Source organism: Dermochelys coriacea, chromosome 5 (assembly GCF_009764565.3).
Source record: "Dermochelys coriacea isolate rDerCor1 chromosome 5, rDerCor1.pri.v4, whole genome shotgun sequence".
NCBI classification, from domain to species: domain Eukaryota; kingdom Metazoa; phylum Chordata; order Testudines; family Dermochelyidae; genus Dermochelys; species Dermochelys coriacea.
In genome coordinates, this window is record NC_050072.1 from 79,492,191 (window position 1) to 79,780,548 (window position 288,358).

Here is a 288,358-nt window from a genome sequence, read left to right on the forward strand (position 1 = left end):
GGTGGGTATTGTAGTTGTAGGAATGCATGATAGAGATCTTGTAGGTGTTTGTCTCTGTCTGAGGGGTTGGAGCAAATGCGGTTATATCGCAGAGCTTGGCTGTAGACAATGGATCGAGTGGTATGATCTGGATGAAAGCTAGAGGCATGTAGGTAGGAATAGCGGTCAGTAGGTTTCCGATATAGGGTGGTGTTTATGTGACCATCGCTTATTAGCACCGTAGTGTCCAGGAAGTGGATCTCTTGTGTGGACTGGTCCAGGCTGAGGTTGATGGTGGGAGTTTAGTTAGAGTAGCAGGGAATGTGATAGTCTCATTGGGTTAAGAAGCTGAGAGGTGATTGCTTGCATTTGTAGGGAGCTAATTAGCTCACTAGCTGGATAGCTCAGAGAAAAAAGCAAGCTGTGTAAAAGGCTGGGCCAAGGAGCAGGTCGGAGGTCCAATCTATCTGCTGCTCCCTTCTGTTGTACCTGGAGAATAATAATAATACAAGAAATAATAATAAAGACCCTTGGTTAATGTACCCTGCTAGAGTGTGTGCTGTTAAATCACCATGATGGCTTACCTCCCAGGGCTGAAGGGGGAACCTGTTTACAAACATCTTATGACTTTCACATACTTTTTACATTTGAGCTCACAATTAGAATACATTTGTAGGCCTAATTATCACAACACACCTTAAGGCATTTTGTCAGGCATATAAATACTGTTACTTCAGCAAAATGTTTAGATGGAAGGGTATTTCTGGAGAGGGAAGATTGGTTGAACTGGGAATTGAGGGGACTTGAAAAGATTTTGAGCTAAGAATGGATTGGACTGGCAGGATTGAATAAAGGGGGAAACTGAGTCAGTTGGTGAATGATGTGTTGGTGAACTGGTAGCATACATGGTAGAGAGACAGAGAGATGATAGGGTGAAAGCTAGATTGACAAGACAGAGACTAGAAGAGGTAAAGGGTTCCCAGAGCAATAAATGCGCTTTCCTCCCAAACTGCCCTTTAGTGAGACATGTCCCCGTTTTTTTTTCATTCAGAGGAGAAAGAAAGAAGCAACCTTTTTCTTCCTACTTCACCAATAACTTCCCTTTGTCCCCATCAACATGCTTCCCCATGATACTCCAATCAGTATGTCAATTTTTCACTTTACAAAATTTTCACAAAAGGGAAGCTCTGGTTCATGCAGCACTGCTACTTATTTTGGGCTAAAGTCCTTCCACCTTTAGATATCATGGGCAGCCAGTTCCATTTAAACAAATGTGTTGCTCTTTAATGCTCAATTTCCAAGCTTCAGCAATTTCAATTCTTGCTATCTAAGAATTAAAGCTGACAGGAATTGTATATACTGGCTTGGACTAATCAACTCTTTGAATATTAATGTTGTGTTTACACAAAGATTCCAGTAACAGGCATCCTAACAAGTTTTCCATTGTGGTAGTTATTGATCTGATTCTGAAAAATGTCTGTCCTACTCATCTTTGAAATTCATGGCAGAATTCCAGGGAGTATATACTTATTTACATATTACATTTTCATCGTTGCTCTCTAGTCCAGGAAGCAGGGAGCATGCTTTCATCATTAGTACACTGATATTTGTCATTTTTTATTACATTCCCCTTTGCAACCTTTAATGTTGTACCTTCCCTCTTCACTGATTTCTTGTTTATATAATAATAGGGAACCATTCTGAATCAACTAGGATGCACAGATTTGCATGGCAGAGCTGTAGCAGCAATGAATGTAAATATTAAAAAAATCATCACTGCAGGTGCATTATCTCCTTTAATTAGAGATTTATAATTTTGTGTTTGTGATAATACTATGTCTTCATGGCTTTTTTATTTATAAATTATAAACAATATCTTAATTTAGTGTAGGAATTTTAAAAAAGTTTATTTTTAGCACCCTTAAATGAACAGAGAGGCAGATGAAGTATTTTTTAAATGCAGGTGACCTTGTAGAAATCACCTGTCATATGCAGTTAAACTATAAGGAAAAATTATGATGACTCCAGGCTGATTTTATTGTAACTCTGTATGCCAGACACATTTGACATGGATATTAGATTTGGAGGGAACAGAACACTCTTAACTCCACTGCTGTCATCTCTTATTTATGATAACTAGTCTGTTAGCTGTAGGAATAAAAGCTGGATGCAAAAATCATTATTCACATGGGTAGGATAGTTGTGGTAACTGGGCACATCCTGGCTCTGTGCCAGCTTTGTCTTAGTGAAAAAGGCATTGGTAGATCTTATCTCTTAAAAATTGAAACATATCAAATACATTTAGTTCTCTGCACAGTTTATGTTAGAAAGCAATAGGACTCTTTTTATAGAAGAATAAAGATATTTTTATCACTTGGGAGGTACAAATAAGTCATGCAGGAAGGATTTCTGCATTCATAATAGGGCACAACAAGAATAATTATAGTAAATGTAAAGGTGGGCAACCCAATAGACCTGTTGCTCTGTTCTAAACACCAATTGCCCCCTGGAAGTAGGAAAAATCAGCTGAAAATTTTCAGCTGAATTTTTCACTCAGTTGCTTTTTACAATAATTTATCATAAGCAAAACCCTAGTAAATCAGTGTATAAATATACTACACGGTAGGTGCCTCTCAGTAACTCATAATCTGTACAATAAACCACAGGAATGTATCATTAATATGAAAATGAGTGGTATAGTCAAGTGGTGTGAAACAGAAGTGTCTGCACTCTAGTCCCGTCTTTGATACAGATTCCTTCTGTAGTCATGGGTTGCATTGCATACCAACACATTTTCAAAACTGCCTTCCTATTTTGGGGGGCCTCATTTTTGGGGCCCCCAATTTCAGACACTTTGTCTTTCATTTTTCAGAGGTGTTGTGTACCCACAGCTTTCACTGAGTTCATCGGGAATTGTAGGACCTCAGCCTATAAGGCCAAGGCATCTCAAGTTTGGCACCCAAAAACTGAGGCACCCAAAAATTAGAGCCCGCTTGTGAAAATGTGTGCTTTAACCTGTCTGCCTTCGACCAGCTTTAAAATGGAGATAATAAAAATATTTATTTACCTGTCACCTGGGAACGTTAGTGTTTCTAAAGCAATTTGAAGATGTGATAAGTATTATTTGTATTGTATTGGTTTGGAATTGTACTTTTTTCCCTGCATGGGATAGTCCCCATGCCCCTTTTGGAGCTCTCATGATGATTTTCATATCTTTCGCCATCCTCCGACATGCTGTGACCACCATCTTACTGGATGGATCTCTTCCCAGGTGAAAGAGACTGGTCATCAAGCCTGGGCTGGAATTGGATGTTGAAGTCACTGGGTTCTCAGCACCCTGTAGAATTGGCCCCATAGCAAGGACAAGGGACTAAGGACCTGAATCCAGCTCCCACTGAAATCAATAGCAGTCTTTCCCTTGTATTCAATGGGACTTGGATTGGGAAATAATTGTACAAATATTTAACATCTATTCTACTTGTTTAAAATATTTACAAGACTTTGAATTCATAAGGCATTTTGTACACAGTTCTTCACCATGCCTAAATGCTTAATGATAGAAGAACTCTCCAAATTTAATCAAATTGGAAAAACAACTAAGAATTTCAAGGAAAAACAGTTAATCATTTTCCATCAGTTTTCAAAACATATTATTTTTAAAACAATGTAACATCTGTGTTTGTGCATGTATTTGCAGCAGGAGCCACAAAGCATTAAAGCACAGGTTGTCCTCAGCCCTCTCTGAAAGTGGACACAGGCATAGAACAGAGCTTAAAATACACACTTCATGTGTGATAGCCTTTTCTAATAAATTTACACATAGCACTTTTACATCTTTAAGGATCCAAAAGTGCATTATGAACTAATATACAATTTAAATACAGGACCCTTCCCCCAGCACTGCAATGCCTTTACCTCTGGGGTAAAACTTGGCAACTGTTCAACAATACACAGAAACACTATAAAACAGCTTAGGATGTGAAAGGAATACCGTATCCATTTAAAACAACAGAGATACTTTTAGTTAGGCATAATGTACTTAAGCAAACTTGAATTTAAGTAGCCCACCAGAGTTACAATCGGGTCCTATATCTTTAGAGATGGTTGGGAAAAGGAAAATATTTTAAATACAAGTGTTTGTGAAAAACTTCTCTGACTTTCATCAAAGTGAAACTTTGGTGGAAATTTACCACCAGATCTACCTTTACTGACCACAAGTGAGCTTCACTTGTTTTACATACCATCCAACGAATGGTACCTCCAGCAGCATATTCCCCCCAGTATTTTGCAGGAGCCTTGGTTCAGTACTGACTCAGAGGGAAGAGTGCTATGTCACCAATACCATATCCCAAAGCATCCATGTGGGACCTTCCTACCAGCTGTGGGTCGTAGAGATACTATTTTGTATACATTTTCATTACAAATCCTAAACATTTTGTGGCTAAATATATACTTTTCCTCCAGAAGGTCTGAATTTTTGCCAGTATAAACTGACCTTGTTCATGTTGGGCCTAATATATGAAATATGCATAGTCTTGTCTTTGTGTGTGTGTGTTTTTTTTAATGCCTGTTACAATGAAATGTATAATTGAAGGAGCTAGTCCAGAGGGTGGGTGAATTTTGCTCTTCTAGCTAGGATGTTAATTTCCCTTTTTAAATATCTTGCCTTCCTTGCCACTGTGACTATCTGAGGTTGTCTGCAGCCTTGTTGCTGCTAAAAAGTGAGCATAGGCCAAAATCCTGTGCCCATTCTGAATAACTCATCGGAGTGCCACTGGAACTCAGTGGGACAAGAGTGGCAGGGGTGAAAAACCTTACCCCTTCCTCCAGGTTGTGGAGTGGGAATAAAGCTGCTCTATGGTCAATATTGTATTCTGTAGGGCTAGAGTAGGCTCAACAGCCCCAGTGCTCCCTCTGTTCAAAGGGAACAAAGCAGATCTGTATAATGGTGAAGCTTCCTGCCCTGCTTGCTCCAGGGAGCTTCGGTACATGTCTGCACTGAGTGCCCTGGGGAGTTAGAGCCAACTGACCACAGAAGGGTTCAGACCCCTGTTACAGATTCCCAGCATCCTGAATCACTTGTGGGGCAGAACTGAGAGGTTTCATTCCATTGAAGGCTCTCCACATCCACAGAGGAAAAGGTAGGAAGGTTGGATTTGCCTGAAGGCAATATGCACTGACCCTCGTCCAGGAGTTCAAAATGCCAGCCTTTGATGGGCTTATTCTCCATGGGCATGGGAATTCTGATTAGGAAGACAGATCTCAAACTCAAGATTTCCACATGGCAGCTCATTCCACTACCAGCAGAGGAATCACACCAGCTCAATTATAGCATCACCAAAGAGTGCTGTCCTTTTGTGGGTTTTGTCCTGTTTTCCATTGTAAAAAGAAAAAAATGTGGATGAGTTATAGACATTTGAAAACCAGTGCCCGTCAGTGATTAGTGATGCTTTTTTTGATGTTTCTCTTACAATGTTTCCCATGGTGTTTTTGAGGATTCACTGCGGTGTGCTGAGGCTTGGTGCACTTTGACGTCTCTCAAAGCTGCCTCGGTGTAACAAGGCAGATTAAAATGAAGGTACCTGGAAGCACAACAGAAAGTAAGGTAATAAAACAATTGGCTTTTCTTTAACAGAAAGAAATCACTATTTAAAATTCTATGCAGTGGGTGAAAAATAAACATACTAAGGGCCAGAATTTCTGAAACTGTCTGTCTATACTGCACCATCAGCTTTTGCAAGCTATTTCAGACCCTCCATTTGTGTACACAAATAGCCATTTCAATATGCAAAACAGATAGGTAGATGGACACTCACCTTATATGTAAATATTATTATTTAACATTATATTGCAGTAGGACATAAAGACCAACCAGGTAGGAGCCCCATTGTGCTAGGCCCTGTGCAAGCAGATAGAAAAGAGAAAATATAACAGGTGGGTTGAGGAAGGTAAGAGAGACAGAGTGACAAAAAGTAATAGGATGTGCACAGTTATTCGCCAATCGGGAGTAGTTATCACAACTCTTCTCTGCCTAGTCATTGTCAGGGTGCAGTTTTCTGTATGAGTTATGGAAGAGCTGACACTTGAAGAGAGACCTGAAGGAGGTTAAACTTGTCGCTTTAAAGATTATGACTGGTATCTTTTCCCATTTGTAAATAATAATACAGCTCTGAAAATCTACACTGTGCTTTATGAAATATAGATAAAACACGTTCCCTACACCAAAGTGGTTCCAATATAATTTAGTGGGGCAGAGCCTGTCTTCACTATCAGCTATCCAGTTCCATTGAAATTATGGTATTCCATGAGATATAAATACAGACTCTGACCCAATGAAACTTACTTTAAGTTTAAGGTAGCAGTGGCCATGAATTTTAACTAGTTAAATATCTATAACACTGACTAGCATCCAGTAATCTATTAAGAAAAGGAGTACTTGTGGCACCTTAGAGGCTAACAAATTTATTTGAGCATAAGCTTTTGTGAGCTACAGCTCACTTCATCAGATGCATTCAGTGGAAAATACAATGGGGAGATTTATGTACACAGAGAACATGAAACAATGGGTGTTACCATACACACTGTAAGGAGAGTGATCACTTAAGATGAGCTCTTACCAGCAGGAAAGTGGGGAGGATGGGGGGGGGGAGAAAACCTTTTGTAGTGATAATCAAGGTGGGCCATTTCCAGCAGTTGACAAGAACGTCTGAGGAACAGTGTGTGTGTGTGTGGGGGGGGGGGGAAATAAACATGGGGAAATAGTTTTACTTTATGTAATGACCCATCCACTCCCAGTCTCTATTCAAGCCTAAGTTAATGTTAAGTTAAGTTAAGACTGCTGTGCTGGGCAACACAAAACGGGGAAGAGATGGCCAGCCCTCTGTACAGATAGAGGTGGTTAGGGACTATTTAGAAAAGCTGGACGTGCACAAGTCCATGGGGCCGGACGAATTGCATCCGAGAGTGCTGAAGGAATTGGCGGCTGTGATTGCAGAGCCCTTGGCCATTATCTTTGAAAACTCGTGGCGAACGGGGGAAGTCCCGGATGACTGGAAAAAGGCTAATGTAGTGCCCATCTTTAAAAAAGGGAAGAAGGAGGATCCTGGGAACTACAGGCCGGTCAGCCTCACCTCAGTCCCTGGAAAAATCATGGAGCAGGTCCTCAAAGAATCAATCCTGAAGCACTTAGAGGAGAGGAAAGTGATCAGGAACAGTCAGCATGGATTCACCAAGGGAAGGTCATGCCTGACTAATCTAATCGCCTTTTATGATGAGATTACTGGTTCTGTGGATGAAGGGAAAGCAGTGGATGTATTGTTTCTTGACTTTAGCAAAGCTTTTGACACGGTCTCCCACAGCATTCTTGTCAGCAAGTTAAGGAAGTATGGGCTGGATGAATGCACTATAAGGTGGGTAGAAAGCTGGCTAGATTGTCGGGCTCAACGGGTAGTGATCAATGGCTCCATGTCTAGTTGGCAGCCGGTGTCAAGTGGAGTGCCCCAGGGGTCGGTCCTGGGGCCCGTTTTGTTCAATATCTTCATAAATGATCTGGAGGATGGTGTGGATTGCACTCTCAGCAAATTTGCGGATGATACTAAACTGGGAGGAGTGGTAGATACGCTGGAGGGGAGGGATAGGATACAGAAGGACCTAGACAAATTGGAAGATTGGGCCAAAAGAAATCTAATGAGGTTCAATAAGGATAAGTGCAGGGTCCTGCACTTAGGATGGAAGAATCCAATGCACCGCTACAGACTAGGGACCGAATGGCTCGGCAGCAGTTCTGCGGAAAAGGACCTAGGGGTGACAGTGGACGAGAAGCTGGATATGAGTCAGCAGTGTGCCCTTGTTGCCAAGAAGGCCAATGGCATTTTGGGATGTATAAGTAGGGGCATAGCGAGCAGATCGAGGGACGTGATCGTTCCCCTCTATTCGACACTGGTGAGGCCTCATCTGGAGTACTGTGTCCAGTTTTGGGCCCCACACTACAAGAAGGATGTGGATAAATTGGAAAGAGTACAGCGAAGGGCAACAAAAATGATTAGGGGTCTAGAGCACATGACTTATGAGGAGAGGCTGAGGGAGCTGGGATTGTTTAGTCTGCAGAAGAGAAGAATGAGGGGGGATTTGATAGCTGCTTTCAACTACCTGAAAGGGGGTTTCAAAGAGGATGGCTCTAGACTGTTCTCAATGGTAGCAGATGACAGAACGAGGAGTAATGGTCTCAAGTTGCAATGGGGGAGGTTTAGATTGGATATTAGGAAAAACTTTTTCACTAAGAGGGTGGTGAAACACTGGAATGCGTTACCTAGGGAGGTGGTAGAATCTCCTTCCTTAGAGGTTTTTAAGGTCAGGCTTGACAAAGCCCTGGCTGGGATGATTTAACTGGGACTTGGTCCTGCTTTGAGCAGGGGGTTGGACTAGATGACCTTCTGGGGTCCCTTCCAACCCTGATATTCTATGATTCTATGATTCTATGATAATTGTATCCAGTTTGCAAATTAATTCCAATTCAGCAGTCTTTCATTGGAGTCTGTTTTTGAAGCTTTTTTGTTGAAGAATTGCCACTCTTAGGTCTGTAATCGAGTGATCAGAGAGAATGAAGTGTTCTCCGACTGGTTTTTGACTGTTATAATTCTTGACGTCTGATTTGTGTCCATTTATTCTTTTATGTAGCGACTGTCCAGTTTGACCAATGTACATGGCAGAGGGGCATTGCTGGCACATGATGGTGTTCTGGGCCACGGTGCTCGAAGCACTACAGGTCCGGCAGGAGTACTCTGAGAAAAACGAGGCTTACACACAGCTGTGAGTTATTGGCTTTACTGAAGGTTAGTGACCCACCCGCAACGGGGACTCCAAGAGTTGCAGTCACGAAGGCGGGGAACCCAGCACACTGGAGCTTTGCCTGGGACGGAGTCCGACGGAGGGGCAGACAGTCAGCGTTAATAAGCATTTCACAAAAACAACTCATGAATATAAAATTAGGTGCTTCTTAAAGGGGGACTTTCTACTACCTGGCGAAGGGCCATGCACAGCAGCTATGTCCTTCAAGAACTATCTATATCCTGCAATAACACAGCAGCTGTGTCCTTCAAGAACTATCTCCTACAATAACAAAGCAGCTATCTATGTCCCACAGTAGCCTCTCGGCTCGAGAAAGCGAAAGTTCCCTAGCTAGGCCATAACAAAGTCTTCCGCAGTCCCTTACAGATGGCATATATCACATTGATAGATGCACAGGTGAACGCGCCTCTGATAGTGTGGCTGATGTGATTAGGCCCTATGATGGTGTCCCCTGAATAGATATGTGGGCACAGTTGGCAACAAGCTTTGTTGCAAGGATAGGTTCCTGGGTAAGTGGTTCTGTTGTGTGGTGTGTGGTTGCTGGTGAGTATTTGCTTCAGGTTGGGGGGCTGTCTGTAAGGAAGGACTGGCCTGTCTCCCAAGATCTGTGAGAGTGATGGATCATCCTTCAGGATAGGTTGTAGATCCTTGATGATGCATTGGAGAGGTTTTAGTTGGGGGCTGAAGGTGATGGCTAGTGGCGTTCTGATATTTTCTTTGTTGGGCCTGTCCTGTAGTAGGTGACTTCTGGGTACTCTTCTGGCTCTGTCAATCTGTTTCTTCACTTCAGCAGGTGGGTATTGTAGTTGTAAGAATGCTTGATAGAGATCTTGTAGGTGTTTGTCTCTGTCTGAGGGGTTGGAACAAATGCGGTTGTATTGTAGAGCTTAACTGTAGACAATGGATCGTGTGGTATGATCTGGGTGAAAGCTGGAGATATGTAGGTAGGAATAGTGGTCAGTAGGTTTCCGGTATAAGGTGGTGTTTATGTGACCATCGCTTATTAGCACCATAGTGTCCACACAAGAGATCCACTTCCTGGACACTACGGTGCTAATTATCTTGATTATCACTACAAAAGGTTTTCTTCCCCCTCCTCCTCCCCGCTCTCCTGCTGGTAATAGCTCACCTTAAGTGATCACTCTCCTTACAGTGTATATGGTAACACCCATTGTTTCATGTTCTCTGTGTATATAAATCTCCCCACTGTATTTTCCACTGAATGCATCCGATGAAGTGAACTGTAGCTCACAAAAGCTTATGCTCAAATAAATTTGTTAGTCTCTAAGGTGCCACAAGTACTCCTTTTCTTTTCTGCGAATACAGACTAACACGGCTGCTACGCTGAAACCAGTAATCTATTGTGATAGTACAGGGGCAAACAATGCCACAAACAGGTGATGCATCCCTTCTTAAACTGTATGCGGGATCCCTTTATTATTATTGTTGATTATTATTTGTATTGTCATAAAGCCTAGCTGTCCAGTATAGATGAAGTCCCATTATGCTACATGCTGTGCACATATATAATGAAAAGATGTATCCTGAACTTCTTGAAAACCCACTAACTGGCTGACAAACCAAGATATAGCACCTAAGTGGCAAACTTTTCCCTTTAATCGTAAGCACATTGTACATGTTTTGAAACTGTTTTATTGAAAGTACAGTGTTCATTTACACATCTTTGGAGTATAGAATGGTTAAAGCCCTTTTTCCTGTGAACTGAAAGAGGTTACCACAGGTAAATTATAGACAACTGAGTCCAATTAAGGGCAGACTGTGACCTTTAAAAACCTCTTCCAGTGGTAGAAAAGCAAGCTGCAGAAGTGTTGTGTGTAGTAAAGGGAGAAGATTTCCTCTTCCTCTTTTCTTTCTAAGGGCATTCTTGTGTTTATTTCTGTTTTGAGGAGAGGATAGGCCCAGAGTGGGTTAGAGATGGTGGCTGGTAGCTTGTATATAAAGAGATAATATTCCAGGAGAGTTAATAAAATAACAAATACATTTTCTCTGGTGTCTAAAGAAACCTCTTTGGCCATCTTGGGATCTACCCTGTAAATATTGTAAATAAACCAATGTTAAGAATTAAACTTCTAGAGTAAGAGTGATTTACTCCAGCCATCCTCCAATGCCAAAGAGAGAAATGCTGAGCCATGGTGTGACAAAAAATGGTGTGCTATCTCTAATATACATAAATGTGTGGGTTTTTTTTAATTACCAAAACATTGAATTGATTAAGTGAATTTTTTCCAGATTTTTCATTATCAAAAAATGGATGTTACTACTCTCTGCCCTGATTCACAACAAGAATTTTCTGGGGGATGAAAAAAATAAAAAACTCTCACAGGATGAGAAAAGTGTTTCCTGTCCAGCGCTGTTATTTATAATAAAAAAATTATTAGAACTAATCAAAAAATCGGGGAGAAGGGATTTTGCAAAAAACCCCAAACAACCAAACCTCATTTTCTTTCCTGTCTTTTCTTCATTTAAAAAAAAGACAATTTTTTTGGCTAGAACTACTATTTAGTAAGAAGGTAATTCATTTTCAGATGATTTATGTTAAGTGTTTACCTAGATTACTCGAGCCATCTACTCTAGCACTACATGTATCAAAATGTGTATCTTTCTCTCATTAAGGGCTTAGTCCTTGTCTCATTGAATGGCAATGGAACCATGATATGGCCTTTAGACTCTAAAGCAGAGGTGGGCAAACTACAGCCCATGGTCCACATCTGGCCTGCGGGCCCATCCTGCCTGGCCCCTGAGCTCCCGGCTCGGGAGGCTAGCCCCTGGGTCTTTCCCCACTGTCCCACCTCCCCCACAGACACACTGCCGCACTGCGGCATGGCTGGCTCCAGCATGGTAAGGGGCAGGGAGCGGGTTGGATAAGGGGCAGGGGGTTCCGAGGGGTGGACAGGGAGCAGTTGGATGGAGCGGAGGTTCAGGGGGGGTAGTCAGGGAAAGGGGAGCAGGGGGAGTTGGATGGGGGTTGGGACCCAGGGGGCAGTTAGGGATGGGGGTGTGGATTGGCAGTCAGGGGACAGGAGTGGGGTTCCGGGGGCAGGCAGGGGTCAAGGAGCGGGGGGGGTTGGATGGGTCAGGGGTTGTGAGGGGTGTGGGAAGTGGGAGGGGCTGGATAGGGGGCGGGTGCCAGGCTGTTTGGGGAGGCACAGCCTTCTCTACTCAGCCCTCCATATGGTTACACAATCCCGATGTGGCCCTTGGGCCAAAAAGTTTGCCCAACCGTGCTCTAAAGGGTATATCACACATATCCAGGTGCAATCACACCTCTGTTTGCAGTGTAAACATACTCTTAAGGTGAAATCCTGTTCCTACTGAAGACAATGGCAAACTCCCATTGTTTTCAATAGGTCCAGGATCTCTCCAGACGTATTATGCTATGTTATTTGTACATCTCAGTATCTAAGGCTGAAGTGGATGTGAGAGATGTATATGATTTGATGAAAGACAAAGGACAGATATACAGGATTACATTTTATAATTCTTTCGTGAAAATGCAGTAATTCAAAAATACTGCTTGTCCCATGTCATAGCAAAGGCTCTTTCTAGCAAGCTGGAAGAAGCTATAAAAGAAGAGAAGTGACACTGAACAAAGACTGAACTGGGGAGGTGGTCCCAGGTTGAAGGTGAGTCCCAGCCTGTGTATGGAAGATCTGTAATCTGCTTGTATTATCTATCAGTGTGAAACACTGCTTGATTCAAATCCTGTCTACTTTATAGAACTTGAATTGCAATTTTACTTTGATTTCTTAGGTACCAACTTTGATCTGTATGCTTATTGCTTATAGTCACTTAAAATCTATCTTTCTGCAGTTAATAAATCTGTTTCATATTTTACCTGAAACAGTGTGGTTTGGTTGAAATGCTTGGGAAATCTGCTCAGGTTGCAAGGGCTGGTGCAGGTCCACTTCCCTTTGTAGAAGTGTTGGACTGGGTAATAAATTTACACTCGTCAGTATTCTGACCAGGGCAAGAAGGTACAGCCCTTGGCTCCTAGGTTGGGGAGCTGCAGGAATTGGCTGGAGTCTATCTATTGCTGGTTCATGAGTGGCTGGCAAAAGCATTCCTGTAACTCAGCTAAGTGTGTCCCTGCCTGTGGATGTCTGAGTAAGTACAGTACCTAACAGAGGTTTGTGGCTTAGCAACAGCATCACAGTGTGAGAGGAAGCCGAGGTTGGAGGGACAGAGGATTCAGCAGTACACCAGTTCCAGGTTGCACCCTAGGGAATCCATCACAGACCCCTTTTGGTATAAGCAGTTAGACAATATTTGAGGTCTTGAGGGATTGTTTCTGTCAGGAAAAGAAATGGATGATGCAAGGAAGATAAATTATTTAGTGCAATTCTTTTTATTTATAAAGAATATACACAAAGGCTTGCTTCCTGAATACAGCAGAAACAAACAATAGGCAATGTCCTTGTTCACTATTTCTAGTTAGACCCTTAGTGCTTTATGTCTCTTCTCCCTTCCAGGGACATGCTCACAACTTGTCAGGATCACTTGGCAAGTATCTTAATTAATCAGTTCCCTCTCATTGCAGGGCAGTGGTGCACCTTGGCCCCTCCTCTTCTCTTTCTGTGGCATGCAATAGTTTAGCCTCTTGTGGGCTGCAACATTTTCTTCTAATTTTGGTTGTTGATTTAGTGGGCAGGTGTCTGGGTAATGTTTGTGGCCCATAGTGATAATTTTTGGCTTCAAACTTTGATTCTGACTGCTTCTCTTGCTGTCTGCTAGCTTTCTCTCTCCAACACACAGCTTGTTAAACAATCTCCTAGTTCCTGAGGGAACACCTCAACCTACATGTCTTACCTTCTGATCAGGCCTTGCCATGCAACACTTCCTTGGGTAGTGACTTCCTGTTGTTTCCAGCTATTGCTACATAAAATGGGCATAATTTCTCCTTCCATTTAATCAGAAAGATGGGTGCTTAACACACCCACTAGCTTTAACCAGGTCTGTGATTGTCTGTAGATCAAAGACCTGCTTGATGGCTGCCACTAACATCTTCCAGCATAAGAATATTTACCTATCTCACTCTTCCTAGCCTTTTATCAAGTAAAGTTCTACTCTGATTGAAATATATAAAAAGTATATAATGGAATTTCATGTTTTTTCATTTACTTCAATACTGAATCTGCTCAGTTTACAAGTTAATTTATGATTTATGGGTGTTACTATCCGTCTGTCTGCTGGGTGGTTCCAACTGGATTCTGAGACAAATTGCCAGGGAGCATATAGCAAAAATGAAAAAAAAAATTAGAAATTAATAGTAATGTAGATCACTTCTAAAAATAGGGAGAGAACTTAATGAGTGAAAGTAGAATGGCAGGTAAAATTAGATAAACCAGTATTTTTCATAAATCATTTATTAGCTTAAAAGGAGAACTCAGAATATTAAGATGGAAAAAGAGATTGTTCTGTTCTTCTTCTCTTTTTGTGGTGAATGTAAAGAATATATCTGTAAACAGCATTTTTAAATTATGACAGTGTTGGATATATGGACTTCAATTTTTTTAAATTTGACACACAAGTTAACTTCACTTGTTCTAATTACTGAACTTAATGTGTTTAAACAAAACATTTAAATGACAGATAAAAGTTTACTAGAAAGTGGTACAGAATACAACAGTAATCTATTTGAGAATGGATAATAAACTGAAAAAGGAAAAGACTTCATAATTTCCCCTAATACTATAGTTCCAATTGTAAGTTTTGCTGGGGAAAAAGGTAAGACACATATCCAGTGGAATAACTAAATTTTGTTTCTGGACTCTTAATAAAGACTGGGAGTGGTTGGATTATTACAAAACCTAAACTTAATTTCCCCAATACTAATTTCTCCCTCCTGTTATTCACACCACCTTGTCAACTGTCTGTAATGGGCCACTCTTTTACCACTTTAAAAGTTATTTCTCCTCCCTGGGTATCCTGCTCTTAATTGATTTATCTCGTTAGACTGACCTAACACGTGGTAAAGCAACCTACATCCTGTCATGTATTTATACCTGCTCCTGTATCTTTTACTTCATACATCTGAAGTGGGTTCTAGCTCATGAAAACTTATACCCAAATAAATTTGTTAGTCTCTAAGGTGCCACAAGGATTCCTTGTTTTTTTTTGCTGATACAGACTAACACAGCTACCACTGAAACCTATAGGTAGAGTATTATTCAAATTATTTAAACTTATATATTAACAGGTGCTATCAAAATAAATTTTGCCTTCCAAATGGAAGAGAGAGAATGGAATGAAGTAATATCTATTAGGAGCAGTGCACTGCCTGCAACTTGATGGAAACACCATATACACTTTTACAGAGAGTCTAAATATATGACTGAAAGGCTGTGGTCCATGAAATTGGTATTATACAAGTAGCACCGGAGAAAGTGTAGTGAGAATGCCCAAAAATACAGAACTCCTGGTAGAAAATATTACTAAAAGTATAGTTGGATTAAAAAATATTAAGTTCTTCCTGGAGGGGTTTATCTTTGGAATAGACAATACTGAAAAGGCACCTAAAGAACCACAATAATTGTAAGGATGTTACTTCTAGCTGGGAATCGTGCTATATAAAGAAAGTGGAAGTCTCCTTTTCTTAGTGATTTGTTATGCAGCCTGGGGGAGGAAATGGAGTTTTGGATTTACTTATTTCAAAAACTAAAAAACTTTGAAGACGTGTCCTCCTCTCTTAAATTGCATTGTAGAACATGCTCATGCTCTGTGGAAAAACAGAAGAGAAAAATGAACATATGGCCCATTTAAATGCAGTAGTCTGAAAAGAGTAAATCATTTGTGTGTCAAGTGTCAGAATACAGTAGAGAATTCTTAAGTTGTTGGTTTCATAATGTACATTTCAATACTGGATATTAGGGACATTTCCTATTTTATTATGCAACTTCACAATATTCTATTTAAATACTATTTTATTTTACAAAAATAGCGGTAATATGACAAAAGATGTACATTTGTTTGTGGAATATAGCTTGTAAATATGTATTAACCTGATTTGTATAAGATCTATGCCAACTTCAATAAAAAGCTACTTTTACCTTCCTCTGCAGCATGGGTCACTAGAAGGTTTAAACTACTGTAAATAGTGGATTCTCTATAACTTGAAGTCTTTATATCATGATTTGAGCACTTCAGTAATGCAGGGGCTCTGGGTCTATTACAGGAGTGGGTGAGTGAGGTTCTGTGACCTGCAATGTGCAGGTCAGACTAGATGATCAAGAAGTCCTTGAAGTCTGAGTCTGTGAGTCTACTGAATCTTTGTTGGACTCTGCAACTCCATTAGATAAATAATGGAGTAGCTCTGAAATGTGAAGTAGGACTGTTTTCTATAAAGGCCAGGGGCCTGATTAACACAGATGCTGAGTGCTTGCAGCTCCTGCTGACTTTGTTGGAAGTTGGTTTTGCTCAGCAACCTTTATAAATGACTCCAAGATATATTTTTGTTAGTATTTATTAAGGTGGGATTCCAATGAGTACAAAAGAATTATAATAAATCTTACCAATTAACTTTCTTAGCAGAATGGGGAGTTCATCCATGGAAATTCACTAAAGGGAAACCATCTCTTTTTCAGATGAAAATAGAATGCATGCAGTGATTCCTCCAGGCAGCAATATATTAGTCCTCAGAAAGCCAAGAGGGAAAAATAGTACAGGTATATGTTAGCTACCACTATTCCTATGTTTCATTTGATCACATAGGACTAAAATCCTCTCTTATTTACACCCAGGTGACCTTATGAAACAAAGTGAAATTTTGTCCCTAGATAGTTGCAGAGAAACATTGTCTAAAAGTTTCATTGAAAATAACTAAACTCCTAAAAGAGAAAAATCTGTATTGATTTCTCTATAAATTCACATATAGCAACCAATTTGTAAAAGCTCACAACACTCATCTTTTTTCCAATTTGTTATATAGCAGCTGCCACCATTTATAGATTACAAACTCAAGGTTTTTCCATGGAGAAACAATTCATAAGTATGTCCTTGGCCTTGTCACAGTGCTCATCGTCCCGTGTTTAGCATTATACTGAAAATATTATGATCTTGCTTATTGTGAATGAAGGAGAATATGCATCTGTGGAAATATCCTTCACTGCAAAACATATTCCTCAAATGTTGTGACAAATTTAAATAGCAGCAGCAACAACACAGAATACTGAAATTTTAAAAAGCAGGCTTTATGGAATTAACCTCATTCTCTTTATTTAAGGGAGCAGAGAAATTATAATCTCATTCCTCATGCTCTGCCTGGGCAATCTAAGAGGCTCCTGTTGCGAGGTAGAGTGAGATCTTTTCTGCAAAGTCCTGGGTTGAAGACAGGTTCCATGATTCTAGACTGGATAGGGCCCTGAGTCTTCACGGAACATGCTTCCTGAAATCATCTTGAACATTCATGTTTGAAAGTCATGGATTTCTTGGAAAAAAAACCCAAAAACAAAAAAAACCAGAGGCGTCCTTGTGGCTAACAAATTTACTTGGGCATAAGCTTTCGTGAGAAGCTTAGATCCCACTTCATCAGATGCATGGAGTGGAAAATACAGGAGCAGGTATAAATACATGAAAAGATGTGAATTGCCTTACCAAGTGTGAGGTTAGTCTAACGAGACAATTCAATTGACAGCAGGATACCAAGGGAGGAAAAATAACTTTTGAAGTGGTAATGAGAATGGCCCATTTCAGACAGTTGACCAGAAGGTGCGAGTAACAGTAGGGGGAAAATCAGTATTGGGGAAATTAGGTTTAGGTTTTGTAATGACCCAATCACTCCCAGTCTTTATTCAGGCATAATCTGATGGTGTCCAGTTTGCAAATTAATTCCAGTTCTGCAGTTTCACGATGGAGTCTGTTTTTGAAGTTTTTTTTGTTGAAGAATTGCCACTTTTAGGTCCGTTATTGAGTGGCTAGGGAGATTGAAGTGTTCTTCTACTGGTTTTCATATGTTATGATTCCTGATGTCAGATTTGTGTCCATTTATTCTTTTTCATAGGGACTGTCCGGTTTGGCCTATGTACATGGCAGAGGGGCATTGCTGGCACATGATGGCATATATCACATTGGTAGATGTGCAGATGAACAAGCCCCTGATGGTATGGCTGATGTGGTTAGGTCCTATGATGGTGTCCCTTGAATAGATATGTGGACAGAGTTGGCACCGGGGTTTGTTGCAGGGTTTGGTTCCTGGGTTGGTGTTTTTGTTGTGTGGTGTGTAGCTGCTGATGAGTATTTGCTTCAGGTTGGGGGGGCTGTCTGTCCCCCAAGGTCTGTGAGAGAGAGGGTTCGTCCTTCAGGATAGGTTGTAGATCCTTGATGCACTGGAGAGGTTTTAGTTGGGGGCTGTAGGTGACGGTTACTGGAGTTCTGTTACTTTCTTTGTTGGGCCTGTCTTGTAGTAGGTAACTTCTGGGTACCCTTCTGGCTCTGTCAATCTGTTTCTTCACTTCAGCAGGTGGATATTGTAGTTTTAAGAACACTTGATAGAGATCTTGTAGGGGTTTGTCTCTGTCTGAGGGATTGGAGCAAATGTGGTTGTATTTTAGAGCTTGGCTGTAGACAATGGATTGTGTGATGTGGTCTGGATGAAAGCTGGAGGCATGTAGGTAAGTATAGCGGTCAGTAGGTTTCTACTGTAGGGTGGTGTTTATGTGACCATCGCTTATTAGCACTGTAGTGTCTAGGAAATGAACCTCGTTTGGACTGGTCCAGGAGAGGTTGATGGTGGGGTGGAAATTGTTGAAATCTTGGTGGAATTCCTCAAGGGCCTCCTTCCCATGGGTCCAGATGATGAAGATGTCGTCAATGCAGCGCAAGTAGAGTAGGGGCATAAGGGAAGAGAGCTGAGGAAGCGTTGTTCTAAGTCAGCCATAAAAATGTTGGTATACTGTGGGGCTATGTGGGTACTCATAGCAGTCCCACTGACTTGAAGGTATAAATTATCTCCAAATCTCAAATAGATGTGGGTGAGGATAACGTCACGAAGTTCAGCCACCATGTTTTTCGTGATGGTATCAGGGATGCTATTCCTGATGGCTTGTAGTCCATCTTTGTGTGAATGTTTGTGTAGAGAGCTTCTACATCCATAGTGGCTAGGATGGTGTTTTCTGGAAGATCATCAAAGGACTGTAGTTTCCGCAGGAAGTCAGTGGTGTCTCGAAGATAGCTGGGAGTGCTGGTAGTGTAGGGCCTGAGGAGAGAGTCTGCATAGCCAGATTATCCTGCTGTCAGGGTGCCAATGCCTGAGATGATGTGGTGTCCAGGATTCCCAGGGTTATGGATTTTGGGTAGTAGATAGAATACTCCTGGTCGGGGCTCTAGAGGTGTGTCAGTGTAGATTTGTTCCTGTGCTTCTTTAGGGAGTTTCTTGAGTAGATGGTGTAGTTTCTTTTGGTAATCCTCAATGGGGTCAGAGGGTAATGGCCTGTAGAATGTGGTGTCAGAGAGTTGTCTAGCAGCCTCTTGTTCATATTCCGACCTATTCATGATGACTACAGCACCTCCTTTGTCAGCCTTTTTTATTATGATGGCAGAGTTGTTTCTGAGGCTGTGGATAGCGTTGTTCTGTTCGGCTGAGGTTATGGGGCAAGTGATGCTGCTTTTCCACAATTTCAGCCTGTGCTGAAATTAGATCCTTTAGGTTGGCATTTCTTTTAGACTAAATGTAAGTAGACAAAATAAACTTAGACCTATTCTAACTTGTACAGCAGAACAAAGTTTAAAGAACCTCTTGGTAATTACTAGAGTAGACATTAACATAATTAAAGTGAGTTGATTCTTCTCTTTGAAGGCAGGCTGGCAGCAGGACTCACTCTTGGGGCTAGATTCCATCCTGATTTAAAAGCTTGTGAAACCTAAGAAGCTCCCTCAGAAGACTTCAAAAGTGAGTATAATAGTATAATTACAGTTGGATGAGTAAATTAGAGGAACCCTGAATCTGAATATACTCTGAATTAGACAGTAGTCTTGCAAACCTACTAAACAAGATTCATCTCATTATGGTTGTAACTTCCTTTGCCCTTCCCCCTGCTGCATATCCTCAGTGCAGAGGCAGTGTGTATTTCTATGTTTGCACAGTGCCTAGCACATTGTGGCCTGGAGCCTCTGAGTGCTACTGCAATACAAAAAATGATTCAACATATTCTTGATCATGCTAAATGAAAAAACAATTGGAAGTTCAGAGAACGAATTCTGTTGTGATATTCCTAGCAATCCAGTTCAATATTGTTCTCCCTACACTAATTTTTCTCAGATTTCTCTCCTGTTGTATTTGACAAAGAATTCCTAGCCATATTCAGAACACCTTAACATTATTATGGAACAATTTGCTCCATCCCTCAGGCTGGGGAACAGAGAAAAGCAGGTGGAGGTGGCTGTAAGCAGCTTGGAAAGGGTAAGGTTTTTGTTTTTTTTTCCCTGAACTTCTGTCAGTGCCTGGCTGTTCATATTACCTGTTTGGGGAATGATTAGGAGATCCTGTGGGTGGAATCTTTGAGGAATAGCAGTGGAAAGAATGGCTGGATACTGTGAAGTTTGGCATGTAAGACAGTTGCCCTCTTAATGTACTTTTGTGGTACTTATCACATACTACTTTTCTTTAGTAGAATCCCAGCTTGGTTAGTGGTCACTACAGGTGATTTAAATCAATAGGGAAACAAGAGGTGGGTTGGGGAGGAGAATGCCAAAATCCACAGTAATGGAGTGAAAGGTTAAACTTAATATCCTCTTTCCAGGGGAGCGGAGCGGAAAAATACAATACACAGCTTGATCTGCAAAGAACTCATGCCAATTCTTGAATTCTTCTTCTTTGACATAAGCAGAAAGATCAACAGCATAACTTGTGATGAATCAGCAAAACCAGGAAGGAGCAAAGCTGTAAGTTGAATAATGGCTGTTGTAAAGGCCAATGAAAACACTGCAGAATAGCCTGAAATACATATATTTGTATTCCTGATCATAAACCATGTATCTATTACATCAAGCAGGTGACAAGCGTATGAATATATGCAAAGGTGCAAAGTGAAAATCTCTACAAATATTAGATTGTTTAAATTTTCTGTTATAAATGTTTCTTTATATTAGATGTTTAATGCATTTTGCTGTCAGCTTAATAGAGACTGTTCCAAAAAGCAGCATTGAAATATAAAACAATTATACTGTATTTTAACATGGCATCTGAAAAAGCTACAGAAGCAAAGACACTATTACCCTCTGCCAACTGTAGCTGAAGACTCCCCAGTGCAAAACAATGAATACTGAAACTTAGCAGTTGAAGATCCTGGTGGGGAATTACACTTCTGGTGCTTGTCAACGTTGTGGTAGACCACTCTATAAAATAAAATCTTTGCAAAATTAAGGGACTTTTTATACTGACAAACTGCCATTTTACTGTATGCACAAGATATTTTCAAAACATTGAAAAGCCATGAACCCAATAATTGGCATACTGTGATTTGACACTTGAAGCACTTTGCTTCACTTTGATAAGCATGCATGAATGTTGTTCAGTGTTATGAAAATCAAGCAATGACATCTTCTCTATTTTATGTACTTGAGGAAAGATTCTGCCTAATAAACTCAGAATTGGACTGAAGCATGACCTTTATTTGCTCATGACAGAATTAGTTCCTTTCTTTTAAACAGAACTTTATTTGGGGGACTGGGGTGGATACCTGCCGGTCAACCCTAAGCCTGACCAATTCCCCATAAGTCTATAGTCACAAGTTTGTCTTGGAAAGAATTCTGACTGTACAGCCATTGCAGCTGTACATATGCTCCCTTGAAGTACTGAGCTGTTTTGATGAAAGTGTATTTCCCCAGCCAAATACAAAGTGTTAACTCTGGCATTATAACAGCCTAACCCTGGAGTCAGACAGTCCCTTTAGGTACTCCCATCTATTTAGTCATCCAAACAAGCCTGCCTTTGTGATAGGTGGTCCCTTACTCCAAAAATCACAATACTCTAGGTTACTCCCAGTCCCAAAGAACCAGTCACTTGACCCAGGACAGTTATTACCATCTGAGATTGTCACACCAGGGGTTTTTTTCTGTTGGAAAAACTCTTTCCAGCTAAAGAGAGGGAACAAGGGATGTTCAATAAGGCTTTAATTTTAATACTCTACATTTCAAAAGCTTTGTTTTTTGTATTTCCTTATCTTTAATAAAAGATTAAAAGGATTTCTAATGGGGTGGTTGCCATGGCGCTAAGCAGGCTGAGGTCTCTGTCACTAAAGTTGCCTTGGTTAATGTTGGACAGGGACTGGACTATGTTGACACCTTTGGCCAATTTATGCGATCTAAAGTAATACTGCAAGCACCAGCTCCTTCCATACCCTCATATTTGAGCACTTCTTCTGTATTTCTAAAGGGTTCTGGTGAAAGTGGGGAATACTCATGTGTTCCACTAAATTATGGTTTTATGCAAGCAATAATAAGATGTGACAACTGCCCCTATCCCATTTACATCATCTAATATTTTATCCATTTCTTAAAACTCAGTTTTATATTACCAATATATACTCAAACATTCAAAACAATTACTATACTTTCCACCTTCAGGTGAGGGACACAGCAGATGCAAGGAGTTTGATTTTTTCCTTCCTTTATTTCTCTAAAATCATAAAGATCGAGGTATTGAATCAGGTATTAGTTACCTCACCTGTTCAAAGCTCTATCCTTCCACCTGGGCAGGTGTGGGAGAGGGATGAAAAAAAAAAAAGGGCCAAGAGCAAAATTCTCTCACCTGCACAGGTGTGATCTCTATTATAGCATTTATAAAATGGAACCTAGAGGCTTCAACCAGGACTGCGGCTTCATTTTGCTATGTTTGCTGTACAAACATAAAGTAAGGAGTAGTCTACAACAGGAAGAGCTTACAGTTAAAACACAAGACATTGTGTGTGTTGGGAAGGAAAGGGAGACATTTGCCTCAATCACCTCACTTGTGTATATCACTATTTCTATGCATCCGTTTTGGTGGTATTTTAATATCAGCATGTACATATACAATGTTATGGGATAAAGGCAGGGTGGGATTAAGTCTTAGGTAAGAAGGGACAAGGAATGCTGAGGGGTAGAGAGGAGGTTGGCAGGCAGCATGGAGGAATTGATTGTGGAGATGGAAATGGTGGCAGAAAGGACTATGATGTAGAAGGATAGAGCAAACACTAAAGGTGAAAAAGTACACAGTAAACTGCAGAAGGCCTCTGACAGCATCGTGGTGCTGGACTGAGATAATGCAGAGATGTGATGCTTCCGAGAGAGGAACCTTAGAAGGGGTCCATAAATTAAACACTCCAATGAAATATACACAGAAGGCCATCTGCAAGAGGCAAATGTCCCCATGTAAAGCAGCTAATTTTACATATATACCTTTCCAGCTTCTGCTGCTTAACTGGGGAAGGCACTGTGTGTCAGATCTAATACTGAGGGCACAAATAAATTACTGATGCAGGAAAAATTAAAAGGGAGGGGATTCCTTCCTTCCTGAAGTGTAAATACCTCTATAACCTGCTTAATAAGTTTCAATTTCTGATGTAAATTTTCAAGAGTAGAAGTGAAGTGTCCCCTATGTCAAGGTTCCTTCCCCACTCTGAACTCCAGGGTACAGATGTGGGGACCTGCATGAAAACCTCCTAAGCTTACTTTTACCAGCTTAGGTTAAAACTTCCCCAAGGTACAAACTATTTTACCCTTTGCCCTTGGACTTCCACTGCCACCACCAAACGTTTCACTGGATTTACTGGGAAAGAGTTGTTTGGAAACGTCTCCCCCCCCCAAAAATCCTCACCAAAACCTTGCACCCCCCCTGCCTGGGGAAGGCTTGATAAAAATCCTCACCAATTTGCATAGGTGACCACAGACCGAAACCCTTGAATCTTAAGAACAATAAAAAAAACATTCAATTTCTTACAAGGAGCATTTTAATATAAGAAAAAGGTAAAAAGAATCACCTCGGTAAAATCAGGATGGTAAATATCTTACAGGGTAATTGGATTCAAAACAGAGAATCCCTCTAGGCAAAACCTTACGTTACAAAAAGACACAGACAGGAATATCCATTCTATTCAGCACAGCTTAATTTTCTCAGCCATTTAAAGAAATCTCAATCTAACGTGTATCTCACTAGATTACTTACTAAATTCTAAGACTCCATTCCTGTTCTTTCCCCGGCAAAAGCATCACAGGGACAGACACAGACCCTTTGTTTCTCCCTCCCTCCAGCTTTGAAAGTATCTTGTCTCCTCATTGGTCACTGTGGTCAAGTGCCAGCGAGGTTATCCTAGTTTCTTAACCCTTTACAGGTGAAAGGGTTTTTCCTCTGGCCAGGAGGGATTTTAAAGGTGTTTACCCTTCTCTTTATTTTTATGACACCCTATTATCAAACTCTATAGTCAAAACTCATGACTCAGAGCTCACAACCGCATAAGACTGGTTTAAAAAGGAGACAACACTTCCCGTGCTTCCCCCCCCCCCCGCCCCAAAATCCCATACCCCACAATAAGAGGGCCAAACAACTAGCACTCTCGGTAAACAGTAGTGTAAAAGAAGTAGAGAAAGACATCCTTTAAAAACTGAAGTCAAATCCTCCTAAAGAAAATAGGAGCAAAAACTCTGGCAAGTCAAGTGTAAAAGTATAATTAGGCAGGCCCCAAAAAGAATTAAGACCAACTAGCAAAAGACATACAAGCAAACAGTTTTTTTTTTTTTTTTTTTTTTTAAAAAATACAGCATGAGCAGGAAGCATACCAAACAATTAGTGGGGCTGATTCAAGGAAGACAAAGCTATTGTGAAGAAGCTAAAATACTTTGCATCAATCTTCACTGCAGATGATGTGAGGGAGATTCGCACACCTGAGCCATTTTTTAGGTGACAAATTTGAGGAACTGTCCCAGATTGAGGTGTCAATAGTGATGGTTTTGATAAGTTATACAGGAATAAGTCACCCGGACAAGATCGTATTCTCCCAAGAGTTCTGAAGGAACTCAAATATGGAATTGCAAGACTAACTGGGGTATGTAGCTTATCACTTAAATCAGCTTCTGTACCAGGTGACTGGAGGATTGCTACTGTAATGCCAATTTTTAAAAAAGGCTCCAGAAGCAATCCTGGCAATTACAGGTTGGCATAGCTAACTTCAGGTGTACCTGAACCAGGCAGACTGGTTGAAACTATTGTAAAGAACAATTATCAGACACATATATGAATATGATTTGTTGTGCGAAGAGTCAACACTTTTGTAAAGGGAATTCACGACTCATCTATGTATTAGAATGCTTTGAGGGGCTCAACAAATTTGTGGACAAGGGTGATCCAATGACTATAGTGTATGTGGATTTTCTGAAAGCCTCTAACAAAGTCCCTCTCTAAAGGCTCTTAAGCAAAATAAGCAAACATGGCAGAAGAGGGAAGGTCCTTTCATGCATCAGAAAATGGTTTAAAAAAAAAAAAAAGGGAAACAAAGGGTAGAAATAAATGGTCAGTTTTCACAATGAAGAGACAAATAAAAGAGCCCCTCAAGAATCTGCCCTGCGACTGGTGTTGTTCAACATATTCATAAACTATCTGAAAAAGGGGGAAAAACAGTGAGGTGGCAAAGTCTACAAACAATACAAAATTATTTAAGATCATTAAGTCCAAAATGGACCATGAAGACTTACAAAAAAGGGAGCTTACACAACTAGGTGACTAGCAACAAAATGGCAGATGAAATTCAATGTGGATAAATGCAAAGTAATGCACATTGGAAAACAATCCTCAATACATGAAGGGGCCAAAATTCAGTGTTCCCACTCAAAAAAGGAGATCTTGAAGTTAGTGTGGCTAGTTCTCTGAAAACCTCTGCTCAATGTGCAGCAGCATTAAACAACTTATGTGTTAGGAATCATTAGGAAAGGGATAGATAATACTGAAAATATCATGCATTATATAAATCGATGGTATACCCACACCTTGAATACTATGTGCAATTCTGATCACCTATCTCAAAAAAATTACGATAGAATTGGAAAGAGAACAGAGAGGGGCAACTAAAATGATGGGGGGGGGGGAATGAAACAACTGCCTTTGGAGGAAAGATTAAAAAGACTTTGCATTGTTCAATTTAGAAAAGATGACTAAGGGGGATATAACAGAGCTCTATAAAATCATTAGCAGTATGGAGAAAGTGGATAGGGACGTATTACTTATACTGTCACATAACACAGGGGGTCACAGAATGAAGTTAATAGCAGATTAAATCAACACAAGGAAGTACTTCACACAACACACAGTCAACCTGTGGAACTGGTGGCCAGGAAACGGTGTGAAGACCAAAAAAGTCTAACTTGGGTTCAAAAAAAGGCTTAGGTAAATTCATGGAGAATAGGTCCATCAATAGCTAATAGCCAAGATGGTCAGAGAAACGATCCCATGCCCCTGGATGCCCTAAACCGGACTACCAGAAGCGGGGACTCGATGACAGGGGATGGCTCACTTGCGAATTGCCCTGTTCAGTTCTCCCTGAGAGGCATCAGACCCCGACCCCAGTCAAAAAGCGGCTACGGAGCTGGAGGAGCATTGGGCAGACCCAACATGGCGGTTCTTCCTTCCGCACCCCAATGGCGCCTCTTATTTTCCAAACTGATCTTCGCAACCCACCGGCGGGAACTGCAGGTTTTTCACGGGACAGCTGCGAGCCTCCTACAGGAGGTGCCGGGACGCGGGTGCCCGCGGCTCCCGGCAGCGCTAGGAGAGAGCTGCCTGCGCTGACGGGAACGACGCCCCCAGCAAAGACGCTCCTTCGCAAGGCGTGGGCGGCGGCGGCGGCGGCTCCAAGGTCCCGGGGGGAGCCGCTGCCCCGGAGCCGCTTCCAGGACAGACCCCGCGTTTTATTGAAGCGGTTAAGTCTGCGATCTCGCGAGTCACCCAACGCTTCTTATTGGCTCGTTCCCAATTCCACCGGTCTCTGCGCTGATTGGCTGAGAGGCCTGTCGCTCTCCAGTAGAAAAGGGAGTCTTGGAAAAGGGGAGGCTCCTGAGACCGTCTAGGGTTCCCTCCTTTCTCCAATCACATTTTCCCTCCTTCCTCGTGTCACTCAGGGCCCGCCCACCTGCGCGTGTGGCCTCATGTGCTCCCGCCCTTTTCCTTTCCTTCTCCCCGTGCCCTCCTCTCCTTCGGCATGCTCCTGCCCTGGGGTCCGCGTCCCGGTTAGCCCCGCCTGCTGTGGCTGGGGGGGCGGGGCGGAGCGGGAAGGGGCGTGCGCTGTGTGTGTGTGTGTGTGTGTCGCCGCCGCCGCCGCTACAGCCGGGGCGGTTTCCGCCGCCGTTTCCCTCTGACTCGGAACCCCTCTCGGGCTGCGCCCTCCCCCTCTGACCCCATTTTTTCCGCTCGCACCGCAGGCGGGGAGGGCGGCCGGGCAGGATCCGAAGGGGTCAGCGCGCTGGGGGCACTCGCCGCCGTCCGGACTGCCCCAGCCCGCTCTCGGCGCCTGGGAGCGGCGCCTACAGAACCGGCATCTCTCCGGCAGCGGCGGCGTCTCCTGCCCCAAGTGCCCGGGAGGTAACTGCCCCTCTGCCCCGGGGTGTGACTCGCATGCCGGCCGCCCCAGGCCAGCGCCGCTCCCGCCTGCCCGGCTCAGAGCCAGGCGGCGGCGGGGGTGTCCGGGGCCGCGGGGGTCGCAGGTTCTGTGTGCGCACGGGAGCCGGGCGTGTGGGCTAAGCAACGAGCGGCGGGCTGCGGTCGCCCGGTGTCTGTGACGTGGGGCGCTTGCTTGGAGACCAGCTCGGCGTGGGCAGCGCCTCGGTAGGGCGGGTGGAGGCTGCGGGCGAGGAGGTAGCTGGGGCCGGGTGGAGAGCGTGTATTGTGTGGCTGGGGGGCGTGCGTATGCGGGCGCTGGGAGGTTGGCTGTGTTCTTGGGTGGGAGGGATGATGATCGTCTGGTTGTGACTCAACGAGCACCCCCAGCGTGTTGCTGCGGCTGTGTTTTGTGTGCCCGAGTGCTCTTTTTACACGAGGGTGGAAATGACACAGAGACAGCTCTGTCCTCGTGGAAGAGGCATGTGTGTGAGGGGGGAATCTCGGCTTGACTCCCCGAGCCAGGAGGCAATCGGGGAGTCTAATCTCATCCATGAAGGGACGCGGCTCAACAGACCAGAATCCAGATTTAAAACTCTGGGGGGAGTATTTCGCTATTGTTGCTGGCACTGCCGTGTGTTGTGCGTAGCCCTTCGCAGCTTGGTGTAATAAGGTGATCGAGTGGTCAGACCTCAGTACTTCTTTTGCTTTGTTTACTGTTTGGTGCAAAAGTCATTCTAAATCCTCTAACTCCATTCTGTTTATTATTACTGCTAGAGAAACATTACTGACTTACTTTTCCTTTCAAGACTTTAATCATTCATTGCATACTACTGATAACGAATAATATTCAAGAAATGATCTGTTTTTGTGGAAATAGGTTAATATTTTCTGTCTGTAGAACTGTGTTAATTACATTATATTAGGTTGTTGAGTATACAGTAAAATGAGTCCAAGTGAGCTAGTGTTGATGTTTTAAAAAGTCCCCATTAACTTTAGTAAACAGGGGTTCTGTGAACTTGTTGTTTTTTTTTTTTAAATTCACTGATTTTTTTTTTTTAAACCTATAATTTCAAAGTGACCACCTTTTTAAATGACGCTAGCTGGGTCATTTAAGAATAAGAAAGCAGAATAAATCCGATCTCGTGTACCATGTTAATGCTTTGAGTTCTATGTTAAAAAATATTTGTCTTGGGAGTCAATATTTTTAGGGCTGGACCAAGATGAAAACATGGATGGGCAGTCAAGTTTCTACTTATCTGCTTGATCCTGAAGAATTGCAGGTCAGGTTTTTGATTACAACTTAACACTTCTCCCACAAAATAAACTTACCTTTGGAAAAAGGCCCTCTTGCCGGTCCAATTATCTGCTTGCTACAATACTAATTTGACTCATTGTGATCATATTTCACTATTTCTTAGATTGTCCCATAATAACTTTTGGCAGGAGTAATATGGTAGTGTTTTTCTCTAATCTTGCCAGTACAAGATACCAAAACATAAATTCTTAAGTGCATATTGGGGAGGCTTGCATTTGTAAACATAGGATTGTTGCAATATCCATCTTTATTTTTAGAAAATAGCTGGATTAAGTAACCTCAGGGGATATTTGTAACCAACTTGTAATATCTAGGTGTTCTGGGGTCAGAGTGTTTTATTTGTATTTCTTCAAAAAAAAAAAAAGCCCAAAATTTGTTTTGCAGAACCATATCCTGGTTTAAAAAAAATCTTAAGTCTTGAGCCACACAGAATTATTATGTGTTTTATTAGGACCCAGGTGTTTTAAGGGTAGATCATCCAGGTTGAAGAGCGAAGTGGAGGTAGTTATTGCCTACTAAATTTTCCAGAGGTATCAAATTACAGAAATAATTATGCTAAAGAACAGTATACTGATCAGTTGCAAAATGGTGTTTAATAATTTTAAATGTCTGCCTCTAGCAGGGTAGCTGTAGCGTTTAATGAAAAAAGTTGTAGCACAGTGTAGTTCATTTCCACTTAAAGCACTTCTTTAAAAAAAAAAAATGTTTCTTATCACTTAACTTTGATTTTTATTTTTTAAACTGTTATTTTGAAATGGGATACAAAGTTACTATTGCAGTTATAAGAGTGACCACAAAGCATGTGAAGAACAAAATTGACATGATGGAACTCGGTTTGCAATGAATCTGGGAGTCTTGCATGTTAATAGTTAGATTGTTGGGAAACCACAAATCTATACTACAAGAACAAGCAACAGTGTCGTCATTGCACCTCTCAATCTATAATTCATTCAGTCTAAGGTGTATATTTGTGTATCTTTCACATTTTGTTATTGATTTACTTCTGATTTTAGTGATGTATGCAGTTGTCTTTCCCCAGATTATTAAATGTGAAAAATTGAGGCAAATATTCAGCTAATTGTCACATGTTTATTTTTGTAGCATGTGTGTAAATGGATTGGTAGCCTAAGTAAACATCTATTCATATTTTCTCCTTCAGTTAAAAATGAATGGCTCTATTAAATCTTAGCTCTGTGGAAATAGGATAGTAAGAAAGTAGTTTGGAAAGATGGGCTTGTGGTTTAAAGTACAGAGCTAGTAGACAGAATATATGGGTTCTACATTGGTCTAAGCCAGCTTCAGTGCCTCTGTTTCCTCATCTGGAAAATAAAAACCCCAATCTCTATTGCAATATAGTTGTCAATCTTAGTTCCTGTTTGTTACAGAAGCTCAAAATGCTTTACACCTTCAGTTCAGCATCCAATCAATTGACAAATGCTTTAATAGTGAATAGTAAAATACTGTGAGCTGAGTACTCAAAAACACAGATGAGCCAGATATTTTTGGCTCATCTGCTTTGAATCTTTATAATGGTAGATGTAATAGTGTATTGGTATCCAAAAAGTAAATGGATAACTATTTTGCACAAAAAAAACCTTTAACAGGTATTGAATAATTTTGATGTGCATAAAATCTGTTCGTCTGACCTGGTAAAATAGTTAAGTAGGTAGATTAACAGCATTTTATCTCTTTATATATAGAAATATTGTTTTTAAACAAGTCTTAACTATAATTACACATTTTTTTTGCAAACTTATTCCTTTACTGGGTATTTTTAAAAAGGATGCCACTATATGCATGTTCTTAAATTGTATATCTTGAGAATATTAAAATTTATAATTCAAGAAATTGAGATGTAGCAGCATAGTTACCAGTGGGTAATGGCAGTCATCTTCAATACAAAGTACAGTAGAACCTCAGAGTTACGAACACCAGTTATGAATTAACCAGTCAATCACACACCTTATTTGGAACTGGAAATATGCAATCAGGCAGCAGCAGAGATGTATCTTCCCCCCCTCCCAAAAAGCAAGTACAGTACTGTGTTAAATGTAAACTACTAAAAAAAGGGAAATTTAAAAAAAAAAAATTTGACAAGGCAAGGAAACTTACTGTGCTTGTTTCATTTAAATTAAGATGGTTAAAAGCAGCACTTTTCTTATACATAGTAAAGTTTCAAAGCTGTATTAAGTCAATGTTCAGTTGTAAACTTTTGAAAGAACAACCATAATGTTTTGTTCAAAGTTATGCACAACCTTCATTTCCATGGTGTTCGTAAGTCAGAGGTTCTACTGTAGATACTTTCCAGATCTAGCTGCTATTTGATGTATATAAATATCCATCTTCAGTATTGTACCATTAGAAAAAAAAACAAACCACACACGTGCATTTAGCCACTGATACTGCTAGTGTTCTTTTACTGCCCTATGTTTAGGAGATAGCCGTCATTGTAAAGGAATAGAAACAAAAGGAAGCTTTATAAAAGCAGATGAATAATGGGTCAGAGAATTGTCTTTACATGAACCTGCACATCAGTTGATGATAGCACAGTGAGCTTTATGGCATCGGTTGCAGGGAGGATATTTAAACATTGTAACTGTGTTGGAAAATTCACATACTGAGTGTGGTAGTTAGATTCATGCAACACAGCTGCTTTTTTCATGCACCAGTGACCGCCTCTCCTACTGTTTGCCTACTAACCTTTGTCCATCAGTTCTACTTCCAACATTTGAAGCCTTTCAGTTTTATGCAGCTGCTGTATTTCACAGATTTTCACTTGTTGAGCCTCAAACCAATGTAAATGGGGAGTGATGGGGGGGGGGGGGTTCCACATTTGGGCGAAAAAGGAGAGAATTTAATCAGAAGCTGGCGGTGATTGATTGCAATTCACATCTTTCAGAGCTATTGCTTCAGGCTGTCTGCAGGCTTAGGAAGACAACTATGAAACAGTTTTCATGTGGTTCATATTTGTAAGACTGCAAGGGTTAGAGTAATTTTTTAAATGAAAGTTTAGAATCTGCTATACAGCTTCAGGAACAGACAGATTCTGTAGCAAATTTTGTAGCTTTGCAGTCATGGAATGCACTCTGTCCTTGGTATAAGGCACTTGTTTCCTGGTCTTTTAGGTTAATAAATATAGCTTCATAAAATCAAAACATTATATATGAAAAAGTAACTTAGTGGTTTTTTTTAAGCTGGTAGTTCAAATTTTCCTTTGAGGGCTGTGCAGTGAACTTGTGTTAATGAAGACAGCTTAACTTTTTCTTGTGGAAGGATATGAAGTATTTTTTGATACCAATAGCTTTTTAAGGTTTCAGAGTAGCAGCCGTGTTAGTCTGTATTCGCAAAAAGAAAAGGAGTACTTGTGGCACCTTAGAGACTAACAAATTTATTAGAGCATAAGCTTTCATGAAGTGAGCTGTAGCTCACGAAAGCTTATGCTCTAATAAATTTGTTAGTCTCTAAGGTGCCACAAGTACTCCTTTTCTTTTTATAGCTTTTTAAATAATTGTATAAAACACTTAAAAATGACAGAACATGTGATGGGGTACTCATTTGGTGACCTTAATAACTGAATCATGGTGCTGTCACACATGAAGATGCCGACAAGCTGAAATGATAAAACTTTTTTCACCCCATGCCATTATTGATTTTCAAATATATTGAGGATATCCACATCAGATTTCACCCAATATGAAAAATTGCTGACCACTGACCACTAAACAAAATTGCTGACCACTAAACATTCTTATTTGTCACTAATATTCTGAATAGCTTTCAAATAGGTATAAGTTTTTGGTTTTAATGATCTGCCGCAAAATCGCCTTTTCCTTTCCCTTCAAATGTAAGATTTTCTCATTCAACTACTCTGGTTCAAGTTCTGGAAATATTCTATCCTTGGGCCTTTGGCAGTTCTGAGGTCTGATAGCTGATGATCTGGTTAGAAACTCGTGTATCACAGTAGAGAGTAAAAAGGAGTACTTGTGACACCTTAGAGACTAACAAATTTATTAGAGCATAAGCTTTCGTGAGCTACAGCTCACTTCATCGGATGCATATTTTGTAATATATATATATATATATATATATATAATTTGTTTCCAGACTTGATAGGTTAAGATCTGTCCATCTCTGGCGTCTGATAATAAATAATACAACTTTGACTTACAGGTATGGTATAACGATAAATAATGCTAATAAACATAAAAGAATTCATAAACAGATGAAGTAAAAACAAGGTAGGGTAAACATTAAGTCTGTCTTCCTAAGCTTTTTTTGTAAGTTTTAACTTGCACAAATACCTTAGCTATCATTTTTTAAAATGTAACTTGTGATACCCTTTTGGACTTAAAAAACTTTCAGTCTCTAGTTCTGAGCTGTTTAGGTTGCAGTTGAATTTTTTTGTTCATCAAGAAAAAGGGATGTAATTTATGACAAGGTTTAATTTCTGTTTAATTAGTCTCAAATATAGAGGAAATGTACAAAGTTGTAACGGGTTTTTTTCAGCTCAAAGTTTGTTTTTCCTTTAAAATCAGTGGACATTCATAGAATCATAGAATATCAGGGTTGGAAGGGACCTCAGGAGGTCATCTAGTCCAACCCCCTGCTCAAAGCAGGACCAATCCCCAACTAAATCATCGCAGCCAGGGCTTTGTCAAGCCTGACCTTAAAAACTTCTAAGGAAGGAGATTCCACCACCTCCCTAGGTAACACATTCCAGTGTTTCACCACCCTCCTAGTGAAAAAGTTTTTCCTAATATCCAACCTAAACCTCCCATCTGCAACTTGAGACCATTACTCCTCGTTCTGTCATCTGCTACCACTGAGCACAGTCTAGATCCATCCTCTTTGGAACCCCCTTTCAGGTAGTTGAAAGCAGCTATCAAATCCCCCCTCATTCTTCTCTTCTGCAGACTAAACAAGCCCAGTTCCCTCAGCCTCTCCTCATAAGTCATGTGTTCCAGTCCCCTAATCATTTTTGTTGCCCTCCGCTGGACTCTTTCCAATTTTTCCTCATCCTTGTAGTGTGGGGCCCAAAACTGGACACAGTACTCCAGATGAGGCCTCACCAATGTCGAATAGAGGGGAACGATTACGTCCCATGATCTGCTGGCAATGCCCTTACTTATACATCCCAAAATGCCATTGGCCTTCTTGGCAACAAGGGCACACTGTTGACTCATATCCAGCTTCTCGTCCACTGTACCCCTTAGGTCTTTTTCTGCAGAACTGCTGCCGAGCCATTGGGTCCCTAGTCTGTAGCGGTGCATGGGATTCTTCCGTCCTAAGTGCAGGACTCTGCACTTGTCCTTGTTGAACCTCATCAGATTTCTTTTGGCCCAATCCTCTAATTTGTCTAGGACCCTCTGTATCCTATCCCTATCCTCTAGCGTATCTACCTCTCCTCCCTGTTTAGTGTCATCTGCAAACTTGCTGAGGGTACAATCCACACCATCCTCCAGATCATTTATGAAGATATTGAACAAAACCAGCCCGAGGACCGACCCTTGGGGCATGCCACTTGATACTGGCTGCCAACTAGACATGGAGCCATTGATCACTACCTGTTGAGCAATCTCGCCAACTTTCTATCCACCTTATAGTCTATTCTGGGTGAAAACCTGATCCTATTGAAGCCAGTGGCAAAATTCCCTTTGTTTTCAGTGGGATCAGGATTTTGTCCTTTGAGTTTACATTGGCAATGTTAGTAAAAAAAAAAAAAAAAAAAAAAGGCTTAGTTCACTTTTACTATTGTAATTCAGTTTAATATAAAGTTCTTAACACTTTAGAAAGAGAAGGCGAGAAAACTGTATTAGGCCCTGATTCAGTAAAGAACTTGTGCGCTTGTCTTAGGGCCTGATCGAAAACCTGCTGAAATCAGTGGAAAGATTTCAGTTGACTTCAACAGCAGAGGACCAGTCACTCATCAGTAATGCTGGGTTCATTTGAAATGGAATGTTCAGAAGGTTCTCATACGTTGAGTGACTAATTGGCTAAAATAAAGCAGGATTCTGGTTTGCTTATTTGGTGCCAGTGATTCCTTTTACATTTTACAGTTTTACTAAAGTTAATTAGGCTTATTTTCCATAATCTTTTAATATAAAAAAGTTTAAATGTAGGAGCTACTGCAAATAGGTTATAACAGAGAAGTGGTTTGAGTATTTCAAGGTCTGGGGTTAGAGTTGCAAGAGTGGAAGTCTGTGATAGCAGTTGGGATGTTCAGCAAAGGAATTGGTGCTGTTGGTGGCATATACGTAATTAAAATAGATAAGCTATGACTGAAGATGCATCTTGGATGGGGTGGATAAAAATCAGTGATTTTAAAAAAATAAAAAAATAGGAATTTTTTATTTAAATCAGATTTTTTTGATAAAATGCTGTTTGAGGAAAAAACCTATCTAAAGATACATTATAGCACAAAGATATTTCAACATGGAATAGGGATTATAAATTCTAATTCTATAGTATGAGAAGTATATTCATGTAATGTTTAAGAATAGTTTTGTAAATGAGTTCCAATAGTTCATGGATTAGGGACCCAATTTTATGGGGTTTCAGGGGCTTCTGTATAGATTATTTAGGTTAATCTTTCTATGTGCCCAATGGGACTCAGTGCTCAGTCTAGAAGATGCAATCAGAGATGCTTAGTTTTGCAGTTCTCAAACTGTGGATTTGTGTCTCTAGAGATAACATGCGTGTTAACAGCAAAAATGGTTTTAAATAAATAATATATAGAGGTAAGAAATAACAGACCTCAACCCTTGGTCCCTCTGCAAATTTGTGTACACAGAGTCAATCCCTTATCTCTCTCTAAAAGTGCAAAGTTTCAAAAAGTTCAATGAATAGAAGATTGTTGGGGGTGGAATAAATCTGGACAAGTAGGAGAAGAAGAAGTTTGGAGATAAATGTGAGAAGGGAGGGACAGATAGTAGAAACAAAAGTGAAACTGTTTGAGCAGCATATTCCAGAAGTCTTGAGGTATTTCTGAGTGTAGCCTTCATTGATTTGAGATCTATCGTACCATTTTTTCACTAGAAGGAAAAACCTATAATGGCAGCAGGCCGCAAAAGAGACCCAGTTTGGGAATAAGAACCATTCAAGAAATATATATTTGCTGCTGTTTTAAAGAAAGTCACCACTAAACTGGTAGAAGTCACTTAAGCACTTGGATTCAGAGACTGTTGAAGTGATAATCTCACTTTTAACAGCAGTAGCTTCTTCTGCTGGTGTAGAAAGAATATTTTCTTCCTTTGGATTAATTCATTCCAAATTGAGAAATCGTTTGGGACCTGAAAAAGCAGGAAAGCTTGTTTTTCTTTTCCAGATTATGAACAAACTGGAAAATGAAGATGAAGACGACTGAGTTAGCTGCAGAAGCCAATATTTTAAGTTTCTCATGTTGATCTGGCTGACATAGTTGATTTTAATTTTTTTAAAAAATATTTCGTTTAAACTATTTTAGTTGAAAACAATTTTAAAAAAAAGTACCTGATTTTAAGACACTTGAGTATTTAACTAAATTCAAAAATTCATGTGCTTGTTTTGTTAAAATATTGTATGTTTGCTGTTGAAGAAAAAAATCCAGACTACATAATGTTTTTGTTTTAGTTAAATAAAACAATTTAAATGTCTGTCTGGTGATGATCTTCTCCTAATGCAGCATGGCAAGAAAATCCTCCAAATATTTATGATTAACCTGTTGAATTGGAGATATTTATGAAGTCTTTGGAAGATGAACTGTCTGATTCAATTATTTTTGGTAAATGAAATAACCAATCTTTCATTTTCTAATATAGCTGTAAAACTAATCTGAAAAGTTTTCAAAATAAATCGCTTCAAAAAAGTTTAGTGTGTAACTTCTAAAAATGAAACTTGCATCTATCTCTGAGCTTTGAGGAATATGTATTAAGGTTATAACAACCAACAAGAATGCACTTTTGTATAGAAATCCATGATTAAATTGAGTCTTCTTAACTAGTGATTTAATTCATGATTTAAATCAGTGTGATTTAAATCAAATCCACCCTGAACTTGGAGATTCCTATAACGTCAAGATCCATTTGATTTTCATGCTGCTTGTTTGACATCATCAGAAACTGATAATTATAGTTCACTTGAAGTTCACTCTGTCAGCTTTTTTTCCTGTAATTTTGTGTATCAGTCACATTTTTTCTGCTGGTCCTTTCATTGTAGGCAGAGCAGCAATGCCTGTAGTTAAGATTGCCTAACACTTTCCATTGTCAGTGCCTGTTTTCAGTTGCTTTGTCTGTTTGGACTTAAACTTTCCATGCCAGGTGTCTGGCTGATTTTTGAAATTTCAGCAAAATCAAATTGAGCTATCTCTGAGAGTGAGGTGAGGGAAAAGTACATGGTTCTATCACAGTTTAAAAAAACCCAGAACCTCTCATCTGTTTTATTGAGAAGTTCTAGCACCTCCCTGCTTTGAAGCAGGGACTGGAAACTTGACATGAAAAAGCCCAGATTTAGGAGGTGCCTTTTACTGGTCCATGAAAATCCTCCCACATTTGGATGAGTTTAAAGAATATTTCTACTTGTATGTGCTTAGTAGAGGCTTCTTAGAGTTTGGCAGTTAAATCTCTAAAGATCCAATATACATTGAGCATGTCCCAGTCCAGGGTTCTAGAACTGAGCAAGTTGTTTTCTGCAACTGCTTCCAGGGTGTTGGGGAACTTTGGGGCACTGGGCACTGGAATTGAGAGGAGGGAGACTCTGTCCTTTGCCATCAATGCTGGGGACAAAGGTGCAGTGGGAACATGTTTAGGAGAGGGACAGGCTGTTGGAATGGGAACAGAAGGGTCTGTAACTATTAGAGAACTCCCTGTCTGAATCTGGAATACAGTAGAATTTCAGAATTATGTACACCCTGGGAAAGGAGGTTGTTCGTAACTCTGAACAAAATGCAGTTCCGGCTCCAGCAGTTCACACTCCAGCTAGGCAGCTTCCTTGCAGGCAGCTTCTTTCCCAGGCCTGGGCAAGCTTGTGTCCCCCTCCAGGCTGGGCTGAGGTGATGGTGGTGAAAACAACACGTCTCCCTCCTGGTGTGTGTGTGTGTGTGTGTGTGTGTGTGTGTGTGTGTGTGAGAACAGCGCTGCACCCCTCCCCAGCCGGAGGCGGGGTGTGTATGTGAAAACAGAACCCATGGTTTACAGGAAAGTAGCGCAGCTCCTGCTCCAGCTGCCTTGGGCTGGCAGCAAGGGCTCACAGCTTTGCCTGTGAATCTCAGCATCTTCACTTCCTGGCTGTATGTGGGTACCTTACGTGTGGGGGTTTGGGTATGGAATATAGGCACAGTACAATATTTGCCTTTTTTTTTTTTTTTTTTTTTTGGTCTCTGCTACTGCCTGATTGGTTACTTCCAGTTTCACATGGTGTCTGGTTCACCTGTCAGTCTGTTCATATCTGGTGTTCATATCTTTTGAGGGTCTACTGTAGAACCCAGAGTTTGAGTCCCAGTATTTTTCTGCTGACAGTAAGTAGCAGTAAAACACAGTAAGTGTCTCATCTCCTAGAGGCTGGTCCTCATAGAGCATAATACCCTTCAACTGTACTGTTAGCTTAACTGTTAGAGGCCTGTCAAGGTACCATCACTACTGATGATCCATGTGAGGGGCCTGTATAAATTCACTAATGGGATTTTTTTCAGATTGCTTCCCAAAAATGTAGGAATTACTGAAAAACAAAATGTCAGACACTCTACATTCAAAGAACAGCAAGGTTGCAAAGTCAAGCACTCAAAAGCTGGGAAAGCCAACATTAAGGTTTCCCATGCAACTTTTAAGTTTTGGTCCTCTTGTTCATATTCATGATGGTAAAATCTCTGATTATGTGATCACGTGCTATTTTTTCCCCATAGGATCTACACAGTTCATTCAGTACGCAGGATAGCCAGTGTTCACTGAATGGGTAGAAATGTATTATTTTGTCATCACAATTAAGTGTGTGGCCCCATGTTGTATTTAACTCACACCATCCAAACCCTACACGGAACACAGAATTATTAATTTCCTTGTGGACTTCTCTGTGATGCTCATCATAGTATCAGAATTTCAGACAGTAATGATTGTCTCTTCCCAACATACTTGTGAAAAAAGTACTGTAGAAGCTGGTAATATTCCCATTTTACACTTCCTAACCTGAGTGTTTGATTTTTGCAAGTTTGGGGTTTTTTTAAGCAGAGTTTTTTAATGTGATGTTCTAGACACTTTAATTTGCTTTGCTGTGTAATGACACTGGTAGTACAGTGACCATTGTAGGAAAATAGAGCATCATTATGTAGTATTGGCTAACTCAGCATTAACTTTCACTCAGCATTAGACATTATAACCTGTTTGAGAGAGAGGTGCCTTTTCTGACATTAGAGAAAATGGTTGGCTTTGGTGTATTGGGATCCTAGTTTTTATGTTGCTTCTGATATTTCAGATATAGGACTGTGTAGAGTAAAAGGGGTGGTGGAGCTGGCCTTTAATGTTGTTTTAACTTTGACCTGTGCTGCCACAATTAAAGAATTCAGAGGAGACAATGTATCATTGATGATCAGAAAATACTATGTTAAAAAGGAAAAAGTTAGGCATGACAAATTGGGATACTAAAGTTTGGCTTTGGTAGATCTCTGAATTTCTAAGTTTTAACTTTAGACATTTACATGAGAACGTTGCAATGATTTAACTATAAAAATGAGATTTTTAAACTAATGCAAAAGTCTGTGTGCACGCCTGTTTTGGCTTTAAACCTGTTCAGTTTAAAGTGATTAGGAATTTGTTATTTTAGTTTAGCTTAAACCATGTCCACAAAGGGATTTGCACAAGTTTACCTAAATCAGTGTAAAATCACTCTTTTAGTTAAACTGTTGCAGCTTTCTTCTCTTGACAGACCTCACAGTGTTTAAATAAACTTTCTTTCATTATATAGTTTACTGACAATTTTTTTCTGTACAAAGGGCTGCATAGGATAGAATAAATGTGTGTGATTTCTGAAAATTTGAACTAATTATATATTTAGAAAACATTATGTACGGCAATTAAGTGTTGGAGGACTTTAAACATAATTTTGGATTAAATTCTATAAATTTATGTTGGCAGATGAAATAGTCTGTGCCTTGGAAGTGTGAATTTTTTTAAAAAGGCTTAATCCTGGAGTACTTACTCAGGTGAATAACTTTCTCATGCAAGTGGACCAGTGAATTTCAGTGGGGCTGCTCCTGTGAATAAAGTTGTTTTTTATCCATAAGTGTTTGCAGAATCTGGTCCTAAGTGTGCACTTGTAGGTTTTTTGTACAAACTACAGGAAATTATTCTTAAGAATATAGAGTCTATGTTGCATGTAGATGTAGTAGGATGAGTTAGGGTGACTGACACTGATTTTAGAACTCCCTTCTGGTAGTTTGATCTCATCACAAAAGTTATTAGAAAGCTTACATAATTAAGCATTTCAGTTCAGAATTAAAATTAACCAAAACAGAATTTAGAAGGTTTCATCTGTTGTGTTGAAATTTTCCAGGGTTGGCCTGTGCCTGCATGGAAATTCTCACGGTAAGCTTGAGAAAAAATGCTTCATTGATGTTTGAGTTAGGATAGCAAGGGCCAAATACTTTCCGTATAATAAACAATCCGATGTGGTTTTGAACAGCTCTACAGTCTGGATTAAGTGAGCTGTAGCTCACGAAAGCTTATGCTCTAATAAATTTGTTAGTCTCTAAGGTGCCACAAGTACTCCTTTTCTTTTTGCGAATACAGACTAACATGGCTGCTACTCTGAAGTCTGGATTAGAAAGTTTAAATTTGGCATTGATGCTGTCATTGACAAGTCTGTTTTCATATGGAAATTTGGTTTGATTTTGCAGACATATGGTGAAAATGGCTGTTAGGTGGTGAAAAGGATTTTCTCAGTAAGCTCCTAATGATCTGAGAGGAAGTGGTGCACTTGTATGCATAGCTGAGGTAGATGCATATTTAAAAAGTGCACTGAAGTGCACTTTACCTGAAACAAGGCCTGTTCAGGAGGTGCTTAATTCCACATGCACCTGGGAAAGTGCTGAGGGAAGGCTCCTGGAAGTCTGTAGAAGAGAGATGTTGAAATGTGTTTACTCAGGACAAATAACAATTTACTGTGTGAAACTAGTTTCAATTTCATTGGCTTCTCCAATTCTCATTTTACTAGATGCTGCAAAGTTATAGGAAAATAGTATATTATCGTAGTATGAGTAGTAGTAGTATGTTATCCTATAATTAAACTATATGGTAATACTTATGCCCAAGGAAGCAGTTAAGATTACATGTTTCGTTTTAACTTCGTCACTTTCTGATTCTGCAATGTTTTGGTTTTCAGTCTTAATGTTTTTAATAGTATTTTATTCAAGTTTAAACTGAAAGTGCATTAGCAAGGATCAAGTAACCTTTATACTAAAGATGATCTCTAAATTTGAAAAGAAAAGGAGTACTTGTGGCACCTTAGAGAGTAACAAGTTTATTAGAGCATAAGCTTTCGTGAGCTACAGCTCACTTCATCGGATGCATTTGCAAATGCATCCGATGAAGTGAGCTGTAGCATTTGCATTTGCAAATGCATCCGATGAAGTGAGCTGTAGCTCACGAAAGCTTATGCTCTAATAAATTTGTTAGTCTCTAAGGTGCCACAAGTACTACTTTTCTTTTTGCGAATACAGACTAACACGGCTGCTACTCTGAAACCTGTCTAAATTTGAAGAAATATCAGTATTCTCTGAAGTTATTCACTAAAACTGTTCTCCATTATTGGATCCATGCTCTTGTGCAAAATCAAAGTTCTAATGCTGCAGTAGCAACTGTCTAAAGCTATGTATGGACTAAAAATGTTGGTTGCCTAAATTGTGTTAGCAAAAAAAAATGAGGAGTACTTGTGGCACCTTAGAGAAACAAATTTATTTGGGCATAAGCTTTCGTGGGCTAAAGCCCTCTTCATCGGATGCATGCAGTGGAAAATACAGTAAGAAGATATACATATAGATATATACACACACACACACAGAACATGAAAAAATAATGTGGCTACCACTCTGTAAATTGTGTTAGAAAACCTGTTTTTTAAACACTAGTATAGACAGGATTTAAAATTTTACTCACATTAAAAATGTTACTAGTCATGAATTAGGCTTCACCTAGTCTGCATTGGCATTTAACACATTTTAGCTAATTTTTTTAAGACATGACCTATTTTTTCTGGTCTAGACATGGCCTAAAGGTGTTAGTTCTGGGTGGGCTATTGTGTTATTCCCTGTAATATAATGTTGGCTTCTCTTGGTGGTTCAACCACCAGCTTCTCTGACAACTGTTAGACCCAAATCCTGAAATTGACTGCAGGGGTGAAGCTTTGTTCTTGCATGGACCCCATTAACTTCATTGGGGATCCACAAGAGGATAGTAATCTGCCATTCTTGTTGTTGTTTAGATACTCCCCAGGGTTGTAAAATTGGCTACTCAGTTTCTAGCAGCACACCTTCATTTTTGCTAGAAAAGAGCATCTTGGGTGGATGGGAGAGTGTCTTTTTTTTTTTTTCCTTGTTGGTGATGTAGAAGTGTCAATCTTTTTGGACATTGGCACTCCTTGCATTTGTTTAGCTTTTAAAGATTGTATATGCCACCAAAGCATTGAATGGGAGTTATGTAATTGAAGGCTAGTGTATCATAACCTTACCTCTGCTCTCCTGTGATTCTTATTGCCCATAGCCTGTTTTGTCATATTGCTTATTTGTTTTTAGTTATCAATACCCCCCCCCCACACACACACATGAGATGGTTAACAAAATCTTAACTCGTGCAGCACTCATTATGAAAATATTACCTTCATGATATTTCTATAGACTGCCAACATACTCATCTACCATACAATGACATGTATGCACGCAAGTGGGGGAATGTACCAAGCAGGAGTAATAACAGTAAAAATGCATGTCAATGACCTATAATAGGGGAAATTATGAGCATTAAATCACTGTGTGCTGAATGTTCCTTTCACTGTGTTTTGGTTGTGTTATTCATCGTGTACAATAACTGAATGTGATTTCTTCTGATTTGCAGATATTTAAGAAAACTTTTAAATGATTGTCTGCTTGTAGGTCACCATATTCTTGAGTGATTTATATCCATATTTATTGAAAAAATAATAATTTCAGTTGTCTGTAGTGGGTATAATACTTCAGCTTAGTGTAGTTTTGCTCTGAAGTGACAATAAATCTGTTTAGTAAGCTCACTTTTGTAATTTAGGTATTGTCATATCTAATTTTTATAACTAGAATATGAAGTTTTCACTATCTTTTTAATCCTTATCCTTCATGGCTAATAGAGCTATGGGAAATGGCAGGATTCTGCTTTGATTAGTGCATCTATAAATGAATTGTTTACTAAGTTTGACTTGCAGGGACCTCTGCCCTCTCACCTGTACAACACTCTTAAGTCAGTTGGGTTGCACAAGATATAAGAGAGGGCAGAATTTATCTAGTAGAATCTGTTACTTGTGGTGATGGAGAAATAGCACAGCTGGAATTTCAACTTGACTGCTGAATTTTCAGAACTGTCTGCCAGAGGAAAACTTCTTTTTACCTGTTAACTAAGGAAATTTGATATGGAAGTCATCAAGACCAAGAAAAGAGCCTGCAGTGCCGTTTTCACAGATGCACCTTAATTCTGGCATTCTCAGACTTTTGAGTGCTTGACTCTTCACCCTTAATCTTTTAATGTAGTTTCCTAAGTTTAAAATTTAACTGCAAAAAATCCATTATGTGGTTTTGGCTCCATCTTCGGCCTTTGACAGCCTTCAGATATTTAGCTCCACAGCACAGACTTCTGTCATTTGAGCTAATTTACTAACTGGCAGCACTGTAAATCTGTTATCGTCTATGTGGACCAGTTACTAGAGGGGAACAAAACACACTTTGCCATGGGTTTCACAGCTATTTCCTGACAGAAAAGGAATGTAGAGGTTGAAGACTCTTGGATTCAACCCTAGGTTCTGTGGCATTGTGCTTTAGTGGTTATAGACCCTTATGCCTCTGTTTCTAGTGTGTCAATGTCCTCCCTCTGCCCTTGCCCCTCTTGCACTTCTGGTGTTAATCAGACCATCCCACCAGTTCCTTCCCCCTTCTCTCCCCCCCCCCGCTGCCTCATCAGGCTTCTGTCCCACTCCTCCTCTGTTCCCCCCCCCTCTGGCTCCTGCAACCTCATTTTACCCTCCTCCCTGTAGCCCTTCCCCACATACATAATACATAACTAGAGAATATCCTTATATTGCAGCATGGAATCCAGTGTTCTAGAGGCACATGGTTTCCTAATCTATACCCATATTCATGTAAATGAAGGTTTACATGAATATGGGTATAGAATTTTTTTCTTTGGTGCATTTTATGGATTTATATGGACATTTTTTGGGTATGAAAATATTTTAAAACTTACTTGAGAGACACTGACTCAGAAATGGAAAGAAATAGGCCATTCATAGAAAGACATGTAAATAGGCTTCTATGTCACCACTTTACAATGGTGTCACTGCACAAAGGGACGTTTTTTGAGAATTGGAGATAATGCATTCTCTGTGGTTCTATGATGGCTTTCAGTAGGGTCTAAAACTATAATGAAAATTGTGATTGAATATGTGTTATACCTTTTTGCTTTTGTTTAAAGGCCTGTATTGTAATAACTAATTACAGCTATGTCTCAGAATGTTTTAAAGTGTACTTAAATAATATGTCCACTAGCAGCATGCCCTGAAAACACTGATACTTAATTGAGACCTGCCATGGGGCAGCAATGGAAGTTCATTTTCCTCCATGTCCTGGCTGTGATAAACACTGAAGTGGCCCTCATACTGCTTGATGATGATGATAAATACCTAAAAAATGTTTTAGGAAGGGAATTAATGCAACTTTTCTTAAGCTTAATTATGTTTAAACTTTAAAAATGATTTTTTATATTACATGTAGTTCTGTTGCCAGAGACTAATAACTTAACTTTAACATGGCTAAAACTAAATTCCTGATTCTTTGTCACTTTGAATACATCATTGCATTTACCATCAACTTAGGCCTGCTACTAGGGCATCATATTTGTCTCCTCTCTTAGTGTTTTCCCTGCCCTATGCCTCACCTTCCAGGCAGTGTTGGAATTTGCTGTTTCTCCCCTTACAACACTTGAGAACATAGGAACATTATCTTTCTGGCAAATAGCTAGAACTTTTCTTATAGACCATTGTCATCTCCCTTCTTGATTACTGGCCTTCCTGATGCCCATTTCACCTCCCTACCTCAAGTCAATACAAATTTTAGCTGTTAAGATCCATCTTTCTTGTGCAGTATTCTAACTATAACCCTGCTGTTGGAATCTCTCCTGGCTCCTCTCATTGGGATCAAATTTAAACTTTGTGTTTTATATTCAGGGCCCCCTCATAATTCAGCTCTTTGTTGTGTATAATGTCACTGCCCTGTCCTTTCCACTTCACCTGTGATGCCTTCCCCCTCCTCCCACTTCATACTGCTCCCTAATTATAGAATGCTTTTCCTGAGATGGTGGACAAAGCAATTGCCTCTCATTTAAATCCCTCCGTAGTGAGGTTGAGACTCACCAGTGCGGTGCCTCCTGCTGGTTACCCTGGGAATTAGCTCAATTCTAGCTCTGAGTGCCCTCTGCTGGCTGGTGGCTCACCTGCCTCAGATCCCAGTTTCCTTCCCAGACCCTGGTGCCCTTTACAGAATGCCCCTGCAGAATCCCCATGCTCTGGGTCTCCCCTCCCCAGGGAACCCCCAACCCACTACCCCCACCTTGCCTCAGTGGCTACTGCCAGTCATCATCTAGCCCCTGCTCACTGGGGCAGAATGCAGTCTGTAAACCACTCATCATTGGCAAGGGGATAGGACTTGCTGCTGCTGCCTTTGCCTATCCCTGGGCTGCCCCTCTGCAACCCCAGTACCTTTTGCAGGCCTTTACCAAGGTCTCAGCTTGGGGATTTGCCAGGCTGGAGCTCCCCAGCTTCTCTGGCCTTTCCCCAGCCCTGTTCCGCTCCAGGTACCCCTTCTCTCTCCACAGCTAGAGAGAGTGAGTGTCTCTTACCTTCTGGCCATGCAGCTCTTTCATAGGGCCCAGCCTGGCCCTGATTGGCTGCCTCCCAGCCTTTTCCTGTTGACTCTCTAGGGCAGCCCTTTCCCAAGGCTGTTTTTAACCCCTTCAGGGCTGGAGCGGGGTGACCACCTTGCTACACCCTCTCTTCTTTCATGATGTCTACAAGAAACAAATTAATCAAGTTATCTGTTTTTACTTGGATGAACTGCTTGTTTATGTAGAGGGAGAGTAAATAACCTAATGGGAAATTGCTGTGGTAGCAGGAGAGTGGGATGAATTGTGTATCAAATCCATCAAATCAAACAAAGTAGCAAATGTAATTTATAATTCCATCCTTCCCTATTATCGTAATCATCTTTGCTTGTATGAATTATCTCTTTACCGTCTCTTAATCTCAGTCATTTTAGTTGGTACGCTTAGTTGGCCAAGGGTCTGACTTCCTTTGTGTTTAGAAGACTTCTGGTATATATAGGACACACTCACACTTCTAATATTAATAGAAGCCTGCTTTCTATTTTGATTTAGAAAAACAACAGTACTAAATCTTTAATTTTGTATAAATTCTGAGTAAAGCATCAGAAATATTTACATGCATGAATGAGTGCCAATATTACATATGTATTTCTTTACTTTTAGCATGCTATTTACATCTAAAACGTGAACATTTTGTTGAAGAAAAGGCATTGCCATGAACAGTGTACCGCTTTCTTGGGTAAGTGTGATTTGTGAATTCCAATACTTACCACATTATGTATGTGAGGGAGACATGATCCACAATTTGTTATAGAGGAGCTTCTTGGCAGCAAACATCCTACATATTCTGTTTACTTCAGATTAGATAGAAATTGTATAGTATAGGAAAGTGCAACATTACACTAAAGACCAGAAAGAAAGAGGCTTAGATAAGAGGGCAGAGTGTCTTCCTTTTTGACAGTAATACAATCATTGTTAAATATTAAAAGAACGTCCTGTGTCTCTGCAGTAGGAATCCTATCAAGGTACTAGTTGTTTTAGCTTATGTAAATACTGTTAAGAGCAAGTAGCCATAGTTGTCTATAGAATTGAATCAACAAACAAAAAGTGAAAAGCCCATAAATTGCTACATAATTGAGAATTTTTTGAAAAACCTGTAGTTGCTGATCTATTGTTCTTTGATTTATTGCTATGCATTCCATTGAAATACCCTTTAAAGGTATTTCAATGGAAGTGTTAGTGTGTCCTATGTCCCAGAATAATTAATTTATTTTAATGTTGTTGTATTTTATAAAAATATTTAGTAATCATTTTGCTCACTAAATATCCTTTAAACATGTGATTCTTACAATTTTGTGAATGGTAACAGCATTAACAAAAAAAATTAGTAAATTATATGCTACCTAACTACTGATCAGATTGTGAAAGCGCATCCAAATTTTCACCAATATATTTATCTTTGAGTATAAAGTTACTTATCTGTTGCGTTGGGGATTATAGCTGTTAGTTGTAAAAAGACGTATCTGACTAGCATTCTGTAGCGTCTCTGTATGTGGTGCCACTTTTGAATCTTCACGTTAATGTTTTTTTTTTTTTTTTTAAGGCTGAAATCAAAAGTGTTAAGATACTGATACTGGGACCTCCTTTATTCAGACACAGCTATTCCAGCAAGGGTTGGTTAGAATTGCCCTAATTTTGGTACCTGTAAACTTACACAATCTTTTTCTTGTCATTCTTTTGACCCCCCTCCCCCCTTTTTTTTTTTTTTTGGTGTGTGCTTTTTGAGTACTTTTCCAGATCAGTTATCACCTAGATACAAAAACAAATCCTTTCATTTATCTCAGTAAGAGTTCTGTTTCGTTTCTTGATGTTTCTGCAGCATCAGAATCTTACTATGGTCTCAAAGATACTGTTGTGATGGGACTTTTGCCCCTTTCTAGACATATAGGAATAGGTCCTTCATTGTTTGTGCAGAACCACAAATGAGGCCTCCCTCAACAGATTTATTCTTAGTTGTGAATGGAAAAGTAATATGCTTCCAGGATATCATTGGAGACTTAATTTATCATCAAAGCTAAAAATACTGTATCTTGTTGGATAGGAATGGTGGATTCTGGTCTTGTGGCTTCTGCAGTTTCACAAATAAGAATTTTTCTACCAAAAGACAGAAAATGGTGGTAAAGTCAGAAAAATAATTAAATTAGCGGTCTCATTAACTTAAGAAGGAATATTTTCTTGATCTCTCTGGCTGAACAAAGTTTGTCTTTGGCATAATTTTTAGAGTAGAATTTCTGACTGTCCTGTTTATTCATTCACTTATAAATAATTGACATTTGACATTTTTTAAAAGCAAAAATAATCTTTTCTGCTGTTGGATTTAGACCTATGTTTGTGTTCCTCACAACTTTTTTCCTTTTGCCAGTTAAACTTCATTAATGTAATGTGTTTGTATTATCCGTCATAGTCTTTAGCAGGCTATAGTCCAATGTGAGTTGCTCTGAATTCAGAAAAATCACTAGAAAAAAATTCAAAGCTTTGTTAACCAAGGTGGACTGATTTAAATAGCTCGACACCCACGCATATATATTATACTATACGATACCACTAACAAGGTACTAAGAAGAAACAGTGAATTTTCTGCTTCCTAATGGTGTGGGGTGAAATCCTGGCCTAATTCAAAAGAGTGGCAAAACTTCAATTTCATTGGTGCCAGGATTTCATTTGGAGTACTGCTTCTTACCTTTCCTTAACTGTTCATCTTCTGCCTTTAAACCAGAGGTCCCCAAACTGTGGGGCGCGCACCCCCCTAGGGGTGTGCGGAGAAAATATCGGGGGAGGCCAGGCTAGCTCCCCCGGGGGCGTGGGAAGGGAGCACACCCAGCCCCTCCCTGCCCCTAGGTCTGCTCCAGTCCTGCCTCCAGCTGCATCCCCAGCTTCTGGCCCTGCACCTGACCCCAGATCCAGCCTCGGCTGTTCCCAGGCTGGGGGTGAGGCCCGGGCAGAGCAGCACCTGGCCATGGGCCCGGCTGCTGGCCCCTTCTGCAGCTCGGCTGCGGCTTCGCTTCTGCCTCAGCCCCTGGCTTGGTCCCCTTACTCCCATCTGTAACCCCACTCCTCCCCCCTCGAGCCCCCTCTGCTCCTGCCTCCGGGGGGGAGGGAGGGCGCGGCGGGCGGGATGAGGATGGGGGGGTGCAACCCTCAAAAGTTTGGGGTCTAATGGCTGCTCTAAACTCTGTTATACAGAAGTTCCTATTAAAACAATCAAAAAGTCTTTCTAATGTATTTCTTCGAATTCTGAAGACTGAGCCAGATAGGCTTATTTGAAACAATCTATTAAATTCAGCTTTCACAATCCATTTTCCCTTGCTGTATTGATAACTAGAATATATGTATATAAGCGTTTACTTTAAAAAGTCTTGGTAGTATTTGGAACTTGAACATGTTTGGAAGTCTGACCTGCTTACAGCTATGGTAACAGGTTTTAGAAGCAATGTAATGATAGGCATTATTCAGAATGTTTTTCTTGTATGTTCCAATGATTTCTGAAATGTAAAGGTTGTCTTCAGAAATGGTTTTCTCCCGCGGTCTCCTCTGCCAAAGTTTAATATTAAACAGCCTAAATAGGCAAGGAGGAGGCTTTCATTTAATGGCAATTTTTACCCCTGCATAGTGTGATTTCTATCTCTGGCCACTTCTAATTTGTTTTGTTTTTGTTGACAATGCTGTTAATACCTGGGGCGATTTCAAGTATGTCACTAACTCATGGGCATATTTTAGAATGAATCCAGTCAAAAACAGACAAAGGAGAAACTGCTGAGCTTGAATTAATATGCAAACTAGATGCCATTAACTTGGGTTTGAATAGAGACTGGGAGTGGCTGGGTCACATATTGAATCTCAATACACATATTGAATCTATTTCCCTCCGATAAGTATCCTCACACCTTCTTGTCAACTGTCTAAATGGGCCATCTTGATTATCACTACAAAAGTTTTTTTTTTTTTCCTCCTGCCTATAATAGCTCATCTTAATTAATTAGCCTCTTACAGTTTGTATGGCAACTTCCACTCTGTGTGTGTGTGTGTGTGTGTGTGTGTGTGTGTGTGTGTGTGTGTGAGAGAGAGAGAGAGACAGACAGTCAGACAGGGTCAGGCCAGATGGCTATAGGAGAGTAATCTTATTGGGATCCGGGAAGTGGGCGGGCAAAGCCCATCCACTGCTAAAGGATCCACCCCAGCCTAAAAGGGGGATCATCCGATGAAGTGAGCTGTAGCTCACGAAAGCTTATGCTCTAATAAATTTGTTAGTCTCTAAGGTGCCACAAGTACTCCTTTTCTTCCCACAGGACCTAGACACCAAAAATTCCAGGGGACAACTAATGAAATAACAGGGACAGGAGTGTGGTCAAAGGGTCAAACAAAGGGAACTGGATGGGGACACAGAGCAGAGAACCCCGGACAGCACCCACTGCTCCTCAAAGACGAGTCAGAGGGAGGCCGAGTCAAGGGAGTCAGAGGACGCCGCCTAGAGGAACTCTGCCCGGATACATGAACGGACCGAGGATCGGAAATAGGCCCCGCAGTCACAGGAGACTCCATCGGCCAACCTCCTCACTCTGCTTTTATAGATGGCCGTTTTAGCTAGGGTCAGGAGGAGGTTGACCAGGAGATCCCGTGACTTTGTGGGGCCACTGATAGGGAGTGCATAGATAAGAAGGTGAAGGGAAAAGTGCAACCAAAAGTGTAATAAAATACTGGTGAGGAGCCGGAATAGGGGCTGCAGCCTGGCACTCTCCAGGTATATATGTGCTAGGGTTTCCCTCACGCTGCAAGAGGGGAGGTGTCTGGGATTGAGGTGAACTGCGCCAAGTACACGCCTGTGCTCACGGCTCTGTGAAGAAGCCGCCAACTGACATCCCCGGCGAGCCTCGGAACTAAGGTGGAATATAGGCTGGCCCACCGGGGCACCTCACCCTCCAAAGGTGGCAGGAGCTCCTGCCATTTTGTATCGGGGCAGGACAGGAGAGTGAGCACGTGAAGAGGGTGGAGCACCAGAGCGTATAGATGTCTTCTTGGAGCGGTTTGAAAGCAGACCGGCTGCATCTCATGCAGCAGGCTTACAGTGAAGGGGTGAGGGGGTCGGTTGGGTCCATGGGGCAAGGGTCCGCTTAAAAGGTCCAGCGGGCCTGGGGTAGGGGATGGGTGGGGCGTGCCCTCGTGCAGGACCCAGTCGAGATAAACCTGAGCAGCGGGCGGCAAAGCGGCCTTCATCTCCTGAAGTATGCGCCGGGGAGTACAAGGTCTGGAGAGCCCCATGTGCTGAGCGAGAGTCAGGGGATCCAGCCAGTCTCCCCGGTCATAGTCCAGGAGGTCTCCGACTCTTGTGACTTCTGCCAGGACCAACCTCTGGCGCACCGAGCGGGACTCCGCCACCTGCACATGGAGCTGGGAGTTGTGTAGCAGGTGCTCTGCGAGGAGATCTGCCCCCACTGAGGCCGCCACGGACCTGGTCGTTGAAAAAAGAATTTCCAGGTCCGGAGGAGGTCCTGGTAGAAGACCGGCAGCCCGGAGAGGTCTTGTGGAAGAGCTCTTCGATGGAGATAAAGGAGCTGCCGGTCGTATCGGAGCTCGCGGAAGTGGCGCAGGAAGGCATGCGCCAGTATGCTCCACGCCGGACTACCTGCACCATAAAGGAGCCTCTGCAGGGCCCTGGAGGCGGAAGACATGGACCTGAGTAAGCTGACATTTCAGGCTCTGCCCTCCCTCCTCCAGGGGTAGATGGAGAACCCCTGCAGGGACCCAGTGCAGTCTTGACCAAAAGAACTCCAGAATCGATGTCTGGAGGTTGGCCAGGAAACCCGGGGCCGGGACCAGGATGTTGAGCTGGTACCAGAGCATGGACAGGACTAGTTGATTAAGCACCAGTGCTCTCCCTCTAAGGGAGAGGCACCGGAGTAGTCCTGTCCATCTCCAGAGCCGCTCTGTCATCCCACCCTCTAAATTCTGCCAGTTCTCTGGTGGAGAGGGATGCGTGGCAGAAAGGTAAACACAGAGGTAGAGCAGCGGACCCGTGCTCCCCCGGATGGCCTGAAGCGCAGGTGGGAGGGAGCTCGCCTGCCACCAGTCCCCTACCACCAAGCCAGAGCTCTTGACCCAGTTGATCCGCGCGGAGGAGGCTGCCGAATAGATGGCCTGGCAAACCTCCACCTGCGCCAAGTCGCCCGGGTCCTGGACCACGAGGAGCACGTCATCCGTGTATGCTGACAGGACCAGCCACAGCTCCGGCTCCCACAGCACCAACCCTGTCAACCTCCTTCGGAGGAGACAGAGGAAGGGCTCGATTGCCAGAGCATACAGCTGGCCCGAGAGGGGGCACCCCTGCCGTACTCCTCGCCCGAAGCGGACCGGTTCGGTCAGGGTCCAGTTGAGCCTGACCAAACACTCTGTGGAGGCGTACAGCGCCCGGAAAAAACCCACAAACTGGGGTCCGAAGCCAAACGCTTGCAGAGTGCTCAGGAGATACCTGTGATCCACCCTGTCAAACGCCTTCTCCTGATCTAAGGACAGGAGGGCAAACAACAGGCCATCCCTACACCTGAGTTCCAAAAGGTCCCAGACCAGATATAGGTTGTAGAAGATGCTGTGGCCCGGGACGGTGTAGGTCTGGTCTGGGTGGACCACGTCCGCCAGCACGGACCCTAGCCGCAGCAAGTTTGCTTTTGCCATGACTTTGTAGTCCGTGCTGAAGAGCGAGATGGGACGCCAATTTCGTAAATCACAGAGGTCCCCCTTCTTCAGCAATAAGGCGAGCATGGCTCGCCTGCACAAAAGAGGGAGGACCCCACTCTGCAAAGACTCTGCCCAGACGGTGCCTAGGTCTGGGCTGTGGAGTCCCAGAACACGCGGTAGAACTCCACGGTCAGCCCGTCCATGCCTGGAGATTTATTGGTGGGCATGCGACGGAGGGCTTCTGAGAACTCTGCCAGGTTGAGAGGCAGCTCTAGCCGGTCTCGGTCGCCCGCGCTGACCGTCGGGAGTCTGTCCCAGAGCACTCTGCAAGCGTTAGGATCGCTCGGATCTGGGGAGAAAAGGCTTGCGTAGAAGGCTCTCGTCCGCCCGCACATCTCCACCGGATCCGTGAGGGGGGGTGCCATCTTCTGCCAGAAGGCAGATGACATGTTTCTTGGCCCCCCTCTTTTTCTCCAGGGCGTAGAAGAAGCGGGAGCCGCGATCCATCTCCCGAAGGAGACTGATGCGGAGGAACAAAGGCACCCCAGGCCTGATGGTCCTTGAGGGCCCGGAGCTCCTTCCGCTTCTCCCGCCATGCTCTGCAGAGTGGCGGATCCTTGGTGCTGGTGGCCAGACGCCTCTCCAGCTCTAAGACCTCCTGTTCCAACTGCTCTATCGCCGCATCCCTCCGTCAGCTGGCGCCCTGGGTATAGTCATGGCAGAAGAGCCGGGCGCGCACCTTCCCTAGGTCCCACCGCCGCCGCGCTGAGGGAAAGGCATGCCGCTGCCCTTGCCAGGCCAGCCAGAACTCCCGGAAGGACGCCACGAAGCCCGCATCCTCCAGCAAGCTGTTGTTGAAATGCCAATAGGTTGGTCCCGGCCTCTCCACGCAGAGGGAGGCCATCATGGTGGCTAAATGATGGTCAGAAAATGAGGCCGGCCGGCTGCTGGAGGAGTGGGCTCGTGAAAGATGGAAGCGTGATAAATAAATGCGGTCCAACCGGGAGTGGCTCGACCGATGGGCCTCCACCCGGACAAAGGTGAATGTGGAAGTGTCATCCGGGTGGTGGTTGCTCCAGACGTCCACCAGGGAGTGGTGTTCGACTATTTCCTGGAGGACGGTGGCGGCGGACGGGCTCCGCTCGCTCCCCAAGCGGTCCCACTCCTCGAGGGTGATGTTAAAGTTCCCTCTCAGGACCACGCACTCATGAGGATCCAAGGTGCTGAGGAAGGCGGACGCCTGCTGATAGAATTGCAGCCACTCCGGGCTCGCTGCCAGGGCGTAGATGTTAATGAGGTTGACTACGAACCACTCCATGTGGAACCGGAGGTGCAGCAGGCAGCCCGGCACAGCCTCGGCGACCCCCAGCACCTCAGGCCGTAGGTCGGGGGAGAACAGGGTCGCCACTTCAGCCGTACGAACTGTGAGATGGCTAAAGTAGACCCTGTCCCCCCAATCCAGCCGCCAGCTATCTTCGGCGGTTGGATCCATATGAGTATCCTGCAGGAAAACCACAGAGTACACCCCCTCCCAAAGGAAGGAGGGCACCTGGGACTTGCGGAGACCCATCCTACAGCAGCGGGTGTTCAATGTTGCGATGGTAAGAGGTGCCATGAGGAGGGCTGGGGGGGATCCTCGCCGGCAGGGACGCTTGCGGCTCCCGACGGGCTGCGCAGCAGTCCGTAACCTACCCCGTAGGTGAGTAAGGAGTCACAGAAGAAGCGGACTCACGGGTAGGCCGCTGCGCCCTGCCTCCTGGTCCTTTTACCCTCCCGCATGAGGGCCCTTGCGGCCCGGAGGATTTGATGAAAGTCCCCCCATCGCTGGAGAGCAACTGTACTTTGTTGCGGGAGCCACGGACATCTTCTAAAAACTCCCTGCAACTCCTCTCGCAGCGCATGGGGGGCTGGGGTTACGGTCTTCTGGTTACTCTGCGACAGGGCCCTTGGTACAGCCCCATGGCCCACTGAGATGGGCAGACAGGGTGCGGACCCCCGACAGGTCTCCTGTTGGGTTGGTGCCACTAGGCCCGCCTGGAACCCTGGGGCGATAGGGGGCGGTGGAGGGATGATAGCAGCCCCTGGTGGGTCGGGAGGGGGAAACACAAAGGCCACTCCCTGGGGGTCATTTATTGAAAAAGGGAAGGAGATAGCCCCAGGGGCGGCAATAACAACATCTCGGGAGGTGGATGGGATAGGGACAGGGGCAGGGTTAGAGGCGAGATTCTGGGTGGGGAGAGGGCTCTCAGTGATGCTGGGCACAGGCTTTATGGTGAATTTGGCAGCCATGGCATCAGGAGGTGGACTCTCTTCTGTAGGGTCCCCTCCCAGGAAGGAGGTCGAATGCTCCTCACCAACGAGCGGTGCCCCTGGTGGCTTCGGTCCCAGCCGCGTGGCACTGGCCGTCGCCTCAACAGGCTCGGCGGCCCTCAGCGGGGTGCCATCTGCAGCTGGGTTGATGGAGGAGTCCAGGGGCTCCTCTGAAGTGGGAGTGGAAGCAACGGTTAGGGGGAGGGAGCATGGGGAAAGGGGGGCTGGAGTGAAATCGCCCAGATTGAGGCCCGCTGGCATAGGGTCGTCCTCCCCCTGGGTGACTGGAGTCAGACCCAGGGCCTCAATCTCCTCATATATGGATGGGAAATAATTTTCCGCCACCGTGGGATTCTCCCCGCTGGCACCTGACGCGACGGTTGCCTCGGGGCACACTGAGGCTTCAGATGGCACCTCGGGGGCCTCGGAGGGGAGGAACTCCCGTGGAGGGGAGATACTGCCTTCCACTGCTGCCACGTCTTCCCAGCTGGCACCGGTGGATGGAACACACCCGTGGGTAAAGCAGAAGGCTCGGCATGGGTGCCCCCTTCCTGGTCTTGCGCGGGGCCTCCGCATCAGATGGAAGGAGCAGAGCTCGAGCCTTCTGCTTGCCCCGCTTCCTCTGGACTAGGGCCCAGCCCTCCATGGCATCATCCGAGGGCTGGCTGGCAGGGGTTGTGTCGGGGCAGAGGCGATGGCTCAGGGACTCGAGGGGGTAACGGTGGGGCAGCACAAGGGAGGGAAGATTCTCCTTGAGGTGGGCCCTTTCCCATGCCTGGCAGTGTCCCTGTCACTCCCTCCTCCACAGGCCCCGCCAGATTGCAAGCAGTGGGTGCAGGGCGCTCCAGCTTGTCTGGGCATAGTTGGGGAGGTGCCCCTTGGGCCCGAGCGGGAGCAATGGTGGACTGGGAAGGAGGAGGGGTGGTTTCGGGCTCCAGGCAGTCAGGGGTGCTGCCGATGACGGGGCTGGTGCCTTGCCGGGGCTCGGGGGTCCCAGATGCCCCTCCTTGCCGGGCCAAGGGACTTTCTCTCCGGACATGCCCCATCGCCCGGCAGAGGTAGCACCTGGCCTCCCCCGTGGAGTAGTGCATGCGCTAATGGGCCCCCTGGTAGGGGACTAGGAAGGACCCCTCGAGCGCCTCTTTGTCATGTGCCGCCCACGGCAGTTGAAGCTGCACTGGCTGGCGGAACGAGAGGACGTGACGGAGGGCGGGGTCTTTGCAGCCCAAGGGGAGAGGGTTGATGACAGAGATGAGTTTCCCCAGGGTAGAGAGGGCGGGTAACGGTGACATTGGGGAAAAAAGAGAAGGACGGAGGTCAGGACCAGGCGGACGCCCAGGTTCTCTAGCGGCTCCAGGGGGACAAACACGCCCCCTACTGCCAGGCCCTTCACCGCCTCTGGGGTGGTGGCCTCCGATGCTAAGAAGAACAGAACCTTGCCATACATTTTGGAGGCCGCCACAATGGCCGTGGGTCCCACCACCTTCACCAACACCCGCACATAGGTCTCCACGTGGGGCAAGGCAGGCACCAGGAAACAACAGACCCCGTGCTTCCTGGTCATGGTGGGAAAGGGGCCCCGGCCGCTATAGATGGTAGTGGAGGCGGTGGACGGGAGAGATGACATAGTGGCAGGCGGGGTGGCTGCCGCCACCTGGGCGTATGCCCTGGGGGCCGGGGTAGGGACACCCACAGAGCTGGTGGAGGGAACAGGGGGGAGGGACACCCCAGTTAGTGGTGGGGCTGAGGCATTGGGGGCAGCCCCTGCCATGGAGGGCCTGGTCTTTTTAGCAGGGCCCTTCCCGTTCTTCTTACCCTGGCCCTTCCCGCTGGCTGGGGGGGCTCCCCCAGAATCTGAGGGGGGGGGGGAAGGACGTGGCAGCAGTGGAGGTCATCCTGGTGCCTGTCACTGCTGGCCCCCCGGAGGGGTGGTGGCAGGTGGTTCGGCAGCAGCAGCAGAGGTAGAGGCTTTGGGGGGTGATGGAGGGGCAGGTGGGAGAGGAGCAGCTCTGGCTGCTGGAGGGGCCCCACCTGTTTTGTCCCCCGCCATCATAAGCAGGGAGGGAAGGGGAGACACCAGAAGGAGGAGGGGAAAGGGGAAGCAGGTCGACCGCTCCTCCCCGCTAGGCTTCAGGCAGGGGAGGAGGGCGCCAAAAGGGGTGGGCTGGACGGGGGGGGGCAATCAGGGGTTAGGGGTCAGTCGGCGACACGGGGTGGAATTCCGGCTTCTCTAGCTGCACTGGGGAGGGGGGGATACAACAACACTGGTGCAGTGAAGAAGGTTGAAACTAAAATGGGGAGTGGCACAAGCGCATGGGAGGGGGCATGGGCACATGGAGCAAGGGGCCAAGCGGGCTGGAGTTAGGGCAGGGAAATCAAGGGTCTAGCTTCAGAGGCTGGGGCGGGGCATGCAAACACAGGCTGTAGAGGGAAATGGGTGGGGCAGGTGAACAAACTGAAGCTAGTAAGCGGGGGCTGGGGCAAAAGGGGGGGCAAAAGCTGCAAGTGGCAAATGGAGCAGGTTGCAAAGCCAAAGTTGTGGGGTGGGCAGTCCGGGGGGGGGTCACGTGCGCTTGCACAATGTCTGTTTAGGCTGGTTGCTGCTTCTTGCCCAAAGGTTGGAAATAGGGCGTCGCAAGCCAAGCAAGCAGCTGAGTCCAGAGGCAGGAGCTGAGGCAGATGGTATACAGCCAGTGTGGGTGGTGGAGGGGGCAGCGGTGGTGGTAGTAGTGGTGGGGGTTGGGGGGGACACAGATGGATCGGGGGGCAGCTCCACACTACACCCCCTGTGTCCCTGGAAACACGGTCAAGACCCCCACCAGAAGAGCACAGTTTGAAAGTTACTCAGTCTTAGGGCCCCCTCCACGGCAGTCTGCAAAGTCTCTAGGTGCTTTCCCAGTAGTAGATGGTCGTCTTCTCCTCCTCCTCGGGCTTCAGCAGCTCCAGGCAGGAGACTCTGCTGCTGCTGCTGCTCCAGGAACTCCAGGTGGTGGTCCAGGCAGGCAGAAAGGACCCCTCTCAGGTGGTGGTGGTGTCTGCAGCAACAGCTGGGGTCCCTCACTCCCCCCTTCTGGGGAGTGGGCCAGCAGCCCCCCCCAGGGGCTGCAGTTGAAGCAGTAGCAATACCCAAGAATGGAGGGTCCAGCAGCCTGCCAGCAACCAGGTAGTAGAGAAGGGGAAGGATGGTGGCTGGCCCAGCCAAGGGAGCAGCTAGAGCAGCAACAGCAGTAGGAGCAGGCAGAGCCCAGCAGCAGTAGCTCTCTTCTTCCAGGCAAGAGGGATGTAGGAGTGAAATAGAAGGGAGAGATATTGGTCCCAAGATAAACAGGTACCTTTTCCATGGGTAAGGGAACAGGGAAGGTTCCAGAACAATCAGGAACCTTCTGGAGACAATTAAGACAGGCTGATTAGAACACCTGCAGCCAATCAAGAAGCTGCTAGAATCAATTAAGGCAGGCTAATCAGGGCACCTGGGTTTTAAAAAAGAGCTCACTTCAGTTTGTGGTGTGAGTGTGAGGAGATGGGAGCAAAAGGTACTAGGAACTGAAAGTGAGAACACGGACGGTTGGAGGACTGAGGTGTACAAGCATTATCAGACACCAGGAGGAAGGTCCTATGGTGAGGATAAAGAAGGTGTTGGGAGGAGGCCATGGGGAAGTAGCCCAGGAGGTTGTAGCTGTCGCACAGCTGTTCCAGGAGGCACTCTAGACAGCTGTATTCCACAGGGCCTTGGGCTGGAACCCGGAGTAGAGGGCGGGCCCAGGTTCCCCCCAAATTCTCCCAACTCCTGGTCAGACACGAGTTGTCGACCTGGACTGTGAATTCAGAAAAAAGGTGAAGCTCCAAAGTGAGCAAATCTGCCAATAAGCGCAAGACCCACCAAGGTAGAGCAGGAACTTTGTCACTGTGTGTGTGTGTGTGTGTATATATCTATATATAATCTTCTTACTATTTGTTTCATTCTATGCATCCAATGAAGTGGGCTGTAGCTCATGAAAGCTTATGCTCTAATAAATTTGTTAGTCTCTAAGGTGCCACAAGTACTCCTTTTCTTTTTGTGAATACAGACTAACACGGCTGCTACTCTGAAATCTATTTTTCTTAACTCTTAGCATAAAATGTGTAATTAGCAGATTTTTATCAAGTTAGTGTAAGATGCAATACAATGTATTTAAAATTGTATACAGAGAAGTCTGATACTAATATGATTACATTAATCTTTTTTCTCTTAAAATTATGCACCGTATAAAACTATAATATATATCAACAGTGAAACAATTAGAATTTTAGTTAACCTATGTGAGGGGGGAGGAGGGAATAAAAAATAATTGGCAGAAGTTTGGCGTAATTTTCAGACTATAGTTGCTTTATTAATTCCATACTACATTAAATTTTCTCTTGCTTTTCATTGTAGGCAAAATATTCAATGAGTAAATATACTAAATGTACAATATGTAAGGCATATTGTGTGTGTATGTACAACTTATTCTTAACAGTACAGTGCAATCAGAAGTCTTACAATAGCTCTCTTTTTATTATGAATATGTTGCTGTAGTGTAGATTAGTACTCATTGAAATGTGGTGAAGCTGTATAATGATAGATCAAATATACTGGCATGTAAAGTACCACAGTCTGAGTGTTGGAATGAGACTTGTGAAAAAATATTTTATTAAAACATGTAAGTAGCATAATCTCATGAAAATTCTGCCCATTTTAAAATTTTTCATTTACTGTAATGTAGTCACTGTCATTAAGGTAGTTTTATTGGATATTGTACCTAATATTAATGTATATCCCCCAAACATAAATGTACTTCACATGCTGTATACTCAAAACCCTTATGTAAATACTTGACAAGACAGGTTAATTGAATATGATGATAAAATATACCAACTGCAAATGCATTCACATGTGATAAATAGATTTATTCAGTGTCGTATATGGTAGAATCCTCATTAGCAGATATTAGATTAAGGGTCAAATCTACAAAAATGCCTAAGTCACTTTTGAAAATGGGATGTAGGCTTCTAGGCAATTCCAGAAAACTTCTAAATAGAGTCATAGATACTAAGGACAGAAGTGACCATTATGATCATGTAGTCTGATCTCCTGCACAACGCAGGCCACAGAAGCTCACCCACCCATTCCTGCGAAAAACTTCACCTATGTCTGAGCTAATGAAGTCCTCAAATCGTGGTTTAAAGACTTCAAGGAGCAGAGAATCCTCCAGCAAGTGTCGCATGCCCCATGCCATAGAGGAAGGCAAAAAACCTCCAGGGCCTCTTCCAATCTGCCTTGGAGGAAAATTCCTTCCCGACCCCAAGTACGGCGATCAGCTTAAACCCTGAGCATATGGGCAAGATTCATCAGCCAGATACTACAGAAAATTATTTTTTGGGTAACTTGGATCCCACCCCATCTAACATCCCATCACAGGCTATTTACCCTGAATATTTAAAGATCAATTAATTACCAAAATCATGTTATCCCATCATACCATCTCCTCCATAAACTTATCGAGTTTAATCTTAAAGCCAGATAGATCTTTTACCCCCACTGCTTCCCTTGGAAGGCTATTCCAAAACTTCACTCCTCTGATGGTTAGAAACCTTTGTCTAATTTCAAGTCTAAACTTCCCAAGGACCAGTTTATATCCATTTGTTCTTGTGTCCACATTGGTACTGAGCTTAAATAATTTCTCTCCCTCTCCGGTATTTATCCCTCTGATATATTTATAGAGAGCAATCATATCTCCCCTCAATCTTCTTTCAGTTAGGCTAAACAAGCCAAGCTCCTTAAGTCTCCTTTCATAAGACAGGTTTTCCATTCTTTGGATCATCCTAGTAGCCCTTCTCTGTACCTGTTCCAGTTTGAATTCATCCTTCTTAAACAAGGGAGACCAGAACTGCACACAGTATTCCAGGTGAGGTCTCACCCCGGTGCCTTGTATAACGATACTAAAAACTCCTTATCTCTACTGGAAATACCTCTCCTGATGCATCCCAAGACTGCATTAGCTTTTTCACAGCCATATCACATTGGCAGCTCATAGTCGTCCTATGATCAACCAATACACCAAGGTCTTTCTCCTCCTCCTTTGTTACTTCTAATTGATGCGTCCCCAGTTTATAACTAAAATTCTTGTTATTAATCCCTAAATGCATAACCTTACACTTTTCACTATTAAATTTCATCCTATTACTATTACTCCAGTTTACAAGGTCATCCAGATCCTCCTGTATGATATCCCGGTCCTTCTCTAAATTGGCAATATCTCCCGGCTTTGTATCGTCCGCATACTTTATTAGCGCACTCTCACTTTTTTGTGCCGAGGTCAGTAATAAAAAGATTAAATAAGATTGTTCCCAAAACTGATCCCTGAGGAACTCCACTGGTAACCTCCCTCCAGCCTGACAGTTCACCTTTCACTAGGACCCGTTGTAGTCTCCTCTTTAACCAATTCCTTATGCACCTTTCAATTTTCATATTGATCCCCATCTTTTCCAATTTAACTAATTCCCCATGTGGCACGGTATCAAACGCCTTACTGAAATCTAGGTAAAACAGAATGACTGCGTTTCCTTTGTCTAAAAAATCTGTTCCTCAAAGGAGGAGATCAGGTTGGTTTGGAACGATCTACCTTTTGTAAAACCATGTTGTATTTTGTCCCATTTACCATTGACTTCAATGTCCTTAACTAATTTCTCCTTCAAAATTTTTTCCAGGACCTTGCATACTACAGATGTCAAACTAACAGGCCTGTAGTTACCGGATCACTTTTTTTCCCTTTCTTAAAAATAGGAACTATGTTAGAATTTCTCCAATCATACAGTATAACCCCTGAGTTTACAGATTCATTAAAAATTCTTGCTAATGGGCAATTTTGTGTGCCAATTTCTTTAATATTCTTGGATGAAGGTTATCTAGGCCCCCTGGTTTAGTCCCATTAAGCTGTTTGAGTTTTGCTTCTACCTCAGATATGTTAATATCTACCTCCATATCCTTATTCCCATTTTTCATGCTATCATTATCCCTAAGATCATCTTTAGCCTTTTTAAATACTGAGTATTTGTTTAGATATTGGGCCATGCCTAGATTATCCTTGACCCTCCACTCCATCCTCAGTGTTTAGCAGTCCCACGTTTTCTTCCTTTGTTTTCTTATTTATATGGCTATAGAACCTTTTACTATTGGTTTTAGTTCCCTTTGAAAGGTCCAGCTCTACTCGACTTTTAGCCTGTCTCACTTTATCCCTACATGTTCTGATCTCAATTAGGTAGCTTTCCTTGCTGATCCCTCCCATCTTCCACTCCCTGTATGCTTTTTGGTTTTTCTTAATCACCTCTCTAAGATGCTTGGTCTACAACTCCTGCCTATGAATTTTTTCCCCTTTCATGGGATGTAGGCTTCTGATAGCTTCTGCAGCTTTGATTTAAAGTAATCCCAGGCCTCCTCTACCTTTTAGATCCATAAGTTCTTCAGTCCAATCCACTTCCCTAACTAATATCCTTAATTTTTGAAATTCAGCCCTTTTGAAATCAAAAACCCTAGTTGCAGATTTATTTTTGTTAATCCTTCTGTTCAGTTTGAACTGAATTAGCTCATGATCACTTGAACCAAGATTATCTGCTACAGCCATTTCTTCTATGAGGTCCTCACTGCTTACCAAACCCAAATCTAAAATGGCATCCCCACTAGTTTGTTCAGCAACTGCTTGATGAAGGAATCCATCAGCTATCACATCTAGGAAAATCTGAGCCCTGTTATTATTGCTAGCACTCGCCCTCCAATCTATATCTGGGAAGTTAGTTTCCCATGATCACGCAGTTTCCATTAGTATTTACTTTATTAAAGACATTAAAAAGGGCTCTATCCATATCCAAATTAGATCCCGGTGGTCTATAGCACATCCCAAGCACTATCCGAGGGGAGGCTCTAGTAGTTTTCTTCCCCAATGTCAGTTTTGCCCAGACAGACTCTGTCTTATCCATTCCATCTTATTTCTTTACATTCTACCTCATCATTAATATACAATGCTATTCTACCATCTTTACCTTTATTTCTTTCTTTCCTAAACAGTACATATCCTTCAATACCCATAGTCCAGTCATGACTACTGTTCCACCATGTCTGTGTTATCCCTATAATATTTGGTTTCACTTCCTGCACCAGTAGCTCTAGTTCCTCCATTTTGTTACCTAGGCACCTTGCATTGGTGTACAAACATCTTAATTTTTGCTGTTTTGGCCTCGCTCACATTCTGTACCCCATTAGGCACGGTCATTCTACAGCCAGTATAACCTATTAGACTGGTATTCACACTGCCCTTCCTCCTTATATATATTCTCCTACCCACGGCTGTATCCTTTCTTACTTGGTTTTCTTCCCTCTCAATGCTAAAATCTGGCGTGGATATTACCTGGACATCTCCCAAACATCTCCCCCAAATTCCTAGTTTAAAGCTCTCTTAATCAGTTGTGCCAGCCTCCATCCTAGAAGTCTTTCCTTCCCTACTCAGATGAAGTCCATCCTGAGAGAACTGTCCATGAATGCCTCCCAGTGGCCGTACATCCCAAAGCCCTCCTTATAGCACCACTGCCTAAGACATCTGTTGATAGTCATAATCTTGTCACACCCTTGTTGCCCTTCTCTAGGAACAGGCAGAATCCCACTAAAGATTACCTGAGCCTCGATTTCTTTAAGCGTCTTCCGCAGCCTAGCATAGTCTCCCTTAATACTTTCTCCAGTGAGAATCTAGCCATATCATTTGTTCCCACATGAAGGATAATTAGAGGATTCTTTTCCGCTCCCTTTAGGATCCTTTTCAACCTCAGGTCTACATCCTGTATCTTAGCACCTGGAAGACAGCACACCCTTCTATTCTCTGGATCAGCTCTGGTTACAGGCCTGTCTATTCCTCTCAGTAAAGAGCCCCCGATCACAGAGACCTGCCTTTTCCTGGTGATGGTGTATTCTCCAGTCTATCCCCTGTTCCCTCTGGCTACAAGTTCTTTCCATTCCTATTCTCCCTTGTAATCCTCTTCAACCCATCCTGTATCCTCCTGGGGCTCATATTTGGTGTAGTCTCCCTTGACTCTTCCCCTTTTCCTATAGGACTAGCCGCTCTTCTCTTTTTCCTCGCCCTTCCACCTTCAGCGACTACCTGCTGAGCCCCTTCTTCATTTTCCAACTCTGCAAACCTGTTCTTGAGCTCTATTTCTCCTTCACTAGCCCGTCTTTTCTTCTTCCTGGTTCTTTGAGTCACATGCTTCCACTGACCACTTTCCTCACCCAGTTTCCCCTCAAAATTTCTCAGTCCTGTTTCCATCTGCAAGTCTTAGCTTTTCCCTTCAGATACCTCATGTCTTTGCTCCATAATCTGCTCAAACCCCTTCCTAAACTCAACCAGATTTTCCACCTGCATCTCCAAACCTCGGATCTTTTCCTCCATCAGCTCTATCAGACGGCATTTCATGCAGAAAAAACTCTTACTGGTTCCCCCCTCCAGGATCATGTACATACCCCAGCTTCCACATCCAGTCATCCTCATTGTGTCTTCCACTACATGGGTCACTTCTACTGCTTCCTCTGTATCTGTCATAGCCTTCCCCCCTAAATCCTGTTACTCTGGGAAACACAAACCACACCACAACGCCACCACCTACAGCAAAAACAAACCCCAAACAAGCACCACAATACAAACTCCCCTTTTGAACTCCCACTCCAACTCCCCTGTTTACAGGTCTCTTTGCTGGCTCCTGTGCCGCTGCAGCTGTCAGAATGTAGCCCGATTCTCATGTTGAGTGGCCTTTTATTGTACAAAGGACCATCACTGTACCATTCTTAGAAGCTGATATATTTTGACTCTAGTTAAAAAAAAAATATAGTTAAAATATGTAGTAATACTTACTCAACAATTAACTTTTAATAAGACTTCAATTTAGTTTGAGCTAAGGTCATACTATTCTTACGCTATTATACTTTAGGTTAGATATTCATTAATTGTGAAGTTGAGGCATTATTTTGATAACTTTCCCTTAACTCTCAGTGTGCAAAGCATTATGCTGCCTTTCCAGCCTCCATCCCACTGAGTTTTCACTTGATCCTATTAAATTATGTGGCACTGATGTAGAGTTCCAGTTAGGGAGGTGTCCATATTTAGTTCCACATGTATTACTCATCTATATACAATTACTGGGGGGATGGGGGGGGGCAACTCCTGCATTGAAACCATTATTGAGATTGCAAAGTCAGGCACTTAAAAGTTAGGAAATTCCAGAATAGAGGTTGCCAGTGCAACTTTAGTTCAGTCCCTTGGTGCACGTGCATTATGACAGTCTTTGATTACATGATGTACTGTTTTTCTACAGGACCATACCACATTCAGTGCACTGGATTGATGGTACTCATTTAATAAGCAGCTATTAAATAGTCTGTTTTTCCTTACTCTTTTTAATGTGTGGCCCCAGGCCTTATTTATTTATGCTATTCATCCCCCGTTCTGAAGACAGAATTATTAATTTCCTCATGGGCTATTCTGTTATACTCATTAGAGTTTCTGAATGTTTCACAGATATTTTCACAGCCACCTTGTGAGATGAGGGGGAGTGTATTATCCCCATTTTACAGATGAGGAAGCTGAGGTACAGAGTTGACAGTCAAAAGAATCCACTCATTTTGCGTAGCCAATTTGAGACTGCTAGGACCTCATTTTTCACAGTGTTAGTATTATGTAGCTCTTCATATGTTCAAAACATAGTTCCTGTTGACTTCATTTAGCTCTTGTGCTCAGCACTTCCGAAAATCAGACCCCTATGTCTCAAGTGAAGCACCTAGAAAATACAGAACTCTCAGTTAGTGATGACCTGTGAAAATTTTGATTTGAGTGACTTGACTAGCATCACAGAGGAACTCTGACACAAGCAGGATTAGAATGCAGTTCTCCAGGGCACCATTGAATGGCCATCCTTTTTTCTTCCTGCAGTCCTCTGCCTCAATCGGTACGTAACTTTCCAGCTTCTGCAACAAATAAGGCCAGGGGTACTACAAACAAGACTCCTTCACAACAAAACCCTGATTCATCCCCAGAGCAGGTTCATCCTGTGCACTGAATGAGGTAGGAGTCCTGCAAGAAATATCATATGTGATCATGTAATTAAAGGCTGTGTCATAATATGCATACAAAAGGGGGCAGAATTAAGTTTGCACAGGTAAGCTTAATTCTGATATTTCCTAAGGTTTGAGTGCTCAACTTGGGACAACTATAGTATTCTTTTAATGTAGCTGTTTTGTATAATGCCCTGGGTTATTAAAAAATTGAACAAATGCCATCATGTAACATCATATTGTCATCCACATGAGTCATCAGTATAGTTAAAACCTTTCGTTATTAATGCAACCTGAGAAGGTTATGAGCCTTACCTGGTTATGAGAGAAATGAGTAGTAATTTGCAAATTCAGACTGCATCAAAGAAAATGATTTATTTAAAGTAGATATGTTATTCTCGTCCTTGACACAAAACTGGGACGTGTCCCTTTTATTCTGGTGGAAAGGCCAGATTGCTGGTGACCTGGGACCTACTAAGAAGGAAGTGCATATTTGAATACCAGCCAAGTAGTTCCACCAGGTTACCAGCGTTATCTTTCTCAGTCTGTCTGCTGGTATTTACCAAGAGTCTATATGAACTGTAGCATTGCCAGTGGCTCCCTCCTAGCCTCAAAGACTAGAATCCAGAACCTGTTCCACTGAAAGAGAAAAATATTGAAAATATTGCTGTTGGTGGTGGCTACACGTGTCTAGGTATGAAACAGATGTTCAGGATTAAGGCTGTTCATACAAATATGTACGTACTTTTTTTTTAAAAAAAGCTTTAATTAAATAGTTAAAATGAATTTCCCAGCTCAGTCTTGGAAATGTTACTTACTGGACTTAATTTATACTCCCATTGTCTTTAATACAGCCACTAGAGTCCCCCATGGCCCTGTCCTCAACTATCTCATGTGCCGGTCGTGCTCCCCGCACATCTCTGCTCACTTTTCAAGCTCTGCCCATGCTACTCAGCTGCAAAATCTGTCTCCCTGGATTAACAAGGCTATGTGCTAAGCACAGCTGGTGACTGAGGCAGGCACTCCAGTATCAAGAAATACCTGTTAGCCTGTTCGTTTCTAAGCCGACCCCCCAAGATGGATAGGTAAAAATAGTAAAAACTGTATGGCCCTTTTATAAGCCAACCCTGTATTTCAAACTTTGGCTCCCAGCCTGTCAGGGTAAGCCGCTGGCGGGTCAGGTCTTTTTGTTTACCTGGAGCGTCTGCAGGCATGGAGCCCCTCAGCTCCCTGTCGCTGTGGTTCGCTGTTCCAAGCCAATGGGAGCTGCGGGAAGTGGTGCCACTTCCCGCAGCTCCCATTGGCTTGGAACAGCGAACCACAGCGACAGGGAGTTGAGGGGCTCCATGCCTGCAGACGCTCCAGGTAAACAAAATGACAATGTATTAGATATTTAATTCTATGATTTCATAGAGTTTAAAATCCATCAAATTTGGGTGTAGACCTGTTTATAAGCTGATCGCTGATCTTTGTGTCGCTTTAAAATATTCAAAATTCCAAAAATATTCGGCTTGTGAATGAGTATATATGGTACCAAGAGGAGGTTATGCTAGATTAAGGAAATACATTTTAAAATTACTTTGATATATTCTAACAGATCTATTTTGTGTGAAGGTTCCATGACTATCAGGTATCAACATTTCTTTGTGTGTTTCTATATGGATCCCACTGCAGATGTGCATGGGCCTCATACACATGAGCTCAGAACGTTTTTCATAGCTTTGTCCGTTAGTGCAAGCATCCTATGCTGCCTCATGCTCCAGTGTGAAACCGTTAAGTGCAGAGTGCTTGCAACCCTTCCTCAATTCCTTCTTTCTCCTTGTGCTAGTGGGACAGAACCTAGGCTGTGCTTGACTCTCACGGGTGTTTGTCCAAGCTCCAAATTTGTCGGAAGAAATACTCTGCACTTCTTCTGTACTTTCTGAAAATCGTCTTTTTAGCTGAATGTTCTCCTCTACTACTCCCTCCCCCCCCCAATGTAATAGAAGAGAGATAACGGAGAAACCTCCTGTATGGCAAGGCAAAGTAGCACAATCATTAAAGGCAGACACTAAGTCCTTGGGGTTTAAACTCTGGCCTGCCATGGCTATCTTGATGTTGCGGGCATCTTGGTCAGACATCACTAAGAAGGTCCAGGTGACGACCAAAGATATGCTGTTCAGGGGGATGGAACCCATTCTGGTAACAGTCCCCTCAGAAGCAGAGAACACTATTTTTCTCCTAGACTCGTTATTCAGACTAACCATACTGGAAGTGACCACAATGCTTTAGAAAGGTGTCAGTCATTCATGTACAGCCAATTCCATTTCAGACTCAGTAGGTTTCCTGTGATTGTCAGGAGCCATGCTAAGACCAGGATCCTACAGTTGACTTTTGGAAACTCTTCTCTTTTCTATTAGACTTGGGCAGAGATTTTGGCTAACACATGAGTACTAGACATCGTTACCCATGGCTACGCCATCCAGTTCCTTTCCATACCCGTAAACTCTCCTTTCCCCCTTCATCCTTTTTTAAGGATCCTTCTCATGAGAGCCTTTTACAAAAAGTAGCCTTGTAGCTCAATCTCGGAGCCATTGAAGAAAATTCTCAAGAATTGAGCGCAAGAATTTCTTCTCCCATTATTTCCTCTTCCAGAGAAGAAAGGGGCACTTTGTCTTATTTGCTGAGTCTCCTCAGACATAGAATACATATGCTACCGCAGATTCAGGGATGGTAACACTTGTCTCCATCATTCCATTGCTTCAGGTACTTGTTTGTGGCTCCTGGCTTGCAAGACACATACTTCACATTGCCATTCACTTGGCCCACAGGAAGTTCCTCAGATTTACAGAAGGCTGAATCCATCAGTCCAAGGTACTGCCCTTTGGGCTCTCCACAGCATTGTGCCTTTACTAAGTTCCTCACTCGCGTGGCAGAGCACCTGAAGAATGAAGTTATCTATGTCTACCTGTATCTGAATCTTATCAGGAAACTCTGACAAACCTTGACAATGCCCTATCCCTGCTTGCCCCATTTGAACCTCCTAGTAATCTGAGAAATTCTCTCATCACAGCACATACAGTAATTTATAGGACTCAGGGTTCACACTGACACCTAGATCATATTACCTCAAGATAGATTCCTCTTGTTTCAGTTGTTAATAAATGGGGTAATTGCTTGCTTGATGATGAGATTATGGACTTACCTCACATTATTAGGCCATCTGCACATATTTGACACACTGCTTGCCAGGCTTTTCCTGAGATCCCTATGACTTTGTCTCAGGTCAGTCTATTCCCTGGCCAAGCGTTATGAGCAACACAGTTGCAACTTCATCTCACATCCTCAGGGAACTGTCTTGTTGTCTGTACCCTAGCAGTGTCAACAAAGGAGTACCATTCAAGATCCCCTCTGCTTGAAATGTTAGTGATGGACATGTCCAAAATGGAATGACCCTTAGACATGAGGCTACACATAAAAGTATTGGAACTCGGGGCCATCAGGCTAGTGTGTGAAGCATTCCTCCTGGTCCTCTGGCAATTAATAGTGTAGTTATTGACAGATACGTTGGCAGTATACCATAAGAGAAACAAAGGGGCACCACTTTCGGTCGGTCCACCTCCTTTCATTCCCCACTCCCTGCAGTCCAGAGAGGCAGTCATACTATGGAACTGGTGTTACCTGCATGGCTTAATCCTGACAGCCTTGCACTTCCTGGGAACCAGCAACAACTTAGTGGATTTCCTGAACAGTTGACCATTAGCCACAAGTGGTTGTTGCTGCAGTCCCTCACAAACTCCTATTTCATCAACACATAGGAGTCCTCGTAATAGATCTGTGTGCCATCAGAAACAATGCAATGTGTCCCAACTTCTGTTCCCAAGTCTCCATGAGTCCAGGATCCTGGTTGGAAGCCTACCTATTGCAGTAGAAATAAGGGGTGCTGTATACCTTTTCTCTCATTGTGGGCCAGACTCATCCTCATAACTGTCTACTGTCTGAGAAAGTTCTGGCTGATGAACTTGGTGAACACATTCCCATGGCTCCTAGATCAGACTCCTAGACCTGTTGTCACAGAACCAGGGACAAGTATTGAATCCAGATCTGCATCATTACAACTAACTGTTCAGATGCTGGCTGGCTGAATACCGTGAAAAAGGACTTTGCATGTTCAGGACATCCTGGCACAAAGAAGGAACCAGTTCACAAGGAAGACTTATTTTTTCAAGTGATTAGATTTTTCCATATGGAAGACCCGATATGACCTAGTGCCTGAACAAGTATTGTTAACTAAAATTCTAGATTACTTATTGCAGTTGAAACAGTCTGGACTCTCTCTGGTCTGGTCTGATCAAGGCACACCTAGTGGTAATATTGGCGTGCCATCTTCTGATACAATTGGTTCTGATTTTCTCTCTTCCAATCATATTGAAATTCCTCAAAGGTCTAATGCATGCTTGTCCATTGATAACAGCCTGTGTGGGCCCTCAACATTGTCTTTCTGAAGCTGATGGAGTCCCACTTGCAGTAGCTCCCTCCATCATATAACCCTTAATAGTCTTTCTAGTGGCTATCACCTCAGCCAGGAGAGTGAACAAGTTTCAGGCATACACAGTCCAACCCCCATACTCCTTGTACCCACAAGGACAAGGTGGTTCTGAGATGTCATGCAAAGTTAATCCCCAATGTGGTGTCTGAATTTCACTTAAACAGGTGAGTTGATTGTTTGTTTGTGTTTTTTCTTCCTTAAACCTAATTCCATGCACGAATTAAAACTGCACATGTAGGATATATTTCATGCCCTATATTACTACACTGACAGGACTAAGTATTTCCTACTATTCCCATGGCTGATTGTGACTATAGTTGGTTGCTCTAAAGGCCAGGCCACTTGCACTGAATTGAATTGTCCATTTAGGCAGTTGGAGATTATCTCACTTTTTTTCCAGCTGCCACAGAAGTACCACCCTTATTGATGATCAAAGCTTATTCAACCAGAGTCCAAGTAACCTCCTCAGTCTGTTTCCAAAATCTGCAGGGATGTGATGTGGAGAAATCTGCTCACACTTGTAAAGCACTGGACTTGACTGCTAAATCTGATGCTAGATTTGGGAGAACAGTGCTCCGGTCTCTGATGCAGCTGGTACTCCACATTACTGCCATCCTGAAGAGGACACTGCTTGCCAGTCATCTAAAGTGGGACCCAAACTGACACATACTTGAAGAGAATGATTACTTGGAGATGGAGATGTAGTTAGTGTGGATAATGTAACCCTCCAGACCCAGTGAGATACAGTTGAAGCTGGTGATAAATGAATCATGTTCTGCCAGGTTCTCCTTTGCTTCTCCCCACCCCCCAAAAATAAAATTCTGTTGTCTTAGACCTCTCACAGTTGCTCCAGACAACCTGTGGCAAACAACATGGACAGGAATAACCTTGCAGGCTATACTTAAATGCTTATCCAAAATGACCTTATACCTCCATGGTGGTATGAACAGTTGTCCAAATCCTTTTGAGCTTTTCTGGGTGAAGCAGAGACCCACTCTGAGTATCTAATGTTTTAGACAAGCAGATTGGAAACAGGCCTTTTGTTTTATTCATGGTCCCAGAGCATGCCTTTTATACCCTCAAATGTACTCTTGAGAGTTAGGTGATCCGGTATCTTCCCCAAACTGTCCATGTCTTTATGTACTTCCCTCTGAGTTGACATGGTCAGCCCAGTTACTGATTGGTGCTTAAAGCCACCAGTTAAGATCATATCAGAAACAACCATGATTTAATTGACAGAAGTCAACAGTGGGGAGGGTATTCTCCCTTGCACTCTTGTACCATCTAGGCAGGGAATGGCAACATGGCTCTTCCTTTCTGTACTTGCATGTTGATTTTGTAGCATTATGATAGTTGTCATGTCTATTGATTTAGTGTATTTTTGTGTATGCCAGAAGCAGATGAAAAAGGTGACATATGTTCTTCTAAAATTATGTTTGAAAATATTCCAAAAACAATGTGTTTTAGAATGTGATAGTTTATAAAGTTTGCTTTAAATAGAGACATCTTGAGTTTAACTTCCAGGTAATCCTAACATTTAAAATAGAATATTATGTGAAAGGATATTGTTAAATAGTCTTGGGACCAAAATTTGACCTTCTCTAAGATTGCTGGAATGTGATGGGTACATGTCATCTGAACTTTGGGGTTTTTAAATGACTTTTATCAAGTGATTCAAATAGCAAACAATAGCCACCATTCATGTAGGGCCTAAATAAAGTCCTTTTTTGATCCTTCTACTGGACAGCAGTACACTAACATATAATATCTATTTTGATGAAAGTCTTGTTGGAACTAGTACCTAAGCAATCAAGTGAATTGAACCAAAAAAGTGTGTGATAAAACTATTCCTTTAATAATAAAAGAAAAAAAAGCTTTTATTTTCAAAGCTGGCAATACTAGAAATAATGGAGAACAATATATTAAAAGTACTTGGCACTCTGTTAAGCATTACATTAAGCATCAAAAATAAGATGTCTTACCATTCAGAAAAAGGAAAAGAAATAAGTGTAGTTTTGAATCTTTTAACTTGAATGCTTTTATCAGCTTCAGAGAATGAGTGTACATGGTTTTTGTCTGAAGTGCTCTATCAGTTGCTTCAAAACTGACATAACCGATTTGAGATTTTATGGACATTCTTTAAATTACAGTATCAAGTTTTTACACTAGATAGTTGAGGCTGGATATGTTTTGCAAAAAGTAATATATTACATAACAATCTGTATTCAAATTCTGCTTTCAGATTTTCCTGCATAATTCCCATTGAAATCAGTGGGAGTTGTGTATATGAATCTGGGGGCAAAAATTAGTCACTATGGTAATGTTGCGCAACAAGCGTATATAAAAAAGTTCTATTGATTATACTTTAATCATGTGACAATGTAGGAAGATATCTTGTTCCAAATATGTATACTCTGTTTAATTTTCTTTTTCGTTTACAGAGTCTTTGTAAATCCTGCTGGTAGGATACACACTGAGTATATATTTTGCTTCAAAGACTACCAAGGAAAACTATTTTGCGAATGGGATGAATATGCAGCCATTGACTACTTACCAACTACAATTTAGTGACTGATTAACCAGCTGGAGCACTTAACTAGTGATGTTTCCATTCTCACATTATCCCGTTTGAGTTTGCTAGTCTTGATTTTAAAAAAAAAATTCAAAGTGGAGTACCATAAACTTGATATGGATGGTAAAAAGAAAGACAAGGACAAATCAGATGATAGAATGGCGCGGCCTAGTGGGCGTTCAGGTCACAATCCACGTGGCACAGGCTCTTCGAACTCTGGAGTGTTAATGGTTGGACCTAACTTTAGAGTTGGCAAAAAAATTGGATGTGGTAATTTTGGAGAACTACGATTAGGTAAGACTGGTATTCCTTATTCCACTCTATCTGATTCAAGATGTACATTCAAACTAGACATTCACAATATGTTTACCTTCCATATAAACTATTTTTCCTATTATAGTACTCCAGGTTTTTTTAGTGTTTTGCAGAGATATCATCTTGGTTATCACACCTTCTGAAATATTTTTCGTATAGAATTACCTAGTCTTGTGGGTGTGTGTGTGTGTGTACATATCAAGTAATACTGCAGACAAAGTAATGACTTTATATATAAAAACACAAGTAAATATGTCAATTGAAATCATTTTGTCTATTTTGTCTACAGTATTACTACGCTGAGTTTGTGAACATTTTTTTGTTTCAGACTAAGTTAAATTCACAACTTTCTGATTCAAGGGAAAAATAAACAGAGATCTACACTTATGTAAAATACACATAGTCTATATTTAAGCACTTATATAAAAGGTTGAGTTGAACATTATAAAGGTTGCAGTGTTTTAAAAGTTATTTTATTTGCCTTAGGTACGCTATTGAGTATTAAGTTTTAAAATCTAGCTAAGTAAAATAGTTCGGTTTTGTAGAGTAGCTTTTGAGTTCTAAGTATCTCAGATTGAGTTTGCCTATGCAGTTAGTGCAATACTGGTATTAAAAAATAAAACCATTTTGTGCTCAGCAGTGACACAAGTATGCACTCTGTCTGACACCTGAATCTATTTTGAGAGAGGTTGCTGTTCAGGCCAACTAATTTTCTGAAGAGTACCATGGAATACAGACAATCTATGAATAATCACTGCAGGGCAGAATAGGGGACCACAGTTTAATGTTTGTCATGAGGAGGATAGCTTCTCTAACAATATCCAACCCTTGTAAAGCACATTACTCTGGGCACTGGTTTAAGTCCAAGAGTGCATTTTTTCTCAAAGTTTTAATTTTCCAACATGCTTATTCATAGTAAGAGTTTATAAACTAATCTGTTAGCACAGACTTTGGTATACTGTATGCACTTCTCGATTATCCAGTGATTTAACTGCAATTCAGATATGTTACTGTTTTTTTTTTTTTTCTTCCTCTTTCGCGCACTCAGCAGGAAACACTATGTGTTTAGTTGCATTCTAATTATTTGTGGCTGTAATAAAACTGATAAAATAATATTGAGGATCTAAGTTTGTCCTCATACCTATGAAGTTCAGAATTTAGGCTATAACTCTATCCTTAACTTCTGTTTGCTAGAATTTTTTTCAATGGATTTTAGACACTGTATGAACTAAATAGAACCAGTGTATTAACTCTCTTAAATATCATTTGTTAAGACAACTATAAGAAATTCAGGAAGTTTTTTTTTCTTCCAGACATTTCATAACAGAACTTTTTTGTCTGGTCTCTCTTCCTTTTTTGATAAAAACGGAAATGAGAAATAAGGTCTGTGAAATTTGACATAGCCTGTAGGAACCTATTATTATCTGTCACATAAATGTATATTTATTATTGTGTATCTGTTTTGATGTATTTTGGCAAGGTTTTGGTTTTCCTAGTAAGTAGAATGGAAACAGGGAGAAATAGACTCAGTACTTGTAACCTTTTTACTTCGCTGCTTGTGGTGATTGGGATTTCCTAAGTGCGAAAGCAGCTGAAGGTAATAGAGAAGTCTACTTCTATCTCAACAGCTCAACTTGCTAGTGTGAATAACATGCAAAGTTAGCAGTGGATAATCTGCTGACTTTAGACATAGATGAGTATGAGATTGAAACTAGAAAAGCCCATCGGCTGCACTCTGAGCAATAGACAGGGGAGCATGAACCTAAGAGAAATAGAATTGGATAACTGATGGGGAAAGAGAGGTGCAAGGAAGGAAGAACAGTGCTGTTTCCCTTACAGCAGCCATGTGCATTGGCCTTCTTTACTTTATCTGCCTCTGCTAAAAGTGAATGTCTGGTCAGAGCATGAAAAGTCTCTACTTTATCAGAATGTATTGTATAAAATCATTTAAATTTGTAGATCATTCACATTAAAAGTTATGATTAAAATTAGATTTGTCATAGACTCTGTTTGTAATTTAAAACAAAAGCCTATGATTATTTGACACTTAGAATTTTGCATGTGTGAATGTGGTGATAAATAATTTAGGCCCCAATCCTACAAAGACGTATGCATGTGCTTAATGTTATGCATTTCAATGAAATGACTTGCAGGTCATAAAGTTGAGGCATGGGCATAAATCTTTACAGGATTGCAGTCTTAATGTAGAGCAACAAAGTTAAGACCTGGGATAAATGGAAGACTATTAGATAGAACAGTGGTTCTCAAACTTTTGTATTGGTGACCCCTTTTACACAGCAAGCCTTTGAGTGCAACCCTCCCCCCCAATTAATTCAGATAATCCTTTTTATGTTTAACGTGATTATAAGTGCTGGAGGTGAAGCAGGGTTTCGGGGTGGAGGCTGAAAGCTTGTGACCCTCCCCCCACATAATAACCTCATGACCCCCTATGGGGTCACAGTCCCCAGTTTGAGAACCTCTGAGATAGAAGGAGCTTAGCAACAACTTGGAAGCCATTGTGATCTCTCCATGCAGGGGAAAAAAGATGTTACCATATCTTTCTGATGGCTTATAGAGGTTGGTGATGTGGTAAATTGATCAGGACATGTAAGCGAATGAACAGACACGTTGGATGTATTTAAGTGGTAGGCCACAACTGGATTAATTTAACACTGGGCAGTGTGCCCACTCTCCTGCTCTCTCTCACCAGGCATTTAACTGGTTCTAGCGTGTGATGACAGGGCTCCCATCATATAACCCATAATGTGGGGTAGATTCTCCTGAGTTTCTGTGTACTTTGGAATCTTCTCTCCCCCTCCAGATGGGTTTGAGGAGTAGAGGTTATCAAAATGGAAATATCAGCCCACAAAGGCTTCAGGTCTCCTCTCCTTTTACAGGCACATGGTCCACCAGCAAAATTCAGAATCTTACTGACTTTTGGGAGCTGGGGCTTTTAGCCTTTGTAAGCACTAGATACTCTGTTAAAGTTGAAGCACTAGACACTGTGTTCAAGTTGCAACAAACTAAACAGTCTTATTTTTCTTAATAGGACTTAATTTGCAATTCCTATTGTGTTCAACTCAACCGTGCATCCATGATGCTATGAGGGAAAACTTGTGTTGCTGCTGCCTATAACCGATGGTACATCATGTGCCTAAAGAGAGGAATTAACTCTCCTGAGCTGTCAAATCTGATGCCTTTTATAAGTTCAATATATTTTAAAATGACACAATTGACTTGAATTCTTTAATTTAATTTGAGTCAATTTTCTGATAGAACACCCTATAATTAGTTGTTAAAACATATTTAGTGGAGAATTAAAAAATTCAGTATTGACAGTCAACAAAATAGTGAATGTGCATCTTGCAGCATTTTGTAGATGAAGTAAAACTGAAAAAAGAGAAATAATTCTGTGGTCTTTTAGCCATAATAACCATACAGGTTTGTTGTATTAATGGTTAGTACAAAATTTTCCTGATTTGAAATGTGATTTTTCAAATTGATGGTATCTTTAAAATAGCAAACTCCTCCCCAGTAAATCATCCTAAAATACTGGTAAACAGGTTGTTTTATGTGTTAACAATGAGCTTTTACCCTGTTTTACCTTAACTCTGTTAAAATTTTTCATGACAAAACTGCAACCCTTGTTAGTTTACCTCCATGCAATTGGCTGATATTCATTTTTTAAAACAAACCCCAAATCTGAAATTATTTGCACTAGTAAATTTTTACAGTCTCGGTATCATGGCTGTGAAGTTTTTCTTCAAGCATGTTTTTCCGTGAAATTAACAGTAATCAAATGCACCCCACTGTTCCACTTGAATATTTTCAGATATTTTTCAGACTTTTTTTTTTTCTCTCACCACCTCTTCACTCCATCTCAATGTTTTTACTTTCCTCCTATCTGTTCAGTTTCTAACTTTCATTTCCCAAATAGCAACAAAGATGTTAGGAACTGGTGCTAACTAACTAGGTAAAGTCACTGAGGGCCACAGAATAGCCTTGGAATCCGGCAGTGCTTTCTATACAATTGGTCAGTGACCTATATTGTGTCTCAGCAACATATCCAGCTTTTGATGCTGTTTAGGGCATGTTCTTTGTGAAATGCATTCTCTTGACAATATAGTATAAAAATCATTACATTCACTTCTTTAAACCTATGCCACTAAAGTTTAGCAGCTTAGTTAAATGTATTTTTAAAGAAATAGCAAGAGGAAAGCTAGCTTTAAAAAAAAAAAAAATCTAAACCTCCACTGAGTTACAAATAACTGAAAATAGGAGTTGTTAGAGTACAAATGTAACCTTTCTTGCAATTAACTACTTGAGTTTTTTCTGTTGGAACAGTGCATATTGTTTTGTTTAATTTGTTTGCACTGATTTTTCTTTCTTGTGCAACCTAGTTTTCTTTAAAAAAAATCCATATTAAACTTGAAATTGTAATCAAAATGCTTAAATCGGGTTTAAAATTATAACAGCATTTGATTTCCTTAATCTAGGCGTGCATAACACTGATGTGTTCTTCAGACAGGCTTACTTGTTTAGTTTTAATTTTTCTGTATTTCACTAGCAATTAAATATTTTCTTACTCTGTTGAAAATATTAACCCCCCACCACCCCTCCGATTGTATCTATTCAGTCATGTATTTAACAGAGATAGGCCTGGAGTTTTGGGGATGAAGTAAACAGTAGCAAATCTTGTTAGCTGTGTTAATGAGTAAGTTTTATAGCTGATTCTGCTTTACAACATAGGGTGCTATTTAGGCTGGTCACAAGCCTGAGTGTTACTTTGTCAATAAGCTCTTTGGCAAGTAGTGTGTTTTAGTTGCTGAAGCAAATAGCCATAGTGGAGCCTCATTAATATTTTATGTGGATGTAGTTTTTGGCAAAATCGATCTGTCTCAATTCTGTGTCTTTAAAAGCAACTCCCGTCAGAGTCTGACATTCTTGTTTTTGTCTTTCTTTAAGGAAAAAATTTGTACACAAATGAATATGTGGCAATTAAGCTGGTAAGTTAATATTTTTTGTATTCAGACTGACTTTTCTCAATATTTGAGATGTGAATTTGGTTAGAAATTTACTTTCAAATAATGGTTTGTTTATATGCAACTAAGTCTATTTGCATGTATTACCACTGAATTATACTAGTTTCAGTTAGTCACTAGTTTCATGGGTGAACCAGACTGACTACTATTTCAGGAATCTGTCCACCAATCATACCAGGTGGATTCCTCTTTCCTGCAATAGCAGTAGAGGATTGAAAAATGTGATGACAGAGAAAACCCAGAGGAAAGAATCTAGAAATTCTGCTGCTCTCTGCTGGACAGAAGCAGTGGAGATCCTGGATGACTATTTTTCCAATTAACTCCCAACTTTTCAGTTTATCTCGTCTGTCATCATTTCTACTCTTGCTTCTCACTGTGAACAGGTAGCTGCCTTATTACTGAGATCTGTAAAATGTGAGATGTTTGATGTAATTTACTAATGAATACTTATAATGTCCATATCAGATGTGATACGCTTATGACCATGACATTCTTTCCCACACCACTTTTTAAGGGCTTGTCTGCAGAGGAGTTTAATTCATAGCTTTTTGCTGTCAGGTAACACATGTTACGGAAGCTGTAGTAATAGTTTGCACCCAAGGCACTGTACCCTTTGTCAACATGCATCATTGTGTATACTCGGCAGCGATTTGCTGCGAACTGCGCGTATGGCACTCTGTAAGGGCGCTCCTTTGCTTTGCTGTTAAGCAGTGTGCATTCTGGGATTTTTCTCAGAGTGTTGTAGGATGCAAAGTGGAAGCCAGGCGGGTTCTGATTACTATTTTTTTTTTTTTTTTTTTTTTTTTTTTTTTAAATCCTGTGATTCATTTGTCTCTGCCCCTGCCTTTTTTAAGGATTGGTAGCACCATTTTTGAATTGCTGTGGGGAGCTTGGGGCCCAACAATGCTTGGCACCAGTATGCTGGCAACCTTGATATATGCATTGCCTACTCGGGCTGTATTTTAACACTCAAAGCTGTATTAATTCAGTTTTGAATTTTGCCTGATTCACCATCAAGCAAACAATGTGGCAGCAGCTCCTCCAGCAGCAGGAGGATCTCCAGTGGTGGCAGAACAAGGAAGTGAACAAGAAAGACACAGAGCAACAGAGTAGAGGACTGGTTCCTGAAGCAGCTTCACAGCATGCGGCTCTACTACTGGCCTTGGAAAACCAGCATGGATTGGTGGGAAATGATTGTTCTGCAGAGCTGGGATGACCAACATTGGTGAAAGGAATTTCTGGGAGGCCAAACTTTTTGGAGATATGTGCTGAACTGACCCTGCAGCTACAGCAGCAGTGTACCAACTTGCGGTGCCCTGTACATGTGGACAAGTGTCATACCCATTGGGGCCATTGTCAGGCAGGTGTGTGATGCCATGGAAAAGGTACTGCTCCCCTGGGTTATAAAGCTTGATAATGCTCTGGAAGTTGCTGATTTTTGTACTCGTGTGATTCTCGGATTGTATTGGGACAACTGATGGGGATCCATGTGCCTCTTTGCCTCCTCTTCTCCTCCCCGAGTCAGGGCTCAGAATTCATAAATAGAAAGGGGTATTTCTCCATGGTACTCCAAGGGCTTGTTAACTGCCATTGCAAGTTTATAGACATAACTTCAGGGTGGTCTGGAAGAATCCACAGTGTTAAGATCTTTTGAAATTTAGGTGTATTTAAATTAATAGAAGTAATACTTCTTGGCCCTGGGAACACTATAGACATTAATAGTGTGGACATTTCCTCCAGTTTTATCCTGGAAGACCTGGCTTACCCTCTGCTTCACTGGTTAGTGAAGCCATTCATAGAAGCATAGGACTGGAAGGGACCAGAACCTCAGGATATCATCCAGTTCTGTCCCCTGCACTCAAGGCAGGACTATGTAATAACTAGACCATTCCTGATATGTTTGTCTAATCTGTTCTTAAAAACCTCCAATGACAGAGATTCCACAACCTCTCTAGGCAATTTGTTCCACTTCTTAACTGCCCTGACAATTAGGAAGTTTTTCCTAATGTCCAACCTAAACCTCCCTTGCTGCAATTTAAGCTCGTTGCTGCTTGTCCTGTCCTTAGAGGTTTAAGAATTTTTCACACTCCTTGTAACAACCTTTTATGTACTTGAAAACTGGTATCATGTTTCCCTTCAGACTTCTCTTCTGCAGACTAAACAAACACAGTTTTTTCAATCTTTCCTCAGAACATTATTTTCTAGACCTTTAATAATTTTTGTTGCTCTCTTCTGGACTTTCTCCAATTTGTCCCCATCTTTTCTGAAATGTGGGGCCCCAAACTGGACACAATACTCCAGCTGATGCCTTAGCATGGCATAGAGTGGAAGAATTACTTCTCAAATCTTGCTTATAACACTCTTGCTAATGCATCCCAGAATGATATTTGCTTCTTTTGCAACAGTGCTACACTGTTGACTCATATTTAGCTTGTGATCCACTATAACACCTACATCCCTGTCTGCAGTACTCCTTTCTAGGCAGCCATTTCCCATTTTGTGTTTGTACAATTGATTGTTTCTTCCTAAGTGGAGTACTTTGCATTTGTCTTTATTGAATTTCATTCTGTTTACTTCAGTCTATTTCTCTAGTTTGTCCAGATCATTTTGAATTGGCTGCTTAGAAGATAGGAACTGTTAACTACTGCCTCAATAGTTGCATAAAGACAGTTGAGAATTCATTTGGCAGTTGGAAAGGAATATGGCTTTGTGTGTGGAATAGACTAGAAGCAGCAGAAAAAAATCCCAAATGTTGTCTTTTTGAACAGTATTTGTGAGTGTAAGGGAGAAAATGGGTGGGAGGCAGAGATGCAGAGATTTGCTCAGCCATTTGAGCAGCCAGCAAAGTATGGAGGACAAAATGCTAATAGCCACGGTGATATTGTCAGGGATGCCTATTGATCTTATTTTGAACCTCAGGCCTGAGATTGCAAAGATGTACTGGATTGTTTTATGGGTGTTGAAAATGCAGTGTTGTGGCAGTTCATGTTGCACTGTGTGTATTTACCTGCATGTGGTTGCAAACCCTGATGAATTAGTGAAAATGTAATTATTTTCTGTGTAAAATGAATGAAATTTTAAAGGCATCAACAGTTCATCAGGTTGTTTAATAAAAATGTATTACGCAACAATTATCTCATGATAAATAATCTTTTCATTAAATCAGCAGTGAAACAAAACAGTAAAGTGCAGCAGTTCAGTGCAGGGAACTATGCAAGGAGCAGGGGCACTTAAAGTCACAGCAGAATAAACAGCTTGGCTCTGCTTCTTCTGAATTGGAGTGCCGAGGCTCAAAAGTTATATGGGGTGATGGAGGGCTCAAAAGAGGGGGTGCCATGTGCCCTGTTCTATGTGCCTTGAGCTGGTGTCCGTGAGGGGAATGGCTTCTGGGAGCAGTTCTGCGGGAGTATAGTGGGGAGGAGTTGTTCCCAGTAGCCAGTGTTGTCCGTGGCCTACATAACTTGGCTAGCTGCTGGTTTGCAGTATTGTATTGCCTGCTGCCCTAATAGTATCATGCACTACAACGGGGCCTTTTGGCTTCCTATCTTCTCCAGGAGTTGCCTCTGCCATCTCCCTGTCTTTTTCCATACTGACTTTGGCCATCGCAGTTCAATTGCTATGCTGTCCTTTGCAGTGAACTCCCTGGAGAGCTCCTTGTCAGATTCACTCTCTGTCCTCAGATAACTGCCTCCATCTCTTTTCTCTTCTCTGTTTTTATTTATTTATTTATTTATTTATTTATTGTGATGGGGAGACTAATGATATTTATGAACATTTCTTCACAATTTTTCTGTTTTTTTTTTTTTTTTTTTTTTTTTTCCCCGTCAGGTTTGCCAGCCACTGACAAAGGCCTTGTCTTTGAGGTCTGGCCAGTGTAGGTGCTGTAGCTTTGGGGGCATTAAAAAATGAGACAGGAGTATTATTCATATTCTAGAGAGGCTGTGATAACATTTTTATGCATTTCTGGCTTTATCTCCCTGAGATTCTTCCAAGTCTTGGGGAAACCCCTGAGATGGTAAGCAGTGTATGCACTGGGAGTCCTGGTGCCAGAGGTGAAGAACATGAAGCGCACCATCACTCCCAGAGCTAGAACCATGCTGGAGAGGGTCCAGAAGGATGCTATCCGCTGCCAATACATGGAAAACCTGAAACAGAAGCCGGACCAGGGCAAGGCCTTCGAGGTGACATGCAAGTGGGATGCCAGCAACCACTTCCTCCCTGGGGGCAGCTTCAGCTGATTTGCTGACTGGAGGTTCATCCACCAGACCTGTGTCTCGCTGAATGGAGCTGTCCACCATGATTCATGGGAATCAGGACAACTGATGCAGGAAGTGCAGCTATGCCAACAAGACACTACCCCATGTCCATAGGGAAGGTCACCATGAACTCCACCATTCCTAGAACCGACAGACATCGTCCTCACCAACGAGGACCGGAAGAAGGTCATCATGGTGGACGTCACCGTGCCCTTTGAAAACAGGACCCCGGCTTTCCACGATGCCCAATCTCGAAAACTGGAGAAATATGCTGACACCCTGAGAGCTAGGGGCTACGAGGTACAAATTCATGCGCTGATCGTTGAAGCTCTGGGCGCATAGGACCCTGGCAATGAGCGAATGCTGAGAGAATGTGGAGTCGGTCAACGCTACGCTCGGCTGATGCGGCAACTCATGGTATCAGATGCCATCAGGTGCTCAAGGGACATCTACTTAAAACACATCACCGGATATTGGCAATACCAGGAGGGACAATCTTCACTCATTGATATATTTTGCTTTCCGCCACCAATTCTTTGTACAACTTTTTTCAGGAGTAATGTACCCAAATGCATGGATGCTAGATATCTAAACTGTATTCTTAAATTCATTCACCTAAATTTGGGTTATTGCTGATTATGCACTATATGTATCTTATGACTTTATTCACAAATACAAAGTTTGTTTTTAATCTAAGCACTATATCCAGATGTACAGATACTCTTGTCTCAACGTATTATATAATCTTTTTTAACATTAGCTTTAATAAAAAGTTTGTGCTGTGTGGCTTTGCTGTTGTGCCTTGGAGGATTGAGGGTAAGGGTTCAGGGAAAGGGAAAGGAGGCTGTGATTGGGAATTGTGTACTCTGTCTTGCTTTGCAGTGCCTTGGAGGTTCTTATATGATGTTGGAGGGGTTAGCAGGGATAATCTGCATAATAAATAAGGTGCATAATTCCTTCTACATCACCAGAAGGCTGTCCTGACTCTGGATGATGTTGAACTGAGGCAGGTGACTAGGATGCAGAAAATGATCATATTCAAAAAGGCAAAGGGCAGAACAGGGAGATACACTGTGAAGTTATTCACTAAGATGGTCCCCCTAGAAGTGTTGCTGGAGTGGAAAGGAGTTGCAAACTATACCATTGGGGAAGGCCATGCAGCTATTCCTTAGTTTCCGAACAAAAATTGAACAATTCCTTAGCCTTAGATTTTGCTTTCTTACCTGAACACGTTGAAAGTACAAAGTAAAATAGACAGGGTTCTGCAATGATTATTTGATGCATTCACAGTTACCAATCTGTAAGAATGCATATTATTGGGCTTTTACAGGGGGGCTGTACTCTTTATAGTTTTGGGCATACACTGTTGATGTCTATCTCATGAAAAGAGAATGCTGTTTTTCTTGTAATCACTGCTTCAATAAACTTTTGCATTTTTCACAAAAGAATGTTTTCCTTATTTGAATCTGCTGTGGGATGGAGTGAGGGAGAGACTGTAGCAGTGCCATGCTGCTGGCAGCCATTTTGAGGTGGCAAATGTGTTTGGAGTGAGGGTGGTATTGGGCAGGGCATCTGAGGGAAGGGAAAGGAGAAAAGAAAATATGTATATGGCCGTGGGCCCAAAAATGTTAGGTAGTTGGGGCTTTAGCTTGAGATGGAGGCCAATTACCTGGCTCGAGTAGCTGCCATTTTGGAACAGTGAATGGGTGGTGGTGGGAAGGTGGCAAATGGACAGTTTGGGTCAAGGGCAGGAGGGAGATTTTGACCTCAGTTAGAAAGGCTTCTATCTCTCATCAACCTACAATAGCTGCTGCTGTGGGGCACCCAGCATGGAAGCTAGTATGGCATACTAACAAATTATAACTTAAAATAGTATTGTTTTGTTTTAAAAAAGTACATGCAAAGGTTCCTTCCATAGGATCAGCCTCAGTCCTTTTCTGGATTGCTGCCTGGGATTTGGGGTGTTCCGCTGGTGCTCCTCGAGGGGAGAGCAAGCTTCATTAGTTGCCTGGGTTGGGTGGTTATGTAGTTATCTAAAATCCTATTCAGTACCTTAAAAAGGACAGGTTGTATGTCCCCTACTGGAGTTTTTTCCTGTTGGCCCTTATTTTAATGTAGGTGCTTCTGAGCTGTTTTGCTGTGTATCTGACGCTGTTCAGCATCCCGGCTGGGGCCCTTCATGGACATCTGCCCAGCAATGTCCACAAAAATGTCTTAATTGCGGTGGGAGGCTACAAGACTTTCCTGCACAAATGCTTCTGCTCAGATGGCAATGAGATCCAGGGTGTTGTATTCTTTCAGGTATTGCAATAAACTGGTATCCAGGAGCAAATGGAGAAAATGGTGCTGTATGCCAGTTGTAAAAAGGGGAGGGGACAGAGCAGGATAGGGCATGCAGATTAACAGACAAGTCCGTAATGGTCACCTGTAAAGCGATGTGGGATAGCCATTGGTTGACTGTCGAAGTTCTCAGCAGCATTCCGTGTACATGAACAATAGATGGGACCAACTCACTTTGCAGCAAAGTTAGTTCATTTTGAAGCAGGACTCTGGAATTTGTGATAAATATGGAGTGAGTGCGCTATAATGAATTGCATTGTTTATATGCAAGTATTTTCAGAGTGGATTAACTCAAAAAATTGTGGATTAACGCCCCCCGTGAAGAAGAGTCCTAAATTTCAACCATTATTTAAATTGAAGTTCTGCTGTGCTTGTGGATGTGACTTAGGCCTTGAATAAACTACAGGGGAAATTTGATCTAAGCTATGCAATTTGAGTTACATGAATAGCGTAACTCAAATCAACATAGCTTAGATCTACTTACCGCGGGGTCCACGCTATGCGATGTTGACTGGAGATGCTCTCGCGTCGACTCTCCCTACTCTTCTTGATCTGGGGGACAGATTTAGTGGGTCATTAACCGCAGATCAACTGCTGATGCATTGGTTGCCGTTTGTCGATCCCCGGTAAGTGTAGACAAACCCTAAGCTGTGGGTAAACCAATGTTATCTTCTATAATAATGAAGATATTTCAGAATGGATTGAGGCTTTTAAAAAGAAACCAAACAAATAAAACACCTACAAATGTATGAAGGTGTAAAGCACTGTAACGTTTTTATTAACATTTTTTTTTTTTGGAAAAACTTCATAGCTGTCTCTAGGCTCCACTAATGAATGCCATGGAGTTATTCCAAATCAGCTGTAGAATATTTTTTGCAGTACCTTATATATTGAACATTCTGGTTATATAAAGTGAAATTTAGAATATGAAAACCTGAGCTGTGGAATAGCGAAATAAAAAATGGCAAGTCTAAAAAGTAAATGCTTTTAATATAATTATATAGTAAGCTTATGAGAGGAACTTCTACCAAACTACTTCATGGTTAAGTCAGGGTTGCCAAATACAAAGTTCATTTCACAAGTAGGAACTGGAATAAACATCCCAAACTAACTTTTTTCCCCAAAGAGCAAAATTGTGTAACCTTAGTTTTAAATTAATTTTCCTTTTAAAATATGCCTGAAACTCTTAAGTCCAGTACAAGTTAAATATGGGCTGAGTTATTTGTGTTCAAAATATGATAATTGCTGAGGTAGTATAATCACAATAAACCTTTTATAGTGTCTTCTGCATGATTGGTGATTTTGGAGCACTAATTACATGGTACTCCAGATTAAGAAAAATGTAAATCTGATAATATTTGGTAATATTTATGGATTTTTTGAGTAAATTGCCATGTTCATAAACATGGCCACTTTATGAATTATTTATAAAATAATGAGTTTAAGGTATTTCATTCAACCTCTGAAGTGATTGTGATTTGGCAATTTAGTTTTGCCATATTGATTTGCTAATTCCTCTGAGTCTTACAAGAGCTTCACTTAAAGCTGTATAGAAAGTTTTAAGAACCATTTTCAAATAACTTGTTTTAGAAGTTCTGAAAGAGACCTATTACTTGTAAAGCCTTAGTGTGTGTTTTTACAAAGTGCAAGACAGAATTATCATTACTTGATCACTTGAAGCAATGAAAAGGAAGTAGCGTGTTAACATAATCTAACAAAAAGCAGGAAATTCAAAGTTAAGGCCAAAATCCCAACTCTCACTGTTGTTGGGTATAGAGGTATAGATACTGTGTAACAGGGTGGCATTCACCTCTCGCAAGCGCTCTCTTGTCCAAGTGCATGTGCCTGCACTTTCTCTGGCTTGCGGTGGAGTCTTCAGCAACTCAGCCCTTTGGGCAGAGTCTCTCACAGTCTGTATGTGAGATAAAAATCAACCCCCTTCCAGGGTATAAGTCTCAGAGGGGGGCCAATCTCAGCACCCTCTGTAAGGTCACTTTATTTGCAGGCCTATCTCTGCACTCACTCCTCAATCAGTCCAGCAGGGCCTATCACAGTACCCTGGTTCGATGGTCTCTCAGCCCCTTCTGGGATCTCTCTAATTGTCCCTGCTCTGGTATCGAGTGGTGCCCCAAGGCTCCCTCCTTGGAGGCAATGTCTTCGCCCTCTCGGGGTTGCTCAGGCCCAAGCTGTCCAGCTGGACCACTACAGTTCAGTTCTTCTTCCAGGGATGCATCAAAGTCCAGTTTGTCAGTATTTGGCGTGGGATCCCTGGGCCTGCCCTACAGAGACACTAAAGATAGCAACCATCTACCATGTCCCTTCAACTAAGCTGAGTCGCTGCTACAATTCCCTGAGCCACTTCCCCGTGGCCCCAGCACATTCTTCACCCTTACCTCAGGGTCTGGTCCTTATTGAGTCCCAGCGGCCAGCTCAGCGCTCCTTCTCGGCCTCTGCTCCCCTCCCCCCAATCGCTGCCAGCACTGCTCTGTCCTAGGTCCTGTAGCTCCCTCAGCCAGTCAGGCACACCATCCACATTCCTCTGGCAAAGAGCTGAACTCTGCTCTGCACTTTAGCTCCTTTTATATGGTCTTGCTAAACCTGGATTAGCTGCTCCTTGCTGCCCCTCTCTGGCTACATCCCACACCGCCACTCTAGGCAACTTGAAGGACTCTCTCCACTGCCCTTTTCTGGGGTGGGGTATGGCAGGGCTGCGAGGCCTTGAGCAGAGGGAGTCAGGGCCTAGTCCACCTCATCACACACTGATATTCAGAAGGGGATGGTGCTCTTGGCATGAAATGAGTTTTTAACTGTTTGTGGTTTTATGCTTTAATTTTCACAAGGGTGTTTTATTGTGCTCTTTATGTAAACAAAGAAAAAAAATTGCAAACTTCAGTGTTTTTAAATGTTACATACATTATTGCACAACTGGTTAAATGAATTACTTATTTTAACCTTCTGAAACATCGGGTATTTGCACTCTCCTGAAAGCTGCCTGTGGTTGACAGTAGCAGAAAGTGCTTTTACACCCACAGTTTCCTGACTTTAGGGATTCACGAATTTTTCATAGTGTGGACCACATCTTAATAGGCTCTCATGAGCAATCTCTTTTCCTGTTCAGAAATATATCATCACCTTCCTTCCCATTTACGATCCCCTGTGTAAATTGCTAGAGTTCTTGTATGGGGGGAAAAAGCTGGGTAAACATTTCATGTAGCTTTACTTTTCTGTAAACATGGTCCTTATCTATGCAGAATTTTTTTTATATCTTAAGGTGTGAATTAAACAGATTGTTTCACTGGTAAGCCAAAAGATAGACATGCTCTTCTTCTGTCTTTTTTTTTTTTTTTTTTTTTCAAATTAGTTTTTTTACTTGGGAAGGGTTTAAATTTAAAACTGAAAAAAGCCACTCTTTAAATCTGAATGTGTTTTACTTGGGGGATTATGTTGGTATAACTGGTCCTATGTACACAAAGCCTCCGTTTAAGATCTGAACATAACTAGCATCGCATGACCAGTCAGTTCTTCATTGACCACAGTTTGGGAACATCTGAACTGTGCACTCCTTATCTTGTTAACATTTTTATTCATTTACTTTTATTTATTATCTTGCAGTCCCTGTCTGGCAAGCACATTTCCCTTGTTGCCCTGCCACATGTCATGCTTCAGACTCTCCCACTCCTTCCATTATCTTCTCTTTTGCTCCCACATATTCACCCACTCTGCATGTTAAACCACCAACCAAATAAGCTTCCCGCAAACCTTTATTCATAAACATCTATTACAGTTCATAACAAACATTCTAAAAAAATAGACCCATCAACATAAATGCACAACTACCTAAAGCAACTATGTCCAGTCTTGCCCAAGTTCCCCACACTCGTAGTTTTTCCTTTGCCATACTGTATCTAAGCATACACTGTAAGCTATTTAGGGCAGGGATTGTTTTGTCTGAAGAGCCAGTGGAGCAATTTATATAATAAAGTAATAGTAGGATATGTGACTTGTGACAGGGTCGGGCCAGATGGCTACAAGAGAGTAATAGAAGACAGATATACTAGCCCCAGGGTAAGTAGGTCCCTTACCTTACCTGGGTAAGGTAACAGGGAAGGTTCCAGAACAATTAGGAACCTTCTGGAGACAATTAAGACAGACAGGCTGATTAGAACACTTGCAGCCAATCAAGAAGCTGCTAGAATCAATTAAGGCAGGCTAATCAGGGCACCTGGGTTTAAAAAGGAGCTCACTTCAGTTTGTGGTGCATGTGTAAGGAGCTGGGAGCAAGAGGCGCTAGGAGCTGAGAGTGAGAATGCGTACTGTTGGAGGACTGAAGAGCACAAGCATTATCAGACACCAGGAGGAAGGTCCTATGGTGAGGATAAAGAAGGTGTTGGGAGGAGGCCATGGGGAAGTAGCCCACGGGGTTGTAGCTGTCGCACAGCTGTTCCAGGAGGCACTCTAGACAGCTGCATTCCACAGGGCCCTGGGCTGGAACCCAGAGTATAGGGCGGGCCCGGGTTCCCCCCAAACCTCCCAACTCTTGATCAGACACAGAAGGAGTTGACCTGGACTGTGGGTTCACGAAAATGGCCAAACTGAGGGCTGTCGTGAAGCTCCAAGGTGAGCAAATCCACCAATAAGCGCAAAACCCACCAAGGTAGAGGAGGAACTTTGTCACAGACTTTATATACAATTAGTCTGATACAGTATGGCAAATCCTCTGATTAGATCATATGCAAGACAATTTTTTTTAAAAAAACCTGAACTTACACTAGTAGAAGAGAATTGCTACTTAATGCTCCACCAATCTGAAAATAATAATTCTTTCCATTACTAAATGATCAGATTGATAAAAACGATTGAAAGGAAGTTCCTGCTATTTTGTCGTCAGTAGCCTTGAAGCAGTTTATTCAGTCTCCATTGAACCTCTGCAAGAAATCATTTCCCAAGGGGAATGAAGAGGAAACAAAAGTGCTGTGGTGTAGTATATCCCAGAAGTTGGAAGAACCCTTTGGATACAGGAGGCAGACAGGACATTTAAGTTTTTAGAGATGAGATCATCAGTTATTGCTGCCCAGAATGATGATATACTGAAATATCTGCAGAGAGAACCTGGATTAGTTTTTATTTTATATTTGTAAATACAGACAAAGTTAACAGGCTGGTATGGTTCCTGGAATGAGCGGTCAACAAGAAGCAATACTCGCGTGATGACCCCTGTCTCCAATGGGAATCTGCTTCCTGAAATCATCCTGTAGTCAGACTGGTGCATTGTTAGAGTATACAAAAGAGACTGAAGGAGTACAATGCAGCAGCTCTGCAATAAGTAAAAGTTACCATTGGACTGTGAGGCTGTAGTGGAGCTAAAAATTGTCGAAATGAAGTGATTTGCAGCTGTGTCCTTTGACATTGTCGTAGGACAACCTTTACATAGACCCTGGGTCTCTGCCGTTAGGATTAGGGTGAGCAACTGTCTTCTGCAAAGCTTAAATTCTTTTATCAAATTGTTATAGAAGGAAATGAATAAACCAATGATCTCTTGTTTCCTGGTGTGCATTGAGTATACAAATTAATATGCAATAAAAACACAGCACTCATAAATATTTGTGACAAGTGTATGTGTTTAACATAGGAAAGTTTCTCTCATCACAACTATATGAGCATCTCACAGAAGCTGTTCATATTCAAACAGCATTCCTTTGAGGTAAGGAACAGTTCCTGTTTCTCAGATAGGGAACTGAGATAGATATTAAAGTTTTGTAGTAAGCATGTGGCAGAGCCAAGAGTTCAGCCTAGTCTTAACCACCAGACTGTCCTTCAGAGGAAGACCCATTCTCATCTAGGGAAAACAAGGGACACTTTCCTTTGTATGGAAACTTGAATATAATTTAAAAAATCCTGGCCCTGCCTGGATGTAAAACTGACTCTGGTGAAAGCTTTCACAAAAAACTAATGATCTAAGGAATGCTGCAAGGCTTGTGAGGCAACTTTTCACATGGAAAATAGTGAAGTCTTGTGCTTGTATACTTGAAAAAGCTCAACATGCCTCCTTTGAGAGAGCAACAGTGTGCTGTTTAGATCCCTCAGCATTTGAACATCAAGAAAAAGTTAGGGTAGTGGTAGATACTTCAGAGCACACTCCGGTAAATCTCTGGAACTATAGTTCTAGCTCTTGGCACAGGATGTCTTTAACAGCTCATAAAACAAATTGCATTTTTCTGCTTTTAAATCTGATGCTTGATTTCTTACTTAAGCATTCTTGTTTATAGTCAAAATTGTTCTTTATTGCTTTTAGACTTGCTTTATTTGCTTTTGGGCAAATTTTATTAAGATGGAGCTTAGATGGTAAAGAAAAACCTTCTTTACAATATTTAAATTCAAGTTCAAGGACAAGGTGAGATTATCTTTAACTATGCTCTTGTATCTTGCTAGAGATATTTATTACAGCCAACTGTGTGTGTTCTCAAAATTGTTACCTATGGAAATAAAATACACTCTGTAGATAATTCTGCATTGTCCTCTCTCACTGGAACCATGTGATATGAACTACGGTCGGAATTGCATTTAGTGTATGAAGCAGAGATTGTTGAACATTGTTCATCAGATACGTTATCCAACTTTTTTCCAGTATTAAAGCAAGTCTTCAACTGGTAGAATGTTATGTTACGCATTATTTGATGGATAACTAATCCCTCAAATCATTCATCAGATAATGGTGAAAAATGCACTAAAGCTGGAGAACATGGTCATTGGAGACTTCCTCTTGACTAAGGGAATTTTCAGCTGGTGTAGAGCTTTCAGATTGGCTTGCTTGGCTGCTTTGCACGTGGCCAATGCATTCCATTCTGGTGGTTTCCCAGAACGATTCTACCCCAGCAATTCTCCATCACTGACTTGGAACACACTCATTTATTTTGAGACCAATTTCTAAATGCTCTCTGTAGTCTGATAAGTAGGTATATACACTTTTTTTCCCATGAAAATGCAGTTCTGTACTGAGTGTTTGAGCAGATGAGACACACCTACCTCCTTACCCTTATAAGAGGAAGATATTACATAACAGTTCATGGGACATTAATATTGCATTATATGATACTAGTTACAGCAGAATTGCATAGTTTAGAAAAACTTTTATTACACAGCAAATTTCAACTATATTATTTAATTTTGTGTATTTGTGATCCTATATTTGAATCCCATGCATTTGGGAGAAAGCAATATTCTGTACAACTGGATTAAAGACTGATATACTATACGTTAGTCAGTGATACTCCAGTATAGCCAAGTTTTCTAACTAGTTTAACTAGATATGCCAGTTAGGTAACAGTGATCAAGTGATATGCTTTATTGGAAGGCTCCGAATAACCCATAATTGAAAGATGTCTTCTAAAGGATCACAGCTATTATCAGTTTCTTGTGCTTTACACAACTTTTTTTATAGAACAGCATTTTCACTTACATTGAATTTATATTAAATGTGTTACTATCCCAGATCTACCAAGTCAGCTGGTTAGCACCCCCTGTATTTAGATTGCTGAACCCTTACAATGGTAAAGGATTCTTGGTACCTTTTCTTTGGGAAACTCTCATTCTTCCATTGTTTGCTGTAGACCTTAGATACTCAAAGGGAATAGCGTCCTTGAACTAGGGAAATTCTTTTTTTGTCATGAAATTTCCTTTCAGCTCTTGCTGAGATATAAACTGTTTTAAAAAAAAAATTCACCATTCCCTTTCTTTCATGTGTTCCTCAGGAAAATTTTGACAGCTTGCCAAAATAACTGAACACACAAAAGGGCTAAGAAGCTGCTGCTGCAGCAGCAGCACATGCTGTACTGGGAACACCGGGAAGCTGCCAGAGCAGTTGTACGGAGGGACGGGGTGGAGAAGAAAGCCAAGCTGGGCTCCCTACCCTGTGGGCAGAGCCCCTGGCACTAGTCGCCTATGCCCCTGGGGGACTCGGCCTGGGTATGTTTTTCCCAAATTTCCAGGGAGGAGGTAGCAGGAGAAGGAAAGAGAAGCCAAAGTGTAGTTATTCTAGGCTACTCCAGCAGTCCCATCCCATCCCATCCCGCTCCGCTCTTCCCGCCCCCGCACTGGGATAACAGCCTTACCTGCTGTCAGTTATTGTAGTTGGTCCTGTAGCTCAAGAGTTAGTCTGTGCAGTAATGGTGAAGGTTCAGGCTTCATTACCCACTGATACATAATGAGGGGTTGTTAGTTGCACTCAGTAGAACTTTATTTTAAAAAAATAAACCTCTCAACAGACAGACAAACCAAGAAACTTATGGTAAAAATGTTTAGTTTGCAGAATTAGTCACTCAAAAGGTAGGAAATGCCAGATTTATAGTTAACCTCTACATCTTAATTGTGCCCCCTTGTGCATGTGACTAAATCTTAATTACATGATCACATACTTTTTTCCCACATGATTCCTGTCTCCTTCAATACAGAGGTCAGAATGAAGATTTCATGGGCAACTGTAAATCTGGCATTTTCTAACTTTCAAGTGCTTGCCTTTGCAACCCAAATAATCCTGTTTTGACCGTCTTTTTTTTTTTTTTTTAAATCTAATATAGAATTCGTTTGGGATGGGGACTGCTTAACCTTCTGTAATCTGTTAACACCAGTTCGTTTCACCATGTACATTTTCACTAAGTATTGGCAGTGTAAAACTGGTGGTTGTGGGTTTTTTTTTTTTTTTTTTTTGGTAAAGACATCTTAGCTATATATTGATTATTAGAACAATGGATAGTAAATAATTCAAAAACTAATTGAGATAAACTGTTTTATTTTAAGGGTTAAATCCTTTCTGCTTGCTTTTTTTTTTTTTTTTTTTTAATCAGGAGCCAATGAAGTCCAGAGCACCACAGCTACATTTGGAATACAGATTCTACAAGCAATTAGGATCTGGAGGTAAACATATGTACAGTGTATCAGACTGCAAAATAATGTGAAAACTGACAATGGATTAAACATGAGTTGACTGATCTTGGGGTGTAACTGTCCTTTAATAACATCTTTTTAAATCAGCAGGTAGCCATAGCAGCAAAACAAAAAACAGACTAAAAGCCATTTGGTTTCATATATAACTTTATTTCTGGAATATTTTCATGTCAGTACTGGCTTATTCACTCTGATGGAAATATATTCTGTAGTATATTTATACACTGTTTTTGCAATTGTGAGTATATGTATTTAACTTTAATTTATTGTAAACTGATATTTTTTTACCTATTGAAAATATGGCTTCCAAGTACTCAAACCTTAGATGTTATAGAAGTTGTGGGTGTGAATTAGTGTGCTAAGGACTTGTCTGTAGAAACACTTAGGGTATGTCTGTACTACCCCGAGCGCTCTCCAGTCGCCTCCTGTACTCCACTGGTACAAGAGGCACAGGCGGAGTCGACGGGGGAGTGTCAGCAGTCGACTCACTGCTGTGAAGACACTGTGGTGAGTACATCTATCGATCTAAGTACATCGACTTCAGCTACGTTATTCACATAGCTGAAGTTGTGTAACTTAGGTTGATTTTTCCCCCAATGCCCCCCAGTGTAGACCAGGCTATAGTTGTGGCAAGCTCATGTGTGCTGCTCACCAAGTGTCCAGGTAGACCCTTTTGATGCACACTAAAATTTCATAGTACTGTAATCTACCCTTTCTGAAATGGGAGCACATTAAAGTGTACAAGAGAACTTTTAGTGTATGCCAGCAGGGCGCATATGAACATTTAGTGTGTGGGAGGAGGAGGCTGTTTCAGAACTTCACTCTTCTGATGGTTAGAAACCGTCGTCTAATTTCAAGCCTAAACTTGATAATGGCCGGGTTATATTCATTTGTTCTTGTGCCAAATTAGCCCTTAACTTAAATGAGTCCTCTCCCTCCCTGGTGTTTATCCCTCTGATGTATTTATAGAGAGCTCTCATATTTCCCCATATGCTTCATTTTGCTAGGCTAAACAAGCCAAGCTCCTTAAGTCTCCTCTCTGAATATTGGTTCTACATTCCTCTTATCATCCTAGTAGCTCTTCTCTGCAGCTGTTCCAGTTTAAATTTATCCTTCTTAAACTTGGGAGACGAGGATTGCACACAGCATTACCGATGAGGTCTCACCAGTACCTTATATAATGGTAATAACACTTCCCTATCTCTACTGGAAATACCTTGCCTGATGCATCCTAGGATTGCATTAACATTTTTCATGGCTGCATCACATTGGTGGCTCATCATCATCCTGCGATTGACCAATATCCCCATGTCTTTCTCCTCCTATTGCTTCTGACTGATGCATCCCCAGCTTATAGCAAAATTCTTTTGTCCCTAAGTGCATGACCTTGTACTTTGCATTATTACATTTCATCCCATTTCTCTTTATTCAAGTTTTCAAGGTTGTCCAAACCTTCTCATATGATCTTCTGGTCTTTCTCCTTCATGGCAATACCTCCATCTTTGTGTCATATGCAAATTTTGTGCCAAGGTCATTAATGAAAATGTTGAATGATTGGTCCCAAGACTGATCCTTGGAGAAACTCAACTAATAACCTCTTTGTAGCGTGACAGTTCACCTTTCAGTGTGATCTGTTATAGTCTTCCCTTTAACCAGTTCCTTACCCATCTTTCAATTATGTAGCTACAGTATATCTTGATTTTTCATAAGGATTTTGATGTAATTCCACCTGACGTTCTCATAAGCAAACTAGGGAAATGTGTTCTAAATGATATTACTCCAAGTTGGGCGCATAAGCGGTTGAAAGGCTATACTCAAAGTAGTTATCAATAATTTGCTGTCAAAATGGGAGGATGATATCTAGTGATTTCCTGCAAGGGTCTGTCCTGGATTTAGTACTAGTCAATATTTTTATTAATGACTTTGATAATGTTGTGGAAAGTATGCTTATACAGTTTGTGGATATCACCAAGGTGGGAGGAGCTGCAAGCAGTTTGGAGGACAGAATTTGAATTCGAAACAACCTTGACAAATTGGATAACTGGTCAGAAATCATCAAGATGAACTTCAACAAAGACAAGTGCAAAGTACTACTCTTAAGAAAGGCAAAATCAAATGCACAATTACAAAATGAGAAATTAGTGGCTAGATTATTCTGCTGCTACTACTGCTGAAAGGGATTTGGGGATATAGTGGATCATGAATGAGTAGTCAGTGTGATGCACTTGCAAAAAAGGCTGTTATCTTTCTGGCATGTATTAACAGGAATATGATATGTAAAACATGAGAAGTAACTGTCCCACTCTGCTTGGCACTGGTGAGTACCTCACTTGTAGTACTGTGTCCAGTTCTGGGTCCATGCTTTAAGAAAGATGTGGACAAACTGGAGAGAGTCCAGAGGAGAATAACAAAAACGATAAGAGGTTTAGAAAACCTGACCTAGAGGAAAGATTAAAAAAAACCCCAAAACTGGATGTGTTAAAAAAGAAAAGATGACTGGGGGCGAGGGACAGAGACGGACCTGAGAAAGTGTTCACATAAGCTATTGGCTGTTATAAAGAAGATAGGGATCAGTTGTTTGCCATGTCCACTGTGAAGTAATGTGCTTGATCTGCCGCAAGCTAGATTTAAACTAGATACTGGGGGGAAAAATTTCTAACTATAAGGATAGTTAAGTACTAGAACAGGCTTCCAAGGGAGGTTGTGAATCCCCATCATTGAAGGTTTTTAAGATCAGGTATAGTGGATTATATTTTTTTAAAACTACATTATTAGATTGTTACGGCTGCATAGTCAAGCATTCACGTTGGGAAATGTCGGAATTAAGGTTAATCGTTCAAACTTAATTCAGCCACCTTGTTTGTACCTTGTTTGTTTTTAATTCAATATTTTGTTTTGTTTTTAATTGTTTTGTGTGGGCCTATGCCATCTTTAATACACACAGTCCAAATTGTGCACTGAATACAGAATTTCCTCGTGGTCTAGTACGTGGCACTCCATTACCTGAGTGCTTCACAAACACCTGTGAATTTTTATCTTCACACATTCTATGTGAAGTGAGGTGGTGATTTTATCCCTGACTTACAGATGTGGGAAGCCATGCCACAGAAATTAGACAAAATTGCCAGTTGTCCACTAATTTTGGGTGAATAATCTGACACGTGATTTTTGAGGTCCTGATTTTTCAGAGTACTCATTCATTTTATGATACCTTGTTTATTCTAAGCACAGGTCCCATTCACTTCAGTTGCAGCCCTACTATCTCAAGTTGGGCTCTCAGAAAATGAGGAACACCTAGTTAGTGGCAGACCGTGAAAAGTTTGGTTTAAGTGACTTGCCCAGAATCACATAGGAACTGTGTAGCAGAGGTAGGGCTAAAACCCAGTTCTTCAGAATGGCATTCAGCTGCCTTAAATACAAATTAAGGCACAAGTTACTGCAGTCCCTGTCCTCAATTACTACACACCTTTCTTCTGAAACAAATGAGGCCAGGGTAGTATAGACAGCAGCCTCATTCAGTATACACTGTAATGAATTCCAGAGCACTATTCATCCTGTGCACTGAATGAGGCAGGAGTTCTGTGGAAAAAATGGTATGTGATCATGTAGACTATCATAATGGATACAAACAAGGTTGTAAATGGACAATCTTAATTCTGGCATTTCCTAAATTTTGACTGCTTGACTTTGAAATCTTAATCTTTTAATATAGTTTTTGTATGTAATTTCCTTTAAAAAATCAAGCTGAAAAGAAATTCCATCATGTAGAAGCATAGCGACTCCCTCCTGCTTCAACAGGAGGAATAGAACTTCCAGATCTACAGTACAGTTCAAATGATGGCAGAATTCTAACAGTAACTGAAAGCTGCAGTAGGTTTGTCATCTTCTGTGGACCAGCCACTAGAGGTAGAAGATGCACATTTTGTCAGTGGGTTTCACATAATATTTGCTGACAGCAGAGGATTGTTGAAACGGAATTCTTTTCCAGATTTGGAGGGGAGTGTACTCTAGGGATTATAGACTCTTCTGCCCTCCTGCCTGTCCTTTTCCCAGTCTTCTCCCTGCAACTCTGGTTAGCTTCCTGGTCCAGATTCAGTCTTCCCCTTACCACCTCTCTGCATTCAAATCAGGTTGCTTTCTCATTCTCCTCACTACCTAGTGCTGGCTGGAGGAGCATTGAGTACAGGAGGTGATGTCCCTGCTTTTGATTTCTGTGGCTATTGCCACAACAGACTATGGCTGCCTGGAGGAGCAATTGCAAAGAAAGTCCTCAGTCTCAATATTCCTGATCTGAAATATGACCACTCTGCAGATGAAATATTCAGAGAATTAGCTGCCAAACTATGTGAACTAAGATATTAAGAGGCTTGTAACATGGCCAAATTCCTGTGGGTTTTAACAGGGATGACAAAAGGCAAACCCCTGATACCAGGGTGTTGTGACTTGTCAAATTTCAAATCCATGCCTCAAAGCATGGAAGCATAAGAGATTCTTAGCAAAATGGTTGTAAATATTTTTAAGATATGCTTACCAATATATTTTCTCCTGATCTCTTTGAGAAATAGCTGAAACGTTTTAGCTGAAATTAATAATTTTAAAAAAAGTAAATAATTCAGCCTGGGGCTGACAAATGATATGGAAACTTCAGCGCAAACAGTTAAAATTTGCAGTTATAAGCTACCAAAACAGGATTTTGTTAACATTATGTGTTAAGCATGGCTACCTGTTCTGCCTATAATACAATATTAGGAACAACTGTTTTGAATGCAAGTGACGTCAAAGGTAACTCTCTAAAGCTGAAATAATAAAGCCTTTATAGAATATGTTCACCTTTACTTGTCAACTGTTATAGAAACTGCATAACATTTCCTGTGATTTCATTTTAATTGACTCCTGCTAATATCTGATCTGTGAATTTTAGTGTAGTGATGTAGTGTGTCACTTGACAGAAGATGTTCTTTTTGAGTTATCAGTAATAACTCAATAATAATTATAGTTATCAATAATAATAATAGCATTTTAGTTGCAATAGTAACTGACAAAACACATTTGTAGGACAGGGCTTTCTGCATAATCATTAGTAGCTTTTGTCCATGGATCTGATGCATTTCTACATTTATGAAGTCATAGACTAAAAATCTTGTGTTTAAAAAACAGCCTGAGAATCCCCTCATACTTCGCTCTCTCCCTCTTACTCAAAAAAAAGCCTTGAAAACAATTATACACAAAATCCAGAACCAGTTACAATGTCTGGGCTGATTTACTCTTGTATGAATCCATTATGTAATAGTGAAAGGACATGTGGATTAAATGTATCCAGTACCTCATTAACTTTCAGATTCACCACTCAATTTGTGCTTTTACATTGTTGGCAAGCAAGGGTAAATGTACTCTAACTTGCTACTTTTAATTCTAAAATATGCTCCCAAAATAATCTTCAGTTTTCTAATGTGAATTGTGATGTTGATGATCAGATCCACGTGGTCAAATTCTACATATTTTCCATACATTAGATTGGACTATGTTCTCTAGCTTGACATCAGCAGCTACCACTGTCTGATGCTTCAGTGGAAAGTGACTTCCCACTCCCCCAAAATAGATGCCCAGCCAGTTGTGCATTGAAGTGGGATGGGGAATCAATTCTTAGTTACTGCAAGTGATATCATCCTGAGGCATGAAATTTGATAACTCTTACTTTAGCTTGTCCGATTACAGTTGTCAGTGGTTGTAAAATTATCCAGCCCTTAAAGGAGGGTGCGGGGAATTTCAGCCATAGCATTTGAATTAATGGTTTCCTTTGTCAATAAATTCTGCAGGATGATCAAACATTTATATAATAGTACTTCCTTTTTCATTGGTTCTAAATTGACTTGCTGCTAAGGTCATTGAGCCTTGATCTTTCATTGTGGAAAGGAGCAAAATAGAGGGAACTGATCAGTTTACATTATATAGGCCTTTCATAATTTAAGTTGTCATAAGTCAAGTCTCCTATGCTTTGCTTTCCAGGCAAATGTTTCTTGTTTTTTTTTAATCTCTTGTACTATGTGTCTCACCATATTTCAAAAGTCAGGGGTAATAAGATACGAAGCTCAGAGTGCTTTAATACAACTTGCATCGTGGCAATTCTTGGGGGATAAGTAATGGCACAAAGAGAATGGGATGAATCTGCTAGATTGTGGAGTACCTTTCCTATAAACAAGATAGGAATCTCAATCCTAAGAATAAGATGCTTTAGGAGAGTAGTACAAATGGGTCGAAAGATCTTTGGGTGCATTGACACAGTTGGGAGTACCTCTTGCTGCTTTCTGGAGTGGACCTCTGTTGGTGTGTACCCTGCTGATGGCCATGCATTCCAACAAAGCTGGTGCTTTAGTGAAAATTAATTGGGGAAACTAGTTTTCTGAAATTAGATTAGTAAATATATTTAAATTAACTAATTTCCTTGGGTCATGTTATCAATCTTTCACATAAGTGATGTGCTTTTTCTTTAGCATCATACCCAATTGAAGTTTTGTGAAAACTCAATCACTCCTTTTTACACAGTCACAATTCAAAAGTCAGAATAACTCAGTGAATTATTGGCAGGAAATACTTATTTACACAGCAAGTGATCAGTCTGTCAGCACTGTGGCAGTAAACTGAGAAGTCAAATTTAAAAGGTAATTTAATTGCTGTTTCTAATACTCAAAACTACAGGATAAGTAAATAAAACTGATAGTCGTAGGTATAAAATGTACACTTACTGCAGTCCAGAACACTTTACGTACAGGGAACTTCTGAAAGGTATTGTTACCGGTTCCTGTCTGAAATTGGACCCAGGATCATGAATAACACTCAGTTAATCAGTGCATATTACATTTTTCTCAGTGCAGGTCATGTATGTAGGGGTGATATGAGCACCATCCATCACTGTTCAGGCAGGTTGGCTTTGTGACCCCTGTACCTTGGAAATCTGTTCTCATCTTGGTGTACAGTAACTCCTCACTTAAAGTCGTCTCGGTTAATGTTATTTTGTTACGTTGCTGATCAGTTAGAGAACATGCTTGTTTAAAGTTGTGCAATGCTCCCTTAAAACATTGTTTGGCAGCTACCTGTTTTGTCCGCTGCTTGCCAGAAGAGCAGCCCGTTGGAGCTAGCTGGTGGGGGCTTGGAACCAGGGTGGACCGGCAGCCCCCCTATCAGCTCCCCACTCCCCTAAGTTCCCTGAGTGGCAGCTGCCCAGCAGGCTATCAATTGCCTGCAGTTCAGCTGTCCCTCCCCCCCACTGCCAAGTGCTGCTCCTGTCCTCTGACTTGGAGCTGCTCCTGGGAGTCTGCTGCTTGCTGTTCGGGGGGAGGAGGGGGGCTAATGTCAGGGTGTCCCCCTCCCTCCTGCTCATGCCTCCTGCTTACTCCATCTCCATAAAGGGGGGCAGAGGGACACAACAGGGCTCAGGATGGAGGGTGCTTGCTGGCAGAAGCTGCTGTCTCAACTTGCTGATCTACTTAAAAAAGCAATGTACTTAGAGTGCAGTCAGCATACTTAAAGGGGTAATGCACATCTCTCTCTCTCTCACTCACACACACACACACACACACGGTGTGTGTCTGTCTGCCACGCTGTCTCCCCTCCTTCCATTTGTGCTGCCTTGTAGAGTGTGAGGCTATATTAACAACAATGTGTTAACCCACGAGGGCTCAGCAGAGTGCTAGTTCATCAATTAGCAGTAAGGCATTCCCTGGGAAATATCCCGCCGCCTTCCACCCTCTGACTCCACCACCTCAACCAAGCTTCACAATCATCATTGCTGTGTACAGTATTCAATTGTTTGTTTAAAACGTATACGGTGTTTATCTATATATATATATATATATATATATAATATAGTCTTTTTGTCTGGTGAAAAAAAATGTCCCTGGAACCTAATCCTCCCCGTTTACATTAATTCTTATGGGGAAATTGGATTCGTTTAACATTGTTTCGCTTAAAGTTGCATTTTTCAGGAACATAACTATGTTAAGTGAGGAATCACTGTATTAAAGGAGGAATTGTGCAAGCTAGGACCCAAGGCCTTTCTTTCTGAAAGCTTCTTAGGCAGCCAACATTCTTTTCTCTTTCCTCACACACCAAGCTCATGGAACCTGTAATAAATTCAAACACTGTGAATGATATGAATTGGGCTTCAAACCAGGATATAACACTGGACATAGCCCTGGTAGTATGTTTCATTTTCCCCAGATGCAACCATCCCCGCTAACATGTTGCAGTGCCTACAAGAGACTAGCTTCTGGATGAGGAGCAGCTGGCTCAAACTTGTTCTAGGCAATACCAATGTGATGCTGGTTGGAAGAGGAGATATTTGGATATAGTCCTTCCCATCCACTGCATATGCACCACATTTGTCAAAGAGGTGAAAAACCTTGTGGTCCCGATAAGCTCATTACTGAGCCAAAGCATTTGAGTATCATCAGTGATTAGCCTTTTTTTTTTTTTTTTTTTTTGAACCTCCAGCTTGCTGGGAAATTTTGGTCCTTTATCTCATTTGAGGATCTGCTCACAAAAGTCTATATATTTATCACATCCAGGCTGGATTATTGGAATTCACTGTACCTGAAGCTGAAAGGGAGAACCATGTAAGGGATCCTGCTTCCTGCTGCCTCCACAGGCTAAACTACCTTGAGCACATCACCCCATACTCTGATGTCTCTACCAGCTCCCAGTCCCTTTACACTGCAAGTTCAAAGCCTTGGTTCTGATTTTCAAGCCTTTTATATGTCTGTCCCTCGCTATATTACAGAACAAATCTCCATCTATGAACTATCAAGACAGTTCAGCTCCTCTGGAAAAAACCCAGGATGAAACATGTGAGAACCTGTGACAAAACATTCAAGGCTGTGGAACAAACTTCAAGATGAAACTAATCCAGAGTTGTCTCACATTGAGGTTATGCTGCAAGACCTTCCCTTTAGCTAAGTTTCCCACTGTATTTGGAATGATATTTACAACCACCACCCTCATCTCGTACCACTAACATAAACAATCTACACCAAGCAGTTTCCTATAACCAGAGAAGGGAGAGGAGCTTGAAGACTCTACTTGGCCTTTACAATAGAAAGCTAACCTGGAAGATGCATCTTTTATGATGGTAAAACCCCATGCAAGAACCCAGAGAGACTGTTCTTCTATTACTGACTTGAAGAGAAGACTCAGCTTGAGGCCTGTCTCAACTGGATCCCTGTAGATTGAGATAGGTACACTTGTAGAACATGGTTTCAGAACTGGCTGTCCTGGTCACTAATGTTACTTACAAATGTCACCACTCCATATTTTCCAGCATCTGGATAAAATTCCAAATTCTATTCAAGAATAATGTGAGTGTACAGTCGTCAGAAATACAGTATACTCAGTCAACACATTCATTTTTTTTGCTGGCTGGCAATCAACATATTCCAGACTTTTCCCACTCTTGCTGACTGTTAGACAGGTTGTCCCAGTTTGGACACCACCCGCTGGACTGTGACCCTGAATATGCCCTGTGGGTATGTACTTCTACCTAACACCAGATTCTCTAAACAGCTAAATAATATTGAGGGTGTGAAGCACAGATGTTTCCTTAGTTTCACAGTAGCCCATTTACTCTTCTCTTCAGGCAGCTTGTACTTCACCTTTTGTGCCTACAGGTGCTCCTAATTGCTTTAGCTGAGAATAGCAGTTCTCATCAAGGGCCTTATTCTGGAAAGATGGGTGAGGCTTTTTTCTAGAAAATGAGGTGGCTAGTCAGCACCCAAATATATAAAATATTTTTAAAAACCTAGATTGCTTATTTATAAATTCTAAACTTTAACACTGGAAATGTTCAGTTGCCCATTAAGATAATATTGGTACTCATCCAATATAGCAGATATACCAATGTTTTGTTTCTGAAAGTATAAGAAACAAAATGTTTTCCATGTCTATATAGATATTGGTTGTCCTAAAAGCTGCACCGAAACAAAGTGTCCATGTTTTTTTCCCCTCTTGGTTACATTATTTGAGGGCCTTATCCAGAGTCAAAGTTGTACAGGACAGGTCAAGAATAATCTGGACTGTGGATGATTGTGATTTCATGCTAAATTTGGGAAAATCCAATTCAGCAGATATATAGTGTGGAAGTGGAAATTAACATGAAGAACAACAAAGTCTTAATTTCTAAAGAGAGAGACAGAAAAAAATTGTCATTGACCAAGTGGGTTGTCAACTGCAGTGAAGTTTGTGTCCACTTTGTAACTGCTGGGAATGATAGTATTGTGCATGACAAGCTGCAGTGTACTTAGGTTCACACAAGACCTTTTAATTTTTTCTGCCATCTTTCTTGAACAAGAAAGTTTGCCTTCCACTAAATCGAATAGCTTCTCTCAGATGGTAGCTTAACTGTAGTCCCTTCAAGCAATCGTTTGATAGTTGAACCAGATACACTGGTGTTCATCTTTAATGCCAGACTTTCAGGATGGAGAGCTCACACATGACATAGATCAATTCATGTAACTTGGAAAAATCAGGAAACAAAATGTAGTATAAGCTGGTTAGAACTCAAAACACTATGGTCTGGACTCCACGCTTTCTTTCCAGGGGTAAAAAATTCAAATTTTGATTGACAGACAACACCAGTGTCACAGCCCATGTTATCAAGCAGGGTGGAATGAGATAATCACCCCTACAATGGGAGACTTGTCTTCTGATGGAGCAGAATGTTAAGTCCATCCATGCTTTACATATCCAGAGAAGGAGAAAGATTGTTGCCAACTGACTCAGCAGCGAAGAACTAGATGAGGGAGAGTGGAGTCTTCATCCAGAGGTATGTTAGCTCTTGGTGAGCATGTTTGATGCTCCAAAGATGATCATATCTGCGTCACCCATCAATCACGGGATTACCACATATTTCTTTAAAAAGGGATCCAAGGACCAAATAAAAATGCTCTCTCCAGAGGTGGCCGAAAGGTCTGTGTAACTTTTCTTTCTTTCCCTGTACTACTGTGATCAATCTCAGGGTAGCCAGTACTACGAGTCCCCTTATAGCCGCTACCTCCAGCCTGAGGGAGTCTTGCCTATGTTTAGCTAGATATCAACTTCCTAACACCACCAGTCTTTTAATCGCTCAAGTACTCTCCTCTGGGCTACATGAGCCCTGTGTTTGCTTTTGCAGGTTAACAATAGGTGCCCTTTGGTCCCCAAGTCCCTTTCATTTGTTCCCCTATGATATCCTGGCTACTCTCAGAAATCCCAGCTCCTCTGCCCCCAAAGGAGCAGTGTGCCCCAGTCTGCTAGTTTTACCTTAAAGCACTGGTCCTGTAAACCACATAGCATTTTCAAGCTCTTATAATAAAACAAAAGTAGCTTTATTAAAGAAAGAAAGAATAGAAAGTTAACTAGGAACAAAAGAGTGGTGGTAACAAATAGTTAAAATATAAAACAAAATAATAAAACTTAAACCTGGGTCTACACGGATAAATAGTCACCTTTCCTGTCTAATAAACTAGGTTCTCTCTACCCCTCACCCCAGAAGATCAGTTGTACAGCTGGCTGTCTTCACAGGAACGAGGAACCAGTTTTTTGTGAGAATATACCTGATCCTGCAAGACATCTCCTCAGAGTAAACCTTTCCTTCCTCCTTTTATACTGACAGTCTTTTTTCATAGACAAGGCGAACTTCTGCTGTAATGTTCCTTTTTTTATCTCCTTGTGGCTTTGCTTGTTTGCAGTTGCCTGTGATAGTTTTTTCCATTCATAGTCTTGGGATGGAGCAAGGTTAGACAACTGAGCCTTGCATTAAATCACTGGCTAAACAGAGAGGAGTGACAACTTCCTTCTGTGTGAATGAGCTATTACCAAAATATATCATCCCCCAGTGCCTAACTTTTCCTTAAAGACCATTAAGATATTTCCAATGTAGTTACGTTACTCCTTAAATATTACCTATATCTATCTCCTCATTATGATTGAGTTTAGATAAGTTATGCGCTTTCTTTATATACCTTAGTGGTGGGCAACCTGCGGCCCGTGGGCCACATGCGGCCCATCAGGGTAATCTGATTTGCGGGCTGCAAGACATTTTGCTGATATTGACCGTCCGCGGGCACGGCTGCAGGGATGTGCTGGCTGACGCTTCCTGCAGCTCCCATTGGCCAGGAACAGAGAATCGCAGACATTGGGAGCTGCGGGGGACTGTGCCTGTGGATGGTCAACGTCAGCAAAATGTCTCCCGGCTTGCAATCAGATTACCCTGATGGGCCGCATGCAGGCTGCAGGTTGCCCACGACAGTCTTACATGCTACTTTTTATGGATAAATACCCTGCACAACGCATTTGGTGTAGTGAGTTTATTAGGTCTGAGATGAGAGGTTTTTGCACAGAACGGGGGACCCTTTTCTGAGGAGCCTCTGTCACAATTACCAAGAGTCATCCAGAAGACCTGGAATGAAAAGACAATGGTGACTTCAGTAGTTCTGTTTTGGCTAAGGATGTCTTGGTTTTCTGGTATTTTCAACATGGGTTACACAACTTCACAAACTCTCTAAAGCAAGATCTACTGTCTCTGATCAAATTATCAGCCAGAGTACCTTCCTGGTTTTTGAGGGACTGGTATGAGTAGGAAAATAGTATATTTAGAGGGTGTTCTCTTGTCATGTGTAAAAGTTTCTACCAATTTTTCTTTCCTCAGAATACAAAGTTCGAACAGTGGTTCAGAAAATTTCGTGTTTCACAGTGGACTTCTACATCTCAGCTGTTAGATTGCCTGAACACAGTTGTCATATTTTCCCTCTTAACATGTCAAGTAGCTATGCTAATTTTGTATATTGAGTGCTGCATGCAGAAGGATTTAATTGAATGCAGGTATCAGATTCTTTTTCAGAGTTGCATCATTAGTCTCTGTTTCCCAACCTCTCTCTCCCACTCCTGGATTCTTTGAGTTCCTCCATGAAACTTCAGCTTGGTTCTTAATGCCCTAACTGGACACCTATTCAAACCTCTCAGAAAAGCTTGCTTGCATTTCTCTTCATGTGGCCTGTCTGATAGCAATAACATCTGCTATCTGTCGAGGATCGGTGAAAAGGTGACCTTGTGTTTAATATATTTTTCATAAAATCCAAGAAGTTGTGCACCACTTTTTTTTGTCTCAATCCATTTGATTCCATCCCTGGCAATGTTCCGTCTAATTTTTGACAGGCCATGTGCGCAAAAAATTTCTTCTATGCAAATTTTTGTGCGCGTTGTGTTTTGCCGCGTGTGCGGGGCTTAGGAACTGTGCGCGTGCACACACGCGCACAGCTTAAAGGGAACAATGATCCCTGGCTTAATCTTGGGTGTCTGCAGAACCCTGAGAATGCATTCCAACCTTCTGTTTGTTCCTTATTACCCAGCACATGAGCAAAAGTACTTAAAAATCCATTTCAAGATGATTGATTGAGAAGGTGTATTCATGAGGCTTAAGAGTCTGAGAATCTCCCCAGCATTAAACCTGACAGCCTAGTCTTAGGCTACATCTACACTACAAACTAGGGGTGAGAGGCCCAGCTCATAGACATAGTGGTGCTAGCTTTCATCTGAGATAGCATTCTAAGAATAATAGTGTAGCCGCGAAAGCACAGGCAGTGGGAGCTGTGTCACTGTGCTAGCCGCTCCGTGTATACCCACTGGGTTCAGGTGGATGTGTGCTCGGGGCTGCTAGCACATGTTACGACTGCCCATGCTACCGTGGGTACGCTGCTATTTTTAGCATGCTGCATCAGCTGTGAGTAAGCAGGAGTATGTCTACTTGAGCAGGGAATCACACCCCTAACTCATGGTGGAGACATAACCTTAGAGTCGTAATAGCTTCCTGGGCTGGAATATCTTATACAGCATACAAAGATCTGTGGAGCAGCCACTGGGTTAGTTTGTTCATAACTTCTGCAAATTTGACATTCTACACATATAGGCTTCTGCTAATGGCTTTGGTAAAAAGGTGTTCCACTCTGTCATCTTACAGAAAAGAATATATTAAAAGAATAAAGTCTGCCATTCAGTCTTAATTCAGACCCTTTGTTCACATGCATTACAGTATTGTCTTTAATATTACATGATTACACTATTTGTTCTATTGGATCCCTGTTTCATTCTGTGCACAAGATGGACAGTGAATGAGATAGAGGTTGCAAGTAGAAAGGAATGTTGTCTTTTATGTTTAAGGCACTAGAGTAAGACCCAGCAGAGCTAAGTATTCTCCCTGGTTCAGCTGCACACATCCTACATGATTGTTGGCAAAGTCTGTCATGCGTATGTGCAAGCGGACTGAATTAAAGTTGTACAGATGACCATAATTTTGGCATTTCGTACCTTTTGAGCATTTGACTTTGTAGCCTTAATCTTCTTTTAATATAATTTTTGTCTAATACCGTATAAGGCATACGGCAGGATACAGTTTCATGGGAAAAGCTACAAGATGAGTGACAACTCATTTCTTTACTATATACATGTTGCCTCCTATACATTAATTAGTGTTTACTGTTTGTGTTTAGCTGATATCACTTCACTGGAATTTTAAAAAAATTCTCAATTGTGTAAATCCTTCCTCAGTTGAGAGGCAGTAGTTTATTTATAGATTTGACACTATATGTTGTAAAAGCTACCTTCAGCTAGATTGCTGTTAAATACTATGTAGCAGATATGCTCATTTTTTGAACATGTTCCTGAAATTCTTTGAGTACGGTTAAATATCTTGTTTATTACCCAAAAGGACCTTGCTTATAAGAGGAATTAATATCTTCCCACTTCTCTATTAAAAATTAAAAACATTTTGAATAATAGGAATAAACATAGTTTGAAACTGTTAAACAGCTGAGTGTTTTTCTTCCACTTAATGTCTTAATAGAATGTTTAGCTTGTTTATTTGTATTTTAAAAGGCTAGTGTAGATAAGTGAATGATCAATAATTTGTCCATCAGTAACCAATTAATTGATAACCAGTAATTGACAGATAAAATTTTAAGTTGCCTGACCTATTGGCTGTAGAGAGGATGGGTGGGTGGAAAACGGGTCCCTTCTGGTGCCTAGTGAAGTGGCCAGTTGGGAAATAGGTTTCTTTTGGTCCTTCAGGGGGCTAGTTGGAGAGTTTGACCTCGCCTGTTTTTCTTGGCAACTAGAAGGGTGAAGTGTGTGCTCTTAGCAGTACTGGTCACTGGTGCAGAGGAGGCGTTCCCCTGGTGGCAGTTGCGACTGCAGTGTTAGGGGTCCATATGCCACGATAGCTGCCTGAGTGAGCAGCATTCAGCTTAGGCTTCTTCAGCCATGGGACGCTGTTCTGGAAAGGAGGACTGCTGGGAAGATATGGGATCCATGTGACCAAGAAGGGGAAGGCCATCTTTGGACACTGACTCATGAACTTGATGAGGAGGGTTTTAAACTAGGTTCAAAGGAGCAAGGTGACAAAGGCCTACAGGCAAGTATAAAAAAGGGGTAGATTCTGGGAAAGACATGGCAAATTACAGTAGTGCTGTAGGAGCAACAAGAGGGAAAACAGAGGGAGAATCTGCTCAACATCTTAGTTGTCTAGGCACAAATGCAAGGAGTGTGGTGAGTAAACAGGAAGAACTGGAAGTATTAGTGTATAAGCTAAATTATGATTTAATTGGTATCACAGAGACTTGGCGGTCTCATGACTGGATTGTTGGTATAGAGGGATATAGCTTGTTCAGGAAGGACAGCGAGGGGGGAAAAAGGAAAGAGATATTGTAGTATAGGTTGAGAATATATACCGTATATACTTGTTCATAAGCCAAATATTTTTGGTAAAAAAGTGACGCATCAAAGAGCGGGGTCAGCTTATAAACGGGTCTACACCAAAATGTGATTATTTTAAACACTATGAAATCATTGAATTGAAAATCTAATACATTGTCGTTTTGTTCACCTGGAGCGTCTGAAGGCATGGAGCCCCGGTTCACTGTTCCCAGTCAATGGCAGCTGTGGAAAGTGGTGCACCAGGTAAACAAAATGTCCCAACCCGCCAGCGGCTTACCCTGGCAGGCTGGGAGCCTAAGTTTGCTAACCTTTGAAATATAGGGTTGGATTATGAAAGGTTCATACAGATTTACTATTTTTACCTATCCATCTTGGGGGGGGGTCGGCTTAGAAACGAGCGAGCTAATGAACGAGTATATATGGTACACTTGATCTGAGGTCCAGAATGAGTTGAAGTAGACCAGTTGAATGTCTGTTGATAAAGATAAAAGGGGAAAAATAAAGATGATGTCATAGGGAATCTGCTAGTAGACCACCAAATCAGGAGGAGGAGGAGGAGGCATTTTCAGAACAAATAGAAATATCCAAAATATAAGACCTGGTATTAATGGGGGGATTTAACTACCCAGACATCTGTTAGAAAAGTATAAGGGTCTGATAAATTCTTGGAATGTATTGGGGCAGCGTCTCATTTCAGAAAGTGGGGGGAGTGATCAGGGGACAGCCATTTTAAACTTAATTTTTGACCAACAGGAAGGAATTGGTAGCGAATCTGAAGGTGAAAGGCAATTTGGGGGAAAGTGATCACTTCATGATTCTAAGGAAAGGAAGGAGTGAGAGCAGCAGAATAAGGATAGTGGACTTCAAAGAAGCAGATTTTAACAGACTCAGAGAACTAGTAGGTAGGGTCTTCTGGGAAGAAAATCTAAGGGGAAAAATGTTCTGGAGAGCTGGCAGTTTGTCAAGGGAACAATATTAAATGCACTACTGCAAGCTATCCTGATGAAAGAGAGGAAGAATAATTAGATATCAATTTGGCTCCATCAACTCTTTTTGATCTGAAGAGGAAAAAAAAAAAAACCTACAAAAAGTGGAAACATGGGCAAATTGCTAAGGAAGAATACAAAAGAATTGCAGAAGGATGTAGGGACAAAATCAGAAAGTCTGTGGCACAAAATTAGTCACATCTAGCAAGGGACATAAAACGCATTAAGAAGATATTCTTTAAGTAAATTAGCAGTAAGAGAAAGATGAAGGAAAGTGGCTTTTTTTTTTAAATGACCTCTACTTAGTGAATGAGAGCTAATAATGGTGACATCAACAAGCCTGAGGTGTTTAATACTTGTTTTGCTTCCATCTTCATGAAAAAGATTACTAGTAAGCATATCCTGAATACAATTAATATTAACAAGGGTGAAGGAATACAAGCCAAATTAGGGAAAGAACAGATTAAAGAATATTTAGATAAGTTAGATGCATCTAAGTCAGTAGTGCCTGATAAAAATTCATCATAGGGTACTTAAAGAACTAGCTGAAGCAATCGTGCAACTGTTAGCAATTATCTTTGAGAACTCAGAGGAGGTGAGGGAAGGATGAAATCTTAGATGACTGCTTTAGGGCAAATATAGTACCTGTCTCTAAAAAGGGAAATGAAATGGACCTAGGGAATTATAGATCAGTAGGCCTAACTTCAGTGCTTGGAAAGATGCTGGAACAAATGATTAAACAATCAATTTGTAAACACCTAAAAGATATCAGGGTTATAAGGAATAGCCAGTATGGATTTGTCAAATAATATCAAATCAACCTTATTTCCTTCTTTGTCAGGATCTCTGGCCTAGTGGATGGGGCAGGGAAGAAGCAGTAGATGTGATATATCTTGATTTTAGTAAGGCTTTTGACACAGTCCCACATCACACTTTCCTAGTTTGCTTATGAAAATGTCATCTAGATGAAATGATTATAAGTTGGGTGCATAACTGGATGAAAGACTATTCAAAGATTCAATGGTTTGCTGTTAAACTAGGAGAATGTATCCAGTCAGATCCTGCAGGGGTCAGTCCTGCATCTGTTACTGTTCAGTATTTTCATTAATGACTTGGACAATGGAGTGGAGACTATATAAAGTTTTTGGGTGGCATCAAATTTGGAGGGATTGCAAACATTTTGGATGACAGGACTAGGGTTCAAATTGACAAACTGGAGAACTTGTCTGAAATCAACAAGATAATTTGCATAAAGACAAGTGCAAATACTATACTTATGAAGGAAAAATCAAAGGCACAGTTACAAAATGGGTAATAACTAGGTAAGTGGTAGATCTGTAGACAAAGATCTAGGGTTTTTATAGTGGCTCACAATTGGAATAGGAGTCAACAATATGATGCTGTTGTGAAAAAAGTTTTAACAGCAATGTCATATATAAAACATGAGGTAATTGTTCCACTGACTCTACTCCACAATGATTAGGCCTGAGCTGGAGTACTGTGTCCTGTTATGGGTACTGCACTTTAGGAAAGATATGGACAAATTGCAGAGAGCTCATAGGAGAGCAACAAAAAATAAGTGTTATAAAACCTGACCTATGAAGAAAGGTTAAAAAAGGGCATGTTTAGCCTTGAGAAAAGAAGACTGAGGGGAAACTGCTGACAGTCTTCAAATATGTTAAGGGCTGTTATAAAGAGGATGGTAATCAATTGTTTGCCATGTCTAGAGGAGATAGGATGAGAAGTAATGTGCAGCAAGGGAGACTTGGGTCAGCTATTTGGAAAAACTTTAAAAGGGTACTTAAGCATTGGAGTAGGCCTCCAAGGGAAGTGTGGAATCTGCATCTTTGGAGGTTTTTAAAAATAGGATGAGCAATCACCTGTCAGGTATGATCCAGGTTTACTTGGTCCTGCTTCAGCATGGGGAGCTGGACTTGAGCTCTCGAGGTCCTTTCCAGTCCTACGTTTCCATGATTCTCTTAGTTTCAGCCCCAGAAAGGGCTGAAAATGCTAAGTGTTAATACATTTAGCAGTTGCGGTGGACTTGTGAAATAACTTTTTGTACACATCCCTCTTCTCCAGCATAACTGATTCTTGTGGTGGTCATTCCACTGTGCATAAAACTATCCCCAGGATTTTGCAGTGGACTAGAGAGTTAGTACTTGGGAAGGACTCCAAACTTAATTGATTTATTTTACATTTTGGGTGTGAGATCCCCAGCTTCTTGCTGCCAAAATGTTAAGGGCTTTTATAAAGAGCTACAAATTTCCTTCAACCCATGTAAATGTCTACTTCAGTTTGCTTTTTCATGGTTATAATTTCAAGAAAAAGAGACATAGACATATGATTTCTAGTAAAAGATTCTGTTTCGTGGTGACCAAAGGACAATTTTTTAACAAAGGGCTTTCACAAAATTACTCCAGTGCAATGTTTAGTAACACAAATATAGTATAATGTGGCTGTTTTCATAAGTTTTTTACTACAACCTTAGGGAAGCCATTGTCAGATTATTGAAAGTGGAAATCATTGTCACACCTTGTCAAGGTTCCTTCCCCACTCCGAACTCTAGGGTACAGATGTGGGAACCTGCATGAAAGACCCCCTAAGCTTATTCTTACCAGCTTAGGTTAAAACTTCCCCAAACTTTTACCTTTTGTCCTTCAGCGTTTATGCTGCCACCACCAAGCATCTCACAAAAATAACAGGGGAAGTGCCCACTTGGAAACGTCTGCCGCCCCCCCCCCCAATATCCCCCCAAGCACTACACCCTCTTTCCTGGGGAAGGCTTGATAAAAATCCTCAACAATTTGCATAGGTGAACACAGACCCAAACCCTTGGATCTTAAGAACAATGAAAAAGCAATCAGGTTCTTAAAAGAGAATTTTAATGAAAGAAAAAGTAAAAGAAAAACCTCTGTAAAATCAGGAAGGGAAAAACCTTACAGGGTAATCAGATTCAAAACATAGAGAATCCCCCTAGGCAAAACCTTAAGTTACAAAAAGACACAAAAACAGGAATATACATTCCATTCAGCACAGCTTATTTTATCAGCCATTTAAACAAAGAATCTAACGCATCTCTAACTAGATTACTTACTAACTCTTTACAGGAATTCTGACCTGCATTCCTGCTCTGGTCCCAGCAAAAGCATCACACGGACGGAGAGGACTCTTTGTTTCCCCCTCCTCCAGCTTTGAAAGTATCTTGTATCCTCATTGGTCATTTTGGTCAGGTGCCAGTGAGGTTATCTTTAGCTTCTTAACCCTTTACAGGTGAAAGGGTTTTTCCTCTGGCCAGGAGGGATTTAAAGGTGTTTACCGTTCCTTTTATATTTATGACACACCTTCAGATGGTAAATTCCTTATGATCCCTTCTAATCCAGGCACACTTTGTACATTTCTACCAAAAAAATCTTCTTTTAAAGACCAGAAATTTGTAGGAATAAATTATGGAGGTAGCAAGTCTCATCTCAGTAGTTAAGAATAAACTTAGTTTTTGTATGTAAACACAGTTTTATGGGGAAAATACTTTTATGGCATGTCAGTATATGTCCTAGGACATGGAACATTAATATTAAAGATACTTCAGAATAAATGATTGGCTGAGTGAAAAGTACCTGACTGTAATACAGGAGTTCTCAAACTGGGGGTCGTGACCTCTTAGGAGGTCACGAGTTTATTATGGGTAAGCCTCCCCCCCCAAACCCCACTTCACCTCTAGTATTTATAATAGTGTTAAATATTTTTAAGTGTTTTTAATATATAAGGGGGGAGTCTCACTTAGAGGCTTGCTGTGTGAAAGAGGTCACCAACACAAAAGTTTGAGAACCACTGTTGTAATCCATGTACTGATTCCCACTAGATTAGTTTTTGTGATTAGCTTTATTTGGGACAAACTTGTATCAATTGTTTGAACCATTAATGTTCTTTCTTTAAATGTATATATTTGTCATAATATGTGCAATTTTTATTCCAGGAGACTGGGCTCTTGGTATTGTGTGCATTATTAACAAGGCTAGTATAGCATTCACTTTTACTCAAAACATTTCTGTGGGGCTGTAAATTTATACTGCGGTTTACAGAGAAGACTTGGTATTGTAGATGAGTCACTAGGAACACAATTATCACAGGGGTAACCATGTTAGTCTGTATCCGCGAAAACAACGAGGAGTCCGGTGGCACCTTAAAGACTAACAGATTATTTAGGCATAAATTTTGGTGGATTAAAAAACCCCACTTCTTCAGATGCATGGAGTGAAAATTACAGATGCAGGCATAAATATACTGACACATGAAGAGAAGAGAGTTACCTTACAACTGGAGAACCAGTGTTGAGAAGGCCAATACAGTCAGGGTGGATGTGGTCCACTCCCAATAGTTGACGAGGAGGGGTCAATACCAAGAGAGGAAAAATAGCTTTTGTTGTGAGCCAGCCACTCCCAGTCCTTATTCAAGCCCAAATTAATGGTGTTAAATTTGCAAATGAATTGTAGCTCTGCTGCAGTTTCTCTTTGAAGTCTTTTTGTGAAGTGTGTTTTTTTTTTTTTTTTTTTTTTAAGTACCGCTACTTTTAAATCTGTTATTGAATGTCCACGGAGACTGAAGTGTTCTGCTGGCTTTTGTATGTTACCATTCCTGATGTGACTTGTGTCCATTTATTCTGTTACCTAGAGACTGTCCGGTTTGGCCAATGTACATGACAGAGGGGCATTGCTGGCATGTGATGGCATATATCACATTAGTAGATGTGTTTCAGAGTAGCAGCCGTGTTAGTCTGTATTCGCAAAAAGAAAAGGAGTACTTGTGGCACCTTAGAGACTAACAAATTTATTAGAGCATAAGCTTTCGTGAGCTACAGCTCACTTCATAGATATGTAGGTGAATGAGTCCCTGGTGGTGTGGCTCATGTGGTTGGGTCCTCTGATGGTGTCACTAGAGTAGATATGGGGACAGAGTAGGCAACGGGGTTTATTACAGGGATTGGTTCCTGGGTTAGTGTTTCTGTGATGGTGGTTTCTCTGGTGCCCTCTCTTGGTATTGACACCTCCTCATCAATTATTGGGAGTGGACCACATCCACCCTGGCTGTATTGGCCTTCTCAACACTGGTTCTCCAGTTGTAAGGTAACTCTTTTTTCTCTTCATGTGTCAGTATATTTATGCCTGCATCTGTAATTTTCACTCCATGCATCTGAAGAAGTGGGGGTTTTTACCCACCAAAGCTTATGTCCAAATAAATCTGTAGGAACACAATTCAAATAATTATTTGGTTAGCTGTTACCTTTACAAATAAAATCCAATAAAAATTATAAATAGAAGGAATGTTACTGATGTGGCAGTTTATTTCTCTGCTTGTTGTCGGTGCTTTCAGTCTGTTGTGTTTTTAAAAGAAATTCCTCACATTCCCTTTTTGTATACAAGTAAAATATAGCTGCTTTATTAGAATCAAGATAAGCGATGGGTACTTTTGATGTGTGCTTCTACTTGATTTTTCCTTTTTAAAGTTAACATTAATCCTCCCCCCCCGAATTTTATAGAGCTTGTTATAGCAGGGTTTGACTCTTGAAATTATAAATATATTTTAAAAATGCAATTACTTCAGAATTCATTGCACAAAATGATTATTATAGTAAATTTGGCCCTCTAGGCTAGTCTCTACTGCAGTTTGTCTTGTCTAATGTAGATGGAATTTAAGCCAAATTGAGACTCAAAAATATGGGTTAACGCTTGTCTGTCTCAAAATGAATATAGCCCTTTTCTGTTTTGTTCTACTTATGGTTCTAATTTTGCAAGGAAATTATTAGTCTGAGTTTGGGCCATGAATGGAAAAATGGGCCGCTCTGCCTTGAATGGTCCTCTACAGTATGTGCTAACTAATTTCCTGAATAATCTGTTCCATCTTGTGTTTTGCTGTGATGCTAGGAGTTGCTTCCCCAGACAAGAAGAGCTGTGTGTGACTTGAAAGCTTCTCCCTCACCAACAGAAGTTGATCCAATAAAAGATATTATCTCACCCACCTTGTCTCTTTGGGCCATTAGGCATTTTAAATAGAGCTGATCTGAGCTCTTGAGCTCCTTCAGAATGATTTTCATCTTAAACAACTTTCACAATACATTAAACTTTTAAAAAATGTATGGACAAAATTTTACTTTGCCGTTAAATTCTTAGTTTCGTTTGCTGCTACTGAAGACTTTTTTATTTTTATAACAGCTTTCTCCATCCTATCCTCTCCTGTTCTTCAGTAAAATTATAATCCTGTCATCGTATTAGTTTCTTGCTTTGGGAATTAGTTGTCTTATTTGTGGGAGCACAGTACAGGCTGTAATTGGAGCTCAGTGGATTTTCCATACACAGTGTCTTGTTTGGTCCTATAACTTTAGTTAGAGGTCAAATAATAAAAGATGGGACATGAGCACAAATTGCATGGTTTAATATACTGGTAATTAGCAAACATGGTAGAAACACTGACAGTATGAATATAAGGTAGGTTTGAAAGTTTCCCGTAGAACCACAGTGGTTAACTACTGAGTAGGTGAAGGGGTGGAAGTACAGAAAAGAGAAGAATTTTATAGTTGTAGTATTCTGGCCTAATATGACAGTTTGGATTTTTTTAGTACAAGGCAGTAATTCTGTGAGGAAATTTTTTGATAGTGGTAGGATTCAATATGAGTGTTGTACTTAGCAGCTGCATACCAAGATTGATTTTTTTTTTTGTATTGTATTGTATTCAATTAAGAACTCTGCAGTTGTTGTAAATAATTATTTACCATCTTAATGTAAAACAAAAGGTGACATTCCATGCTAATTCTTTTCTAAAATCTGACGTGAGGTTCATTTTCTTCTATAGTCAGATGAATTATGTATTAGTGTGACAAGAAATTATGCAGTTACGCTACTGAAATAGCAAAGCGGAGTTGAAATAAAATTATCATTGGCAATTTACAAATAAGTTACTTTTAGATTTCTAGTGGTATATACACTTTCATTAGCCTTAAGACCTAAATTGAGACTGAAATGACCATTTTAAAAGGGAGGAAGATGCTTTCTATGACAGGATATTTTTCTAAATGCTTTCTATGACAGGATATTCTCTATAGATCTTAGGCTAATTTGGACTGACTTGAACACCCAGGAATTGTACACTTCTGTGTTCTAACTCTTAACCTTGTAGGGGAAAAATTAGACTACATACAATACAAAACTATTTGTGATCGAGTAAGGATTATTGACTGTTTGGATTGGACCCTTGATAGATGCCCAAATTAAACAAGCCATGAAAGAAAATTTTAAATAGCCTATAAACCCTTTCGCTTTAAAACATTTTTCTTCTATTCATTTTAATGTGCATACTTATTACAAGTATATTGAAGGGTTTTTAATTTAAAAATTAAAAGTATCCAAAAAATAGGAAAAGTGAATGCAGAATTATTTGTTTCAGAGTAGCAGCCGTGTTAGTCTGTATTCGCAAAAAGAAAAGGAGTACTTGTGGCACCTTAGAGACTAACAAATTTATTAGAGCATGTTTCCTATGCATGCAGTTACATTTTTATTCAACGTTTTCTTTAACTTTGTTGAACTGATATGCATTGACAGTCCATTTTAAGAAATGAAACACAATAACAACACTTAACTCTTACATAGTGCTTATGCAGATATATCTGCTAGACAGGGAGCCACCTCCTTTTGAGTTTCAACATTGTGCTGACAAATTTGATGGATCCATCTTTTGAATTCCTAGCTACATGTTCCCTCTTCCATCTAGCCATCAAAACAGCCTTTTTAGTAACAATAACATCTGCTAGGCGGGTGATGGAAATACAAGCACTAATGGTAGGACCATCTTTACACTGCATATATGTACAGGGTGACCTTGGGACTTCACCTGTAGTTCTTGCCAAATGGAGTGGATGGCACTGGGGCCTATGTAGGCTTAGGGAAAGACTTGGAGAGGCTCCGAGCTACTGCAATGATCAGGAAATTGGGAGGAGGCGCTGAAAGTTTCTAAAAATTGTAGATAATTTTCTAGCACAAAAGGTATTATACCCAACATGAGGTAACTTTATTTTGTACCTATTTATAACGGATAAAGATGAATTAGTCAGTCACTGGACTGGAAGCTAGTTGCATAGTGACCAGGGGTTATGACTTGATTACATTACATATACATATGGCCAACTTTAGGATAGACCCAGCCAGTTATGTATGTACTTGATACTTCAAAAGAGAGAACTTTCTAAGGCTGAGAAAACTTATGAGCAGGATTAATTATGAAGCCAAAACTTAGAAAAATGTGAATGAAAATTTGGAGTTCTTTAATAGTTTGACATATTTTGGTTTTTGGGCTTTCACAAAGAAGCAAGAAGGGCAGCAATGACTGAAAGTGCATACTGATTCGGTAGCAAAGAAAAGGCAGGAGTTGGAGGATAAAAAAATCAATATGTAGCAAATAGAAAAAAGAGGAAATAGCAGTTGATATAAACTTCAAATTCTGAAATGCAGAAAAATGATAGGGGAAGCTGAAGACCTGAGGAAAAAAATCTCTGGGTGGCAGGAATAGGGACAGCAAGGAGTTTTTAAAAATGTTAGGAACAAAAGAAATCTTAGCAGTGGCATAGATGGAGAGGGCAAAATTGTTAATGATGTGGAAATGGCATAAGTCTTTATTTCTGTTCTGTATTTGGAAAGGAACAGGGTGATGTGCTTGTATCACATGAGTATGAAGAAGTACTTTCCAGTCCTTTAGTAACTATGCGGGATGCTAACATTTACTAGGGGTAACCATTTTGAAATCAGCAGGTCCCGGTAACTTGCTCCAGAGAGTTCTAAAAAGAGTTGGTTGAGGAGATTTGTTCTGCTGATATTAATCTGTAATACATCTTGGAATACCATGAATATTCCAGAAGAGTGCTAACGTTGTGCTAGTATTCCAAAAGAGTAAGTGTGATGACATGGGTAACTATAGGCTTGTTAGCCTGACATCAGTCCCAGTCAAAATAATGGAAATATGGATATGGGATTCAATTGAAAACTAAAGAATAGGAATATATTTTAATGCCAGTCAACATGCTTTTGTGGAAAATAGGTCTTGTCAAACCTGATTTAATTCTTAGAGATTATCAATTTGGTTGGTAAAGGTAACTCTATAAATGTATTCAACTTTGGTAACACATTTGACTTAGTGCTGCATGAAGTTCTGATTTTGAAAATTAGCAATATACAGCATCAATAAAATACACCAAGTGGATTAAGAACTGCCTAACAGACCCAAAGTGTTTGTCAGTGAAGAATCCTCATCAAATAGGGCTGTTGCTAGTAAGGCTCTGGAGGCATTTATATTTGGCCCAATGCTGTCCAACATTTTCATCAATGATCTGGAAATATAAAATCTCTGCTGATAAAATTTGTGGATTACGTAAAAACAGAGGGAGTTGTAAATAATGACAGAATAGCCGTACAACCAAATGCAAAGTTGTACACCGAGAAAGAAGGAATGTACCCGATACCTACAAAATGAGATCTCTGTCCTGGAATGAAGGGACTCTGAAAAAGGTTTAGGTGTTGTAGTGGACACGCAGCTGAACATGAGCTCCTAGTGTGATTCTGTGGCAAAAACAGTTAAACCTGATCTTTGGATGTATAAACAAGAGTAGTGAATAGAAGTAGAGAGATTATTTTTATCTTTGTATCCCATGGCATTGGTGAAACCAATACTGGAATACTGTGTACAGTTCTGGTGTCAACATTTTAAAGAGGATGTTGACAAATTGGAGTGGGTGCAGAGAATAGCCACCGACATTATTTGAGGGCTGGAGAAATGTTTTACAGTCAGAGATCTAGAGTTCAATCTGCTTATTTTATCAAAAAGAGGATTGAGAGGTGACTTGATTAGTGTATAAGTACCTTCATGCGGAGACAATACTAAAGGGCTTCTTAATTTAGCAGAGAAAGGCTTAACAAAAACCAGTGGTTGGGAGTCAGATAAATTCAAATTGGAAACAGGCGCAAGTATAATAGAGGAAGATTAACTATTGGAACACATTGCCATCTATCCTGGTGGATTCTTCATCCCTTAATGTCTTCAGATCAAGACTGGATGCCTTTCTGGAAGATACGCTTTAGCCAAATGCATGATGCTGGACTCAATGTAAGAGTAACTGGCTGAAATGTAGTGGACGATACAGAAGAGGTAATCTAATTATCTGTCTGGTCTTAACTCTGAGAATCTATGAAAAAGGTGGGTGTTATAGGGAAAACCAAAAAGGTGGGTTCAAGTGCTGAAGAGGAGGCAGCTGCTGAAGGGGTTAGTTATCAAAGCTTGCAGCTCCGCAAAAGCAAATTACTTGAGAGCTGCAGTTGCTCACCACTCAAGTGGCTGGCACAGTGGAATTGAGGGTTAATGATTGACTGTAGTGGACCTGAAAAGGGTTATGTAGGATTTGGAAGACAGATTGTCATGGTTGAGTCTTAAAGTACAGCAATTAAAAATCAATAATATCCCATCTCCATACGCAAGAGATGCTTGATGCATTTTCTGACTAAATGGAAAATTTGTAATTCTAAAAAAGCTTGTTAGGATGACTGCTAGAATTATGTTACAGTTGAAAGTGGGAAGAAGGTGAGAAAGTAATCACAATAATGGTTTTAATGCCTTTAATTCACCCCTTTTCACAGCTAAAAACTCTTTGATGGACCAGTATAAATGTACCAAAAATGCAGCATGTTTTCCACTGTATGCCAGATGGTGAGGATTGGACATGCAGAAAGTACTTAATTAAAAGCACTAAATTTGTGAATAAAAAATGTCAGTCACAGGTATTTTGATATACCCTGAAGTTTGTCAGAGATTTATTTGCAAAAACTTTGTAGGAAGGGCAAGTCGGTTGTCCTGCTGGATACAACATTAAATATTATGTAATACATGATGCAGCTCTTCTGTTTTACATTTTCTTAATCAGTATTTCTAAGCTGACTTTATATTTTAAATGTACTCTTAAGCCTTCATAAAATAATCATTCCAGATTACTACATATTTAATTCACTGAAACAAAGACATTATTTTAAATTAATCAGTCAGAGGTTTAGTGTGTTCATATCAATGCTTTTAGAAAAAGGGAACACTAATTTACTTTGTTTCAGAGTGGTAGCCATTTTAGTCTGTATCAGCAAAAAAATGAGGAGTACTTGTGGCACCTTTGAGACTAACAAATTTATTTGGGCATAAGCTTTCGTGGGCTAAAACCCACTTCTTCGGATGCGTGCAGTGGAAAATACAGTAGGAAGATGGATATATATGTATACACACAGAGAACATGAAAAAAGGGGCGTTGCCATACCAACTGTAACAAGATCAATTAATTAAGGTGGGCTATTAGCAGCAGGAGGAAAAAACCTTTTGTAGTGATAGTCAGGATGGCTCATTTCAAATAGTTGACAAAAATATTAGTATGGGGAAATAATTTTTACTTTGTGTAATGACCCATCCACTCCCAGTCTTTATTCAAGCCTAATTTAATGGTGTCCAGTTTGCAAATTAATTCCAATTCTGCATTTTCTCTTTGGAGTCTGTTTTTGAAGCTTTTTTTTGTTGGAGAATTGCAACTTTTAGGTCTGAAATTGAGTGACCAGGGAGGTTGAAGAGTTCTCTGACTGGTTGTTGAATGTTATAATTCTTGATGTCTGATTTGTGTCCATTTATTCTTTTGCATAGCGATTGTCCGGTTTGGTGATCTCCATAACAATAGACATGTTTATGAAATTTCACCAACTTTAAATTAACTTCAGATTTCCCCAAAATTCAATCTATGCCTTTAGAATAAATGATAATCACAACCAATATTACACTTGGCATGTCTAAGAGGGATTTAAAGTCTGTTTTTAACTGGAAGAATGGACTTATCCTTATTGTATAGTGTCTGCCAATGCTTTCATAACATTGCGAAATAGAAAAAAGGAGATGTGGACATGTTTTGGCACATCTCCCATACACGACTGCCATTGTTAACTCTGCCTACATATCTGACAATGCAGCCAAGCAAATTCCATTCTACAGCTGTTTCCTCCGTAACCAGTATGTAGCTGTAGAAATGAACTACATAACTTTAAAGGAAACCCAAAAAAGCCTGCTAGTTTCCATAGGTTTTTCACAAGTATTTTGAATGCCTTAAAATATTACAAACATATTGAAAAGCAGTATTTATGGGCAACAAAAATGGCAATGGAGATGAACAATTCCTGAGACTTTGGCGTTAACAAATCTCTTACTCGTGATCCAGTGGTAATAAAAATAGTTCTGTTTTTAACTGTGGTGGTGTACGCAACAATATTTTTTAACAAGATGCATCTTCAATTCCGTGAAGTGTTAAACTATACTAAGTACTTTGTGGACTATCGTTTTCATTATTCACAACTTTTTCTTTTCCCCCCTTCAAGCCGTTTGCTTGCAACAGTTTTACCTTGTGCTAAACATTTCTCAGCTGAATGATTGTGGAATGTTCAGTTGCTGCAATTTTTGTTAGAAAAAAATACTTGATGTGAAAAATGTGTTTTGCTTTTCCAACTTTGCCAACTCTTGTAGGTACACATACAGAAATAGAAAATTCTAAAGGTATGATTTTTTCCTTGCCATAAACATGTTCCCCTTGCATGTCAATTTGTCCCATTACAGTTGCTCTTTTTTTCCTCTTTTTATATCTCCAACTGTCTATGCTTCCTCTTTCTCTAAATCGTCTGGCTCTCATTCCTGAATTTCTGCACCTACAGGTCCATTGGATAAGCCAGAAGTTTGGGTTTGGGTTCCAGAAAATGGAAACAAACCACTTAAAATTTTAAGTTACGATATCCTTTTTCGTATATATAAAGCCATAGACTTAGGTATGGTAGAGATATGATTGTTTTTTTGTTTGTTTGTTTTTGTTTTTGTTTTTTTTGGTGGTCATTGCAGTAGCATCTATACAATTATAGTGGTACAAATGTACCTTATGCTGGTATAGTGTATTCCCTTTCCCTTATGTAAATAAGCTATACTGATATAAACATTTATGTACTGGTATAATTGTGTCCACACTAGGGAGGTTATATTACTTTAACTATAGCAATCTAGATAAAATGGTACATTTGTGAGCTAATAAAGCCCTTAATTGTTTTCAGAAGGTGGAAAAGCAAACACACTGGTTTGCTGTTATGGTCTAGCAAAATGTTTTTTACTACAACCACCTGTAACAAGCAGAAAAGGAGGAGAGATGCTTTCAATGGGGCACATATGGAGGGTGGCAGCTGTTTCCATTGCTACATTTGTGGCACCCACAGTCGGGTACCACCCAAACATGCCCACATGCCATGGTCTGCTATAAGGCTAAAGTGTTAGACCTTCAAGTGTTGGACCACATGCAAAGGATTGCTGGATTTTAGTTGCAAGGACACCTACACAGAACCGGTTGTAGGTTCTGGGGTCAGAAAAGATGGGTGCATGATTAAGACACCTAAACAACCTTAATTCTATCTTGTAGTGACATCATGAGGAAAAAATATGAAAAATATCTAATGTGCCTTTAGAAATCAGTTTAATTCTAGATCCACAAGCACTAATATGCAGCAGTCATAATTGTATGGTTATTGTGTGACATCACTACAGATTTGATTTAAGATTGCTTTGATGCATTTTTATATCTTCACATGTTTGGGTTTCTTTTGAGTTTATCCTTATCTGTAAATCCATAAAAAGAAAAGGAGTACTTGTGGCACCTTAGAGACTAACAAATTTTATTTGGGCATAAGCTTTCGTGAGCTACCGCTCACATGAAGTGAGCGGTAGCTCACGAAAGCTTATGCCCAAATAAATTTGTTAGTCTCTAAGGTGCCACAAGTACTCCTTTTCTTTTTGCGAATACAGACTAACATGGCTGCTACTCTGAAACCTAGAAATCCATGAAATTTAGAATATTTGTTCTTGGGATAATTATATAATCCCTTTAATTTTTACCTTTAATTAGTGATATGTACTCTCAACTGTAACTCTGTCTTTATGTATATTTGTCTGTGAAGATAGATAGTGTTCTTAGAATATTTTAAACCACATGTTGGGTCTGAATTTTTTACTTACTGTTGAAAGTATTACTTAAGATTACTATAAGTGAAAGATTATAAAGAAAAACTTTTTTATCACTTTGCGTATATTACAGTACTTCACATATAATCTGTTTCATAGTTTCCCTGTGTAGTCAATTAGTCATTTTTATGCTTTTTATGAGTCTTTAACAGAGTGACCGACAAGAAAAAACATTAAACAAAATAGGAAAAGGTCACTATAAAACCACAAAAATTAGCAACAGAATTTGTGAGCATTTATAGTAAGAGTTAAAAAGTAATTTTTTAAAAAAGAAACAAGTAGGCACAGTGAGTGTCCTTTCCCTAAACATGTTTGTTGTACCCAGCTGGTGATCTCTAAGGAGAAATATGTCCATGGCTGCATTACAGCTCTGGATAAATCATATTAAGCTAGAAAAAATATTATTTTTTGAGAAGATTAGATTATAGAGATTTTGAATCAAAATTAGATATTTGTGTTCTTGTATGCTAGTACCCAAATGGTTTTTCATCTAACAGCTTTTTAATATGGTGATGGTATCTGAGATTTGGGATCAAAGCAATATATTTGGGTGTATTCTACATTATACTTACATGAGAATAATGGAGGACTGTCTTCATTTCTAGTCGCAATGCCTTGACAAAGACTATGTTAAAAACCCCATAAAGAGTTAAATTGAAATGCCAATAGACATTTCTTATCAGATATACCATCAAACATAGAAAGAATTGGAAAAAGATTAAATGAAGTACATTTTGAATACAGTCTAGGGTAACATAAAAATAATCCTATTAACATCCCAGTTTTTGAGTTTGCCAGCATGCTTTCTAATTGTAGATCCCAGGAAGATCTCTAGGAAGTGCAAAGGATCATGTTGTTCTGTTACTATCCGTAGACTCTATGTGCTATTCTTAGTACCAATAAACTGAAAAGAGATATGAACGAGAGAGTGAGAACAGGATAAAGATGCCAAATAAGCTGTAATTACAGTTCTGTAAGTGAGACTGAACACTGTTTTAAAGTATTAAAAGTGGTTACAGTCTTCATTTAATTTCTAAATTTAATCTATCAAATGTTTCCATTCAGAAAGTATGTTGATGAAGTAGTTAATTCTTATGTGAATCAGTAATTTAAGGCGGTCATGTGGCCAACGAAAGGTGTTCATGTCTACATTGCAAATTTCTGCTGGCAAAGATATGTCGGTCAGGGGTGTGAAGAAATGTGATCCCCAGCTGACACAACTGTGTCAGCAAAAACCATTATGCCAGCCATTATGTAGTTGACAGTTATACCAATAAAATAGTAGTTTGCTTATATAAGATGCATCCACACTAGAAGCACTTTACTGATATAGTATACTGGGAAAGTGCTTTTAGTGTAGACATGGCCAGTAACGCAAACTCAGTAACAGATTTTCCCAACTCAGCACATAAGATTTTATTAATGTAACTGTGTTACTTCCAAAAGATACTTCTATGGCTACAGCACTGGATGCTGTGTTGAGAAACACACATTCCTGTGTGTTTTCTGTTAATTTTCTGGTTGAGTGAGATGAAGAGCTCTAGTAGTCACCAAAATTAATTATTTTTAGATAGCCTATAATAATGCCTCATGCATTCTGCCAGGCATTTATGGAAAAAAATAATAAGAAAACTGGATGCCTACATAAATGCACTTTTTGTTTTTAAAGTATCCTATTACTATTCAATTTTCTACATATTTTAGTAAAAGATGGATTTTTGTAAAACAAATAGGACTTAATTTAGATACTAAATCTCAAAAGTGAGCAAGATCCATGCAGTTTAGGGTATCGGTGGGTAGTGATCAATCTATCGGGGATCAATTTACCGCGTCTAGTCCAGATGCGATAAATCGATCCCCAAATCGATGCCTGTACTCCACCTCGGCAGGAGGAGTAAGCGGAGTCGATGGGGAAGCGGCCATGGTTGACTCGCCGCCTTGAGGACGGCCAGGTAAGTTGAACTAAGATACTGCGACTTCAGCTACACGAATAGCTTAGCTGAAGTTGCGTATCTTAGTTCGAAAAGCCCTCCTCCCCCCGGCAGTGAAGCCCAGGCCTAAGACTTGCATCGTGTATATTAAATTCATAATGTTGAAGAGATATTGCAGAACACACATGACTTTAAATTTAGGTTTTGTAAAAACAGGGTTTGCAAAAGTCAAAATGTTTCCATGAACTTAAATAAAAATAAATCATTGATAAGGATTTTCTAACAAATTTTCCCATACATATTTTGCAATCCAGCATTGCTATTTTGTGCTACTGCGTAAGAGACCAGAAATGAAATGGATTAGGTATTGGCTTGTTTCTTCCTGTCTAAGATAAGACAAATGCAAAATATCAATAGCATAAAGTTTAAAGTTTAGTTCTCCAGTTTTAATGATGAAAGATGATGATAACAGCATAAAAGAAACTAAAAAAAAAAAAAGATAAATCATGGTTAGATGCCTAACTCCCATTGTTTTCCATTGAAAATCCCACTAGGCATCCATCTGCATATTTAGGTGCCTGAATACTTTTGAAAATTGAAAGAGAAAAATAAGCTTTCTTGCTTTTTCAACTCCCAAGTGATTTCTATCTAGTCCAGATGAAGGAAGTGTTCTCTGCACCTGCTAGATAACTGAAACCAAAAATAATTCAGGCAAAAACTTTTGTGCACAATAGCAATTGAAAGTACTTAACGTTTGGAAAAATGTAAATACCATCATTCACTCTGTTGTAAAGACTGAAAATAATAAGATATTTAATGCAGTACATGAAATTATGACCTGTTTTATAAAGGCTGAGTTGACCTCAGAAATTAAGCACGTTTTTCACTTGATTCTTTATGTAACTAAAAAGAGCACCCTCTATCTCATTATTATTTGAGGAGGGCTCATTGATGCAGTACATTTTATTTATGTAAATGATTTTAATAAATTATAATGTTTAGACCTTAACATAGCTTGTCATGATTTCAAATTTAAATTTTAAACACACTTATTTTTTAAAAAGGAAAATGTATTTAAATTATATAAAAAATCCACTTTAAGAAAATCTGATTTTTGTTTTTGTTTAAAAACAAACAAAATTACTTTTATTCATTCTGGGACAAAGAACAATAGTTGAAATAAAGTTTCATGAACTGAATTTGCACTTACTATGTAATGGGTAGCTCTTGATTCTTTTTTTTAAAAAAGGCTTTCATTCTTTCAAAATTGTCAAATACCTAGTTTCCAGAAGAAGCTATGAAATGGATACAGCAGGAATAATGAAGTTAGCTGCTTTAAACACTTACTTTTTCATACAGCTTTAATATCAGTTCTTTTATCAGACAGATAAGTTTTAATGTGTAGATCCAACTAATCAGACTTAAAATGAATATGGCTGTAAGCAAGGAATAAGGTATATGTTTACATTTAGGTAAGTTCTCTCTCTCTCTCTCTCTCTGTGTGTGTGTGTGTGTGTGTGTGTGTGTGTGTGTGTGTGTGTGTATATATATATATATATATATATAATATAAAATACATTTTTTCTTTTCCAGACGGTATACCTCAGGTTTACTATTTTGGACCTTGTGGCAAATACAATGCCATGGTGCTAGAACTACTGGGACCTAGCTTGGAAGACCTATTTGACCTGTGTGATAGGACGTTTTCTCTTAAAACCGTTCTTATGATAGCTATACAGTTGGTAAGTATAAACATACGTGAATTTATATAGTTATTAATTTGAGTGTATTCATTAGTCCAGTATGTGGACAGTCTTTGTAGTAGATTAAATACTAATTTATCTGATAAAGGATCTATAGTTTATAACAAGGGTGAGCAAACTTTTTGGCCTGAGGGCCACATCAGGGTTGCAAAACTATATGGAGGGCCGAGTAGGGAAGGCTGTGCCCCCCCAAACAGCCTGGTCCTCGCCCCCTATACACCTCTTCGCACTTCCCGCCCCCTTACTGCCCCTCTCAGAACCCCCGACCCATCTAACTGCCCCTGCTCCCTGTCCCCTGACTGCCCCCTCAAAAACCCCTAACCCATCCAACCCCCCGTCTCCTGACTGCCCCGACCCCTATCCACACCCCCACCCCCTCACAGGCCCCCCAGGATTCCCACGCCTATCCAACTGCCCCCTGTCCCCTGACTGGGGAGTCCCTGCCCTTATCCAACCCCCCTGCCCCCTCACCATGCTGTTCAGAGCAGCAGGAGCTCGCCGCCCAGCCAGAGCCAGCCACGCCACCGTGCTGCCCGACAGGAGCAGTGAGTCAGCATGCTGGCAGCACGGCAGGGGGAGGGAGGACGGCAGGCGAGGGCCAGGGGCTAGCCTCCCTGGCCAGGAGCTCAAGGATGGTCCCGCGGGCCATAGTTTGTAAACCAGAGGTGGGCAATCTCTCTTAAATTGTGTTGGCTGTATTGCAGTCCTTTAAAGGACATACAACAATGAATTATTACTTAGTTGTCATTTTTTCTGTGCCATAGTTTTTGCCTTAGTCTTTAAGGACAGTTGCATAAATTCAGTATCTGTTTTGAAGAGCTCATTTAATTGCAGCCTAAAGTCATAAGGCTCAGTTTGACACATTTCCATTAGAGTAAGCAAATTAAACTCTTAACATAGGCATTTGCCATCTTACACATTGTCTTAGTCATAAAATTAGGAAAGTGCAATACAAAAATGCATGATACAAGCAAAATTGTTTAAATGGAAAATCTGAGGTTTCAAGGCATTTTTCTGAGTAGCCTGCCGTCAGACTAGATTAGAGTAAAAGCCAAATAATATTGGTTTTATATGCATTGTCGCAGATTTATATTTACTAAGTAATTGCATCTTTTAAAATCCAGATATATAGCACACCACTTTTTTTTTCCCACCATGAGTAAAAATTTTAAATGCCAGTATTTCAGTAATAATGGCATTTAAAATTAAATAATCAGTGTTGTTTAAATGTCACTGACGAGGGGGATATCCTTTTCATGGCATGAATAGCAAAGATTCCATTAAAAGGCTTACAACAGCACAAATGCAAAGTCATTTAACAAGCATTCTTTTCCAAATATAAAAATGGTTTTCAAACCTTAATTTACACATTTAGGAGGAAAGTTATATTCATATTGGCGATGCACTGGCTAAAATTTATATGTACAGAACATTGTGTGTCCTTACTGGTCCTTGATGCAGATAGCAAGACAGCATAATTCCAGGTCTTATTTTCATATCCAGTCGTGCACGAAAATGCATTCAATACAGCTTGTTCATGGTTGACTTTACTTTGTTTCTTTTTTTGTGATTCATATGAAGCTGGTAAATGTAGATTTTTTTATATATTTAATATGCAAGTGATGGAGTGTATTTTCCTCTATACACGTGCTCATGTCTCATCAACATTAAGTGGAATTTAGGGATATGCAGAGAGGAGAACGGTTGTCTACAGTTTGTTTTAAAGGTGATAAGACTTCCATATATATATATAAAGCTGATGTAACAATACTTGTTTGCATCTACCACACTTTCTTGTAGTAATTTGAAGCTTAAACTAAACTCTGTCCTTTCTTCTCTTTAATAAAGATTTCACGTATGGAATATGTCCATTCAAAGAACTTGATATACAGAGATGTAAAACCTGAGAATTTCTTAATAGGACGACCAGGAAACAAAACCCAGCAAATTATTCATATTATAGATTTCGGTTTGGCAAAGGAGTATATAGATCCAGAAACAAAGAAGCACATACCATATCGAGAACACAAGAGCCTAACAGGAACAGCCAGATACATGAGTATAAACACACATTTAGGAAAAGGTATGTTGCATTTTAAATGCAGAAACTAGTATTCAACAACTATACTAACTTTATATGAATTGGTATTTACCTCTGAATCATCCAGTTTGCAGATTGTTAAAGAAACAAATTCTAATCTATGCTAATCAAAAACTAAAGACTTATGCACTCAATTAAATTGTTATTAAAACCCTATAAAAATAAGATTCTCTTGATTCTAAAGTCATTCTACACCATATTATCTCAGATCATGATCATATCTGTTTACAAATATTACAGTATGTTTTGTTTTATGGAATGGTTATCTAACAAGGGTGGCCAAACTTACTGACTCCCGCAAGCTGCATACGACTTTTCAGAAGTTTGAGAGCCGGGCACACCTGCTGGGGCTCAGGCCTTCAGACCTGCGGGAGGCATCTGAATGGGTTTGGGGCTTCAGCCCAACTCCTGGTGAAACACTGAGCCCTGGCAGGTGAGTCTCAATGGGCAGAAGCCTCGAGTCCCCACTCCCAGCTGGGCAGAAGCCCCAACCCTAGCACCTAGCAAGGCAGAGGTCCTGAGTCCCCCCCATATCGGTAGGTGGAGAATGGGATGTGTGTGTGGGAGCGTTCTGCAAGCTGCACCACAGTTTGGCCACCCGTGTTATATAATGAGGATGAAGAATGTGTGATTAACTTTCTTTTCAAAATGTGTTTAGAAATATCACAATTTTTGTTGTTTTTTAACTTACAAAGTGAATATATTGGGTGTGAAAGGATTGAAGTTCTCTAAATGCAATAATAGGTACAGCTTAGACAGCAACACTACAAGATTTCCTTGCCAGCTTGCCTGATCCCTTGCATGGAGAAAGACCACTCATTGGTTTCAAAGGTAGTTCTAGTTTTGATGCCGATTGAGTCTTTTGCCCTTCTGCTCAGACTACCAAGTAGGGTTGTCAGTTACGATATGAACACTTTCCATAAAGAATTGTATTCTTTGATTAAATTAATGTAGGTAACTGAAATATCTGTATATGATCACAGCAAATATTAGGTATTAAGGATTATGCATTTAAGATTTTTTTTATTTTACTTGTGTTTGTGCACACCGTAATGTACATTGAAAGAAAAATAAAACCCAGCTACTAATGTATTAACATACACAGATCCAGCAAACAAAAGTAATAGAAATCACATGATTAGCAGAGACCAAACATCCAGTGTTGTCTGAGAGAGCTTCTTCAAGAAATAATATTGAAATAACCTATGTGACTTAATTAACCTCTGTCTTCTTGAACACATTCTTAAATGTTATCTAAAGGGAACCTGTTGCACATAGACACATGAAGCCTTTGTCAGGGTTTCCTCCCCACTCTGAACTTCAGGGTACAGATGTGGGGACCCACATGAAAGACTCCCTAAGCTTATTTTTGCCAGCTTAGGTTAAAAACTTCCCCAAGGCACAAATCCTTCCTTGTCCTTGGATGGGTACTGTTGCCACCACCAAGTGAGTTAGACAAAGATTCAGGAAAAGGACCACTTGGAGTTCTGAGAATATATAAAGGGGAATGGCTGCAACTGAAATTCAGTTCTTTTTGGCAGCAAAAATTAAAGCAAGCCCCAAATACTCCTCTCTTCTGCCCCTTTTGAGAACTCTTTCTTTTTTGTGTATATAGTCAGAGAGATTTTTTGTATATTTTAAAAAAAAAATCCGTACCTTTGCCATTGCAGGCATCATTTGGGACTGTATCCTCTTCACCTAAAACCAGTCCTAATAGGATTGCTCTTTTTTGCAGGTATTTTTCCTTGTATGGGTTCTCTAATTCTGCAGGTAGCATGGCTGAAGTAGCTAAGAAAATGCAATGTTTTTTTATGTACAGTGTTTTTTCATAGAGTTAAGGCCAGAAGGGACCATTAGATCATCTAGTCTGACCTGTATAGCACAGGCCATTAAATTTCACCCAGCTACCACTGTATTGAGCCCAAAAACTTGTTTGGCAAAAGCGCATCTTCTAGAAAGGCATCCAGTCTTGATGTGAAGACCTTAAGAGATGAAATCACCACTTCCCTTGGCAGTTTGTTTTATGTAAACTATTACAGATGACCATGTTTAGTATCTCCAGTGCTGGGCAAAGGTTACAGCTCAAGAAGGCATGTGCTTTCATTCTCTTTCTTCAGGGGAGCCTGCAAAGATTGGAAGTACTGTCTCAAAATCTAACTGATGGAGGGGGGAGGGGGAGAGATTTTTAAACTCCTTGTCAATTGAATTTGGCACCAAACATCCATCACCAACATTGAGGCATGTTGATTTTGAAGACTTGCTAACCTGACTTTGTATTGAGCATAAGCATCACTGAGATTGTTGCTCTCACCTGGGTTAAAGGACATTGAAGGTTAGTGCCCTGATTTTCCTGTTTCGAGCCCAGCTAAGCAGGCTGGAGATTCCAAGTTGCTATCAGCTTCTGAGCATCCAGGATTCTGTCCCTGGATGGAAGTAGTAGTAGGGGAAGAAGGGCCACGCTTCTGAGAGAGTAAGTTTAGCCTTGGTGTCCTGGAACCTCAGTCTCGGTCTCACTGTGTCAAGACACTCAGAAGGTGGTTTCAATATTTTTATTCATTCTGGCTTCTCTGTTAATGGCAGTGGTCAGTGAGAAAACTCAACAGGCTTCAGCAGACTTCAGATCTTTGATCTGCTTTGCTACATAGTAGATGAGGATTGCAGATTACCGAGAAGCATGAATTCCTCACATGGGTTAAGATGTTGGCCTTTCTAGATCAGCCCAAGAAGAACAGAAAATGGATTTCTAGTCCCAGCTCCAGAGGCAAAGCTCTTCCTGACTTCAGGTTTGACAGAAGTCTTTTTAACAGTATTGTTCTACTGTGAGCAGCTGATCCTTCGCATCAAGTTTCAAGCAGCTAGTTAGCTGAGACAATCCTCAAAGATGCCTGCTTTCACATTATCTGTTTCAGCTCATTAAATATACTCCCAGTCCTGTGTAGTGGTGAATATTGTCCTTTGGTATTTGTATGGCACTGAAAGTTTTCACCAAATGCCTAATTGTCATAACTGCTTTTTTCAGACAGTTTGGCATCCATGTTTCCTTATATTTAAAATAATAAGCTGAACAGATCACTTGCCCCATGGTATGTCTTCGGCTCTCAAGAAAATGTGCACAGTGTTCCAATTCTAATAAAGAAAAATCTACTTTCATCTTGGCACAAAAGATGGAGTTAAGTGGAGACTCCATGACTGCAAAAGCTTTCTTGAGAGAGGATATGTTTCATACCATTATGGAGACAGAATCCTTTTATAATCCCAGTCTGAAAAGTATATTGTGGCTTTTTACCAACGTTAGGCCTGATGATTCCATGTGCTTATGTGACACCATTGCCCATTTTGGATCTTTGCTGCTACAGGGAATGCTGTATATCACTGAGTATACTAGCAGTGCAGGCAGAACTCGGCATCAGTGGCAGATCTCTCCTGGACTGGGGACAGAACTTCCTGTACTCATTCCCTCAAAAGTTTATTTGGAAAGTTACAGGTTAGCACCAAGATACTGTGGCCTGGGCTCTGTAGTTTTGATCTTCTGATCTACTTGAATTGATACCACCACTGTAAGACCCGATGTACTGTGTCATAGCTTCTGTCTTTTGTGTCTGGGATGAGATTCTTCACCCAGCTCCAGTCTCTCTCTCAAGTTGACAGTCTAGCTGTGGCATTTCTGGGCATGCTCGCTCGAAAAGTATTCTACTCGGGTATAAAATATGCTATCAAAAAGCAGGAAGCTTTCAAGCAGATATATCCACTTGATGAAGTGGAAGAGAGATTTTCATTTTGACAGCTTAAAAGTGAGTAGAACCAATATGGTGATCCATTGCTTTTATCTTAGACTGTTATACTCGGAAGAATATGAATGGTCTTACATTATGCTCACTTGGTTGCCATCTCTGTTTTTTCTCCTGGTTGAATTGGTTGAAAAATTTTTTTTTTCACTCTGCGGTTAACAAGTTTCTGAAAGATTTACTCCATTTTTCTGCTGGTGCATGAACTAGCTCTATCATGTTTCAGAGTAGCAGCCGTATTAGTCTGTATTCACAAAAAGAAAAGGAGTACTTGTGGCACCTTAGAGATTAACAAATTTATGAGCTGTAGCTCACGAAAGCTTATGCTCAAATAAATTTGCTAGCTCTACCATGTAATTCTAATTTTGTTTTCAGAAAACTTCTGGAACCTCTATTTAAACACTTGTCTGTCTATTCTCTGTACCATTTGTATGAAGATGCCTAGCTTTCCTCCATGAATATGACATCTGTTCAGTGCTATCAAAATACAGCATGATTGCACTGTTCCACAGGTGTAAGGTGGTCCTGCATCCTCACCCCCAGATTCTTACCTAAAATGGCCTCTGATTCTACCTCAATCAGGTCATTAACCTGCCTCTTTTTTCCCCCAAAGCCTGATTTATAGGTAGGGAGGTCACTTTCCATATTTTAGACGTCTATATAAGAGATCACATCTATTCACAGGTTCCACAGACATCTTGTGATATGTGGTGTTAAGGCCATAGATCAAGTTACCAGTTCTGAAAGGCTGTCCAAATGGATCATACACATGATTATGACTTAAGTGTTCAATCTCCCAAGAGTGGGTACTCGTAGGAGAAGTTCTAAATATAAAAGTTTCTTTGCCTCTGTAAAAGTGTGTTTTGAAGATCATCCATCTGAATCCATACTTTCCATAACTGCTGTCTCTGTTTCACCAGCCTGGGGGCAAACACCCTCTTCTCTGTCAGTTGAGTCATTTGCATTCTGGCAAACTACCACCTGGCAATTTCCTGGTCCCAACTCCTCTGTTATCACAGGCTTTGGAGCTGCATTTTGATTTAAGGAGAGACAGTTAGTTTCCAAAAACTTATCAGAAATAGCATCCTGAAAAACTGGGACCTGGATTGGGGTAACCTCTGCCACCCCTTTCTCTGTCCCCGAGGTCAACTATGTGACTGCCCCTCTCCAGGAAGTCAGTTAGACAGTTCCTTCTCAAAGCCTGAGTCCCAGACTGAGTGCGTGGGTGCACAGATGCTGTCCCAGTCATCCTCCTAGTATCCTGGGCAGCCTGCCCCAAGTGATCAGTAAGGGGATATTCTTATACCCCCACTATTCCTTCTCCAGTTTCCTCCTCTGGGCCCCCTCCTAAGACACATTTCTCTGTGCTCCCTAGGAAGGGTTTTGTCTCTTGTTCATCTGCAAAACTCTGTCAGCCAACAACTGGGACAGTTTCCTTAATCACTGACAACACCTGCGCCTGAGGTCATGTTTCCTTCTGCTGGAAAGGAGCTAGTCTCAGCCCTTCCCATACTTGGAAGCACCCTGCTTCCCTGGGTTACAGAGTCGTAGGAATCCTCACCTAGCTCAGTGGTTTCTGAGATTCCCTGCTCTTTCTCTGGGCTCTCCTCTGAGACGCATTTCTTTGTGCTCGCCTAGAGCCGGGTTTATCCCTGGCTCAGCTTCAACTTGCTGGCAGCTAACAACCTGGACAGTTCTCTCCCAGGTGTTTATTGCACCCCATCCCTTCCTGATGTGATTTTTGCCTCCAGCTGCAATGCAGGAGTTGATCTCAACCACCCTCCCACTGGAAAGCATGTGGTTTTTCTCTGCTGCAGAAGAATCAAGGAGACTCTCCCATTCTCTCAGCAGTTCCTGAGACCTTCCCTTTCCTTCGGGGTTCCCAGCATAAAACTCCTTCCTGCTGCAGGCAAATACTTTAACCTGAGCTACACGGAAAAAATCATTACCCAGGAGTAGGTCAAATAGGAGGTGTTCCATTACCCCCACAGTCAAAACACTTTCCAAACCACATGGATTTTAGCTAGTGGTATGTGGAATTTGCTTTTGCCCACCCCCATAATCTCTGCCATTTGGCCAGGCAACATACTGGCCTTTTGGACCACACTCCTCTTAACTCTGCTTTAGAAGAACTGTATTGAATTAGTAAAAGTAATTGAAGGGTAGCTGGGGCCACTCCTCTTTTTAGGCCACTGGAACACTGTACGAGAGAGTCTAGTACAGGGGTGAGTGGCTCACCTGAGACTCCGCTCTAGAAGATTGTTACCAGGAGTGCACTTATTTCAAGAGTGGATCATGTGGGCAATCATCTGGAAGAACCACAGTTATTATCATAAGTAACTGGGTTTCTTGGAGTGATTTGGACTCTTGGTACCTGTAATGCCTTGTAAAATGTTTTGTGATTGTGTGTATAAGCAGCTAACAGCGCTAGATGTTTTGCTAATTGTTCTGTTTATCATCATTTACAATATTTCCCAATCTCTGCTTTTAATTTAGTTATTTTTAAAGGCTCACACAATTAAACGTGTCAAAAACATATAAACATGCAAATTTACCTCAACTACCACCTTACTACTAAAACTGGTCATCGCATAAAAACAATGGTAGCAGATAAGAAATTATCTTTTATTTTGCCAGGAAGTGGAATCTTGGAGCTCCTTGAAAGATTTTTATAGTCCCCAGCCTTCCAAAGTTGTTGTTCTGCTGATTTAATCCAGTCCTGGGCATCCATCAAATGAGCAACTCCCTGGCAGGGAGACTCGTGGACAAAAAAGCTGAGGACCATAAGTTTGCTTGGAGTGGGGCATTAGAGTTATCACTCAAGGCTTTCTGTGTCAGGGCTAAGAAGTGGTATTGTACAATACACTTAAGGCTTCCACTTTCACCATCCTACTTTCCCACAGTGCATGAAAGGTTGCTAACTCATTTTAAACCTATAGCTGCAGAATTAATTTACCCTCTTCTAGATTTACCCTCTTTAGATATCCTTTAGAACAAATGTGCCAAAGGCAGGTTGGAGAAGCCTTCTTTCTTTGCACAGTAAAAAGTGGACTTTGTGTCTTGTCAGAGGCCTTCTCAATAAAACAAGGTAGAGCTGCTACTTGTCTCAAAGTTCTTAACCACAGTATAGGTTTTTCAGAGCATCTATTTATAGGTACTGTCAGGAAAACTCTGCTGTGAAAGATTAATTGATCATATCAGCTGTCACACAATCCTTTTGCAAAAATTGACTTTGAGAAATAATTATTTTGAAGACTGAATTCAGAATAGAAAAAATTCAACGTAATTCTCATTAATTTTATCGGGACTTGTTTTTGTAGCTTATAAGTAAGGCTGCATTTTAGTCACAGGTATTTTTAATAAAAGTCATGGACAGGTCACAGGTCACACAAACAAAAATTCATGGCCCGTGACCTATCCATGACTTTTACTATATACCCCTGACTAAAACTGGGCGGGGGGGAGGGGGTTGGCAGGTCCTGGGAAGCAGTGATCTCCAGCTCCCAGCTCCACATGGGGCCTCCGCTCTGTCCTAAGCCCTAGTTCTGCAGGCACCCATTGGCTGGGAACCGCAGCCAATGGAAGCTGCGGGGGCGCTGCCTGCAGGCAGAGGCACCATGTGGAGCTAGGAGCTGAGGGAAGAGAATTTCTGTCACCCTTCTGGGGAGCCCCCGCACCCCAGCCCTGAGTCCCCCTATACCCAAACTCCTACTGCTAGGGGGGCAGGGGGTCCCGAGACTGCCCCAGCAGCTGTAGGTGCAACTGAGCTGCTCAGGCGGCTCCTGGGTCAACCGCAGGGGCCGCTGCAGAAATCACAGAAGTCACAGAATCTGTGATTTCTATGACCTCCGTGACAATCACGGAGCCTTACTTATAAGAGAGAAAATCCCCTCTAGAACTGAAATCTTTTTGTCATCTACCTAACTAAGATGACAGCAGCAGATAGAAAATTCACTGCAACTATTAAGTTGTGTGCTTTGCCCTAGCCCTAGCCTTAGTACTCCCAAGTGTTGCCAGGACCTCAAAATACAGCATACTGACCTACGTAGCCTTGATCAAAAATATTAACTCCTAACAATTATTTGATGCCAGTGTTTTATTAAACTAATTTCTACAGACAAATTCTTCTTGCAGCTTGAACGCTCTAGCCGCAAATCTGATGTGCTTGTTAGCTGTCTGATTGTCCATGGTGTCTGAACTGGCTCTCCTGAAAACCAGTGAGCTTTGGATGAGGGAAAAATTGTCCGCTCTGAATTCCTTGTCTGTGATCCAAATTTCAGGTTAATTATAGCATCTTTGGTCTACACTGAAGGATCCAAGGAAAGAAGATTTTACTTTACTCTTTGACAGATGTAAATCTGTTCAAACTAGTGAGATCTAATACAGCCAGGTTGTTGGTTAAATCTCATATAAGCAATATGGTGCCCACTCTTTCACAGGAGTATACGTTTTGCTTTACTTATGAGGGGAGGTGAAATTGCTGGTGTGTTCTGAAGCCTATTATTGGGTAGTAAAGAACTTAATCAGCTGTTACTAGAAAACTTCAAATGTGGAGAGGCTAAGCATGGTAGCTGTGAATCTTGGTTTTCCCTAGAAGGGTGTGGGTTTTCCCACACATTAAAATAATATGGCTTTATTCCCCGATTTATAAAAAGATTACTTTAGACTTTAAAAACAGATAATTCTGTTTGAGAGAAATAGACCCATTCTACAACCCTTATAAGGAAATACCTAGTTCTCTCGCACACATACATTCCTTTTGTTTGTTTAGGCATAAGTAGGCCTCCATCTTCTTTTCTGTCTCATTCCTTTTCAGAAAGAGAGGCTTCAAGTTTAGATTCTGGCAGAAGCCTAAGGAAAATGGAAAAAAAAATTGTCTTCTAAATTTCTAGATGTCTGAAGATTCTCTACATTTGCTGAAATCCTAATTAAACAATGCTTGGTTTGGGACTTTCTGGTTCTTGGTATTTCCCTAATTTCAGAAAACTTTATATTGTATTTTATTACATTCTCTTTAAACTTTTTGGTTCAGGGAAGTTTAGTCAGACAGTCCTAACTGCTCTAAGGTATGTAGGTTTTTATGTGAATTGTTATATTAATCCCTATTAGAAACATTGAGTGTTATATTCCATATTTTTTGGTGTTTTTTCCCCAATATCAGTGAAGAGGAGGAGTTGAGCCATATTATAGGGAATTCTATTGACTGTCTTTTTTTGGTGTGAAATATAGTGCTACCGGGATAGCTAATGCTAAATAAAGGGCCAAATGCAACTAGTATGTTTAAAGAAAAAAAAATCTCAAACAGAATTCTCTATTAAAGTTGGTGTCTCTAGAATCTTTCTTTGGGTTGAACCTTCTCATTCTCCATATGTTTGGAATCATTTTTTTAGATTGACTTTTAAAATACTGTTTCAGATTTCAGGAAACTTCTTTTGCTTTCCTTTTACAGAGGTACATTAGATAAGTGGGTGGTTCTGAATGTATTGCTTTTTTAGTGAAATTTTGTTCAAAATTAACATTCAAACTTAAGAAAAATTAATTAAAAAACATGTTCTGACTATGTACAGTACTCCCCTTAATTTTTTAATATTCTTAGATGTGACACTTCAGATGTTCTCTAATGCATATACAGGCCAGAAGCTCTCAAGATAGTTACATAACCCTGGTCTACACTAGGAGTTGAAGTCGAATTTACAGTGTTAAATCGATTTAACCCTGCACCCGTCCACACGACGAAGCCCTTTTTTTCGACTTAAAGGGCTCTTAAAATGGATTTCCTTACTCTACCCCCGACAAGGGGATTAGCACTGAAATTGGCCTTGCTGGGTCGAATTTGGGGTACTGTGGACGCAATTAGATGGTATTGGCCTCCGGGAGCTATCCCAGAGTGCTCCATTGTGACCGCTCTGGACAGTACTCTCAACTCGGATGCACTGATCAGGTAGACAGGAAAAGGCCCGCGAACTTTTGAATTTCAATTTCCTGTTTGGCCAGCATGGCAAGCTGCAGGTGACCATGCAGAGCTCATCAGCAGAGGTGACTATGATGGAGTCCCAGAATCGCAAAAGAGCTCCATCATGGACCGTACGGGATCTGATTACTGTATGGGGAGAGGAATCCACGCTATCAGAACTACGTTCCAGTTTTCGAAATGCCAAAACATTTGTCAAAATCTCCCAGGGCATGCAGGACAGAGGCCATAACAGGGACCCGAAGCAGTGCCGCATGAAACTTAAGGAGCTGAGGCAAGTCTACCAGAAAACCAGAGAGGCGAACGGCCGCTCCGGGTCAGAGCCCAAAACATGCAGCTTCTATGATGAGCTGCATGCCATTTTAGGGGATTCAGCCACCACTGCCCCAACCGTGTTGTTTGACTCCTTCAATGGAGATGGAGGCAACACGGAAGCAGGTTTTGGGGACGAGGAAGATGATGGCTCACAGCAAGCAAGTGGAGAAACCGGTTTTCCCAACAGCCAGGAACTGTTTCTCACCCTGGACCTGGAGCCAGTGCCCCCCGAACCCACCCAAGACTGCCTCCCGGACGCGCCAGGCGGAGAAGGGACCTCTGGTGAGTGTACCTTTTTAAAATAGTATACATGGTTTAAAAGCAAGCAGGTTTAATGATTAATTTGCCCTGGCATTCACGGCTCTCCTGGATGTACTCCCAAAGCCTTTGCAAAAGGTTTCTGGGGAGGGCAGCCTTATTCCGTTCACCATGGTAGGACACTTTACCACTCCAGGCCAGTAGCACGTACTCGGGAATCATTGTAGAACAAAGCATTGCAGTGTATATTTGCTGGTGTTCAAACAACATCCATTCTTTATCGCTCTGTGTTATTCTCAGGAGAGTGATGATATTCATGGTCACCTGGTTAAAATAGGGTGCTTTTCTTAAGGGGACATTCAGAGGTGCCCGTTTCTGCTAGGCTGTTTGCCTGTGGCTGAACAGAAATGTTCCCCGCTGTTAGCCACGGGGAGGGGAGAGGAGGGGGGGTTAGCCACACAGTGGGGGGAGGCAAAATGCGACCTTGTAACGAAAGCACACGTGCTATGTATGTAATGTTAACAGCAAGGTTTACCGTGAAAGAGTGTACCCATTGTTCTAGAAAATGTGTCTTTTTAAATACCACTGTCCCTTTTTCTTTCTCCATCAGCTGCATGTGTTTCAAGGAATACAGGATCTTCTCCTTCCCAGAGGCTAGCAAAGATTAGAAGGCAGAAAAAACGCACTCGCGATGAAATGTTCTCTGAGCTCATGCTGTCCTCCCATACTGACAGAGCACAGATGAATGCGTGGAGGCAGACAATGTCAGAGTGCAGGAAAGCACAAAATGACCGGGATGAGAGGTGGTGGGCTGAAGAGAGTAAGTGGTGGGCTGAAGAGAGGGCTGAAGCTGAAAGGTGGCGGCAGCATGATGAGAGGAGGCAGGATTCAATGCTGAGGCTGCTGGAGGATCAAACTAATATGCTCCAGCGTATGGTTGAGCTGCAAGAAAGGCAGCAGGAGCACAGACCACTGCTACAGCCCCTGTGTAACCAACCACCCTCCTTCCCAAGTTCCATAGCCTCCTCACCCAGACACCCAAGAACGCGGTGGGGGGGCCTTCAGCCACTCCGCCCCAGAGGGTTGCCCAAGCAACAGAAGGCTGGCATTCAATAAGTTTTAAACTTTTAAAATGCTGTGTGGCCTTGTCCTTTCCTCCTCCACCACCCCTCACGGTGCTTCTCTCCTCCACCACCCCTCCTGGGCTACCTTGGTAGTTATCTCCCTGTTTGTGTGATGAATTAATAAAGAATGCATGAATGTGAAGCAACAGTGACTTTATTGCCTCTACAAGTGGTGATCAAAGGGAGGAGGGGAGGGTGGTTAGCTTACAGGGAAGTAGAATGAACCAAGGGGCAGGGGGTTTCATGAAGGAGAAACAAACAGAACTTTCACACTGTAGCCTGGCCAGTCATGAAACTGGTTTTCAAAGCTTCTCTGATGTGCACTGTGCCCTCCTGTGCTCTTCTAACGGCCCTGGTGTCTGGCTGTGCGTAACCAGCAGCCAGGTGATTTGCCTCAACCTCCCACCCCACCATAAACGTCTCCCGCCTACTCTCACAGATATTGTGGAGCGCACAGCAAGCAGTAATAACAGTGGGAATATTGGTTTCGCTGAGGTCTAACCAAGTCAGTAAACTGCGCCAGCGCGCTTTTAAACGTCCAAATGCACATTCTACCACCATTCTGCACTTGCTCAGCCTGTAGTTGAGCAGCTCCTGACTACTGTCCAGGCTGCCTTTGTATGGCTTCATGAGCCATGGCATTAAGGGGTAGGCTGGGTCCCCAAGGATAACTATAGGCATTTCAACATCCCCAACAGTTATTTTCTGGTCTGGGAAGAAAGTCCCTTCCTGCAGCTTTTGAAACAGACCAGAGTTCCTGAAGATGCGAGCTTCATGTACCTTTCCCGGCCATCCCCTGTTGATGTTGGTGAAACGTCCCTTGTGATCCACTAGTGCTTGCAGCACTATTGAAAAGTACCCTTTGTGGTTTATGTACTCGCTGGCTTGGTGCTCCAGTGCCAAGATAGGGATATGGGTTCTGTCTATTGCCCCACCACAGTTAGGGAATCCCATTGCAGCAAAGCCATCCACTATGACCTGCACATTTCCCAGGGTCCTACCCTTGATACCAGCCGATCTTTGATTGGGTTGGCTACTTGCATCATAGCAGCCCCCACAGTATATTTGCCCACTCCAAATTGATTCCTGACTGACCGGTAGCTTTCTGGTGTTGCAAGCTTCCACAGGGCTATTGCCACTCGCTTGTGAACTGTGAGGGCAGCTTTTTTTTTTTTGGTATTCTTGCGCCTCAAGGCTGGAGAAAGCAAGTCACAAAGTTCCATGCAAGTGCCCTTACGCATGCAAAAGTTTCGCAGCCACTGGGAATCGTCCCAGACCCACAACATTATGCAGTCCCACCAGTCTGTGCTTGTTTCTCGGGCCCAGAATCGGCGTTCCACTGCATGAGCCTGCCCCATTAGCACCATGATGCCCACATTGGCAGGGCCCGTGCTTTGAGAGAAGTCTGTGTCCATGTCCTCATCATTCTCGTCACCGCGCTGACGTTGCCTACTCTCCCGGTATTGCTTTGTCATTTTTTGGTGCTGCATATACTGCTGGATAATGTGTGTGGTGTTTAATTTGCTCCTAATTGCCAAAGTGATCTGAGCGGGCTCCATGTTTGCCGTGGTATGGCTTCTGCACAGAAAAAAGGCGCGGAACGATTGTCTCCCGTTGCCCTTAGGAGGGAGGGGCGACTGATGACATGGCTTACAGGGCTGGCTTACAGGGAATTAAAATCAACAAAGGGGATGGCTTTGCGAGAAACTGAATGGACCCTCAAGGATAGAACTCAAAACCACAAGGATAGAACTCAAAACCGGGTTTAGCAGGCCGTTGATTTCAGAGAGGGAGGGAGGAGAAAATGAATACAAAACAGATCTGGTCTATTTCTTGTTTTGAGCCACTTCGTCTAGCTTTATACATCTTGCTGGCAGCAGACTGTGCAGTACGACCGCTAGCCATTGTCATCTTCTGGGTGCTCGGCAGAAGACGGTGCAGTATGACTACTGGCCATCGTCTTCTGCTAGCTGTAGATTAAAAGACAGTGCACTGCTGGTAGGACTCAATCACCATGAGACGAAACAAGGGAAATGATCTGGCTGAGTCACTCCCATGTTTGCCCAGGCACCCGGTTAAAAGAGCACCCAGGACTACGTCGTCGACGACAGCTACTAGTCATACTGCACTGTCTGCTGCAATAAACTGCTGCTGTGTAGCAATGCAGTACCACGTCCGCCAGCACCCAGGAGATATATGGTGACGGTTAGCTGAGTGGACTCCATGCTTGCCGTGGTATGGCGTCTGCACAGGTAACTCAAGAAAAAAGGCGCAAAACTATTGTCTGCCTTTGCTTTCACGGAGGGAGGGAGGGAACGGGGGCCTGACGATATGTACCCAGAACCACCCGTGACAATGTTTTAGTCCCATCAGTTACTGGGATTTCTACCCAGAATTCAAACGGGCAGCAGAGACTGCAGGAACTGAGATAGCCACCCACAGTGCAACACTCTGGAAGTCGACGGTTGCCTTGGTACTGTGGACACGCTCTGCTGACTACATGCACTTAGAGGGGACTTGTGGGGACACACACAATTGACTGTATAAAAACGCTTTGTACAAAACCGACTTCTATAAATTCCACCTAATTTTGTAGTGTAGACATACCCTTAGGGACACTCCAGTACTTCAGGCCTGTACTTGAAGGTTCTCTCTCTCTGAAGAGGACCCTTTCTCATGTAACACAAGCTCACAGATATTCGCCAATCTATCAGTAGCTCCACATTTTTTTCAGTCATACCTTCCCAGGATAGAGTCCTTAATTCCATGTTCCTCAAAGTATACACTTGCATTTATAATGTATATTGTTTGATCTAAATCTCCTAGTTTACCAAGTGCTTTAGATCACTCTGAATCAGTGACTCTGATCTCTTTATTATTTAGCCCTCCCCAAATTATTCTCATTTACAAACTCTGTTAGTGATGTTTTTGTTTTCTTCCAGGTCAATGATAAAAATTAGGGCTGTCGATCGATTTTAAAAAAACTAATCACGATTAATATTGCCATTAATCTCACTGCTAAACAATAATAGAACACCATTTATTTAAATATTTTTTGCTTTCTACATTTTCAAATATATTGATTTCAATTACAATTAAATACATTCAGTTCCAGAATGCAAAGTTTACAGTTCTTACTTTATATTTATTTTTGGTTACAAGTATTTGCACTGTAAAAACCAAGAAATAGTATTGTTCAATTCACCTAATACAAATACTGTAGTGCAATCTCTTTATCATGAAAGTTGAACTTACAAATGTAGAATTATGTAAAAACTGCATTCAAAAATAAAACAATGTAAAATGTTAGAGCCTGATTGAGCCTGCCTCAATCCTACTTCTTGTTCAGCCAATCGCTCAGACAAACAAGTTTGTTTACATTTGCAGGACATAATGCTCTCCGCTTCTTGTTTACAGTGTCACCAGAAAGTGAGAACAGGTGTTTTCATGGCACTGTTTTAGCCTATGTCGCAAGATTTTTACATGCCAGATGCCCTAGAGATTCATATGTCCCTTCATGCTTCAACCACCGTTCCAGGGGACATGCGTCCATGATGATGATGGGTTCTGCTCGATAACAATCCAAAGTAGTGCATACCAATGCATGTTCATTTTCATCATCTGAGTCAGATGCCACCAGCAGAAGATTGATTTTTTTTTTTATGGTGGTTCGGGTTCTGTAGTTTCCTCATCAGAGTGTTTCTCTTTTAAGACTTCTGAAAACATGCTCCACACCACATCCCTCTCAGATTTTGTAAGGTGCTTCAGATTCTTAAACCTTGGGTCGAGTGCTGTAGCTTTCTTTAGAAATCTCACATTGGTATCACCTTTGCGTTTTTTCAAATCTACAGTGAAAGTGTTCTTAAAACAAACAATATGTGCTGGTTTATCATCTGAGACTGCTGTAACATGAAATATATGGCAGAATGCAGGTAAAACAGAGCAAGGGACATAGAATTCTCCCCCCCAAGGAGTTCAGTCACCAATGTAATTAACGCATTGTTTTTTTAATAAGCGTCATCAGCATAGAGGCATGTTCTCTGGAATGGTGGCTGAAGCATGAAGGGGCATACAAATGTTTAGCATATCTTGCACATAAATACCTTGCGATGCCGGCTACCAAAGTGCCATTCTCACTTTCTGGTGACATTGTAAATAAGAAGAGGGCAGCATTATCTCCTGTAAGTGCAAACAAACTTGTTTGTCTGAGCGATTGGCTGAACAAGAAGTAGGACTGCGTGGACTTGTAGGCTGTAAAGTTTTACATTGTTTTGTTTTTTTTTCAGTGCAGTTATGTAACACAAAAAATCTACTTTTGTAAGTTGCACTTCTTTGAGTGCTGTCTCAATGAGTGCTCTACTTCAGGTGGCAGTGTGTCCCGGCGCCGTCGATCAGAGATATTTGGTAGCAGTGTCTGGTCGGGGTACGTGTGTGCAGTAGCTGTCTTGCAGTGCCGCTGGTGCCTCTTCTCGCAAGTGCCAACCCCCTCAGTTCCTTCTCAACCATCCTCAGCTTGAGATGGGGCTCTATTAGTGGTGTCCATACTAATTTTAGAAAAATATAGATTTCAGATTAAGATAGTTAATTAAACTATTTAGTCTTATCTTACCATAGAAATCACATTTTAGTGTTGAAGTTTAAAAAAAAAAATTTTCTCTTTTAGTTAAGACCCCAAATCTCAAAGAGGGACACTTAAAAATGCCTGAATCCCAGGATTCAAAAGTGTGCATCTTGTAAAGATGCCTTCTAATCTCAGTCGGACACTCACTTTTTGTCCAGTGCCTCGGTGAGTCGCACATTCCTCAGAAGTGCACTCACTGCAGCAAACTACAGGCAAGGGCCAGGAGGGATAGGGATCGCCATCTGAAACTAATCTTCATGGAGAAATCCCTAACCTTCGCAACAGATTCAACAAGCAGCTCCCCTGGGGCTGTCTCCGTTGACAGAGCGAGTGCCTCATCTTCAAAGAAATCAAGAAAAAGCCTCATCAAGCCACCAACCGTTAAAGAAATGGTCTCCGGCGAGATCCCTGCCATCGGTGCCGAACTCATCAAGAGTGAGCTCCTTCAATGCACCTCCGGCACCTTCCGCCCAGTGACCTCTGCCAGCAAGGTAAAGGAGTTGAGTGGCAGGCACTGTACAGCCTCCTCCTCCATGGCACCATCTACCCCAGCAAGGGGTTTGGTACCGCAACATGCACTGCAGGCCATCGCTCCCCCACTGGCACCAAGCGCAGCGGGGCCGAGCATGGAATAACCAAAACAAACTATGACGGTGCTGAGGAAAGCCACTCACAAACGATCGGCACTGAAGAAAAAGGCACTGGTCATACTGGAATAACAGAGAGTTGGTGGGATAACTTAAATGACTGGAGTACTGTCATGGATGGATATAAACTGTTCAGGAAGGACAGGCAGGGCAGAAAAGGTGGGGGAGTTGAATTGTACGTAAGGGAGCAGTATGACTGCGCAGAGCTCAAGTATGAAACTACAGAAAACCTGAAGTTTTCTTCAATCCAGGAAGTTTTTGGAAAGTGTAGGGGACAATTTTCTGGTGCAAGTGCTGGAGGAACCAACTAGGGGCAGAGCTCTTCTTGACTTGCTGCTCACAAACTGGGAAGAATTAGTAGGGGAAGCAAAAGTGGATGGGAACCTGGGAGGCAGTGACCATGAGATGGTCGAGTTCAGGATCCTGACACAGGGAAGAAAGGAGAGCAGCAGAATATGGACCCTGGACTTCAGAAAAGCAGACTTTGACTCCCTCAGGGAACTGATGGGCAGGATCCCCTGGGAGAATAACATGAGGGGGAAAGAAGTCCAGGAGAGCCGGCTGTATTTTAAAGAATCCTTATTGAGGTTACAGGGACAAACCATCCCGATGTGTAGAAAGTAAATGTGGCAGGTGACCAGCTTGGCTTAACAGTGAAATCCTTGTTGATCTTAAACACAAAAAAGAAGCTTACAAGAAGTGGAAGATTGGACAAATGACCAGGGAAGAATATAAAAATATTGCTCGGGCATGCAGGAGTGAAATCAGGAAGGCCAAATCACACCTGGAGTTGCAGCTAGTAAGAGATGTTAAGAGTAACAAGAAGGGTTTCTTCAGGTATGTTAGCAACAAGAAGAAAGTCAAGGAAAGTGTGGGCCCCTTCCTGAATGAGGGAGGCAACCTAGTGACAGAGGATGTGGAAAAAGCTAATGTACTCAATGCTTTTTTTTGCCTCTGTCTTCACGAACAAGGTCAGCTCCCAGACTACTGCACTGGGCAGTGCAGCATGGGGAGGAGGTGACCAGCCCTCTGTGGAGAAAGAAGTGGTTCAGGACTATTTAGAAAAGCTGGTCGAGCACAAGTCCATGGGGCCGGATGCTCTGCATCTGAGAATGCTAAAGGAGTTGGTGGATGTGATTGCAGAACCATTGGCCATTATCTTTGAAAGCTAATGGCGATCAGGGGAAGTCCCGGACGACTGGAAAAAGACTAATGTAGTGCCCATCTTTAAAAAAGGGAAAGAGGAGGATCCTGGGAACTACAGGCCGGTCAGCCTGTCAAGGTTCCTTCCCCACTCTGAATGCTATGGTACAGATGTGAGGACCTGCATAAAAACCTCCTAAGCTTACTTTTACCAGCTTAAGTTAAAACTTCCCCAAGGTACAAACTATTTTACCCTTTGCCCTTGGACTTTTGCTGCCACCACCAAACATCTAACACCGGTATTATTATTATTAGGAAAGAGTTTGTTTGGAAACTTCTTTCCCCCCCCAAAATCCTCCTAAATCTTACCCCCCTTTTTTTCTGGGGAAGGTTTGATAAAAATCCTCACCAATTTGCATAGGTGACCACAGACCCAAACCCTTGGATCTTAAGAACAATGAAAAAGCATTCAGTTTCTTAAAAGAAGGATTTTAATAGAAGAAAAAGTAAAAAAAAAAAAAAAAAAAAAAAAAGTAAAAGAATCACCTCTGTAAAATCAGAATGGTAAATATCTTACAGGGTAATTAGATTCAAAACATAGAGAATCCCTCTAGGCAAAACCTTAAGTTACAAAAAGACAGAAAAACAGGAATATCCATTCCGTTAGGCACAGCTTATTTTCTCAGCCATTTAAAGAAATCATAATCTAACCTATATCTAGCTAGATTACTTACTAAGCTTTAAGACTCCATTCCTGTTCTGTCCCCGGCAAAAGCATCACACAGATAGACCCAGACCCTTTGTTTCTCCCCCCCCTCCAGCTTTGAAAGTATCTTGTCTCCTCATTGGTCATTGTGGTCAGGTGCCAGCGAGGTTATCCTAGCTTCTTAACCCTTTACAGGGGAAAGGGTTTTTCCTCTGGCCAGGAGGGATTTTAAAGGTGTTTACCCTTCCCTTTATATTTATGACACAGCCTCACCTCAGTCCCTGGAAAAATCATGGAGCAGGTCCTCAAGGAATCAATTCTGAAACACTTAGAGGAGAGGAAAGTGATCAGGAACAATCAGCATCAAGGGCAAGTCATGCCTGACTAATCTAATTGCCTTCTATGACGAGATAACTGGCTCTGTGGATGAAGGGAAAGCAGTGGACGTGTTGTTCCTTGACTTTTTAGCAAAACTTTTGACACAGTCTCCCACAGTATTCCTGCCAGCAAGTTAAAGAAATATGGGCTGGATGAATGGACTATAAGGTGGATAGAAAGTTGGCTAGATTGTTGGGCTCAACGGGTAGTGATCAATGGCTCCATGTCGAGTTGGCAGCCGGTATTAAGCGAAGTGCCTCAAGGGTTGGTCCTGGGGCCGGTTTTGTTCAGTATCTTCATAAATGATCTGGAGGATGGTGTGGATTGCACTATCAGCAAGTTTGCAGATGACAAACTGGGAAGAGAAGTAGATACGCTGGAGGGTAGGGATAGGATACAGAGGGCCCTAAACAAATTAGAGGTTTGGGCCAAAAGAAATCTGAAATCTGAGGTTCAACAAGGACAAGTGCAGAGTCCTGCACTTAGGATGGAAGAATCCCATGCACTGCTACAGACTAGGGACCGAATGGCTCTGCAGCAGTTCTGCAGAAAATGACCTGGGGTCACAGTGGACGAGAAGTTGGATATGAGTCAACAGTGTACTGTTGTTGCGAAGAAGGCTAATCTCATTTTGGGATGTATAAGTAGGGGCATTGCCAGCAGATCAAGGGACATGATCGTTCCCCTCTATTCGACATTGGTAAGGCCTCATCTGGAGTACTGTGTCCAGTTTTGGGCCCCAGGCTACAAGAAGAATGTGGAAAAATTGGAAAACATCCAGCAGAGGGCAACAAAAATGATTAGGGGACTGTAACACATGATTTATGAGGAGAGGCTGAGGGAACTGGGATTGTTTAGTCTGCGGAAAAGAAGAATGAGGGGGAATTTGATAGCTGCTTTCAACTACCTGAAAGGGGGTTCCAAAGAGGATGGATCTAGACTGTTCTCAGTGGTAGCAGATGACAGAACAAGGAGTAATGGTCTCAAGTTGCAGTGGGGGAGGTTTAGGTTGGATATTAGGAAAAACTTTTTCACTAGGAGGGTGGTGAAACACTGGAATGCATTACCTAGGGAGGTGGTGGAATCTCCTTCCTTAGAAGTTTTTAAGATCAGGCTTGACAAAGCCGTGGCTGGGATGATTTAGCTCCCTTATAGGAGCTTTTTAATTTCTGCCCTCTCGTGTGCCCTGTACCAGGAGCTGATCCCTGTAAGCAGGGCTGACTCACTCCTTCTCCAGTTCTTAATTTGTAATGAAAGAGATGCTGGGGCTCAAGCAATTTTTCTACTTTCATAACTGGTGCAGCAAGCTCAGATGTGCCGGGGCTACAAACTGTCAAGTCTAGAAGAGCTGGGGCTCAGCCCTGTTGCAAATTAAGCACTGCTCTTCTCACCACATTTAGAAGACAAGTTCATGTCCTCTTACTGCACAAGTCTGGAGAATAAGGCTGACACACCTGGTGGAGCAATCTGCATTATCCTAATGCATGATGCGGTGTGTGTTCTTGTCATGCCCACCGAACAGCTCTGTAAGAGAATGCCTCTTTGTTCATCTTGCACAACTATAAATTCATCTGAACTGCTAATAGAGCTTCTCTTTGCTGTTTTAAAATTGTTTTATTTATGCTACTAAATGTGGTGTTTTTAATTTGCTTCTCTTTGTGAACATTTTAATCTCCTCTTATATTGACAAGTACTTCAAATCTACCTTTTTCAGACAAACTCTAATTTATGACACATTAAATGGGTTTAGCTGTTGAACAACATATTCTCTTCTACGAATAATGGCCATTTATCTTTTGTTTATAAAAGGTCTACTAAAATGAGTGGTGACTGCTAACGTGTGGCTTTTTCTAATTACATATTAAACAAAAAACTACTGTGTGTACTTCACAAATTAATTCAGATGAACAAAAAATTTTTAGCAATGTTTTTTCACCATTTTCTATAACCTAAGAAAAGATGGAGAAAGAAGCATTAATCACAGCACACTTTTTTCTTTAATTAAAATACATGAGTCATAAAAGCAACCATTAATAGGATCCTTAAATAACTACTGGCATTGCTTTGACAACTTCAATAAATATTCTATTTGGAAACAGTTGTCTTCATACTATGGTCTGACACCTCTCATTTCTTTGCTTCTGTATTACTAAGTGATTTGCAGGGAAACGGAAGAGGTTATTTAAATTGTCGTTGCTTTCCCATCTGTGGTCTCAATCATGTTCATGGAAATGGAAATTTATATCACCACAGGTACTTAGGAAAACCTGTCAGGAAAAAGTACACCAACTCAGAAAAGTACATTATCTTCTTGCAACTGTTCTTCGTGACAAATGAGAGGGAAAATACAGCAAATCTGAATCATGAAACGCATACTATTTAGAAACAAAGCATCAGCTGTTCTTTGAAAGAAAACTCCAAGTTAAGCAGTTGTAAAATATGCTACCTTTTTGTCAAAATGCTTTTTCTTTTTAATGTTGAGTCCTTTTAAAGGAATAAGCATTATTTAAAACTGCTTTTGTTGAGAAGGGAAGCAACTGTCAAATGTAAGGACATCACAATGCAAAGTAAATTCACAATCCCCTAACTGTGTCTAAGGGCTTGGCTACACTTACATTTTATAGTGCTCTAACTTGCTAGCTCAAGGGTGTGAAAAATCACCCCCCTGAGTGCAGCAAGTCAGAGCGCTTTAAAGCGGTAGTGTAAATAGGCTCTGAGCGCTGGGAGCACAGCTCCCAGCGCTCTGAGCCAATCCCCTCATGGAGGTGGATTACAGGAGCTCTGGGAGACCTCTCTCCCAGCACTCGCACGTGACCACGCTCGCACTTCAAAGCGCTGCTGCAGGAGAGCTCCCGCGACAGTGCTTTGAAGTTTCCAGTGTAGCCATGCCCTCAGATTCGGTCTGTAAAGGCAAATTTTTTGCTATGAACTTCCTGATCTACTATAAGGAGTAGACTAGATAAATTTGTTCAGCATTAGCCATATCTATACTCTCTTCATAAAGTAAATTTGTAGTAGTAGTAATCTATTATTGCTTTAAAACTGGGTAACCAAACAACGTTTTACTGTTGAGACTGACGAGTTACTTGTGTATTTATGGAACTGCTTTCAATCCAATGAATCACCTCAATTAAAAAAAAATATCCTATATAATTGTATGCCTCATCTCCGGTAGTAGAGGGATAATATTTCTTACTAGCAGCAGTAATTTTTCTGTTGGCTTTAAGATTTTGGGGTATTGCATTGTATAATTGAATAATCAAAAGATCATTGAATTACCTATATTGAAGATTCTTAAATATATTGATATCTGTAATTTTAAAATGTGAATAATACTTTTTCAATAAGAAATGTGTTTTCGCTTTTAATAGTCAGAATTTCAGATACCGAAGGGGCACTTGTGAATTTTGCACATTTGAATCACTTGAGTTCTCTTTTGGAATTTACTGTTTGTTTTCTTATTTTATTCTCTTGTAAACTTTATGGAATACTGTGGCTTGAATTCTGGAATTCTAATACACTGATTAGTACTTCATTAATGTAAACAAAAATTGTATTACTGCAAAGTAATTCCATTCACAGTTCCAGTCTAAGGTCAGGTAGATAGGGGAATAAGCTATGGCTACTCACTTCCTCAGTGGTGCTTTTTGACTGATCTTCCGTGTAAGACTTCTTACTTCCCCAATAAAACCTTTGGCTTCCTAAAAAAAACTCCATAAAGTGAATAGATGGGGAACAAATATTACTTTTTCCATGTACCACATTAATTTTCATCATTTTAAGAAGGAAATGTGTTCAATGACAGACTGTAAAATTGTTCTCATTTAACATAGTTGAAAAATATGGACATGTTTACTGAAAGTATAATTTTAAATATGAGATCAGTTTCCTTTTATACCAAAAATGACTTGTATTATTAAGATGAACATACTTATATTCTGCATTGGCATTTTCTGTTTAACTCTTCTCTTAAGAGTCCACAATAGGCAAAAATGTGCACTAGTTTAATATAATATTTTATATTGTTAAACTTCTAAATATATTAAAACTTTTTCTAAAACGTGAAAAATTAAAGTATACATTAAGCAGACGTAACGTTCTAATAATCTTTTTATTTTATGTTTCAGAACAAAGTAGAAGAGATGATTTGGAAGCTTTAGGACATATGTTTATGTATTTTCTCAGAGGGAGCCTTCCGTGGCAAGGTTTAAAGGTAGTGTTTTTAATATCCTCATCTCTTTTTTTTTTTAAAAAAAAAAAAGTCATCTTCTCCATGGTGTTTCCTTAGTAAAGTTGTCGTCTTAAATACTTTCTGAAGTTATAAATTTATCTTTCACATCATAGGCTGATACATTAAAAGAACGTTATCAGAAAATTGGAGACACAAAACGAGCAACACCTGTCGAAGTATTGTGCGAAAATTTTCCAGGTAATGACTGTGTTAATGAAGATGAATCTGTGAATTTATCTTTAAAATAACGCTGCAGTAAATCTTTGTTTTTAATACTGTAGGGCTGTATACATTACTAAGAAAAATGGCTTTCAAATACATATCATAAAATATATTGTGTTAATGCAAATAATTTAAAATATAATGAAACATTACAGAGTTTGGTCACTGACTGTTATTGAAGCTGGGGGATTAGGAGAGAGGCCAAAAATAACGAATTGTTCAATATATTGACATTCTGTGGGGAGGAGGGAAGAGGGGAGGAAGTTTATTTCCCGTTCCAGAAAGTGATCAGTTTGTCCTGAACCATAAAATTTTGGTCTCCCTTTCATCTATAGGAAAGCAGATTTAATATTTTTAAAAAATATTTATTGTAACACCTTTCTTACTGGTAAATGACCATCATTTTGAAGTCGACTTACTTAAAACTACTTGTAATTCATTTTGGGCACTACTCCTACCTCTGAGTCCCCCTAACAATTTTTGTGGTATTATAGTTACATTTTACTATACAAATATTTTATTTCCCTGGTTTCTCTGTAAAAGACTCAGACGTATGAAACTAATTTGCTACACAGAAGCACCCATGAAATTGACTAAACAAGAAACTTCTATCAAATGTACAAAATAAGCTGGAGGGTTGGGGGGGGGGGGAAGTTTTCTGATATATAAATCTCTTGGGTCTAGTAATGATAGATTTTAGCATGATTTTTAAAAGTTGATTTTTTTAATTTTCTATTTGGCTCCCATCCTGCAAACATTTACACGTATGGCAGTTCCATTAAATTGAATGGGATACTCATGAACATAAAGTTAATAGGTGCATAATTGTTTCAAAGGGAAAAATGCATTAACTGCTATGGAACATGAAAACTTAACTGATAAAGTAAATTAACATGACAAAATCAATCTGAATTTTATATAGAAAGCCAAAGATTTATTTGTTTTTAAATGCCAATGATTAATGAAATTTTTTAAACTTTAATAAAACAAATGGCAATTATGAATATTTCTCATTTGTATAGAGGAAATGGCTACATATCTGCGTTATGTAAGAAGGCTAGATTTTTTTGAAAAACCAGACTATGACTACTTAAGAAAACTGTTTACAGACTTATTTGATCGGAAGGGCTATATGTTTGATTATGAATATGACTGGATTGGGAAACCCCTGGTGAGTTCAGTTGAGCAAAGGTGCTGTATTCTTGTCTAACCAGTTTTTTTTAACTATAGTAGTTAGTCTTAATATTTATGTATAATTTTTCTTGCATGTTATAAAATTTACTAAGATTATGAGTCAAGCTACTATTGTGAAAGCTGCAGAACAGTTTCCATTGTAATCCCCTGTTTTTACATATTGTAAAATTTATGAAATCACCTTTCGATCTGAGATTTTTTCATACTGGATCTCTTTCCAAAGGTGTGGTGTTTTTTTAAACATCAAATAAAATTCCCTCCTCTGTTTTATAATAGGAGGTTGTAGGAATTCTAATCACTTTTTGAGCAGAGTAACAGATTGTCATTTGAAACTTTGCAAGGACAGAGTCGTCATTGGGAGTGTGTGGTTGTTTCATTTTGGGAAAGTTTTAAGCAACTGAGAAATCACTTCTCAGCATCTGAGGTTTATAGCTGAAGCTATACTAAAGCCTCGTTCCCTTTGTGACATCAAAGTGCACATCTTCCCTGTCCAGCCTGACAGGCACATGAGCTGCTGCTTGCAAGCTTTTGCTGAGACAGGTAGCTTGAAGGAGCTTCTAAGTATCTTGCTAAAATACTCAGTAAAAATGTCCTTTTAAAAACATTTTTGACTACTGTCAGGAACTAAGGGATTAGCCCCCACAGTTAGGGTCTCAGCTGATCAGAAAATGGTGGGGGTGCTATCTATAGAAAATTCTGTCTTTTTTCACTGAAAAATTACAAAAATTCAATTTTTGCCCAAAAAGACCAAAACTTTTTTTGAGAAAAGCTAGACAGAAATATGTGTACAGTCAAAAATTCATGGAAAACATAGTCTAAGTCAATAGAACTTTGATTGCATGCTCCAATATTATATGTTCTAAGCTTTCATTTTACAGAATTCTGTATTTGACTTACAGAATTTTTTCTGCAACTTGAAATAATCTTGTAACATTTTCTTTTTTTACTTACACTAAATTTAATGTCATACTCCTGTATATACATATCCTTATTTACTTGTGTATATTTTTTCATAACTTATTCTCACTATCATATTTTACTAAGATTGTCAGTACTCCAATAGTCTACACTATAATTATTGTTATTAGATTAATTGTTAATCTGGCTCTTTCTAATTTTTGAGGGCTTGGCTTTGCAACCCAAATAACATTCTGATAACATTGTTTTGTTTGGGATTTTTTTTTGTACATGATAATGATTATTTTATATTGCAGGGCCTAGGGGCCCTGTCATGGATAAGGTTCCTGTTTGTGCTAGGCAGTATAAAAAAGCAACTAAATGTGTTCCCTGCTTAGAAGAGCCAACAATCTAATATGAGAGACAGCAGCATATATATTCTCTTCGTTCTTGCTTACATGCGATAATGTATACAGGGATGAAGCAGCGACTTCAAAGCTAACTTTGATCATGTGCACAATTGATTCTTAAGTGTCGGAAAGTATGTGTCAGTTCCCTATGAAACAACTGTGCTTTTTATATACATGATTTTATAGGATTATGGCATTTACATAGTACTACAGTATGTAGCACATAAAGTTATAGCAACAAATGTATTGTGGCTTTTAACAAAAGTTAATATTCTGTAGCACTCAGAAGGGGACAGTCCAAGTTTGAGGGCATCTGAAATCTTTTATTTGGCACATTCTGTCTTTGATTACTTACCCATGCTTGTTTAACATTCTATGAATATAATCTTTCTATGGATTTTCTTAAAGTAAAAAGGTAGGAATTTCCCTGTTTCGGATTTGGAAATTCTGTTAGCTTCTACAAATTTGAAGTGTGTTAAAATTCCACAATCTGGAACTATTTATACATCACCAGAATGCCTTCTCCCACACATGCTTAGATCGTGTATACGAAGGAACACCTTTCTTGGGAATGATCAAAGTGGGACTCCCTGCTGTGCATCTTAAAATGTTTTCAGAAGCTTTTCTCAGTCCCCATGTACCTTCTGTCCTGAATAACTTTATAAACTTTCACTACTTAGCTAAGCTAGTCTTGAACATAGCCTCAATGAATCATTCCTTAGCTACACATATTACAAACTTAGTGAAAAAATTCCATTGTGAATAGTTGGTAAACAATTTTTCAAAAGTGAATAAGATGGTGAACTCAAATTTTCTCTGGAACAATGAAATGCACTGCTTTTCAGTAAGCATTCTCCACAGACAAAATCTTTCAAGCCCCAGCCATTTTGATTATCTGTTTAAAAAAAAAAAAAAAAAAAGTTGGAAGAAACTTTGTAAAATGGTAATATCTTTTATTTCCACTGCATTCACATTTAAAAGTGGCTTAATCCTCTTTTTTTTTTTTTCTTCATACTTTCAAAGAGGGCAGAGATTAGTCATAGAAGATTTCAGCCTGAAATCTTACAGGAAGTTATCAGTAACCGAAATAGGTTAGAATGGATACTTCATGCAACTTTAACTGTAGTGGGACCGACACTTCTAGCTGGAGTAGTGGCAAACTTTTCAAATTAAAATGTAAGCAAACAAAAATTTAAGAACTCATCACAAAATATACTTGCTGCTTTTATTTGGACCATTTTACAATAACTCATCATGTTCTAAGCATACTAGTGAATGCATTGCAGCATAGACTAGTGAAGTCTTTATAATTAGACATCATTGCAGCAAGTTGCTCCTAAATTTTTGTGAAGGGAGAACATAATACTGGTTTTTGTGAGGGAATTACCAAGTTTAAGAATTAGTGAGGGTCTGCTTCGTGACTTGCTGTTGGTTTTGTATGGCCACATCTCTGTACATTTCCATGGCAGGTTCAGAAACATGATTTGGGTTACAATTCAATAATTGTTGGTATGTAAAAAACTTAAATATTTTTTAACAATTTGCTACGTAATATATTATGTTTGTAGCCTACTCCAGTGGGCTCAGTTCATTCGGACCCCGCACTATCATCAAACAGAGAAGCACATCAGCACAGAGATAAGATGCAACAATCCAAAAATCAGGTATGCTGCTCACCTAAGATTTTATCAGCTTTATTTTATGTCATCCTTTTTATAAAGTTTGTTCTTTGTGCCAAAACAGACTTGCTATTGCTTGTGTTACACATTTTCAAATTGATACCAGTTTCTGCTGTCCATTTTGTGTTTTTAAGTTGTAATTATAAATAAGTGGGAGGTTTTTGTCTTTTTTGATGAAATGCATCCTAAGGAGCATTGCTGTATTTTTTTTTTCTTAGTTTTTCTATTTAATCTTACAGTCTCTTACTTTGCACCCTGTACAGTGAATCACCCACTAGTGTTAGAGGGTTCTATTTTCCTAAGATTGCATTTTTTGTCCCATCATATTTATAATTTACTGCCACCTTAGTAAATTCAAAAGGCAATAAAATTTGTGAGAATTCTAGATTTTCTGTTAAAAGAATTGTTAGGTTTTTCTTAGAGAAAATACTTCATGCACAATTATAGGCTATAAGAACAGATGGACTGCTTAAGATTTGAATTCACCATTGTTAACTGGTGCTCATAGTGTGTACAATTCTGAGGTGAGATTACCAGAATGTTGTCATGAGAAAAATGTATTTTTAAGTACTTTCTTACAGATCAGTAAGTGTTTTATGTAAAGGTTGAAATAATATCTGTACAAAATACATAAATCATATTTTACTTTGATATGCTGTACAGTTTAAGGGTAAAGCTTCCAAATGGACATATAAATTCACCCGCTATATATATATATATATATATATATATATATATATATATATATATATATATATATATAAATGCATATGCACATGTGGTTTATTCTAGTATTTAAAAAAAAAAGTGCATATGCATAGTTACCCACTTTATACATACAAATGAGATTTGCATACATAATTTAGGTGACTAGTTTCAAAAACTTCTCCCTAAAAGGTTTATGGTTTCTGTACAAAAATCAGTTATTTTAAAGGATATACTCTGAGAATTTCATTAGGAGCTTGTTGCCAAACTAGTGGAGAATTACAGTAAGCTGATAACTTTGATCAGTATTGTGATTCTATACTTTAGTTTGTTTCTCAGAAAATTTCAGGCCTTTGTTGATGCAAGGGTAGGAATATACAATATGGTAATTGTGCACTGCATTTTGTGTTGCATTTGTTGAATGTATATTTTCAGTTATTATAACGTGCATCATGTGCAATTGCAGCATTGTATTTTAAACATACGTAATCATCAGTTCTTGTTTTCTTCTGGAGCATCCATCATATTTTTAATTATATTGCTATGTTGAAGAGAAATTTTGCATACTCCAAGAGACTATAACCATTTTGGAATTTCTTAAAATAATAAAAACAGTTGGTTTGATGTTTTTTATTTTTGTTTATTGTTTTGCTTTCTTCTATTTCCAGATTCTTAATCTGTCTGGTAGTTATGTTTGAGTGTATACATTTTTTTGTTTTTAGCCACTCCACAACTTTTAGCAATAGTAAATAGCAAAGTTTAAACATGTCAAGTATCAAGGAGTAACCCTGTTAGTGTGTATCCACAAAAAAAACAAGGAGTCCGGTGGCACCTTAAAGACTAACAGATTTATTTGGGCATAAGCTTTCGTGGGTAAAAAACCCACTTCTGAAGAAGTGGGGGTTTTAGCCATGAAAGCTTATGCCCAAATAAATCTGTTAGTCTTTAAGTTTAAACGTGTCTATCTACATTCATGTGCATATATGTACATAGCTGGTTACATTCTGTTTGTGTGTTGTATTCCTGTGGGATTTTTATTTTATATTGTAATACAAGCATGAGGTGTTTATGTTTTGGGTTTTTTTCCCTCCTTTTCCTTGCATGCTTAATTCATTATATAATCGGCAGTCGGCAGACCACAGGGCAGCTTGGGACTCCCAGCAGGCCAACCCCCATCACTTGAGAGCTCACCTTGCAGCTGACAGACATGGTGGCTCGGTACAGGTATTTTCTGCTTCTTTGCATGACTGATTATTTCCACATTCTGCAACCTATTCCCCTGTAACTCCTGGCATGATGCTTGTTTTCAGCTGAAAAGTTTGCTTCATAGTTATGTCCATAATTACATTTCCTTGTTCTTTTTGTTCTACAACTGCCAAACTGGAAAAGAAAAGTGCAGAAAGTTTTTGACTTTTTGTATGTTGAATTTCTACATACGCCTGTTTGTAATTTAGCAGTGTAGCTTTCTAAAATTTATATCAACTAAATCCTCTAATGTTATGACTTTAGTTCATTTTAATTTTATATATGTTTAAGTAGATTTTAACTACTCAAGTTTATTTAATATTAGCCAGTTTGGAGAACTTGGCACAGTGCAGCACTTTACACTTTTTAACCAGGGTAAAAAATGAGAAACTAATGAATATTAGTAATATTTAGTTAAGTATTTGATTTCAATTAAATAACTGTTTAAATAGTCAGTTTCTACAAGTAAGTATAACAGCAGCTTTAGATATAATACTTGTCCCTACCAAACAAATGTATTTCTTCTTTCCTGATAGAGAGGCCACTGCAAAAAAGGCAAAACTGGCTATCTGACCAGACATGGTGAATTTACATATACACAGTGCTGTCAAATTCACAAAGTAGAAAACTAAAAATAGGGAATTTTTTTCTGATCATTTTTCAGTGTCTTGTATTTTGCTTTTAAGAATAGTAGTTAAAAATATTAAGATAGTAATGGAATTTATGGCCTCCCTTTAAGATGTTAGAGGAATGTAGTTATACATAGTGACTAAAGAGCCCCCAGAAAGCTAATTTTATTGCACTTCCACTTGCAAGTGAAAAACATAATATTAATTTCTGCTTAACGGAAGTGGGTTATCACATTAAAACTTGAACAAAGCAGTGTACTCAGGAAGCTTTTGAATTCACTAATTTGTTTGCTTAATCGTGCTCAGCAGTAACAGCCATATGTTTCTTTGCCAACCACCAAAATACTCAAATGAGGTATGATTCCCAGTCTAGTCCATTTCTCATTTGTAAATAGTAGCTTGAGGGGATTCATTCATTCAGGTTGGCCAGTTTAGAGTTTCTGTCCAAGTCAAATGCTGACTCATTGTCTTATGTTAATTCCTCACCCAGACCCTGTTATAGTCCAAACTCTTTCTCCCTGAATGCTTAATTTCCTTTATCAGATTTTTGTAGCTTTCAATCCGGTTTTGCTTTCCCTGTGTATATGATGTATGTGGTTGCAGTAATGTTTGGGAAATGTAGGGCGTGAGAATCAAGAAGATACTTGTTACATCAGATGGCTTGTACAAAAGCTGCCCCGTTTATGTGCATGCACTCTATTCTTAGTAATTGTTTGTCATGTCAATCAAAATCATAATAATTTAGTATTATAACAAGAAGTTGTATAGAACATGTTGTGTATTTTCCTTGTACTCAATACACTTTTTGAGCCTGAGACTGAGAGCTCCATCTATTTCTTATATTTTAGTTTTTTCTAAAATATCTTGTTTGTTTTTTTTCTCCTCCAAGGCAAAGAGCAGGGATAAAATTGCATACTTCACCCTGTTAATTCTGTACAATAAGTTTTTTGCATCTTTTAAAAAATCTGAGTCTTGAATTAAATTGCAAAATTCTAAACTGATGCTTGAAAAGCTTTTGTTTGTGTAGAATAAAGTAATTGAATAAAAATAGTGAATATTGCAACTAATCAAAGAGTTGGTTGCTCTAAACCTTTTTATAAAAATAATTAATTTTTTTTTGTTAAACTACATAGCTTCCTAGTAACAAGCAGTTTGATTATCAGACCAGTGTTCTGATCACAGCAACTCTTTCAAATCAATAAAATAAAAAAGGAAAGTAGTTGATTTGTCTCCTTGAACCATATTAGAATGTGAAATTAGCATTGGATTTGAGATTAAAGTGGATAAAATTGAGATTTCTTAAGTACTGTCTGGCTAAATTAAGAAATATTTCTATCTATGTTTAACTATCAGGAACACTTCAAATAGTTTATGAACATAAGAACTGCCATACTGGGTTAGACCAAAGGTCCATCTAGCCTGGTATCCTGTCTTCTGACAGTGGCCAGTGCCAGAGGGAATGAACAGGGAATGAACAGAACAGGAAATCATCAAGTGATCCATCCCCTGTCACCTATTCCCAGCTTCTGGCAAACAGAGGTTAGGGACACCATCCCTCCCCATCCTGGCTAATAGCCATTGGTGGACCTATCCTCCATGAATTTATCTAGTTCTGGTGCATTTAGTTTATGACGCATTTAGTACTTTATTCAAAATAATTACTTCAACAATCCCAGCATTTTTTGAGAAAAATTTCAGTACTTTGCTTTTTCTAACCCAAAAACATTACCACCACAAGAGCAGTTTTTAATTTATCTTAACATTTGGTCCATTTAAAGCTACAGGGCAAATTCAGTATTTACCTTTAAAAGAAGAAAATATTTTTTAGGAAATGGTGACGGTGTGTCCTGTAGGTACAGAACAATAGCAAATATTGATTTAATTCTTTAATAGTGAAAACAGAAATTGCGAGAGTACAGACCTTTTAGGTAACCTGGCAGCAAAGTTAAATTCCTGCAAAAAGCTTAGTTTAAAAGCGAAACTATAGTATTAAATCATCCCATTGCTTTTAAAGTTAAATGTTATATAGGACAGTAGTTCTCAACCAGGGGTCCGGGGCCCCGTAGATGGCCTCGAGCAAGTTTCAGTGGGGCCTCAAAGCAGGCCCAGCATTAGACTTGCTGGGGCCTAGGGCAGAAAGCCTAGGCTTGGCACGCAAAGTGCAAATGGATGCCGTGGTGGGTGGAAGGGCCGGTGCCCACCCTGAGACCCTCTTCCCCCATGGCGGATGATGCCCTAGGCCCTCTCCCAGTGCAGATGAGGCTGTGGTAGGACCCTCTCATGCTAGCCCACCGGACGATTTTAAGAAGCACCAAGCCCTGCTTCAAAGGATGGCCATAACTTAGGCCTAGAGGTGGAAGAGATGGTGGAGCAATCAGACACTTGGTTTAACGTACTTGTGATGAGTTGGGCCCCCCTTCTGGAGTGCCACCTGTTGTGCTGGGGTCCCACTGAGCCTGCCCATTCCACCAGCCTGGGCTCCCTCATCCTGTCCTGCTGCATGTACACATACAGGTACAGACGCACCCAGCTGTAGAATCTCACAGTTTGCAATCATAACTGTTGTTCTTGATAAGAGAGTTGTTACACAAGATGTGTTGCTCATGTCCATTCCATTACCCGCCCTCCTATCCCTCTGTCGGAGTTGGCGGCAAGAAGGAACTGAGAGGGCATAGGGCCAGCGGCGCCTGATATACAAATGCATGAGCGCAGCACTCCACAGGGCGCCACAGCCAACCCTATGGATACCATTAAGGCAAAAGTCTCTGACAACTGTGCACGTGGCGTGCACATGCCTAGAATGGAATGGACATGAGCAACACATCTCAAAGAACAATAGTTACGAAAGGTAGGTAATCGTTTTTCATACTGCAAGAAATTTTTCTCCTCCAGAATATCTAATGATAGAGAATTTTTAATTGTTGTTTCAATTTTTTTTAAAAACAGGAGCATGCAGCCAGCAAGAATTCTATGAACTATAGCTTTTTTGCTGCGTCCTTAACTTAATCTGAAATAAAATTTTTCTGCATAGTGAATGATGACAGCTAAATGTTAGCAGGAAAGTAAATTAATGAGTCAGCATTGATACTTTAAATCAGCTGTGTGTTGAATCATCAGTTTAAATGTAGGTTGTTATATTCTGTCTGCAGAAAATCTTCATTTTAGTTCACATAAGAGTGCCAAGTGCAGTAAGCAACTTCTCCGTTCCTTTTGAGATTCCTGATTCATTACTGTAGGTTACGTCTCAGCCACACAACATCCCACTGCGATCTCATTAATATTAAGTAACACTGAAAGTTCATTGATCCTAAGTGTGTGCTTTAAAGAAGTTTTTATATAGTGTATATACAACATGAGCGCATATGTGTACACTCCAAATACTATTGTAAATTCAACTTTCTATATGTAATTTCCATCTAAGAAACAGGGAGTTTGAAAACAAAAATAATGTTAGATGTTAGTAAAGGATGTGGGCAAGCCGACCCATTAATTATGATTATGGTTTTGTAAGTTTTAAAGAACCCAAAAATCTTTTGGACGTGCCAGCTAGGGAAATTAATATATTTTTGTTGTTTAGTCTTACTTTGTAGCTTCACTTCACATTAAAGTCGGTTAGTAATTTGATCTATGAAGGAAAAATCCTTCGCTTCTCTGAAATAATCCAGTCATTCCTCCACCAGTATATGTGAAAAAGGCTGAATCTGTGACAGTCTGTTTTCTTCATCTTTATAACTTCATTAGTGGAAAGCAACCTACTGTACATTGCTTCAATTCATTAGTTAACCTCCTACGTCCTTGCTTCATAAAAGTTTGTGTCAGTTCCCGAAAATGTCAGCTGAATAGCTCATTGATTGTTTCCTTCTCTTCTTGGATTACTAACACTAAATGCACTTGTAAAGACCTTATTAAACTGTTCATGATTTTTTTGTTAAGCATTCCTTTTGTCCAGTTAGCCAAAAGACCTGTTTCTTACTGCTGGAATTTCATTACATGTAAGAACATAAGAATGGCCACACTGCATCATACCAGTGGTCCATCTAACCCAGTATCCTGTCTCCCAACAATGGCCGGTGCCCAGTGCTTTGAAGAGAATGAACAGAATAGGCAATAATCAAGTGATCCATCCCCTGTTGTCCCAGCATCTGGCAGTTAGAGGCCTACGGACACTCAGTGCATGGGGTTGCATCCCTGACCATCTTGACTAATAGCAATTGATGGACCTGTCCTTCATGAACTTATTTAATTCTTTTTTTGAATCCAGGTGTATTTTTAGCCTTCACAACATCCCCTGGCAATGAGTTCCACAAGTTGACTGTGCTTGTGTGAAGAAGTACTTCTTTTTGTTTGTTTCAAACGTGCTGCCTGTTACTTTCATTGTGTGACCCCCTGGTTCTTGTGTTTTGTGAAGGTGGTAAATAACATATCGCTTACTCCACAACATGGTTTTGTAGACCTGTATCATATTCCCCCCCCCCTTAGTCATCTTTTTTTTTCCAGTCTGAATAGTCCCAGTCTTTTAAACTCTCCTCATATGGAAGCTGTTCCACATACCTATTTTGTTGCCCTTCTCTGTACCTTTTCCATTTCTAATATCTTTTTTTGAGATGGAGCGACCAGAACTGTGTGCAGTATTCCAAGTGTGGGTATACCATGAATTTATATAGTGGCATTAGGATATTTTCTGTATCACTACCTATCTCTTTCCCAAAGGTTCCTAACATTGTTAGCTTTTTTTTACTGCTGCTGTTTGGAGAGAACTAGCCACAAAGGCTCCAAGGTCCCTTTCTGAAAATCCAAGTACACTGTATCAGCTGGATCACCCTTGTCCACATGTTTGTTGACCCCCTCAAAGCATTTTAATAGATTGGTGAGGCATGATTTTCCTTTACAAAAGCTGTGTTGACTCTTCCCCAACAAATTATGTTCTTCTGTGTGTCTAATAATACTGTTCTTTACTATAGTTTCAACTAGTTTGCCTGATACTGAAGTTAGGCTTACTGGGCTGTAATTGCCAGGGTCACGTCTGGAGACTTTAAAAAAAAAAAAAAATTGGTGTCACATTAGCTATCCTGTCGTCATTTGGTACAGAAGCTGGTTTAAGTGATAGATTACATATCACAGTTAGTAGTTTTGCAATGTCGTAATTGAGTTCCTGGGTGAATACCATCTGGTCCGTGTGACTTATTACAGTTTACTTTATCCTAATACCTCCTCAATTGGCACCTCAATCTGGGAGAGATCCTCAGATTTGTCGCCTAAAAAGAATGGCTCAGGTATGGGAATCTCCCTCGCATCTTCTGCAGTGAAGACCAATGCAAAGAGTTCATTTAGCCTCTCCACAATGACCTTGTCTTCCTTGAGTGCCTGTTTAGCACCTTGATTGTCCATTAGACACACTGATTGGTAGGCTTCCTGCTTGTTATGTACTTAAAATATTTTTTGCTGTTAATTTTTGAATCTTTTGCTAGTTGATCTTCCAATTCTTTTTTGGCCTGCCGAATTATACTTTCAGAATATTCTTCCAACCAACATTATTTTGCAGAGCTTCAAAAGCTTCTCCTGTTTGCCCTAGTATTTTAGTACAGGCTCCACTTCAAAGACAATGCAGAGGAGAAAAGGTTCCCTCCCTCCTCTTTCTTCCACATTTTTTCACTATGATAACCACTAAAAAGAAATCTGGGATAAAAGATTGGATTCAAGAGTCTGAAATTTGGAAGGTCTGGAAAGAATTCAGGGAGTAAAAACATTTTCAAAAGTTTATATAACTGATATAATAAGAATAAGTATTTTTTCAGTTGCAAGATGCTAATATTTCAAGGGAGAGAGCTATTAGCATGTTAGCTGTAGTGCCCAGACTTTTACAAATTCAAAAGCTTCTACATGAATTATTACCTTGTCTCCTTGGATCACAGAATCAGTTTTGAATTGATGTGTGTTCGAAGTAAGACATAATGAGCCATGATGCCACTAATGAATTTCTCAGGTATATAGACTGACTTCAGTAATGAACTTTTTAGACAGGAGAATGCAGGAGTGTTTCTTATATTTGCGGTTAAAAAAGGGATTGCTTGCTAAGTATGTTTCCCTGCGTCAAGGTTCCTTCCACACTCTGAAATCTAGGGTACAGTTGTGGGGACCTGTATGAAAACCTCCTAAGCTTACTTTTACCAGCTTACGTTAAAACTTCCCCAAGGTACAAACTATTTTACCCTTTGCCCTTGGACTTCCACTGCCACCACCAAATGTCCGGGTTTACTGGGAAAAACGTTGTTTGGAAACGTCTTTCCCCCCAAAATCCTCACCAAAACCTTGCACCCCCCTGCCTGGGAAAGGCTTGATAAAAATCCTCACCAATTTGCATAGGTGAGCACAGACCCAAACCCTTGGATCTTAAGAACAATGAAAAAAGCATTCAATTTCTTACAAGAAGAATTTTAATGTAAGAAAAGGTAAAAAGAATCACCTCTGTAAAATCAGGATGGTAAATACCGTACAGGGTAATTAGATTCAAAACATAGAGACTGCCTCTAGGCAAAACCTTAAGTTACAAGAAAGACACAAAGACAAGAATATTCATTCTATTCAGCAGTCTAATTTCTCAGCCAATTAAAGAAATCTCAATCTAACGCATATCTAGCTAGAATACTTACTAAGTTCTAAGACTCCGTTCCTGTTCTGTCCCTGGCAAAAGCATCACACACAGACTCTTTGTTTCTCCCTCCCTCCAGCTTTGAAAGTATCTTGTCTCCTCATTGGTCATTGTGGTCAGGTGCCAGCGAGGTTATCCGAGCTTCGTAAGCCTTTACAGGTGAAAGGATTTTTCCTCTAGCCAGGAGGGATTTTAAAGGTGTTTGCCCTTCCCTTTATATTTATGACACCCTGACTTTCATAATTGTTTGTTGTGGTGTTGAACATAAAAATCTGTCAATGGTTTGGAGAGGCTTTTTTCCCTAAACTTAGAACATCTCAAATTAAAAATGTTATAAACTGTATAGTAAAATGAAAGCATAAGGCTGGCCTGAAGATGTGCTGCCATTTGGGTATTCAGGACTAAACTTGATCTCTCGTTCATTGTAGGGGGGCAATGGAAGTTTGGTGGAAATCTAGAGGAGTCAGTGCTTAGCCTAATGTTATGATTATGTACATGATGATTATGCTTATTAAGTAGCTCATTAATTTGCTCCAGTGTCGTCTGATGTGTAAAATCTATGCAGAACATGGAGATTAAAACTTGAAAAATGTCTGATGTTAGTTTTAATAGTTGTGTAAGTCTTATTGTGAGGATTCACAGAGCTGCAATGTTTGAATATCTTACAAAGCTATAGTAAACCCTAAGTCATTTAACCCTCTGTCAATCTTTTACAGGAATATAGCTCTAAAAAGTTCTCTTCATATCTTAGTTCTGGTAATATTAGGCCATACCTAGCTGCATAGGTTAGAGGAAAACCAGCACCATCTAATCGGAGATGTATAAGCCCCCATAATATGCTCTTATTTTGAATTAAGACTCTTCATAATGCTAGAAATAGATTAATTTTGAAGAATTTCGATCTAAATTAAGAACAGGGATGAGATGTTGCCAGGATATTAAATGCTTAGCTTGGACCATGTATCATATCTTATAGGAGTTTCATAAGTGGGGATATCTGGAAGACAGTGACCCATTTTTACTTATAGGGGAGTAGTTTGAGTTCATTTTAGCTATCCATCTCCACACCACATTTGTTTTCAAATCTTACTTTAAGATTTTGGTGAAAGTCTTTTCTTTAATGTTTTGCTGGAATACATCAAGCTGCAATATGTGTATCCATGTTTATGGGTACAAAGGTATCCTAATTTTCTAAACTAAATAAATGATTCTGTCTTTTTTATGCAGATTATTCAGGAAAACCATTGGATTTTTTTATAAATGGAGTAGTGATATCAACCTGCAATGGGTTAGATTTCTGTATATAGTTATTGAGTAGTATTTCCACCTAAAGGGTTTGATCCTTTGTGGTGCAGCCACTTTGTACCCTCAGCTCCAGGAGGTTCTGACTGCATACTTTTGGTGTATCAAGCCCTGAGAGGATCACTGCAGTGCAGAAGGCGTCCTTCAGTGGCATAGAGCAATCATGAAAACTCCTATACTACTCATCTCTGATGCTGTATATTGGGCAGTGCCAGGTGACCCCTTATACTGTGCTGGTCCCTGGCGCCATTAGCAAACCAGTATAACTTGGAGGACCAACCCAGCACAGAGCTGCTCCAGGATCAGGAAAATGCAAACATTACCTTTATATCATTTCACTTCTCCTGCTTTACCAAGCTGTGATATGTAGAGTTTGGACAGATCCTACAATCTGTCCTAATGTGCTCCTGCTTTTTTAAGTATTTTATAGACATTAACTTCCTGTGACGTATCAGTGCCATAAGTTGTTTTGGGACTGATGGGAAAACTGAGTCAGAGTACTTGTGGTTTGTGTAAGTCCACAGAAGAAGTCAGTACCTGCACAGGTATCAGAACTAAGGAGCTCTTGGTCTAGATGCAGACTTTTCCCATTAGGTAGGTCTTTATGATGACTTTAAAAAAAGTCTGTAAGGAGCTCACCAGTCTGAAATCTGGGCTGTTGCTCCTTATTACATTGCTTCAGTTACCGTCAACCAACAGCTGGTTACAACGCATTTGGCAACCATCAGAGTCCCTCCTGCCTGTGATGTGCATTCTCAATCCCAGTCTGCGAGTTCATGGTCAAATAAAAAATCTTGCTGGAAAGTTTAAGATTAGTGAGAGCTCCAGAGAGAGAGTCCATTCCCTGCCTCAAAACCATGCCAGTGTGTCCTAGATAGTTCTAAAAATTATATGCTCCCCTGGAAGGGAAGGACCTTCTCCTGCTTCTGGAGCAAGTCCTCAGGGTTCACTCTCCTGAATTTGGTCTGGGGAAGATTCTCAAGAAAATAATCACAAAAGAGGCTATTCTAGTCTCAGAAGTAGCTATGTGCCTGCTCCCTTTCCACAAGTACAACAAGGAAATTGTTGGGGAATCCTTGAAAAAGTAGCATGCTTTCCCTGCTTTAGGTCAATGTGCTTTCTTTGTCATCTTCTCAAGAACAGGATCATTGCGATACCTGAAAGATGAGAATTTTTTCAGGAGGCCTTTGATCAAACTCTTGAGAGGCTTCAAGTGGGAAAGAATATTCTGCCAGAGCACAAGAAATCCTCCTTTGCTCATTAGTGTTGTTCTGGCCCTGCTGGGTTCTTTGTTAAATACTGCTACCAGAGATTCTGGAGATCCTGCCAGGCATGAGGTCCTAAGAACAGGTCCAAGTTGGCAGAAACCAGCCAGTAGAGTTTTTGATACCATGGAAGCAAACCTTCCTTTTTCCTCCTTTTTTCTGGGCACTAGATTCTCTTTTTCTGCTGGCAAAGTAGAGCAGATCAAAAGCACTACCAAGTATTCTTTGATTTGTCACCAGGATGTTTTGTCTGAGTTCCCCCAGATTTTTCCTGTCTCCATATCTTATCAGTCAAAGTAGGAAGAAGTGGGGCAGGCTGTAATTTTCTGGCTTTCAAAGTTGTTTTGAGTGCTAGAGCGGGAGTGCTTTGAGAAGGTCGACTCTGTTTGCTTTGCTAAAGAAATAAAGGATGTATGTCTAATTTTGGTCCTGATATTCCAAAGGCTGAACTGCCTACAGAAAATTAAAAGTAGACAAGTGATAGCAACAGTGGAACCTATAAACTTGCTTCTCTCCATCTAAAAGTTGCCTGCCTGCATATATTCATCATATAATTACATTTAAAAATTTTTGTTTGAGCATTTTCAAACCTAATTTTATCCTTTGGTCTTGTTGGCTACCAGAATCTCGCATCTTAACACTTCTCTGAAACGAGGCAGTTAACAAGGTAGTTATCTTAGCAGCTCAGATCAGGAAATCAAATGGATTTAGCACATGCTGGGCATTGTCATCATTCATAGATGTGGTCCCATGGGCTAGAAAATCAACTTGTTCCTTGATTCTGTTTCTTTTGGCTTTGTGGACCCTACTTGAGGGAGAGCTTCAGGCCAAATCGTACTAATTCTGGAAGTCCAGCACTTGTGTTGTGGAAGGACCACTACACGTCTTTTCAGAGGGGTGTCTTTTTCCTCAAGTTCACTGTCAACATAGATGTGAGTCTAGCAGGTTGTTAGCTCTGTGTCCTGTCTCAGCCCAAGGATCTTGATCCATCGGAGAGTCAGCCCTTGCCCTTTATTCTTCAAGCTGTAGACAGTGAGATTGGTCCTCCTGATCTTCAGGTCACATATAACAAACCAGGATTGATTGTTCAGGCAACACAATCCAATTGCAGGGTGACAGGTTAGCAGGAAAATCACTTCAGAGATCTGAGGTGGTACTGACCTGGTCAGGATGTTCAATCTTCCAAAGGACTGGCTGAGCCATAAGTCTCATGTCCCAGGGAAATGGGAACTAAGCCAAAGAGATTCTTGCAAGTATTCAGATAAACTGACATCAGATCTGTTTGTAACTACCCAGAATGTCTTAGTTTTTCAGTCTCTACAAAGAGGAAGTGACATGTGATGTACACCTTTGCTATCTCTTAGCAAAAGTCTTTAATTCCATGATTACATCCTTGTTTTTTCCTCAATAGGACCCCTGCTACATTCAGTGCACAGGATGGATGGTCTTCACTGATTGGGTAGCTGTTCAATATTTTATTTTATCCTCATTGTTCAATATGTGGCTCTGTGCCCTATTTAACACACACTTCCAAACTTTGTGCAGAATACAGAATTATTAGTTTCCTCCTGGGCCTTTATGTGATGTTCATCATTGTAACAACAAAGAGCTTTCACCCTATTACTATTATTATTGTTATTTATTATTATCATCCCCAGTTTACAGATGGGAAGTTGAAGCACAGATATTAAGGTCAAAATCTTCAAGTGTTCACTCATTTGGGGTGCCGGGTTTGAGATACCTAATTTTTTGAAGATTTGATTTTTTTTTTTCAGAGTAGTCTGGTGTTTTATAACATAGACTTCAGTTGTAGTTGAGTGTAACAATACATCTGCAATCCCCAGATATCTCAAGTTAGGCTGCCAGAAAACGGGGAACACAGTGGCCACCTGTGACAAGTTTGGTTTAAGTGACTTGCTCAGCATCACATAGGAACTGTGTGGAAGAGGCAGGGATAAAATCCAGTTCTCCAGGATGGCATGCACCTGCCCTAACCAGAAATTAAGGCACAAGTTTCTGCAGTTCCTGGCTTCATTTTCTACACACCTTTCTTCTGCAGCAAATGAAGCAGAGGCTCCTACAGACAATAGCCTTCTCATTCAATACATAACCGTATTCATTCCCACTGCACATTCTACTCTGTGCACTGAATGAGGCAGGGTCCTATGGAAAATAATAGATAATTATTTAATTATAGACTGTATGATAATGTTTACACATAAGGGAAGCATATAAAAATTGCAGCGGCATCCTTATCGTTGCCATTTCCTAACTTTGAAGTGCTTAGTTTTGCAAAATTAACATACTGTAACATAGCTTTTTTAATATAATTATTAAAAAAGCAAACTGAAAAAACAAATACCATCATGATCCCCACATGAACCATCACTGTTGTTGGCAACATTAGTATAAACCCATTACTTGAAGGAGTGACTAAAAGCAGCCAGAGGTTGTCTGACTGGTATGTGGGCCAGTCACTAGGAGAAAAGAGACATTTTGTAAATAGGTTTCACAAATATTTCAAAACATCAGAGTAATATTAGAACCTGGGAATCTTAGGTTTAGATTTATGTTCTAGATGTCAGCATACTCGAGTAGTTACTGAGCCATGTGACCCTTTCCTCTATAGCTCATATTCCCCCTCTCTGCAGCTTTTCTCTATGCTGCCTTTCCCCCCCTCTTATCCTTATTCTCCTCTTCTTATGTCTCTGTCTGCTTCTGTTGCATTCACCCTACTCCTACCCCCCATCTGCTCCTTACCTGACAACATTCCAGTCAAGAACTTCATTCTTCTCCATGCTGCCTGGGTATCTGCAAGAAGGCATTAAAGAGCATAGGAGAGATTCTCTTCCTGCCTTCTTTCCAGTGGCACAGTGGCCCCCTCGGTTGGAGGAGCAGTTTGCAGTTCTGGAGAATACATTGGGGAGATGGAGCATTTTCATTTGTTTGGCACACAACTCTATGAGCATGGAATATGCACAGGGCAGATGGACTCCTAGGAGAATTTTGCTGCCAAATTTTTAACCGTCCTGTACTGAATCTGTGCAAACTTCAGTTTTCAGAGGCTTATTAAACCGAATGTGGGTGGATTTTCACAAAGACAACAAAAGACAACTCTGACCCCCAAGTGGCTCCCTTGCTAAATTTCAAATTCCTACTACTAAGTATGAAAGTGCTAGAGCATCTCAATTACATGGTTGTAAGATTATTTTTTTTACACTGGGAAAATAACCTCATTCTTGTAAATGGCTGAACCACTTTTGCTGAAACTAAACAAACAAATAAAAAAGCCTGATATTCCCAAACATGGAATTTTTGTCCCACATGGTTAAAAGTTTGACAAAGTTGCAAGCAACTAGTTACAATGAAAAATGTTAGACAACTTCAAGTATCACTATTATCTCTTTCTATAATATAACTGTAGTTTTTATACAGTGGTTAATTTCAGAGTTCTCAGGTTTTTGAGTTAGTGTGCCAAGCTCAAGAAGCTTTGACTGAGGCTCAGAGGCTGCTTGTAGGAGACTGGTCTGTTGGGCAACTAATTAGGAATGGACCAAACCATAACAAGGAGATGAGGAACAGCAGTCCAAATTCTAGACTTTCTTTGGAGAAAGTCATTTGACTAAGTGAGACCAAAATCTCCCTTTTTCAAAATTGTACCCCACTTCTGAGTCAGCTGCGTTCTTGGCCAATACAGTTAAAGCTAAAAAATTACAACATTTCCATATAAGATATTGATGAGTATAAGAGGAAAAACTGAATGAAAAGGTTCAGGAATGTCCTATTGAGGAAAAGTCGTAATATTCTCCTTCACCCTCTAGTCATCTACATGGGATGCTTGATGTTTTTTGTCAGAAGCCCATATGCCATGGCAATAGGTGCTGTAGAAATAATACTCCTGGGGGAATTCTGCACTACTGTGTGTGTGCATAACTAATGAGCCACACATATTTTTAATTATTTGCGCAGAAAAAAGCTGCCAAAATGTTGCTACAATTTCACCTTTTGCCCTCCAAAGGGTACTGTGGCGCAAGCAGCAGCAGCTCCCAGCAGAAAATAATTTCTGCAGTTATACCTTATGCCCACCAGAGAGTGCAGTGGCAATAGAACACAGCAGCAGCTCCCAGCCATCTAGGGAAGAGAAAGAGCCTGCCTTCTTTGCAGCGCCTGTCAGGCCAGGTCAGGAGACAGGGGCTATGAGGAGACAGACACTGTGGAGTGCTGGGGGATCAGACGGGCTCATAAGGGCTAATGGAGGAGGACTGACTGGGGCAGGGGCTGAATGGGAGTGGCGTCACAGGGCCCCGGGAGGGGGGAGGTACAGGACCACATGGTGATGGGGGAGGGGGTGCAGAGCTACATAGGGACAAAGGGTGGCTGAGGGAGGCACAGAGACACATGGGGATAGGGGGAGGGTTACAGGGACACATGGGGACAGGGGAGTGGCTGGGTGGGGGCACAGAGACGTGGCGATGAGAGAGGGGGTACAGAGTCACATGGGGACGAGGATGCAGGCCCACATAGGGATGGGGCAGTGGGTGTCTGAGTGGGGGTGGAGGGACATATGGACAGGGGATGCAGGAACGTGGGGATGGGCAGATGTGCCTGACTGAATGGGAGAGGCTAGGGGTCAGCTAGGGTCTGCATGGGGGGAAGCTCCCTAATAATTCCTTCCCGCCCCCCCAAACTCCTGTTCCATACTTTTCCCATCCATACCAACAATCCTCCGAATTCACACCCAGGGTCCTTCCCAGCAATTTACTTCTCTCTCCATCAGCTCCTCCATTACCCCCGATTCCCCGAACCTTTGCACTGCTTCTGAGGGGTGCGGGAAATACGGTTCTATACTGCTTTAAATTACTTGTTACTCAGAGTTTTGTAATCATATGCCTAGTAAGGAATCTATTTGTCAAAAAACATTTCCTGAATCTTTTTTGTTGTCTGTATTGTTACAGACATACTTGCTGACCACAAATTTTGAATAAATGACCACAAATAATTAAAACTGTTGTGATTATATTGTGTTACTTTGACAAATAAAATTGCAGAATTTTGCAGAATTTTAAAATATTGTGGACAGAATTTTTAATTTTTTGGTGCAGAATTCCCCCAGGAGTAAAATTTAAGTAATTAATTCTTCAGATTTGTTCATGTTCTTGCTTTGGTTGCTGTGTTTCCAGCTCTGTCATCAGTCATGCAAGGAAAGGTGCAAGAGCTATGTGGGTGCCCACGCAATAGAGTTCAGACTAAATCTGGCGGGCCTTAGGAACATCTGGTAAAATTCTTACACTGCATTGTTATCTTATCCAACAAGTCTACTTCAGTTTCTGAAATCACATAGTATCCCCAAAGTTGGATGATGACGTGCAAACTGTATGTGTTTCTATTACATTTGTGGATGAGCAGCATGAGCTAATCCCCATACATAACCTTATCTAACCCAGGTGATCAAATCACAAATCAGCTGAATCCAACTCCAGGAAAACACTAGGAAGGAAGGCTAAAGATGTGAGTGCATAGTCTACTGAAGAGTTGGATGTACAACTGGAAGCAAACTGAGTACCACTTGCCAGCCAACCAGACAACTGCTTTCCAGCATCTGGCAGTGACAACTGATATGTTGGTTCCAGGGTAGAAGGGATGGATATGTTAGTAGGAGCTCCATCATCATTAAGGGTTCTACAGAATGAGTTGTCAATCTTGGTTGTCACATTTACCTTTCTTTCTTTATGGCCAGATGGGAAGGAGGTTCTGCAATTCTTTTTTGTTGTAGCATGAAGTCAGAGTGTAGAAAATACCAAAAACCATTGCTCCAGAGGATGACAAGCAATTGGTATTGAGTAAAGGGGGAATTTCATGCTCAATGAAGAAAAACAAAACTTTGACACAGGAGTTCTGGGCTCACCTGAATACCCTTTTGCTCTGTTTTTGAGAGCCAGAGGTGAAACTCTAACTAGCCCCATTCCAGACATAAATTGCTAATCAGTAGAATGCCTGCCAACATACAGCCTTCAGTGTAGGTCATCTGGTGAGGCCCCTCATTCACTGTACCCAGCTTGCTCATCCAGAAAGCCAAGAGGAAAAGATTTCCTTAGAATACCAATCATTCAGCAATGGAGCAAGTTTCGCACATGGGCCTGTAGGAGTCCCAAGTGATGAGGAACCTTTTGTCCCATATGGAGCAATAATTCCTAGCTAAATGTTGATAGAGCTACAGAGTTGGGGTCTAAGGTTTCCTGCAAGAGAAAAGAGAAAGGCCAAAGAGTGAAAGTTGGAATGTGAGAGTGCCTGCTCACCCATAGCCAGAATGAACTGCCCATTTATGTATTTGAAGAACTGGCCATACATTTATCTAGTTCTGCTGATTACCTGAAATGTAGAAATGTGCTGGTCTGTCCCTCTCATATGTCCTTCTTATATTATTGATGGTTCCCCAGGCTTCTTATCCCCATGTCTCCTTGCCCAGCTAGTACAAGTCCCCCCACCATTTCATCATCTACTCAGTCTTCCCCTACAAGCTTTCAGTCATCCCGCCCCATTTACCCCCAGCTGGTTCATAGTCTCCCTAGTAGTGGTCCTCAACCAATTTTAGTCCCCCCATCCCAACTACTCATTTGATTTGTCTTCCCTGTCTCGCAGCCTATCTACTGGAGGTAATTATATGGCCCTTCTCAGTATTGTGTGTGAGATTGTATTTACCCTCACAACACCCTTGTGAGGTAGGGAAGTACTATTATCTCCATTTTACTCAGTCCCAGTTTCTCTCGCTTCCAGACAGAGGGTATAGGCTGGGTCTGGAGTCTATCTTGCCCCCAGGCTCCTTGTCCCAATCTGTTCCAACTTCTTCCCATATCAGGCTCTTAGCCTTTCTGTATTCAAGTCAGGTGACTTCCTTCTCAGTGCTTCCTGCGTGCAGTGGAGTGAACATTAAGAGCACAGGAGAGAGTCTCCCTAATCTCATTTGCCATGCCTGGCCTCACCCTAACCTGCAGCAATTGCAATGAAAGCCCTTCTCATCCCCTGCAGCCCTGGACCAGAGCATGCTCATTGTAGATGGAATCTTTGGATAATTTAGCTATATTGTAACAAGGTCTGCTGAGCACGTGCATCTGAGACTTTTCAGGGGCTTGTAGCTTGTCCAAAATTGAATGGATTTTTATGAGGATGCAAAATATACATCTCTCACACAAAGATTGTCACCTTGGGAAATTTCAGATCCCTGTTCCAAAACATGGGAGTGCTAGTGTTTCTCAAAGAAAAGGTCGTCTTTTTTTTTTTTTTAACATTGGCAAAACCAATGGCCCGCCCCCCATCTCATTCTTGGAAATGGCTGACCCATTTTAGCTGAAACATTAAAAAAAAATCAGCCTTAAGCAGACACCCGGCATAGAAAATTTCAACCCAGATGCTTAAAGATTGGCAAAGTAATAAGCAATTAAAAACAGAGTTTTACAGTAGGACATTTGGGGCCACTTTAGCAGGTAGTGCTACCAGCTCTGCCTATAATTCCACAGTAGCTACAGTAATACAATTTGTGAGAGTAATCCAGTAAATGGCACGATGGGGTGATTTTCTCACCTGGCTTGTCTCCCTATATAACCCTTAATCACAAGAGGTTAAGAATCTTCTGAAGTATAAGCTCTTGGGCCATCTTCCTGTTCCCTAGCAATAATGTTGACTTGGCTGGTGACACCTATCTGTCCCATCTAGTTTCATCCTACTTGCTGTTCTGGGCACTGACTGCATGCTAAGCTTCAACTCTGTGTCCTACAGGCTCCTGCCACCATATTAGCCCAACTGGAATTGTATCATCAAGCAGTTATAGCTTTTCTGCACTGGGCTAGACCTGGCCTTTGCCTTACAGGGTGGGGTCCCCTTATCTGATGTGCACTCCCTCTTCACCTACCCTCAGTCAGCCAACTGAGTGGCAAACTGTCCAAAATAAAATCAGGGAGAAGGCTCTGGAATGACCTCCTTTGCCCTGTTGGTGGCTAGGGAATTGATAATAGTTGTAGATAGTTGTTGGCTAAAAACCAAGCAGGGGTCCTGAAAGCCAGGATGGTCTGGGAAGTTGGGAAGGAGTTTGGGAGAAGATGGGTGCAGAAAGTAAGAGCATACCTATTTGATGGCAGTTAATGCTCCTCTGTTGCAGGGGAATTTAGAGCAAACACTTTGGGCCTTGCAGCCAACAGTCTTTCCACCCCTGGTGAGTGCTTTTTGCAGAATGACCCACCTGGTTCCATCTGGGACAAGGGTGGGGGGCGGCTAAGCAACTCGGAAAGGCCCTGGAGATGGCAGAGCTAGGGTAGGACTGCACTGAGTCTCTTGGTATCAGGCAGTATTGTACATCAGGCAGAAAACAGGCTTGACTCCTGCAAAGTGCCTGCTCTTGGGGCAACCAGCAACCATTAGAGCGGCCTGCAAGCCTTGTGACAACAGTGACCACTACTCAGGAGGGGACAGCCACAACATTGCCAGTGCAACCTTGCCTTTCCTGACCTGGAGTCCTGGAGATCCGCTGGCCAATAGTGAAGGTGACATTCCAGGAAGCTCTGAAGTCATATGAAGATTGGCAGATGCCCTGGCTGCCTCCTCTCCAGCTCCTAAGTATACTGCATACTGCTAGGTAGTGGGAAATCAACAGAGCTGTGGCTCCCGATGGTCTCACCTGCTGCTCTTGCCAGATGGCCAAAACAGTTTCTTCCTTAATATCGTCATGTTCTTGCTTTGTCTTAGTGATTGTATCAAAGAAAGCTGAGGATCTGGGGTGCTGCACTTAGACTATGTCTACACTATGGCCTTTACCGCTCTCCAGCTGACATAGTGCTGTCCACACTGGTGCTTTTGTTGGTGAAACTTCTGTTTGTTTTTTCCACCCTGTTTAAAGTGCAAGTGTAGACAAAGCCTCAGTCTGCCATTTTTAAGAAGTCAGTCTTGTAGATCACTTTTCTGTAGCAGCAGGAGAGTGAGTGTATGGAGTAAAGAGTAGCAGCCGTGTTAGTCTGTATTCGCAAAAAGAAAAGGAGTACTTGTGGCACCTTAGAGACTAACAAATTTATTAGAGCATAAGCTTTCATGAGCTACAGCCCACTTCATTGGATGCATAGAATGAAACAAATAGTACATGAAGTGAGCGGTAGCTCACGAAAGCTTATGCCCAAATAAATTTGTTAGTCTCTAAGGTGCCACAAGTACTCCTTTTCTTTGTATGGAGTAAAGTTAGTAAATTGTATTAGAAGAATCATGGTCACAAGAGCATCTAAAATGGTAAATTAATAATGCTTATCTGGATTTTTCAGTATGTTATGCAGTTTCAGAATCCTATATGTGCACTTGCATGACTTAAAATACTTTTGGTAATTGCAGGTTGTAAGCTCAACAAATGGAGAATTGAACACAGATGACCCAACTGCAGGCCGTTCGAATGCTCCTATCACAGCCCCTACAGAAGTAGAAGTAATGGATGAAACAAAGTATGTATTGTTCTTATCTGTTAAGGTTTAAAAGCCAATGTTTTGATCCACAGTACTGAGCTAATCACTATTTCATTTACCTAGTTATTTATTAAAAGAATCTTGCACACTTGTCCTAGGAAGTGGCAAAATACTTCAATAGTTGTGAGCTTTAATTATGTGGGCTTCAAATAATTAAATAATAGAATATCTGTTATCCTTAATGTTGACTCCATTAGTTAAAGTTAACATAACACAAATTGTTCACTTTACAGTAGTGAAATCCATACTTGATTTTGACATGTTAGCTAACAGCTTGGTAAGAAATTTTACTGTCTTTTAAAATCACTATACTGAATACAAGACTCGTGAAGAATTGTAGAACTTTTTCATGGTGTTTGATGTTCTGATTCTCTTTTTTCCCTTATTTTTTTTTTGTGCATAGCTGCCAGAAAGTGTTGAACATGTGGTGAGTTTCAAAGTGTAGGCAGGCAGAAATAGCTCCATTGGCTTTGTTCTCATTGTGTGGCTTAAAGCTTCATGGGGAAAAAAAGGCCTTAAAATGGCAATTACAATTGGAAAACCTATGCAAAAGGATTTGAAGTACATAGTATCATTAGACAGCCTGTCTTGGATGCTGGAAGAAATACCAGCATGTTAAGGAGCTGTTTTGCCTGCTTCAACTCTTGTTTGTTCAAGTGGTGTAGTCTGTGTGTATTTTCTCTAATACTTTTAAGTGGACAGTGCAATATCAATGTTTTTTTATATATTATTTGCTATGCTATTTTAGTGGAAAAACATCGATGTTTTCAGATGTTTTCATATTCAGGTAACAATTTAATATCTAGAAAATAACTAATTTATCTGAACTGGCACTAAATACTTGAAGATGTTTGAACTTCACATATTTTTTTAAACATAGTACTTACTAAATTATTAGTCATTGACAACTTGCAAACTAATTACAAAAACTTAACGGCCGGGTACATAAATCACAGTGAAGGGAAAAGTATTTGTTTGGGAATTAAATACATCCATTTGAATAGTGCAATTTGTAATAAAGAATAAAACAGATTTTCCTTGTTATTAGAAAATAAATAAGGAGTTTTAACTGACACTTTTATATTGCTTTCGAGAACATGATTTCACAACAGTGTGTCCAATTGGTCATCAGATGGAGACACTCATGCATGAAGGTCGTGGTACATTATTATTAGTGATAAGGGTAATGTTACAGTAGTGCCCATAGATCAGACACAGTTGCACTGGGGCCCCATTGTGTTAGGATCTCTAGAAAGAGATGTAGTCCCTTCCCCAAAGAGTTGATACTCGCATGTGTTTCTTCTTTGATGTTAGGACTACCCGAAACATTAGTGTTGTTGATGTGGGAGATATTAGGGGGAAGTAGGACACTTGTAAAGCCTTACAATAAATCTCAACTCAAAACATTTTTTGGATTATACTTGCAGTGGAAAAATCTTTTTTGAAAGTCCATCAGTATATTCTGAGATGACTCACTGTACAAATAAATCTGCCTTAGAATATTATTCTTAATGGTATGTAATAGTATTTAATCACTGCTATGACCTTGTTTCACCAAAGCACTTTTAAAGATCATAGGGCGGTGATTCTCAAATATTTTTTACTGGTGACCCCTTTCAGATAGCAAGCCTCTGAGTCCAATGCCCCTTATAAATTAAAAACACTTTTTTATATATTTAACATCATTATAAATGCTGGATGCAAAGCGGGGTTTGGGGTGGAGGCTGACAGCTCACAACCCCCCATATAATAATCTCATGACCCCCTGAGGGGTCCCGACCCCCAGTTTGAGAACCCCTGCCATAGGTAACTTTAGATTATTTCTGATGTTACTGATTTTCAGGGCAGCTACTTAAAGTTCATTATGTAATTTACAAAACACTACTTGCCTCAATAGTCTACATACTAGATGATTTGAAGATTTGGCTTGACTTGTACTAAAGCTGTTGCCAGGTGCTCATGTCTGGAAAAATGATGAAGAATAAGGCCAAAATTTTCAAATGTAGAAGCTTAGAGTTAGACAATTAAATCCATATTCAGGCACCAAAAAAAATGAAGTCCAGGCAGTTTTAAGAGATGCTCAGAAACTGCTGTTTCCTTTGATTTATATAGCGTTTATCTTCAGCATCTCTGGAAAAAACCCACTTATTAGCCTCCTATCTTTGAATTTTTTGGCCTAATTTTTTTTATTGCATCTCATATACTAAACAAATAAATCTTAACCTATCTCTTTATGTCTGACTCCAATTAATCTTTGTGACACATGGGAATCTCACTTTCCCAGAGAGGACAACTGTTTTATTGCCAATGGAATCTAAACTACACCTTCTGCTTCACCATCCTTTTAGAACTGGTTTTTTGTTTTCTTGGTAATTAAAGGCAAAAAAAGCTGCTGCAAGCAGTATATACTAGGTGTATGCATTAGGGATTCTTTGAGGTATTAAGTGCTTTATAACTATATATTGCAAGAATCTTAATCAACTACAAAAATAAAACTTAGTTTATATGGTGTTGTGAGGATTTCTTAATGCTCAAACAGCAATGTAAAATGTAAGTACAAATATATTTTTCATATCCGTACGAAGGACAGACATTATATTTAACTTTTTTTTAAGGAATCTTGGTCTTTTGTCAAGAAACTAGTTACTTTTTGTTCCTTTGCCTATTCTTTTCTCCCTCTGAAAATATGAACAAAGTTAAAGCTTTCCAGAAACTTTCATTTGTAATATTTTCCCATATTCCAGGAGCATGAATTTAGTATTTGCCCAAAATGTCAGTAGTCTCACAGTTTACTGCCAAGACAGAATTTATTTTCGGTTTCAGGGATTTTTTTAGATTGCAGAAAAATTGCTCTCACAGCTAGCTGCCAGTGATTTATGGATGCAAGCATAGTTTAGCCAGTTGTAAATATACAATTTGACCTTCTGTTGACCTTATGAATCTGGTAGCTTGTTTTCCTGTAAGCATCTGATTGCCAGCAAAGGGACACTTCATAATTGCCAGTCCAACAGTATTGTTACTGTGCTGTGTGTGTGTGTGTGCGCGCACGTGCAAAATATACAAATATACTTTGATATCATAAAAGTACTGTGATTTTGTTGGTCATATATTTAAAAGCAGCACAGTATTTACACTCAGCCTAATTTTTAAAAATGAAATACTCTAATTTTAAATTAAATAAAAAGAACAGAAGTACTTGTGGCACCTTAGAGACTAACAAATTTATTAGAGCATAAGCTTTTGTGGGCTACAGCTCACTTCATCGGATGCATAGAATGGAACATATAGTAAGAAGATATAGTTATCCACACACACACACACACACACACACACACACACACACACACACACACACACACACACACACACACACACACACACACAAAAGTTGGAAGTTGCCATACAAACTGTGAGAGGCTAATTAGTTAAGATGAGCTATTATCGTCAGGAGAAAAAAACTTTTGTAGAGATAATCAAGATGGCCCATTTAGACAGTTGACAAGAAGGTGTGAGGATACTTAACATAGGGAAATAGATTCAATATGTGTAATGACCCAGACACTCCCAGTCTCTATTCAAACCCAAGTTATTGGTACCATTAATGGTATTTCCCTCAGTTAAGTATCTCACACCTTCTTGTCAACTGTCTAAATGGACCATCTTGATTATCACTACAAAAGTTTTTTTTTCTCCTGCTGATATTAGCTCATTTTAACTAATTCTATACATCCAATGAAATGGGCTGTAGCCCACGAAATCTTATGCTCTAATACATTTGTTAGTCTCTAAGGTGCCACAAGTACTCCTGTTCTTTTTACGGATACAGACTAACACGGCTGCTACTCTGAAACCTTTAAATTAAATGTTTTCTATTATATATATGACTATTTAATTATTTTATAGTGCTGTAAGTTTGCATGATGTTTTAAAGCTTTAGGACCAAGTTCCTGTCCCACAGAATTCACAATCAAATTTTAAGAATTAGGGATTTTGTCATTGTTTTTTCTGTGGAAAATACGGTTTCCACAAAATCAAAATTTTCTGCAGGGAAAATTAAAATTTTGGCAAAAGTGACGACAAAAATATTTTGTTTTGGCTCAGGTTGTCTTGAATGGAAATACTTTGATTTGTGGAACCAAATCAAAACATTTCATTTTAGCTCAGTTCAACACTGAATTGCATCTGCCTAAGCTGTTGCAGTGCTTTATGGGAGTTTGGGTTTCAGATGCTGCATGTCTCCATTGTCCATTGTGGGTTGGGCTCCTTAACTAAGTTACATATCCCATGAAGCAACACAGTCTGTCCTCTGGTTGAATCACCATTGCACCTTCACAGAAGATGTATTCTGGACAGGGAGCCTGGCTAATAGGGAAGATTGGGGACATGAGGACCCCCAACTACAACTCCTGTGAATCACTGCAGCAGCTCAGACAAATGCAGTTCAAAGCCAAACTAAGCACAAACTGAGTGTGTTGTTGCTCGAACGGCAGTGTTCCATGTTGATCAAAATGTTCCAACATTTTGAAATCAGATTTTTTTGCAACATTTTATTCTGTGAAAATTTCAATATTTTAACTTTTGTTCTGATTCCGGTCAAATTTAAAAAGTTGAAATATAAACTTCTTGGAGTGATGGCGCATATCCATTGCATTGTGGTGTGTGGGCTTGCCACATGCAATGGTCCCGGAAGTTTTTCCCTCAGTATCCGTAGGGGACCGGCTCTGGCTCCCTCTGGAGTGGTGCACATATGCACTGGTATAAGGAGCACCGCTCCCCCTCCCTCAGTTATTTCTTACCGCCAGTGATGGTGCTGGAATGTCTCCTTGCTTTGGCATGCTTTCCTTCTCAACTGTGCCTAGTTGTGAATCTCTTGTATATAGTTCTTTTTAAGTTTGTATAGTTTATTTCCCTTAGTGCATAAGTTAGAAATAGTTAGTTAGTACCCTATGGGACTTAGCCTATGGACAGGGCATGCCCCGATCCACGGGCTTCAAGCCTTGTGACCACTACAGAAAACCTATGGCAGTCAGTGATCCCTACCAAAGCTGTCTGAGGTGTTTGGGGGAGACCCACATACATGACAAGTGTTGCATTTGTAAAAGTTTCAAGCTGCAAACCAGAAAGGAGCAGAACATTTGAATTAGAGCGCTCCTTAGGGAGTCGGCCCTTGCACCGGCCTCAGAGCTGGCTAGATCGGACTCCTCTCCAAGCACTACAGCATTGGTGCGGAGTTCACCGCCAGCACCAGCCTCCGACTGACGCCAATCCCCATCCCTGATATTGGCTAAAAAGCAAAGAAAGGCAGGGAGAGGGCGTTCTTCTATGTCCCATAAAGGGAAAGAGAAGGCTAGATGAGAGCAAAGACCCACACGGGGCAACTCCTCCCCTCCAGACGGTGGCCAGACTCCAGCACCTGTTGAGCTGTTGAGCCCTTTTTGAGACCTGCCTGCCACCCTGGGAAGCGACAGAGGTATTTGGCACCTGGTGATGCCGTCCGCGCTGGAGGCTTTTTAGCACCCCTACTTTTTTCCAACCACTTGTCTTCCTTCCTCTCTGCCTGGGCCTCTAATATCGGATTAGTGGGTCCTCAGCACAGCAGCAGGGGGGTATACCCTCCAGTTTATTTCTATTGCTCCCTCCCCCATCCCTCTTCAGGTACCCTTCATGTGAGCATCTGCTCGCTCACTAGGTGCAGTGGCTTCTGCGGGTGGGAGCCGTGGACAAAGTCCCTCTGCACTTGAGTGGGAAAGGGTTTGAATCCCGCTATGTTTTTATCCCAAAGGCCAAGAGGGGGAGTCTACGCCTCATCGTCAACCTGCGGAGCCTCAACAAGTATCAAGAAGTTGAAGATCTGCATGGTCTCCCTGGATCCAGGAGACTGGTACTCCACCCTCGACCAGAAAGATGCTTACTTTCACATATTTCACGGACACAGACTGTTCCTAAGTTTCGTCGTTGGGACCTCCCACTACTAATTCGCAGACTCCCTTTTAGCCTAGCAACGGTGACAAGGGTGTTTACGAAGTGCATGTCGGTGGTGGTAGCCTACCTCAGATGTCAGGGTATCCAGATCTACCTGTACGTCGATGACTGGCTCATCAAGGGCTGCTCCAGGATCCAGGTCCAGTGCAGTGTCGAGACGTTGCCAGCCACTTGTCAAGCTTTAGGCCTGTTGATAAATGAATGAAAATCAACATTGGTCCTGGTCCAAAGGATATAGTTTATCAGAGTGGTACTTAACTTTACCCGAGAGAGAGCATTCATGCCAGAGGCCAGATTCAGGGCAATGTCAGATCTGATTGCCAGCGTCACTGCCCATCTGCTCACCTCTGCCTGGGTCTGTCTCAGACTATGGGGCACATGGCGGCATGCAAGTACGTTGTCTGGCATGCAAGACTCAGCCTGCTTCCCCTCCCAGATGTGCTGGCGTCGTCTACTCAACAGCCAGATGTCACCTGGACAAGCGCCTCATGATCCCACTGCGGGCACTTAACTTCCTGCAGTGATGGTCTGACCAGATTCTGGTGCTGGAAGGTGTGCTGTTCCCGAGCCCGCGACCCACAGTCTGTCTGATTTCAGATGCGTCCAACCTTGGTTGGGAAGCGGATCTCGGTATACTGTGGACTCGGGGGTTATGGTTCACGAGAGGAGCTCGAGTTGCATATAAATGTCAGGGAGCTAAGAGCCATCCGTCTGGCTTCCGGAGTGTTCCTTCCCCAACTGTCCGGTCAGGTGATGCAGGTGTTGATGGACAACACAACCTCCATGTTCTATGTCAACAGACAGTAGGGAGCTCATTTGTCAACTCTGTGCCAGGAGACTCTGTCTGTGGGACTTCTGCATTCAGCATACAATCCACTTGGAAGCCTCGTACCTCCCCGGCATGCAGAACACGTTGGCAGATCGCCTCAGCAGATCCTTCTTCTCTCACCACGAGTGGTCTCTTCACTCTTCCAGAAGTGGGGAGCTCCCCGTGTGGGCCAGTTCACCACCAGACAGAACAAAAAGTTTCATCAGTTCTGCTCTCTGGAAGGCATCAGCAGAGCCTCACTTTCCGATGCCTTTCTCCTGTTATGGTCAGGAAATGTACACTTTCCTGCAAATTCCACTCATCAGCAAAGTCCTCTTAGAAATCAAGAGGGACAAAGCATGGGTCATTATGATCGCTTCGTCATGGCCTCGCCAGCGTTGGTTTAGGATGCTCATGGACTTAGCTGTAGCAGCCCCATGGCCACTTCCCAGCCCCATGGGCTACTCTCTCACAGGATCATGGTCGGCTCCTACACGTGAACCTTGCCTCTCTCCACCTCACAGCTTGGATGCTGTGTAGCTGAATCCAGAGGAACAATCCTGCTCTAGTCAGGTACAGCAGGTCCTCTTAGAGAGGAGAAAGCCCACTATCAGAGCAACCTATCTGGCAAAGTGTTTCTCCTGCTGGGTGTTGGAGTGGAGTATCTCCCCAACCCAGTTGTCTCTGCAGTCCATTCTGGATTACCTCCTTCACTTAAAGCACCAGGGCCTTGCCTTCTCTTCGATCAAGGTTTACCTGGTGACCATATCAGCGTTCCACCCTCATGTCCAGGGTAGATCCGTATTCTTGCATGAGATGACTATTAGGTTCCTGAAAGGCCGAGAGAGACTCTTTCCACTGGTCCGAGACCTGGTCCTCCAATGGGACCTCAACCTGGTCCTCTCCAGGCTCAAGGGCCCACCTTTGAGCCTATGGCTTCTTTTTCCCTTCTTGTTCCCTCCCACCTGTCGTGGAAGGTCGCATTCTTGTAGCTATTACCAAGGTGAGATGAGTCTCCGAGATTAGAGCCCTTAGTTCAGAGCCCCCACACACGGTGTTCTATAAGGACAAGGTTCAGCTGCAGCCCCGTCTGACCTTCCTGCCAAAGGTGGTATTGCACTTCCATGTCAATCAGGATATTTTTCCTCCCGGTGTTCTGGCCAAAGCCTCATATGACAAATGAGTAGAGGCATCTGCATACTCTAGATGTCAGGCATGCCCTGACTTTCTAGTTGGAGCACTCCAAGGCTTTCTGCAGATAGACTCAGCTCTTTATTGCGGTAGCTGACAGGATAAAAAGGGCCTTCCTGTGTCCTCTCAGAGGGTTTCAACCTGGATCACCACCTGCATCTGTACTTGCTATGAGATAGCAGGGGCTGTGCTTCCACTGATAGTGAAGGCTCATTCGACAAGGACACAGGTGTCTTCGGCAGCTGTCCTAGTGCATGTCCCTATCCCGGACATCTTCAGGACCGTGTCGTGGTCTTTGGTACACACGTACACGACGCATTACACCATTACCCAGCAAGCCAGAGATGACACTGGATTTGGTAGAGCTGTGTTGCAATAGATATGTCCATGAACTCATCCCTGCCTCCAGACATACTACTTGGGAATCACCTACAATGGAATGGTCATGAGCAATCACTTGAAGAAGAAAAAACAGTTACTAACCTTTTGTAACTGTTCTTCAAGATGTGTTGCTCATGTCCATTCCATGACCCACCCTCCTTCTCATCTGTCAGAGTTCCAGCAAGAAGGAATGGGGGAGCCAGCAGCGCCCTTTATAGCAGTGCATACAAGTTCTACTCCAAAGGGTGCCAGAGCCGGTCCCCTACAGATATTACTGAGGGGAAAACTTCCAGCACTGCTGCATGTGGCGAGCACACACACGTACAATGGAATGGGCATGAGCAGCACATCTTGAAGAACAACAGTTATGAAAGAATAGTAACTGTTTTTTCCTCTGGGATGGAACTTCCAGTTGTTGATCAGTTCCACTAATTTTTTGAAATTGTAAGCCCTCCGAAACAGGGTCTTTGTGTGTACAGAGCCTGGCACAGTGAAGTGCCAATCCTGATGGGGTCGGTGGGAATGATTGTAATATGAATATTAAATAACAGATAAAATGCATACAAATATCAACGCATGAATAAAATTGATAAAGTGATAATAAAATAGGGAGACTAGGGAAAATCTTTTGGGGGTGCTCTATTATATCTGTTATGATGGCTTCATTAAAATATAATATCCTGGATAAGAATAGGAGTGGTAAGTGGGGAAGTACCTGAGTGGAGGCTAGTGTGGTAGCGTCAAAGCCAAAAGAGAAAGTTTAATATTTAGCAGCTTAGAGGCAAATTGAAGGAGAGTGAAGCTGCTTTCTGTAGGTAGGACGTTGTCCAAGGTATAGGGAGCAGCATGCGCGAGAACATGATTTGGAGGGAGGAGATAAAAGCAACAAGAAAAAATTTAGAATTAATTGAGCGAAGTGTATATGAGAGGCAAGAGCAAAATGACAAAAAACCTTACAGATCAAGAGAGGCATGAGAGAGAAGTGGAAGGAGACTGAGCAATGAGAGACTTGAGAAGCTCAATGACATTGTAGCAGTAAGGTAGATAAATGTTTATAGTCATGAAATTTTGGATAAACTAGACTGAAGTGAGGTGGAACTCAAAGGTCAGAGAAGATGAAGTAGTGGCAGTAAACAAAGGAGGAAAGAATAAAGGCTTGTCTATACAGGGAATAGTTAATCCTGTTTAAGTAGGAATAGTTAACTCCATCTGTGGACACAGCTAATTTGGAATTAAGCACTCTTATTCTGGAATAAGAACTTCCACACACAGAGTTAATCAGGAATAGTTAATCCTCTTTAAATTCACACCCTATTTCATTTTGAATTATCTTTCATGTGTAGAGCCCTAAACCTTGGGTCAACATATTTAGCAGTGGGGATTAAGAAGTATTTTGGAGATATTGAACAAAAAGCAAGATTTGCTAATACACTTGATGGGGAGAAGGGAGGAAGACTTTTAAACCTAACATTGAGGTTTCAGGCCTAGTTTTACCTTGTGTAGAAAAGGGGGATAAACTGTTGCTTTTCCTTAGATAGGATAATCTCTGTTTATGCAACAGATGAAAGTTATTACACCCACAAGCAAAAAGTTTAGAAAACATGATCAACTTTTGTCATATAGAAAACATTTTTAAATGCATAAAATATATGTTAGTACATGAGAACATGCTTTGCAGATTGTGGATACCTTCTTTCCTATTAAGTATAATAATAACTTTTAACATCCATAGATATTTGTGTGCATTCTTAAAGTTGTGGTAGCTGTGTGTTTCAAACATTTAAATGCAAAGAGAATTTGTGGACTATTAAAATTGTTTTATAGCAGTTCAATAGTATGTTCAATAGTGAGGCCCTCTAGTGACAGCACATTTAAACACTTCAGGATTTTTGTTACAAACTGTATTCGTCAAGGGTTTGTAAACTGTCTGTATAAATTTAGAGGTAATATCTTTTTTTGGACTAACTTCTGTTGGTGAAAGAGACAAGCTTTCAAGATTACACAGAGCTGTTCAGTCTGGGAGAGGTACTCAGAATGTCACAGTTAAATTAAAGGGTGGAAGAGATAAGGAGTTAACACATTTTGCAAGAATCCATTCAAGGTAAAATGTGCACTTAACAGCTCTACAGTCGTAGGACAAAGAAGGGTTAGTGGGTTATAGATTTTGTAGTGATCCATAAATCCAGTGTCTTTATTCAATCTGTGATTTTTGGTGTCTAGCAGAGTTATGAATTTAAGTTCCCAGGCTCATCTTTTGCTGGGTTTGTGCAAGTTTCCTTTGAGGGTGAAGACAGAGGACTTGAAAAGTGTTTAACTGTGGGTGATATGATTTTTTTTTTGTCGTTTATTATTTTCTGTGTGAGTTCTTTTAAGAGTGTAGTGATTGTCTGTTTTCACCCATGTAATTGTTGGGGAATTTGGTGCACTGGATGAAGTACACCACGTGTTGTGATAGGCATGCGTAGGACCCATGGATCTTGAAAGATGTGTTGTGGTATTGACCATCCTATCAGCGAAGATATGTCTGCAGGTTTTGCTTTGCATCTGGTGTTATGGGAGAGGCTGTGTTGCTTTGAGCTGGTGTCCTGGTCTGTGGGGAACTTGCTTCTGCTGATGAGCTGGAGGATGGGGGGAGACTTGAAGGCCAGAAGAGAGGTTTCAGGAAAGATTTCTTTCAAGATATGGTCCCCTTAAAATATGGGTTGTAACTGTTTAGTGATAACCTGTAAACATTCCAGTATGGAGTGGTAGGTGACAACTAAGGGTGTACAGTCAAAGGGTTTTTTTCCTGTGTTGAAGTAGGTTCTCTGGTGATATATGGGTTGCCCGTTCTCATGCGATCTACTTCTTGGTGGAGTATCATTGAGTGAAGGTGGTGTTAGGTCTGTTAAAGTGTATATTAAGGTATAAATTTAGCTCTATGTTAAATCTTGCCATAAGAGCTTTTATGTTGGGAGATTTTAAAATAGATGTCTACATTTTCTTACATAAATTTAGATATATTTAATGACATTTGTTAAAATTAGAGGCTTTGAGAGTTCCAACACTTCAGATGTTAATGTATATTTGTAATGTCAGAGCTTCCAAGGCAGTTTAATGATTTGGAATGTATGTTTGTTTCTCCAACAAAAAACTTTATTAATACATATTAAAATTAAAGGATTTATTTCCCCTTACCAATAGCTTTATGACTTTAGCATTTTATAGTGAAATCCTCTTAATTGGGATACCCTGTTAGAATTAAGATCAATATCCATTAATAGAAGAGATCTTTGAAATAGTAATACTTCAAAGTTCATGAAGTTCATGGAGTTGATGGGAGACACTGACTGGATTGGTTAAAGATGGAATTTTTCTACATGCCCAGTGCCAGTTGCATTGACAGTTGTGCAAAGTCCATATGTAGTTGGCATGGAAGGAGCAAACTAATAAGAGCAGGAACTAGTGAAGCAGTACACGCATAATGTATAGATCACAACTAAGGAAAGACTGAAACCCGATAGGGAAGGAAGCATACAGAACCAATGTCTCTAGATCAGAGCACATTAACAAACTGTTAATGTGCTTCAGCATGGTCCACACGGACAGTTAGTGCATGGCAGGCTAGTGTGGGGTAGATTCACGCCCCAGTTTGCCACAAACTAAATGTTTGTGTAGACAAGCCCTAAGTGAACCTATAATACAAGGCGAAATCCTTCTGAGAGCTGGAAACATAATAAATGGAGGCAGGAGCCCAAGTGGCATATCACCAGAACCCTAAGATTAAATGTCCTGGTATTATGCCATGTGTTTTGTCAAACAGTGCATTGATGAGTGATTGTGCCATGCCTCCAAAGATGTGATAGTTAGTAGTGAACGGTGAATGAAAGCTTGCAAAGGGATTCAGTGAATGAGGAGTTGGCAGTGAACCAATTTCTGCAGATGTGCTTTCAGGTTCAGAACCTAAGCATAAACTGTAGTGGTCATAGCTTGGCCATTCGTACATGGATGACCAAAAAAATCTAAGGATTTATGGACTGATTTTAGGTGCTTTGTTTGTTATTCTTCAAGATCTGCTATGTCCTATTTTTTCATAAGGACTATATAAATAACATTATATTGCTGGTACCTATATCTTGAAAATAATTCTTTAATCTGTATAGATTCTTCTGTGGTCTTCTAATTGTGGGTTTCCTCATTATTAATAAATAATGTTTTTTTCTACTGAAAGTCACGTAACTCTGACCATCCTTGGTCTGAGTCTGTCCCCCAGTTCTGTTTGTGATTGAGCTACAGATTGCCCTTCGATAATATTTTGAGAGAGCAATTCTCCCTCTCTCCTCTCACTATGGATGGATTCCTCATCTCTCTTGGAACACTAATGACCCTAATTTTTTTCTCCCTTTCAAAATCCACATCTCAACCAAGCAGGCAGGATTCCTTCTGGAACATAACTAATGCTGATGCTTGATGAGTTGAAGGACTGCTGAGATACAGAAAGCACAACAATCCTCTTCACTGCAGTAGCTGTAGAATATGTCACTTCCACAGCATTTCTCACCTCGAGAAGGAGACGTTATGGATAGCAATCCTTACCTAGTGTGCAGCACAGTACTATAGAGCACCACCAACAAATCACTGAATCTGTCCTGGGCCACCTATCTTATATTCTAAAATAAAATTTTCCCATTCACTTCTGAAATTATAATAAATAAATAATGTGGATATTTTCTCCATTGTTCATTTTAACCTTAGAGCAGATCTCCAGGAAGTCTCAGCAGAATTTATCTTAGGGTTTTAGAGAGAGGGCTAAATTCCTTTATGCTAACATAGCAAGGAAAATGCCACAAGTGTAGTTTCTTCCATCTGTCTGTTCCTTCGGTCCTCTTTTTGTTGTCTTTTCCCAGTATTTTTTCTCTTGTTTAGTCTTTGATTTTTAAAAACATTTATCTCCTTTCTTCTGTTTTTCTTTCCTCTGTGTCTTCTGTTTCTCCTTTTTTGTTTTTTATTTTCCCTCTTTTTTTTCATTCATCTGTATTTGTTTGCTCTTCTCATACCTCTATCCCCTTTGCTCCTACCTGACTTTCTCCACTCTGTCAGTACGTTGCAATTGACAAATTTTTGTCAGCTTCACATTTTCCCTCAGTATATAATGAAGCAGACGAAAGGATATCAATATACTGTACCAGTCTACATTGAGTTCAGAGTCTAGCTTCGTTGATGTTTCTTCACAGCACTGAATCAGAATGTGAATTTTAAAATTATTGTTAAACATTGGTTTGAGACATTTCAAAAAAACTCAACAAATCCTTTCCCAAACTCTGAGTGCTTAAAGGGTGCCTTTTAAATTAAGTTGGGCAGCAACAGCAATATTAGTGAATTTTAGTGTAGTGGTTCAGTATTCTAAATAAATATTTAAAATACATTTACATTCCTGTTTGTCATACTAGCATTTAATGAAAAGTAATACATGGGAGATCAAAACACTTTTATTTCCAAAAATACACCTATCATCCTCCATACATAATGCTTTATTATAACTCTCAAACTAATATGACTGTTCTGTCTTGGCATGAAACTATAATGGTCACTTTTATTTGTAACTCTCTTGTCTATTATGTAACTTATTTGACTGTCTCCAAAGAAAGTGTGAAAAGAGTTAGAAATAATTCTGCTGTAATTTTGGCTTCAGTAATATATCAGGGTATGTCTTCATTGCGCGCCAGATAGGTGGGCAGTGATCGATCTAGCGGGGTTTGATATATCACGTCTAGTCTAGACCTGATAAATCAACCCCCGAGCACTCTCCCGTCGACTCCTGTACTCCAGCTCAGCGAGAGGCGCAGGCAGAGTTGACAGGAGTGGCAGCAGTCGACTCACCGCAGTGAAGACACCACGGTAAGTTGATCTAAGTACGTCGACTTCAGCAACATGAATAACGTAGCTGAAGTCGACGTACTTAGATTGATTCCCCCTCCCCCCCCGTATAGTGTAGACCTCAGTCACCCTCAATGGAGATTAATATGTACCTTGCAGTGGTATATAACTTTATAGAGTTTTAACTGCATATTTTAAATTAAACAAGTATGGCATTAGATATGATTTATTTTTGTGCTTTAGTTTTTTTGTTAAATATCCTATTTCCTGTCACACTTGCAGGTGCTGTTGTTTTTTCAAGCGAAGGAAAAGGAAAACCATTCAACGCCACAAATGACTCTGGAAGCAGGCAGAACATGGGGAATTACTTTCTTGTTCATCTGCTGTCTTGTGATTTAAAAAAAAAATTATTTCTGTAATAACCACAAATTATTTTCAAAGACTCCATCTTAAACAAAAATGTCATGCCTCCATGCTTTGGTTTGGTTGTCCTTCATTTGTATTTTATTTTTCATCCATCTCTTCTGGAAGCTTTAAAGTTTTATGAAACATGAGTCCTTCTTTGACCATCAGTAAATGGACTAGTGAAATGGTACAAATGAATACTGCTCTATCTTCAGCAAAACTAAACTTCAGAAGCATTTATTCTGTCCTAGAAAGCAATTAGCAGTATCTTAGCTGAAGATCAGATATGTCATAAATCTGGTTTTTGATGAGTTCTATAACAGCATGTTGAAAGCAGTCTTTTCAAGTGGATAATGAAAAAGAAAAGTATAGTTGCCCAAGCATTTAAAAATAATAAAAAGTCTTACCTTAAGATTTCTTATTGTCTGTGACATCTGCATTGATTGTTCAGTATTACTGATGGTACTGCAGTCCCAAATTGTATTGTATTAGCATTAAATCCTCTCCATGATATCATGGTACAGTCACTACCTGGAGATACTGAGGAAGAAGCTAGATGGATTCAGCTAATGGCAATGTTCTATGCTGTAATTGCCAATGAACAAAAAGATATCATCAGTAGACTCTGAGTTTGAAAATGTGTTTTTGTTGTGGCTCTAATGGAGTTGCAGCATAGTAGAAATGGCAGCAATGCTTGTACAAAAATACAAATGTTTGTATAATATAAGTTGTGCTTGTGGTTACATTAGACAGGAAGATGAAATACCTTCAAAAGAGAGAAAATATTTAAGAGTTATAAAATACACTAAGAAGAAATAAATGTGAATCTGATTAAAGTGGAATGGGAATTAAAGCCTACAATTCCCATGAAGGCTACTGCTGAATGACAACATCCTCCTTAAACTTGGATGTTGAAAATTTGGATGTGCCATGTAACTGTTAGATCTTGTTGGTAAATTATTTTACTCATTGATTTTTTTTTTTAAAGGGCAATGGAAGTGGGTTGAACTTATACTGCCTTCTCTGTGTACTAGACTGTAGTACCTAAAACTTCGCTGTGGTTTTCTGGAACCTTCTTAACTTTCTGTGTAATATTGCAACTGATGTAAGATATTAGGGAAAGGATGGTTCAGGTACTTTTCCCCCACAGTCCTTTGAAGTGCCTGCAATATCTATAAACCAGCTGTTCTGTAGAAAAGGCAGACCATTCCATTTTTTCAAGTCTGCTTCATTTAAAGCCATAATGACAGAGGTATGCTTTTGTCATATTTAGCTGCAAGTACTTGGAGAGATGGAATAAAAGGACGGAAGTGGCTAGACAGACTTGTTGACCAAAACTCGGATTAATTCTTACAATTGTTAAAAAAGCCTTCTAGAACTAACTTATTTTTTTTTTCTGCCAACATATGCCTTCTGGTGTACCTATTTATTTTTAAATCTATTTTGTGGTAACATTCAAAATGTGTATTAAAATAGATAAATGCACACCTTTGAATTCATTATTGCATTTACAGGAATTTTAGTTGTTTTTTATAATTTATTTTTTCTTAACTGCCAAAACTGCAATGCATTGTTTTGATGAATTATGTGCTCACATGAACACAAAAACGTGTAATCTGGTCATTGTCACTGTTGCTGTTAATGTTCTTGTTAAATTTTTGTGTTTGTTAAAAACCTGAACTTGGCCTACAAAAAGTATATACTGTATAACTGGGTCAACAGTTTCCACTCAATCTGTTTGTATTACTGATTGTCTTAAACTCATGGACAGTTGCATAATGTTCTTTATTTTGATTTGAGTTGAAAAAGTAGGTTGATTTGACCATTCTAATGTGAAAACCTGTCTTTCTTTGCAGTATTTGACCAAATTTGTCACTCCATAATATTTGTAAATACATGCAGTGTTGTATTTCTTATCATACAGTTTAGTTTAATTCTCAAGGGATGTTTGGCCTGTACAGTGTTTATATGATTTGAACTCCTTACACACAACAAGATGTGTATATTAATCCAATTATGGACTTAAATATAAAAAAATTATAAAATCTGTTAATTTGCTGCAAAAACCAGTATCTAGACATTTTTGCTTTTTAGCAATATTTTAGCTCAATTTTAATGCCGAGGAACATTTCCTTCTGGCAACACACACTGGTCAATAATAAGTAAAGCAGGTATGTTCAGGTTAAGCCAACGTTTTGCGTTTGTATGCTTTTTCCCTTCTAAACTAATGAAGTCAACATTGCCTGAATGTCAGAATAATGAAATAAATCCCTGTTTAAAATTATGTAACTGAAGAAGGAAAAAAAATAAAATGGTAGTTTTTTTAACTTGTCTTTTCCCCCCTTTCCGAAAGTGTTGGATATAATAGTGGAAGTCATTAGTCTGGGGCCTCCCAAGCAGTTATAATCAATCTATTTGGACTGGACTCCCAAAGCATTGTTCTTGTAAAAGAAAGTCACTAAAAATGGCAGCCTGATGATGCATTTAGACAGCAAATGGATGGAAGTACATAAGTCTGATTGGAATCTGCTCTGTGATGTGGTATTCACTCTTTGGGAGCTGCCCATGATTGCAATAGGGTATTTGCAACAGTGTCTGGCATATATTTTAAGAAAAATATTCTAGTGGAGTTGGTTGCCTAACACTTTCCTATATAATACCATGATTTCAGTCGCTTATAACTTCTCCAAACTTTAACTGTTCAGGCTGACATTTTCCATGCCAGATGCCTGTCTTGGGAGAAATTTTTAAAAATTTTTTAAATGTTTAAGATAAAATAGCTCCACAGTTTCCAAATATGAAAAATACATTGGTTTGCCTATGTTGCCCGGATGGAAGAAAATCTTAACCATTTCATTGAGAAGCTTCAGCATCTGTATGCTGTTGAGCAAGGACTTGAATTTTAATTAGGGCTGTCCAGCGATTAAAAAAATTAATTGCGATTAATCGCGCTGTTAAACAGTAATAGAATACCATTTATTTAAATATTTTGGATGTTTGCTACATTTTCAAATGTATTGATTTTAATTACAACATAGAATAAAAACTATACAGTGCTCACTTTATATTTATTTTTATTAAATATTTGCACTATAAAAAACAAAAGAAATAGTATTTTTCAATTCCCCCATTGCAAGTACTGTAGTGCAATCTCTTTCTCATGAAAGTTTAACTTACAAATGTAGAATTATGTACAAAACCTGAATTCAAAAATAAAACGGTGTCAAACTGTAGAGCCTACAACTCCAATCAGTCCTACTTCTTGTTCAGCCAATCACTCAAACAAATTTGTTTGTCTACATTTGCAGGAGATAATGCTGCCACTTCTTATTTACACTGTCACCTGAAAATGAGAATAGGCATTCTCATGGCACTGTTGTAGCCAGCATCACAAGATATTGATGTGCCGGATGCCCTAAAGGTTCATATGTCCCTTCATGCTTCAACCACCATTCCAGAGGACATGCGTCCATGCTGATGATGGGTTCTGCTCAATAATGATGCAGAGCAGAGTAGACCGACGACGCATGTTCATTTTCATCATCTGTGTCAGATGCAACCAGCAGAAGGCTGATTTTCTTTTTTGGTGGTTCAGGTTCTGTAGTTTCTGTATCTGAATGTTGCTCTTTTAAGTCTTCTGAAAGCATGCTCCACACCTCATCCCTCTCAGCTATTGTAAGTCGCTTCTGATTCTTAAACCTTGGGTTGAGTGCTGTAGCTATTTTTAGAAATCTCACATTGATACCTTCTTTGCATTTTGTCAAATCTGCAGTGAAAGTGTTCTTAAAATGAATATGTGCTGAGTGATCATCCGAGACTGCTATAACATGAAATATATGGCAGAACAGGGTAAAACAGAGCAGGAGACATAAAATTCTCCCTCAAAAGAGTTCAGTCACAAATTTAATTAGCAAATTATTTTTTTAACGAGCATCATTACCATGGAAGCATGTCCTCCTGAATGGTGGCTGAAGCATGAAGGGACATATAAATGTTTAGCATGTAAATACCTTGCAATGCCTGCTACAAAAGTACCATGTGAATGCCTGTTCTCGCTTTCAGGGGACAAACTGTCTCATGGCCCAGCGGCGGATTACCCCTGACGGGCCACAGGTTGCCCAGCATTTAAAGTTTTACATTGTTTTGTTTTTGAGTGCAGTTATGGTTAAAAAAAATAAATAAATAAAAATCTACATTTGCAAGTTGCACTGTCAAGATAAAGAGATTGCACTACAGTACTTTTATGAGGTGAATTGAAAAATACTATTTTTTGTTTATCATTTTTAGAGTGCAAATATTAGTAATCAAAAATAATATAAAGTGAGCTCTGTACATTTTGTATTCTGTGTTCTAATTGAAAACAATATATTTGGAAATGTAGAAAAACATCCAAAATATTTAATAAATTTCACTTGGTATTCTATTGCTTAACAGTATGATTAAAACTGCGATTAATCGTGATTAAGTTTTTAATCATGATTAATTTTTCTGAATTAATCACTTGAGTTAACTGTGATGAATCAACAACCCTAATTTTAATAGCTGGGCCACCCCTATGTCAGGTATGTGCCTTTTGTCATCCAGGTAAATAGATAAATAAAACCTGTCCAAATCTTGCCACAGTATAAGCCTCTGAATATCACTATTCACTCATACTTGGTATAGTTTTGCTAGAGACTGCCAGCATTATTCTCAAGATTCTCACTCAGCCAAGTGGGATGCGTATGCGCTCTTTCCATAGAGTAGCTGAGCATGCTGCAGGTTGAGCAGCATTTTCCATACAGTTCTATTTCGTGTAGGCTACTGTGGTGCTGTGCACTGGAATTGAGAGTAGGGAGACTCTCTTCTGTGCTCTGAATAATCCGGCTTCTTGAACCCGGCACCATGATGAAGGAAGTAGTTTGATTCAGATGCAGAGTAGTGGAAGACAGGCAGGAGATGCTCTAGTGGTTAGGGCCCAATTCCCTACTCCACCACAAACTTACTTCCTGTCATTTAGTCTTTCGGTGCCTCAATTCCCTATCTGTAAAAATCCATACCTCACAGAAGTGTTGTGAGCTTAAATACATTAAAGATTGTGAGGCATTTAGAAAAGAGCTATGAAACCCACTGGCAATGTTTATTTCTCTTTGAGTGGCTGGATCACACAGAACGTAAATCTGCTGCTACCAGTTAATCCACTAGTTCATGTGGTAGAAATCCATACTGTGGATCTAAAGATTCAACCTGTGGGGAAGACCCACATGGAGGTCAATATGATTCCAAGTGATGGAATTTATTTTTTCAGTTTACTTAGAAGTTAGGAAATGCCAGTATTGAAGTTGCATGTACAACTTAATTTCAGCTTCCTGTGTGCATATGTACTATGATAGCCTTTAATTCCATTATCACATTTTTTTCTCCACAGGAACCCTGCCTCATTCAGTACACAATATGGACCATATTGAGGGAGCAGCTATTCCATATTTTGCTTTCCCCTTATGATTCAATGGGTGGACTCATGCCTTATTTACTGCACACTATTCAAACCCTACTCTGAATACAGAATTAAAAACTTAATTCTGGGGATTTCTGTGGTGTTCATCATAATAGCAACTGAGTGCTTCACAAACACCAATTAATTTAATTTCACAACACCCCACTGGGGTGATTTTACACAGAGGGAACTGAGGCATAGAGGTGGTAACTGTGAGAAGCATCGTCTAATTTTTGGTGCCCAATATGAGAGATGTAGGGCCTGATTTTTTTCAGAGTACTTAGTGTTTTATAGCACTTAATATGTTCAAAGCACAATTCCCAGTGACTTCAGTTGTAGCTGTAGGTGCTCAGCCCTGTAGCTGTAGGTGCTCAGCCCAAAAGTCTCAAGTTGGACTCCCAGAAAGTGAGGAACAGTGAGTTACAACTGTGAAAAGTTTGATTTAAATGATTTGCTTAGTATCACGTAGGAACTGTGTGGCAGATAGAATCAAAGTCTCCAGGGAAATGTTCCACTGTCTTGGACAAATCCTAACTTCATTAAGACAATGGTCAAATCTCTTCCAGCTCCCAGGCAGCAAGACCCAGGGTCCTGATTCTACCAGGAGATTCAAAAACTCAATCAAATTCCAATGCCTGCTAAAGGACTGCAATATTCCACTCAGGTTGAGGATCTGATGAATTGTATGCCTCAACCAGCAACAAGTTGGCCAGCAAACAGCCCCTTCCTCCTCACTGCTCACAAATCTCCTTGATTTTCTGACACCCTGTGCCAGCATGGCAGAAATCCCAGCACCAAACATGGAAAATAAAGACAGGATGAAATAACCAGTTCCCCTCAAAGCCTATGCTGAGACTGTATTACAGACCAAGAGACCTTTCTATTAGCCTTCATTGAAGCTGCTAAATCCTGCCCCAATATGCTATCCAGGGTGGGAAACTGCTTCATCAAACCTACGTATCTACAGCTTCTTCTTCGAGTGCTGTCCCTGTGGGTGCGCCACTCCGGGTGACTGCATCCCGGCACCATTAATAGGAGATCTTTGGTAGCAGTGTCTGGTCGGGACGCACATGCCCAGCTGCTGTCTCGCAGTCTCGTTAGAGTCTGCCTGACCATGCGCATCCTGCACCCCTCTCAGTTCCTTCTCAACTGTCCTTGGCTGAAGACGGAACTTGGGGCAGTGCTGAACCTCTTCCCAGGTCAATGAAGGAAACAAGTACAAAGACATAGAAATAGTTAGAAACATCCCAGTTATTTCCCTTCCTTTAGAATAGTTACCTAGTTTCAAAAAACAAAAAGCTTTTTCCTCAAGTTCGTCTCCCTTTGAGACACTCTCCCCTGGCAAAGCCCTGGCTGGGATGATTTAGTTGGGGATTGGTCCTGCTTTGAGCAGGGGGTTGGACTAGACCTCCTGAGGTCCCTTCCAACCCTGATATTCTATGATTCCGAGTGCAATAATGCTAGGGTCTTCAGGATTTAAGAAATGTGCCTCCTGTCAAGAGTCTATACCACGGTCCGACGGACACTCATACTGTAGTGCCTTGGCGAGAAGTGAAGTGCCTTGGCGAGACACACGTCCCAGCCAAGTGTGTCCATTGTACCAGCCTGAAAACCAGGCGGCGTCGTGACAGGGACCTGCGGCTGAAAATGTTCCTGATGGAGAAATCCCTACAGCCGCCTATGGAGACGGGCAATAGCAAACCCTCTCCCTCACGCAGCCAGGTTGGAACCGACTGGGAGCACGGCTTCACCCTCCCACGCAAAGAGGCAAGAAGCCCAACTGTCTCTGTCCAGAGACTTTCAAAAGAGTAAAGGGTCTCCTGCAAGATCCTTACCCTCAGCGCTGAAGGCAGGCACCTCCGACCATCCCAGCACCTCATCCACGGCTCCAGAGGAGTGCAGAGGCAGGGACCCTACTTCCCGTAGCGGGAAGGTCTCCTTGACAGCGGTCCCCTTGGCACCGAACCCGCATTTTGCCCCAGTGCTGACAAGAACGTTGGCACTGAACCTGCCTACCACTCCAGCAGCAAGAGTGGACCTCACGCAGGGTGCCTACAAACAGCCAGTGGCACTGGCTAAAGGAAAACAGAAGTCAATATGGGCTTCTGAGCACATATCAAGCTCAGCAGGATCACAGCCCAGGGAGCAGCAGCAATTCTTAAATCAGGACGACATCTCAGTGGCCCCTGAGCCTGACTCTCCGGTCCTTGACACACAGTGTTTACTCTTTGACCAGCTGCTCTCCCCACCTGACCTGGCTACCTTCACTGACAGTGAGCCTGATATGAGTTCTCCCCACCTGCCTGTCATCCTCCACCAGGACGATTTACACTTCAGGTCACAGTTCACAAGCAGCAGCCTCAGTTTCCCTACTTCGCTTCCACTTTCTTATCCCATGCCTTGGCCTCAGTGGTATCCTTGGCCGGCTCCTGCTGCCACTTGTCCTCATGATTCTTCCACCAGACCACAAATGTGTTCTGAACCCTTATCTCCAGCTCTGTCTACTTCTAGATCGCCTGAACCTCCCCCTGAAGAGGTGGGCTATGAACCAAACCCTGGTTCACCAACTTCAACTCTCCATCAGCTCCAGATGGAGCCCTCATGCCTCCACCTCCACAGAATGTGGATGACTATAAGCAATTCCAGGAACTTTTCAAGAGGGTGGCACTCAGCCAGGACATCCGTTTAGAGGAGGTCCAGGAGACACAACACAGACTCCTCAAAATTCTCCAACCCTCTGCGCCCTCAAAGATCGTGCTACCCATAAATGAAGCACTCCTAGAACCAGCTGACACCCTCTGGCAGACCCCAGCCTCTATCTCACCAACTTGCAAAAAGGCTGAACGTAAATATTATGTTCCTGCTAAGGACGTAGACTTCTTATTTTCCCATCCACAACCGAATTCTCTTGTAGTGGATGCAGCAACACACAGGACGAAACAGCCGCAATACCAGCCCACCCCGCAAGACAAGGACCTCAAATGCCTTGACCTCTTGGGTCGCAAGGTTTAAACCTCCTTCACTTTGCAATTCAGAATTGGAAACTATTCCATCCTACTTGCAAGCTACGACTTCAACAGTTACAATAAGTGTTGGTGGAGGGTCTGTGCGACCACCGCTTGACTCCACCGCCTATTTGACCATTTGGCCACTATTTCCTGGGTTTCTGCCATGCCTGGCAGCAAATCACACAGGACCGTTGTGTACTCGAAATAGTTCAGTCCAGTTACTCCATGCCTTTTATATCCTACCCTCCTATGCTCCTCCCTTCCCCGTCCCTCTTTAGGGACCCCTCTCAAGAATACCTACTTTGTGTAGAAGTGGCTTATCTTCTACAGTTAGGTGCAATGGAACCTGTGCCCACACAACATCGAGGAAAAAGGTTCTACTCCCACTACTTTCTGACCCGAAAGGAGAGCGGGGGATGAAGACCTGTACTAGACCTACGCCGACTGAACAAATTTGTACATGGATAGAAATTCAAGATGGTCAAATTAGGCACAATAATACCCACACTGGAACAAGGGGACTGGTTCATAGCCCTCGACCTACAGGATGCCTATTTTCACAAATCCATTCATCCAGCACACAGACACTTCCTGTGATTCACACTCGGACATGACCATTTTCAATACAGGATACTCCCTTTTGGACTCTTTACGGCACCGAGAGTATTCTCCAAGACCCTAGCCGTAGTCGTGGCCCACCTCCACAGACACTGCATCATACTTTTCCCCTACCTAGATGATTGCCTCATCAAAGGCAGCTCATACAACAAGACATTATGAGCTACCTGTTATGCCATCTCCTTGTTCCACAACTTAGGTCTACAAATAAACTTTCAAAAATCCACCCTGACACCCACACAGCAGATAGAGTTAATTGGAGCTCACCTGGACTCAATTCAAACCTTACTCAAACATGCACAATAGCTCAACCAACATTGAAGAAAGCCACCCTGAATACATTGGTTCTAGACAACTATTGTTCAGTGTCAAACCTTCCATTCTTGAGCAAGCTTATAGAAAAGGTTAGCCAAAGCCCAACCTCAAGCTCATCTAATTGAAGCTAATATCCTAGACTGGACACAGTGTTGATTTAGGCTGGAATATGGAATTGAAACTGCTTTAACTGGCACTGATCGATGATCTTCTGCTGTCAATGGATAGAGGGCAGACATTCATTCTTATCCTCCTGGCTCTCTGCAGCATTCAACACTGTTAATCATGAGATGTTGCTGTCTCCCTAATAAAGGTAGAATGAGCCAGGATAATGTACAAAAATTGTTTGAGTTCTTCTTTGAGGGATGGACCCCATGAATAGTAATGGGAAACTGCACTTCTATTACTAGACTCCTTGCTTGTGGATGATGATCACAATGATCAATTTCCTGTATTCAACATCTACATGAGCCAGTAGGTGAACTGGTCAGACAACATGGTCTCAAGCGCCAGCAATATGTAGATGACATAAGTCTACCTCTCCTTTTGACCATGCTACTACTACAAAAAAGGCCCAGTGCTTAGAAGAGATAAGTTCATGGATGAAGGACAATTGTTTGAAGCTGAACATGAGCAAGACAGAGTTTGTGCTGGTGGGCAGAGGAAAGCATTTTGAAGAGTTTGCAGGCACAGGGAAGTCTCCTTTGCTTGAAGATCCACACCCACAATTAGCTCAGTCCGTAGCGTATGAGTGCTCCTTGTTTCCTCGCTGACTCTAAGCTCCTTTATAGCAGCATCTGTGAAACACTTTCTATCACCTCCAGTTGGCTAGGAGACTCTCATTATGGCAAATGATAACATGGCCTCAGTTATGCATGTCTTCAGGATTTATGAAATGCTAATGGGAACAGAATGCTGTAATATACCTCCTCAGCAATATGTATACAATAAAAGTAAAGCTTTCTTGGGATCTGGCCTAAGACTGGAATGAACTCCCCCAGGAACTTAAGGACAATCACAAATCTCACTGCCTTCTGCTCTATGTGCAAGATGCATTTCATAGACCTTAGCCTCTCTAACATAACCATACAGCAGTGTGCCTACATAATATATACACGTCTCCCCTGTGGAAAGGATGGCGATAACAAACGTGATAGATGTTAGTTGCATTGTTTAATACACTGTTGGTGATTAAGCATGGCATAAGAATCTATGTAGAATAGAACTATGAGACCATCCTTTCTCTTCCTTCCTTAGAGGTTTTTAAGGTCAGGCTTGACAAAGCCCTGGCTAGGATGATTTAACTGGGACTTGGTCCTGCTTTGAGCAGGGGGTTGGACTAGATGACCTTCTGGGGTCCCTTCCAACCCTGATATTCTATGATTCTATGATTCCTGCTGTTGCCTATCTGATTTACTACACACCTTCCCACTTCTGTAACAAATGAGGCAGGGATCCTACAAACAATAACTTCCTTTCTTTTTTGAGTGCTTGTTCATGTTCATTCCAATATAAGTGTGTGCTTACCCTGAGCATCACAGTCAGAAAGTTTTTCCCCCAGGGGTATCCATCGGGTCAGCTCTGGTGCCCCCTGGAGTTGTGCACTCATATCGCCAGTATAAAGGGTCCTGCTGACCCACAGTCCCTTCAGTTCCTTCTTACCACCCATGACGGTCTCTGGAACTACCTCTTCCTTGTGTTCTGCAAATACTCCCTCAGTGGACTTTTTTCAAACTTCATTGTATATAGTTACCTTGTTCTTAGTAGTTAAGTTTCAGTTTTTAGATAAATAGATTAGTAGAACCCGACTCAAGGAGGTTAGTTCCTGCCTGGTACCAGGGCATGCCTCTCTCTGGGGTTTAAGCCTTGTGCTTCATGCCACAAGCCTATGCCTGTGAGTCACCCCCATTCCAGCTGCCTTAAGTGCCTGGGGAAGCTCACGTGGGGGAGTGCTGTAAGATCTGTAAAGACTTCAGGCCCTGTACCAAAAAGGATAGAGACAAGCTAAGATTTAAAGCTAAAATTTATCCTCATGGAGGCAGCACTATGATCTCCCTTAGATCCAGATCACTCAGACTCTGTACCGAGCATGTCAGCCTCAGTAAGGAGCGCCCTGGCTACTCTTTGAGATACTCAGCGCCGTCCCTCATCACCGGCACTGAGAAAAGATGCTCCTTCTGCTTCTTGAGGGTTTCGGCACCATCTGCCATCCCCAGTGCCGAAGAAAAATGCTCTAGTGAGGGAACCTCCAGCTCCACTCTCCATCACCAGTTCTGAGAAAAAGGCGGAAAAAGACTCATAGAGGTTAATCCCCAACCCCAAGTTCGGCGGGGGGAGAGAGATGCTAGTAGAGTGCGACCCTCAGCAGGCCACTCTATGGCTCCAATAACACATGCAGCGCTGTTGACTCTAGCCCTGGCATGGGTACCTTTTGAGTCTGGCACTCATGGACTCCTCACTACAGGAGAGCAACCAGAGTTTCAGCGCCCTGATGGTACCATCGATGCCAGAGGCATTTGCAGCAGCAAGAGATTTACTCTCTCTACTGGTATGTCTCCAGCCATCAGGGAGCTGACAGATGTGGCACTGGTAGGAAGGACCTCCACAGCATTGAAACCGTGGGTACTTTCAAAGGGGAAATTTTGTCCATGATGGCCCATTCCCATCTTCTCCCTCCTGACACCACTCACCAGCAGCAGACAGCACTGCTCCACCTTGGTCTCCAGGAAGGGAGGATTCAGAGGTGGACTCTGAGGCAGAGTCATATTCCTGTGTCAGGAGATGTTACCATCACTCCAGTTGGCACTATCCAGCCAAGGCATCCCACCCATGGCATGGCCCCTGGGACGTTGGCAGATGCCAGTACAGTGGCCTTTCTAGAATCCTAGGGCTTTCCCACTGATGCAGGAGTCACAGTCTAGAAGGTCATACTCTATGGTATTGGAGTTCAGAGCACCGCTCCAGCTAAGGCAAGATCCAGGTTCCGGTATCAAGATTGGTGCTAAAAATCAAGACCCGGCATCACGAGATCTGTCCAGTGCTGAGGGTAAAGAAGTGCCCTCTCCTGGTACATGAGTCCTCCTCTTCTTCTCTGGATGAAGCTGTCACAGGAGCTGATATAGCATTCTCCCAGGATGATTACAAGGCACACCGGGAGCTCCTCAAGAGAGTGGCTCAAAACCTGGGGATCCAGGTAGAGGAGGTAAGAGAGTCCTCCCATGCCCTGGTAGACATTCTAACAGCAACAAGCCCTTCAAGAGTAGCATTGCTCTTGAATGATACTATTATGAACCCCATCAAGGCATTGTGACAGACCCCAGTGTCCCTTAAGCCAACAACAAAGAAAACTGAAAAGAAATACTTTGTCCCAGCTAAGGGTTATGAATTCCTTTACACGTGCCCACCACCGGGCTCTTTGTTTCAGCTGCCAATTAGAGGAAATGGCAGGGGCCAACCCCCAAGGCCAAGGACACCAGAAAATTAGACCTCTTAGATAGAAAGGCCTCCAGCTCAGGATCGTGAATCAGCAGGTGCTCCTGAGCAGATATGATTTTAATTCCTGGGGCACTGTGCTGAAATTTAAGGAGTTACTACCAGAGGAGTCCAGATGAGAATTTGCAGCTCTCATGGAGGAAGGCAAATCAGTGGCAAAGGTGTCCCTGAAAGCAGCTTTGGATGTAACAGACTCCGCAGCCTGATACATGGCCTCAGCGGTGGCAATGCATAGAACCTCTTGGCTTCAATCCTCAGGCCTACCACGTGAGGTTCAACAGACCTTGCAGGACCTTCCTTTTGAGGATACACCATTTATTTTCTGAGCAGACAGACTCAAAGCTGCACAGCCTAAAGGACTTGAAGGCCACCCTGAAGTCCCTAGAACTTTATACACCAGCACCCTCAAGGAAACATTTATAAGCTTCAGCCAGTTGCTTAATTCTTCCTGCCACCTGTCCGGCAAGATTACCATAGGAGAAGGAGAAGGGCTTTAGGAGAAGACCCTCACCCTAATCCTCATCTGCATCTGCCCCCGCCTCCGACACTATGGGGTCTAAGGAGGCCTTTTGATGGGACACTTGGGAATGATGTATCAGGACAGAACTTAAATCCAACCTGCCCAGTCTTTGTGGACCATTTATCCCATTTCTATTGAGTGTGGGCCTGTATTACCTCAGATCACAGGGTGCTAAGCACAATAGCAGTGGGATACACCCTTCAGTTCAGTTGTTCTCCCCTGTCCTCTCTGTCCTTCTTCAGGGATCCTTCTCATGAGCAACTTCTAACCTAAGAGGTGTAGTCACTCCTAAGGATGGGAGCCATGGAGAAGGTTTCACTGGAGTTAAGGGACTGGGGGTTCTATTCCCGTTATTTCATAGAATCATAGAATATCAGGGTGGGAAGGGACCTTAGGAGGTCATCTAGTCCAACCCTCTGCTCAAACCAGGACCAGTCCCCAACTAAATCATCCCAGCCAGGGCTTTATCAAACCTGACCTTGAAAACCTCTAAAGAAGCAGATTCCACCACCTCCTTAAGTAACCCATTCCAGTGCTTCATCACCCTCCTAGTGAAGAAGTTTTTCCTAATCTCCAACCTAAACCTCCCCTACTGCAACTTGAGACCATTACTCCTTGTTCTGTCACCACTGAGAACGTCTAGATCCATCCTCTTTGGAACCCCCTTTCAGGTAGTTGAAAGCAGCTATCAAATCCCCCCTCATTCTTCTCTTCCACAGACTAAACAATCCCAGTTCCCTCAGCCTCTCCTCATAAGTCATGTGCTCCAACCCCCAATCATTTTTGTTGCCCTCCGCTGGACGTTTTCCAATTTTTCCACATCCTTCTTGTAGTGTGGGGCCCAAAACTGGACACAATACTCCAGATGAGGCCTCACCAATGTCGAATAGAGGAGAATGATCACGTCCCTCGATCTGCTGGCAATACTCCTACTTATACAGCCCAAAATGCCGTTAGTCTTCTTGGCAAGAAGGGCATACTATTGATTCATATCCAGCTTCTTGTCCACTGTAACCCCTAGCCCTTTTCTGCAGAACTGCTGCCTAGCCGTTCGGTCCCTAGTCTGTAGCAGTGCATGGGATTCTTCTGGCTGCAAACTAGACATGGAGCCATTGATCACTACCCGTTGAGCCTGATGATCTAGCCAGCTTTCTGTCCACCTTGTAGTCGATTCATCCAGCCCATACTTCTTTAACTTGCTGGCAAGGATACTGTGGGAGACCATATCAAAAGGTTTGCTAAAGTCAAGGAATGACACGTCCACTGCTTTCCCTCATCCACAGAGCCAGTTATCTCATCATAGAAGGCAATTAGGTTAGTCAGGCATGACTTGCCCTTGGTGAATCCATGCTGACTTTTCCTGATCACTTTCCTCTAAGTGCTTCAGAATGGATTCCTTGAGGACCTGCTCCATGATTTTTCCAGGGACTGAGGTGAGGCTGACCAGCCTGTAGTTTCCCTAGATCCTCCTCCTTCCCTTTTTTAAAGATGGGCACTACCTTAGCCTTTTTTTCATCTTCCGGGACCTCCCCTGATCACCATGAGTTTTCAAAGATAATGGCCAATGGCTCTGCAATCACATCCGCCAACTCCTTTAGCACCCTCGGATGCAGCGCATCCAGTCCCATGGACTTGTGCTTGTCTAGCTTTTCTAAATAGTCCCGTACTACTTCTTTCTCCACACTGTGCTGCCCACCTCATCCCCACACTGCTGCCCAGTGCAGCAGTCTGGGAGCTGACCTTGTTCGTGAAGACAGGGGCAAAAAAAGCATTGAGTACATTGGCTTTTTCCACATCCTCTGTCACTAGGTTGCCTTGCTCATTCGGTAAGGGGCCCACACTTTCCGTGACTTTTTTCTTGGTGCTAACATACCTGAAGAAACCCTTCTTGTTACTCTTAACATCTCTTACTAGCTGCAAGTCCAGGTGTGATTTGGCCTTCCTGATTTCACTCCTGTGTGCCTGAGCAGTATTTCTATACTCCTCCCTGGTCATTTGTCCAATCTTCCACTTCTTGTAAGCTTCTTTTTTGTGTTTAAGATCAGCAAGGATTTCACAGTTAAGCCAAGCTGGTCGCCTGCTATATTTACTATTCTTTCTACACATCAGGATGGTTTGTTCCTGCAACCTCAATAAGGATTCTTTAAAATACAGCCAGCTCTCCTGGCTCCTTTCCTCCTCATGTGATTCTCCCAGGGGATCCTGCCCATCAGTTCCCTGAGGGAGTCAAAGTCTGCTTTTCTGAAGTCCAGGATCCATATTCTGCTGCTCTCCTTTCTTCCTTGTGTCAGGATCCTGAATTCGACCATCTCATGGTCACTGCCTCCCAAGTTCCCATCCACTTTTGCTTCCCCTACTAATTCTTCCCGGTTTGTGAGCAGCAGGTCAAGAAGAGCTCTGCCCCTAGTTGGTTCCTCCAGCACTTGCACCAAGAAATTGTTCCCTACACTTCCCCAAAACTTTCTGGATTGTCTGTGCACCATTGTATTGCTCTCCCAGCAGACATCAGGGTGATCGACGTCTCCCATGAGAACCAGGGCCTGCGATCTAGTAACTTCCATGAGTTGCCGGAAGAAAGTCTCGCCCACCTCATCCCCCTGGTCCGGTGGTCTATAGCAGACTCCCACCATGACATCACCCTTGTTGCTCACACTTCTAAATTTAATCCAGACACACTCAGGTTTTTTTGCAGTTTCATACTTGAGCTCTGAGCAGTCATACTGCTCGCTTACATACAATGCAACTGCCGCACCTTTTCTGCCCTGCCTGTCCTTCCTGAACAGTTTATATCCATCCATGACAGTACTCCAGTCATGTGAGTTATCCACCAACTCTCTGTTATTCCAATCACATCATAATTCCTTGACTGTACCAGGACTTCCAGTTCTCCCTGTTTGTTTCCCAGGCTTCTTGCATTTGTGTATAGGCACTTAAGATAACTCGCTGATCATCCCGCTTTCTCAGTATGACTCAGGAATCCTCTCCTCTAGTGGTCTCCTGCTCGTGCTTCCTCCCGGTATCCCACTTCCCCACTTACCTCAGGGCTTTGGTCTCCTTCCCCCGCTGAACCTAGTTTAAAGCCCTCCTCACTAGGTTAGCCAGCCTGCTTGCGAAGATGCTTTTCCCTCTCTTCGTTAGGTGGAGCCCATCTCTGCCTAGCACTTCTCCTTCTTGGAACACCATCTCATGATCAAAGAATCCAAAGCCTTCTCTCTGCACCACCTGCGTAGCCATTCGTTGACTTCCATGATTCGACGGTCTCTACCTGGGCATTTTCCTTCCACAGGGAGGATGGACAAGAACACCATTTGCACCTCAAACTCCTTTATCCTTCTTCCCAGAGCCCTGTAGTCTGCAGTGATCCACTCAATGTCATTCTTGGCAGTATCATTGTTGCCCATGTGGAGAAGCAGGAAGGGGTAGCGATCCGAGGGCTTGATGAGTCTCTGCAGTCTCTCCATCACATTGTGAATCATAGCTCCTGGCAAGAAGCAGACTTCTTGGTTTTCCCGGTCAGGGCAGCAGATAGGTGACTCAGTCCCCCTAAGGAGGGATGGAACCCCCATCCCTAGGATGGTGCATCTCACGCCTTTCAATCTGTACAGTCTCCTTCTGCTCTCTTCCCTCTGATGTATTATCAAATCCACTCTCCGCATTAGTACCTGTGGAGAGAATGTGAAAACGGTTCCTCACCTATATCTGCATTCTTGGTACATGGATGCTCCTCTTTCTTCTTCTGGAGGTCACATGCTGCCAGATTTCTTCACCATCCTTCTGTCCCTCCTGCGTAGCCTGCTCTGATTCTTCAGAATGCTGTGCCCGTAGAAGCATGTCCTGACATCTGTCCAGGAAATCTTCAGTTTCTCTTATGCAACGCTGGGTCAATACTTGTTTCTCTTCCAATATGGAGACTAGCTTGCACTTTGTACAGAAAAAGTTGCTTCTCTCCTGTGGAAGGAAGATAAACATGGCACATCCTGTGCAGGTAACAGCTGAATGCTCACCATCCATATTACCTTCCTTCTAAGAGTTTCCTCAGCTGTTGCAGAAAATACTCAGTGAAGCCTGCAAGACAAAAGACTCAGTGGGTGCTCCTCAGTCAAACTCCCTCTGTTAGCCTTTCCGCTGTTTGCTGCTCTGCTGGTTCACAGCTGACTGGCTTTTTATAACAGTCAGGCCCACTCAAGGCTCACCTGGAACAAAGCACTGCCAATTCACACTTTTCAAACAATTAAGCACTCGGTCAAACTGACAAACTGTCACTGCAACAGACACTCAGATACTCACCAATACAGCCCTGCTAATGCAGCACTTAGCATACCTCCTCTCGGACAGATCCCAGACAAATTCCCTCTGTTAGCCTCTCCACTGTTCGCCGCTCCTAATTCTGAAAGCCAAACACAGTCTCAGACCGATTCTGGACCTTCAAAATCTAGACCACAGATTTATGAAGAAGCTGAAGTTCTGCATGGTTTCCTTGGCATCCATCGTCCCCTCCCTGTATCTAGGGGACTGTTACGCTGCCCTCGATTTTAAGGGTGCTTACTTCCATATCTTAATCTTTCAGGGACACAGAAGGTTCCTCAGGTTCATCATAAACCATGTGCACTACCAATTTGCAGTTCTCCCATTTGGCCTGTCAGTGTCCCCTTGGGTATTCATGAAGTGCATGGCAGTTGTCCCAGCCTTCCTGAGAAGACAAGGGGCTCAGATCTACCCTTATCTCAACAACTGGCTGGTCAAAAGTTGGACCAATGTTCAGATGGAGTGTGATGTAAAGTTAATACGGTCAACATTCCAGAACTTAGGTCTGCTGATAAATGTGCAGAAGTCTACTCTCTTCTCAACTCAAAGGATAGAGTTCATCAAGGCAATCCTTGACTTGATACAAGCCAGAGCCTTCCTCCCAGAATCACGGTTCCAAACAATAGTGATGCTTATTGTGAGCCTCACCATCACCACAGTGAGGAACTGCTTGAGGCTCCTGGGCCACGTGGCATCATGCACCTATGTGGTGCAGCATGCAAGACTTTGGCTCAGACCTCTCCAGGCATGGCTGGCGTCCGTATACTTACCAAACCGAAATCATTTAGACATAGTCCATCACAGTCAGTGAGTGTCTCCCTCTATTGGTGGCTAGACCTGCTGGTGGTGTGTGCAAGAGTCCCATTCTCAAGACCCCAGCCATCAGTGTCTCTCGTCACAGATGTTTCAGTGATGGGAAGAGGGGGGCTCAGTTTGGGGTCCCTCAGAACTCAAGGCTCTGGTCTCCAGAAGATTTCTCGCTAAACTTCAGCATCAGGGAGCTCAGAGTGGTTTGCCTGGCTTGCCCCATATGACAAGCAAGTGCATGTCAGTGTCACAACCTAATGGCCCCCTCCCTTAGGGGGTCCCCTGGGGAGGCAGATTGGCATTGTATTTTGCTAACACTGTTGCACGCATTGCAAGGCATTTTGGGAAGAGTTAAAGGTGTGAGTGTGAAGTAAATATTCTTTCGCAGGTTGCGAGAGGCCGAAGGAGGAGGAAGAGGGAGACAGGTATGGGTTAACTCGATGTTCCAGCTAGATCCGAAGATAAGACGCTAACTCCAGCCCAAGGCCACTGCACACAACTGACTCTCAGCTACCTGCCAAGAAAGATGGGGGCCTGGATTTGAACCCCGACCAGCTGTGAGAAAGGAGGATTCAGCTGAATAGAACGGCAGGGGCTGCGAAAACTAGTAAAACAGTAAAGGCCAGCGAGGGGGAAAACAACTGTTTCCATGTCCCTGAACCCGGTGTGTTTTGGGCAAGCTGAGGAAGCCACAGAAGGCCAGTTTGGACTGGTACAAATAGCACAGGGGACAGAGGTCCCTTAACAAGATGTCCCCCAAAAACCCCAGGACTTAAGACCCAGGAGCTGAAACAAATCAGAGATCAACAGCAAACCCTGGATGATCTGTGCACAGGACAGAACTCCCATCCACCTCTCCCCCTCTTCTTCTTATGTTACACCTGGGCTTGGCCAGCCTCAGGTAGTGCGTGTGTAAGCATGAAAGTGGGTTAGGGCTTGGGGCACTAACGCCTTCTTCCTTCCTCTGAGTGACGTGGGGAACCCCCAGCACTCTCTGCTGTTGTTTTACTTTATTTTATTAATAAAGCTTTAAACTTAGTCACTTGGTGTGCTCCTTTATCTCCTTCCCTAACAATCCTGCAGCCTCATCCTGATCACCTAATGCCTCTGTCACTGTTTTGGTGGAGAATTGTGGTGGCGGGGAGGCCCTGCGGAGCACCCCAACTGTTTTGCCCTTGGTATTTCATGTTTGCTCTGTCCAGCACAGTTAGTATTTCATGTTGAGGATTTTATGATTACGTGCCCCCTTCAGCCGTAGTATGCCTGAGAAACAGAGAGGGGTTTAGCATTCCTTTCTCCGCCCCTGTCCACTTTGGGCAGCGGGGGAAGTCGTTGCAGGTGGGTACACCCCCGGTTGTAGAAGTCCCGGGTAATAGGAGAAAGAGGACTTAGAGCTTCTCACTCCGAGCAAACGATCCTCAGTGCATACACCCTCAGCCATAGCATGCCTGAGTTAAAGAGGAGAACTTAGGGTGTCTGTCTCTGCCCGGGAACAATTTTATTTGGTGTATGAACCCTTGGTGGTATTAGACCGAGTAATACAGAGGGAGGCTTAGCGTCTCTCCCTCCCGCCCGGGGGGCGGGGGGTGAACATTGTAAGCCCCAGTGCCGGCATGGCCAATGTAAAATTTTAAGTAACTAAAAATAACTTAAAAGCTGTACTAACAAATTGTAACAAAAAAGTTATAAAAATAAAAAAAACACAAAAAAATATGTTCAGGTGGTATTTTCTATATAAAACCCAACTCTAAAAAAATATAAAAGTGTGGGGCAAATAGTGGTAGCACCTGTGTAAAAAATGTTGTTGTTTTTTTTTTAAAAAGCAATCCCAAATAATACTTTGTTCAAAAATTACACCTGTTAAACAAATCTTGCTCTGTTAAACTAAACTCTGAAGAAAATAGGAGTTTGGGCAGTGTAGTATTTCTTATAAGTAATATTGTGGTACTTTCACAATTATAAAAGAAAAGGAGTACTTGTGGCACCTTAGAGACTAACAAATTTATTAGAGCATAAGCTTTCGTGAGCTACAGCTCACTTCATCGGATGCATTTGGTGGAAAAAGCAGAGGAGAGATTTATATACACACACACAGAGAACATGAAACAATGGGTTTATCATACACACTGTAAGGAGAGTGATCACTTAAGATGAGCCATCACCAGCAGCAGGGGGGGGAAGGAGGAAAACCTTTCATGGTGACAAGCAGGTAGGCTAATTCCAGCAGTTAACAAGAATATCAGAGGAACAGTGGGGGGTGGGGTGGGAGGGAGAAATACCATGGGGAAATAGTTTTACTTTGTGTAATGACTCATCCATTCCCAGTCTCTATTCAAGCCTAAGTTAATTGTATCCAGTTTGCAAATTAATTCCAATTCAGCAGTCTCTCGTTGGAGTCTGTTTTTGAAGCTTTTTTGTTGAAGTATAGCCACTCTTAGGTCTGTGATCGAGTGACCAGAGAGATTGAAGTGTTCTCCAACTGGTTTTTGAATGTTATAATTCTTGACGTCTGATTTGTGTCCATTCATTCTTTTACGTAGAGACTGTCCAGTTTGGCCAATGTACATGGCAGAGGGGCATTGCTGGCACATGATGGCATATATCACATTGGTAGATGCACAGGTGAACGAGCCTCTGATGGTGTGGCTGATGTGATTAGGCCCTATGATGGTATCCCCTGAATAGATATGTGGACAGAGTTGGCAACGGGCTTTGTTGCAAGGATAGGTTCCTGGGTTATTGGTTCTGTTGTGTGGTGTGTGGTTGCTGGTGAGTATTTGCTTCAGATTGGGGGGCTGTCTGTAAGCAAGGACTGGTCTGTCTCCCAAGATCTGAGAGAGCGATGGCTCGTCCTTCAGGATAGGTTGTAGATCCTTGATGATGCGTTGGAGGGGTTTTAGTTGGGGGCTGAAGGTGATGGCTAGTGGCGTTCTGTTGTTTTCTTTGTTGGGCCTGTCCTGTAGTAGGTGACTTCTGGGTACTCTTCTGGCTCTGTCAATCTGTTTCTTCACTTCAGCAGGTGGGTATTGTAGTTGTAGGAATGCATGATAGAGATCTTGTAGGTGTTTGTCTCTGTCTGAGGGGTTGGAGCAAATGCGGTTATATCGTAGCGCTTGGCTGTAGACAATGGATCGAGTGGTATGATCTGGATGAAAGCTAGAGGCATGTAGGTAGGAATAGCGGTCAGTAGGTTTCCGATATAGGGTGGTGTTTATGTGACCATCGCTTATTAGCACCGTAGTGTCCAGGAAGTGGATCTCTTGTGTGGACTGGTCCAGGCTGAGGTTGATGGTGGGATGGAAATTGTTGAAATCATGGTGGAATTCCTCAAGAGCTTCTTTTCCATGGGTCCAGATGATGAAGATGTCATCAATGTAGCGCAAGTAGAGTAGGGGCATTAGGGAACGAGAGCTGAGGAAGCGTTGTTCTAAGTCAGCCATAAAAATGTTGGCATACTGTGGGGCCATGCGGGTACCCATCGCAGTGCCGCTGATTTGAAGGTATACATTGTCACCAAATGTGAAATAGTTATGGGTCAGGACAAAGTCACAAAGTTCTGCCACCAGGTTAGCCGTGACAGTATCGGGGATACTGTTCCTGACGGCTTGTAGTCCATCTTTGTGTGGAATGTTGGTGTAGAGGGCTTCTACATCCATAGTGGCTAGGATGGTGTTTTTAGGAAGATCACCAATGGACTGTAGTTTCCTCAGGAAATCGGTGGTGTCTCGAAGATAGCTGGGAGTGCTGGTAACGAAGGGCCTGAGGAGGGAGTCTACATAGCCAGACAATCCTGCTGTCAGGGTGCCAATGCCTGAGATGATGGGGCGTCCAGGATTTCCAGGTTTATGGATCTTGGGTAGCAGATAGAATACCCCAGGTCCTGGCTCCAGGGGTGTGTCTGTGCGGATTTGTTCTTGTGCTTTTTCAGGGAGTTTCTTGAGCAAATGCTGTAGTTTCTTTTGGTAACTCTCAGTGGGATCAGAGGGTAATGGCTTGTAGAAAGTGGTGTTGGAGAGCTGCCTAGTAGCCTCTTGTTCATACTCTGACCTATTCATGATGACGACAGCACCTCCTTTGTCAGCCTTTTTGATTATGATGTCAGAGTTGTTTCTGAGGCTGTGGATGGCACTGTGTTCTGCATGGCTGAGGTTATGGGGTAAGCGATGCTGCTTTTCCACAATTTCAGCTCGTGCACGTCGGCGGAAGCAGTCTATGTAGAAATCCAGGCTGCTGTTTCGACCTTCAGGAGGAGTCCACCTAGAATCCTTCTTTTTGTAGTGTTGGCAGGAAGGTCTCTGTGGGTTAATATGTTGGTCAGAGGTGTGTTGGAAATATTCCTTGAGTCTGAGACGTCGAAAATAGGATTCTAGGTCACCACAGAACTGTATCATGTTCGTGGGGGTGGAGGGGCAAAAGGAGAGGCCCCGAGATAGGACAGATTCTTCCGCTGGGCTAAGAGTATAGTTGGATAGATTAACAATATTGCTGGGTGGGTTACGGGAACCATTGTTGTGGCCCCTTGTGGCATATAGTAGTTTGGATAGCTTAGTGTCCTTTTTCTTTTGTAGAGAATCAAAGTGTGTTTTGTAAATGGCTTGTCTAGTTTTTGTAAAGTCCAGCCACGAGGAAGTTCCCCATGGTATTTCTCCCTCCCACCCCACCCCCCACTGTTCCTCTGATATTCTTGTTAACTGCTGGAATTAGCCTACCTGCTTGTCACCATGAAAGGTTTTCCTCCTTCCCCCCCTGCTGCTGGTGATGGCTCATCTTAAGTGATCACTCTCCTTACAGTGTGTATGATAAACCCATTGTTTCATGTTCTCTGTGTGTGTGTATATAAATCTCTCCTCTGCTTTTTCCACCAAATGCATCCGATGAAGTGAGCTGTAGCTCACGAAAGCTTATGCTCTAATAAATTTGTTAGTCTCTAAGGTGCCACAAGTACTCCTTTTCTTTTTGCGAATACAGACTAACACGGCTGCTACTCTGAAACCCACAATTATAAAAGAAATCCTTAAGGAAAGGGACCAGGAGGGGTGGGGGCTAATTAAGGAGCCCACCCTCCATGCTAAATTGGTAGTGGAACAAAGCCTGTGCCCAGGAAAAGTGATGGCACAGCAAGGAAAACAGGATCGGGCCCGAAGAAGCAGCCAGGCAACAAATAAAACAATTAAAAAACAGGTTAAAAGCCCTAAGGGCATAATGGCCAAAAAAAAAAAAGTGCAAACATAAAAAATTCAAATCTCTAAAATAGCACTTAAGATGGTAAAATCTAAATTAATAAACATGTCATTTTAAAAAATAAGCAAGTAATTAAAAAAAAGTAAAAAAACTCTGCAGAGGCTGGAGGGAATTAAGCAATTAAATGTAACTATTTTTTAAAAAGTATTATAAAAAAATTCTTGATTTCTTTGCAGCCATTCTAAAAAAAAAAAAAAAGGGTGGGGGCCCCCTTTCCCCCCAAAAAAGTCTGAAAATAATACAAGCAAAAAAATGATCTAATTAACATCATATGACTAAAGACAATTTAGTCAAATTTGCTAAAAAAATGTAAGGGGGTTCTCTTAAAACTTAACTGCCCAAAATGTATAAAAAAAATGTCATCTATATACAGCTATGTAAAACAAAGCAGTGTATATTGCAGAAGGAGTAAAAAAAAAAAAAAAGGAAACATACCATGCTACTTTATTAAATCTTATTAGGCTCCAAAAAAAGCCACAATAGCTTGTTTTCTTTTTCTACTTTTTGTGTGTTTTAAAAACAAAAATTAAAAATAAAATGTAATCAAAACTCTGGTAAAAGTTAATTGTGTCCCTTTTAAGACAGAATGTCTGAGCTGCTAATAGCTTTGAATCCAAATGCAAACCAAAAAGCATCTGTGTTAATGCAAATTATCTAACTAATAAAGGTAAAAGCCATTAAAACCTGGCCTGCCTATAAAACAAATACAAAAAAAAATGGGAGTAATTCCTCCGTTTTTCCTGCAATCAGCAAAAATATTTATAAAAAATATATATATTTTAAGCAATAATCTGCCACCCCAAAGGGGTAAAAACATGTTGGCTTTTTTGATTTTTGGAAAGTCAAAAATAAGACCAGCTAAAAAGCAACCCAAAATTCCATAAATCTACTGTCACAATAAAAATTGTGTTTTGTGTTCTGTTTTGTCTTGTGTTGTTTGTCTTGTTGCTAGCACTGTTTGTATATTAAAAAAAATACTACCAAAAAAAATCCTCAAGTAGCAAGCACCATATTAAAAAAATGGTTTTAAAGCAAAAATTATAAATACAATAAACCTAAAAATAATTAAAAATAAATTAAGCTCTCTGTCCAGCTACAAAACAGCCTATATACAAAAACAAATCAAAATTTAAAAACCCATACTGTTATAGCTATAAAATGTACTAAAATGCAAATACTTGCTTTATCCACCTTAAAACACAAATGTTTTGGGTAATATCAAAAACACCAAAATTTTAATACACTTGCTAAAGCAAAGCAAAAAAATCACTGTTTAATACTTATCAATACAAATAAATGCAGTATGTTTCTAGCATAGTAAGGCCAGGCCTTTTAATTAAAATAATTGTTGTTAAAAACGCACACCAACAAACTCTACAAGCAAAAAATATAAAAAGTTAGCCCACTCCTTATATGGCACATAAAATCCATCTGGCTACCCCAAACCTCAAGCCAGTGGGCTGGGGAGGAAAAAAAGCCATTAAACGCCAAAGGTCGTACCAAGTAAACTCCTCAAAAGTGGGTGTGCTTGTCCTTGCCTGTTGCTCCAAAGCCCTGTAATAAAAACATTTCACTAAAATCCTGTATATAAAATAAATTAAATAATAAAACCAAAGTACTGTATAATGAGCAATATGTATGTGTTAATTCCTTTAAAATTTTTTTTTTAAAAATAAAAATTAGCAACCCGCTAAATAAACAAATGTAAATGTAATGTAAGTACTGTGTTTACCAATAATCACATTTACTATTTGCCACAACCAAAAAAGTCTCAGCTTTTCCCAGTTAAAAAAAAAAAAAAAAAAGCTATATAAAACCCACAAAGCCAGAAAGGCCGCTTTAAATTAAAAAAAAAAAGCCAATCATAAAAAATCATCATTAAAAACATCCAAAAATAGCAAATTTAAAAAAAGGTAATGTTGCAAAAGCTGGGGAAGGCGACCCACACTCTGGATGCCAAGTGGGTGGGTCTGTACTCCATCGTAAATTGCATCTCCCCAGTAGTGTACCAACTTCAGCTACCTGGCAAACTAAAATGGGTGAATGCCAATCAGCTCAAAACATAAGTTTCTCCCTAGCTTTCTGGTCATGGCATCGTGGGCCTCAGCTGTGGACCAGCCACCTGCCTAAACCATCCTGGTCTCCATCTGTCCATAAAATTATTTAAATAATTATAATTATTTTAAAAAACAAACAAACAAAAAAAACCCTCCTAGAGCTCTCCATGGTTTAACTAACAATGGGTCCAAGCCACAGTGTGGTGCAAGGCTGGAGGGAAAAAGCCATGGGGGCAAAGTATAGTCTAAATAAACACTGTAGGGCCACAGCAAAATACCTCCTGGTGGATGACCCCAAACCTTCCATAAATTCCAAAGGGATAAACCCTGTTCCTCATATAATAGCCTAAGCAAAATAAAAGCCTTTGGCAAGCAATAGCAGTTCCTAATGCCTAAATAAATATTGTTGTTATAACCTCCTAAACCAGGCAAACAACATCCATAACAAAAGCCAAAAAAGGCTTTAACAAACAACTAATGCCTTAAAATTTTTTAAACGCTTCAGTTTCTCCAATAAATGCATTTATGTTCTTTGTTTTTTCCCCCTCCCCCTTTTGCTTTATTAACAAAACAGGTCAATAATAGCAAAAGCCCTAAAACACCCTAAACAAAAGTGATAGAACCGCTCTTGATGCTTCAGGCCTGCAAAATTCATCAATGTAATATAATGTATATATAGTAATACATATCTGTAAAAATCCTTGAATGTCCAACACTTTTGTCATTCTTTGTTAATTTTACCACTGTTCAAAATTAGCCATAATAATAATAATAATAATAAAAAAGGTCAATTATCCATTGGCAGGGGGGCAATTGTGGCTTAGCATCCTGGAAATGTGACATCATGTATTATGCAGGGCGGCCCCCTGCCAAAAGCCCCAGGTCCCCTGGCCCTGCATATCCCTCCCCAATTAAATCCCAAACCAAATTAACCCAAAAAAACCCGTGTATGCCACCAGGTAGAACCACAAAAAGCAATGTTACATCTCATTGCCACCTAAACCCCCCTCCCAAAAAGTTTGTTTCTACCGGAAACAATAACCCCTACCTTAAAACAAACAAAACAAAAAACAACAAAACCTCTATCCGTATTGCCTGTGCTTATAATTCCACTAAAAAAAATTAAAAGCAATTGCTCAAATAAACCACCAATAAAAAAATAAATTAAAAATTTTTCAGTACACAAAAAAATTACATATGCCATCCAAATCAATGCTCCACATTGACAGCTGGCATGGGGAGGTAATTGCCATATTAATCCTCAAATAATATAGGGTTCAACCTAACCCCCACAATTCCAAATCTTGGTATATCGTGAATATAACCCACTCATCCACACACTCGTCCCACCAGTGTGGGAAGGTAAACATTATGTGCCTTAAACAATTTCCAGTATTCCTTCTAAATTGTAGCCTCCTCCACTTAGCCCCTAGTCTTCAAAAAATAATTCTAAAAAAGCACCTCCACATTTCCCCCCACCAACGGTGGTGGCAGATGTTACCAGCCACCAACTGGGAGATGGCCACTTAACGCTAAATCCTCCTTAATGCCACCTTAAAAACTTTAAATATTTATCTACCCCTAACATGCTTTCAGGTTATTCTGCCTTCCCAATTGTACAAGGGGGGGCCACCCTCCAACTTGGCCTCCTTAGGCAAATTTTGTCCTTGTCCCGCCCCCCTCCAAAAAAAGGGGAAACCTTAGTAAGCTCCTTGTAAAATGGGGCCAGTACGGCAGCTAGTATTTAAAACATTCAGCAAGGGGCCATAAAAACAAACAATTAAAACAATTTTAAAAAGCCATAAGGCTGGTCACAAATGCAAATCTCACCTACCTTACAGCAACCATCTCCACCCTCAAACACACTGCCAAATTGGCCCTCCACATGCAAAATACCTTGCAAAAACTAATTAAAACCATAATTGAGGCCGTAAAATTCTGTAGCTCCCAGCTCCAACAATATTTAACCCAACAAGTCCATAGAATCCAAAAATATGGGCTCCATGAAGCCTGGCCCGGGGAAATCCATTCCCACTCAGGGATTCCCCGGAAGTGGTGGCCTTTTCGCTGTTTCTAAAGGCTCACTAAGTAAAAGTGCACAGGCATAGCCTGCTCCTTCACGGCCTTTGTCCCATTAAAAAAAAGTATGGGCCCCTGCTATAAAAATCCAACCAGGCCTTTCAAAAGGCTGCCTCTAAAACTGAGTGGTCATCGCAATGTGTGGGAAGTGGTGGCCCCCAATAACACGGCTAAGCGGTATGTGCTAACTACATCTTCTAACTACATCCACAGCCTCAGAAACAACTCTGACATCATAATCAAAAAGGCTGACAAAGGAGGTGCTGTCGTCATCATGAATAGGTCGGAGTATGAACAAGAGGCTACTAGGCAGCTCTCCAACACCACTTTCTACAAGCCATTACCCTCTGATCCCACTGAGAGTTACCAAAAGAAACTACAGCATTTGCTCAAGAAACTCCCTGAAAAAGCACAAGAACAAATCCGCACAGACACCTGGAGCCCCGACCTGGGGTATTCTATCTGCTACCCAAGATCCATAAACCTGGAAATCCTGGACGCCCCATCATCTCAGGCATTGGCACCCTGACAGCAGGATTGACTGGCTATGTAGACTCCCTCCTCAGGCCCTTCGTTACCAGCACTCCCAGCTATCTTCAAGACACCACCGATTTCCTGAGGAAACTACAGTCCATTGGTGATCTTCCTAAAAACACCATCCTAGCCACTATGGATGTAGAAGCCCTCTACACCAACATTCCACACAAAGATGGACTACAAGCCGTCAGGAACAGTATCCCCGATACTGTCACGGCTAACCTGGTGGCAGAACTTTGTGACTTTGTCCTGACCCATAACTATTTCACATTTGGTGAGAATGTATACCTTCAAATCAACGGCACTGCGATGGGTACCCGCATGGCCCCACAGTATGCCAACATTTTTATGGCTGACTTAGAACAACGCTTCCTCAACTCTCGTCCCCTAATGCCCCTACTCTACTTGCGCTACATTGATGACATCTTCATCATCTGGACCCATGGAAAAGAAGCTCTTGAGGAATTCCATCATGATTTCAACAATTTCCATCCCACCATCAACCTCAGCCTGGACCAGTCCACACAAGAGATCCACTTCCTGGACACTACGGTGCTAATAAGCGATGGTCACATAAACACCACCCTATATCGGAAACCTACTGACCGCTATTCCTACCTACATGCCTCTAGCTTTCATCCAGATCATACCACTCGATCCATTGTCTACAGCCAAACGCTACGATATAACCGCATTTGCTCCAACCCCTCAGACAGAGACAAACACCTACAAGATCTCTATCATGCATTCCTACAACTACAATACCCACCTGCTAAAGTGAAGAAACAGATTGACAGAGCCAGAAGAGTACCCAGAAGTCACCTACTACAGGACAGGCCCAACAAAGAAAACAACAGAACGCCACTAGCCATCACCTTCAGCCCCCAACTAAAACCCCTCCAACGCATCATCAAGGATCTACAACCTATTCTGAAGGACGAGCCATCGCTCTCTCAGATCTTGGGAGACAGACCAGTCCTTGCTTACAGACAGCCCCCCAATCTGAAGCAAATACTCACCAGCAACCACACACCACACAACAGAACCACTAACCCAGGAACCTATCCTTGCAACAAAGCCCGTTGCCAACTCTGTCCACATATCTATTCAGGGGATACCATCATAGGGCCTAATCACATCAGCCACACCATCAGAGGCTCGTTCACCTGCGCATCTACCAATGTGATATATGCCATCATGTGCCAGCAATGCTCCTCTGCCATGTACATTGGCCAAACTGGACAGTCTCTCCGTAAAAGAATGAATGGACACAAATCAGACGTCAAGAATTATAACATTCAAAAACCAGTTGGAGAACACTTCAATCTCTCTGGTCACTCGATCACAGACCTAAGAGTGGCTATACTTCAACAAAAAAGCTTCAAAAACAGACTCCAACGAGAGACTGCTGAATTGGAATTAATTTGCAAACTGGATACAATTAACTTAGGCTTGAATAGAGACTGGGAATGGATGAGTCATTACACAAAGTAAAACTATTTCCCCATGATATTTCTCCCTCCCACCCCACCCCCCACTGTCCCTCTGATATTCTTGTTAACTGCTGGAATTAGCCTACCTGCTTGTCACCATGAAAGGTTTTCCTCCTTCCCCCCCTGCTGTTGGTGATGGCTTATCTTAAGTGATCATTCTCCTTACAGTGTGTATGATAAACCCATTGTTTCATGTTCTCTGTGTGTATGTATAAATCTCTCCTCTGTTTTTTCCACCAAATGCATCCGATGAAGTGAGCTGTAGCTCACGAAAGCTTATGCTCTAATAAATTTGTTAGTCTCTAAGGTGCCACAAGTACTCCTTTTCTGTCTTCTAACTGTCAGCACATATAAATTGCAAAGGGTAACACTTGGCAACTGTGGCCTATAAAGCCCCCTCAAATAATATATATATAAAAAAGGCAATACCAAGCCGCTTTTTCAAAGTAGGTCAACACATCTGACAGACAGCTGCAGCGGCACAGGAGCTAGCAAACAGAGCTCTAACAGGGGAGTTTGAGTGCGAGTTTGTAAGGGGAGTTTGGATTGTGGTGCTTGTTTGGGGTTTGCTTTTGCTGGGGGGGTGGTCTTTTTGGTGTGGCTTGTGTTTCCCAGATTAACAGGATTTAGGTGGGAAGGAGATGACAGATACAGAGGCAGCTGTGGGAGTGACTCCTGCAGTGAAAGACGCATTGAGGATGACTGGATGTGGAAGCTGTGGTATGTACATGATCCTGGAGGGGGGAACCAGTAAGAGTTTTTTCTGCATGAAATGCCGTCTGATAGAGCTGATGGAGGAAAAGATCCGAGGTTTGGAGATGCAGGTGGAAAGTCTGGTTGAGTTTAGGAAGGGGTTTGAGCAGATGATGGAGCAAAGATATGAGGTATCTGAAGGGAAAAGCTCAGACTCACAGATGGAACCAGGGCTGGGGAATTCTGAGGAGAGACTGGATGAGGAAAGTGGTCAGTGGAAACATGTGACTCAAAGAACCAGGCAGAGAAAAAGACGGGCTAGTGAAGGAGAAATAGAAATAGCTTAGGAACAGGTTTGCAGAGTTGGAAAATGAAGAAGGGGCTCAGCAGGTACTTGTTGAAGGTGGAAGGGTAAAGAAGAAGAGAAGAGGCTAGTCCTAAGAAAAAGGGAAGAGTCAAGGGAGACTACACCAATATGAGCCCCAGGAGGATACAGGATGGGTTGAAGAAGATTGTAAGGGAAAATAGGAATGGAAAGAACTTGCAGCCAGAGGGAACAGGGGAGACACTGGAGAATAGCACTGTCACCAGGAAAAGGCAGGTCTATGTGATCGGGACTCTTTATTGAGAAGAATAGACAGGCCTGTAACTAGAGCTGATCCTGACAATAGAAGGGTGTGCTGTCTTCCGGGTGCTAAGATACGGGATGTAGACCTGAGGTTGAAAAGGATCCTAAAGGGAGCGGGAAAGAATCCCCTAATTATCCTTCATGTGGGAACAAATGATACGGCTAGATTCTCACTGGAAAGTATTAAGGGAGACTATGCTAGGCTGGGGAAGACGCTTAAGGAAATTGAGGCTCAGGTGATCTTTAGCGGGATCCTTCCTGTTCCTAGAGAAGGGCAACAAAGGTCTGACAAGATTATGACTGTCAACAGATGGCTTAGGCAGTGGTGCTATAAGGAGGGCTTTGGGATGTATGGCCACTGGGAGGCATTCACAGACAGAGGTCAGTTCTCTCGGGATGGACTTCATCTGAGTAGGGAAGGAAATAGACTTCTAGGATTGAGGCTGGCACAACTAATAGAGAGCTTTAAACTAGGAATTGGGGGGAGATGGATGGGAGATGTCCAGAAAATCTCCACGCCAGATTTTAGCATTGAGAGGGAAGAAGATGAAGTAAGAAAGGATACAGTCGTGGGTAGGAGAATGTATATAAGGAGCGAGGGCGGTGTGGATACTAGTCTAATAGGTTATACTGGCTGTAGAATGACTGTGCCTAATAGGGTACAAATGTGAGCGAGGCCAAACAGCAAAAATTAAGATGTTTGTACACCAATGCGAGGAGTCTAGGTAACAAAATGGAGGAACTAGAGCTACTGGTGCAGGAAGTGAAACCAGATATTATAGGGATAACAGAAACATGGTGGAATAGTAGTCATGACTGGACTACAGGTATTGAAGGGTATGTGCTCTTTAGGAAAGACAGAAACAAGGTAAAGGGGGGAGTAGCATTGTATATCAATGATGGTAGAATGTAAAGAAATAAGCGATGCAATGGATAAGACAGAGTCCGTCTGGGCAAAAATTACATTGGGGAAGAAAACTAGTAAAGCCTCTCCTACGATAGTGCTTGGGGTGTGCTATAGACCTCCAGGATCTAATTTGGATATGGATACAGCCCTTTTTAATGTCTTTAATAAAGTAAATACTAATGGAAACTGCATGATCATGGGAGACTTTAACTTCCCAGATATAGACTGGAGGACCAGTGCTCGTAATAATAGGGCTCAGATTTTCCTCGATGCGATAGCTGATGGATTCCTTCATCAAGCAGTTGCTGAACCGACTAGAGGGGAGGCCATTTTAGATTTAATTTTGGTGAGTAGCGAGGACCTCATAGAAGAAATGGTTGTAGGGGACAATCTTGGCTCAAGTGATCATGAGCTAATTCAGTTCAAACTAAATGGAAGGATTAACAAAAATAAATCTGCAACTAGGGTTTTTGATTTCAAAAGGGCTGACTTTCAAAAATTAAGGAAATTAGTTAGGGAAGTGGATTGGACTGAAGAACTTATGGATCTAAAGGTAGAGGAGGCCTGGGATTACTTTAAATCAAAGCTGCAGAAGCTATCGGAAGCCTGTATCCCAAGAAAGGGGAAAAAATTCATAGGAAGGAGTTGTAGACCAAGCTGGATGAGCAAGCATCTTAGAGAGGTGATTAAGAAGAAGCAGAAAGCATACAGGGAGTGGAAGATGGGAGGGATCAGCAAGGAGGAGTGGAGGTTAAAGATAATCTAGGCATGGCCCAATATCTAAACAAATACTTTGCCTCAGTCTTTAATAAGACTAAAGAGGATCTTAGGGATAATGGTAGCCTGACAAATGGGAAGGAGGATATAGAGGTAGATATTACCATATCAGAGGTAGAAGCGAAACTGAAACAGCTTAATGGGACTAAATCGGGGGGCCCAGATAATCTTCATCCAAGAATATTAAGGAATTGGCACCTGAAATTGCAAGCCCATTAGCAAGAATTTTTAATGACTCTGTAAACTCAGGAATAGTACCGAATGATTGGAGAATTGCTAATATAGTTCCTATTTTTAAGAAAGAAAAAAAAAAAGTGATCCGGGTAACTACAGGCCAGTTAGTTTGACATCTGTAGTATGCAAGGTCCTGGAAAAATTTTGAAGGAGAAATTAGTTAAGGACATTGAAGTCAATGGTAAATGGGACAAAATACAACATGGTTTTACAAAAGGTAGATCGTGCCAAACCAACCTAATCTCCTTTTTTGAAAAAGTAATAGATTTTTAGATAAAGGAAATGCAGTGGATCTAATTTACCTAGATTTCAGTAAGGCGTTTGATACCATGCCACATGGGGAATTATTAGTTAAATTGGAGAAGATGGGGATCAATATGAACATCAAAAGGTGGATAAGGAATTGGTTAAAGGGGAGACTGCAACGGGTCCTACTGAAAGGCGAACTGTCAGGTTGGAGGGAGGTTACCAGTGGAGTTCCTCAGGGATCGGTTTTGGGACCAATCTTATTTAATCTTTTTATTACTGACCTTGGCACAAAAGTGGGAGTGTGCTAATAAAGTTTGCAGATGATACAAAGCTGGGAGGTATTGCCAATTCGGAGAAGGATCGGGATATTATACAGGAGGATCTGGATGACCTTGTAAACTGGAGTAATAGTAATAGATGAAATTTAATAGTGAGAAGTGCAAGGTTATGCATTTAGGGATTAATAACAAGAATTTTAGCTATAAGTTGGGGACGCATCAATTAGAAGTAACGGAAGAGGAGAAGGACCTTCGAGTATTGGTTGATCATAGGATGACTGAGCTGCCAATGTGATATGGCTGTGAAAAAAACTAATGCGGTTTTGGGATGCATCAGGAGAGGCATTTCCAGTAGGGATAAGGAGGTTTTAGTACCGTTATACAAGGCACTGGTGAGACCTCACCTAGAATACTGTGTGCAGTTCTGGTCTCCCATGTTTAAAAAGTATGAATTCAAACTGGAGCAGGTACAGAGAAGGGCTATTAGGATGATCGAGGAATGGAAAACTTGTCTTATGAAAGGAGACTTAAGGAGCTTGGCTTGTTTAGCCTAACTAAAAGAAGGTTGAGGGGAGATATGATTGCTCTGTATAAATATATCAGAGGGATAAATATAGGAGAGGGAGAGGAATTATTTCAGCTCAGCACCAATGTGGACACAAGAACAAATGGGTAAAACTGGCCACCAGGAAGTTTAGACTTGAAATCAGATGAAGGTTTTTAACCATCAGAGGAGTGAAGTTTTGGAATAGCCTTCCAAGGGAAGCAGTGGGGCAAAAGATCTATCGTTTTAAGATTCTACTCGATAAGTTTATGGAGGAGATGGTATGATGGGATAATGGGATTTTGGTAAGTAATTGATCTTTAAATATTCAGGGTAAATAGGCCAAATCCCCTGAGATGGGATATTAGATGGATGGGATCTGAGTTACTACAGAAAATTCTTTTCTGGGTATCTGGCTGGTGAATCTTGCCCATATGCTCAGGGTTTAGCTGATTGCCATATTTGGGTCGGGAAGGAATTTTCCTCCAGGGCAGATTGGAGAGGCCCTGGAGGTTTTTCGCCTTCCTCTGTAGCATGGGGCGTGGTTGACTTGAGGGAGGCTTCTCTGCTCCTTGAAGTCTTTGAACCATGATTTAAGGACTTCAATAGCTCAGACATGGGTGAGGTTTTTCATAGGAGTGGGGGGTGAGATGTGGCCTGCGCTGTGCAGGAGGTCGGACTAGATGATCAGAATGGTCCCTTCTGACCTTAGTGTCTATGAATCTGCTGGGAAGGGGAGGCATCAAAATACGCCCCCACGAGGCCTATGTATTTATAATACCTCTGTGTGTTTAAAAAAAACAGAGACAACAGAACAGAAATGTTTTATATCAACAGGCAGGGAGGAGCGCAGTCCCTTTCACCTGTGCAAGGAAATACATTGCCTGTGGGAATTCTGCATAGTCCACTCCATCCACATCAAGGCTGCGTATTGGCCAGGATCACAGAATGAGTTAGCGGATCACCTCAGCAGATTCTTCTCAAACCACCACAAGTGGTCCATTCGTCCATGTCGTGAAAGCCATTTTCCAGAAGGGGAACTCTCCAGATAGATCTGTTTGTGACAAAGCACAACAGGAATTGTCTCTAATTCTGTTTCTTCCTGGGTCACAGCCCTGGATCTCTCAAGGCACCTTCCTCCTCTTGGACGGGTCACCTCTTCTGTATATTTCCTCCCATTCCTCTCATACACAAGGTTTGCTGAGGATCAGAAGGGACAGAGTGCGAGTCATCTCGATAGCTCCTGCCTGGCCCCGCCAGCATTGGTTCATCACGCTCCTAGATCTCTCGGTGGAAACACCAATCCATTTACCTGTTTCCAGACCTGATCCCAGGACCATAGCTGCCTTTGTAACCCAAAACTTGAGTCTCTTCACCTTATGGCTTGGAAGCTCCATGGCTGAACCCCGCAGAGCTAGTATGCTCGGGGCTGGTTCACGAGGTTTTCTAGGGAGCAGAAAACAGTCTACTAGAGCTACTAACCTGGCAAAGTGGAAAAGGTTCTCAATGTGGTCTACGTAGAAGGGTTTCTCATCTACACAATCAATAGTACCATTCATTCTAGACGAGTGGTCTCCAAACTTTTGGCTCACGCACCCCAGGGTGAAGACTGGAAGACCTGCCACAGACCGCCGCCGACGGAAGAAGACTGGCAGATCTGCCGCAGATGCGCTGCCAGAGGGGAATACCAGCCGTGGACATGCAGAGCTGCCGCCAAACAAAAAAACTGGCGGAGTGCCATCCGGTGGTGCTCCTGCTGCTGCACATCCCCTGGGATCATCTTGCACAACCCCTGGGGTGCGTGCACCCCAGTTGAGAGACCACTGTTCTAGACTACTTACTGTCCCTGAAACAACAAGGGCAAACTGTGTCATCTATTAGGGTCTATCTGGCCACAATCTCAGCTTTTCACCGTGGGTGAACGGTCATTTCATGTTCTCAAACATCATCTGTAGTCATTTTCTTAAGGGCGCTGAGAGATTGTGCCCCCAGGTATGGCAACCAATCCCTCCCTGGGATCTCAACCTGGTATTGTCAAGACTGACAGGACCCCCATTTGAGCTGCTGGCAACCTTCTTTCTGTCCTACCTGTCCTGGAAGGTGACCTTCCTGGTGACAAGAAGGGCCTTGGAGATCCGGGTCCTGACTTCAGAACCACCATACACTGTGTTCTTCAAGGGCAAGGTCTAATTGCATCCTCATCCAGCTTTCCTTCCAAAGGTGGTCTCACAAATCCATAATAGCCAGGATATCTTCTTACTGGTCTTCTATCTGAAACCGCATGCCAATAGAAAGGAATGGAGGCTCCTACATAGAAATGGCTAAGTCATTTCAGAAATTTACTCAACTATTCGTGGCCATTGCAGACAGGATGAAAGGTCTTCCAGTCTCAGCCCAGAGAATTTTATTATGGATCACTTTATGTATCCGCATATCCTATGACCTGGCGAGGGTCCCTACCCTGACAGCACATTCCACAAGGGCCCAAGCATCTTCATCAGCATTCGTGGCACAAGTTCCTATTGAAGACATTTGTAGAGCAGCAGCATGGTCGTCAGGTCACACTTTTGCATCTTATGACACCATCACCCATCAGGCTAAAGTTAATGCTGGATTTGGCTGAACAATGTTACAATCAGCATGTCAATAAACTCCGAACTCTCCACTTGCACAACTGCTTGGGAGTCTCCTACATTGGAATGGACGTGAGCAAGCACTCGAAGAAAAAAAAAAGGTTACTAACCTTTACATAACTGTTGTTCTTTGAGATGTGTCCAATCTAACCCACTCCCCATATCCCTCTATTGGAGTTAACCAGGAAGAAGGAAATCAGGGGGCTGCAGGTTGGCAGGACCCTTTTACTGGCATTACAAGCACGTGACTCCAGGGAGCACCAGAGCCGACCTGACGGATAACACTGGGGGGAAACCTTTCCAGCAGCAATGCTCAGGGCGAGCGCACACCTATGTTGGAATAGACACAAGCAACACATCTTGAAGAACAACAGTTACAGAAAGGTTAGTAACTGTTCTTTACTACACACAACCTTATTTCTTCCCTAGAGCAGGTGCATCCTGTGTAATGAATGAAGCAGGGATTCTGTGAATAAAATAATATGTGATCATGCAATTAGACTGAAGCATAATGCATATGAACAAGGAAGGAAAATGTTAGATAGGCAACCATGATTCTGGAACTTCCCAGCTTTGAGTGCTTGACTTAAAACCCATTTTTTTGTACAATTTTCTAGGGTTTTTTTTTTTAGAAGCAAACTGGAAAAACAGGATTAGTTTATCAGTAAGGTTGGAATCTTTAGATTCATAGCACAGACTTCTCCCTCTTGAGTTAACAGAACTGAGAGCTCAGTATTATTGTCATTCCTATATGACATTCCTTTACCAGTGGGTTTCACAGATTTTGCTGACAGCAGAGGAATGATCACATCAGGAATCTTGGGTTCCATCCCCAAATTTTGGAGGGGACTACTCTTTAGTTGTCATCCCCCTTTTTGTCCCTTTCCTCTCTAATCCTGACCCTCTGCCAGTCCTTGCCTCAGATCCTCATCCCACTTCTTCTCCCTTACCTCTCAATTCTCAAACCAGGGTTCCAGGGAATTTGAGAGCAGAGGAGAGTCTCTCCATTCCTGGGCTTGGCACTACAGCAGCCCCATGCAGCTTTGAGCTGCACTTGCAGGGAACATTCTGCATAGCCCAGTAGCCTGAGCTGAAGTATAGACAATCTTGTTAGGTGCCAGACTCTTAAATCTCTACTGAGCACATATGAACTGAGATTTTTCAAAGGATTATAACTAGGACCCTACCAAATTCACAGCCATGAAAAACGTGTCACGGACTGTGAAATCTGGTCTCCTCCCATGCAATCTGGTCTTTTGTGTGCTTTTACCCTATACTATATAGATTTCACGGGGGAGACCAGTGTTTCTCCAATTGGGGGTCCTGACCCAAAAGGGAGTTGCAGGGGGTCTCAAGGTTATTTTAGGGGGTTGCAGTATTGCCACCCTTATTTCTGAACTGCTGCCTTCAGAGAGCGGTGGCTGTTGGCTGGGTGCCCAGCTCTGAAGGCTGCCCTGCGCTGACAGCTGTGCAGAAGAAAGGGTGGCAATACCATACCATTATTTCTGCACTGCTGCTGGCAGCGGCTCTGCCTTCAGAGCTGGGCTCCCGGCCAGCAGCTGCCGCTCTCTGGCCGCCAAGCTCTGACAGCAGCACTCTTGCCAGCAGCAGCGCAGAAGTAAGGATAGCAGTACCGCAACCCTTTCTACAATACGCCTTGCAACCTCTCCCCCACACACGATTACTTTTTGGGTCAGGACCCCTACAGTTATAACACCGTGACATTTCAGATTTAAATATCTGAAATCATGAAATTTACCGTTTTTAAAATCCTTTGACTGTGAAATTAACCAAAATGGACCATGAATTTGGTAGTGCCCTAGTTATAACTTGCCCAAATGTGGACAGTTTTTCAATGGGACTACAAAAGGCACCTCCCTGACACAAAAACAGCTCATCTACACTTGCTTCTGATTTTCAAGATTTTGCTCCAGAGCATGGAGATGTTAGAGCATCTCAACAAAATAGTTGTAAGAATTTTATGATGGGCAAAATGTATTTTTCCTTAATCTTGTTCTCAAAAAATGGCTGCACCATTTTAGCTGAAACTTTCGAAAATTCAGCCTGAGGCAGAATTTTCAGCATGGGAAATTTAGGCACAGACTATTAAAGTTTAGCCAAATTATAAGCAACTGAAAACAGGGTCTTAAAAAGAGAAGTATTGGGTAACCTTTACTATAGTTGGCATTACCAGCTCTGCCTATAATACCTGTGAGGAATCTATCCTGCTCCATCTGAAATAAAATAATAGAAATTATTAACTTTGGCTGGTCATGATCAGAGATTTGAGAGTAAGGGTAGTAAAGGTGATTGTGTTCCATTGGCTAAACTTTCCTGCTTCCTAGATGTCCTAGGTCTTAATCATTTTTAGATTTGGAATACGTAGGCCCTTTTAATTTCTATTTCTTTTAACTATCAGATATTCCAAACCCCTGGCCTTTTTGTCATTCAATGTAAATATCACATTATTTGACGTAAGGTCCCACCTCAAGATGGGAACCTGTATTTCTGAGAGTCACCTACATCATGCTCACTACAGAAGGTATAAAGCCAGGGAAATTAAACCTCCCTTTCGGAAGTACAACGTTCTGGATTTCATTTTTGAGAGATTTAGGGCAAGTTCCCTGAATGAGTGCATGCATCTGTTACTTAGCCTTCAGGTTCTCTTGGATAAATGAGTTTGATTTTTCCCCCCTTTAATTTCTATAATTTGATCCACTATTTTGAGATTTTTTGTGCCCATAGATAAGATTTACCCATAGTCCTCGGTTAGTAGATTTCTCCTGGAATCTTGAAGTAGAGTGACTCTCAAGTTAGAGGATTAGGGTCCAATTTTCAGTTGGGCATCCCTTTTTGGAGTTGCAAACCTTGTCATTTAGGTGGCCAAGTACAATCATCATGAGATACTTAGCAGGCTTAATTGTAAGATTTGTGTGCGCATGCACACAAAGTGGTAACTTTTGCTGACAGAAAATTGTACCAATGAAAAAAGGATGTTGCCTTTAGAAATCTGGGTCTCAAAGTCAGGTTTCCATAATTTTGGCAGGAAGATTGTCTTGTCTAAAGTTCATTGAGTTAGGGATGTTGTCTAGACACCCCTTCCTCCCATCTTCAATTCTCTCTCATGGGAACAGTTTTATTTGCCTTCACACTTGCTGACTTATTTGCCACTCTTTCAGATTACCCAATTTTATCCAGCTACACAAAAGACCTTCAGCTAAAGGCTTTGCTAAGCTGGGCAAAGAGGTTGCTAAGGTCCTGCTTCCTCAATAGTTAAATAATATAAAGGGATGTCATTAACTTTAAATCTAGTCAGTTTCAAAAACTTAGATAAAAGTAGTGAAAATGTCAGTTAAAGGTAGTACTGTGTGTGTCTCTGAGTCCCTTTGTCAATGGCCCTAGCTTTATATTATTCTTTTAAAAATGTTTCTCTCTCTCCCCTGTTGCTGTTTGTAAGATCCACTAAAACCAGGGAAACTGCCAAATGCAAAAAGTAACAAACTTGGAAATATAGATTCCCTCCCCCCTTAATCTTTCATTTTAGCTTAACCATCTTAGATGCTGTAATGACAAGTTTTAAAAAAATTCAGAAGGGTGTGGGTTTTTTGTTGTAAATTGATTAAAAAATAATAATTAGCTTGAAAGCGGGTAAAAATATGTCTAAGCTATTCAGGCTTATCCTGTAATAAATCTGTGTTCTTGGGTAAAAGCTGAAACCACAATGGATAAAACATGCAGAATAGCTACCCATTCATTGCATGCTACAAGCAAGATTTGTCTGCACGGTTAGCTGTGTGCATTTCAAGCCCTTGGTTAAAATAAAACATTTGCTTGCATGGCTTGCTGTATCAGCATGATGCAGTAGTGTTCTCTTTATAGGATGAGGAAACGGTGTGCAAAAATGTATTTACCTGTACTTGTTTGTTTCTCCTCTATCCCATCCTACTTCACCCTTCACCCTCCTTTCCCAGTTTTATGGTTAAGTGCTTTTTGCTGTGGAAATACTCAAACTGAGTAGGGTGGGGGAGGCATTACTACTTACAGTGGAGTGATGAATTTTCTTTGCCTCCTTCTCCTTGGTGGCTTGAACCATGTAGCCTGATGTAACTATTTGCAGGATGAGAAAAAGGAGAGAATTACAATTTGCCCGTGATATATTTCACTCCAAGAGAACCCTCTTTGGTGTAGTTAAAGCAGCAAAATCCCCCTTGTGTGGATGCAGTTGTACTGGTATAAAAATGCTTATGCCCATATAGCTTATTCTGGTTTGGAAACCAAAATAAACTGCACTGGTGTAAGCACCTGTATTCCAGTATAACTGCATCCACAGAAGGGCTTTTACTGGTATAACTATGTTGATTTTAAAAAATCATACCCCTAACTTGACATGGTTATACCAATAAAACTTTTTAAGTGTAGGCCAGTCGTAAAACACAAAACTTGCTGTTCTGAAGAGATTACAGTTTAGAATACCATTAAGTAACTCTTCCTTTAGGGTGGTATTTAAAGCCAGTCTTGCATTTGTTTATAGAAAAATAAAACATAATGAAATACAGAATGCAGAACTTACTGCAATGGCATCTGCTACATGGACATCAGTGTGGGCATTCAATTTAATAGAAATGGCGCATTAAAATGTGACCCTCATGCTCTCATAGCTCCAGGTGATCTTCATCAAAGTAGTAATCTGCCTGGGCATGAGCTGAAATTTTTAATCCTCATGCCTGACATCTACCTGTGCTCTCTTGATCCTCTGATTATCTGTAAATAGATAATGTGGAAACCAGGGCTGCTTCCTTTTCAGAAAGGCTCTGGATCTGGGATTGTTTAGTCTGCAGAAGAGAAGAATGAGGGGGGATTTGATAGCTGCTTTCAACTACCTGAAAGGGGGTTTCAAAGAGGATGGCTCTAGATGTTCTCAATGGTAGCAGATGACAGAACGAGGAGTAATGGTCTCAAGTTGCAATGGGGGAGGTTTAGATTGGATATTAGGAAAAACTTTTTCACTAAGAGGGTGGTGAAACACTGGAATGCGTTACCTAGGGAGGTGGTAGAATCTCCTTCCTTAGAGGTTTTTAAGGTCAGGCTTGACAAAGCCCTGGCTGGGATGATTTAACTGGGACTTGGTCCTGCTTTGAGCAGGGGGTTGGACTAGATGACCTTCTGGGGTCCCTTCCAACCCTGATATTCTATGATTCTATGATTCTATGATCTCTTGAGACTTCATGAAGGAACAGGAAACATGTCTATTCAGCCATGGCCTTACATTGCAAAAACTCGATTAATAATGGATGACATGATCACAGTAGTCATTAGATGTTTTCAGTTGCTTTATCTGCTTTATATATTATTCATTAGTGAATTCTACATACACCAATTTCCAATGTTGTATATTTGTAGCAGGAACAAGATAGTGGCAAAAATATTTTTGTTTAATGAAGCAAGCTGCTAATGAAGAAAGACATTTTAGTGTGAAAGCAGTAAAATTATGTATTACCCTGATTTGCGTGGGCATCCACTAAATTATTTTAAAATGCTTTTTTCAGTGTAATTGCTAATAAGCTGAAAAACTGGAACTTTTCACTCTGTAGCTGGCCTTTGGGTTTTACAGGTACAAAACTGCACCCACAATTATTTTGGGCACATTTCATAGCATTTATTTGACTAACAAAACGATTGTACCTGAAAATCAGGTATGTGTGGGTGCAAGCACTGTGTGAATGGCAAATGCTTCTCAGAATCAACCCATAAAGTAAAATATTTGTTCGGCATGTATGTCTGGGTCGAGAGCAGAAGCATCACATGCTATAGGTTTGCTGTAAGTTGTCATTTAAATTTTTTTTTAATATCAGTGAAGTCCTATGCAGAAGTGGTTTGCATACAGAGATGCCATCTTTCCTTAAGAGAACTTTGGATTGTTCAAAGGCCAGGAGAAATTCAAGTTCACCGAAGAGTAGTTTCTTTGCCTGTTCATCCATCTAGCTCTAAAGACAGTAGCTCCTTAGCAGCTTAGGTTTTGACTATAATGTTAACTTTTGTTCTCAGCAAAATCCTCCTCATTTTGAGCTCTTACCATGAGAACTAAAGCTTTCATTGACCCATAACAGGCACTTGATTCACCAAAGATTGGAACAATGTAGGGATCCCATTTAAAAAATGAGCACAAATTAAAAACTGCTGCTGATTCTATGCAACAAATTGAGATTGTCTTCTCTATTTCCTTCCCCAAATTACATTGTACTTTGCTCTTCAATAGGTTGTTTAAAAAATTACTAAGCATGAACAAAAAAATGCACCTACTGTATTTGGTTGCCAAGTGCTACCGTCTCCTTCCTTGGCTGATGTTGCTGGAAAACAATATTGTTTAAATAGGATGATCAAAGGAGTGGCTCTTCGTCCCTGCTGTTTGCAGGTGCTCATACTTCTGATAGAAGGGGTTTATCAGAGTAAGAGGGAGCCCTTTGTTCAAGTATCTGGCTGCATATAACCATGCACAACGGCTTCAACCATTGGGTTGTGGGTAATTTCAAAACTTTTAGTTGGAGATATTGTGTGGGTTTGTCAGCTGGGAGATGGACTGGGTGCTGGTCTAGCAATTGGGATGAAAATGATTGCTAGGAGAAACAGTTACTGACCAACAACTGTGCAACTTCAAGGAGATGGTCAAGATGGACCAATATTCCCTTCCCCACATTCCTACTCCTTTAGACTGTCTGTTATGGATTCTGAGTAAGTGGAAGGAACTGAAAACTAGGATTTGACTCTTACCCTTAGACTGAACTTTTGGTTTGGGAGAAAAGGGGGGGAAGCAGTTGTATGGTGCCAGCAATCACTGCCTTCTCGAATGTTCTAATTAAATGCCTTAGATGCATGTGCATCCCCAGAGTATGGATCCACACTGACAATTTAAAGTAACTGACGGGTAAGTAGCCTCCCTGCGTGCACTGTTTTCTTAAAATAGTATAAGGACTGCTATAGCAAGATTCAAATCTATGACTGCAGTTTTAGTCTCCTGCAGCTATATGTTCTTTCATCAGATCTTATAGGTTAAGGTTTGGTCTGGGCCAATACTTGGATGGAAAACTTAGGGGCTACAAGAAATGAAGTTGTTTCAGTAGCTTGCTCTCTTTTCTCAGAGTTGGTACTAAACCAATGCATCAGTATGATCACAAGGGGAATTTTATTGCTAGCAATGTTTCTAATAGATGCAAAACCAAGGATCTCTACTCATTAAAAATGTTGGCATCTTTGCAAGAGTTGGGCTTTTTAGGCCCCTAGTCTTAACCAAATTTCAATTTAAGTGATAAGGTTCTGTGTACCTAATTTTCACAGTATCTTCAAAGGAATAAGGTATTTACTTTGCGCTAATATTGCTGTAACTATTGGCCAGTTAGAATTATAACCAAAGATGGGTGCATTTCTGTGGTGGGTGAAGTTATTAAAATATATTGCCATTTTGTAAAAACTGTAAAGCACTTGAACAGCCATCGTGAGACAAGATATGTTATTTCTCTTATTTTTCACATGAGCAAATTCTATGTTATCATAGCATACAGTGAAATACCTCGTACATTGAAAATTATATTTTGTTTAGTCTTAGCCAATTTTTTTCAATATCTTCTTTCCAAATGTCTGGACAGCTCTTCTTTCTGCATTTTTGTGCTTGTTCATGATATTCATTCCCAGTCTTCAGCAAGCATCTTTAATGTAACTCAGAAAATAACATGCTAAATTAATAATTAGTTAGCTGCAGGAGTGCTAGATGGAAGAATTACTCATACTTTGTTTAATGTGCCTCTAAGGCACTATACTGTTTTGAAGTTTCAACGAGTAAAAAAGTGACCTTCTTTGCCTGCTTTATGTAGGGATGGTGTGACAAATCACAGCCCAGACATGTTCTGGTTTTAGATTTTAAATAAATGACAAAGATTAGATGATAAAAAATAAAATGTATAAACAGAATTATTTTTAATGCTGTGTACCACATTTGTTTTGATTTCCCAGACTAAATGTGGTGGCTGATTTCACTCTGAATAGTAACATGCTTCCCATTAATCTTTGGTATTTTATTGGAAGGTAAATTGAAGGACTCCTACCTGCAAGGTCAGACTTCATATTTCTATTTCACAGCTGGTGGCAGCACAAAGTCTTAAAGCAAAGAAGGAGATTGCATTGGTTCCCTGCTGCACAGGAGATGTTCATGTGAAGCCATCAACAGTAGGAGGGGAAACAGAATCTCAAACTCAGCTCTTAATGTAAATTAAGGAAGGACTGATTTTGAATATATTGTTTTAAAATATATTACACCCAGTCTCTTGGGATCTAAATGCTTTTTTGTGATTTACTTGTGCAATGCGGTTTGTTTTATAGTTTACCATTAACAAAACATGGAGTAGCCATTTTTATATTGATAAGACACAAGAGAGCATTTTAAATATGAAATAAAGGGTGAGATTTGATATTCTGTAAAAGGAATGGGGCTTTAAAAAGCAGCAATCAGTTCTGAAGAGAGAGACCATTTTTTAGGAGATGTATTAGTTCAGAGTGAGCTCCATTGTGGTGTGATGGGGCAATGCAAGGCCCACACACCACTTAGGGCAGGTCTACATTACGGGGCTCAGTAAACCTAAGTTATGCAACTCCAGCTATGTTATTCACATAGCTGGAGTCGATGTACCTTATGTCGACCTTTTGTGGTCTCTACTCCGCGCTGTTTCGACGGGAGAAACTCTCTCATTGACTTACCTTATGCTTCTCATTCCAGTGGAGTACCAGAGTCGATAGAAGAGCAATCGGTGATCGATTTAGTGGGTCTTCACTAGACCCCGCTAAACCGACCCCTGGTGAGTCGATTGCCATGCGTCAATCCCATGGTAAGTGGAGACGAGCCCTCAGAATGAGTGATGGGGCTGTGCTGGGTGGGGACATGACAGGTGGAGGTGATGTCTTACATTTTCACAAGAAATAGAATCCTCAGTACCCTGAAGGGGGACAAGGTTCAGCAGGCTCTTGGAAGCCTTTTGCCCTCCTAGCCAGCATTGCCTCACTCTTGCCTGGGTTAAGTTTGAACCAATTCCTTTTATCCAGCTGATCTCTTGCAGGCATTGTGGCATCCTTGCGATGGTGCTGACAATCTATGGAAAATGTGCTGCACATCTGGATGTCTGTGGCACCTTGCCGCCTCTCCAAGTTGTAGCTGTTGAAGAGCAAGTGAGAGAGAATGAATTCCACAGGTGAGGACTCTTGAAGGAGAAGGAGCAGTTAACACCCCTCTCTGAGCTCTTTTGAAGAGGAATGATTGGAATCATTGTATAACTGTGCCATGTATTCCAGGTATGTCATGTAGATCGGTCAGAAGCACATTGTGATCAACTGTGTTAAACGATGGGGAAGGATGGGTGTAATATTAGCATTGATATGTGGTCTCTATCCATAGCTATGAGAAACTCATCATCAGGGATCTTACTTGTCCATGATAAAAAACCCCAAAAATCTCTGATTAAAAAAAATTAAAATCCGTGTTTTTCCGTAATTAAAATGAAAAGCTGAACTTTAGTTTCCCTAGCCACAGTATATATAGATATCAGTTGAACAGAATGTTTTGTTGATATATAGTAGAACCCCATTTATCCGATCCTCAATTATCCAGCTCTCTTTATTAACTGAACCACCAGCCATCCGGGACTTGGCTCTCAGTCTGAGTCCCCTCACCTCCCCCCATCTTAAAATAAGGAATAGAACGCTCTTTGGCAGTTTTCTGATTATCTCAGTTTTTGATGATCCGATCTGGCCCCAGTCCCAATTAGATCAGAAAAACAAGGTTCCACTGTAAATTTAAAACACATTCAAAAATCAACCACAAAATGGGTAGGTTGCATGCATTGAATAAATGACACTGCTACTTTCAGTACAATTTAATTAATATGTGTTTTTATTTTTTCACAAAATGTAAAAACTAAAGATTCTTTGTAAAAGCGCAAATTCTGCATTTTTCTGTGGCAAACTGATTTCTAGGATCCATTCTCAATTTAGTGCCAGAAGTGTTGTCTTCATGATGTGCCTTATTTGGAATCCTGATTGCAAAGCATCAGGGATTTTGGCAGGTGTCACTCTTGTTGAAATTCGGCTGGCAGTGCTAATAAACCTGACCGATACATTAAGGAAACAATCATGGAAAGTTTCTGCATGAGATATTTGGATTATTTGGAATACAAGGGCTAAAATCCCTTAATATGGAACCCAAAGAAATCAATGAACAATTCCTTCACGACCCCACGCACAGTGATGAGCTATTCTACCACAAAGGCCTTTACACATTCAAACCCCTTCAATAACTACTTTCAAATTGGATTTTTACCTGATGGTACTGTATAATTAAATTGCACCCTGTACAGATTAACAGTCCATTTCTCCACTTAGGCCTGCCTGGTAAGCCGCTAAATTTTAATTTATTTTGACATTTTTGTTGGGTTATTTGGTTAGTATTTCATTTAAAAGTAGTTTTAAAACAATTTTAATGCCAAAAAATTGGACTACCCAACATGAAATTTTAGCTTAATCTGTACCGACTGAGTTGGTTTGCTGCAGATTTTTTTTATCCTGAAACAGTTTTCTGTCACTCTCCTTTAAAAAGAAAAAAAAAAGTTTCTGAGTTTAAGAAATCTGCTACAGAGAAGCAGTAGGGTTAGTTTACTCACAGTGTGAATCCAAGCAGAAGTACTTTTCATATCTGCATTAAAAGGAAGTAAATTATTTATACAAATAATCATGAATGTTAAATACAACCAGTATCTAATTTATTTTGGTGGATATCTCTTTTCTTCATTTGTCAGTTGTGTCCCTCAAATGTAAAATTAGCCTTTGCATGAGAGGAATCTGTTTGTTCAGTGTGGTTTTGGGAGGAAGGTTGTTTGGGAGGAAAGGGCTGGGTTATAGTATTGGTTTGTGGGCATTACATTTATCTATAATTTCTTGGGTTCATATTTCCTATCCCCTTAGTTTAAACAAAACCACTCAGAGTGGAATGCCCATCCTCAGGGTTTTCACTGTCAAAGGCTATGTCTACACTCATTGCAATTAGACACCTGTGGCTGGCCAGTGCCAGCTGACTGGGGCTTGAGGTGCTCGGGCTAAGGGGTTGTTTAATTGTGGTGTTCTGAGACACTTGCAAGGTCTAAGAGCCCAGGCTCCGTCCTGAGCCCGAATGTGTACATTGCAATTAAACAGCCCCTTAGCTTGAGCCCTATGACCCAAGTCAGCTAGAACATGCCAGCCGTGGATTTTTAATTGTAGACATATCCTCTGTGTGTGTGTGTGTGTGTGTGTGTGTGTGTGAGAGAGAGAGAGAGAGAGTGAGTGCAACTGACTCACCTACTCATTTAGTCGTGTATCTCCCATTCGTATAAGTAGGATACTCTAAGTTTCCCTGTAAAGCTTCCTGAGGTGCTAAACTCTGCACTCACAATGGGAAGACTGCTGTTTCCCCAGGTGAAGATACCATTAATTCTTTAATACCCCTGCAGTATACCCATAAGTTTCCAGTAGATCGATGTGCCCTGTGTAGTCTGAGGGCTGCTGTCTAGAAGATGGTGACCTTGCCCAGAGAAGAGTGTGTTGTGTCCTTAAGAGGAAGGAATTATGGTGTATATGAGAATTAATGTAATCAAAAAGTCTGTATGTCATGTATACTGTACATGCACAGTGTTGTGGTTGAGGTTCAACCTTAACTTGTGTATGGAGTATGCTGCCTTAATGGTGCCTTAAGGTAGTTTTAGCAGATATATCTATCATCAGTTTTATAGATGTCAATGATTTTGCATCTAAAAATTCCAGCCCACCAAAAGATGTTCTAGTCCACAATCACTAGCTCACCAAAATCATAAGCGGTTTATCAGTTTCTAATTTTGATGAGTTGACAGTTGGAAGGGGTATTACTTCTGGGTAGGTCTATTGGCAGAAATTGTCAAATGTATTGGAGATTGGGGATGAGGGAATTGTGTGATGTGGACAAACGTCAACTAGAAAATAGGTTGTGACTCCATCAAATACTTTATAAATGTGATCCAAACAAGGTATTATACTCTGTTCTTTAGAGGTAAAATGCTAGTATATTGATCTACTATGCTGCTTAATTCCAGAGTTCTCTGTGTTTGGAGTGTAATTGTAATGTAAAACTTGTTGAATTAACCATCCCATGCATAAAGGAATCTGAGAGGGAAAGATTAGGAGGCAATGGGATAAAGAACTTTGCACACAGGAGATATTTAAAAGAGAAAAACCTAATCCCTATATATGTAGTTTTCAAAAAGAACATATGATACTGTGTAGTCTTGATTTGAATGATCCAGAAAATTAAGCCCTATTTAACGCTGTATTTTTAGGATTAGCAATAAAGGCCACACATCTTAAAGTGTGGTTTTGGTTGATAGGTATTATTTTTATACTCCACTGAAGATAATTATATTCAAGCTTTTAGCTGGTCTCTCTTCTTTGTTGTTCCTGCCATAAAGGAGCTTTTTCTGAGTACCTGTTGCATTTGCTGGATGAGTTACTGGCACATTAGATAACCATGATGCATCCATGAGAGGGTATATTTTAAGATACATAACTGTAACAGCTAATTTGAAATGGGCTAGTCAAATGTGGCAGAGTCCTATGAAGTTGTTTTTTAGAATCCATGTTCGTTAATTTAGCGGAGGGAACCGGAGAGGTGATTAAACATGTATGTTATAGAAACTCTACTGAAATCTGTAAATAACATGTCATTTGGGTCAATGATAGTTTACAGTATGACAGTGGTCTGCATTCTTTTAAGGTAAAGGCTCAAATTCACAGCTGGTGTAACTGGGGACATCTTCTGTAATGAAGTTATAGCACTTTTGCTAGCATTAAATTTAGTCTTGGCATTCCCATGTGAATCATTTGTCACATCATTGTACATGAACATGAACACTAATGCCATGTTTATTTTAACCTTATTTTATTACACATTGCACTAATATATAAGCCTACATCTAAGGATATCAGAGTTTTATCAAAATGAAGTCTCACCACTCACTTCTGTGGTAGGTACTTACATCTGTGGTTATTTTATTGATAGGTGATTGCCCAAAGTCACACAGCAAGTTAATGGCAGAAACGGGAATAGAACGTAGGAGTCTGGACTCCTGGGGCCCAGTTGTAATCCCTATGAAACACTGGCTCTCAAATTTTAAATGTTTGAGTTACATTACTGCTTTACATGGTTATTTATTACATTGCTCTGAAATGTGAAAAACCGTATTTGACAACTGGTCCCCACTTGGTATGTTGGCAGAAATCCTGATAAACTATGGACATAACTATCAGATATTTGATAAGGGCCGTTGATCCACCAGACTGTGTGTTGAAAGAACTATGTATACAGTAGCTTGAGAGATGCAGACTACAATTCTTTGACTAATAATCTGAGCATGGGTGCAAGAAATGGGCTTCAGTATTCTGCGATTACCTGAAATTCTCTTCTCTCCTTTCTTGAAAAACAAAACAAAAAAGACCCCTTGTAGCAAATATTTGTTTTCTTTAATGCCTATGTCTACAATGTCATTTATTAAATTAAAATTTCTGGACACAATGGGCATGCTTTAGTAGTGGTACTGTTAGAGTTCAGGTCATTTCTGTCAAGTAATGTCATTTATCTCATTAACATTTATTGAACACTTAGTATGGACTCAGACACAAGATACCTATAGTATAAATATTTCATTGTATTAACAGTACTAACATTATAGCTCACTAACATCATGCAGCTATCAGTGAGCACAGACAGACAAACTTTCACTTTTTTTTTTTTTAAAGAGTCATGGATGTCCATCATTCTTAGATGATACTGAAAACTCAATACAGAAGAATGGAGATTAATATTCTGTGTTTTTTTTTAAATAGCAGTTTTGAAACCCTGTATTATGATACAGTATTTTACTCTATAATGATACCAGGTTTTCAAATGTGGTGTTTAAGAAGATAACAATATTAATCTTCATATAATATATGACAGCACAGTAAATAAAACTAAATATATTGATGCTGAAATAGTTTGGCTCAAATATAAAACATACTTCCTAAAAAATCTCATAGTATGGCTATAACTTTTTTGGAATGCATAATAAGAAATTTCATATAAAATCTTCTGGTCAATATTTTCAAACCTGGGTGCCTAAAGTTAGACTCCTAAATCCATATTTATACTCTTAAATGAAAGTTTTGCTGGTTTTTCAGAGGTGTTTTTCTTTAGAAACCTAACTTTAGACATCCAGGTTTCAAAATGTTGTCACGTAACATACAAAAAACATACAACAGTGTGTGTTGATGTTTTCATTTGGGTACTGATACTCTACTTATGTTAATATCATGATACTGGAAACCCTAAATAGAGCTTAAATCTTTGTAATATGTGATTACTTGTCCATTATTTCTACCATATAGCATACATATTTAATAACTGTAATTAACATAAGTCATAATTTAGATTACTAAAGCAGTTTCCAAATAAAATATATGTAATCAGGTGCTTAATTAAATACATAATAATTAATAAAATGCTCTATTTTCCTAATCAAAATACATTTTTTTCAATCTAATATCATTTCATTATTTTATTTTAAACACTTAAATTTTGACATCCTTATGTACATTTAAATAGGTGTCCCATAATATTGTAACTATCCTGTAAGATATAATTATAGTTGTATTAATTTTATCAAACATGTCTCCAAATGTTTGCAAATGGATTAGGGCAATACTCTAAATGAACCAGGTTATATAATTACTTTGACTGTAAGCTTCCTTATGGAAGCTTAAAATGTTAGAATTTTTCCATAATTTATTTTACTTACGAAGTAGTATTCTATTGTATTGCATTTTACGCTACAACACTATTGAAGTTAATGGCACTCTTTTGTGGTAATTTTCTTTACTCTATACTGGTATCTATGATAGAAACATAACTACAATAATATAAAACACAGCAAATCTAAGTGTTCTTGGCAGAAAAAAGTGAATGAGCTCAAATTAGTTGCAGAAATCATTTATAATTATCTGATTCCTTGTATCTTCCAATTATCCATGTAATTTTACGTGTTTAAAAAAAATCTGTCCCAAAAGCTAGTACAAAGTGCAGTAGCTATAGTTACAGTATACTAATGACCACCCAGAAACTGAAAAGTTGGTGTTCATGTGGAGCCGAATTGGAAATAGATTACAGGTCATTCATCACGGAACTAGACTTGTGCATTTATTAATACTGATGTGTGTTAATAAGAACACAAAGCTAACAGCTTATAAATCTCTATGGGATCTTTTCATTTGTTTGCAAGATTCAGAAAGGGAAAAATTATTTTGTCAAGAGAATAAATACACATGATTAGAACTCAGCCACAGCAAAAATCCTTAAGAGTTCACAAAACAGTTCCATATTTGTCTGTGCGGCTTACTACATTTTGAATGGCTGCATGTGGTATCTTTATCCTGTAGGTGGTGCAGTGCTAATGATGATAAACAGGACACCCAACTTAGAGGAAAAAAGAAGACAGTAAAAATAAATAGTGGCAAACACCGTACTGCAAGCGATTTTAAAAAGGCATGTAAATTCTACAACACAATTGAAAAACGTGAAGCATTTCATTTCCTTTCACATGAAGCTGGTGTGACCTTCACAGTTCTGAAATAACAGGAAATATTATTTCTTCAGTACATTTGCAGCCTGATGGTAGTTAAGCAGCTCAGTGTGAATAAATAGATAGAAATTGTCAGGTCACATTTCAATGAGAGTTCATGTTAAGCAGTAACATAAATGTAAGAGCTCGCTATGAAATGAAATTCATATTGTAAAGGTCAAACCTGCCTATAAGAGACATTTTAAGGCAAGCTGTAGGATTGAAAAGATTATTCCAATTTTGTTTTAATAGGTGGTAACGTATTACAGTTAAGGTGATATGTTTCTACTGGATGAAATACGTGGCATAAATTGGGGCCTGATTTAGCAAAAACTGTGTTTGGTTTCCATGTGGATGATGCTTCCATGCTGCAGAAGTAGATTTATTCTTTCTTGAATGTTGCTGTTAGATATAAACAAAGCAACATCAGGAAGTATAGAAACAGGCTGGCTGTTCTTGCTTTTGAAATATCTATTTCATAATGGAACTTGATGGATATTGGGTAACTTTAGTGGTCAAACATTACAAATAGCTAGCATAACTAAAATATTAAAGATCATCTCAGATGTTACATTTGTTTCTGCCTTACTTTTAGTAAACATAGTGCTTTGCATGCAAAGTGTATGTTATGTACACATCACTCAGGATTCTGTACATAAATGACAGGTTTCAGAGTAGCAGCCGTGTTAGTCTGTATTCGCAAAAAGAAAAGGAGTACTTGTGGCACCTTAGAGACTAACAAATTTATCTGAGCATAAGTTTTCGTGAGCTACATCTCGCTCATCTGATGAAGTGAGCTGTAGCTCACGAAAGCTTATGCTCAAATAAATTTGTTAGTCTCTAAGGTGCCACAAGTACTCCTTTTCTTTTTGTATATAAATGAAGGTGAAACAATACAATAGTGAAGCTCAATAACCTCACAATCACATAAGAGGAATCTAGCCTATAGGAGGAGATGGAGAGCCAAGGGCATAAATTGTCAGGGACAAGTCATGAGGAGCCAGAGTTTATACTCATGAAACAGGAGTTGAGAGTCAGCTGGGTCAAGATACTGGGAGATCAGAAGCAGGAGACAAACTCGAGATCAGAACCATGATTTGCAAACTGGAGTCAGGCCAGCTCAGGATGCCAAGAGGTCAGAGATAGGAGACAAACTGAAGGTCGGAACTATGAGTCAGATGCCAGGAAATAAAGCTGGGGGAGCAGGAAGCACAAGGCACACAGTCTAGAACAAGGAGGACCCCAGTTGTTCAGACAGCTTCCTGCTGCTGGCTTAAGTAGGGCCACTGGGCCAATCAGCTGCTCTGAGACTCTGCCAATAGGGCCTCAGGGGTGGAGCCTCAAAGTGGGACTGGGCTTCGTGGGTCCTAGGTAAGTAGTTGTAAGCACACTGCCAGATGGAAGATTGGAGTGTGCCTGCTTCCTTGAGCACTACAGACCTGGGTTCAAGACCTGCGGGTCATGACACAATTTCAGTTTGCAGGGAAGCCCAAAAGACCATTCCCAGATTAGAATCCTTGCCGCCCCTGATCTGTCAGGGACAAGAACAATCAATCAGTGGGCCTGTGACTCAACCATCTTGATGAAAACAGCCAAACTATGAGGGCTTAGCAGGAGTCCTGAACCTGACAGGTGGTGACTAGAGCTGTGTGGGAATCTGGATTTCCATATCATGGGAAATTCTGCAATTTCAAAATTGTTTTTTGTTACAGTCAGAGCTCTTGTGGAGACCAGGTGCAGGAGGCTAACAGCATTTTAAGAGCTGTGTTGTCTTAGATTGTCAGTGATCAGGGTTTGATAATGCACTGTTAAGCCATTGCAGGCCTGACTCTGTTAGCACTCTCACTGTTGCTATCCACCATGAAAAGAGTGGTGGGGAGGTTTACATATGGAGCCACCATTAGTTGTAGTGGTATTTTCTGACTGTTTTCACTTTCCTAGGCTTTCAGACCAAATATTGCTGCTTTTTTTCTTTTTGATTAGATGAATTAATTATTTCTGTTGCAGCTTTTAGAATCATAGAATGTCAGAGTTGGAAGGGACCTAAGGAGATCATGTAGTCCAACCCCCTGCTCAAAGCAGGACCAATCCCCAATTTTTTTTTTTTGCCCCGATCCCTAAATGGCCCCCCAAGGATTGAACTCACAACCCTGGGTTTAGCAGGCCAATGCTCAAACCACTGAGCTATCCTGATGTCCCATCCCTATCTCCCCGAAAACAATAAAAACTAGAAACCCAACACTGCCATCCCTCTCCTCATTTATGGTCCACTTTTACCTGAGCCTGTCCCAAGGCTCTCCTGGCTTGTGTTTTTGGTGTTTGGATTGTCATCTACACTTCCATTTGCATTGTATATTCTCCTCATTTGGTGCTCAGTAATTGGGGAGTTGATCAAATCTATTTTCAATAAACAGTGAAGGTCTCTATTTCTGAGTAACTAATAAATGATAAAATGTGGGCTGTTTGGTTATTTCCCCTTAATTATAGACATCTTTGTTTAAAATAAATGTACATGAGGCAAAAATTAAAAAGATCAATATGCAAATAGCACTTGGAGCACTCAAGAGAAGAAATTTTAATAGTATAAAATGTACCACATTTTAGCAAAAGAGATTTGAGGGTTTGTTCCCAGTACCCCTGCAGGCCTTCAAGGCTGAAGTTTGATCGACTCCATTTTAATTTTGGAATGAACTGTGTTGCCTATCCCAAATACCTTCTCAAAACCGTTTCCACAAACACTCAAATAATTATTTCATTCCCTTTAAACAAGAATTTAAATAAACAATGTAACTAGCAACCCTCTCCCCATTAACTTAACATTATGCACACACTGTACCGGTTAGGCAGCCCCGTAACCTTATTCTATGTATTCATTCCTGGTACCCCTTCCTCTTGCCTGATATCTTTCCTTGTATCTCTATCAGTTTAGATTGTAAGCTCATCAGGGCAGGGGCTGTGTCTTTATTTGCTATGTAAAGTAGCATGCTATAACGTTAGTAGTTTTGATGGAAACCATAGAATCGTAGGACTGGAAGGGACCTCAAGAGGTCATCTATTCCAATCCCCTGCACTCATGGCAAGACTAACTATTATCTAGACCATCCCTGACAGGTGTTAGTCAAACCTGCTCTTAAAAATCTCCAATGAATGAGATTTCACAACCTCCCTGGGCACTTTATTCCAATGCTTAACCACCCTGACAGGAAGTTTTTCCTAATGTCCAACCTAAACCACTATTGCTGCAATTTAAGGCCATTGCTTCTTGTCCTATCCTCAGAGGAGAACAGTTTTTCCCCCTCCTCCTTGTATGTACTTTTATGTACTTGAAAACTGTTATGTCCCCTCTCTGTCTTCTCTTCTTCAGACTAAACAAACCCAATTTTTTCAATCTTCCCTCATAGGTCATGATTTCTAGACCTTTAATCATTTTTGTGACTCTTCTCTGGACTTTATCCAATTTGACCACCTCTTTCCAGAAATGTGGTGCCCAGAAGTGGACATAATACTCCAGTTGAAGCCTAATAAGTGTGTACTAGAGCAGAAGAATAACTTCTAATGTCTTGCTTACAACTCTCCTGCTAATACATCCCAGAATGCTGTTTGCTTTTTTTGCAACAGTGTTACATTGTTGACTCACATTTAGCTTGTGATCCGCTATGACCCCAGATCACTTTCTGCAGTATTCCTTCCTAGGCAGTCATTTTCCATTTTGTATGTGTGCAGGGCTGGACTTACTATGAGGCGAACTGAGGCTGCCGCCTCAGGTGCCAGACTGTGGGGGGCGCCACTAGGACCCAGAGTAGAAAATTGTGTCTGCTGCTGGTACATATGTAGTCTCTCTGCTCTAGATGCACAGAGATGGTGGAGTGCTGGGCTGGAGGAAGGAGAGCACAAGACGTAACCTGTGGGCAGGAGGAAAGGTAAGAGGGAATAACAAAGCAGCAGGAGCTGCAGGGAGAGAGAGGAGGAGGAGGAGCCTCTTTTGTACCTCTCTAGCACCTCCAGGAGCCTGGACTGATTAACACTGATTAACTGATTTCCCTATTTTAGCCTCTGATCCTACCTGATTTTCATTGGCATTCGCTATGTTAGACGTTCAATCGCTACTAACCTTTTTGATGAAAACTGAAATTAAAAAGTCTTTTAGCACTTCTACTCTTTTCACATTTTCTGTTGTTGTTTCCCCCCCGCCTCACTCAGTAATGGGCCTACCCTGTCCTTTGTCTTCCCCTTGGCTCTAATGTATTTCTAGAATGTTTTCTTGGTACCCTTTATGTCTCTAGCTAGTTTAATTTCATTTTGTGTCCTGGCCTTTCTAATTTCGCCCCTACATACTTGTCTTATTTGTTTATATTCATTCTTTGTAATTTGATCTAGTTTTCACTTTTTGTAGGATTCTTTTTTGAGCTTCAGATCATTGAAGATCTCTGGGTTAACCCAGGCTGGTCTCTTGCCATACGTCCTATCTTTCGTATGCAGTGGGATAGTTTGCTCTTGTGCCCCTAATAATGTGTCTTTGAAAAATTGCCACCTCTCTTGAACTGTTTTTCCCCTTAGACTTGCTTCCCATGGGATCTTACCTATCAATTCCCTGAGTTTGCTAAAGTCTGTCTTCTTGAAATCCATTATCTTTATAGTGATATTTTCCTTCCTATCATTCTTTAGAATCATGAATACTATGATTTCATGATCATTTTCACCCAAGCTGCCTTCCACTTTCAAATTCTCAACCAGTTCCTCTCTATTGTCAAAATCAAATCTAGAACAGCCTCTCCCCTAGTTGCTTTCCCCACCTTCTGAAATAAAAAATTTTCTCCAATACATTCCAGGAATTTGTTGGATAATTCACGCTATGCTGTGTTATTCTCCCAACAGATGTCTGGGTAGTTGAAGTTCCCCATCACCACCAAGTCCTGTGCTTGGGATGATTTTGTTGTTTAAAAAAAAAGCCTCATTCACCTCTTTTTCCTGGTTAGGTGGTCTGTAGTAGACCCCTACCATGATATCACCCTTGTTTTTAACCCTTTTATTCTTAGCCAGAGACTTCCAACAAGTCTGTCTGTCTCTTTCCATCTCAACCTCAGTCCAAGTGTATATATTTTTAATATATAAGGCAACACCTCCTCCCTTTTTCCCTGCTGGTCCTTCCTGAGCAAGCTGTACCCTTCTATACAATGTCCCTGCTTGAACATCCATAGATTGGTGAGAGGATGGCACTATATAGCCACGCAGCTACCTTGCTCCATCCCTTCTCAAATAATCCTACAAGGTTCCTTCCACACAGTAAGGCAGTGCTCTTCACTTCTTTATGGACAGCATCCCTGAAGGATCCGAGTAATGCATCACGTGGTCAAGGAAGCCAAATGTATTGCCATGATATTGGTATTATGTATGCAAATGTTAAATAATCAAGGGCTAGGACGCAAGTTTCTTCCATACTGCCTTAATACCATTACTTACAGTTTATAAACTGTTTACTGCAACATTAGGCACATGAAAGCAACATTCTGGAGTCATAACAGCTGACTGCAGTACAATCAGCCTTTTAGCCATCTGGGCTTGAGCCACTGGCTATTCTCAGTAAGTTCTTGCTGTTAAAGCTTTGCAGAGCACCAACAATGATATAGCCTGGCAAAGATTGTGATTGTACCTTTTTCGTTCTTTCATTACCTGATACCTCTCAAAGAAATAATAAAAATGAATGTGTGTTCCATTCTACCAACTGTGAGATTTCAGTGGCCGGTGCTTACAATAGGTTGATCATTAAATGGTTGCACACCTGGACAAAATAATTGGCTCAGACCATCTTCTCTTGTCCTTGCAGAAGAAGGGATCCTTCAGGGATGCTGTCCATGAAGAAGTGGAGAGCGCTGCCTTACTGTGTGGAAGGAGCCTTGTGGGATTATTTGAGAAGGGATGGAACAAGGTAGCTGCTAGACTGTAATAGTGCCATCCTCTCGCCAACCTGAGGATGTTCAAGCAGGGACATTGTAGTAGTATCAAGCATTAACTCCTTCTGTGTCCCCTGTGTAGATGCTACCAAACAGTTAGTGAGTGACCTGGCCAATGGTAGTATGGTTCCTATTGGGGTCAAGCTGCCAGGCTATGGGAGAGCAGCAGAGGTGTAATGATCCATGCAGATCAGTTGCTGACTTCATATATCTGGGGTTTCTTGTCCATGCCCTGACTCCTGTGAACTTTACCTCCTTTGAAGGATTATTTGCAGGAAATCTTCAAGGTTTACCTTTCTGAATTGTCTTTCCCCTTTGGCCCCTTCATGTGGGTTTCTTCTACGCATGAGGAGGCAACCTGGTTCACACAGAGCTCTCAGGTGGGTCTGAGGTAGCTTGATGGTTAGGAAGCATGCATTAAGGTAGAAGCTGAGGCTGAGGAAGCACTTCTCAGTTTAAATGGGAAGCTGTAGCTCTTTTCCTCCCAGCCTCCCCAACTCTGGAGTACTGTTCCCTATTCATTTGTAGTGCCCATCCTTGAGATAGAGGCCTGTGTATTAGGAACAGGGTTGATGTGTATTTCAGGTTGGAAACAAATCTAAGTATTTGTTGGCTATTGTGTTTGTTTACCTCACAGAGGCATTGTGAAGCCTGTTGTTTGTGAAGTGCTTGGAGATACTCAGGTTGATGCATTATGGGTTCTATCCCTTGAGATCCTCAGGATCCTCACCTCTGATTGAGTTCACTGGGAGGTAGGTGTTCAGCACCTTGGAAGATCAGGCTCCATGTAGGGTGCAGACTAGGCATTTCATTCTTTCTCAGATGTCCATATGGACATGGGGAAAGGGTCTCTGTGGTTGTTTTATGATTCAGGGGCTCTGCCAGGGCATGAAACATTTTTACCGGAATGTCATTCTTACCCTTGTACGTGAGGATGTGGGGCTGGATCATAGCCATGACTGCATGGAATTGTAAGGTGAGAGTAAGCCACCCTTTGTGGTCCTCCTTGACCTTGGGGCTAGGCCCATATGGACAGGTGCTTGCCTTTGCTACTTCCCCCACATCTTGAGCCTGGAGGTGGGGAGTGGGCTGAGTCTAGCTCGACCTTGCAAGGTGCCTGGCCAGTAAGTGCCCCTTGGTAAGAGCCAGTAGCACATTAGAAGCTGTGGGGCAAGGCGGAAATGGGAAAGGAATTGTACCCCACGCAGGCTCCTGTGGTGCTCCTGGTGTGGCAGACGAGGGGTGGAAAACCACAGCATAAAAATTAGTGAAGAAATTTTAATTGGCCATTCGGCAACTTTAGTTTGGCCCACGTGATGGCAGCATGACTACGGTTCCTGCAGAGCTTTATTGCCCTAAGCTAGACTGAGATCTTCTGTTCAGCTTCGTTTAACATCCACCGTGCAAAAAAGGATGGATTGCAATGCAAATGTATTTATAACCCTAGAGATAGTCCCTTCCACCCCAATTAGCCTCTGAATTGATTTAGTGAGAAAACACATCTATTACTGAAAAACAGTCTTACAGATTAGTGGGGCATTATTTCACTACATTTGAAATATCTGCAGGAAAATGGCCCGTACAGGCATAGATAAGCTTTATAATATTAAGGGTACTTTTTGCCCACATCTGAACAAAAATTGCACAAAGGTGAAGGTTAGTCACTGCGTAAAATACAAGAACAGTTAGACCCAGTTCTGTTGGCTTAGTGCCATTTGCAGTGTCTGTCTAATGAAAGTTTTTCCTCTAGTGTTTATGTTTTGAGAGAGATTTATTCATGAGAATTGCTTGGAATGAAACCCCTGATGTGCAGAAGCAGTGTGTGTTTCAATCTGCAAGCTGGCAGAAATCAATTGTGTTTAGAAGAGAAGGCTGTGTCTTAAGCAAGCGCGCCTCCCCCCCCCCCCAGCCTGTGTGCTGAAAATGGTCTCAAGTGCTTAGCTTGGCAACAGTTTCTCTCCTGGGATGGGGACACACTCTTAACAGCCTCCAAACTTACTGGCGGCAGATCTCTTGCTGGGAGGGGCAGTGACAGCCTAGTGCTTCTAGTCTGAAGGAAGCAAAACATATGTTCCTGTTTAGAAACAAGCACATGCGGAGTTGGGTGCCATATTAGACTGTTTTTATTACTTGGGAAAATGCTGTTTCTGTGCGGGCGCGGTATTATCCTGGTGTTCTGTAGCAGTGAACCATTTGTAGCTGTTTTCCTGCTGTCTTGCTAAGGAATAGCGGGCATGAAACAAACAGGAGACTCAAACAATGGGACAAGGCAGCATAGCTGAGCATTTCCTGAGCTGTATTTTCCTTTCCTCACACCGGTTAGAAGCCGTGGAACTCCCGTTTATGTATTTAGATTATGCAAAGAAGGAAAGAAGTTCCATGCTCACAGCATTATGTTCCTAATGTGAGACTATATCAAGCCGTGTGTGTGTGTGTGTGTGTGTGTGTATGAGAGAGAGAGAACTCTGAACTGCCAGCATTCCTGCTCCTTTCATTATGCTCCAGTCCATCTTTCCATCTATGGCGCACAGTGTTAACATTATTAAGAATTAAACACAGTTTGAAACTGCCTTTAGTGTCCTTTTAATTTTTTAGGTCCAAAATAATGAACTTTATGGGTTTTATGATGACAGAAAAATATTTCATACAAACCAGCTATTTTTGTTTGGACACTCTAAAATACTTTTTTCCCCTCTTTTTTTCCTTTTTTTAAACTATAAGCACATTGTGCCCCATTCAAGGCATAATCTGCATGTACCTATTCATGAAGAACACATGGCTCCAGATGGCGGAGTACTTTGATTTTATTTTTAAATAAAAGCTCTATATGAAGTTGTTACTTCACTTGAGATATTTGTAGTCATGGCCCGTTTTCCCACATTACACAATGATGATGTGAACAAAGAAATGACAATACAAGCAAGGGAACACATCTGCAACATTTGCAGAGTATTTCTGTGTAAGCAGAATGAAGAAGAAAGTTAATCCAGGCAGCCCTATACAAATTGAAGTAAAATGTTACTGAATAAAGAGCCCTCCTTTGATGTTTTCCTTGAATTGCCCGTCTTAAATAGGTTTGATGCACTGAAACATTGATATCAGATAGTACAATATTATCTCTACTTAGTCATGCAAGAGTGCCCAACAATCGAAAATCAGCTAGAGGCCAAAATCCACTAAGGCAGCCATGTTTTAATGGGATTTATGTGTGCAATAAGTGTGAGAGGAAGCACATGCAAATTTTCAATCCTGAATGACATGCATACCTGCTATACTGGGATTAAAAACCTATATTGTGTGGTCAGCAAAGGATTTGCTTTTGCATATGCTTCAACCCTTGAGAAATAACTAGCAGTCAATAAAAAATATTATCCAGGGAATTGAAATTGGCATTAATTCTTAATTTATACAGAAGTTATTACAAATATATATCAGTGTCATTAAAACAGTTCATAGCCTACTACATATAGGAATCAAATTCCATAATTATATGTGCCACATGGACAGCAGCACTACTTTCAGAGTTAAGGTCACTGGCAATTAGCATAGGAGTTAAAATTAAATTACAATTAAATACTATTCACTTGCATTGCTTGCAAATTTGACAGGAATTAGATGTTAAACATGAATCCTATACACTGGCACAAAACATTAGGTATTTCTTACATTTGCATTTTAGATGTTTAATTTTATATTCATTACATATAAAATGCTTCTATTTTCCCTAGGTAACCAGATAGAGCCTATTACCATACAAACAAGGGTTTATGCAATGTATGTGGTAGTCTGGGAACCCAACAATGCTGATAAGACTACTAAAAATGCAAAGGTAATAATCTGGCCATGGTAACACATTTCACAGGATAGCAACAAAAGTAGCCAGAACCAATTAATAACTCAAGGCTTAAATTAATTTTTTTAATCCTTTTTATCCATTTCCCCCTCCCTCGAACCACCTTTGTTGGATTCCTTCTCAAGCTGCATTATGTTTTCTAATGATTAAAAAAACAATGTGCATCCTCTAAAGTCTGATTGCTGTTTTCCTTCTAGAAAGGTAATACTATGTTGAAGGGTATTGAGAAGAATGTCACTTTAAAAGAAGGATACTTATTGAGGGGCACATCTGAAGATATGTCAATATACTTTGGCAGATCAGGCTGATTGATTGGCTATAAGAACTGCTCTCTAGAGCATTTTAGTGGTATCAAGGCAGGAAGGGATAAATGCAGAGCCTACCCTAATTGAGTCATATCCAGTGTCCTACTCAGAGACCGTAGTATGCACTTGGAAGATCTGCTTAACCATGTGCAGTTGGATCAGTGCCCTTTGTGGATGGTGAAAGCCAGTAGGGTATATTTCTGGGCCTATTGTTGGCAAGGTTTGTTAATTGCGTCTTAAGTGAGGGCAACTGAGGGCAAGCAGTCTTCAAACATGTGGAGCTGATGGCTCAGTCTTTAAGAAATGTTCTGTTAAGGTGACTTTCCTCTCTATTTCTGGTCTCGGGTGTTCTGCATGCTGATAGTATTCACTACTTTGTGTGGTGGCAAAAATAGGGACTTGGCTGAGAGTGAGTTGGCTTAAGCACAACCTGGACAGGAGGGTAGTATTTTGAGGAGGTGGAAAGTCTATGATAGCACCACCATTTGAGTGAATGCGTTACCCATTATCAAAATGGAACACAATCTCAGGGTCCTACTGAGCTACACGTCTGCTTCTTAGGATCCAGATGACAGTAGAGGCCAGAAATGGCCTTTCTTCCCACTTTCATTAGGCCAAAAGATCATGCCCTCTCCTCTATGGTGAAGACCTTAATAGCCCTTTTGCAATAGCTGGCCTGGAGGTAACAAAGGGCTTCACCACAAAGGCTGCCAGGAAATGTCCACATATTGAAGGAAATGTTTGGCAGCCTTCTGAGTGTGGCAGGGCTGGTAAGTGTATTACATCTACGCTCCACACTCTGGGTGAGATCTTCACCCCTACTTTGGTACCTTTGTGCTGGCAAAAGGGCTGGAATATGTAAAGGGCCTCAAAAAGCAGCTAAAGATTCCACCTATGACAGTCTCTTTAAAAAGGGGTGTTCTTTAGAAGCAAAAGGAGTTGTTAATATTAGAGACTTGTGTCATAAAACTGGTGTTTGTGATGGATTTTTATGAAGTTGGAAAACCAGAAAATAATGGGCTTATAGCATGCACACACTCTCTCTCGTGCTCTCTCTCTCTCATAGATAACAATCATGCGACGAGTGGAAACTGGCTTTGTATGTCACCTGTAAGGGACTGCGGAAGACTTTGTTATGGCCTAGCTAGGGAATTTCCGCTTTCCTCGAGCTGAGAGGTTACTGAAGGACATAGATAGGTGCCGAAGGACACAGCTGCTTTGTTATTGTGGAATTTAGATAGTTATTGAAGGACATAGCTGCTTTGCATGGCTCTTCGCCAGGTAGCGGAAAGTCCCCTCTTTGGGAAGTACCTAATTCTATATTCATGAGCTGTTTTTGTGTTGTGTTTATTAACGCTGACTGTCTGCTCCTCCGTTGAACTCTGTCCCAGGCAAAGCTCCGGTGTGCTGGGTTTCCCGCTTCCGTGACTGCAACACTTGAAGTCCCGTTGCAAGTGGGTCACTAACCTTCAATAAAGCCAATAACTCACTGCTGTGTGTAAGCCTTGTTTTTCTCAGAGTACTCCTGCCAGGCCTGTGGTGCTTCGAGCACCTGGACTCAAAACATTTGGCACAGCAAGCAGGGACTCTGAGAAGCAATGCCGCTTTGGCTAAAGGTAGGGAAGTGGGGAAGCCATCGCTGTCCCTACAGCGCATACCAGGATGGCCCCGACGGAGCGCTGGGGGCTGGTAGCGCGGATCATGCCGGGTGGGCTGCCCCGGTGGATTGGCTGGAGTTTCAACAGGCTGCGGGGGTTATGCCCATGCAGCTGGTAAAGGGGTTACAAACGGTTACAAGCAAAACCGGCGCTCTGGGGCGGAGAGATGGGCGATGGGGGAGCTAGGGTGGCTCCTGCTGACCGCTGTCCGGCCCAGGATGAGGAGGGGCTCCGCTTACCGTGAGCACTGTGAAAGGGAAGACTCAGAAATGCACGGCACAGGTGGAGGCCCGTGCCGTGGCACAAGAAGTTGTCCCCTCCCAGGCGGAGTGCGCCCAGGAGCTGACACGACGCTGCAAAGTGTGGTTGCCAGGTAGCAAATAAAGGCGCCTCAGGCATGGGCAGCAGCCAGTCACCACCGCCCAGGTGTGCGCGGTGAGTGCTGCCCCCTCCTGGGACCCCGAGACTTGGGATGGGAACATTGGGACTCCCATCCTTGGCAAGGGGGAGGAGGAGTCCCCTGCCATGGCTCTGGCATGCCCAGTCTGGGAATTGCGGGTGCAAGGAGGCGCCCTACAACCAGAAGTTGTCCGCATGTTTAAAATGAGCGAGTTGAAGGAAATTGTGAAGACGTTCCGACAGGAGCCCGGGGAGAGCGTTCTGCAGTGCTCGTGAGGGTCTGGGACAATGCAGGGTAACACAGTTTTTGTTGCTTTCTTATGAATTTCAACAGTTGGGGATCCTATCTCAAGACTCTCAGGTATGTGCACAATTGGCAAACCCGCTGCGGCCGCAGCTGGGGGACAAGAAATTGAAAGCCCCTCGTTGTACCGCTGGCTGGCGGCTGCAGTGAAGGTGGCCTACCCCTCAGTGGGGAAAATTGGAAGCACAGCCGCGTCCCTGGAAGACCGTTCCAGAAGGGGTGCAAGCCCTCCGCAATTGGAAATGGCCTGGGCTGTCTCCACGTGTGGGGAAATGGGCCAGACGATGTACCGGTGACAAAATCGATTAAAGCCACAGTGTTACACCTGGCCCCTGATGAGTTAAAACCTTCCCACCTTGCAATCATCATGGCAGAGAAGTGGCGCGTGGGAGACTTGGCAGCCACCCTTATGCAATTGGAGGCCGCCTTGGCGAGTGCTAGGCCAAGAGATATATGGGCTGCGAAGGGGCAGCAAGCAGGTGACAGGAGAAAGGGGAGTTGTGGGTGCCCCGAAGACCTTGTGGCTAGATCTCTTGCAGGCTGGTGGTCTCTCGCGGGAATCAATGGAAAGCAACAGTGGTCGTATATAAGCAATGGATGCAGCTGCCCCCTACCAAATGTAGTTGCTGGAAGAAAAGGGGAGAAAAGTGTGGAGCGAACCAAGCCAGCGGAGCCCTCTGCTCTGCCAGCCAAGTGGAAACTGCCGAGCCATAGTGAGGGCGTGGCAGGATCCTCCGTTTGTGTGTTGCAGCGGCCACACACGGGAGGAAGGTGGGGGACCGACGCCCCTATGTACTCCTAGCAATTCGCTGGCTGAGGGGAGAAGTCCAGTACATGTTGGCGTTTATAGATACGGACAGCTGGGTATTATACAAGGGCCTCCGGACCTGGATACTGCGTGGGAGGCGAAGGGTTGGGAACTCGCAGGCCGGCCTCTGTGGGGAGTGGTGCTCTGGCAGCAACTCCTGCGCTATGCCTGACGAGCCCCTCTGGCCCATGCGACATGTAAACGCCCACACAAAGGCTAGAACCTCCAAGGGCCCACTGAATGCGGCGGCCGATGCAATGGAGCGAGGGGAGGCCCTGTGTAATCTGTTCCCTTTACCTCCCATAGGTCTAGAAACTAGCGCCCTGAGCGAGATCGAGTGGCACGTATTGGCTAACGTGTGGTGAACAGTACTGCAGCGGAATCGCAGGCCGACCATAGTCCTCACCACTGGAAAAGAATGGGCATACATACTCGTGGAAGGGGAAGACTATCTCCCGCATGGTCTTGCTCTCCCATTTGTCGTGGCGCTTATGAAAATCACCGCTGCAAAAGCTACCACCTCCTCCGTAAATATCTGGTTGGTGTTAGCCCAAAGTGCTGTTAATACAACATCATTTTGCTTACCGCGTACGTATGCTGTGCGTGCTGTGATGGAGACCTGTTTCATCAGCGTCTGCACAGACCTGACCCTCGTCCAGCCTATTCCTTACTGAAAACAATTGATAAGACTGTTACATATACGGATTTGTATGCTTTGGATCCCGCCCAATACAGTGTAGACACGTCTATGTATTCGTTCCGTCTTCTTGGCTTGTATTTTTGCTGCCTTTGCGGCTGTGGCCTAGTCTCCCAGTGCTGTGCGCGGTTTCACCTCCGCACTGTATCCTCATGGTCCTTGACATTGCTCGAGAAAGCGAGGGGAGGAGTGTAAGGGACTGCGGAAGACTTTGTTACAGCCTAGCTAGGGAATTTCCGCTTTCTCGAGCCGAGAGGTTACTGTAGGACATAGATAAGTGCCGCAGGACACAGCTGCTTTGTTATTGTGGAATATAGATAGTTATTGAAGGACATAGCTGCTTTGCATGGCTCTTCGCCAGGTAGCGGAAAGTCCCCCTCTTTGGGAAGTACCTAATTCTATATTCATGAGCTGTTTTTGTGTAGTGCTTATTAACGCTGACTGTCTGCCCCTCCGTTGAACTCCGTCCCAGGCAAAGCTCCGGTGTGCTGGGTTCCCTGCCTCCGTAACTGCAATGCTTGACGTCCCCATTGCAAGTGGGTCACTAACCTTCAATAAAGCCAATAACTCACAGCTGCATGTAAGCCTTGTTTTTCTCAGAGTACTCCTGCCAGGCCTGTGGTGCTTTGAGCACCTTGGCCCAGAACATCACCCCATATGAATGAATGTTGAGGCCATGCTAATAAAAGGAAATTGAAAACTGCCATAATGCACCTAGCCAATTGTGTGAAGATATACATGGGGAGTGTGTATGGAATTTATTCCTGATCAACAGGGGTCATCAGTTTTCTCTTGATTATCTTAAACTCAATTGCTACAGTTGCTCACAGTTGTAAAATTATCCAGCTCTTTAAAAAAAAAAAAAAATACTGCCACTGTATTGGATTTAAGAGCATATTAACTTCCTGGTAGCTACTTTACAACTTTTTTGCATACTGAGATTTGTTTTGAAAAAATGTTTTTATTGAATGGCAGAAAAAAAGAAAGTGTAACAGGCAGACTGTGAGCTTGATCCTGTAAACCATTACTCACTTGAACAGTCCTAATGCATCTGGATAATCTCATTGACTCCAGTAGGACCAAGATCTCTCTTCGTAGCTATTTTTGTCCTCAAGGAACACCAGAAGTCTTTCTGCAGTGTGTTTAAAACAAACAAATTCCATCCCCATTGTTACTGTTACCCTTTCTTGTAGAAAAGAGAGAGACAGGTTCTTCTGGACAGCTGGTTGTCTTTTTAGAAAGCTGCTTCTATTTTCTTTCCTCCTCTATTCTGCAAGTAATAGCTTCACTTCTTTACAAATAAGGCCAAAGACGACGACAATATTTTTTGTCTGAGAATGTTCCAAGATAAAAGTATTAAAGGAGTAACTTGTATTGTTTTTAAAATGCCTCATTTGTAGTTGGATGCTTAATTTTTTTGGCAATTGTAGGGGAAATGTTTTTAAATATTTGCAAAATGGTCCATCTAAGAAAAATGTTTAAAAGCTACCCTCATTGTCTCCTTCAAATCTCTCTTGAAACATGCCTCTGATTTGATGTCTATGGAAAACTCAACAATGTTGCGACAGCTGGTGTGCTTTGACTACTGCTTTTCAGGCTGACCCGCATTGTCTTATTGTCAGCTTGTGCTCCCCCTTCAGTCTGTCTGTACCCATCTGTTATCTCTTGTCTTGTAAGCTCTTTGGAACAGGGAGTGTCATTTTGTTATGTTTGTACAACACCTGACACGGTTGGGCCCTGTTCCATGATTGTGATCCCCAAAGGTTACCTCAGTACAAATAATAATGATAATAATTAATAATAACAATATAATAAAAACCTGAGCTTTTCAACTACATTTTTGTATCCTATTCAATATGCTCATTATTTTTGATATGCAGTGGGCTCCACAACCCATTGACTCCAGGTCACTGTTTCAAATGTGACTCAGACTGAAAGTAGTTACCATCTCATGGCTGTTTAGTGTCCTTTGTGCTCTCAAACTAGTTCCTAAATGATAGGAGTTCACATGTCACTAACCGTCATTACAACTGTCACATTTGTTGGCAATTTCAGTAAGCTCAAAGGATGGGATCAAGGCTGGGACTAAACAAGTTAAGGACCAACTTCAGAAGTGGATAATGAGTGTTTTGGAGAATGAACTAGGTGACAGACTGAATTTGAGGGTGATGCCCTGCATTTGCGGATAATTTGAGAACAACGTCAGCTGTTGGCTGGAGACTTTGGGAGCAGCTTTCCCACATCAGAACAATTTCTGGTTCACCCTGCCCTTTACTGATGACAAGCGGATTCCTGTGGTAAAACCCTGACCCCATAAGTCCGTGGCTAACTCTGATTGACTTCAGTGGAGCCAGGATTTCTCTATAGATGAGTGTGTACTAGATTCCCAACACCTTGTCTATGAACTTTAATGTATTCTCGTGGCCAGTACCCTCTGAAACATGTCAAACTCTAGTAAATAATAGATCTCAGGAGTCGCATCTTTTGTTTTGCATGAAGTGACCTCTAAAGATTCAGAAGCAGGTTCTCTTGCTAGTTATGGCCCCTTCACACTGCTTAGAGTTTATTGGCCACTTTCATGAAATATAAACAGAACATTGTGTGACAGGCTGTAATTTAAAAAAAACATACTTTAGGCTGCCTTTTAATACATGTGCCTAGATATCTTCCACCACTGAAGGACTGGACCACCTCACAAACCTTAACAGAATTATTCTTACAATACCTCTGTCAGGTAGGAAAATTAGCACCATTTTACAGATAGGAAACAGGGGCAAAGGGAGGTTAAATTATTTGCCCAAGAGAAGGATATAACACTATCCAATGGCTGGAAGTTGAAGCTAGACAAATTCAGATTGGAAATAAGGTGTACATTTTTAATTGGGAGAATAAAAAACAATTGGAGCAATTTACCAAGGGTTGTAGTGGATTCTCCATCACTGGCAATTTTTAAATCAAGATTGGCTGGGTTTTTTTTCCTGAAAAGATCTGCTCTAGAAATTATTTTGGGGGAAGTTCTATGGCCTGTGTTAGACAGGGGATCAGACTAGATCATCACAATGGTCCTTTCTGGCTTTGGAATCTATGAATAAGATCACACAGGAAGTCTATGTCAGAAGTAGGAATTGAACTCATGGCTTCTGTAATATCTCCTCTATAAGATCAGCATTCCTATCCCACTCCAAAATGGGGTTTATGGGGTTGCCTCTGGTGTGGTGACTTTTCTTTTTATTACACATTACCAGTAGCAATGACATATTAAACTCATTGCAAATATACTATAAATAGTGGTTCTTTGCAGTGTATAGTGTGTTTTGTTGAGTCTTTGTTCTTTTCTGTCTTTTTGTAGGGAATTGGGCTCCTGCTGCATTCTGGTTAGTTTTAGCATTTGGCTCCTGTTTTCTGTTGGCTGCTTTTATACTTTGTTGAGGTGTAATTAATGATGATTTCATATTTTTTGTTTTTTACTGACTCCTTTGATTGGTGGAAGTGTGGAATTTGTTTCCATGGTAACGTTTAGGCTTCAAGACTTGTGGGAAGAAGACTAGTAAGTGTATGATTTAATTATAGCTGCTGAGTTTAATTGTATTTACATATGGTTAAGCTGGGGCAGTTAGAGGAGTGAGATTCAAAGGTTTGACCAAAACACTTTGCAGATTCCTTCATTGCTCTAAGGTACAATTGATACAATGAGAGTTGACTCACTTTTATTAAGTGAAGTGCTGATGGAATGCTTGCATTTGTGAACTGTTTATAGGTCTGGTGAAGTGGTGCTTGCCTACTAGTGTTACTTTAGTAAAAACTAATTGCAATTTTTATTTGTTTTGGGAAAAGCAGATTGCCCTTTTACTAAACCTCTGGGTCAAAGTTGGAACTTTGAGCCCAAACTAAATGTGTCATTTCAGAGCATATCAAAAATCAAAAGGGACCCATTTCCTGAGTTAATTCAGTTGTATTAGAAATCTCGTAACAGCAGCTGTTCTTATGAGATTTCAGCTCACAGTGGTAAAAATCTCATGAGATCACATAATCCTGAAAGATTTCTGCAATTTTGGCCCTCAGTCTTTTGAAAGTTCAGTGCTATCAGATCCAAACTTGAACCCTAACTCTGATTCAGCCTCAGACCCTAGCCTAAATCTGATTTGCAGAGGAATATTACCTTCTTGAACCTCATTCTATTATGTAGTCTACAGTGGGTGTTTTGTTGTTTTTTTTCATATTAGGGCTTGAAGATGTCTGTGAAGGATTACTCTGGGGCTTTGCAACTTGATGAGACTTGGACTAAATATCTGTATTGTTTTAATGCCACTTTCAATTTTTTTTTCATGAGCTTTCAGTGTCTTCACTTAATTCTTTTTTTTTTTTTTTGGTCTGATAGTGACAAGCTGCCTCTAAAGGTCTATGTGTTCTTTGTGGATTTTCTAATTATCAGACTTCATTAATTGTTGAAGGGTCTTGCTGTTTTGAGAGTAAAGTAGAAGGGGGTAAATGGCATAAAAGGTTAATAAACCTCTGTTGGCCTCTGGAGAGCTAAGTTTCAATCCTGAGGTCACTAATGAAAATTAGTTTAGTCTTTTGATCCCAGTAACTTACTGCACATTTAACTACATAACACAATAATCACACAATTTGGTACAATTGGTAAGCCCTTCTCAAAAAAGACCTAGGGCTGGTACAGCAGGGATATTCTAATTATTGAATACTATCTCTGTCCTCGCGGGATTAGGTTACTGAGAAAGTAGTGATGAAATTGAAGCAAAACCTGTTCATCTTCAGAGCACACTGTTTCCCATCAGTTTCCTGTAGACTTCCTACCATGAGTGAAGACAAAGGATTACTGACATTCAGCAAAAGATCAAATAAATGAAAATAAGGAATCAAAGCTTCCTAAAATCTAGGAAAGCCAATGGGCAGAATTGTGTCCTATGGACAAACCTGTGCAAATCTACACAAATATATGTAGCACTCGGATACTGCTGTGAAGGGCACTCCTAAATGCTCCTGAAAGGGAGCGTACATAAATGAAGAATGGTTGTATTAGATCAATGTGGCTTCTTTAGGAGTCCCTAACAGTCTTCTAAAGAGACTATATTAGAGTCCTGTGTCAAGAAATATTTCGGGGAGTGGACAAAAATCAGGTGTCTAGATAGATTTTTATTAGCTCAGCAGCATTTGATACCATTGACCATGAGGTGTTGCTGACTTTCCTGTCAGATCTGGATTGGGTTGTTCTTTAGTGGCTTTGTTCCTTCCTTTATGAGAGGTGTCAGAAAATGGTACTGGGTAATTGCTCACCCAATTTGTGGCTCTTCTCATATGAGATCCTGCTGGGTTATAATCTGTTAACCTTCAAGTTCAATGTGCAGGTTCCTTGGGAGGCATTTGGGGTGATAGTGACAACAATATGTTGATGGCATTCAGTTCTATGTCTCCATTTCCTTAAGATCCAGACTGTGGAATCTCCTTGTTTTCCCAGTGCCTTACCAATAGAAATATGTCATTGCATTTACAAAATGAATAACTAGCAAGCCCAACGTGCAAAAGAGGTAATCACATATTTTACAAATGCAGCAACCTGTGTCTGAATGTTTCTGAAAAAGTGGCTCTTATTTCTCATCCCCACCTATTTGGTGACTAGATCTCTGCAGAGGAAAAGTCACACAAACAAGACCATTTTCCTAACCCTTTCCTTTGGCAAGTTTTCTTCACAGCGGCGGTCTGCTTCATATTCCAGTCTCCGGTGCTGAATCCAGTAACGGGATCGTCTGGACCTTATACTGTGATCTCCAAACTCTCCCAGACTTTGCAGACTGTGGATTCCCTAGAATTGGTTCCCTGAAATGTCAGTGGCATCTGAATCTCCAGAGCCATATAAATCCTATGTGAGACTTCAGAAGTGCATAGACACTAGCCTGGAAACTATTGGATGTGTATTGTGCTTCAAATTGATGCTTTCTCATCACTTTTAGTAATGGATAGGGAACCAAAAACTGCAGTAGGTGTGATTGGTATAACTGTACTTCCTGGTGTAAAAGAACATGTAGTTGTACCATGCCTAATACTACTGGGCCCTGTTCCTGACCAGGCCTCTGAAAGCTATTGCAATACAAATAATAATAATAAATACCTTTGCAAAGTGTCTTCCTTATCATCAGAAACACTGACTCATGAGATTCTCCAGAAGAAAATGGCAGAAATTATGAAAGTGAGTAGATGCAAACAATTTACCAAAATGAGACATTTTATAGCTGTGTAATGAGGAAATCCATGCAGAACAGATGAACAATTACATTTAGGAATATCATTTTTGTACTTAAAAAGTCCTGTGAGTAAAATTTGTCTGTAAGAGAGAGGAAGAAAAACTTTCTTTATTTGTGGTGTTAGATCGTACAGATGGGCCCAAACCAAAACCCAATCTCCCCTGAACTTTGGAATGTCTGAATCCAAAGTTAGTGGTTTGCAGGGCTATCCTTAGGATTAATGGAGCCCTACGCAGTATTATTAAACTGGTGCCCCTAGGCCTGACTTGCTCTTAGCAACACAAAATGAATACGACCCCTGCCTTCTGCCTAATAAGGAGACATTACTGCGTGCTGGGAGTGCGGTAGCCTACCTGTTCTTACCTGCTGTCCTGGTCAGAGGCGTGGACTCCATGGGTGGGTGCTCCGGGGCTGGAGCACCCACAAGGAAAATTTAGTGGGTGCAGAGCACCCACTGGTGCCAAGCTCCCCATCTCCCCCCACGCCTCTCGCCTACCGGCGACCCCATGCTTACCAACTCTTCCCATCCCTCCCAGCACTTCCAGAGTGCCGCAAACTGGTGATTTGCAGCGTTCAAGCTCCAGGAGGGAAGGGGAGGAGTGGGGATGGGAAGAGGTGGGGTGGGGGCTTGGGGGAAGGGGTGGAGTGGGGGTGGGGCCTGGAGCTGGGGGCGGAGTCGAGCAATCCCCCAGCAAGAGAAGTCTGCTCCTATGGACCCGGTGGTGCTCCAAATTTTCGGGTGCCCTATGCAGCTGCGTATGCTGTCTATGCCTAAGGATGGTCCCGTGGTTTGGGTCTAACTTTATTGGATATATAGTTACTCCTGTTTTCATGGTTGTAGTATATTTTCAATTGTTACCTCCTGTATTGCTTTTATTCATCAGATATTAGGCGAGCAGCAGAAACACAAGAGGCTGTACGATTGCTGTGCTCAAATAATAGATATAACCCAGTCTATCATCATATGAAAATATCAGGAGTTTTATTCTGAATGGCATTAACTATTAGAAAGACAAAGTTTTAACATTTTTGGGCACTTTTAAACAGCCTTTGCCAGTTTAACATTCTGCAAAGACACCATACAGGAAGTGACCTGAAATTCCCTGCTCTGCAGTTTTAACTTTCACCGCAGACTCCTAGCAGTGGAGAAATTGCAACAGTCATAGGATATTAAATGAAGATAAATGTAGTAGCAGGTCATAAACAAGTGGAGACATTGTGGTTATATTTATTTGCAGGTTACAGAAGATGTTGAACCTTAGAATTTTTGTTGATGAATGTTTACATTAGCTTTGCCTGTCCAAACTATATTCAACCTCAGCTGATGAAAGACCCATTGTTTACATGGCTTGTCAACCATTTACACTAGTGTAAACCTGCAAGTGAACCAGGCCCCATGCTGCAGAGGAATGAGAGCCCCCTCCCCTAGGGTCTTTGCCAATCTGACCCAGGGGAAAATTCCTTCCCAACCCCGAATATGACGATCAGTTAGACCCTGAACTTGTGGGCAAGAACCACCACCCAGACTTGTGGGAAAGACTTTTCTGTAGTAAATCAGAGCCTAATCTTATTGATGGCCGGTTTATATCCATTTGTTGTGGGGTCCACATTGGAACTTAATTTAAATACCTCCCTGGTATTTATCCCTGAGATGTTTTTATAGAGAACAGTCATATCTCCTTTCAACCTCCATTTGGTTAAGCTAAACAGGACAAGCTCTTTGAGTCTCCTGTCACAAGAAAAGTTTTCCATTCCTCTGATCATGCTGGTAATCCTTCTCTGCATCTGTTCCAGTTTGAATTCATCTTTCTTAAACATGGGAGGCCAGAATTGCACACAGTATTCCAGATGAGGTCTCAACAGTGCCTTGTCTAATGGTCTAATTGTCATGGGATAAGAGGGAATGTCCTCTCACAGATCGGGAATTGGTTAAAAGATAAGAAACAAAGGGTAGCAATAAATGGTCAGTTTTCAGAATGGAGAGAGGTAAATAGTGGTGTCCCCTAGGAGTCTGTACTGGGACCAGTCCTATTTAACATATTTATAAATGATCTGGAAAAAGGGATAAACAATGAGATGGCAAAATTTGCAGATGATACAAAACTGCTCAAGATAATTAAGTCCCAAGCAGACTGCAAAGAGCTTCAAAAGGATCTCACAAAACTGGTTGACTGGAAAATAAAATGGCAGATGAAATTCATTGTTGATAAATGCAAAGTAATGCACACTGGAAAATATCATTCCAACTATACATATAAAATGATGGGGTCCAAATTAGCTGTTATGACTCAAGAAAGAGATCTTGGAGTCATTGTGGATAGTTCTCTGAAAACATCCACTCAATGTGCAGCGGCAGTCAAAAAACCAAACAGAATGTTGGGACTCATTAAGAAAGGGATAGATAATAAGACAGAAAATATCATATGGCCTTTATATAAATCCATGATACAGCCACATTTTGAATACTGTGTGCAGATGTGGTCGCCCCATCTCAAAAAGATATATTGGAATTGGAAAAGGTTCCAAAAAGGGCAACAATAATGATTAGGGGTATGAAACAGCTTCTGTATGAGGAGAGATTAATAAGACTGGGACTTTTCAGCTAAGTCAACTAAGACAACTAAGGGGGAATATGATTGAGGTCTATAAAATCATGACGTGGAGAAAGTAAAATAAAGAAATGTTATTTACTCCTTCTCATAACACAAGAACTAGGGATCACCTAATGAAATTAATAAGCAGCAGGTTGAAAACAAACAAAAGGAAGTATTTATTCGCATAATGCACAGTCAGTCTGTGGAACTTTTTGCCAGAAGATGTTGTGAAGGTCAAGACTATAACAGGGTTCAAAAAAGGGCCAGATAAGTTCATGGAGGATAGGTCCATCAATGACTATTAGCTAGGATGGGCAGGGATGGTGTCCCTAGCCTTTGTTTGCCAGAAGCTGGGAGTGGGTGACAGGGAATGGATCACTTGATGATTACCTGTTCATTCCCTCTGGGGCACCTGGCATTGGCATGGGGCATATTGTCAGAAGACAGGATACTGTGGTAGATGGACTGTTGGTCTGACCCAGTATGGTCATTCTTATGTACTCACACTTCCCTATCTGTACTGGAAATACCTTGCCTGGTGCATCCTAAGATTGTATTAGCCTTTTTCACGGCTACATCACATTGGCGACTCATAGTCATGCTGTGATCAACCAATACACCCAATTCTTTCTCCTCATCTATTACTTCCAACTGACAAGTCCAAGCTTATAGCAAAAATTCTTGGTGTTAGTCCCTAAGTGCATGAACTTGCACTTTACACTATTAAATTTCATTTACTATTAAATTTCTATTACTCCAGTATTCAAGGTCGTGTAGATCTTCTTGTATGATATTCCAGTCCTCTTCCATACTGGCAATACCTCCTACCTTTGTGTCATTCACAAATTTTATTAGCACATACACATTTTTTGTGCCAAGGTCATTAATAAAAATATTAAATAAGACTGGGCCCAAGACTGATCTCTGAAGAACTCCACTAGTAACTTCTCTCCAGCCTGAAAGTTCACCTTTCAGCATAAGAACATAGGAATGGCCATACTGGATCAGACAAAAGGTCCATCAAGCCCAGTATCCTGTCTTTTGGCAGTGGCCAATGGTAGGTGCCCCAAGGGGGTGAACAGACAGGTTATCATCAAGTGATCCATGCCCTGTCACCCAATCCCAGCTTCTGGCAAACAGAGGCTAAGGACACCATTCCTACCCATCCTGCGCAATTAGCCAATGATGGACCTATCTTCCATGAATCTATCTAGCTCCTTTTTGAACCCCGTTATAGTATTGGCCTTCACAACACCCTCTGGCAAGGAGTTCTAGAGGTTGACAGTGTGTTGCGTGAAAAAATACTTTCTTGTATTTGTTTTAAACATGCTACCTATTAATTTCATTTGGTGGCCTCTTGTTCTTGTATTATGAGAAGTAAATAACACTTCCTTATTTACTTTCTCTATACCACTCATGATTTTATAGACCTCTATCATATACCCCCTTAATCACCTCTTTTCCAAGTTGAAAAGTCCCAGTCTTATTAATCTCCGTTCATATGGAAGCCATTCTATACCCCAATGACCTGTTGTAGTCTCCCCTTTAACCAGTTCACCTTTAACGGATGGGCATTTTGATGAAGCAGAGTGTATAAAGTCTTAGGTCCGGTTTCATATTCAGGAATTCACAAATAGTTGAAATTAACACCTGTGCAGAGGACCCGCATGAGGCCTATGCCCTATGAGTCAAGTGGGACATACATCCCACTTAAACCAATGGGTCTAAGTGGTACATGAACATTATCCTGGCTGTCTTCACAAGTGTGAATTGAATGCACTAGTGAATATTCAAAAGGTGGTATAGAGAGGAAATGTATAGGTAAGGTGGAGGTGCTGTGTCTTTGTTATTACATTTCATAGCTTGATTTGCTTTGCAAAAGCCCACACAAGTCACATACAAGTCAGTACTAACATTCTGCCAAACTTTTCAGATCTTCTCTAGTTACCATATGATCTGGTACCTATGTAGTCTGTACCTATGTAGGTAAACTACCAAAGGAACTGGTGAAGCAGAAATGGATTCCAGCAAAAGAGCTAATGTGATCCTGGGATGCATAAACAGAGGAATCTTGAGTAGAAGAAGGATTATTTTACCTCTATATTTGGCAATGTTGCTATTATTGCTTGGAATATTGTGTCCAGTTCTGGTGACCACAATTCAAGAATGATGTTGATAAATTGAAGAGGGTTCAGAGAACAGCCACAAGAATGATTAAAGGATCAGAAAACATGCCCTATAGTGATAGACTGAAAAGCTCAATCTATTTAGTTTAACAAAGAGAAGTTTAAGGGGTGACTTGATCAGACATAATAGGTTTGGGTTTTTTCCCCCTTTGTAAGAACCAGAAACCTCAATGACATTCATTCAAGTTCAGATCAAATCCTTTGGACCTGAGAAATAATTATTCTTGTAAATATGCCCTTTTCTTTTCCTCTCAGTTGTTTTGGTAACTTTTCAATCTTTCTTGCACTTGGTATCATAAGCATCAGGTCTATAAGCATCTACATGGGGAACAAATATTTAATAATGGGCTCTTCAGTCTAGCAGAGAAAAGTATAATGTGATCCAATGGGTGGAATTTGAAGCTAGACAAATTCAGACTGGAAATAAAGTATAAATTTTTATTAGTGAGAGTAATTAACTATTGGAATAATGTACCCAAGGGTCATGGTGGATTCTCCATCACTGACAATGTTTAAATAAAAACGGAATGTTTTTCTAAAATATATGCTCTAGAAATGATTTTGGAGAAGTTGTGTGGCCTGTGTAATATAGGAAGTTGACTAGATGATCACAATGGTCCCTTTTGACCTTGGACTTTATGAATCAAAAAATTTCAAATCTGTAGCCAGTTCCTGAACACCTCAGTTGTTTTGGTGTGTTTGGTTCTAAGGAGGCTGTATTTTCCCCTCTTTGCACACTCATAATTCGCAAGTTACAAAACATGTCAAGACAAGAGGAAAATAGGAGTTACAGTCATTTACACTGAAGAATTCCTTGAATGTTTTACAATAAGGTTGCACAAAAGAATAGTTGGTGGATGTGAAATTTGACATGCTGTGATATGAAGTGAAATGCTGTAAATCTTTAATAGGTTTGGGTTTTTTCCCCCTTTGTAAGAACCAGAAACCTCAATGACATTCATTCAAGTTCAGATCAAATCCTTTGGCCCTGAGAAATAATTATTCTTGTAAATATGCCCTTTTCTTTTCCTCTCAGTTGTTTTGGTAACTTTTCAATCTTTCTTGCACTTGGTATCATAAGTATAAATGTCAATGTCAATCATCAAAAAGAGAAGAAAAAAGTAATGCACCATAAAATATTGTAAGTCATGTGCATGTCAGCATTTCCAGGTGTTTGAGCAAAACTTTCCTGAAATGAATGTAGTTACTCATTTCCTGTCCAACTTGACACCCTCTCCCTCTTTTTTTTTATCCTTTATTGACTTTTAAAACAATTTTCAAGTTACATTTCAAGGAGGTGGGAAAAGCTGCAAGACATGCCAATGAACGAGTAATTATTGTAAGAATAACTTAAGTGACAGGAATTCAGTCTCTTGGTGTTGCTTGCTCACCCTAGAGGCAAAAATATAGATGCAATTAAGGCACAGGGCCTGTGACAATGATGGTTACCACAGGAACTGCTAGTTATGGAGATGCTCTACTCAGCTTCATGTCAGTCAGTCTATAGTACAATTTTATGGTTATGGACAGCAGTGTTGGATAACGATTTTTCAGGTAGGTAGTCATATCAATTTATAGGACACTTAAGGGAAAACCACAAACAGGCAAACATTTAGTTCTACAATTTTTTTTTTGCTGATGTTATGTTTTTCTTGATGGATTACATTTCTGGGAGAAAGGAGATTTTGAGATAAGTAGTGCATTCTTTCAAACTGAAAAATATGAAATGTGTTAAGAGTTTCTGGGGACCTGACTGTGAATAATCATTTCTAGGAGCTTTGTCTGTCTATAAGACCCAAATTTGCTTCCCTGTACGTGTGTATTGGTCCTTGGGGCCTAAAAGAAGCAAATGTTGACAGCAGAGCTTAAATCAGTGTGGTGTTCTTTACTGCAGGCATTTTTTTGCTTTGCAGAGACATAATGGTCATGCTATTGTACATTTTTTTCTTCGTTGTAGATTACATTTGCCAGGTGAACAGAACTTCAGACATTCAGATGATATAGTATCTCTGCAAGAAATTATGTAGTGTAGATAGAGACCTCTTCCTGAATAATTACAAAATAAACCTGCTCTTACAAACCCATCTTTACACTATTGTTACCATACAAGAATAAGTTATGTTATCCAAGTTTTGTGTCACATTGGTGTCAGGCAGCACAAAAGAAGCTACTGGCTGTTTTCACTTCTACATGCTTTTTATGATTTATCCAAAGGGGAGACAGGAAGAACGTCTGCTTGAGGCCAGAAGTGCCTTGGGCCACCAGTAGGGAAAATGCACTTGTTTTGCTGGAGGGAGTATTCAATATGCACATTTTGTTATTAGAGTACACAAAACACACATGTCCCTGGCCTAGCTTGGTTGTCTGTTTGATCAGTAGGCTATGTGTTTTGGTAACTGCTGATACAGCATTCAGCATCATCAGTCAAGAGGAGATTTATTTTGCTTAACCTGCTGCTCTGTTCCATTCCACTTCTCTATACTCTTCCAATCGTAATCAGGAAAGCTGAGTTCACCAGATAATAATATTTTTTAAAAATCTGCTAAATACAGTATTTTAAATATTCCTAGAAGATTCCCCACTTCATTCTCTAAATCAATTTCCTCTTACTACTTTAGTTACATTAAGATATTCAGGGAAATTCAATTATACTGATTAGTTGGCTACTGGGATCAAAAATTACTTTCCAAAAGCCTTTTCCAGTTGATGCTGAGGTTTTTCTTTTTAATATTGAACAGTTGAGCATTTTATTGTAAGGATCAGATTGAAAGTAATTTCCTTGATTTTCTTGGATCTCCAAGTTTGACAGAAATCTACCCTTTTTGAATGTGTCTTAGCTGTGACTTCTGCAAGTGCCAGTTAGGGAGGATTATAAGCTGACTGGCATTGATATTACAATGCCTATGTCTGCTTGTTCTGTCCTTGGTAAATGGAAATTTTGCTTCTAAGAATGTATCTGAAATGCTTGTTGGACCTAGAAATAGTGATAATTTAGCTATAATAATCAAAATTGTTTGCCCAGATCAATCCTTATAACAGGATTCCATGAAGTGAGCTGTAGCTCACGAAAGCTTATGCTCTAATAAATTTGTTAGTCTCTAAGGTGCCACAAGTACTCCTTTTCTTTTTGCGAATACAGACTAACACGGCTGCTACTCTGAAACCCATGGTAACACTGTGGATATTGGTATATTACAAGAAAATTGCTGCTGCACTGGCTGAACCCCTGACCTTGCAATGAACTCCATCTGTGTAGGGTCTATACTTGTCTAATCACTGGTATTTTTACTGCCCGTTGAAATGAGTTGGCAAAATGCTCATAGGCTTGAAGGGCAGCAGGAAAGATTGCTGTAAGATTGATATAAAACTGGAAAAGAGTAGGGTAGAGGCAACAGGATACAAAGCAGACATTTTAGGATATGCTGTCTGATACCTCTAAAAATATTGTACTACTTGAATTATTGGCTAGTGGCTAGGATTAAGTAAATATGATAAAGAGCTGTTGAATGCAATAGACATTGGGACATATTCACTGCTGATGTAAATGTGGAAAACTGCAGTGAAGTAAATTGTGGGCAGTTAGGACTCCAGAAGATTCCCATTGACTTCAATGAGTTTTGCTTTAAGCCCATACATCGACAAAGACTTGAGCCCATAATATTTTGTAGCTGTCCATACATTTAAAAGAAATGAAAACCTAAGTGTTCTTTTAAAGATAATTTCAATAGGAGTGGGTGGGTGAGATTCTATGGCCTGTGTTGTGCAGGAGGTCAGACTAGATGATCATAATGGTCCCTTCTGACCATAAATTCTATGAGTCTGAGGTTATGCAGCCTTATTTCCCCAAACTGAACCAAAACAGCACTTGCTTTGGCCATTTGACTCCATAATTTAAATAGAAGCATTGTGCAGTTACTTATTTGACTGAAAGATCTCCTCCTGCTTTTAATCTAGGAGTTCTGCAATTTGTGATCTTATTTTGCAGGTTTGGTTTTCTCTGATTTCCAGTTCGACTCAAATCACAGTCATCACTTGATTTAAGCAAAGTTGACATTGCTTCTAAAATGACAAATTTACGGGTCCCAAATGTAGTGGAAGTTTTATTGTCAAATGCCTTGTTAGCAGGATACCTTGTTAGCTGCTATCCAGTCCTTTTTAATGCTTATAGTGTTTTGATTTATAGCCAATGCCATTAATGACCATGAAAAAAAAAGAATTCACAAAAGAGAGCTGAAAGTTATTTCAGAAGTAGTAGGTGAAGTGATGAAAGGCAGATAATGAATTGATATTATGCTCCAAGTGAAAAATTTCTTCTAAATGAATAAAAGCTATTAATTCACTATACAAAATATCACTTTTTTGTCTTAGACATCCATATTCATCTTTGCATATGTGAAACAGCAAAATATTTATCAGCAGTAGCAGATGATCAAGTCAATGATTGTTTTTAACTTATTACAAGAACAAGGAGTTTAAACCTTTCCGTGTACAGGATCATTTTTTATCCATAATGAGCACATTAATGGAGTTAGTATCTTAAAAAAAGAATTCTACTCTGAAACCAAACTTAAGGGATGTCTCCAATACAGTGTTAAAGTACCATGTACTCAAAAAGGACTGGAAGACTGAAGAATGCTTTTGAGCACTCTTGTATGTATTGTGCTAGGCATTGTACATACACATAGTAAAAGACAGTCACTCACTGCCAAAAGAACTTATGGTCTAAGATTCTGATCCAGCAAAGGCATCTTGGAAGTCAATGGCACAGTGCATAAGGTTAAGTGTGTAAGTCTTTGCAGGATTGAGGCTGATATAGACAAAGGCAGAGTGGAAAGAGAAACTTGCACAGAGCACTCAAGTGACTTGTGCAAGGTTGCACAACAGACCAGTGGCAGAGTGAGGAATAGAATCCAGGTCTCCTGAATCATATATTCCAATTCTCGCTCCACTTGGCCCTGCGGCCTCTCATTGAATAACTCTAGGGCTGGACAGTAACAGCAGTCTATCACAGTTGCAGAACTAGTTGCACCTCTATCCCCTCCTTGGTCTCTCGGTGAGTGCCCCCTTCCAGTGTCAGACCTTATGGGCTTGGATCATGCAATTCACCTTTCCTGCCAAGAATTCTCTCACTCTTTGATTGATCCCTAGGCTACAAGTCCCTGTGGATCCCCTGTGCTTACACACAAGGTCTGACTGACTTCAACACCTTTGGTTCTTTTCCTTGCTAGTCTATGACCAGTATTGAATAGAGTGACCAGACAGCTAAAGTATTGTTTAACCTTAATACTAGGAACATTATATAGCATAAGCATAACATAAAAGAAAAAGGATTTAAAAATAACAAAATGTAGAGGCAGGTCTCATTTTCCCACTGTCTCCTAAACTCTGGCATCTGGGTGTTCAGTCTGTTTCCTTTAAATGTGTCTCAGATAATTACATACCCTTCCTGGAGAGTGTGTCACTTTTATCCATTCAGAAGTCCTCTGTTATCTCAGTTTCTGGGGCTTTTGGCTCTGCTCTCCAAAATCAGTTTTGTGAGCTCAATGGGAGTGGCTTGCCCTCCTCCCAGAGTCAACGGCTATCCCCTTGTCTTGTTGCAACCCACAAGTGTTTGATGGGGATGAGTGTTAGCTTCACTCATTGGTTCCCCTGCCAGGCTGTTTCCCAACATCCCTGTTGATTTAACTCAATATAGTCATCCCAATAACCCGGTCAACATAGTCTTCATAAATTATTAGAGTAGCCTCACTTTGCCACACACTCTATGAATGATGTAATAATGCACAAACAAACAACAGTGACTCTCATACTGTTCCTTTGGGGATGGGGAGAATGGGTTTCAAAAATGATACAAGTAAAACTAACAAAAATATGTTATGATTACGGCATGAAGGGGCATATCCAAAGGTTTAGCCTAAGGACAACACTGTTTAGTAGCAAAGCAGAAACCACAATCTTTCTTGTAGACACTGCACTGCAAAATATCCTTCAATACGCACCCTTTGCACTTATGAGAGTAAATTCTGTGCAGTAAGGAGGTTTGCCACTTTTTATAAAGCGCTGACTTCTGTGTTTTAAACATAGTAAAAACAGTTGTGTTAAATCACTTAAAGTAGTTGTTTTTCAAATAACAGCATGTTTCTCATTCAACAATGGCCTATTTTAAGAACCATTCTCCCAAATCACTAAAGGATGTTTGGTATAATTTCTCCATTTCTTTTTGGCCTGTATTACGGTTGTCAAAACACAAACACTAGATTCACAGACTCGGTTACATTTCAACAAGGTAATTGTTAAATCATTCAGGAGGAAGAAAAGCAAAAGTAACATAAGTAGTTATTATTATGCATGTGTATTCTTAATGTCTGATTCTCAGCATAACCTTAGATTACAATTCAGGTTAAATTTCCCTTGCTGATTTATAAGTATAATGTAAACTTTAGGCACAGTTAATGATATTGCAGTGTAAAACTGTTTTGTTGCAAACTAAAGACCTTGCTTAGCACCTCAAAGCTCTAGGTTCATTTCAATGTAATCATTCAGGCACTATGTAGAGATTATGCTTTTATTGTATTTTTTTCATGAATACATGAATGAATAATAAGTTCAACAAACAAGAGTTTCCTACTGGGTATGTCAAACAAATCATTCTGTAAGGTGCTCTGAATTTCAGTCAATCATCCTCAACTCTTCTTGTCCTGCTGAGGCCTCTGCACTAACAAAGTCAGCATTTGTAACCACTATAAATGGTCTTGTGCAGAATGGGTAAGACCTGCAAGTTCAAGAGGAGTGCAAGAAATCAGTGTTCCCCCGTGTTCATTTGTATTTTGGTTGTACCTGCCTTTACATCTTTGAAAAATGTTGCCTGAGTTAAATTTGCATGTCAAGGGGATGGTGTGTGTTGTTGTGCAGCTTTGCCTTGAATGAATAATTTACCTTAAAAACTATGGGATCACAGAAGCCATTTTAAATCTGTAAACTCACACAATAAAAGTTGGCTGATCTGCATCATGTGTTCTTGTTTATATTCACACACACACACTCAAGAAAGGTGCTTAGATGATCACAATGGTCCCTTATGGCCTAGAAATCAATGAAATTAAGGTTGCAGGCACAAAATAGTGTTTTGAGCGTCTGTTGGGGCTGTCCATAAATTACATAACACATTTTTGGTAATATTTTCCAAGACACACTCACCTCTTTTAACATTTTGTGACACTGAAATAAATATGCAAAATTAAAGACCGTCCCAACCCGCAGTGTGTTACGTAATTTACGGACAGCCACTTACCACTTAAGAAAATTAGAGTTAAAAATAGACACAACAACAAAAATACTAGAAACCTAGAAAATGCTGAGTTGGGGGTTCCACTTTTACAAAAAGCTGGACAATCATCGCTCACATAACCACCATAACCTTAACTACTTCAGTTGAGATGCAAAAATTCAGTTGAGTAAATGTGGGCCCTAGGGTGGTACACTAAAGGTGAAATCCTGGTTCCATTTAAGTTAACAGCAAAGCCCCCACTGATTTCAATGGGGCCAAGATTTCACCCCAAATGCAGTAAGTTGTTGGTCAAAGTTGCACCTCAGGTTTTATCACGGAAAGATGATATAAAAAAGACGAGAGGTGATAGAAAATTTTTTGACAATTTTTTTGGTAGAAAAATGCCATTATGTCAAAACTGAAATGTTTTGTGGAATCATAAGTTTTGATAGCAATTTTATGGGGTGAGAGATAAAGCCTCATCCCCAAAATAGTCAATAGCCTGGTGGTTAGGATGCTTACATGAGATGTAGAAGACTCAAGTTCCTATTCTGCCTGATTTGGTGTAGAGACTCAAACCTGGGTATACCACACCTCAAAGATGACCCTAACCACCAGGCTCTTCTGGGATGGGGCTCTCTGACGGTCTAGGTTCTCCCTCCCCCCCCAAGTGGAAAAATGTCTCAAGGTCTCTCTTTCATTCTGCATCGGAATGAAACTACATGTCAAAACCTCAGTATTTCACAACATGGAATTGATGTTTTCTGGCCAGCTCTAAAAAAAGACGCATCTAATTTATCATCAGGCTCCCAAATGGAAAACCTGAGGATGACTTTCAACCAGATGCCTTGCCCTCAAAAAAAATCACAGTTCAGCTCCTTCCTTACAAGCACCTTTCAGGTCAGTACTAAAACTTCTCAATATATAGTTGTTCTTTTCCAGCACGTTTTTGTGCTAGCTGGCCCTTTAAATTTGACAGAGACAAGCAGCTCCAGCCCTACAGCAGCCTGGCACCTGGATGCTTTTGACTTTATCTTCCTTTCCTCCCAGCCAGTAAGTATTCCTCTTATGTCTTCCATTTCTTTTACCATTGTGGGGTTGGCACATCCTTACAGTACCATTCTCAGATTGATTTAGGAAGTATTGCACAATGTTGTTTTTGCAGTTCAGCTTAAGGATGTCTGTGTTTTCAGCTGGCTATCTTCAAGTGAGAGAGGTCAGTTAAGAGTGATGGTGAAATTGCTGACTTGATTTATGGGCTATCTATCAAACTCCGTGCACAAATATCTAGTATGGAAGGTCATTTGAAAAATGTTTAGTGTCTGTAAATACCAACATAAAAAGTTTGCTACCTATAACTTTGAAGGTCTGTTTGCACCTTTTAACAATAAGTGGAGGAATGGCACGATAGTTGACTTCTTGATTTAGGACCACATTTATATACAAACACTCTGGTTTTAAAAATGCTTTAATAATGTAAGCCACTTTGATAAGATAGTTAATTGTATCTATTTTTAAATTAGAACCAGACAATCATTTTGCATCTGAAGTTCTGAAAAGGAGAAGACCACGTGTCTACTCTGAATTTGAAAGTGGTCTTGCACAGTGGCAGAATGTATAAACCTGATATTTTGGATGTGTGTATGGAATCTGCAATAAAGTGCATTGAGAAGTGTATTTATTGCAGGTGCTCTGCAGGGAGCCATCTTCCTACTTTAGTAATACAGCCACTTTACATGCATGTCCTGATGACACTTTAGTGTAATGGAACTCTGTGTATATCGTCCCTTCAGATATGAGTTTTGGCTTTTGCTGTCTTTATTGGGGCAGAGTTATGATTTTTAGTAAATATTTGATTGACTGTGGCTAGTAGTGGAAATTCAAAATTTAAGAAAACTCATGTTCTTGAAAGATAAAATACGGGTATCTTGCAACTTTAACTTCACCATAATTAATTTTTTGCAGAGCATTTCCTTTTCATTTTTTAAAGGGGTTAAGGTTTGTTAGAGAGGAACCTAGTTCATGCAGTCCCTGGAGGGAGGACCACCATAAGAGGACATCCCAATCCAGAAAATGACCTGTGCCTAAATCCAGCCAAGGCTGGAATTCTACTTCCAATTCCCCGGACCCAGCTATTTGCTGGCTTTGGGAGAAGAGACCACTAATCCGGGATCAAGCTTGAGTTGCTCAACACATGATCAGTAATCAATAAAAGCACTATCATCCATGATCTATTTTCAGACAAGTCTGTGATGCTTACAGGTCAGGTGCCAGCTCATCAGCTAAGAACTGACAAACTCACAGCTGTCGACCAGACCAATTCACTGATGGGTTAGTGTTGTTCAAAATAGGTATTAGTCTTATACAAATCTTTTAAGTGTTTAGACGCTATATAATGTTTTTAAATTTCTGCATGCGTTAATCTTTCTTGTAATGTCTGTAGTCCATGCTCTAAGGCAGGACCCTTCCCTCTGGCCCCTGAGCTCCTGCCGGGAGCAGCATCAAGACAGGCTTGTTGCAGAGCCAGCCCAACTCCCTGGCAGTGTGCTGAGCAGAGCGGAGGCTAGCCCCTGGCCCCTCCCTGCCCCCGTTGCAGTCACAGTTCCCCCAGCACCTGGGCAGCATGGCTGCACCTCTGGCTGGGCGGCAAGGCTATAGCACCACCAGCCCTGGTGCTCCAGGGCAGCGTGGTCAGGGGGCGGGGAGCAGGGGGAGTTCCTGGGCGGGAGGGGGGCGGTGAGGAGCAGAGGGGGTTGCAGTGGGGCAGTTAAGGGTCCTGGGCCCTGCTGCTGGGGACAGGGGCAGAGCAAGCCACGGCCCCCCGCCACCCCCAGCATGCTTGGCCCTGTCCCCAGCAGCCAAGCCCAGACAGGGAGCAAACCATGCCCGACTGCCAGGGAGAGCAGCCAGATGAACAGGGGAAACACACAGGGAAAGGACTGAGTCCCCGCCTTTCCCCCACCCCACAGGTAACATGGGTCGGGGAGAGCAGGGAAAGAAGAAAGGGTTAGATAGGGGGCAGAGTGTAATGACCATTTCTTCTAACACCTGGCATCATGAACATTTATCACTCCATCCAGCTTGCCTGGATGACAAGATGAAACTGGAGAGGGAGGGGACTGTCTATGACTCCATGGTTAATATTTGTCCAAAAAAAACCACCAACCAACCAACCAAAACAAAAAAAAAACGGGGCAGGCATCCAAACTGGTGGTATGTTTTCTAATTAGATTTCAGCAAGCCACTTTCAGCAAGGCACTTTCAGTCATGAGCCACTCTAGACAATGTGATAAAGTCATCTCCAGCAAGGATGGTTTAGCAGTATCCATACAAATGGGAGACAGTAATCATCAGAAGCAGGGAAATTGCAACATCACTTCTTTTATCTTGGTGGCAGATTTAAGCATGGGGATTCTGGGATCCCTCTCCAGCACAACTCTGGACCATTCTAAGTACCAAACCTAGCCTATATCAATTGCTCCAGTTTGGAAGTACTTGCATGTCATAATCATTTTGGTCAGGCTGTAACTCAGAATCCCCTACATTTTCGAAAGCTGAGCCTCCGTTTGGCAAATTTAAACCATTTGCACCCCCTTGAGTTCCACAGTGTATCATTAAAGGCCTACATGCAGTAATTTATACATCTTCCCCTTGCTCCCCAACTAGTCCTACGTACCCTGCACTTTAGGAAACGCTGCTGTAAACATAGTTTTGATACAGAAAAATACTACATGATCCAAGCTTGCCCATAAACTAAAGGAAATGATCTGTGGCTCATCATCTATTCCAAAAGAGACCACTTAACTGTACTAATTGATTAATTCCTTCACCAGAAATTTTTCAAACTCCCTTTTGAATTGATTTTCACCACTTACTGCTTTTGCTTACTTTGGCACTTTCTTCCATACTCAGTCAATATTTATGTACAGAAGTTCAGACTGGTCTTTTCTTTCACAGTCATCCATAAAAACATCTTGTTTTTAATCAGTTATTGTTTTGAACAACTTATTAGCTTGATTCCATTCCCTGTCTTTCTGGTTCTTTCACAGTCTCTCACTTGGCCCTTTTCCCTTCAGTGCTGGAAACAAATTCATAGATTCATAGATACTAAGGTCAGAAGGGACCATTCTGATCATCTAGTCTGACCTCCTGCACAGCGCAGGCCACAGAATCTCACCCACCCACTCCTATGAAAAACCTCACCCATGTCTGAGCTATTGAAGTCCTTAAATCATGGTTCAAAGACTTCAAGGAGCAGAGAAGCCTCCCTCAAGTCAACCATGCCCCATGCTACAGAGGAAGGCGAAAAACCTCCAGGGCCTCTCCAATCTGCCCTGGAGGAAAATTCCTTCCCGACCCCAAATATGGCAATCAGCTAAACCCTGAGCATATGGGCAAGATTCACCAGCCAGATACCCAGGAAAGAATTTTCTATAGTAACTCAGATCCCATCCATCTAATATCCCATCTCGGGGGATTTGGTCTATTTACCCTGAATATTTAAAGATGAATTACTTACCAAAATCCCATTATCCCATCATACCATCTCCTCCATAAACTTATCGAGTAGAATCTTAAAGCCAGATAGATCTTTTGCCCCCACTGCTTCCCTTGGAAGGCTATTCCAAAACTTCACTCCTCTGATGGTTAAAAACCTTCGTCTGATTTCAAGTCTAAACTTCCTGGTGGCCAGTTTATACCCATTTGTTCTTGTGTCCACATTGGTGCTGAGCTTAAATAATTCCTCTCCCTCTCCTGTATTTATCCCTCTGATATATTTATAGAGAGCAATCATATCTCCCCTCAACCTTCTTTTAGTTAGGCTAAACAAGCCAAGCTCCTTAAGTCTCCTTTCATAAGACAAGTTTTCCATTCCTCGGATCATCCTAATAGCCCTTCTCTGTACCTGCTCCAGTTTGAATTCATCCTTTTTGAACATGGGAGACCAGAACTGCACACAGTATTCTAGGTGAGGTCTCACCAGTGCCTTGTATAACTGTACTAAAACCTCCTTATCCCTACTGGAAATGCCTCTCCTGATGCATCCCAAAACCGCATTAGCTTTTTTCACAGCCATATCACATTGGCAGCTCATAGTCATCCTATGATCAACCAATACTCCAAGGTCCTTCTCCTCTTCCGTTACTTCTAATTGATGCGTCCCCAACTTATAGCTAAAATTCTTGTTATTAATCCCTAAATGCATAACCTTACACTTCTCACTATTAAATTTCATCCTATTACTATTACTCCAGTTTACAAGGTCATCCAGATCCTCTGTATAATATCCCGATCCTTCTCCGAATTGGCAATACCTCCCAGCTTTGTATCATCTGCAAACTTTATTAGCACACTCCCACTTTTTGTGCCAAGGTCAGTAATAAAAAGATTAAATAAGATTGGTCCCAAAACCGATCCCTGAGGAACTCCACTGGTAACCTCCCTCCAACCTGACAGTTCGCCTTTCAGTAGGACCCGTTGCAGTCTCCCCTTTAACCAATTCCTTATCCACCTTTTGATGTTCATATTGATCCCCATCTTCTCCAATTTAACTAATAATTCCCCCTGTGGCACGGTATCAAACGCCTTACTGAAATCTAGGTAAATTAGATCCACTGCATTTCCTTTATCTAAAAAATCTGTTACTTTTTCAAAAAAGGAGATTAGGTTGGTTTGGCACGATCTACCTTTTGTAAAACCATGTTGTATTTTGTCTCATTTACCATTGACTTCAATGTCCTTAACTAATTTCTCCTTCAAAATGTTTTCCAGGACCTTGCATACTACAGATGTCAAACTAACGGGCCTGTAGTTACCCGGATCACTTTTTTTCCTTTCTTAAAATAGGAACTATATTAGCAATTCTCCAATCATTCGGTACTATTCCTGAGTTTACAGAGTCATTAAAAATTCTTGCTAATGGGCTTGCAATTTCAGGTGCCAATTCCTTTAATATTCTTGGATGAAGATTATCTGGGCCCCCCGATTTAGTCCCATTAAGCTGTTTCACTTTCGCTTCTACCTCTGATATGGTAATATCTACCTCTATATCCTCCTTCCCATTTGTCATGCTACCATTATCCCCAAGATCCTCTTTAGCCTTATTAAAGACTGAGGCAAAGTATTTGTTTAGATATTGGGCCATGCCTAGATTATCTTTAACCTCCACTCCATCCTCAGTGTTAATCGGCCCCACTTCTTCCTTTTTAGTTTTCTTCTTATTTATATGGCTGTAGAACCTTTTACTATTGGTTTTAATTCCCTTTGCAAGGTCCAACTCTACTCGACTTTTAGCCTGTCTCACTTGATCCCTACATGTTCTGACCTCAATTAGGTAGCTTTCCTTGCTGATCCCTCCCATCTTCCACTCCCTGTATGCTTTCTGCTTCTTCTTAATCACCTCTCTAAGATGCTTGCTCATCCAGCTTGGTCTACAACTCCTTCCTATGAATTTTTTCCCCTTTCTTGGGATACAGGCTTCCGATAGCTTCTGCAGCTTTGATTTAAAGTAATCCCAGGCCTCCTCTACCTTTAGATCCATAAGTTCTTCAGTCCAATCCACTTCCCTAACTAATTGCCTTAATTTTTGAAAGTCAGCCCTTTTGAAATCAAAAACCCTAGTTGCAGATTTATTTTTGTTAATCCTTCCATTTAGTTTGAACTGAATTAGCTCATGATCACTTGAGCCAAGATTGTCCCCTACAACCATTTCTTCTATGAGGTCCTCGCTACTCACCAAAATTAAATCTAAAATGGCATCCCCTCTAGTCGGTTCAGCAACTACTTGATGAAGGAATCCATCAGCTATCGCATCTAGGAAAATCTGAGCCCTATTATTATTACTAGCACTGGTCCTCCAGTCTATGTCTGGGAAGTTAAAGTCTCCCATGATCATGCAGTTTCCATTAGTATTTACTTTATTAAAGACATTAAAAAGGGCTGTATCCACATCCAAATTAGATCCCGGAGGTCTATAGCACACCCCAAGCACTATCATAGGAGAGGCTTTACTAGTTTTCTTCCCCAATGTAATTTTTGCCCAGACAGACTCTGTCTTATCCATTGCATCACTTCTTATTTCTTTACCTTCTACCTCATCATTGATATACAATGCTACTCCACCCCCTTTACCTTTATTTCTGTCTTTCCTAAAGAGCACATACCCTTCAATACCTGTAGTCCAGTCATGACTACTATTCCACCATGTTTCTGTTATCCCTATAATATCTGGTTTCACTTCCTGCACCAGTAGCTCTAGTTCCTCCATTTTGTTACCTAGACTCCTCGCATTGGTGTACAAACATCTTAATTTTTGCTGTTTGGCCTCGCTCACATTTTGTACCCTATTAGGCACAGTCATTCTACATCCAGTATAACCTATTAGACTAGTATCCACACCACCCTCACTCCTTATATACATTCTCCTACCCACGGCTGTATCCATTCTTACTTCATCATCTTCCCTCTCAATGCTAAAATCTGGCGTGGAGATTTTCTGGACATCTCCCATCCATCTCCCCCCAATTCCTAGTTTAAAGCTCTCTTTATCAGTTGTGCCAGCCTCGATCCTAGAAGTCTATTTCCTTCCCTACTGAGATGAAGTCCATCCCGAGAGAACTGACCTCTGTCCGTGAATGCCTCCCAGTGGTCATACATCCCAAAGCCCTCCTTATAGCACCACTGCCTAAGCCATCTGTTGACAGTCATAATCTTGTCAGACCTTTGTTGCCCTTCTCCAGGAACAGGAAGGATCCTGCTAAAGATCACCTGAGCCTCAATTTCCTTAAGCGTCTTCCCCAGCCTAGCATAGTCTCCCTTAATACTTTCCAGCGAGAATCTAGCCGTATCATTTGTTCCCACATGAAGGATAATTAGGGGATTCTTTCCCACTCCCTTTAGGATCCTTTTCAACCTCAGGTCTACATCCCGTATCTTAGCACCCGGAAGACAGCACACCCTTCTATTGTCAGGATCAGCTCTAGTTACAGGCCTGTCTATTCTTCTCAATAAAGAGTCCCCGATCACATAGACCTGCCTTTTCCTGGTGACAGTGCTATTCTCCAGTGTCTCCCCTGTTCTCTCTGGCTGCAAGTTCTTTCCATTCCTATTTTCCCTTACAATCTTTTTCAACCCATCCTGTATCCTCCTGGGGCTCATATTTGGTGTAGTCTCCCTTGACTCTTCCCCTTTTTCTATAGGACTAGCCTCTCTTCTCTTCTTCCTTACCCTTCCACCTTCATCAAGTACCTGCTGAGCCCCTTCTTCATTTTCCAACTCTGCAAACCTGTTCCTAAGCTCTATTTCTCCTTCACTAGCCCGTCTTTTTCTCTGCCTGGTTCTTTGAGTCACATGTTTCCACTGACCACTTTCCTCATCCAGTCTCTCCTCAAAATTCCCCAGCCCTGGTTCCATTTGTGAGTCTGAGCTTTTCCCTTCAGATACCTCATATCTTTGCTCCATCATCTGCTCAAACCCCTTCCTAAACTCAACCAGACTTTCCACCTGCATCTCCAAACCTCGGATCTTTTCCTCCATCAGCTCTATCAGACGGCATTTCATGCAGAAAAAACTCTTACTGGTTCCCCCCTCCAGGATCATGTACATACCACAGCTTCCACATCCAGTCATCCTCAATGCATCTTTCACTACAGGAGTCACTCCCACAGCTGCCTCTGTATCTGTCATCTCCTTCCCACCTAAATCCTGTTAATCTGGGAAACACAAGCCACACCAAAAGACCACCCCCCCCCCCAGCAAAAGCAAACCCCAAATAAGCACCACAATCCAAACTCCCCTGTTTGCTAGCTCCTGTGCCGCTGCAGCTGTCTTTGCCGCTGCCTGACAGGCTAGCTACCTTTATAGGGCCCCTAGTCTGAAGCCCCACCCCTAGGCAGGGCTCAGCTGCTCTCTCAGCACAAAGCCCCACCCCCTAATCAGGCTCAGCTGCTCTCCCAGCACAAAACCCCTACATACACACACACAAATACAAATACTAAAAATACAAAACCAAGTACAACTACCTTCTCCTCCAACAGAACTCCCACTCAAACTCCCCTGTTTAGAGCTCTGTTTGCTAGCTCCTGTGCCGCTGCAGCTGTCTGTAAATTCTTAACCTCTTAACCTTAACCTCTCCTTGTAACATGTACTCTCAAAACTCCTGGATAATTTGTCCTTTGCAGTCATGGCATTGTCCATTCTGCCATCTATTGACCAAAATGCACACACTATACCAGATGTGGTTTCATACCACATTACAGTACTCATCCATGCCCTTCCCACTATTTAGAACTTCCTCTCTGCTTTTTTTCACCCAGAAACTTTCCTCTGAATGTTCAAAATATTGTCCTGAAAGCATAGTTCTTTCCACCTGGCCTAAAAATGAAAGGGTCCCATACCTTAGGCTTTGATCCTATGAACCTGTACTCATGTGCCTAACTTTATGCACTGTG

The 288,358-nt window shown here is 41.2% G+C and overlaps 1 protein-coding gene across 15 annotated transcripts; it reads left to right on the forward strand.

The window, feature by feature from the left end:
* Positions 1-27,061: 27,061 nt before the first annotated feature.
* CSNK1G3 (casein kinase 1 gamma 3) lies at positions 27,062-196,342 on the forward strand. 15 transcript variants are annotated; one of them, XM_043514308.1, is made up of 16 exons: positions 27,073-27,385; positions 46,457-46,532; positions 72,909-73,333; positions 78,320-78,360; positions 93,833-93,902; positions 128,281-128,429; positions 130,299-130,533; positions 153,627-153,712; positions 153,844-153,928; positions 154,975-155,123; positions 158,022-158,117; positions 159,966-160,061; positions 171,339-171,386; positions 179,294-179,400; positions 179,825-179,848; positions 193,922-196,342. In XM_043514308.1, exons 3-16 carry the CDS (start codon positions 73,156-73,158, stop codon positions 193,974-193,976), a joined length of 1,419 nt encoding a protein of 472 aa, XP_043370243.1. In that variant the 5' UTR covers positions 27,073-27,385; positions 46,457-46,532; positions 72,909-73,155; the 3' UTR covers positions 193,977-196,342. The 15 variants fall into 15 exon arrangements, with proteins under 15 accessions (XP_043370253.1, XP_043370243.1, XP_043370244.1 ...); XM_043514309.1 differs by lacking the exon at positions 46,457-46,532; XM_043514310.1 differs by lacking the exon at positions 179,825-179,848 and having other exon boundaries at positions 27,075-27,385.
* The last annotated feature ends 92,016 nt before the right edge of the window (positions 196,343-288,358 follow it).

Excerpts from the sequence above, each read along its gene's own strand:
- CSNK1G3 (XM_043514308.1), top strand. The coding sequence starts at position 73,156 with ATGGATGGTAAAAAGAAAGACAAGGACAAATCAGATGATAGAATGGCG. Across the intron at positions 130,534-153,626 it reads AAACACACATTTAGGAAAAG|AACAAAGTAGAAGAGATGAT; the intron begins GTATGTTGCATT and ends TTTATGTTTCAG. Across the intron at positions 179,849-193,921 it reads CAGAAAGTGTTGAACATGTG|GTGCTGTTGTTTTTTCAAGC; the intron begins GTGAGTTTCAAA and ends TCACACTTGCAG.